Source organism: Rutilus rutilus (assembly GCF_951802725.1).
Source record: "Rutilus rutilus genome assembly, chromosome: 4".
NCBI lineage: Eukaryota > Metazoa > Chordata > Actinopteri > Cypriniformes > Leuciscidae > Rutilus > Rutilus rutilus.
In genome coordinates this window covers 11,964,180-12,230,895 of record NC_140212.1, presented here as the reverse complement: position 1 = coordinate 12,230,895, position 266,716 = coordinate 11,964,180, and the positions used below count along the sequence as shown (strand labels likewise).

The 266,716-nt window shown below is 39.3% G+C and overlaps 2 protein-coding genes across 7 annotated transcripts in view; both read left to right on the top strand.

Annotated features, from left to right (window-relative positions):
- chchd3a (coiled-coil-helix-coiled-coil-helix domain containing 3a) overlaps positions 1-3,776 on the top strand; it is a 74,393-nt gene extending 70,617 nt beyond the window's left edge. For all 5 annotated transcript variants that reach the window (XM_084408350.1, XM_084408349.1, XM_084408348.1 and 2 more), the window contains one exon: positions 3,059-3,776. In XM_084408350.1, coding sequence (XP_084264476.1) covers positions 3,059-3,082 — 24 coding nt within the window. In that variant the 3' untranslated portion in view covers positions 3,083-3,776. The remainder of the gene's footprint in view (positions 1-3,058) is intronic.
- Positions 3,777-23,145: 19,369 nt separating this feature from the next.
- Positions 23,146-235,020, top strand: plxna4 (plexin A4). Of its 2 annotated transcripts, XM_084408408.1 has the most exons (33): positions 23,146-23,257; positions 24,244-24,302; positions 47,682-48,996; positions 64,499-64,681; positions 148,045-148,176; positions 162,164-162,264; positions 177,145-177,268; positions 181,847-182,000; positions 184,696-184,795; positions 184,909-185,023; positions 190,735-190,953; positions 191,388-191,484; positions 192,835-193,025; positions 197,289-197,440; positions 198,089-198,206; positions 199,273-199,409; positions 199,898-200,065; positions 200,363-200,456; positions 201,985-202,224; positions 202,315-202,461; positions 202,911-203,145; positions 204,158-204,300; positions 206,530-206,798; positions 210,591-210,657; positions 211,968-212,114; positions 213,710-213,869; positions 217,286-217,389; positions 219,737-219,836; positions 221,250-221,440; positions 223,108-223,277; positions 226,624-226,836; positions 232,860-233,010; positions 233,286-235,020. In XM_084408408.1, exons 3-33 carry the CDS (start codon positions 47,782-47,784, stop codon positions 233,379-233,381), a joined length of 5,733 nt encoding a protein of 1,910 aa, XP_084264534.1. In that variant the 5' UTR covers positions 23,146-23,257; positions 24,244-24,302; positions 47,682-47,781; the 3' UTR covers positions 233,382-235,020. The 2 variants fall into 2 exon arrangements, with proteins under 2 accessions (XP_084264534.1, XP_084264535.1); XM_084408409.1 differs by lacking the exons at positions 23,146-23,257; positions 24,244-24,302 and adding an exon at positions 32,691-33,371 and having other exon boundaries at positions 190,753-190,953.
- The last annotated feature ends 31,696 nt before the right edge of the window (positions 235,021-266,716 follow it).

Below are 266,716 nucleotides of genomic sequence, written 5' to 3'. Positions count from 1 at the left end.
GTGGTCAAACACTCCTCACCCTCTCTCTCTCTCTCTCTCTCTCTCTCTCTCTCTCTCTCTCTCTCTCTCTCTCTCTCTCTCTCTCTCTCTCTCCTTTCAACTGTCGTCCACTCTTTCAGAAAAAGTACGGAAGAGTTTGTGATTGCAGCATCTGTTTGTGCCAAGACGTATTTTTCACTGGCTTAAACTTGTGTCCTATAGAGGTTTGGGACACATGTCACCACCTGTTCGAGTGTTTTTCCTCTACTCTAGAACTTTCTGCATATTTTAGCATTATGGTACTGAGCTCACAAAAGCAGTGAGTGCCTGAGAGAGATACACTGAGGTGCCTTAAAGGGATTTATTCACCCTCATATTGTTGCAAGCCATATGGTTTTATTTTGTCGATCACAAACCGAGATGTTTAGTCTGGTCTTTTTCATATAATAAAAGTGAATGGTGACCAAGGGCTGTCACACTACAAAAAATGACAAAAAGCGTCATAAAATTACCATATTGAGCAATTTCAGTCATTTAGTAAAAGTGAATGGTGACCAAGGGCTGTCACACTACCAAAAATGACAAAAAGCTTCATAAAATTACCATATTGAGCCATTTCAATCAGTGTTATTATTATTATTTATATTCTATCGAGTAATATTTTAAATTAGCGTTTATTTTTTTAATGTTCATTTTTCATTTGTTGTAGTAGTTTTGTATTGTGCTTTTGTCATTTCTATTATTAGTTATTGTATTTTAATAATTCTATTTAGTTTATTTAATTTGTATTTCAGCTTTCCTTTTGTTAATTTTACTTGTACTCATTTAAATTCTTTACTTTTTAGATGTTAATGTAATATTTATATTTTATTACATTTTTATCTTAATTTCAATTGCTGTTTTTTTTTAAGGGGTGGTATAATGCACTTTTCAAGGTGTAAAATAAGTCTTTGATGTCCCCAGAGTGTGTATGTGAAGTTTTAGATCAAAATACCCCACAGATATTTTTATATAGCATGTTAAAGTTATCACTTTTTGAGGGTGAGCAAAAACGCACCGTTTTTGTGTCTGTTCCTTTAAATCAGGTCTTCAATCCTGCTCCTGGAGGGCCACTGTCCTGCAAAGTTTAGTTCCAACCCTAATCAAACACACCTGAATCAGCTCATCAAGCACTTCAGAATCGCTTGAGTATTCAAAGGCAGGTGTGCTGAAGCAGGTTGGAACTAAACTCTGCAGGACAGTGGCCCTCCAGGAGCAGGATTGAAGACCTCTGCTTTAAATGCAAATGAGCTGCTGCTCCCGGCACAGGGGGCGGAGCTTCAAGAGCTTGTGTCATTTTACCTCACACAGACATGCACTGGAAATTTCAAAAACCTTTAGCCTTTTATGTTCAAACCAAAGTCAGAAAGATGGAGAGACTCAAAAAGAAGTGACAACATGTAGACAACATTTCTGAATGGTTAGTTGGTGAATTTATGGAGCTCATGTGTAGTTATCTTCTAGTCATTGATTAGCCTTTTCTGTCTTGATAATATTTAAATCGTGTTCAGGGGGCGGGGTTTATGTACATTTTAGGGTTAGTGATGTCACTAACCCTGGAGGAATGTCTTGTAGTCTCTACCAGCCGTTTGTTGTAGTCTTTAAAAAGCAATTTCTTTAAAAGAAAATATCTCCCTTTGCTTTGAACTTTGAGCGTCATAACTTTGTAGATGTTTATGCTCAAGCAGCAACATTACACACTAAATAAAGTTAGAAAAGTGAAATATTTCAACCACCGGAGTGGACGCGGGTGAATCTGACTGCAGTAGATGTGAAAGATATTAATAAAAATGATGTTTATTCAGCCAGCGCACATACCTGTATTTACATCCTGTTTTCGGTCGAAGTCCACAGTAGTCGATTGTCGAGTTCACGCGCGTGATCATAGGTACTAAACCTAGGCGCGTGAACTCGACAATCGATTACTGTGGACTTCGACCAAAAACAGGATGTAAATACAGGTATGTGCGCTGGCTGAATAAACATCATTTTTATTAATATCTTTCACATCTACTGCAGTCAGATTCACCCGCGTCCACTCAGAAGGAATCACTCACATGACCTGTGCACTTGTAATGACACATCAAGGATGTTAAGAGGCTAAAAGCAGGTTTAAAACTTGCCCCATTGAAGTCAACAGGGTGCAAATTTTAAAACGAGGATAACAAGTGTAGGCGGCACCGATTTTTGTCGTTGTTCTCTGTACTGACAGCACTCCAAATGTACAAAAAAATGAGCTCAATGTTAAAATTGACCGGAGTTCTCCTTTAATAGCTTTAGTTTTAGTTAACAATAACACTGATTTATATATGTGCATATCAAATTTGGTGCTTTACAGTCTGTTACAATAACTTTTTGCATCAGTGACACCAAACCTGCTCTGGCACTTCTTGACATGCCAAATTTTATATATGCAAATTGTAAACATGAATAAGATTTAAGAGATTGTCAATGGAAAATCTTTGATATTACAAAATCGATTTGGCATATTGTCATATGGACTATTTTTATAGTATGTTATGTACTTAAGTACTTTTATGATGTTTCCCCGATATCCCGTTTCACTCAGTCAGATTACATAAAATGGGTTGCAATTGCAATTTAATGTTCATATTAATGGAAGTTCAAATGAGGACGAATCCGTTTTCTCTCTAAACCTCTCCACCATTGCTTCTTCCTTTTTTTTAATAGTCATAACGCCCATCTATCTTCACCACCTCACCTTTTTTTCCTCTCTCCTTCTCTCACTCGAGGGATTCTTATTTCCTGTTATCGGGTGCAGTAGCCTGTGAGAGATGTGTATTGATGGGAAGAAAGAGCCGCATGTTTACGTTTGGTTGTGTTGGGGCTTTTTGCTTCCACCGTGGCTTGCCTTGTGGTTCATCTCTCAAGAATACGCACACATGCACTCACATTCCCTCCCTTTTTCTCCTCTAACTCTCTTTTTCTCTGTGTATTTGCATGCAGATGCCTTGGAAACGTGCCACTGCATCTATCGCTTTTTTCCTAACAAGAATTCTGTCTTTTTATCTTTGTCTAGGACAAGTTGAGGACTGGGGGTTAAGTCTCCGTGCAGGAAGAGAGGAAGACCTGTTTGTGTCTGTGATCCCACCGTTTATCGACTGTTCCCAAGGAAAGAGACCACCCGGAGACACACCTGAGCAGAAATGAACCAGAATCTGCAGTGAACTGAGAGATAGATAGACACCCTTGAACCTTCCTTTTTTCCTGTACCTTCCCCCCCATCACTTTTACCTTCCTCCTACCTTCCTGTTATTTCTCTTTAATCCAGTAAGGAGAAATCATATTCTGAAAGGGACAGAATCAGTAAGCAGCGGCGATCGTAGGTGGAACTCAAACGTTCTGAGCACCTGAACCAAACACGTTTTTGGTTCAAAAGGGAAAGCGTTCATTGAAAACAACCGAACTAGACACCAAATATTGGCCTCACTAGGCCAGTCTAGACCCGACCGCCACAAAATCGCAGAACTCTGAAATCGGAGTTGGTTCTAGATTCGGTCCGTCTGGCCGCTTAGCGTTTATTTATCCAGCCGCCATACCTGTGAATCCACCCTTCTAATCCACCACAATCCTCCATCACACTCCCCATTGCACTAGTCACATCTTCCAGCTGTTCATTGTGTTTTTGCGTGTGATGTTCATTAGCGTTTTTTTTTTTTTGTCTTGTCGTTCACACAAGTTTCAGGTCGAGCCCCTGATCTGCTTTAAAAAGAATAAACAAATCAAACCCTAAACCACTTCTGACTGCGTCCTATTATTGTCTTAATAGGAGGGCATGATTAAACCCATGAATCAAATAAATGATATGATGCTCTGATTAACCAAATTAATCACAAATAATCCTACAAATGCAGTCCATTTTGTAAGTTTTAACTTGTCAATGACACATTTTGTCTGCGCTGTTTTTTATTTATTTACTGTTTTTCTATGTTTTCTAACACTTGCATCAGATCAGTCTTTGGCTGTTACATCATCTTGCTATTTTTCAGTTCCCGTGTCATAAATGCAGCATTTTAAAATGTTTTGAATGCGTTGTTTTATGCTTTAGTTAAATTGCGTGACAAATAATCCGAATATCAGATCAGCCTTCAGCCATTACACAGTGTTTCTCTATTTTTCAGTTATTGTGCCATGTAAGTGCAGTGTTTTACATTCTTTTAAATGCTTTACACATTTTTAAATGCTGGAAGAAGTTTTTAGTATTTAGAAGTTACTCTCTTAAGTTAAATTGACTGCATTAGTTAAAGGGTTAGTTTGCCCAAAAATGTGAACTCTGATCAGTGTTTCTTTGATCAGTGAATGTTTCTATATGTTTCTTTGATTAGCGAACATAAACAGATGCCCAACTGTACTTGTACGTGAGAATACACCTCATTGGATCTTGCGGAAGTTCAAACGTGCTGCGTAACACACGAGAATGAACCTCATTGGTTGAGCTCGAGCTTCCGTTTACCACAACTGAGTTGTGAGTTGTATGTGAATAAAAGCTCGAAAAATTTGCGCTAAACCGCTCCGTTTATATGGATACGTTTTACGATCTCTTTATGAGCTTTTCAAAGTGTCAAAATGGTAGTTGCGTGGACTGTCAATGGAGGGACCGAAATCTCTCAGATTTCATTCAAATATCTTCATTTGTGTTTCGAGGATGAGCGAAAGTCTTGCGGGTTTGGAACGACATGAGGGTGAGTAAATGATGACAGAATTGTTATTTTTGGGTGAACTAACCCTTTAAACTATTATATGTTCCTTAGGCACTGATGGCATTTCATAGTTGTAGATTAGGAATAGTTTCATGAGAAGCATATTTTGATGCACAAAATTAGAAGAAAAGCGAGAGAGAGCTAGACGCTGCGAAGAATGAGAGCATTTGTGAGTGAAAGCACGTTTTCCATCCTAAAGCATAGCCTCTCTCTCTTTTATATCTCTTTCCCCACCCTCATTCTCCTCACCATTTTAAATTTATCCGTCAGACTATGCAGTGTCGCTCCAGTAGTTCTGGAGAGCAGTGAAAATGCCTCTTCACTTTCAGGCTAAAAATCCGCTTCACACACACACATATACACACACATTTATAAAGTTGCCAGCCATGAGAACTCCTCTCCATGCCAGATGAACATTCTCTGTGCGCACTGGTGGTCTAAAAACATGGCAAACACAAACATGCCATCTTCACTGGAACTCTTTCTCTCTCTCTCTTTCTCATGCGCACACACAAGTCCCTAACATTTGAATCCAGACCCATTTATGAAGCTATTGAATGGTGGAATGACTAAATGAAGGCTGTTTTTTCAGGAGAGGCCAAGGCTGAATGGACATCACCACATGGAGAATCAAAATCTTGGTCACGTTTTTTTGTCTGGCATCTGTGATTGACTTAAATCCTCAGAGACCCTGTCAGTCAGGTAACTTTGCCCCTAGCTGAGACCTTCAATAGTCAACTTGAAATTAAAATGACCTTTATTTGCTTCAATACATTTTTGTGGTGTACATTCATCCAAAAAATGTTAATCTGTTTGTCAACATATAATACCTATCTCCCTTTTTCAGTATCTTCCTACATGTATCGTTCTTCATATGCGCCCTAAACGGATCCATGCCCTTTATTCCTTGTCAGTCTTTTCGTGTCTACCTTTTTCCCCGTTGAGATCGTGCCCGCAAATGTTCGTTTTCTCTCACGGCTCTTGGTTTTCTCCGTCATTGCCTCTCAGAAATCAGAGGTTAATCTTCATTCCGTTAAGATTATTCCTCTCAGGGCAGATCTCGCTCTCATCTCAGAGCAGCTGCAGGGGAAATACTCCCTAAGTCCTCTCTACTTTATCAGTGCTTTTCCTCTCTTTCTACTACTTTACTCTGATAACTTTGCAGATTGTTCCTGTTTGTGTGCTGTGCGAAATGTTTCTGCCGGGTGTAATCAAAGAGAGTTTCTCACAGAGGGATTATGGATTCTCTCTCACTGTGTTTCTCAGGTACTCTAATCCTTGCCGAACTAACACTTGGCATTATAGGAACGACAACTGAACCGTCATTTTGGATTCCTTTGGATTACACATTAAAGTATTAGTTTACCCAGAAAAGGATTTTTTTTATTTGGTCATAATTTACTCACTTTCATGTCGTTTCAAACCTGTAGGATTTTCTTTCATCTGTGGAAAGCAAAAGGAGATATTTTGAAGAATGTTCATGCTGCTCTTTTTCCTACAATGAAAGTTAATGGTGACCAAAAAAGGAAAATAAAAGTAAAGTATCATAGTCCATACAACTTGTGAAATTGTGGACACACATATTGAAGGCCTCGTCCCTTCATAGAGACCAGAACTAAACAGAGCGGTACAGGCAGACTGGGAAGAGAGGTGCTGCAACAATGTAAATTATGTAAAAAATTATGTTTTTTTTTGTTTTTAATTCAAGCATGAAAACCTATTCTATAGACCCCAAAAACAAAATCAAGACTTTGTAAAAGGGCAAAATAGGTCCTCTTTAAAATGCTTTTAATACTTGTAATTTTAGTCAATGATAGTAACACTGTTTGGACCCCATTTACTTTCTTTGTAAGGCTGTAAAAACATTCTTTAAAGTATCTCCACAGAATGTTCCACATAAGAAAGTCATATGAGGGTGAGGAAATGATCTCTTTAACATTAACAGACAAAATCATGAGGTACTGTAACTAAACGTTGACAGTTCTCAGAGCAGTAGTTTGCAGATTGTGGTATTGAGAGACAGGTAGTTCACCAGTGCATTTGTCTAACCAATGAGGTGTGAAAAAACTACCTAGGTGCTCCAGGGGCGGAGCTTATTTGGATGTTCTGGTATATAATGCTCTCCCACAGGTTCTGTGCACCTGTAGCGCTCAGTCCCTGCCGTGGGGTGACACACAGTTCATTATTATAATGGGGAGGCAGATGGCAGTCCTTTCCATGAGCTCCACTAGCCTGATGGCTCTATTCATTAGCAAGCTATATCCTCTAACATGCTCTCCAAATAATTTATATACTGCAGACTTCCTCTGTCTTCACCCTCACTTTTCTACACTGTGGTCTGCTCGCTGCAGAGCCTCTAGCTAAGACACCATCTTGGAATAATTCTTCATTTGGATCAACGGCTGATAAGTAATGTTTTCATTCTCTTGTGCAGAAGCTCGGGAGCTCTGCTGTATATAATAACCGCTCTGGTCATTTGTCTCCTGAAATTTTTAACAGGTCCTTTGCTGCTGCTTTCCCCCCCCCCCCAAATTGCCCAAAAGGTTATTTTAATTGACCTGTTAAATATGGCTGGAACATTTATACATTAATTGTTGCTAATGTAATTCAGGCAAAATGGGGCATGTAGAATTAATTGAATTTAGCTAAATAATGCATAAATGAAAGTCTCGTTGACTTCATGCAGGTAAAAGAGGTGAGAGAGTGAGATTCTGAGATGGTAGATAAGACTGAATCTCAATCCCTTCCTACAGTGAAGTAACACACACAACAACTTAGTTTGTTAACAGATTCATTTTTAAAAGATTTGATGTTGCATGTTATTTGAAAGAAATCTCTCCATATTCTATTCTAATTTGTTTTCTTCTGAAATAGCTCTTCTTTTCTGTTATTTAAGCAGCATGGGCTATTGGATAAAGTATAATCTTGCTTTGTTTTGTATGTTATAGCCACTCTTCACCATCCAATGAAGTCCTGTTTCACCTTTTTTTTTTTTTTTTAAGAAAGTAAAATGATTTGCAAAAAGTTTTAGCGACGGTCTGGCAGTCCTTGCTCAAATCACATGAGACACTCAACTTCTCATTTATTCAAATAACTGAAAATTAATCATACGCATTATGTTCTCATTGACAAAAAATGATCACAAACCAGCCTAAGCACAAAAGCAGTGCTAACCCTGCTTCTAAACTACTTTTACCCATGGTTAAAAGCAGGGTTCAGAATAATGATATGGGTTAAGTACAGTGCGAAAAGCCCTTTAGAGTAGTCACATGTACCCTTAAGGTACTACTTTGAACCTCTTAGGGGTGAATAAAAGATGCCACTTTGAGGGTAATGCCCTAGTAACAAGCTGTTGTTCCCCTACAATTTTTGCAGATTTTATTCCTAGAATGTATGAAATGTTATATGAAGTATTTTCACTTGTAGTGTGGATAGATTGTTACATGACTCTGTAAAGTTATTTCATTATGCCTGGTTACGGTTTGAAAGCAGAATGTAGTGTGTAGGTATGCAGCCCACTAAAATTTGGAACAGAACTTGTTTTCGCTCTCTTCCTCCCATGTGTGGCAATGGCTTTATTTTTAGAAGTGACTTGTTTTGGTGGTTATTTTGTGTATGTGCATGTGTCTGCAAGGGAATCCAAGGTTACAGTCAACATGCACACTTCCTCCTGAGATTAGGGACACGATAATGAACTTCTGTGCTGCTGTCTTGGCCACAGAAGAATGACCTTGTGGGCTGAAGGTGTGTGAGTGCCTGGTCTCGGGGTGCGTGTTTGTGAGGGATGAACCTTTCAGTGGGAGAAAAATGGAGAGGCCTGAGTGTGGCATGTGCTGATAGAAGTTTAACTTTCTTTACTCAGCTACACATCTCTATCTCTCCCTTAACTGAACCAGAGGGGGGAAAAAGAACTTGCTGATACCCATTTACAAGCTGACTTCACTTTAGTTACTTCAGTTTAAATGTTTTTGATAAGGTGCTTTGTACGGGGTGATGTTGGAGACATGGCATGACAGGTGGTGCTTGTAAAGGCATAAATGTCAAAAAATAATAGTAATAAAACAAAGGATCTGGAGTTGCAGGGTTGTGCACCCTTCAGAATTGAACTAAGAATACCAGTTTGAACTGAATTTGAAATGAATTTAGATTGATGTGGCAAAGAAGATACACAATTTGCTATTCAAATTTGAACACTAGGAAGTAAATTAAAACCAGTTGAACCAAACTCTGTGCATCAAGATGGTTCACTCATTATAGATGGAGAAACTGCAACACTCAATATGGCCGAAAAAGTCCCACCTTCTAAATAAAAGAGCCAATCAGCAATTGATAAAGTGGATGGATGGATGGATGGATGAATGGTGAATTTTCATTTCATGCCGACTTGCGTAACAAGCCTTGAGACAGAGTTTAGTCTCCTTGTAGTAATTTGACAGGTGCAAGTGTGTAAATGCCAAAGGATCCACAGGTGCACACTGACTCAAGCGTTCAGTATTGCATATACTTTTCTCTCTCTGAGCTGTTTTGTAGGCAGAGCGTACTGAACATAAACCTATCCATGTGTGAACTCCCAATCCTTTTTACTGTGAGACTGGAAAACTGGTTTTCCCTTTGAGGGGATTTGAATGATTTCTTCTGCTAGTGTATCTGCCCCTTCCCCGCTCATGTACTTTCCGCTGTTCATCCCTCCCTCTGAGGAGCACTGAAATGTCTTCAGTCCCTTTTACAAAGCAGTAATGTCCTCTCCCCTGCCCTAATCCTACACAGCCCTTTTTTATTTTGGTGGCATGGGGAATGGAGAGATATGCTTCTATTAAACAAGCTTATAGGAGCATCACGTCGGACCAAAACTGGTTGATAAACTGGGAATAATGAGAGATTGGAATGAGAAAAGATAAAAGTGATTCATTTATCTTTTTTTCAGAATATATTGTCTGATTCAACAAATGTCAAGTGTCTGTCTCGAGAGAATCATTCGCTCTTTTATTTTTTTTTCTCTGGCACATGTGTGCAGGCGGAGCATTATCGCTTGGTATATGACTGCTTTCTCGTCCGCTTTTATTGGTTTGTGTCTCGAGGTTGGGGAGTTTTCACCAGGGGAACGTGTGAAGAAAAATAAACCCGTCTCCGTCTTGACTCACCTGCAAAGCTGTGTAATTTCTGTTAGACGGTTAAAGCTCTCTCACATCCTCCTGCTCAGAGCGCTGGGATTCGGCAAACTGCTCCCTTTATGACAAGTCTACACAAACCTGCTTTTGTGTGTGTGTGTGTGTCACGGCAGAGGAGCGATAACATACAGCCGTCCCCATGGACTGTCCTGTGCACACACACACACACACACACATAAACGCCACATATATGTCAACTTCAGGTAAAGGAGTAGGGGATAAAGTAGGGTATATGAATGTGCTAACACTTGTGCGCTTACTAATCTTTTTTAATTAAACACTTTGTTTGAGCAGCTTTATAGCTTTATACAACTTATTAGATGAATATTCCAAACATATTCATTATTCGTAATCATATCATGTAGGTTAATAGCTGTTTTCATCCTCGTTATTCATCAAAACCTGTAGGCCAATTAAGTGTAATCATTCATACTTTTTTATTAGCTTTTAGTTGTTTTAATCAGTTTTAGTTGCAGTAATGTAATGTGCTTTTATATATATATTTAGCTTTATAAAAAAAAAAAAAAAAGTTTTGTACTTCAGTTTAAACCAACTTTGCTGGCAGTTAATCAGATTTTTGATAAATATACATAAATGTATGGAGCTTGAAAATGTAGTTATAATGTTATGTTATGTTATGCTTAGCAACAGACGGATCAAATGCCTCATATTCACGTGCTTTGGACAGTAACTGAAATATAGCATGTTGTACACAAACCGTAAATGTATTTATCAGTAGGTTTGCACAGCTGTCAAAACACTGATTCTGATAACGTTACCGCGTGAACCTGTCCACATTCTTTTTCTTGTTTGCTTATAATATATCTGTCAAGTCGATTTCACCTTGCACATGTTGGCTTGTCATGTATGCTGCATTTATAGTAGGCCCCATTGGTGCAAGGTGCCCTGCTTTGTGCCTGACCTACTGATAACCCTTACCATATATGACCTGTAAAGCTGATCAGTCTGTCAGGCACACTAAGCAGGACACCTTGCCCATATAGTGTTCAGCTCTTTGTTTAATAGTTACTCGTTTCTATTTCAGATCTCATTCATTTCTTCCTTGGAGAAATCTTTGAAAACCAATATCATCATATGCAAATACCCAATTGCTAGTCATATCTTATAAACAGCTATTTTACATTCATTGCATTCTGTTATCTGCAGTATGTAGTTAAGGATAGAAGTCATTGGCGTTGTTTATGTGTGTGTGTGTGTGGTTTGTTTTTGCAGCGGACATCTTCACACACAAAAGAAGCCCATTAGGGGTTGTTGAGGGGTCCTTCACTCAAGTGAACTAATCTTAAATGAGGACCCAATCAGAGGTAGCCAGCCCTGATGCCTGATGGCTTAATTACCTGCTCCTGTAATACTAATCATGGTTAAATATTTATAAGGAGGAAATCTTTTGTTTAGACTTGACCTTTCTCTGGAGCTCATTAGCATCTGCTTATTAGCTTGTTTTTTTTTTATTACTTTCATGGCCCTTTGGCTGTTATTGATTTTGATTACGAAAGTGACGGCGACCGCTATGAATGCGTGTTAACTCAAGAATGACATGACATTTGCTTATCTATGTTCATTGGGACATTTGGGACGCGTTTGCGTGCGTGTATGTTTTCGAGGGGGTCGGGGTGGATGGGTAATAGTTATTTTCTCTGTCCGAGGAGACCGGGCGAATCTTATCTGCGGCGCGCACCATTGTCTTCAATCGACCGCGAATAAAGCAGATTCATATCCATTCGAAGAGCTTGCGTGTTTGTGTGTATGAGGACGCCAGCTTTTTGTATGCTCAGCGCTTTGACTGACCGGGATGATTGGATTTTGCTGTTCCGTGCGAATTACCATTCAACACGCCCCCAATTCTACAACGCTCCCCCACAAACTCTCTTCCCTCAGGCCATCCCGATGCCCTCAATCACAAAAACAGAAAAGGTCTTTCATGTAAAAATGGAGTGGATAGCATTCCCTCAGGCAAACTGAAAGGCAGAGACGCTTTTCTCTTTCCCTCTCACCTCTAGAGTGTTGATGGTTTATTGGTGAGCCGTGTGTCAGTGCTCTGGTCTCAAGTGTTTCTCGGGATTCGGGAAACATCCAGTGCAGCTTTAGATGTGCAAACCGCAAATACACACTCTTTAAATCATTTAAAATTCTCTGACAAGACAGTAATGCTAAATAGTTTCCAACTGTTGAGTTTTGTAGTAGGCCTATTGCCCTATCTTGTGTGTTGTTCACTGCCTGTTTGTACTGTACAGTTACTTTTTTTTTTTTTTACTCAATTATATGATTTATACGATTAAAATGTGCAAAATTAGTAAGCAAATGAAAGATGATTTTTTTTTTTTTTTTTTTGCATGAACTGAAAACTGAGAGGACACAACATAAAATTGTCATTTTCTCAAGAATATGAATGATGCTACGTCTCTTGAATACTCCGACTGGTCAGGATTTACTAATATTCATCCGTTTCAGTCACAGACTTTTCCGTTCATTCACCGAATTTATCATATTTATATTTATCATATTACCATCAGGAAGGCAAATGAATGGCAGTGAATACAAAAACACATGAACAAAAATGTTGAAATTGAAGCAGAATTCACTGTCATCCATGGCAACGCATATCTCGTTCTCACACTGCAGACTCACTCTCTCGTTTCATTCAACGTGCAGTGGCAATTAATATTCAGCAAATTTTCGCCATCAAAATCCAAGAATTTCACTAAGAATCCACACATTCGCGAATGATTTTGCAATAGGTTCAGTTTGGGCATGCAAATTCATTGCATAGGTTTGAAAGAGACTTCTGTATGAGCTGTGCTTGATACATCACTGCACTTATAGACAGTGGAAATATTTTGCCTGCAAAATGTCTGCCACCATCTTGAAAATTACCTCTGATGACTTATCAATGTAATATTTGTTGCATTGTTCGTCTTGTACGCTGTAGTGAACTATTTTTCGTAGTGAAATTGCTTTAAGATAATGTACAGGTAAGATTATAAACTTATTTCAACTCAAATCAATTATGTCCCCTTATTTATTTGGTGATTAGCCATATAATAAGCGGGATGTTGTACAGTCAGTTGGTCATTAATACAAAATAAACACTTTTAGGGTGATATTTTGCAACATAATGACCGTACGTTATCTCTTGCGTTTTTTTTTTCCTTTTACTGTGTGGCCAAGCAAAATTTAATTGATAAATTGATAAAAACTGCCAAAAAGTAAGTTAAAAAGGTAGTTCTAATGGTTGCTACGCCCGTTTCCTATTAAAACTAATCGTGGATATTGTTGCGTCGCTTTGCATATGTTCCAAAGCTTGTAATGTATAATGGTCCCTTACCCTTACCATCCATCCTTCTACTGTTTCTCAAAATAAAAGTGTCAACATTCCCCAAAATAGCATACACAACATATGAACATGCATCTTGGACGGTTCTCTGAGTCAGTCATGGTCACCATGAACACTCATACTGTAATAACCCCCTCTCCGGCTCAAACTTTTTACCCACCAGCCAGCTCTTATCCACAGTAGGCTAACCATTATCGCAATCAACCCCAGCTGCAGCAGCCGATATTGCACAGACAAATATCTCAATCTGTACTATAACTATATCATGAGCACAATGAAAAATCAAGCCAATAAATGCTGGCAGCTGAAGTCTGACGTGAGATTTGCAGTATCCCAGAGGGGAATCCAGTGGTTATAGATGAGTGCTGTGCTTATTTACAGAACAATTTCAGAGTGCACTGGCCCTCTTCGTAACCTCTAGTGAAGTGTGTATGTGTGTGTGTCCACTCTTAATGAGACTATGGCCCAAGGACTGTCATTACCACATGCTAAAGTGTGACATATACCACAAGCCACAGGCCATCAATACACACACCGTCACACACAGATAATAGACAGCCATTTTGTACCCCAAATAATTCCATTTTTGTTCACTACAGGCACATTTAAGGTCTAGAGATCATTGCGGCAGTGGCAGAGCGTGGCTGAATGACTGACTGGCAGCCGTCATTATGAGACATGTTCCGTTCGACACGCGAGTCCAGACTGAGGAGGAGGTGAGAAGGGCCCATGTTCAGTGAGCGTGTAATGAAGCCGGGTTTGGATCAGGGTCACTGACTTGAGTGCCATTTATTTCTGCGAGGAGGCTAGTCTGCTGTGTGCTGCAAATTACTGTGGTAGGGCTCGGCGAAACCTGGATTACTTGAGCAGACGGTAATATACTTCTGAGTAGTTGACGTGAAATTTCAAGAAGTGATAGCAAAGTCCTGCAGTGTGACATCTAAAACAATTTTAAATGGGTTTCTGATTATTTTATACTGTATTGAAAGAAGTGTTCGCTAAGAAATAAATATTTATTAAATATGTCCATTGTGTCAAACATCATTGGTTATCTCACAACCGATTGTGACCCATTTTGAATATGCACATATTTACAGTAAATTGCACGAGTGAGAATTGAGAGCTATTGAATAACGCATGAGGATATGAATTGTTCTGGCTACTTTTATGGTACTTTTATGATGCATTTTTGAAGTTAGACAGGCTGTGCATGTTATTTAATTGTATGGAAGACAGCACTAAACATCCTGCTTAAAATCAAAAGAAAGTAATGCGAGTTTGGAAGCACATGAGGGTGAGTATATGACCATTTTTACATTTTCTGTGAATTATCCTTTTAAGCGTAGTTTTTGTGACACCATGAGATACTATATGTAATATTTGTACTTTTAAAATGTATTTATCACTCTGGAAGATCATTTATGTGGACTGCTAAAAAGGTGAAAAACTGGAAAATTAACTTAAAATATATATTTTCCCTTTTATGTACTGTAGTACTGTATACATACAAGACTGTTCAAAAGTTTGGGGTCGGTAATACTTTTAAAATATATATTTTTTTTAATAAGTAGTCTATTATGCGAACCAATTCTGCGATTATTTAAAAATCGCTTAAAAATACAACATAAACAGTTATATCGTGAAATATTATAAAAAAATTAAATAACAGTTTTCTGTTTTAAAATGTAATTTATTCCTGTGATGCAAAGCTGAATTTTCAGCATCATTACTCAAGTCTTCAGTGTCACATGATCCTTCAGAAATCATTCTAATATGCTGATTTGCTGCTCAAGAAAAGATCTTAACTTACTGACCACAACGTTTTGAAAGGTAGTTTACATTTCAAACACAAAAAGAAAAAAGTTAACAAGTTATATTGGGTTGTAATTCATCCATTCATAATTTGTGTAAGTGTCTCAATGCACTCTGTGACTGCAGTATCTGCGCGTGTGTGCGCGTGCGTGCGTGCGTGCGTGCGTGTGTGTGTGTGTTAATAATTGTCATTTGTGTCTTCCCCACAGACCCTCACTGTGTTCCGGCCTTCGGGACAGAAGCAGTCATCCATATACCACATCGTCTAGATCTTTATTTATTTTGCCACCAATCAACTCGGAGCAGCCTGCCGGACAGCTGCAGCAAGTGAAGTCACTTCACGCTCATTAGCATGGACAAGAGATGAGACCCTAGACACACAAACACACACACACACACACACACTTATTCCCTCCTTCCACCCATCTTGGTATGAGTGTGCCGTGCCTTTGTATGCAGATTCAGAAATGAGGAGCTCCAGAAACCTTTCTCTGGATTTCAATTGTGGGTTGGCATTCATATGTTTTCATATATATTTATGGTCATGTATATTTGAATGTGTTTTAATGGCTACAAGTCTGACTGCTCAGGAGGGAGCACGCAACACACACTTATGCTTGAAACGGGGTGGGACAACTCAAATAAGCTGCTTTTTATCATTACAAAACTAACTTTTCATACAAGAGTACCATAAAATGTTCCTCATAAATAAGATACCATGGTATTTCCATAATACTTTGATGTATATAGGCTATACCAAGGTAATGAATGACTACCATAATCATTTATCATGGTGTATTTGCAAATACTTTAAAGAATACCATGGTAAATGCCTAAAAAAACATGTTAGTGTAAGTCTGAAAAACATGACACTACAATTGTAGTTTTATGTACTTTTTTATAGTCTCTTGTTAAGCATAAATGAAAAAGTTGGCAGTCTGTGTGTTAACAGGAATATAGATATGTATGTATTTGAGACACCTTGCAGGTTCATCCTGTGCAGAACATGAGCAGAAAACAGGATTATCCCTCTTTTTCATGACAATGCTATTTTAAATATAAAAGTTTATCCTCACAGTGACTGAAGGGAATAAAGGAGAGTTGAGGTGAGCATGGGTATGAAAGCAATAAAAAGAGAGAGCAGGGAGAGATGATTAGAGGATAAAAGGGAATTGTGGGGCGGAAAAGAGAGATAGAAAGGCTTGTGGAGTGGAGGGGAGAGATGCAGGGCTGCGTGTTAGTTCCTCTTCATTTGCTCTCTGTATGTGGTGTAGAGGTCAGGCTGAGAGCTGGGACTCGGGCCATGAAGGAGAGAGCAAAGACAGCCTTAGGCATACACACACATACACACTCATCCTGAACACACCAATGTTCTGTCTATATATTCCTCTATTGCATAAACATACTATCTTCATACACTAATGTTCTCATTCTCTGTCATAAGACACATATATATTTATGCATTTGGCAGAAAATGAACAGCCTAAATTGATTTTTATAATATATGGGTCAATGACATTAGGGTCAATGACATTAGTGTCAATGATAACGAAAAGAAAAACCTTCAAAAATGTCGTTAGTGTTAGTAAGTTTATAGACATTTTCAAGAATAAACATATATTGAATACATGACACATGAATACACATTTGAATCATTCTTATTACAAAAAGTATTAGTGCTGTGAAATATACATATACATATATATACATATACATATATATATATACACACATTTTTAATTTCTGTTTTAAACTTTACCCAGTTTTATATGTATATATGTATGTATATACATATACATATATACATATATATGTATATATATATACACTCACCTAAAGGATTATTAGGAACACCTGTTCAATTTCTCATTAATGCAATTATCTAATCAACCAATCACATGGCAGTTGCTTCAATGCATTTAGGGGTGTGGTCCTGGTCAAGACAATCTCCTGAACTCCAAACTGAATGTCAGAATGGGAAAGAAAGGTGATTTAAGCAATTTTGAGCGTGGCATGGTTGTTGGTGCCAGACGGGCCGGTCTGAGTATTTCACAATCTGCTCAGTTACTGGGATTTTCATGCACAACCATTTCTAGGGTTTACAAAGAATGGTGTGAAAAGGGAAAAACATCCAGTATGCGGCAGTCCTGTGGGCGAAAATGCCTTGTTGATGCTAGAGGTCAGAGGAGAATGGGCCGACTGATTCAAGCTGATAGAAGAGCAACTTTGACTGAAATAACCACTCGTTACAACCGAGGTATGCAGCAAAGCATTTGTGAAGCCACAACACGCACAACCTTGAGGCGGATGGGCTACAACAGCAGAAGACCCCACCGGGTACCACTCATCTCCACTACAAATAGGAAAAAGAGGCTACAATTTGCACGAGCTCACCAAAATTGGACAGTTGAAGACTGGAAAAATGTTGCCTGGTCTGATGAGTCTCGATTTCTGTTGAGACATTCAGATGGTAGAGTCAGAATTTGGCGTAAACAGAATGAGAACATGGATCCATCATGCCTTGTTACCACTGTGCAGGCTGGTGGTGGTGGTGTAATGGTGTGGGGGATGTTTTCTTGGCACACTTTAGGCCCCTTAGTGCCAATTGGGCATCGTTTAAATGCCACGGCCTACCTGAGCATTGTTTCTGACCATGTCCATCCCTTTATGACCACCATGTACCCATCCTCTGATGGCTACTTCCAGCAGGATAATGCACCATGTCACAAAGCTCGAATCATTTCAAATTGGTTTCTTGAACATGACAATGAGTTCACTGTACTAAAATGGCCCCCACAGTCACCAGATCTCAACCCAATAGAGCATCTTTGGGATGTGGTGGAACGGGAGCTTCGCGCCCAGGATCTGCATCCCACAAATCTCCATCAACTGCAAGATGCTATCCTATCAATATGGCCCAACATTTCTAAAGAATGCTTTCAGCACCTTGTTAAATCAATGCCACGTAGAATTAAGGCAGTTCTGAAGGCGATAGGGGGTCAAACTTAGTATGGTGTTCCTAATAATCCTTTAGGTGAGTGTATATACACACATACAATATATAAATATATAAATGGGCAAAGTTTTAAACAGAAATTAAAAATGTTAATCATAAAAGATAAAAGCAATGAATTTAAGTCATTGTATATGAAATGCATTTTTAGTGTATTTTTTTAATAAATTAGTATAGGCTATGGGACACAGAACTGAGCATCATGTCAAGTTAAATTTAACCCTAAAACACATTTGTATTATGATTCTAAAAGATCGGAGTCACAAGTAGTAGTGTATGCCCTGGAATTGCATAATGCAATGATGTCAGACAGGCCTGATAGATAAAATACAGAGCCAGGGTTCAGACATGGATGACACTGTCGCCTCATTTCAATCTTCTAAACATGCGGCAGCCCAAAGATTCTTCCATCAAGTGAGTTCTGTTTACCTTCAGCTCAGTAATCATGGGAAATAATCAGCAGATGGAGTGAGAGGGGCCGCGCTGTTTCCATTTCCGAAATCAAATATATGCTCATCATAAAAAAAGAGGACGGAAAGCAAAAAGCCATCAGAGGAATCCATCAGATCAGCGGAATAAATCTAATTTCCCTACAAATACATCTGTAATATTTCAAATCCACGGCCCGGGTTAATCTAACGCTTCATTTACATTCAAATAAAGGAAAAGTCGTGTCTTATCAATAATGAGAAGCCGGCAGAAAAATAAATGAAGTTTAGGGTGGTGGAGGGGAGAGAACGCGGGGTTTTCTTGTGTGTTTTATTCTCAAAGAATCAATAAAATATAAAGAGACTCAATTATTCTATTAAGCTGAAACACTGCATCATCACTGAGCGTTTCTGAGTCAACAGAGATCTTCGGCCGTGTTTGATGAAGTTTGGTTTAGACAGAGCATACTTGATAAGCAGAGCCCCGCTGGAGGTGTCTGTTTTACAAATGAACGAGAGAAGAAGAGAAAAGTGAAGTCATTTAAATGTTGTGTAATGTCTCTGCAACTGTTTAGTATTATTTTTCGATGGTGTTTGCTATGAAACTTTTGGCATAAAACTCCCATGAATGATACCCAAAATAATGGTTTCGAAGTGATAAGACTTTTGCGTGGCGGATATAAAATGACTTGCAAGAAAGGATCTGGGGCTGTTCAGTGTTGCAAATGAAGTTCTGAAATCGGCATTGTTGGACGTCATTGGAATGATGAAAGATTTAGCCATGCAGATTTCGTAATGGTCACACAGATTTGCCATGTTTACCAACAGAAAGCTGCCTCACCTGAAATTTCACTAATGTAACTACACCTTTATTTGCCGTATCATCGTTGGCGAAATCCAATAATTTCAATAGGACTCCATGCAATCGCAAATTTTGCATATATGGACTAAAGATTTCCCCATGGTCATTGTGATTTTGTCAAGTAAGACATGTTCCTGTTAATACTGGAACAACATTCCTGTCTGAAAATGTAGCCCATAAGCTATCCCTAAAATCAGAGGGAAATGCTAGGTGAATAACGCTGATGTAGAAGCACCTAAGGTTGTAAGCCTAAACTTGACACAAACTGTAAACTTGTCCCTCAAATCTGATTGGTTGATTGGAATGTTGTTCCAGGATCAACAAAGATGATGATCCAGGAACATGTTGTACTTGGTGAAATCACGCTCTTCATATTCCCAACACAGATTTCGCAATGAGTTGGTCAGACGGATTGTTTGGTTTCAAAGTGATTTCTGTGTTGGCTGTTCAATCATTGAAAACAAGCGCAGACCAACGGCAACAGATGCCGGCAGAGGTAACACACTGATCCAACAAAACCTGATAAATTGTCTGTTGCTGCCTGTTGGTGCAGTGTTAAATGGCCTTAATGTGTCCATTTCTTCTTCTTTTTTTTAAATGGACCAATGAGCAACCTCTTAGAAACACCCTAGCAACCAGTCAAAACTACTTTGCAACCTCATAGCAATGCACTTGCATCCACTCCGGACACCTTAGTAAAAGCACCCTGGCGTTATGGCGGTTTTTATTATCTTTATTTGTATTATTTAGTATTGTTCGCTAAGAGAAAACTGAGTGTATTGAGAGAGAAAGAGAGAGACTCTTCCTCCTCTCGGGGTGTGAGATGCATGCTGACTACCACACTGCAGTAGTGAGGTCAGATCCTCTTCATCGCAATGAGACATTCTGAGAACAGGAAACTGCAGTACACACACACACACACACACACACTTCCTAAATGACCATTCTCCAGTCTACAGACAACACTTATTCCCGCAGTGCATTTCAGTTAAAACATATATGATACAAGACCCACACATTCTCAGTTTAAAACATCACAGGTTTGCATATTCATAGCTTTAGTCTCAAATGATGCTCTACACTGTGTACTAACACTTTATACTGTGTACTTTGGCAAAGTATTTAGTTTTCTGAAGGACAATATAGTTTCAGATGGAACAAAAAGCCAATTGCCTCTTGTTTAGTGTTTCTGTTAGCTTTAGCATGTTAGCTTACCCAAGTGCAAGTTCAATACGAGTGTCTCACAACTTTAGATGATGGTAAAGCAGTCATATCACGTTTGTACACAAATTTTGGCACAACAAATTCCACGTCTGCCATTTTGACTTATCACACAGAATGAATTCATACAAAAACAAACAAAGTCTGGGCAAAAAATTACCAGTACCTTTTCTGTTAAGTTAACAGACATTTCCTTAAACACAACAATGAAATGCGTAATTCAAATTATGGGTAAAATACCTGTGAAAAATCAACATGGCAAATTAACACACTTACACTAAATACACTTTTTACTGACTTTTCTTTGAACGTTTGAACCCTGTGAACACATTTCTTTTACTGTTTGTACCACAAAATGAGGTAGAATAGTGTAGAAGTATGCAAACTTGAATAGACCTATCCATATCAGATTTCAATCACTTACAGTCAAATCTAACATACCAGACTAACACTTTTCTGTTGCCAATTTCATACAAAATTCCTTGTTTCAAATGAAAGTGCAATGCTGTAGTCTCAAAACCACACGCACAGACCTTTATATCCTTTTAATTAGCAATCAACACACACGTACACATTGCCTGTTATCAACATCCAAGAGACACACACACACACACACTCGAGGACATTATCAACCAACACACACTTGAGCTGCTTGCTGCTCCTATTATGGCTGAGTCTCAAACACACACACACACACTCAGAGGATGCTGGTCCTGCTCTGCCGTGTGGTTTGACGGTGATAAAGGTTTTTTATGTGTCAGCTGCTCATGGCTGCTGAACTGCAGTGTGTGAAACTGTCTTTTAAATGTCACCTTGTGAAAACGTACAGGAAACTCCCACAGGATACAAACACCCGCTCTCATTTTTCAAAGAGAATTCCTTGTATAGGGTAGTGCTGTGATTCCCATCCAGGGGTACGTATTATGAGGGGGGAAACATTTCATTGTTGTTTTATTAAACCTATAAAGCAGAAACTATGACTTTAAATTGAATTCATTCATTCATTCATTCATTCATTCATTCATTCATTCATCCATCCATCCACCCACCACAGCGCCATCTTTGATTTTTAATGGGAATGAAAACGAGGTTGTGAGGGACAGACATGCATCTCTTCAATGGGCTGTACTGTTATTTAATGTGTTTTTGGATTGTTCTGCTCATGAAACACTGGAAAATATCTTGCCAAGAAATTTCAGTAGACAAAACACTCCTGTCAATATAAGCTTATTGAAATTTGTAAGCAATCTAGGAGCCTTATCCAGCTTTTTTACAGTGGATGCCATTGAAAACACGGCAAGTATATCCCCCTCACAGCCTCACTTTCATACCTGCCATGGCGCTGCTCTGAATAAGGTCTATTCCAGGTAGAGGTGTCCACCTGAAAAAAAAAAAAAAAGGTTTAGGTATAGGTTAAAATTATATTGTATAGTATCAAAGTGACATGAGCTGTAATGTTTGTGCAGGGATTGATGCAGTACATTATTTATTTTGAACATTGAGGTTGCAGGTTGACATTGCACCTTCCAACAATTTTTATTGCATTTACTTATTGTCCTATCCTATGTGTCGCTCTCGTGTTAGTGATTCAAGAGGTAATTGCAAACATTCACTTTGATATTTATATTTGCATGTCTTGTTTGGCTTAGTAATAATTAATATTCTAGCATAATAATGTATATTATAACAATTAATTAGATTAAGCATATAAATAAAAAATTAAAATCTTTACATTTAAAATGAATGCATAAACTATTTTAAAATTTAAAATAAATGAATAGACTAAGCCTCCATGTGGATGTACAGTATACAAATTAATTTATGCATGGCTATATCTGCTACTTTTATAATATTTAAGAGAGGTTTTCTTTGATTATATTCAGCTACTTTATTCCAGAAAGCGTCTTAAATTTTTGCAACAACAGTTTTTCTTCTTGGATTATATGGCCCGATTTCACAGACAGGGTTTAGATTAAGCCAGAATTAGGCCTAAAGGCAATTAAGAGTTTAAATTAGCTTTTATAAACATGTCTTAAAAAAAAAAAAAAAAAAAAAAAAAAAAAACATTAGGCCTACTGGTGTGTATCTTGAGACAAAACAATGACACTGACATATGCTGATTTCAGTTAAAAAAGCTAAAACATAAATAATAATAAAAGAAATAGTCTGGGACTAGGTTTAAGCCTGTCTGTGAAGCCGGGGGTAAATGTTTTAATTCTATATAAATTAATCTTCAACAAACGGCGCAATCGCTCTCTCTCTCTCTCTCTCTCTCTCTATCAAAATTTAAATTTAAATCATTTCAAATGCATGACTGTGTATCACAATGTTGCCAAAGCATTCACATATTATATATAAATAATAAAACAAACCAACAAAACATATCTCTCTCTCTTTCCGTCCCTCCCTCTGCATGTTTCACGCGATTGGCTGTTCGCTGCACACGTCATACTCTAAGTGCACCTGCTCGTAAATCAAATCAAACGCAAGGTGTCGCATTAATGGCACGCCACGTTTAATTTTTAGTCCTGTTCGGTTCCGTGCGATAAATCACTCCGTTTGTTGAACTTTGCAAAGCCTAACAAACGAATATCACACTTTATAAACACTCTATGCAAATTCAGCAGACAACATACTTTAGTTTGAGAGGTCAATATTGGTAAGTCAGTTTTTCATTGATGTGAATCGTTGTAACATTATAATGGTTAATTTAATATATTAATGTACATATATTATTTAGTATAACGATATTAATATACAGAATACTAACTATAAAGGGTTATTCAAGCCAAAGCTCTTACTAATATGGCTTTCAGAGTAGCTATACCTAAAACAAATAGGTTTGGAAACATTTTAGTAGTTAGCCAGAGAGAATGGGAAACCCACACTTAAATCAGTTTGATTCAAGTTCTCATCTCATCCCAACAGTTCTGTCCTGCTCAGTGCTCTCAGGGGGCAGGATGCACCTCTGCCCTTGACCCTAATGGGTCTGAGGGCAGTTTACAGTCACACTATTAGTGGTGAAAAATTATCCTTGTCTGCATCCCTGGGCAACACACTGACCTATTAATGCCAATCAAGTCCCACGCAGACCAGCGAGAGATTATGATCTAAGCAGGCCAGAGATGGAGAGATGGTATCAGCTCTCTGCTTTCAATCAATACAGGCTGATTCTAATAGGCATTGATTGCATCAAAACCTTGATCCCAAATCGCAGATGTGATTATGTAATGGGGCGCCGTGACACTTTATTGAAAACAATGAGCCTTACGGTACAGGCTGGAGGAAATATTAATCTTACTGTGTCACGTTACTGAACTCTCATTTGTGGTCATTTTTTGATTTATGATATATGTGTGTTGTGATGATTAGTTGTGACAGCTGAGCATCTATCTAACTGTAGTATGCTTTATGGTCAAATTAAGTTTTATTACATGCATGTTATTCAGTGAATGGCATCCAGTTATTTAGGGTTATGATTTTATTATTGATGGTCGGATTAAATTTTGAGTAAAGTAGAATTTGCATACTGTGCACAGAATTATATTATGTGGAAATAGTAAGTATGCTATTCTTTGCATAATAATAGACTGTTGACACAAGTTAACCATCATTTTTTATCCTTTTTTTTTTTTACATTCATAGGGGAGACAGGGGCTTCCTGTTCGTCACATTAGGAAGTTGCTCATAAGGACTGTATCTTGGTAAGTCTAATGTTTTCTTCAAAAGTCGAATTGCTCAATTATTATTTTTATTAAATTTTTTTCATCTAATAGTTATATTGTATGTTTTTCTCAAGTACTTGAAAATTCTCTAAAAATTAAGAGATTTTTTTTATTATTATTATTAAATTTCAGTATTAGATTTTTAAATGCAAGTTCCATTGTGACAACTTGGCTATAAAAGTTCTTCTCTTGTTCAGTGATCTCTGTCTTTTTTTTGCTGAGTAACAACAATGGTGAAAATATGCAGTTTTGTAGACAAGGCTTTGTGTGTCTAGAACTTGACCTTCAAAAATAAATCTACGCTGAGAAATATTCACTAGAGTAAAAAGTGTGAGAACTAGACCTGGTCTCCCATATCGCATGACTGTGCTATTTTAGTATTATTTATAGCTATTATTATTGTATTTATTAATATTTTGAATAGTTTTTGTTTTAATTTAAATGAAATCTTAGTAATTTTATGTGCTTTTGTAACTTTTTAAAATGTAAAAAAACATAGGCTACTCTCTCTCTATATATATATATATATATATATATATATATATATATATATATATATACATATACATATACATATATATATATATATATATATATATATATATATATATATATATATATATATATATATATATATACATATACATATACATATACATATACATAACTTATTTTTATTTCCATTTTAGTACTTCACCTTGAACTTGTTTAATTTAGTTGTTCAGGTAATACAACATTTTTATTTCAATATAATATTTATATTTAACATTATTTCAGCTGCATTTTAATTAGTTAACAATAACAACACTGATCCATCATCCCCATGTCAATACAGAAGCACATTAATTAGTATAATAAAGAAAAAATATACACTCAGGCACATGGTCATTTGACACTTCTTCCTAATGACCTGTGATGGATTGATCTGTAATGAAATAATGCATATTTCACCTAGTGTTTCATGAGAATGATATATCATTGCATTTTATATTCAAAAGTGAGATGGATGCTTAGAATAATAGTGTGTTCTGGTAATAGCAGGTACAGGCAAAGTTTGGGAAAATGAAAGAGGCCAAGTATGAAATATGGAGTTCCATATATCAACTCAAGAAAGAGTGGGAGAGATTGATTTTTTTTCTTCTTTATTTACAAAAGCTCTCAGTCAGCATAACAAATAACACAAATTAAATCCGCAATAAGATGCACATTCAATCAGTCTCAACACAGAAAAGCACAAATGAATTCTCCCTCCACCACAGAACAAAAGATATCATTATAGCTCCGCTGTTGTTCATGTTTCTATATACCTCATTGCTTTGTGCAGCTGTATTTAAATTGAAGCTTTAAACAGCAGTATAATGTCCTGACCATGTGATAAATAGCTTTTCTAACTCTACAAAATACACATTTATCTTGAGCCTTTTTAGACACATTTATCATGATCATTTTTGTAATATTCTGTAAGTTGCCATATTGTCGTCTTTAAGGTTGTTAGTACAGTGCGTGACTGTCCAATTTTTCCTTATTCCATTCAAAGTTTGACACTGTTTGGAATATGCTTGAGTTGGTGTGAAATGTCATGTAAACCTACTTTAAATCTGTAATGTGATGTTTTCCTGGGTGAAACCAGATAATCACCAAGAAAAATGTAGGGCAGCATTGGAATTTTTATCTGAATTTGTATCCATTGGAAAAAGATTTGATTGGGAAAAGAGTACCAGACTTGGAGCTTAACAGTTTGCTAAAACAAAATAATAGTAGCTCTGTTGTTGTTGGGTAACATGATCTAATAGCCTGCAAAGACTAACGCTGCTTCTGAATATGCCGACTTCTAGTAGACGAAAAGCAGTATGTGAGCCAAGTAGTATGTCCGAATTTATAGAGTTCATAAAACAGGCGAAAGGTTCCCGTATGATCTTCTACTTCCGGCGATATTCTGAAATGTGCATTTGATGGACACTTTACTATGTGCCGATGGCCACAGGAGAGGATTTGTAAATGGAGGTGAAGTGACGTATCTGACGCCATAAGTTACATGGCGGATGTAGAACATCAGAATTTGTGATTTCGGATGCAGCGGTAATGATTAAAAAAGGGTTGTTTCAGAGAAAAGTTAGTAGCCTATACGTTTGATTATCCACCTTTTTTCCCAACTTTGAAACAAGTGAATGTGTGAGACTTCAAATTCTGCTATTGGTAAATAATTCGAACATTAGGCCAATTTCGAGCCTACGTCACGGCGCTAGCTGGTGGCAAAACAAAGGGAAAATTGGAGGCGGCCAATACAAACCAGCACAGATTCGGCTACATAATAAGGAGCTTAAATTATTATTTTTGTTATTAAATGTCATCCTGTTGCAAGAATCGTTGCAAGTACAGGCTCCAATTTGAAATTTTATCGCATAATGTTTTCTAAATTATTGTGATTTATTTGTGAATGAATCTATGATTGTCTACATTGTTTTGATTGATTGTGACTAGACTTTTTGAAGAACCTGGTAAGAATGTGTAATCAAATACATAGTTAAAAAATGAATTTGCTGTATCTGGAATTTTTATTTCTAGAAAATATTCGCATCATTAAAATTGCACCGTAATGTCACTCTTTACATTGTCGTCTTCTGTCTGGCCTTGGCGCTGGCTAGGCAGAACTGTAGGCTACCACACAAGTCTTGTGACCATTTAGTACAGTTATAGGCGTCTAAATATGTATATGCCCTCAATTTCTCTTTACCCTCGGTTTCTCTATCGGGTAGGTAGGTGTAGAAGTCAGGCCACTCAGCCGGAGGTAGCGTCAGCGATCCTGTCAGATCGTCCATCCATTTAATGAGCGTGCATGCCGGGTCAGCCAATCTGGGATGTCCGTTAAAATGAACTTTTGCAAATAACAATCACTGTCCTGGACAGTGAGTGACCTTGCACATTAAGATCAAATCGGATTTTCTCCAGTCATTGTTAAAAAACAAGCTAACAAAACTTGCGGCCAGAGGGATCGTTCTGCCACCACCTAAGCTCCGCCCACAAAAAAAGTCACCATCGATATTAACTATCGATATTTGAGGATGAGGAAGAATGTTACAGTGCTTTTAGGTTCAAATTCAAACAAACAAGCATGTCTGTTTCGGTCTTTAAAACTACATACCGTTCATCTTTCACTTATTAACCTGTGTGTATTGAGTATTTGGGTTTTCTTTAATGATTGATGTCAAAAACCCTGTTGGGATGAGTTGCCTGCTGCACAGGCTTTTGGATTAGAGGATATTGGCTTTCGGAGCCTTAAACCGCCAGAGAGAAACATCATGCAGACGAGCCGAAGCTCAAAACAAGAGCCGGTGAAGCAACCCCTGCTATGTGATTGCACACATTGCTGCCGGTGACCAGACCATATACACGGATATAACCTCGCCTTCAGCAGCTGTGATTGAATTGCCTGAGGCGGAAGAACATTCCGGAGATTCTCCGGTAAAAGTGTTTGTAACTTGGGCTTATCGCCTCAGCCTTGGGTAACAGACATTTGCTGCGTCTCAGGCATGCAAATGATAGCGGGCTGTGATGAAGGGCAGGTTTTCGTGGAAATCTTCGCATGTGCATCTGAAGGCCCCCCCGGGAGGACCTCTACAACTTTTTCCTTGAGGACGTCTCTCTCTGTAATAAACCAATCTCTCCAGATGAGACTGTCTGACTTGGGCTGCTGTGCCTGGAAGACAAACATGATGCACACAATGATTGCCATTGACCGAGAGGATGGAGTGACCAGCTGTGTGCGAGGAACAGTGGCAACAGTCATGAATCTAGGCGTCCAAATTCAGCCTTTTTTTTTTTTTTTTTTTTTGTATATGAGCTAATCAAGGTCTTTCTAGGCATAGAAACTTCATGTGAGGTGTGTTGAGGCAAGTTGGAGCTAAACTCAGCAGGACAATGGCCCTCCAGGACAGAGTTTGGACACACCTGGACTTTCTGCCTGTGCAAAAGTAATTAGTAGTGACTTTTTAAGGGTTTATACTATTAAAATAATTGTTATTTGTGAAGAACATTGACTTTTATTCAAATAAATAACATGAATATGTATGTGAAAACACTGGCTTAACTAAAATAAATGAATATCAAGTTAGACTTGAGGTTTATTCGGCCTGGTTTTGACTCTGATGGCAGATATTGTAAGAACAGATGAGGTACACTTGTTCCCAGCAGTGACATGCAGGGATGCAGTTTCTGAAATCAGTCTTGAAACACACACAGAAAGCAGCCAGTAAGAGGGTGGACACTTTTATGAAGGCAGACACCATAAATCCTGTCCTTTCATTGGCAGCCCATAAATATTATTGTCCATGGTGTAAAATGGCTTTGAAATTGACCCTAGCGTGTGTGTACAGATTTTGTATGCATGATGTAATGACATAAATCTAGTGTGGTGCCCCATAATGCAGAGAAAGATGACCGATGAATGGATATTATGGAGCTGGTACGTGCAACCACTCTCAATCGGTTCATTCAAAGCCCTGATTCATTCAGAACCGAAACAAATTACCCTCTTGATGAGCGAGTCATTGAATCATTCATTCAACCGAATTGTTCAAAACACTGATTCATATAAAAAAAACTGTGCATCCGAAATCGCAGTATGTTAAGTATGTTCTAAATATAAATGTGTGTGTTAATGTAATCCGGACGTATTTGCCATGTTGTATTTGCCAGGTTTAGCCTATTCTTTGAAGAGTACTGTGAATTCGGGCATACCTTCTTTTTTTTTTTCACATACTGTTTTCCTCCTACTATATAGTAACTATGCGATTTCAGAGGCAGCCACTGTCTTTGGGTGAATCATTAAATCATTTACTGAACTGGTTTGTTCACAAACACTGATTCATTCAGGAATGAAACAAGTAAGTGACTGATTTGAATGATTCATTTACCTAATTCGTTCAAAAGACGTTCAATTTATTCAGGAAAGACGCAACAGTTAACTGTGAATTTGGCAGTGCAATATTAGATGCATTAAATGACCATATTGTGTGTAAAATGTAAGCTGATTACACTGTAAAAAGTGAACAGTTGGATCAACTTAAAAAAATTACTTCAATTGGTAACACCTAAAGAAATTAAGTTTTCTCAACTTAAATTATCACGTTTTATCGTGAAAAACGTGATAATTTAAGTTGAGAACAATTTTTTTTAAGTTGATCCAACTGTTCACTTTTTACAGTGTACTCGTTTGTTTTAGACTGTTAAGCTGACTTCTGTTTCTCTTGCATACACACTTGCAACACAAACTTGAGGACCCAAAAAGGACATAACATGAGTCACCCTCATGCTTCGCTTCCTTCATCCTGTTCTTTTTAGGCCTCAAACACTCCATTCAATGTTATTGATCATTCCTCAGCAGACACAACCTGTCTGAGGAATCTATCTGCAGGTGTCAGCGGAGAGAAATTTATGAACTTTAAATCTACTTCACTGCACACACACTGATCATTTGAGCGATGCTAGATTGTACCTCTCTGTCATGAACAGGAATAATATATCTTAACTAGATTCTTATCTAGAGTAACTGACAGAAAATCACTGGAAACACTGATTGCTTGACACAGGACTAGATCATGCTCTGTCATGTGAAGGCAAAATATTCCATTACAAGATGTTTATGCATGTAATTAGTAAAACATACAGTATCTGTGACGGTTTGAGAAAGTAAACTTAATAAATAAACCATGCCGCCACTCCTTTTACTTGTCTTTATAGTTTGACACTGTCGTGCTGTGCTTATCAATGGCCTTTCCTCTGGTCCACATCCTGTCTACACAGCGTCTATTGATCAGAATGACAGAAAAATGGTCAGTATCGGGGTCCAGATCTGTTTTAATTCCACCGTGGAACGTTTGTTTAAACTGACAAATTGTTTGTGTGTTTATTTTGTCTTTTAAATTAATTTTATCTGACAGGTCCCAGCCACTGGGACAAGGGCTAAGAAGTGTAACAGATTACAAAGTTGACCCTTCTGCCGTCTCAATCAATGGCGCCCAATTGTGCAATGGAACTTTGGTGTTTTCACAGACATATTCAATGTTGATTCATTGTCTCGGCATTGATTTACAAAAAGGTCAATGTTCTTTACAGATGACAATTCTTTCAATAGTATAATCCCTTTGTTTTATAACAGATGACTTTGACTTTGCAGTCGTCCTTTCCTAATCTCCTTCATTCACAGTTGGATATAAAATGTTCACAGAGAAAATGTTGTCAGACACTGCAGTTCTAGCCTATAATTTATCATTGTTATATAAACTTGTGCATATATTTTTAATCGTCATTGTGAAGAAGTTTCATGGAATCATGCCGCTTAATAAATTAGTTTATTAGCCTACGTTATTATTGCTAGGAATGCACAATATACAAATTGGTATGGAATGGTATATCTGTACCATATCGGTTATTGGTAATAAAAACATTTTTAGGTTGATTTATTGTGCGTGTGTGTGTTTAAAGGCTGAAATTGGATCTTTCGTTGTATATGCTAATTTTACACTATATTTTCTTTTAGATTAAGTTAGCGTTGGAAGATAATCTTTAACATGCTTATAATTAACACTTTTAAACAAAGTAGCTAATCTCAAAATGATTATCCTTTCTTTTTTTATGTTATGAAGCCTACATTTAAATGCTAACAGCATTTAAAATGATTCATTTCAGTTTCTGTAATTTATTAAGATAAAAGTGTAGAATTTATTATCAGCTTACCATATATTGCTAGTTCTCTATTATTTAATAAACAATTAATCAAACAAACAATAAAGCCTGAAAAATAGAAGTCATGAACTATGATGTTCCTGTTTTAGCATTCCTAAATCCTATATCATATAATATATGATAATGTATATCATATTATATATTATATATATATTTTTTTTTAATAGAGAGATACTTTAGAACTGTATCCGTACAGGTCAGCACAGCTTGTACATTTATCATCATTATACCAAAGACGTGTATATTGATTATTGGTCGTTTAAGATTGATTCCTCAGTTTGCTTGTATTTAAATGTCCTAAAATCTATTCATTTTTTTTTTTACAGCTTATGCAAAACATGCACAAAGCTATGCTAACTAAGTTGTCTACAAATTTACCACTTTCTTTAACTATTCACTTAAATTGGATAATTGGGAAGAATCGACCCATTGGATGACCAGAGCATCTTTGCTATCCCCAAGTAATTAGACATTTAAACACCCAATCCTAATCCAAAACACCACCACGTCCTTTTAAAAGTTTATTAGTTTGTCCTTCCAAATACTTGGCACCGGACTGGGAATTTCTGAATATTCCCACGGGTCATCAATGCATGCAAACCTCTCTTGTACTGCTCACCTTGAATTTAGGAAATAACTCACATGGTGCTTGTAAATCAGTTTAGTTAAACAAGCCAATTAGGTTAAACAATAATAAAAAACAATTAAAATGTTTAAAAACAACTGGGGGGAAGTGTTTACATATACCCCATACACTTTAAAGATCAACACAGCCTGGTTTACTTTCAGCCTTGTACAAACAACCAAACAAACAAACGAGATTTGAAATGAGTGAATGAGCTGATTCATCTAAGATCTGAACTGACTGCTTTCTTCAGGGTTGAACAAATGAATGAACACAAGACATCCAATGATTATTGTCTTTAGAAACGAATGGCTGGTGCTGTTTTGCATGTCTTCCAGATCAAAAAACACTTGTTTCAACTCGTTAGCTCATTATTAGAGGCGTTATGTCCTGAAATGAGTCTCAAATAAGAGAGACATCCGAAACGTGAAGTTTGGTGTCCTTCAGGACCAGGGTTTGTCTGTGGCAGGGTCGCAGGTGGAATATGCATGCAGTACTGTATGCGCCTGCAGGTGGAGCTGTGATGCAGTGTTTTGAGTGCTTTGCGTTCAGGAATATTGCAGTGAATCAACCTATGCTGCCAACCAGTATTTTGCTTCATATACAGCAAGGTGGAAAAGTTCGTCAGATTGTTGGTTAAGAAAGTAATGCACGTAGCCAAAAATCAAATAAACCATTTATAATATTGTAAGTCCTAAGGGTTAATATGCTATTAAATAACATTTCCACCTTCTTTTCATACGTTTGTTAGTTAATTTGACGGTCTGGCTTGGTTTTGTTTATTTGCGAATATTTATTTTGATTGATCTCCGATGAATAAAATAATAAGCGTTAAAATAAATTGGTGTAAAGCTAATCTCCTGACAAAATGTTTGTATGTTAACATCCTAATCTCCATCTCCAACTGATCTTGCTGATTAGATATTCAAATCCGTAGAGCGTTCAGTCCGCAGTATTATGTTCAGCCGCGTGTTTCCCCCAAATCCGTTCCACGGTGTAATGCATGCATTATAGACACATTGAAACACATTGGGGCGCAGCATATGCCTCATTCATGCCAGCCGCGCGCGCGCTGATTGCAGCCAATAAGATTTTACAATTAGCCCAATCAGCGGCCAGATTCGGGATGTCACTGCGGGCGAGTCAGGAGGGTTTGTAAAACAAGACAGTCGCTGCGTCTCAGCAGAAAGCCACTGACTCACGCCTCTCCTCTGGTACTTGGGAGTCAGCTGCGAACCAGCAAACTCCGAAACAGCCGCTCTGATCGACTGCAGCGCACACGGCGCGTTCCCACAGCTGCTGCTACTGCTTCTGCTTCTGCACGCGGAGTTCCAGTTGCCGTTTTAGCGCGCTTTAAAATCTGTCAATCAGCACGTCATGATGGAAACTACAGCACGAGCGGCAGTTTTAACGGTCACCTCACCAGCGCTTCAGCTTTAGTCGTTGATGGGATTCTGAAGCTCGTCTGTCGTTTCTGCCTGAGGAAATTAAACGCGGAGGATCTTTGCGATAACAATAAGTGTCTGTGATACTCGAAAACACAGCGAATCGAGTGTTTTTAACGGGCGTCTGGCTGTATTTGTGGAGTAAGTGAGTTTCCTGAGATTCCTGTGAAGGTGCCCATCATCCGCAGTGTGAGCGCGACTGCGGCGGTGAGGTGAAATACGCAGCGAGAACAGGTAAGCGCTTGACACGGGACAACCGTATAACAGGATTGGTGTTTTACATCTTCAACTTGTTATTTAACGGAATAGCGACTGGGAAATGTTATTTGAGCAGGTAGGTAAGCGAGGCGTGTTAACGTTACCTGCTATGTAGTATAAGGGCGTGCTGTGAGGAGGGCAATGCACCATCCGCACCCGTGCGTTACTGGATTGTGTTATTTTACTCTCTGGAGCTTTTATCGTTTAAAACTAGGAACAGCATAGGCTATCGAGATTTTTATACTGCAGGTTTAAGATATGCAATTCTTTATGGAAAGCACATAAGCGCATAGACTGTCAACGACTCTTAAAGGGATAGTTCACCCAAAAATTATTTTCTGTCAACGTTTGCTCAACAACCTCACGTTGTTCCAAAGCCCTTTTACTTTCTGGTTAGCAGATGTTGGGCATTATGACAGCCTCCGTCTCCGTTCACTTTTACTGTACGATTATTAAGGCTGTCAGTCCCTAATATTGTGCATTACACCCTTTCGTGTTCCACGGAAGAAAGTCAGACATGTTCGGAACAACATGAGGTTAAGTTAATGAGACAATTTTTTGTTTTTTTCTGATCTGTACGTATGAGACTTAAGATTATAAGATTGTTATTACAGTTTGTCACAACATCAGTCTCAAGGCGTGATTTATGATAGAAAGTGGAGTTGACGCAGTTCGCATGCTATTCATTATTTTACGCACATGTTTCTCCGCTAAAGCGCTATTTTGGAAAGACTCTGGATGGCTGGCCAGAGATTAAACGCTACAAACAGCACTGTTAAAAGTCTAAAGCGAAAAAAAAGGAGAGCCCGTTACTGGCACGCGGCTGTCGCGCTCGCGTTAACTCGAAAGCGCAACTTGTTCTCTGTGAGCCGCGTGCGTGAGCGCTTCCTCTCTGCGCGCGCTTTACCTGCCGGCACAGGGTGGAGAAAGAGCGGCTGGCCATCATGAGTGAGATTTTACCCTCCGCATTTCTGGCAATTGCCGTACTATTTGCAGATACGAAGTGTGTCACTGTTTGGCACACCTTGGTTCCCCGTAATCGTGCGTAATTTTCAGTTATTTCATCAGGGTCATCAAAACAGCGGTGTGTTTTACGCGCCCATGGTGGTGCTATCTATCTATCTATCTATCTATCTATCTATCTATCTATCTATCTATCTATCTATCTATCTATCTATCTATCTTCTGTTTACATAGAGAAATGTAATTATGGTTGGATAAAGAGTTTTACCCTAATTTGCATGTGAAATCAGGGGCAGCTGCAGTAATGTCATGACTCTGTTCACCGAGGGGTCCGTTGACCATTTGAGCCATTGTCTTGTCTCAAAGCAACACATCTGCAAACCCTTATGGCTGCTTCAATGCAGCCGAGATCAGCTGAGGACACATTTAACGCATGGTTCTGATGTTCAGTCTGTCCGTTGTACACATCACATGTCTTCTGCCCTCACAGCTGTGGAAATGAGTATCATCTTCAGTAATGCATCACTGCTGTTTGCAAACCTTCTAATTGCCAGTTTCTCACTGACTTCAACCTGAACCGTTTTGTTATACTCCTCTTTTCTCGGCTGAGGGTGTGAGTCTGGGGGGTTTGTACGGGAATATAAAGCAATCGGAAGAGTTCACTTGCTTGTGGTGAGTGATATTTCACGAAGGATTCCATTCATAGTGGGACTTCACAGTGTTCACAGACGCTGACTGTGTCTTGAGGTTTCTGTGTATAAATTATGAATTCATGAAGATTGTGTTAATGAAGTATTTTAGCTTTTGTGAACCGAGTGGAATTTGTTCTCTATAGAGGCTAAGACAGGGCTTTTGGTGGGGCTTTTCATAAAGCTATAGGTGAATGGCAGTATGTGTTTGCATTGGCATGCAGTCGAGAGGCAACAATATGGAAGTTTTTTGTTCATTCGTTTGTATAAAGTGTAGGTGTAGATGAATGCGTTAAGCACTCAGAGTGCCCCTGAGTTTCAAGGAGAAACAGCAAGTACTATCAGACTGTGATAAAACACGAAACTTAATCATTTCATCGTGTTCCAGTGGCGTTTCAGCCTTGAATGCTTGACAGTCTGCTAGTCTCTTTGCCCCCAGAGAGCTTTAAGAGACCTTAAATGCAGTGCTATCAGCAAGGATGAATATAATGTTGACATTTTTCAAAGTCTTTCTCTTCTTGGCTGTAGTTGAGAGAGAAACTTGGAGATTGAAGGGAATATGGAATGCATAGAATGAAAACATGGCATTATTAATAATGTGAGAGAGACAGTACTTTATATTATTAAAATGTTAGAAATGTCATAGTTGTTAGAATGAGTCCACTGTATTGAGCAGATATGTAGCATGTAAGAGTGTGTGTTCACATGCACTAGAGTATGAACGAGCAGTTGAGATGAGGCTGAATGACTGGTTTTGGAAACTGGTGAATGACTCTCTCTGTTCTTTCAAAGGAAGAGCCGCTTTCTCTGTTCTTATAGGTTGCTGATTGCTGATTGGCCAACCTTGTTTAAGTTTTGCTATTGCCCTCCAGTAAAATAGTTATTATTAATTTGTATTGAAGTTTGGCTATTGTTCTTTTTGGGTCACTAACTGATGCAGTTATGGTGAGAATAATGGCTTTGGTTATCTCTTCTACGTATTATTATTTTTATTTTATTTTTTTAACCGTGCATGGTTTATACATCTGTTGTTCTGTGTACTGTGAGAGCAAGTGTATCTTTACCCTGTTACCCAATTAAATAGCGGCTTGATGAGTTGACTTTGAGAAACTGATCTTGAACTTCATGAGCTTTGAGTAAAAATGTGTTTCATTCGAACAACTCGGTAAGACACAATACCAACATGAATCTTAGAGGAAGAAAATAAATTTTTGTAATCTTGTTGTGCTTAATGAGACTCAGCTTGAATGTTTCCCTCTACTAGCCTGGTGAAAACCTGTTTGCGTGTGTGCGGTTGGACAAATGAACCATGTACCTAACCCCTGTTATGATTTGGTTACTACAACAGTTTTTACGTCTTACCATCCCACTATTTGTGTTAGTTTAGCAACAAACACGTGTTTGGCGTCATCGAAATTTGGCCTTTTATGTATGTAACGTGATGTTTCTGCGGGAAGTAAATTAACTTAGTACCTGGAAACTGTTTTGTGCATTGGCAAGAACAGTTTATTTGCACAGTAAATATTTATGTTAGGAACATAGCGAGAACATTGCAGATCTGTCCGTGCACATGACCATATGCTCATGTCATGTGCAGTTCTGTGTGCAGCTGGATGGGATCTGTAGGTAAAATGTGTGAATTGTGAGTGACAGTTCTGTCTGCTTGTGACATCTTCAGAATAGACCCCCGCTGTGCGTCCCCCACGTCCCACCGCGTGTGCGTGCTGGTGTGTACGTGAGCGCCTGTGTCTTTGTGGATAATGAGGAGAGAGTGATTTCCACAAGTGAGAAACTCAGCTTCCTGTCACCACTGTGGTACATGTGAGTCCCATTACGAAACTACAGGCTGTCTTATATCTGCTTTTTTTCAACCCCCTGGTTTTGTCATCTTTTCAAAATGGCTGGGTTTTTTTTTTTTAACAACTTAATCCTTGTGTTTACAGTACAAGTCTGTTGGTTGTAAATTTCACTAGCACCTCATTTGTGTGGTGCAGATAATCCAGCAATGGAAATATAATAAGAAAGCTTTGGATTTGATGTTTATGTGGTGTTGCGGTTTAATTTCAACGTTAGATTTTATTCCCACATGCCTTGTGATCTTAGACTAAACATCAGGACTAGTAGGCTAACCCAAAGGTTATGTTCAAATCTATGAACTAACAAATTTTGCTATGATGAACTTGGTGATATAACCTCTCCTCAGTGTAGTTTCAGTAATATACCTGAGGAAAAAGAGCAGAACAAAGTATTTCTGGTGCAGATCTTCCCAGGGGTTAGGCCACGAGGATTATATTGAAAACATCCTTCTATGGCTTTTATATTTGCTTCTGCTAAGCCATGCGTGACAGGTAATAAATTAGTTTTGTTTCAGATGCGAGAAATGATTTGAAACCTGCAGACAGGCATATCTCATTTCTTTTGTAGGTGAACTTGCTGTTTGAAACATTCTCAAATCTCAGTTTTAAAGTGGTGTCAGAATATATTTTTTTATTTTGAAGTAGGATTGTGTCCCTGACCCTTCAGGGAATTGTACTTGTGATTTGAGGCGAGTCGACTTCTTGTTGACTTTGGTTTCAATCTGTTTAGCATTTGTCTGGGAGATACAAGCATGGTACATTTGCCTTTGACGTTTGTGCATTCTGAGTTGCCAAGGTAAGGTTTAATTCACCCTGACAGTAAGCATTGGACTAAACAAACCAACATGTTTTTCGCTGTCTTGATTTCTGTAGGCACAGGTTCCATTCAGCAAACTGCAACCATGTTGTAAATGCCTGTACTATGTAACAGATGCATTGAAGCTCGGCAGTGTGTACTGTATGTCTGCAGTAGCATTTGTGAATCCAATCTGTGAATGTCTATGTGGTTTTCGTTCTCTGTGTTCTGTGCATTAGGCATCTCCGTTGTATCAGTGAGCTTCAGTCCCTCAGCCACCCACTCACACATCTATAAGTGTTCCCATGGAAACATGACTTTTTAGCTCCATTATCCCTCTTAATGTACCTCATCACACAGATACACATACAAATCACAACTGCAGTGTGGGCTAGAGGGCGCCAGTGAGTCCTGTCATCATGGGCAGTGATAAAATTCAAGGTGAATGGTCATTGAACTCATTCCATAAATCAGCATGGTTCATTTGTCATCCATTGAATAATCAGATATCGGATATGCTGAGTTGATTGTTAATTGAGTGTTAATGATTCCTCCTTTATAGGAATCCACACATTTTTCAGGATTATGAATGGTGCTGTATCATTTCAGGGATGCAGACGAGGAATTATAGCTGTTGCACAGTCCTCCTCATCAGCATTTTGTGCCCCTGCCATCCTGTATTTTTCCATCACCTTCAAGATAAACGTTTTCAAGCCCTCATTGGACGTGCTTAAAAGTTATTTTATTTGGCACAGCTTAACATGAATGAAGGTGATATTTGAATCTTGTCAGGGTGATTCATGTCACTGCAGTGCTTTGGGATGGAACATCCTCTTAGAGTAAAAAGGGAAGATAAACATGGTAAATGCACAGGTTATTTCCACTGTTCCAGTGTCACTGTGATTTAGTTTCTGGGGAACGGTCATGCATGCTCACCCAGACCCCTCGGATTCACTCGCACAAGAAATGTGACGTGGTTAAGCTCGTAGAAAATCAAACTAAACGGCCTGACCAACTGCAGAAAGGGAAAGAAAAGAGGAATGGATTACGTTTCTTTCATCACAAACCACAGGAGCCCCCTGCTGAAAGGACTCGAAAGCAGCCTTCCGTGTTTACGCCAAGGGCTCTGACAAACAGAGCGAGGGAGGAAGGTAAATAGAAAACAGAATGGAGTGCTATCTTCCTGTCCCGACTCCTGCACGCAGATGAGGAGAAGAGCGCTGGCGTCAGGCCAGGAGCAGAAGGCTGGGCGCAGCGGCACCCGCAGCTCGTTCAATGAGAAAGTTGTGGCAAAAAGTTCAGAAAATGAGTCCACCAACAACCACGGACCGAATTTGCATTTGATTTGTATAAAATGCATATTGATGAGACTCATCTGCATATGTTTTTATAGCCACTTGTGTGACGGTAGAGTGGTGCGTAATCTACCAGCGGTGGACAATAGCTCATCTATCTACTCGCACGCATATGGATGGAAGTGAGCACATCACGGTCGGCCTTCATCAAAGATACTTCTGTGTGCGCCTCGTTCTTCATTATCTCTACATATGACACCCATGATGGTTTGCCTCCAGGCCATTACCAGTGTGACATCTTCACTCACGCTACCATGCTCGTGGGTCTGTGTGTGCGCTCATGCAGATTTGAATGGTGCTATTGAAAGTCAGGGTGACCGGGAGACCATAGTGCAGACAGTAATCATTTTTTTGTGGGATAGGGTTGCTTTTGCCTTTATGGACATATCTGGACTGTAGAGCCTTGGAGTAGGAAGCAAAGGATAATGCATTGAAAATGCTTTTGTGTGTGTGTGTGTGAGAGAGAGACAGAGAGCGAGAGAGAGTCATATTGATGACTCATACACTTTTGATGTAATTCCTCCAAAATGCCTCTAAATGAGTGAGTCATTTCTTGAACTAATTCTTCGCAGTAATTTAACGGCTATGGTTGTCTGAATAATGTGTTATCAGAATAACTTCATAAGACTTGACACAAGCAGATATTGACTTGACTCACAGCATGATTCTTCAAAAAACAACTGTAATTATCACAATAGCTCTGATATAAACAGTCTTGAAATACAAAGTAATTTTTGCATGGGGAGGAGAAATCCAATAAAAGTCCAAGCATACAAATATTGTCACCTTGTTCTTAAACTCTCTGCTGCCTTATGATTATACCGACTGACATTGTTGACTGTTGTGTTGCTACTGTTACTTGATTCGTCTCTTGCCGTTTCAAGCTGTAACATGCACAGACGCAATGTTTTTTTTCTTTGCTAGAGGAACAATTTTAGTTGCTTTTCTTGTGACCTTTTGGGAAACTGTTTCCGTCTCTGTTCTCTCTCCCTCTGTCCATTCTTCCCTTTGGTCTCACAGTTAATGTGGAGGTGATGATTTATCACTTGTGTGAGTCTCTAAGAAAATGGGTTTTCTCCTGGAACAGTGGTGGAGCTGACAGATTCTTCACTGGCAATTACAATGTGGTTCCAAGCCGTTCCAGTGTGTTCAATTGACTCTGATGGGGCAGTAATTTATTTTAGGCTTTGAATCTGCACACATCTGTTTTCTGAGTGCTAGATTTAATAGGAAAAGCTACTGACAGGGTCTTAGTGCAGTTTAGCCTAAGTGTGTTAGAATTCAGCGGTCATGTACCTAAAGTGTGTCCACCCTCATCAGATCACTGCCAACAAGAGGGAAGAGGCTTCATGATTTATGGCAAGGGCTTATGTCCAGTCCTAAAGGCCATTCACAACCAATGTGATAAAGATGATAAATTTAATAATAATTTTAGCTACAAAGTTTTAATAATCATTCTAATTCTATGAGAACAGGGAAGTCCACACCACACCTGAAATGATAACGGCACTGGAACAATATGCTCATCACAAGCTCCAGATGAAATATGCAGAATCTTGTCCACATTTCATGTGCTTATTTTGAGGAAAAGTTTGCAAAATTGACCTGGACACTCACAGAAATGCATCAGAGTTCTGACTCTTTTGAATGGAAAATTCTAGGAGGAAAGACTTAATCCAGGATTTCACTTAAGGAACACTGAGATGATGAGTGTGTGTGGAGACTGGGAGGGTAAGTTGGATTACCAGTGTTGAAGCCAGTGGTGTGTATCAGGGCCTCAATTCCATGATTATTCCATCCCCCCCTCACACACACACACACAAATTAAAAACACAGTTTAACGGTTTATAATAATCAGTCCAAAGCTTGTGATTATCAGGCATTTATGTCTAAGAAGTTAATCTTTCAGGTCCAGTTCATCCAACACTGTTTGAACTGTATTGGGGGAGATTGCATATTAATACTGTGTGTAAACCAGTTCTAGATGGGTCAGCTGCAGTTCAGCTTGTAGAGCATGGCACTAACAACGACAAGGTCATGTATTTGGATATTTGGATTTGTTTCCCAAATGAGTGTCTCCCATGTCTTTCTTGATGTGGACTGTGTTGGGTTTTAGTTTCAGAGATCATATCTGATTTTTTTTTTTTTTTACATGCAGGTCCTCCATACTTCATTATTCAGTTCACTCTGACTGTGGCAGTTTGCCTTTAGGCTAAAACAGAATCTGTTCAGTTACTGTTCTAGAGCCAGCTGTTGCCATCTAGCCACGATCATTATTGAAGACAAAACTAAGCTCAAGTCAGCTGAAACCTTTAACCATATTTCCTTTAGTTGATGAAATTTGGCATGCAGTGATGACAGGCAGACCCCACCCTCGGGCTGGCCCAGCACACATCAGCACTGTATTACTGACTCCGCTGTGTGGAAAATGAACTTTTATGATCTCTGATTTATTATCTGCATCAGTGGCTCTGAAACGCCCCAGGATTGCTTTGAGGAAAGCTGAAGGGAAAAGCCTTCAGTCTGGATGAGAAATCAAATCCATACCCCCCTCATCGACACCCTGTCCCTCACTGCTGATCACACATGTATGCTGTGGTGTCTGTGTGTGTGTGTGCGCGTTCTGAGTTATGCATTCAGTGTTAAACCTGCATGTTCATGTCTTGCATATGTTGTGCAGTAATGTGAGTTTTATATTTCGACTTTGTTGTAGAGTATATATTTAATTTATTGTTAATTGATTTGTTACATGTATATTATTTTAATTTAATTGATTTTTAAAGTTTAATTTAAAAATCAATTCAATTTTATTTGAATACATGATTATTTTATTTATTTTGAACAGCATGTTCTTTATTTACATGCACACAGTTGCTGTGCCATTTGTTGGCAATATTTCACACTGCAGTCTTTCTCTCTTTTCACATGCATTTTATAATCTCAACTCAGCTAAAATGTATTTTTTCTTTTTCTTTTAACGCTGCAGTTTCAGCAGCAGCAAAGCACTGCTCTGAAACTCTAGTGTGCTGAATATATTTGTGCTAGAAGTGGCTAACATCTTGATTTAAGGTGCTGAACTGTGCATTTGTCTCACAGCAAGTGCTGGGATCATAAATAAGACCCTCTTAAACACTGAGAGGTGACCTCTCATGAATGTCATTGAACTTTTCCACACACTACTTGATTAGTTTTCAGAGGGAGCAGTGAAAGTACATAGAAAAGAAAGTAGAGAGCACATGAAAGTTTCAATATGCAGTTCTAACGTGGTGTGACTGACCAAGGATGTGTTTTCCCTTCCCTCGTCTCATATCTGGAGGTGAAGAGAGAGACTGAGGGAATGTGGAACATGTTGAGAATAGACCTGATTTGTCTACAGGATCAGGGTCTCTTGTCTAAAGTAGGAATGCAAGATATATCAGCCATCTTGCCGATATATGATCAGTTTTAATGTTATCGGTCCGATAAGAGAATTTGCCCGATATCTTAAAGCCGATATATAGCCTAATTGATTATTTCCTTCAGCGGAGACACTTCAGATGCGCACTCGTCACCATGATGGTTTTAAATTGCTTGAAATATGATTGGAATCACTTCAAAAAGGAATCACTTCAAAAAGGAAAATGCAGTTAAGTGCAACACATGCACACAAGTCTGTAGCTTACATAAAATTGTAATCAGGCCTTAAATTAGCCTATATATAAAAATTTGGATTTATCGGCCAATATATCAGTTATCATCTTTCAAATATAAAGAATCATCGGTTATCAATTTTTATTTAATTTTCATATTAGTGCATCCCTTGTCTAAAGGCTTTTCAGTGGCATCTGGGAGTTTGAGAGACACAGTTGGTTAGAATTAGCTGAGCAGCCCTTTGAAAACTGCTTAGAAACCCCTTGTTTACTTTTTTAGAGTAGTGATTGACCAGTAGTCTATATCATATGGATGGATGGATGGCTGTTTAGTCCAACTTTGATAATGCACAGTCGGCTTTATGACTTAAGCGTTTAATTTGACCGTCAGAGATGCTTTTTTTTTGTTCTTACATCAGTGTATTTTACATGGTTGTTTGTACTTGATAATCTGCGTCTTCTGTTGGGCTGAGTCTCTAATGAAGAAAAGGAGGATTTAAAGCCTCTGGAATGACACACAATGGTTCCAGTTCTTGTTTAAAGGGATGGTTCAGGAGTGAACTATCCCTTTAAAATAAAATAAAAATTCCCCATCCAATCACTGCTTTGTGGTCTTCCTAAGTCATTGGTTAATTGAATAAAAGATATCATCTATTCATAGTAATGAGTGACAAATAAGCCATTTGTTAAATATGGTGAGCTGGACATGGCGGACAGCAACAGGAAGAAGCTTGAGGTCTAACCTAATAACAGGATCCTCACAATGAGGATCAGTTTCTTTTCAATTTACCTCCTAATAGAATCAAAACATCTTTATCGGAGGAGATAACATTCAGTACAGTCAACACCCATGACAATGGGCGTCAGGAGAAATAGAGAGTGGGTGGACCAAGTAGGAAATGGAAGGTATATGTTAATGTGATTCTGTGCATGATTGTGTGCTTATCTTTCTATAGTTGGTTATCATTTCCATGTGAATCTGTATGTGAGAGCTAGTACAGCGGACTGCAGTATTTTTTTATGGTCAGCAGGAGATGCGTGCCAGTTCGAGGCAGAAACACCCCCTGACAAACACAAAGAACCTGACTCGTTTGATAAAGGTGTGTGAGGGGAGAAGTGCATTTTGTGTGCAAAAGAGAAGGGAAGTGATTTGTGTATGTGTGTGAGTGAGGGAGAGGAAGATGGATGGAAAGCGTTTGACAGAGTCTGTTTGAACCGAGAGCTGCTGCGGAGGATTATGGTCCCTCTGATCAGAGCAAGGGAGGAAATAGAAAGAAGGAAAATGGGAGAGAGAGCGAGGACAGGCAGATGTCAACATGTCTCTCAGATCCACTGGATTTGTCTGACCGGTGTTTGGTCTCAATCCATTGCTTTGAAATGCCACAATTCTGGGAGAGCTGTGGTTTTGATGAATTCTGTAAATACTGAGAAAGTTTGATATGTGCAAACATCAAACACCACATCAGTTCATGACAAGTTCACAGCATCAGAAACACGCATATAATACATATAATTTTTTTTAAAATGACAAGTCAATATACTGTCGCTAATGTCACTTTGACCTTCACGTGAAGTGTTTCAGATAGCATCACAGGAATGTGACATTACTATTTTGCTGTTAGTTAACAAAATGATCCTGTGTATTTATATGATGATGTGATGAGTATCATAATATACTGTTGCATTTTGCATATAATTCGATGTAGGGGTGTTGCAATATACTGGTATTGACTATAACTGTGCCAGCGCCAGTAGCTGGTTCATACTCCAACATAGTAGGTGGCGGTATTGCACCTTTGCGGGTTGCTGCCCATCATAAACACTGAAAAAGACAGTTTGTAGCTACTACTTCAGCACATAATCATTTTGGAGGGGATGACAGCTGAAAATGAGACTACCCGCACCTTACTTGCCAGTGAGTAGTTTGTATCCTAATCGTTACGAATTCCTCTCTCTGCCTCTTTATGCTCGTATTGTGAGTGATTCAATGATGAAAAAAGACGCACATAATTAAAGATGAGCATTGACCCCCCCCACACACACACAATAATAGTGTAGTGAAAATCCGATATGGTATGTGTCCATCGGCACTTAATTTGAGTTTAGTATGATTGATTTTAGAAGATTTTAATTGACACTGAAGATTAACTGCATTACACATTATTTGTGTTGAATGTGACCTTTCAGTTGCTCTCTCACTTGAGCATCCTGAAGTCCCATCAGATTTTGGTAGGCATAGCCCCTTCACCCTCTGGGAGGGCTGTAGATAATTAAAAAGCCTTATCTGTATGTGCTCAGTGTGTAAACATAACTCCTTTTCTTCCTAGCATCCTTCTGTCACCCTTTCCTTCAGACTTACATCAAGGATGAATCCCTCCATCTGTCCATAGTGGGATAAGGAGCGCAGGCTGTGCTAATGGAAGTCGAACAGGAGGATGCGTGTGTAAGCGTCTGTGTGTATGCGCAATTTTGCCTGTAGAGTATGAGATTTTGTGACATGCCGTAATCAAAGTTGAATTGCACTGTTCTGAGATAATGCTCTTAGATCAGGGAGGATAAATTCAGGATTGTTCGGATGGCCTTGGCCCCCCCACCCTCTCCCACACACATCTGATGAAATTCAAGGTCGAGTGTTGGCAAAGCCTGGAAAGGCTCCAGTCAAACGCCCGGGTCTTTAAATGAATTTAGTTGCTTATTCTTTTCCCATTGTTTTTTTTTCCTGGCCATTGTCAATTAATGCCACCAACTGATCTACGAAATCTTCACTTGACTTCATTTGACACTCAGATGGCCTTGAGTTTAGCTCAAAATCAAAAAAGTAGCATGGAAATTGTGAGTCTACCACTGCCAGCACCAACCCGTCCAACTTGAAGCCAGGATTTACGCAGCCTGGTGTCAACTCAGTTTGCCATACTGATGCCCAGTGTGAAGTGCATGGTGCTTGGCAATTGGTGCACATTTTAACCAGAAGGTCATGAATGAAACAACCTGGTCACCGAATGAAAATACATCAAGTGAGACTTTGTATCTTAGAAAGACAAAGAATTGGAAAGAGAAGCATGAATATACAATTATTTATCAAGTGAACCACACACTCCCTGCTTAAACCCTAAATGTGCAGTTTCCTCACATTCCCAGAGATGCTGCTTGTGTGTGGTATTAAACATGAATTCATTTGCACTCTTTGATGTGGCTACTCAGCATGTGGTCTCCAGTCCATGTGTGCGTGTGTGTTGCAAGTAAGCTTTCCAATAGAATAACTTTTTTTTTTTGGCAACGTGCTAGAGTGTTGGAGTATCTCTGGGCTTTAGGTCAAGTCATGTTCCCTGTTCAAGACACTGGGAATGCTGTTTTATATCCAACTGGCAGTCTCCTAAAACAGCCTATGAGAAGATGCTAGAATTATAAACCCCTGTTTTTGGATGACCTTGCACATTAGCTGATCCTAAAGCCCAGTTCTAGATGCCTTTTTAAATATTTTACCACCATGGATTGGCATGGATACTCTAGCAAACCAAGCTGCATTTTACAATAGTTTGATGTCTGCATATTAATATTTCAGACTGTTGTTGGAGCCATAGCCTAATGGTTAGTAAACATGCTACAGGTCCATTGAGCCGATACGGGAGATGCGGATTTAAGTCCTGATACCATATTTCCCTCTTCTTCCCATAGTTTCCCATTGTCTCTCTGATTTGTCTATGTGAAAAATGTCACAAAGAGTACATTTGTGTTTAATGAAAGGGCTTTAGCATGTGATTGCTTTATGGGAAGGATGTTCATTTCGTCTTTTGGCTGCTATTTGAGCCCACAAACTAGCCGAGGGGTCATAATATGTGTTTTGATTCAGCTTCACAAGACCACCATTTCCTCATGCATGTTTTTATCTCGGCTCACATATCCGTTCTTTCCCACTTTAAATGTAATCGCTAGTAAATGATACCTGCTGTAGTATTTTGAAGTGGTTCTTTTCTAGACTTTTCTACGAGAAAACATTATCCCCCACCGCTCAGATTACACACACTACTATTTTTCCAACCATACCCTTCCATACACACGAACACCGCTGCAGTAGGACTATTCTTGTGCAGAATGGAAAGTATACCGAACCCTTTATTATTCTCCTATACCTCTGAGTGGGCTAACGCTCCCTCCCTTAGTGAGTCTCTGCTTTCTGTTTCAATGGCTAATCATTACTGTGGAGTCCATACCCTTCACTCTGTATAACGTCTTAATGCCCACTACAACAGCTAGGCAGTGATTTTCACATCTGCTGTGAATCTCAGCAGTTAAGTGTCAGCCTAGCATACCACTGCTAGTTTGCTCTGCAGCTAAAAAACTGTGTTTATGTGCAAGACTCTGCTGTCCATTTATTTTCAAACTTTTACAATTTGTGCAGCTCAACACTACAGACCACAGTGTAAAAATGTACCTATTTTGCTCAAGGATAAGGAGCAAACTGTTCCCCCACTCCCTGAGATATTAGCATTTCCTTCTAATTGGCCCTGTGGTCCACCACTACTCAAACATTGCAGGCATGACTGTGAGCTCTGCCACTCCTTCAGCAGTGTCAGCAGGTGAACTGTGCTATCTGGAAAGATGGGAGAAAACAAGCCAAGCATGCAAATCGCATACCAAGAGAAAAATCAATTAGAGGGCCAGAGGTCCAGCTGTGAGGTGGGGCACAGGCAGAGAAATTGTGCCCATCCTGGCTGTTAACTCCTGGGGCAAATGCATTATCCCATTGAGAATGGCATCCATTCATGCCAACTGTGCATGCTCCAAGAGTGCCTTTTTCCACCTCTCTTTCTCCCTCTAATTACTCATGCATTTTTTTCAAATGGCTGGAAAACTGTTATGTGGCTTTAATCATTTGTTTTCTTGGATCGTTCTTCTCAGAATCTGATACAGTGAATGTAAATTGTGGAATATGTCTTTACAATATCTTTTTGTACAATATCTTCTGCTAACACTCTTTTGTTCTTTCTTTCTGTGCAGGTACAGAATGTCCCCAACTTCACGAGAAGCCTGAATACTGATACAGAGTACGGGTAGCGAGTAGTGGACAGAGACATTCTTCCCGTAAGGTATCAGGACAATGGCTTCCCACACCAGGAGATGGAACTTTTTCACTTTTTCTTGCTGCATTATTGTCCTTTTGGTTCCCCTTGTGGCTACGAGACCACAACAGCCTTCAGCAGCATCCAGAGTACATGAGGAATACAATACCTTCCGGGCAGAGAACCCTGAATGGACTTTTAATCACCTTGCAGTGGACCACAGAAATGGGAATGTGTACCTTGGGGCAGTGAATCGCATCTACAAACTCTCACCTGGGCTGGACGTACAGGTGTCGCATCAGACTGGTCCAGATGAGGATAACCGGAACTGCTACCCACCCCGTATAGTGCAGCCTTGTAGCGAACCACTCACATTGACCAATAACGTCAATAAGATGCTGCTCATGGACTACCGCGAGAACCGGCTGCTGGCCTGCGGCAGTCTGTACCAGGGTATTTGCAAACTCCTCCGCCTGGATGATCTCTTTAAGCTTGGAGAGCCCTTCCATAAAAAAGAACACTACCTCTCTGGCGTCAACGAGAGCGGCTCCGTGTTTGGGGTCATTGTGTCATATAGCGATGCCTCTACTGATAAACTTTTTGTGGCCACAGCTGTCGACGGAAGACCGGAGTACTTCCCGACAATATCCAGTCGTAAGCTCACCCGTAACTCTGAGGAGGATGGGATGTTCGCCTACGTCTTCCATGATGAATTTGTTGCCTCCATGATTAAAATCCCATCGGATACATTCACAGTGGTTCCAGACTTTGACATTTATTATGTCTATGGGTTTAGCAGTGGAAATTTTGTGTATTTTCTCACATTGCAGCCCGAAATGGGGGGAGGCCCGACAACAGGGTCATCCTCAGCCGGACGTGAACAGGTGTACACTTCCAAACTGGTGCGACTCTGCAAGGACGACACCGCATTCAACTCGTACGTCGAGGTTCCTCTTGGTTGCGTTAAGGGGGGGGTTGAGTATCGCCTGCTGCAGGCAGGCTACCTGTCCAAGGCAGGTACCATCCTGGCGCGTTCGCTAGGCATAGGACCCGATGATGACATCCTTTATGCTGTGTTCTCCAAAGGACAAAAAAGGAGGCCCAAGGAATCATCTCAGGAGTCGGCTCTCTGTGTGTTCACTCTGAAAGAAATTAATGAAAGAATTAAGGACCGGCTACAGTCATGTTATAAAGGAGAGGGAACCCTGGATCTTGCCTGGCTCAAAGTGAAAGACATCTCGTGCAGTAGTGCGGTAAGTACATTCAACACTCCCCTGCTTACCTACCATTAGCAGAACAACAGTACTTGTGACAGTGACTATAGTAGCACTCTGACTCACAATGGTTGATGTGAAAACTATTAAATTCAGGGCTAGTCATCAAATTGTATACAAATGGAAAGTTTAGAAACAAGACCATTCAAGTTTTTACAAGAGCGTAGAGCTAATTTTGGTCAGATAAAGCTGCACATATGAGGTAGTGCCCACTAGCCATATACATTATGATTTTTGATCAATGATCTCTGGCTGTGCTTATAACAAGCCTTTTGACAACACAGGATTAGATATCGAAATAAAGCGACATTTTTAATGGTTCCCTGGAAAGTGACTGTTTTGAAAGCAAAAAGCTTATATTTTAAACTCTGGCTGTTTGGCCTAAATTAATTGGAAAATTTGTCATTGCAGTTTCAGTCTGTAGTTTAAACCAATTTAGTTTTACACCATATGTATTTTAAACCAATGGTGTTTTACATATAGATGTTTTACACAGAGATTTTAAAAACCAATGATGTTTTATCTTGCAATAGATCTGATCACTATATCTGTATAAATGCAGTTTTACCTTGGCAGGTAACATATTTAGGCTTTTTTATTTTGTTTTGTATTTCTATTGATTTAATTATCAGAGCAGTGACAACATAATTGCTACCATTTTGGTTATCAACTTATGGCCAGTTCCAGAAAAAATAATGAATTTGACCCAGTAGTTTTCCCCTTGATTCCATAAAATAAGATTCAATTCTTAAACCGTCTCCTTTAGGATAGGATGCTCGGTGTGGATTGTTTTTCTAGACCTTTTGATAAAAGGCAACCAAGCTGTATAAATGTGAAACTTCCATACTCGAAGAATCAAATTATTATAATAACACTGTATTGAATTCCAGCCAGGGAATAAATTAATTATTACCACACATAACGCTCAGCATCAGACCCTATGAGTTCTTTCTGCTTTCAGAAACCTCAGTGCCAGATCAAACCCTACATCAATAGAATGAGCTGTTCAGGCATTTACAAGAAAGGTTCCATGTTAATAGCATGCAATTCTTTTGAAGAACCTTGGAGTTGCATGTAAATACCATATGAAGACCATTGTATCATCATATGATGATATGACCATCACTGTTCCGTGGTACTGCCACTGTATCTTTTTTAAGATGGTGAATGAGGTAACATAAGGTTTTCTGCGTGAAGGGTGTGATTTTTGGCAAGTTTTTCTTTGGATATGTGTGTGGACTGATGTGGAAGTGAAACTGACACTCACTCACACACTCACAGGCACTCGCACACAAGAATAAATGTGAAGCAGACTGTGAGAGAGTGCTTTCGTGATAAGTGTATGGCTAGAGATGGAGGAAGAGAGAGAGTTATGTTGAGGAATGGTGCCATTTCTGCGTGCTCTGCAGTATGGCCACTGCAGCATAAATTAAAGAGAGAGCGTCACAGCGAGGAGAGAGAGATGGATTGCCTGTGTCTCCTCCTTTGGTAACTATGGCTACTGGCTCCTCATTTAAAAGCCAGACAATTGTTTGAATGGGGAAGAGAAAAAGACAAGTGAGCTCAAACACATTATATCTGAGACTGATAAATGCTCTGTTACTGTTTAAATTATCTTCTCCGAGAGCTGTTAGTTCTCACAAACAAATATAAACACAGAAAAATACAAAGCCATGCATGCATAGGCTTATAAAAGACAACATGAAATCAACATTTACCCTATTTACTTCAATAAAATAAAATGCTACTGGTCTTAAGTAGGGCTGCACGATATTGGGAAAAAAATTACATTGCGATATTTTTTTCCCAACGATATATATCGCGATATTGCGAGCCATCAATCCAGGCTAAAGTCAATAATTACCATTCCATGTTATTAATAATTTCACTAATAAGCAAGCTTCATTACAAGTAACAAAAAGGCCACTTAATATTTTATTCCAGAAACATATTTCTCTCAGAATTCGGTGAACGTTCTACACAGGACCTAACATTCTTCAGGTTCTAGGACCCGAAAAATTATGTTTTCTGTGCTGATTCAGTGACGCGTTCATGAAAACGGCACCTAGAACCAGCAAAAGTAATGATTAATAATATGTAAAATATTACAGTGAGACATTTTAATTGTTTATTAATAAACAAGTGTTTTCTGTAAAGATGAAGTTGACAATTACTGACTCGCGATCTTCGCAGCAGTGATCGGGAGAAATGCCCTTTTCATACAGATTAATTTTTTTTTAATGGTTCTTCTGTAGATAATAGTTATATTTCTATTTTTTTATTATTGTTGTTATTTTTAGGTGTGTGAGGCGAGTAGACTACCTTTTATGCTGAGTTTCGGTTCATGGATGATAGCTTAATCTCCAGTTCAGGCGCTGGCTGCTATATTTAATTTTTAGGCTATATTTTAGGCCCTATTTATTAAATCCAGAAAATTGGATAATGAAATACTGCTTAAAATTAAGATACAATTAATACTAAACGAAATTCGTTTAAAAGAAAGGCTTTGTGCTTTCTGTTTGAGGTCTCTGTGAAAGTTTTAAAGCAGTCTTTTAGTGCGGCTTTCATAACGGTCGCGTGACGCGTCCATAATGTCACGTAACATTGTTTTTTCCTCATAAATGCGAACACGAAACGATTTTTTAAAAAAGACAACCATCCACGACTTTATAACACTCCAGGAAAGTAGCCTACCTCTTTTTGGTCAACATCCTCCTTTTTGTAGACGAAATAGGCTAGTCCCAAATATTTTGATTTTGTTGCGGACGATCCACTTCGTCGCGCATTTTTAGCTATAGGATTGCCAGTGAATGTTGGCTGTGAGCGTGAGCGCGGCAGAGCAAACAATCACTGTGCAGGCACGCGGAACGCGTATGTCACCCCAGCAAAAAGCCATACAACAAACTCGTGTTTACTGTGTGCTACCGTTCTCTTACACTATGGGTGCTACTAACGTTACCCTTCACATCGCATGTTCCGGCGATGTGACTATCGCTCATTTGCACATCGCGATGTCGATGTTAAAACAGAATATCGTTCAGCCCTAGTCTTAAGCATTATTCACTGCGTGTTATTCTGAAGAACAAAGTATTTCATCTACAGGGTTTTTCCTGCATAGAGAATTACGAGGCGCCAGCCTCCGTCAAATTTTGTGCCGCCTCCAGCTCTCGACAAAACTCGGACAGACAGTCACATGCTCAGATACACTTTTTCCACCGTGAGTGTTCTGCGGGATCCCAGCCTGTGTCCATTCTCAAACCGTATAGTTTGCCGATAGTGCTGCGCGGATCATAATCCGCGGGTCGGGCGGACCAAGCAATAAAAACATAACATTCCAATTAATTGAGGGTGGATGACAGATAAATCATTATAATGTGTTGAGTTTAATAAAGACACGGAACTCTCATCACGGTAAAACGCAATGAACGTGCGTCACTCTTTTACTTTTGTTTTCAACAACGTAATTCTCTTCAGGGAAAACCAATCAAATTCTGTCAGTAATTACTCACCCTCATGTTGTTCCAACCCCGTAAGACCTTCGTTCATCTTCGGAACACAAATTAAGATATTTTTTATTAAATCTGAGAGCTGGATCACTCCTCCATAGGCTTCTAAGGGACTGAAACTTGCTGGCCCAGAAAAGTTATTAAACAGATCGTTAATATAGTCCAAGTGACTACAGTGGCTCAACCTTAAGTTTATCAAGCAACGAGAATACTTTTTGTGCAAAAAAAATAAATAAAAAAATAACGACTTTATTCCACTATTCATTTCCTTCTCTCTGGGCCTCGAGTGAGTTCACGTAGTGTTTTGGCGCAGCGCGTCTGTCCACGTCACCACGTAGGCTCACTATTGGCAGACGCTGGTCATGTGTGTGATGCGTGTGAGGTACAACGCTGCGCTAAAACACTACGTGAACTAACTCGAGGACCAGAGAGAAGGAAATGAATAGTGGAATAAAGTCGTTATTTTTGTTTGTTTTTCGCACAAAAAGTATTCTCATCGCTTGATAAACTTAAGATTGAGCCACTGTAGTCACTTGGACTATATTAACGATCTCTTTAATAATTTTTCTGGGCCAGCAAGTTTCAGTCCCTTACAAGCCTATGGAGGAGTGATCCAGCTCTCAGATTTAATCAAAAATATCTTAATTTGTGTTCCGAAGATGAACGAAGGTCTTACGGGGTTGGAACAACATGAGGGTGAGTAATTACTGACAGAATTTTCGTTTTTGGGTGAACTAACCCTTTAACGCTTGTCTGGGACACTTTTTTTTTTTTTTTTTTTTTTAAGGGACAAGTGAAAGAGAATTGTACTTGCTCAATCGGACAAAATGCCCTGATTAAAACAATATACAATATACAAAAATAAAATAAAAAATAACTAGGGAATCACCGAAAACGCAAGGATGATTCTGATTTTATTTCATTTAATCTAAGTGGCGATTGATAGCCTATAGTTGATAATAATATAGGCCTACCTAATGTAGGCCTACTGACAAAGTTGCGCTGTTAAAGCTTGCGCAGTTATTTATAACATATTATACAGTTAAGAAACATCACACGACCAGAGTGCTGTTTTCCTGAATACCATCACGATTGAAACCACGACACTGATTTCATAACAGTCCAATAAACAAATAGTTAAAGTGAAGTCAACTTACATTTTAGACGCAATGACTGTTTTTGTTCTGTTTCAGCAGTGAAAATAGTTCCAAATAAAGATCACAGCAGAACTATCGCGCATCTCACAGGAACACTCATTACTGAATGATTCAGTGTTTTGAACGAATCGGTTGAGTCAAAGATTCAATTACCCATTCATAAACTGCCTCATTCTGAATAAATCAGCCGTTTGAACGAATCGTTTTAATGAAGGACTCAATGACTCGCTCATTGAGACGGTCGCCTGCCTCCACCTTACTGGCGGTTAAAATTCAAAGCATCATTCTTTTCAACATTCCTTATTTTTATATTCAGAAAATATTTAAAACGATCTCATAATCTCATTTAATATAGATTATATAAATTATTTAATTTGATTGGTATCAGCCTAGTGTCTTCTTATTCTAATTGAATGTATTGATCAAATTTAAGAATTTGAAATGAAAGATCGAGCATACATTTAATAAAATTAGGGAAAAAATGCCTGAAAAAAATATTCTGATAATAGTGTTTTCCAACAGTGATGTAATGAAACATTGACAATAAGTTTGAAGGGAGTAAAGCCTCTGTTTAGGCTATTAAGGAAATGTAATTTTGCCAAAAGAAGAACTTTTGTTTTAAATAAATGTTAATTTTAAATCAGCCTACTTGAGGTACCGAGCTCCACCCAAAAAAATACTGTGGGAAACACAGTAGGCTATATGATGGTCTACGAAAAATACTAATTTAATTGTAATTTTATTTAATTAAAAATTAATTGTAATTTTATTATTATTATTATTATTATTTATTATTATTATTATTATTATTAATAAAATACATGATCAGGATTTTACCACCTCCGCCTCGTTTTGAGCCAGGAAAAACCAAACTGATACAAGCCAATATTGTATGTTTAACTATGTATGCTCATTTTCGCAATTTATCTTTAAAAATTGTTTAATAGTTAACTAGTCTAAGATCAGTTTTTTTTTTTTTTTTTGGACAAAATGGTATATAATATTAATATTGACTATTTAAAATTAAGTGGTATGGCTGAATACTGTTTTTTTTTAAATTGTAATATTTATTTTACAAATATATTAATTTATATTATTTGTAGTATATGCTTAAATATGACTTTCTCCACCTAATGACTTGTCATGTCTGCAGTTGTGGGTGGGGGAAATATCTTAACCAATCTTAATCACAGCAGAATACAAACTTTTAATGGTACAGTTACATCCTAATTGATAAAATCAAGCCTCATCCTGCATTTGCTTTCCACTGAATATTCTGTTTCATCTGAAAATATAGGGTACATTATGGAAGTTTAATGCATTGTGAATGCTGTTTTAATGTTGTCTTTCACAGTGAGAAGACTACATTAGGTATAAAGCAGCTTCCAAACACCCACAGGCAGAAGGAACATGAGCATGATTGCGCTGACTCACCTATGAATAAAAGCACACGCTCATAGACGGATACATTCAGACACTCATGTGTTTCAGCACTTACAAACACTCTTATTCGAAAGCATCCCAGGGCAAAAATGAATGACACGTCTTTCAGGCAATTCTGTGACTGAAGTTAAACGCTCTTGGGCTGTGGTATTCCTGAATCTGCGCTCAATGGGACCACATTGACAAGATAAAAAGTGGGGAATGACAGGAGTGATAAAACGGCTCATGAACCTGATATCTGAGGGAGGGAGATGATTTTACAACTGTTGTTAGTCTCAGATGGGTTTGTGTTTTCAATAATGCATGGAAAAACTCAACGCTGCCATGTTAGAATATTGCAACTTGGAATAAGGAAGCAAGAAAGAAATGTAAAAAAAGGGTAGCTTTTTGACTCCCTGATATGAAAATCTAATTAAGTAAGCAGAGAAGCGCAGTGAGATCAAGCAAGCCCTTCTTCATGAATGTGAAGATAACATTGTCTCAATATTCAGCCCTCTGCAAACATTACATCAACATGACATGATAGTAATGCAGGTTCGGTGAAGATATGAAAGTGATGTATATCTTAATATCCTCTCTGTGCCCTCTGCAAACGATAAGGATATTATGCTGTGAAAAATCATAGCATAATGTAAGCCTGGCTCATACGAGATATATCTCTAGTTCTGTCCAAAAATCAGGTACTAGCAGTTATCATTATGTATACTGTGCAGGCAGATGACATGGATGAATAGCTTTTTTATTATTTTAGATGCATATCAAAAATAATATAGAAAAATATATGAACTATGATCTAATCTGTCTGAGACCTTACAATGAGAATATTTGGCCATAAACTATTTTACAGATTTAATAGTTTTTCTTTTATCATTTAAAAAAAGTTAAAATGATAGAGGGAAGTCTTTGACACAATGCATATCATTATTGTTCCGGTGTCTTGCACCATGTGCCACATTTAAGATGGCGTGTCAAGTTCAACTTAGTTCAACCACACTTACTGAGACACCTGCTTTCTGTTGCACTGAGTATCTTTTTTATACATAAGGATTCGTCTTGTGTGAACTTTTTCTGTCATTTCTCTTTTTTCTTTTCTTTTTTTTTACAGTGATGGCTAATGCCTCATTACCAAACGTTTTACTTACTTTTGCATGGTAAATTTAGTATGTGGATGTGTCAGAAATACAGATACAGAAATGTATTTGGAGAGGCAGCAGCAGAATTATGCACTTTGCTGACTCTTTCAAGCTCTCTGTAGCGCTCTCTTTTTCCCCATGGTGTGTGTTTTTCCCCAATTAATGAACAGACCTACTGCTCATTAGGGCAGTCAGACTGCATGAAGGGGCACTGTTAATGTCAAACATGATGTGCACACACACACACACACACACACACATAAACTTACAAAAGAAAGGGTGTGCATTTCACTATGTGAGACAGAATAACCATCTTCATCAGTTCATTAAACCAGACGTAGACTAAATCTTTCTAGATGGCGGTAATGAAGTCATCTCTCACACACGTACACATAGCCGTGGCATGTCACACACAATGGTCATGCTGTCACCCTCATTAAGAAGAGATTGTGTCTCTTTGAAATATGCACCACTATATATGTGACATGAACTCTTAATTATGTTGCATGGCCAAATGCAATGGTGCCCTCTTTCTATTTTTTGTACTTTTGTTAATTGTGACTTATATATCCCCCCCCCCCCCCCCCCCCCATTTATTTATTTATATGATTTGTATTTATTGATTTATGTATGTGTTTGTTTGTAATTTTATGAATCATTCCATTTTGTCTTTTTTGTAGCGTCTTTTTATTATTTATAATATAAGAACGTGTGTCTGTGTATTAAAGAAAGTATAATTTGCCATATAGGCTACTGGTTCATGAGATTCGAAGTCAGGCCCATGTTCTCTTAATCCCAAGTCCAGGGTTCGATAAGTCATGCTCACAGCTTTACTCCCACAGGGTTACAACTGGCAGCTGTGTGCTGCTATTTAAAGATCAGACACATCGAAGGGGAATCCAAATGCAGAGGCAGAGATCTGAAGCTCGCTCAAGACTACTGTAGCTTTGGTTGTGCCAAACATCTCTCAGACGTCCCGAGTGCCTTTGGGCCCAGACAGATGAGTGTTCAAACCTGAACAACAAAAGGCATTCTGATGTTTGTTTATTTTTTGTTTTTAAAGTGTATGGGATTGATCTGTGACTGACTGGAACTTCACTGCCTGCCATGCTTTTTGTGAAACCAAAAACAAGTTAACAATATTGTTCCATTTTTTTGCAAGTCCAAATATTTCAACATTTATTTACAAGGAAAATGCGGTATGTTCGATTTTCATGTTCATTGTGTCTTGTCCCATTTTGTATCAGGTGTGTTGTGTACATTCCTGTTAATACTGATATTTTATATTTCTTGACAATAACAAATCATTGTAGGGGAGAAGATGATTCTAAAGCGCTTGTGATGATGCAAATATCCATTGAAGTATGACATAATGAATGTATAACTGTATAAGTGTGCAAGTTGTGGTGTCTATAGATCATTCTGTGTTGACATCTGACCTATAAAAAAAAAATCTGCAAGCGCCCCATGTTCCCTATGTCAGCAGAAAGAAATGGTGTGGAAATGAGTCTGGCACAGTAAATTCACCCCTCTCGTCTCCTGGAGTGATGTATTCAAGCAAACAAGGGCGCACCACCCGCTAATAGGGTCTTTTTTCATTAATTTATGCGTTTTTCTCAACCTCTGCTCAGTTATAGAGACATTGCGGTCAGAGAGATAAGAACATTTTAAATTAAGATTGGTCTCATTATTATTCATAATCATCTCAATTATAAGTCATTAAAATCAGGCTATAGGCTGTTCCTTTACAGCTGTCAGTCTCTCTGCATGCTCATTACATATTATTGCCAAATAATTAGCGCCTTTCACTCTCCTAGACAGACCAGTTTTTTTAATACTATCGAAGTGGCTGTCAGTTCTCGTTAGTTTCCATCTGCTAGTCATACTTATTTTTTTCCCCCCATTAAAGGTGCATTTAGTAATTACTCGGTTGCGTTGATGTGGCAGTCATGTTGGACTTCTACTGATATGCAATATTACGCAAAAGCAAACATTCACAAATATTAATGCTATTGTTCAAATATGCTATTCACAGTCAACTGTGATTCATTCGTTTATTTTTTTTAATGACCGAAATGATAAAATGGCTTTTAGTAAGCCACTGATGTGACCGCTCTTGATGCAATGTTGTAAATTACTTTTGTTTAGATTTTGTTCAGAAGTATTGTGGGTGCGGTCACATTTATAATTGCTTGGCAATATTTTGTGGGGCCCAAAGGGCAAAACATTATGATTTTCCCATGCAGTGTTTGCTTAGGAAATTCCCCACATTGACGACAGAATGCTGCTTTATTTGAAAGTGACTTCTGTGTGAGTGGTGCTTCATGCATCACTACACTATTGTCATTGGACATTTTTTGCCAGCAAAATTTCGACAGTGTGACCATGCCTTATTTTTCATATATAAAACATTTTAAATAAAGGTAAAATCAATGAGTGCACCTCTAAATTGGACAACATACTGGTATATCACTATGAAATATAGCCCTCCTGCAATATCTTGATTTTTCATTAACATTGCCCCAGTTCCTCACCAAGTTTCTCTTTGTTAAAGCTCTCTGGGAGAACCACTTTATGGGATGGTGTGACATGGTTTTAATCAGTCGCGTGCACTGTGCGCACTGCGTTTCCATTCATTAAAGTCGATCTCTAGGTTTATTGGCCTCAGTAATTACATCTCCCATCGTAACTACTGCAGCAAAGGTCATAATCCATCATAAGATCGTTATCTACTAATCAGCCTAAACTCACTTTACATGTAGATGTGAAAAGGTTATGTGCTCTGACACTTGTTGGATATTTCTTGAGCGGGACAACAATTTCATAGTCTTTCCTTTCCAGCATTCTTTGGAGCCATCGTAAATCTTGGATTGTGCCACACATACATGTACACCCATGTTGACAAGACTGCGTACACAAGCACATGTACAAACACATTTAAGCGGCGAACCGTGTTGCTTCTGACAGTTGAGATCTTGCAAAAACACAATTTGCATTCAGTCTTAAATGCATGAGTTTTTCAGATACACCCAATACACGACCTCAGAAGAGCACACAAATGCAAAACCCAAACTTTGTGTAGTTTCTTCACAAATGCTGACATTTCACATCCCAAGGGTTTCATTGATCCACAAAGGGTGATGCATGCGGTGACATTTGTTTTTATCATTGAGCTGTACTCGGCCAAATCAAACAAATTACTTTTTTCTGATTGGTGTCCTGAGCTTTGTTTAAATGGTGCAATGGCAGCAATCTGACAGTTTGAAGAGGTGTAGAGCAGATGCAAGAAAGCTTTACAACTCACCGGCTTTTTAGATACAATCATGGGTCTGTGAAAATCCTGTCCTGTGGCCGTGTTTAGGTTTTGAACTGTACTGGATATCTTTCTGCAAGCGTAGTGCCATAAGATTGGAATTGGGGTTTGATTTATATCAGTAACACTCGTTTTGATATCCTTTGACAATTTCTTTGAAATTCTCTGGTTCAGTAGGAAGTGGTGATATTGCCTAGAAAAGGCCAATGTTGGATCAAATAATACTGGCAAAGTGCTTTCAGATGGAGGTCTTTGCTGTGGAAGCGGAAGCAAGAATCTCTTTCTTATTGAAGGGGTTCACAGTCATTAAGTCATTAAATGTCATTACGTGCAGACAGTTGTGCGATATTCATCACTCACATCTTTTCATTCACTCTTAGCGGAGTTCTTTGGTAAAGTCAGCACTAGGTAGAGGCCACAGTAGGATGGAAACTGAGATGATGAGGCCTTTAATTCAAAAGAGCATGGTGGAAGACAAGAGATGGAGTACAGAAGGATGGAGCGTAGGGATGGGTGATGGGTTAGCTAGGCATTCAGCAACGATTGGTGATTAGTATTATTTTTTTGGCTCTGATATTTGATCTTTTTAAAATTTATTTATTTGTTTTTAGATTGACTGATTTTCATATTTAATGTTTTTAAGTGGTGGTGCTTTACAATTCTCAACTTCATCAAATTCATCTATTTTGGCTTCTGTGTCATGTCTCACATCTTCTTTTTTTTATGTCTCGCTAGCAGTGCAATTTTAATAACATTATCATTTACAGTATCAATTTATATTATGTAGGCTATATTACATGCAACTGTGTTTTAAATAATTTGTGTTTTTACAGATTGAGTGAGTTATATTGCGGCAAAGGTAATCTAAATATAAAAGTAGGACAAACGAGCATGTGGAAATTAATTATCCGATATCTAATGATAAATAAAAAATCTATTACATCCGCCACTATCCGGATGAAGCAATATATCATGCCTCCCTACTTGTCAAGTTAAAAATAATCCAAATTTTTCAAATGCTTCTCGAGGCCTCTGCACCTTCCGTTTGTGCATAATCTAGCTGTTTTTGAACACAGGCTGTTTTAGATCATGTTTGATCAAGTGAACCTGAAATCAGCCTAATTATAAAGGGTTTGCTTAAAACCGATTAGTCGACTTGTTGTTCAGTTTGCAAATATGCAATTTTGTTAATCTCTAATAGAATGCCATTATGCTATCCTCCAGAAAGATCCTATTCTGTGGAGAGCTGGTGTGATTGTCTATCAGACGTTCAAACCTGGTAGAAACTATTAAGACCGACCGAGTGGAGAATGCACCCAATCAAATGCATAACGGACACAAAAAAAAGACCTCTTAAATGCTGCAGAATTGTGAGAACACAAGGATTGCCGTGCTCAGAGCTGATTGAGTGTTGATATAATTACGTTGAACATGGAGCTGAGATTTGTGGGAAATAATGTCTTTGTTGCTAACAACAATCCCTGCGTGAGATATTACTTGAGCATGAAAAGGAAAGACTCTGAAAGGGTAATTATATGACTGTGCAGAATTAGCTCTTGAAAAGCCGATTCATCATCTGAATGATGTACACTTGCAGCAATGATCAGGGTTTATTTGCATAAACTCTGCATTTTGATCAAACTGTGATCTATTAATAGTGCATTAAAATGTTTTGCGGCCTCTCAGCTAACAGTGAGGAATACAAAAGGTGTTTTTGAACTAAAAAGTGTGTAGTTCATGCTCTAGACCTGCATTCAGGGTTCCTTTTACTACTTGTGCCAGATGCTCTTCAAGGTTGGTCCCCTATGTGCTCCAATTGGACAAAAAGACCTAGAAAAAAGCGTCTGAAAAAAAGCTTGGATTTCACTACTTGTGTTTCTATCCTGGGACACAGAGACGCCGACACAAGGAAAGAGAGCTGCCTTTGTGTTGCTGGACTTAGCCAGGCAGCGAGTGGTCCGAATGACCTGATTCTGCTTCCCTGTCTCTGGAACCAGTTCAAATGAAAAACGGCGCCTGCGCCGATCCAGAAGCTTTTAGTTGCGCTCGTCAAACCATTCCCCCCTCCTTTTTTTTTCTCTTCCCCCAACCACCACCTCCTTTACACCTTCAGACACGCAGCGTGAAATTGCCAATAATGCGGCAGCTTGTTCGAGCGCTCCGCACCGAGACCGAGCGAGGCAGTCGTAGATGGAAGGGAAGCATTAAAGTCAGAGAAACGTAGAGCACGAAGAAGTGGAAAAGGTTGATGGTCGGCAGGGAGGGCGCCCCCTCTCGCACATGGGGTGTCGAAAGATGTTATTTGCATCGGGATGGGGAGAGAGGAAATGTCATGTTTATGTGGCTAGGTAATGAAAACGTGTCTGCTTCCTGAAAGGTTGACAGACAGGAAGCCTATTTCATTAGATTGCAGCACATAGGGTCTGATTGGCATGTTGTTCCCCTTGCCAGAAATACCGTGGCATATGCCAATGAAAAGACGACGAGACACATGCTCCATCCCCCTTGTCTGTGTCACAGGCATATGCGCCCTGCCACATGAGGCCTGGGCCTTTTGATAAAATAACCGCAATGCCAAAAGGCATTAGTCTGTGTCACAACTATTACTGTCATTGTGTTTATTCTTAGCGCAGTTTTTTCAATCCTAACATCAGAGGTGGCAAGTCTTTGTAGCTGTTGCTATAAGTCTGCTGTGTTGGGGCTTTACACGTTTTGACCCGTGTAAGCAGGATCAAGGCCGTGATTGCGGTCGAGTTTCTTTTTTTTTCTTTTTTTTTGCGTGTGTAAGCAGGTGCGCACGTAAAAGCAGATTGCTGCTGCCTCAACAACCCATGATGATTCATGGCCCCCGATATGGACAGGAGACATCTGCAGAAAGACTAACAGTGCAGAAAACAGATCTTTCATGTAGCTGCAGCTTTCTAACAGGAGCCGTGCGCTAGAAATGAGCACAATTACTCTAGGCTGGCATAGGCGAGCAGAGCGGCACGCAGACTTTGGCTGACAGCAGAACATTTCTAAAGGTCAGACATCTGCAAAGAGAGAGAGTAAAAAAAAAACATATACGACGTTGAACATTTCCCTGTTCTCTCTCTCAGCTCCCTTCTTCATTTCTCAATTTATTCTTCATTCCGGCTTCTATTGAGCGAACTGAGAATTGAGTGTGGTGTTCACTATCGATTTGGCCAATCACTCATAAACCGCCATTTTAGAGAGACAGCCCCTGTCTTCCATTTGCTTAATGAAGGGTCTTGTATCTCCTGAACGCTGACAAATAGACATTTGCTATATTGCATGTAAAGACCCATCCGGTCACTTGATTGATCGCGTCTCTCTGAGGTTGGTCCGATAACCGCTCTACTACAGATTTGTCCCCTGGCCTGCAATGGATTTTCAAAAATATCATTAGCCGGAGGCTGTTGTTATTAAGATAAACACCACTTCAAATGTAATTGAACTCTAATCAAGGGAGTATGTACATTATTTCAGTTAATACATAGTCTGTTAGTGATAATGTACATCCAGATGCTTCCTCTCCCGACCTGGGCATCACTCAGGATTGCCCTTCGCCCACTTTGTCACTTGGGACTGTGCTGTGGGTTGGTGCCTAGGGGCAAAACACAGCTCAAGCTGTCTCGTGTTTCATGTTCTGACTCAGAGAATAGGCCATTAAAAACGTAAATATTAATGCTAATAAAGCAGTTTGAGACACCTGTCATGCTGCTTCTCAATGATGGACAATTATGGGGCATGCTTTTAAAACAAAACTAGACCCTTTGAAGTGCCTGACATCATGTAGGTCAAACTTTTGTACAAGATGACACAAACACAAACAGTGGGAGTTTTTTGTAATATTTATGCGTTTACATGAGATATTAAAGTTTTCAGGTTTTTATGTGGTTTGACGTCCTTCCAGCCAGACCATATATATATATATATATATATATATATATATATATATATATATATATATATATATTGCATAAAATATTGTGTGTGTGTATGAACAAAGTATGAATGCTTTAGCAGAAATGTGTGTTCGAGTAAAAATACACTTTAGTATTTAAAAAAAGAATAATAGATTTTAAATAGATTTTAAAAATCAGTTTAAATTAACTTTCAAAAAAAAATTCTGAGCAGGCCTGATCAGAGCCTGAGGAGACACTCATGAATGAATTAAAGGCAATGAGCATATCATATTTGGCAGCATTTGAGAAGTGTTATGGTTTCATGCCCTCAATGAGTCAAAGCCCTGGGCATCATTAATCATGCTTTCGATTTGTTTGACATTTTATCCTGAGGTCTGTGCAGCTGTTTCAATGGATGCTGTTGTTTCCAAAGCCCTCTCAGCAGACTGAAATATGGATGCATTACCAAATTATTATTTCTATATCAGAAGCTGTAAATCACTCTATTCTGGCTGACACTGGCAACTTTCCCAGCCATATGTTACATGTCACACAAAGTCACACGGCATCACCTGAAACGCCATATTTAAAAGATGTTTTTTTAAGATGCTTTTCCACCTGAAATGATAAATGCACTTGGTCTTATATCAGATAAACCTCTCAACCCATTTTAGATATGACTGGCTGAGTTGATGCTAAATAGTGACAATGATGAATCTGTTGTGAATCTGCCTCGCAAATGGTCCAGTAAACGTATGTTGTGACAAACTAGTCTAAAGAAACAGAAAAGCTTTTCCTCCCACCTTGGTAGCATTTTCCACATCCTTGCTAATGATAATAGGCCATTGTCTTTTTATCACACTGCTCTAAACTAGAACGAGTCAATAAGTTGATTTAGTATGGTTGACTGTTTTTAGGTTTTTCATCTATTGTTTTTAAATTATTTTAGAGACCCTTAATGCGTTAGTTTGCACACTACTCTTAGTTAGTTGAATTAAACATCTTTTGTTCTCCTTTCTAGCTTCTCACCATCGATGACAACTTCTGTGGTCTGGATATGAACGCCCCACTTGGCGTCTCTGAGATGGTACGCGGAATTCCACTCTTCTCCGAATCCAATGACAAATTGACATCCGTTATCGCCTACGTGTACAAGAACCACTCTTTGGCTTTTGTGGGGACCAAAGGAGGTCGTCTGAAAAAGGTAAGACTTTTGTTTCTTTTGCAAGAGCGTGAGAAACCAAGGAGTTTACTGATCCAATAATTTTATCATTGTTGTAAGCTTCTAAAAAGCATCAGAGATCGAGCTAGTCTTGTGTAGTAATTGCTGACTTTTGGCATTTATGACACATGAGAAGATCAGAGCGTGGTCAACTACATCCGTTCTGTAAGAACGTTAGATCCAGTGAGTTTTGCAATCATGGTCATGCTTGGCAGTCTTCTGCTGTTGTGTATGACGCGTGTAGAGAGAAACGGTTGGTAAGCGGCGCAATGAGAGTCAGGCAGAGAGGGCCATGGGAATCCCTGCACAGGCAGAGGCTGTCGGGGGTAATTGGATGATGCGGTGCAGGGGCTTTCGGCCCGGTACCCTCTTCTCTGACTGTGCCTCAGAGGAGCCGTGTCTGAGACGAATCCAAGGGCCAGCCAGACACTGCACAGAGCAGAAAATAACATTAAAGTAGAGAGAGCAAGGGTGGGTAAGACAGACAGAGAGGATGAGTGAGAATGAGAGTATCATTTTTCTCTTTTTCTCAAGTGCTAAACCTCCAGGGTGTTGACGTTACAGACTGGCAAATCTTTGCCAAAAGGCAGGATTCCAATTTGACGCATTCTTGTTATTGTGGTGGTGTGTTTTGTAGTTGGGTCTGGCTGTGGATGAAAATCCGTGGCATAACAGACTAGGCCCCCCCCCCAAAAAAAAGAAAAAAAAGAAAACTGTTTTTGGTGCTGTAAGCAATGTTAGTTGTCCTGGAACTTACGCCAGATTTAAGACTTGTTCACACCAAGATTGATAACTATATTAGCTTCCACACCAAGGCACAATGACATTCACTTTATTATAAGCATGTGCTGCAGTTATGCTTTCTGCCAAATGCTTGAGCTCTTTGAAGTCTGGTGGATTCCGATTGGCTGTCATTCATCAGCTGGAAAAGATCGTTCTGAAACTGATTCCGATGAAATTGTTCCTCTGTGTCATTTATCTATGTAGTTGTGGTGTCGACTTCCCTATTATTGAATTAGAACGATTATTAAAACTTATACTTATTGTTACAGTTGAGACTGTTGTAATTATAGAGATGGAGCACTCATACTTCAAGACGACTTACTCTGTAAGATCTTGTAGGTAATAAGGATGTTTTCTGTGTGCCATTCCATTAAAAAAAATGACTGACTTGTTTTGTTAGAGACTATGATTGATGAAATGACAGACACCGAATTCCACATACGATCAAGCCAAACAAAGCTCCAAGGAACAGACAGACAACACAGTGTCTTTCTCTTTCAGGCAGACGGACACACATAACCATGCACACACACACACACACACACACACACACACACACACACACACACACACACACACACACACACACACACACACACAAACACACAGAAACCTTTTAGTTGCCATTTCAGTGATTGCAGATCTCTGCGGGAAAACAGCCGATGATGTCACAGTTGCCTTTTAGACAAAACAAGAACATAGTCCTCGCTGGCAGTCATTAATCAATGAAAATGAGTTTATTACTGTCCTTTTTGCATGGTGATTTATAGTCCGCCAGCACGTCACACTCAGTAAATTGTTTACCAGCTGAAGACGAGCTCATCATGAAAAGTAAATATTATCTGGAGCAACTTCGTTGCGAGATCGTTTATGCGAGAGTCGTACGGAAACCTGGGGGAAAAAAGACCCCATGAAATCAAAATGAGAGTTTTGAGATGTCTTGTTTTTCCTTGTGTTGCAGTGATTTTCTTTATTTTATTATTTCCATTTATTGCAGTTTAGAATCTCCAGCAGGTATTTATTTTAAATTTGAATAGGATAATCCAAGGCTTACTGCATTCAGCATGACTGCGGTTCTCCAACTGTAGTTAGCGTTGTCTATGTGATTGACTCCGAGAGGAGGTGCAATGACAGGATGTTCTGTGTCTCTCCGTGTTAAAAGTCAGAGCTGTAGCCAAACCCTAGAGAGAAGCAGTAAACAACTTCTAAACCCTCCAGAGAATATCACACAGACACGTTTTTATAATGTGTGCGCACACGGCCATCAGCATAAAAAGCACAGAGCTGAAAACACAAAACTGCTGCGTTTGCTGCAGCAGTTGTTCAGCACCCCTGGCACTGCGGCGGACCCCCAGACCAGATGTGGTTTTGGGACTTTGGAACCTCTTTGTCCCCTCTTGCTCCCTTGTTCTTCATTAATCTACCCATCTATCCATCCCTCTCTCCCTATGCCTCTTTTTTTTTCACAAATTTGTGTGAAATTTTGAATGCACTTTTTATGTCTCTAGTGCAACAAAATAAAGGATTTGATGCTTTATTTAATGTATTTATTTAATAAAAGTATTTTGTAATATAGATTTTTATTATTATTATTATTATTATTTTAAAAATCAATTATGAAATAATAGTATTTAAAGTGCAACTTTGTTCATTTACATATACTTCTGACATTGTAACAATACAAAGCGGGTTGAAAATATGCAGTGTTTACTCGTTGTCTGTGTTACCTAGGCCGAGAAATTCACATTTATTTGTCAGCAAAAGTCCGCTCGATGACATAAAAGGCCTTTGACAGCTTATGGACAGTTGGATCGACAGGACAGCAGTTGTTATTTTTCAGCTTTCCCCCCTCTGTTTGGCATAAAATGCTGTGTTTGTGGTCATCCAGTTTGAAATGTTGACTGTAAGATTTTCAGATTTTCCTTCGTGGCATTCGCTCCATATTTGCCACAGCATATTTTACAATGCACTGGATCCTTTGCTGGAAACCAAAAGTAACTCACTCCCACTAAACGTTTACTCTTTTAAATTTCTAGCACCAGGGAGCAATACAAGTCAACACCATTTTTGACTAAAAGTCCACCTAAAAGACCATTTTGACTAAAAGGTATCATTTGACTCTGATCAAGCATATCCATAGCAGACTGGTGTGAGTGGCCTTGGATGTCAACATACCAAGTGCATTATGGGTGTTGAAGGTTTCCTACGTATTTGGCAAAAGGGAAGACAAAAGCCTTTCTTCTTAGTTTTTTTTCTAGTCAGATAGCACAGATTTCAAAAAATGTTCACCTTTCTTACTGCATAAGCAGCAACGTTTTATTGAAAGCCCATTTTGCCAGCTGTAAAGTACCCCTTTAATTACATTTAAATATAGGCCTAGGCCTACATTTATATTATAAATGAAATTTATGCCACCACGTATGATTTTACACGTTGGCTTAATTCTCTCCAATCTCTTTAGTTCTCTTTAGTAGGCATCTACATTATCCTTTCAAAAACCCATCATGATGCCTTTCAGTGTTTATGTATAAGAAATAGGCCATATGGCCAAGGCCCCAATCCTCTGCTTTGGCCAGTAGCTATGTCAAAAAGGGTGAAATTAAACCTATTAATTGCGGTCAGCGAATCTGTTTTGAGCCAAGGGTGAAGTCGACAGTCTTTTAATCCTTTCGCGCGAGGCATTCGTGGCAGCCCGTTTCACTGGCGGGGTACACGCAGACCAGGAGGGCCGGATAAGCCCCCCCGCCGAGGTGATAATGCATCCAGTAGGCCTGCTTGCCGCTGAGAGAACCTCAGCCACTCACTCAATACAATGAGCAGCTAACCTTGAAGCGGACCTGGCACAGGAAGTCTGGCTGACAGCGCCCAGTGTGAAGGACAGAGGGGAAAATGCTTGTGTGTAGATGGGTCGAAGTATGTGTGTTATCTGATGAGGTTCTGTGCATTTAGCCATGAGGTGTGCACTGAAGTGAATTCTTTGACCCTTGGAGACGCCACTGAGGAGATGCACAGTTCAAAGGGCACGATTCAGACACTGTAAAATTGTTCAGACCGCGGAGACGGGTTGTTTCAGGATGACGGCTCAGATTGCCGGTTGTCGATGGTGATGGCTGGCGGAAAAGGCTTCAATTTGTCTGTGAATGGTAGAAGGTGGTGGGGAAAAGGTCACGTTATCCTTTAGATCTGACTGCCTGTACGTCCCTCTCTCACTAATTTTTCCAGTTCTCCTTATTTCACGGATTTGTGAGCATGTACATAGGAGCGAATACACTATGTACAGTATTAGGGATGTGTCAGGGTACTTATATTTGAATGAATTTAATGTATAAATGAATAAACAATCAAACAAACAAATAAATAACAAATAATTTTTATTAGTTCTTTATTGAATATGCATTTATCAATGTATAAAATATGAAAATATATATTGTTATAAATATATATTGTCTGTTGTTGGATGATTAGTCAACTGGTTTACCACCGTGACCCGTCCCTACTTTGTGTGCCCAAACCTGGTGGGTTGGCTCGCCTTTGTTGGATGTGTGTGTTTGTTTGGACGCTCACCACAAATGTAGATTATTGAAATGATTTGAGAGAGCTGGAGCCACTGGAGCAGAGGATTAAGTGTTGAAATTTAATGATGAAATATGCTTCAGGATAGCGTGCTTTAGATGCAGGGGAAACTGTGTGTGTGTGTGTTTCGGAGTGCATATGTGAATATGGGCATGTTGAGTGTGTGTGTGTGTGTGTGTCCCGTGTATACAACAGTTTTATCACTCTCTCTGCAGCTGCTTATGCCAAACCCCAGAGGAGAACACAGTGGTTTCGAGTTGGGCCTTTCTGCAGAGAAACAGAGCAGGCCTATAGAGAAACATCCAGTGTTAAAGTACACAACTCATTTGTAAGAGACACTTCAATATGCGTGTGTCCTGAATACTTCTATGACAGCAAAACTTAGGCCTCTTCCCTTTATGAATCTATGGGAGGGTTGCCATGACAGCCAGGCTGCTCTCTTTCTCTATCTCTCTCTCGCCTACCATGTGTTGTGGCATGTTGCAGTAGCTTCACTTATCGGAGAGAAAATGACCATTTCCTGTCGTGTGACGACAACCCAATCTAGTAATTGAACACAACATACATTTATCAGACTGGCTGAGATTAAACAGCAGATATTATATATCAGTCTGCTTTGCCGCAATTTATCACATTCACATGATCATAGGAAAAAAATATCTCCGTATTTTGGGGGGTTTAGTAACGCGTGCATTACTGCTATCTTCAGTATATGTAAAAATATAGTTCAAAAATATAAAATATAGCACATTTCATAGTTGTCCTTTCTTTTCCTAAGGCTTGCTTGGTTCCACACTATAATGTGTTGATAAACCTCTTGCCTGTCTTGTTGCCTCTCTCTCTCTCTGTGCGTGTGTGTCTCATTCTATTTTAATGACTTTTTTGTGCAGTTCTCTCGGCGAGTTTAGCTGCAGTTGGTCTGTGCTGTGGCAGAGCTGGAAACCTTTTGCTGCGGTTGTTTTGTGGGTAAAGCCTGCAAATGAGAAGTGAGGCGCAATAATGACCTGGGAGCGTTCTGAGATCCACACTGCCGACAACATGCTGGTCTGTTAGTGTATCTGGGGTCAGACATACACGAGTACACACACACACACACACCAGCCTCTTATACTGGGCTTATTATTCAGCCACAGAAAAGAAGGGAGGGCACATGGGGGAATGAAGGTAACGGAGAAAAATAGGAGGATGCAGCCTCACCTTTTCTTTCTGTGTAAACACAATCAGTGACTTCACAGAAAGCCTACCCAAAGCTTTCATGGCATCATAACATCATGTATGATCTAGAACAAATTCAAGTGATCTTTAGAGATATAGGCCTAAGCAAACTAATATATAATAATACAATGCGTATTTCTATAGATTTAATTGAAAAGTGATAACTATATAAACAAATTCACTTTCAATCACTCTTGTTAATGACATGTTTCTTGAGCTAACTGCTGAAATGCACAGGATTGTGGGAAATTATAAGCTTTCTTGATCTTCTATATATAATTTTATATCTGAATAACATCTAGTTTCATGTGTAAATTTAAATGAATACATTTATCGACCCCGATTGCTGAAAAATGTATGCTACCACTCAAACGTTTAGGATTGGTAATGTTTTTAAAGTCATTTATGTGATCCAAAATACAGTAAAAATTGTGAAATATTACAATTTAAAATATCAGTTTTCTATTTTAATGTTTCAAAATGTAATTTATTCCTGTGATGGCTGCCATTGTCTTCAGTGTCACATGATCCTTCAGAAATATTTTGATTTGCTGCTTAAGAAACCTTTCTTATTTTCAGCAATGCTTTGTTGCTTAATATTTTTGTGGATTCTTTGATTAATAGAGCAAAAAGAACAGCATTTATTTGAAATCGATTTTTTTGGGAACATCATAACATTTTACTGTTACTTTTTGATCAATGCATCATAATGCATCCTTGCTAAATAAAGTATTCATTTCTTTAAAAAAATAAAACATTTACTGACCATAAACCTTTGAACAGTAGCTCATGCCATCTCACTTTTGGCATGCTTTGGCATTCACATCCATGTTTGTGTACCTGTGTAGAGTATGTTCCTGACATAAGGATGTGTATTAGATCTGTATCAGGAAGAGGAAGGTTTGAGCTCCTGCACTGCATGAACACATTGGGTCTAAAAATAGCCATGACATGTCATGCATTTGATATGTGTCTATTTTTAGTGGAGCTTTGTTTGGTCTACCACTCCTCTGTGCCCTCTATAATTGATAAAGCCCGTTTGCAGCTCAGCAGGGTGACTGCACATGGTTTCTTCTGTTACATCACTGATTACACACAGCATAGATGGGGCAGAGCATCATGGGAATTGTAGTCATTGTGTTGTTCGTTGTGCTTGTCTCTATTTTTAATACTATTAAATTAAATGGTCTTCTGTCTCGTAAGTACACATAAATCACGCTCAAGCCTTCTCTTGTTGGAAATTTTGGGTGCAACAAAGACATTTTTCCATGATCATTTTAAATTCAGCCACAGTTCCACGTTTGTGAAGTTCTTGGATGTTTTCTGAAAGGAAGTGAGAAATCAAAGCTGACAGAGACACCAAAAAAGCGAGAAAGAGAGAGAGGGAAAGAGAATATTCTTGACTATGCTCATTCATAAGGAGGGTTATTCATCCCGAGGTGAAGCGAATGCCAGAGCTCTGTAATCATACTGCAGTAATGGAGGATACGGGCTCCGCTCTACCATTCAGCGCCAGTTTAAGATATGCGGGGCTTAGATTACCATGTCTATTTTAGCTGGGTTGCATAGTGTCTGTGGAAAGGTTTTTTTTTTTTTTTTATATTTGTGTGAATAACAGACATTGTGGGTTGTGTGGATGTGGCAGTGTTAACTAGATTGCGTTGAAACTGTAGCTTAAAAATGTTCAACTAGCAGTTTGCTTCACCAGGGGTTCTCAACTGGTTTTGTTTATTAAATGGATACTAAATAGATATTAAAAATTAAATTTGTTTACATTTATACTAAATAAATTAATTGTAGCTTATTAGTTAGCCTATAGGCTAGTTTATTATAAAAAAAGTAAACTGCAAATTACAGTTAATACTAAATTTGGACTGAATTCAATTAATAAGACTTGACTTGAATTGTAAACATTTTATTTTGCTCTGAAACGATTTATTTATTTTGACATGTTTGAAATCTACACTATTTTGTAGACAGCTGATTGTCACGCTACTGAAAAATGTTCTCATATTCTCTCAAATGTGTCTTCCAAACACTATGTTCTGCTCTGTCCTCTCACCATAATTAGCATGTCTGGATCCACCCTGAAAGTCCAGAAGCCTCTAGTATTTTATGAGAAGTCTTATTAAAGCATTATGAGCCAGACCTCTCCTTTTAAACAGCAGTAAACAGACCATTAAGACTCCCGTAAAACTACCTAAACGCCCTGGAGGAGATGCCCACCTTCGAATGGCAGCTTCAGCTACTAGAGCCTCTCTGAACTAATGGACATCTGTCTGCTAGAACCATCTCTCTCTTCCTCAGCAACCTCTGAACTCTTACAGAAAATCAAACTGTCATGGACCATCAGAAGCATTTGTGTAATTAGATTAATGCCTATTAGTGTTAGTTGTACTCTGTGTGATTTGTAAATCTTGATGAATTTTGGAAGGTGAAGAAACTTTTTTTTTTTTGCAAAACCTCTAGGTATATTAAGAATTAAATACTGTATGTGAAATAGTATGTTGTTTCCAACCTGTATGACTGACTTTTTGGCTGAACTATCCCTTTTAGTAGTTAAAAATCATGGCTGATTTTACACACAGATAATTCACCGTGTAGGAAATGAGAATCAAGTTTAGTGCATTGCATAAGCAACTGCATAAAACCCATAAATCCCCATCGGATGTGTAATTTTCCACAATTCTCCACTATAATCACTCCTCCCAGTCACGTTTACCAGCTGCATAAGGGCTGCATCCTGTCCAAACTGGTTTAGAACCTTAATGTCTCTATTTTGCTTGTACCCAGTAATGTCTTGTTATGTGCTAAGTGTATTACTTTATTCAGTGCTGCCGCCTCCGTGGGCAGACAGCCTTACCAAGCTCAGGACTCAAGTTCAAGAGATGCTTCTGTTCGGTTTAATCAACCCAGTTTGATCTGATCCACGCGCAGGCGATGTCCAATCAACTGTGTGTGCGCGTGTGACAGAGTTTGTCAACATGTTCTTAAGCCTGCGGAAGTGCTAAGTGTGTAAGATGGTGAGGGAATGATTAGAATCAGACATGCTGAGGCGCCACTCCTTTCAGCCAGATAGGAACTCCTTGATTCTACATTAATTACTCTGTGTAACAGACTGTGAACATTCTCTTTCAAACGTTTAATTAAAACCAAAGTTGATCTTTAATTAAATAGTGTGGCGAAAGGTTATTCATATTCGTTCGGCAACTCCAAACTTCTATTGTTTTAATTAGTCTTCGAAACGTCTTTGTGTCTGAAGATGACGGTTGAAATTTTTTCAGGGCCGTAGTTGAAAGCAGAACCGGGTGTAAGAAAGTTTGAGTTGATTAATTTAAACACGTCAACATTTTCCACTTGTTTTTTCATTATTTATTAATCTGACACCTGTCTGTTAAACATGCAATAAAAAACCCAATAGGCTGTACGAGGATGCGTTTTTTACACAAGGGCAATCCATTTTTCCATTTCCAGCTTTATCAGCTGAATTTATACTACTTTTAAACATTCAACTTTACAGTTAAGCAACTCTGAATACAGAATGCAAGGCCTACTTTGTTCAGCTGATTTGTGTTCTTTGAAACTGTAACGCATAAATTATGACCGTCATTGAATGTGTTGTGTTAGCATTGCGATGGAGAAATAGCTGCTGTCCTGCTTAACCGCAGAGCCAGCTCTTTATCTTTTTCTTTTGTTCCTTCATCTTCATTTCTTTTCCCTTTTTTTCTCTCTCTCTCTCTCTCTCTCTCTCTCTCTCTCTCTCTCTCTCTCTCTCTCTCTCTCTCTCTCTCTCTCTCTCTCTCTCTCTCTCTCTCTCTCTCTCTCTCTTTCTTTCCTCCTCCTCTCGCTTTCTCTGATTTATGAGCCGTGGTCTTCACATGTCACTGTAACAGTAGAGGACATATTGCAGGTGAGCTTACATTAGCCAATCACAGCGCTCCCTCCAGTCTCAAGAGGTGACCGGTATGACTCTCTGCTGTGGAAGCAGGAAAATGGGCTTCCTCACAACTGGGTCACTCATTCTGTTCCCTTGACAATACAAGACAGGAACAACCTAGAAAAGGTGCGCAGCGGGTGTGTGTCTGCTCTTATAGAGCTCATAACTCGGCCCCACCCCATCCCACCCCATTTTGTTGCTGTTTGTTGGATAAATATAATTTGCATATAAAAAAGGTTACACTCAAACCATCACACTTTCTTTACATGCACTGTAGCAGAAAGATGTATAAAATTATGCTGAAATTAAGAGACACAGCCCTCATTTCCTTCAGTCCCTCCTTTTCTCTCGTCCCTTCATCCCCTGCTGACAGAACCATCACCCAAACCTTAATAAGTGGATTTTTATCTCGGCTACACCGTCTCTCCCAGAGGATTATGGGGCTTTTCACTACGCTCATGGAATGGTAATTACAGATCTTTGAAAGAAACACTTTCTATTCCAGTAGATGGGAGATACATGAGATGGGCTGCTCATTAGAGCATGCGCACTGCGTTTGACTTGCACATGCATTCATCATGCCATGTTCTTTTGTGTTTGTTTAAAGGGTATAGAAGTGTGTGTTGTTTGTAACCTTCCGTAGGGGATACATAAGTAGGAAATCATGAAGATCCTACAATACATTGTATGTGCATTATGGGAATTTCCATTATTGTAGACCAACCTGCGAGAGTCATATGTCTGTCCAGAGATGTTAGCAAGTCAAAAGAGTCCTAAACATGGGGTTAGTAGCACAGCATCTCAGTGGTCAGTGCTGGGAAGAAGTTTTCATGTTCTTTGAATTGACTGTGTAATTCAGCCTGCAGCCCATTGACTATTTCCCCAGGTTGAAGAATTGGTGAATTCTTGTTGGCAAAAAGGTTAAAACAAAAATTATTGCCATTTGTGTAGTGATGTCGGAAGCACAACTTACACAGAAGTCTCTTTCAAACCAAGCTGCATTCTGTTGGTCAATATGCCGTGAAATGACTGAATTTTCACCGAACATGGTAAATGTGACCGGACCTTTATTTAGTGTGATTCTAAGGACAGATCACTGCAGTCTCTTTTCACTTTTCACGTCTTACTAGAGCTCAAATCTTTGGTTTGTTCAGCCATAATTGCCAATGATCGTTCTGTGATATCTAGTTCTCTAAAGCTGGATGTGACCTTCTTTGTAAAAAAAATTATATCAGAAAGGGACCTTTGAGGAAAGAATTTGTTTTATTGCGTTTTAGTCAATGATGTTGACTTTTGTCGACCTGCCGCGGATCACATGACATGGCTTTTCCTACAGCTGGCCATCAGGAAATATTGGTTAGCTAACTAGTCGACTACTTCTCTGAATGACTAGTAAAAAATGTATAGTTATGCAAGTCCTCTTGTGCATTTCTAGTAAAATAAATGTTATTGTCAAACAAGACACATTCTGCACTTTTATTTCACCCCCAAAAATACAAGGCATCATGGGAAATGAAGTTTCAAGGGCATTCAGATGAGATTCAATATTTGAATTCTTGAAGCTTTTTAATGCTGCTAACAAAAGAAACTGCTGACTGCCATTTTGTTCTCCTGAGTTTGTGCCCTAGTTTAGACACTGTGTGTAATCAAGCAAACCTTTTTACTGAAAATGACATTATGAAAAATCGAGGCTTAGTCATAAATGTATTCTCTTTCTCTCCTTAAAGAGATTTTCTGCGTTAGCTGAGCAAAAGCACCAAAGAAAGACCAGGGCAATTGTATTGGATTTGTCTCTAATTGGTTTCTGTTATTTCATTATAGCTGTTTAGTCTCAGCTGTTGGCCTGGCAAACCAACCGTTCGTTCACCGTAGACTCGTTCCTCAGTGGGCTATACCCCATGCTGACTCGTTGCAAGGCCTCATCTGTTTTTATACGGTAGACTTTTAACACAAACACACGTTTCACTCTGTCACCGAGACCTTCTGTTTACACCATTAAGGGAGCTGAGAATTGATGTAATCTGCTGCAGAAGGTCTAATGGACATATATGGCCTTCAGGCATTCCCCTGAGGAGTCTTGCTGGTTCTTGTAGCATGGCATAACTCTAGCAACACCCGTTGTACTTCTACACTCTTAAATCTTTTTAATTCGTTCAGCACTTCATTATTACCTCAATTTCTAAAGCACATAAACATCATTGCTGTTTATGGTTACTACAGTCCTATTCTTGGTTATCATATGGAACTCTGCCAGATCTTTTGGGGTGATTAGGCAAAAACCAAGATATGGAGAGCGTTTGGGGGCGGAGGAGGAGGGGGATTGGCATTAAGCCAAAAGGTTTGAGGACAGAGGCAAGTGTAGCGAAAGAGGGGCTCTCTTAAGCGAATAATTAATCTACATATTTTCTCTGTACCATATCATTTAAAAGAGGAAAAAGCCCCACAGTGTGACACGGCAAAAAAAACGACACTCAAACCGACCTCACACCCAAACGCTAACCTTGACCTGTTTTTTCATTGCAATTCAAAGCTAATATCGGGTTTAAATAACCCTCTACCCCATTGGCATCTACTGAAATGTAGCTGAAGTGCTCCACTCACTTAGCACTTATCAGCATTTAGCATTGCTTTATTGGCTCTGGGCTGCGCTGCACACTTGCTCCTGTTGTGTCATTAATTAATCTCAGCCTCTGTTCTGTGTGGCTCAGAGCAGAAGACTCATGCCCGTTCTTTTTATTGTTTTAGCAAAGTGCTCTTCACGGCAGACCTTACTCCTCGACCCCCAATTTCCCCTCGCCCCTCGGACTGGCACTGGCACTCTTCTTATCAGTGGTGGACATGCATAATTGATTCAGGAATGAGGAGTGAAATTACGATGATCCACGGAAAACGCCGACTCAGACCGGCGTGACTATTTTGGGTTTGCCAGGCCGGAAACTGTCTCTCTACGGGTGTCTAACAGCTCACTTAACCTCAGGATGGTTTTCATGAACACGGGCTACTTGCTGTCTGGGCCTTTTACAGATTTGAAAAATACTCAAGTAAAAACTAAATTACCCCTATGAGCTTCAAGTTTGTTCAACAACCGCTAATTTGCTCTTAATCTTCTCAATGGAACCATCTGTTTGTAAGAAAAAAGGTCCTGTTACAGTCAGTGGTTTGATTCAGACACACGGTTTTGTACTTTTTTTTTCTTTTTTCTGCCTGTCTATGGATATAACAGCATTACGCTTGTATTGCGTGTGGCAGAAACCCAATACGGGCTGGAAAGCGGTGAAGAGCTGGTGTTTTTATGAAACGCTATCCACTGTTTTCGGCAGCTGAAGTATCTGTTTCCACACCTTCTGCGGGCCACAATCGATGAGGCTGATCCATTTCTGTGGAGTTTGGTGTGCAGTGTTTTCCCCTGGCCATGGGTTAATGAATGGCCATTTTGCAGAGAGAGGGACTTTCTCTTGTCTCTCATCTCTGATCTCTGAGTGCTGGTAATCTCTCTCTCAGCTGATGGACCATTCTCCATACACAAAGCCACTCTGTCGGAGCTTTCTGTTGCACAGTGAATGTTCCAAGCAGAACCCGAAACAAAGTTATCATAGTTTATTTATATTTATTATTATATTATATCATTTTTTATTTTATTTGTATTTTATTATTCTTGAATGTACACCTTGGGAGGTGTACTGTTAGGTTAAGGTTATTGTTGTTAATATTAATCGTATATTTTATGTATGCCAGTGAGATATCCCCAACAGAATACACAATGCAAGGTTATTAGTTTATTATTAATTTATTTTTTTATTTTTTATTGTATTGTTTTTATGGCTTTATTTTTGACAACAACATGTCCAGATCTAAAATTAGACTTAGTTTAACCCTGAGATACTGCATCGGAGTCTGTATTGTTAGCACTGTCTAAAATTACATTATGTGAACAGGCATACTATGTAGCAAGGGCAAGTTATTTTACGTGGATTGGTGCCACAAAATGTGCATTAAAACCCTCAGATCTGTACTCCGACTTTACCGCCATTAGTCTGTATACTGCATGCGAGCTTGGCTTTTAGCTATATTAGAAACAAGCGTTTGTTTAGCCCAGGGGAGACCAGAGTTACAGTCTCCTGTCTGTGCGCTGTCATAACACTTGAGCTGTTCTCACCTCATTTCTGAACGAGCTGCTGATTTATAGGTTTAGAGGTGAACTATGCAGCACATCATATTGTTAGAGAGAGGCCATTTATACATCGCTCGCTCTCGCTCTCTCACCTGTCCAACAGTATTGATTATGCTCTCCTTTTGAGCTCCCGTAGAGGTGATAGTGTGACCTTCCCAGCCGTTCCATTAGCGGTATTACTATTCAGTCCAATCGCACTTTAGACTATAGACACACATACATGCTAACACACAATTACATTGCTGCAAGTTCAGCTTTGTATTAATAATGTTTCGATTGAAAGAGATGAGAAAATGTCAAAATGTACAGGTATCAAATGACCATGATTAAATCAAAAACACTCCCTATGGGGCAAAGTAGCAAGTTCCTTACAAGGGCTTGTGGGTGTTATTTTCCACGTTTGATAGCCATCTGATATTATATATTGATATATAATTTTCTCCCTGGGGTTTACAGGGGTTCGATCTTGGCCCGGCAGCAGCCAAAATTGTGTTTATTTCTGAGTACATACATCACTGTATAAATGGATAAGATTTCCTTCATATTGAGACCTATAAATAGTAGAGTACATATATAAAGTAAATATAGATTCAAAACTTGTTTCAATTAGAAAGATCTGATGAAATGCATCATGGGAAGGCATCTTTCATGAAAAAATCCACATGAGAGACAGATTTTATTGTCCCTCTGATCACCTGTAGACACATGTGGCTCTGAGTGCAGGTAATAAATGTCACTCTTTGATGGGGAACGGTGATCAGGCCATGAGCAGAGGTGCATGGGATTGTAAAAAGAAGACAGACTATAAAAATATGCCCCCCCCAGATGTCCTGCTGTTTACAGAAACCTCACATTTCCCACTAAATCTTTCAAAAGAGACACCCCACTGATTAAAACAAGGACATCTCAGCCCCCAACCAGGGGTCAGGGTTAGGAAAGTTGATTAATCTGGCAGTGAGTCTAAATAGGATCATTACTCTGAGTTTAACATGGATTTTGAATCTGATTAGCAGGAGTGCAAAACAACACGAAAAGAAAGAACAGCATGACTTTTGTTTAAATGCCACACACGTACACGGTTTTCAGCGCTTTTCCCCCATTCTCTCGTCAGCGATGAAACGCAGCATCCTGCAGCCCCCGGTTCTCTCTCTAATTGCAGTGTGATATGAAATATGTCATTTGCTGTGATGTGACGTTGAATGGTGACAATACATTTACGTGGGTGTGAAGGGGAGAGTAATGGAGAGAGTGGAGAGAAACCGGAAAGACATGATTAGTTGTTTGCTTTTTGTGTAAAACCTTTGCTCACAATATGCCTCCACTTGGGTTATGCTGTTGGCAAAGCCCAAATTCCCCCAATTTCTGTGCTGAGTGACTGTTATTATGGATTTCTGAGGCTGATAACAGTAAACAGTATCCAGAGGCAGTTGTTGTGTTTTCTGCTGCACATCCTTTGACTTTGATGTATCAGTGGGCCCAGCTGAGCTCCTTTTAAAGGGATAGTTTGCCAAAAATGAAATACTGTCATCATTTACTCTCCCTAATGTCATTATTTAGCCTACTGAAAATCTGTAGCTTTCAAATCAAATGCCTGCATTAGGTTTGATGTCAGTAATGTTTGGCTACTTGAGCTACTTGAGAACCAATCATTTTTAGATGCCTAATGGTTTTGATGCACCTTTTTCTATATACTACTACTACTACTACTACTACTACTACTACTACTACTACTACTATTATTTTTCAATAATATATAGACAAATATTATGTCATATAAGATGCATTTCATACAGTAATAAAAATATAGTAGTCTATAAAAAGTAACACAAAATAAAACTAATATAAATTTTTATATTTAATATAATATTGAATTGATAAATTATTAATATAAATATTTTTATGAACATTTTACAGTCCTCATATGTAAACTACATTTTATTTTTTATTTTTGTATATGTAATAAATACCATTTTTAGTTTGTAATTTTGGGGATTGCAGTGTCCATTCCTGTCTGCCATATGGGAAACAGTGTTTTACAGAAGAGAAGTAACGAGTATATAATGACAAGTTTAATTTATTTAACTATTCCTTTAACAAATTGTGGTCTTGACTACAAAGGGGAAACATTTCCTTCAAATGCCCCCCAAAAAAACAAAAACTGGCGCATCTGACTGATGACTAGGTCAGACATTGAACCAACTGACCAGCTGTTTGTATACTTTGTTGCCCTTGAGCTTTGACCTTGATCCCATGCCTGACCTTGACCCCTTTATGCAATGTGTTTGGGAAGACATGGACAGCTGGCATCATTGATTTTAGTGACCTTTCACATGTTTCACTCTGTTTTTAATCCCATTTTTCTATTTGTTTACCCCATGCTTTGAATGTTCATAATTTGATCAAGTTCTATTGGCTGACATGCTTGTACTGTGTGTTTGATTAAACTGTGTACCATTCACCTTGCCGATTCTGATGAAGCCTTCAGGTCCCAGAGGCCCCTGCCATTCTTCCTGGCCAGGGTTGGTTTAAGTGCATTTGTTGTGTTTTTGTTTTGGAGAGCAGGGAGCTGGGGCTAGAAAGACACAACAGGGAAGGTTTGACTCATCTTCTTGTGGTTTGTTTTAAAATCAGTATGTCACTTTCTTTTGATGTCTCTCCCTTTGTCTCCCTCTGTCTGTCTCGCTCTCTCTTTGCTGTCATCTCTCGTTTAGGATGAAGGGTTTATGAATAGTGCAGAGGTTTACAGTGATTTCATCTCTGAAGTGACATCTACTGTAATGCACAGTTTGGGTTCACCATGCGATATTACACGCACACACACATACACAGATCTTTGTTGCATCTCTGAATAATTAACAATTTGGGAGGCAGCATGTGTTCCTGTAAGAAGTCAGCCCAAACTGAGTGTCAGATCGAATAAAAATACCTCCTAGATTGCTTGTTGCGGTATTAGGAAACCTCACAGTACACTCACAGAGCTGCAGTTCACACACTGTACTGAAAGACTGTTTCTTTCCAACTGTAAATGTGCATTATGCAAGACATCAAAACATGCAGATATTATTTCACCAACAGCCGTAGTATCTCAAAAATATAGCTTATCTTCAATCTTTCTTCAGTGTGGAGAAGATTTGAATGGGGTTCTCAATGCTTTTTCAAATTTAATCCCATTTACTGTGATTAGAAAAGAGCAGATTCATTTGAGTCAATTGTTCCTGTAATTTCCCTCAGAAACTCATCAGTTTATGGCGTAAGACATGCAAATGGCATCTTGTTCACCCACTGTTAGAATGTGCAAACTAATCTGTGCTTATCTTTTAATTCTGTGTATTTGTGTTGTTAGATATTGTCGATTTTACCCAAAGTTTAGAAGCCCATCAATGATGGTTGTTGTGGTAGAGAAAGATGCACATTTATGATGTAGAAATTGTCATCACAAACATAAAGGCTTTAGAATGATGAAGTCTATTTCCCATTTCCATGATTAATGCTTGACATATCCCAGCTGACCGATACAGTTGAAGAACTGTGATCTCTGCCACCCGCAAACGCCAGGAAATTAGTATCATAAATGAGCCTGTTTATTAATAAGCTTTACAGAATTACAAACTACTGACACTCCAGCCCCTGTTTGAATATTTGATTATTATTATACTCATGAATTATAGATTGCTTTCCATCACTGAATATAGCTACAAACCAGTGATGTTGACACACTGACTACGTACAGCAACATGTGTGGCCATTAGGGGACTTTAATTTATTGATGCGAAACAAGCTTTGAACCATGTTAGCTTGAAAAACATGATAATTATGAGGGGAAATTTCTCCAAATTGAAGTCAAACTCTAGCCATGGCCTAGTCCTAGGTTTATTTTTAAGTATAAAGTGGGTGTGAAGTTTTGAGCGAGACCGCATTGGTAAAACTGTCATATAGCGAAGACAGAAATTGAATTGCAAGTGAAGAATAAGGCTCTATTTTTAATCTCTCCTCCATTTCAGCGAGTTGGGACGATAGGCTCTGAGTGCCACTGATGGAGGGATGATAGAACCCCCCCTCCTCCTTCAGATAGCACAGCATCTTTCCTCTCACGCACAGATACTAAGACCAATTCCTCTGCCAATGTTTTGTGTCTATCTGTTAAGACACCTCCTCTAGATAAGCTCGCTCAGGAGCAGGAAAGACTTTTATTAGCTGATTTAATGATTTCAGGATGATATAAACCCTCCCTTATGCTCTTTATTTAAAATCTGTGCATGTATAAATGCATCTCCATTGCTTCCAACTATATAGGCTACAATTTTCTTGTTGTTTTCTTGTGTTTAAAACAAATTATTAGACATAAAGAACTATAACGCTAGTGTTTGTCTTTGACGGTGTGTTGATTATATTATATACAGTTATATAAACCTGTCTCTGCAAATGGGTTTATATTTCATCCAATGATGGAACATTGACTCTCATGCATTTTATTTGCTTAATTTAAAAATGTTTTTTACTGAGCACTGTTTGAAAATGTTTCAAATTTTCATTGAAAGTTTCAAAACTTGATTAGTCTCATTTTAATTGTCCGTTTTAATAAATATTCATGGTTACACCTTTTGGCCATTTTGTTTTAATTCATTATAGTTTTGGGAGACCTTTGTTTGCTTAAACATACAACTAAATATAAGGAATTAATAATTCATTATATACACAGGCTTCATAGAAAGTGTTTATTTTCCCCCCCGTCCTCTTATTGTCTGCCTTTTTTCACCATCTTGATCTCACAGGCTCTTTCTTTATGTCTGAAGATGAAAGTCTCCCCATGACTCTTTTCTGAATCCCTCAATGAGCCCAAATTAACAGGGAGGGACAGCGGCCCCTCCTCAACCTGCCTCTCGCTGCAGGCTGTGCGGCGCAGGATCCGGGAACAAGGCATGGGATCCGGGTGCAGCCCCCTGTGGGTAACGGGACGTCATCAGAGTTAGTGTATTATGGGGGTGTCGTGGGGCGTGTGTCAGTGGGGGTCTGAGTCGGGCATTGTGAGGAGCTTTTTTTTTTATTAAACCGTAATCCGGGCAGCTGTTCTGGATAGATGCCCGCTCCCCAAACACACCGCCTCGCTGCAACTCTCTGCCTTTGTGGCTTCCGCCTGTGGGCAATAGATTCCTCTAATTATACACATCAAGACACGCACACATCAACACGCTGGTGTCATTTTCCGTTATACCATGGCGCACAGTGTGTCGTCGTTATTGTGCAATTCACCAGGGCACCGTTTGTGTGCGTGTCTGGGTGCGATATGAATCACACGCGTGCCAAAATATTAATCAAGTTTTTATGTGTCATAATAATTAATGAGTTCAGTTGAAGGTACAGCTGTACCCCCTTTCTGGAGATGTATCTACATTAACATAAACACACGCTCATCAACCCTTCACACTTAAGCACAGTAGTAGGATCTAAGGAGCTCCTTATACCTGCAGCTGGCTTTTGATTGAGTAGTGTCTCGCCGGGGGACTTCTCAAGGCGAGACACGTGCGTCCCTCCCTTAATTGCCCCTTCAGCCGCCTGCCAACTTTTGGTTCCCCCTTTTTTAACAAAGACGACTTCTTGCACGGAGGGGTGCGGCGCTCCGACTGCCACTGCCTTTTTTTTTTTTAGAAGGCAGATATCAAAAGTGGCACGGTCTCAGCGTCTGGATCTCCCATGGCTTTCAAAAGTGTATTGAAATGAAGCTAATGACTGGTTTAACATTCACCCTGTGGGATCATTGTGCGTATGGGCTGAACCTAACACCACTGGCGCAGAGATTAATCTACCCAGGATGGTCAATAAAAGATCATAAAGGGCCTTATGTCACTCATCTCACCAAAGAGGAGAAAGAAACAAAAATGCAGAGATTTTAAATGTTACACATTCTTTTTTTCTTCTCTACATTATGGTTGTGAGATACTCCAAAACGTGCTTATTTTGGCATTTGAAAGATCTCTACCAGAAGCTTTGTGCCCATTAAAAACTGCCCCCTCAGATATTTGAGCCAAGTGAAAATTTTCACCGGAGCCAAGTCTAAAACTCCGTGGCAGAAATCGAGAAAAATGACACATTTACATGTTTAAATTTGGTCAGTCTGTACTTTTCCACAGATCACTTTCTTTAAACTGAAAATTTTTCCACTTATACCCAGCAACATGCAGCTTAAAAAGAGACATTTTTCTACGTAAAACACAAAAGAAGTTAGTGTCATAAGTGTCAAAGCTGCTCTTTTACATACCGTACAATAAAAAATGCATGTTGATTAGCTGATCATGAAGTTCAGCTGCAGTTTTACTTGGTTCATTAAAGTGTCAAAAGAAAGAAAGGAAGGAAGAAGGGCAGATATTTTAAAGCTGAAGTCGGTGGTTTGCTCTTTGATGTGTTAAGTGTGCGAGTGGGCTTGGTGCAGTAGTGTTGCTCTTTTATAACAGCAGGAGTGGGGCTGGGGTCTTGATCCCACTCCGTCAGCTCAAGTGCCGCGTCAAGTGCCGTGCAGCTGCAGATATGAATATCAAGAACCGGATTCAAATCAGGCTAACTTATTACATCAGTTGCCTGTGTGCATGTGTATGACAGTCTATTCGTTCATGAATCGACTAATTGGTTGTAGGTGCATGCACTGTAAGTACTGTAGTATGGTGCTGAATTAAATAGACACTACTGTCCTGTCTTAAAGTAACACTACTTGATTAGATGTCCACATCTGTCTGTCTTAGCCCACTGTGACATTGGTTCAGTAAAAGCCTCTGGAGAGAGACACTGCTTCAGGCTGGAGGGTTAACAGTGTCCTGACGGTGTCTGGCAAAATGTCTGGATTAAAAATACATGTGTGTGATGATCAGACTGCCAGACCGAGTTAGACAGTTGAAGAGAGGAGGAGAGATTCTGTGAAATATATTCTTCTCATGCAGGAGCCGATGCACAATCTGGAATCGGTCTTTTAGTTTGCGATGGCTGAATCTGATGCTGAATTATTTGATTCAGCATTTGATTAAGCATCTGAATCAAATTACCTAAAATTACTTTTTAAAACATGCAAGACTTGGAAAAAAACAAAAGGTCATGATGTGCTATATCTATTTGTCGACATGTTATGTTGTAACATAGGCTACTTATGTTGTTCAGAAGTCTGTTGAAATGCAGAATGGTTCTGTGAGAATTTTACAAATCCCCCAGCATTAAAGCCAGTGCGATTTTTGCAAATATGTGGCCAGTTTTTCCTTGTTACTGTTTATTTCTCTCTCTCACACATTGTTCCTCTTTCACAATAATGAGCAATATAAGGCGAACCAACTGAAATGATTAAGATACAGAATGTTTACTGTTGTGAGATGGACAGTGGCCTTTCTCTGCATTGTTTTTCCCCCTCCACTGTTGCTGAGTGTGAAACGAGAGAGAGAAATAGAGTCTGAAAGAACAAGAAACGGAGCTAGCCGGAGCTGAATCAATCCCACTTGTTTGTCTTGTGAGGTGACACTTTGAAAAGGGTAGCATTTCTCACCATGGTTTTTTTTTTTTTGGTTCTAGCTTGGGCGTTGAAGCGCAAGGCTCTCGGCCAAAAGTTTTAAAAGCAACACCCTTAAGGTGTCACTTTTTAGAGAGTAATTTTGGGGATAGCTGTTTTCTGTGATGGAGAGCTTACAGTGGGCGTCCGGAGGAACAGACAGGAAATGGCATCTGTCCAGAGAAGTGTCAGGCATCCGTTTGAAAAGGTTGTCGCTGTCGATCCAGATGACAGCTTTTTTGTTGTTTGTTTTATAAAGAAACTGATGTGCTCCTATGTAATTGCTCTTTTGTTTGTGTGTATTTGTCTATGATAGACACATTTGAACACATTATTCACAGTTCTATACGATCGTAGTCATTTTTAAACTTATTTTTTAGTGTTGAAATGAAGAATTCTGCTCATTTCCCCACACAGAATCAGCACAGAAATTGTGAAAAAAGTCTGGAGATATTGTCTCCTGGCCAATCTAAACCTCAACAATCCAGCTCTTTCAGTCCACAGTACTAAACATTACACCAGGAAATACACGTTCATGCTGTGAGCAGCTCAATGACCTTGCATAGAAAACTCTGTACTACTTACTTTTCTTCACAGTTGCCTTTCACACAGATTTTTTTATAGTTGGTAAGTGCATTTGAGAAAATCACAGCTGTGTGCTTAAGAGACAATCGCTTGATGCTGTTGGCACTCAAGTCAGACCGACAGAGTTCCTTGAGGAAATCAGTGTTGAAACATCTTCATTGTGCAACTGTATAATGAACTTGAGGCTGTTGCTTTCACTCAGAATGCTCCTTTTCTCACCATTAATGCAGTCTTGAAAATAGTTTTCATTGTTTTCTACTGTATATAGTGACTAAACAGTTTTTCGTTACATTACTGGTTCCTCAGATTAAGGTCTAGGTTCCTTAAAGCAGCAGTAAAAAAATACTGAATCCGGCTTGATTTCCTGTGAAGGAGAGAAAGGCAAAGTTTGTATCTGACCGTATGGGTGTTTTCTTTGTGTGCATATCAACTCCTTTGTTCCTTTCAACACTAATGGGAATGAATTTTAAATAGGTGCCGGTTGACGTATGGCCATGTGTTTACGGGTTCTCACATATGCTAGTTGTCTGTGTGTTTAATGACAGACTCTAGTGTGGCTGACAGTCTGTTTGGGCCATGTGTCTGCTCGTGTTGTCATAGATTTATGGCATTACATTACCCAAGAACGACACTGGGCCACTTACCCTCAGTCCCATGTGTGCATTAGCACACCTCCTCAACACACACACGTCCATACATCAGACACTTGCACACGTGCGCGTCTGCCTCTAAAGTGCAGGTCGGTGACCGTACGACTGAGTTGGTTCAATATCACAGCACCTGTGTGCGATCTCATCCTGAGAGCAGAGGGCAGGACATGAGCATTGCTTTAATGGCTTTGAACTCGTGTTGGCCGCTAAATGAGCGTATATCCACACTTACACTTCCTGCACACACATACACCCTTCACATCATCCTCACTGAATAATTCCACGCTGTTGGAAAGTTTCCAGCCTGTGCTTATTAATGGAGTGAGATGAACAAACGATGAGAAAGACACAGGAATAGGGACACCCGTTATTTTGGGCTCAAATCGTTAATGTAAAAAAAGCTGCTTCATGCTTCATTCTGCTCTGTGTGTTCCCACTTCTCTCGCCCTCGCTCTGTTTCTTAATTTGTCTGCCTTTCTGTCTTATTTCCATCTCGGCTCCAATGTTTGTCTGCCACCTTGGCTCAGAACACTTGCCGTGTGAATGTGTGTGTGTGTGTTTTTTTTGTGTGTAAATTGTTAGGTCTCTTAGAGCTTGTCAAGTGTTTTTACACCAATCACGTAGCATATAGACTGATTAGTGGTGTTTACCATGGCAAGCATCACTACTACTAGTGCTGATTTTTTACAACCACCTAGAATACCCCAGCAATGTATTAAAAATTCGCTTGTAACTCCTTAGAAACTGCATAGCAACACCCTGGAAACTGCCTACCCAGTCATCTTAGCAAAAACTTTTTGCACATTTTCTTGCAGGTGCTCATCTGTATTTTTTCAGTCACGTGCTGTATTTTGCAATATGGTCTCTGTAGCATCTCTATAACCTGCAGGATAAATGCATGTTTTCCTTTTGATATTTCCTGCCATGTGAGAAACACATGGAATCTTCCTCTTTAGTGCAGTAGCAACATTTATATGTTTTTTTTCCCCTTGTATTGGCTCGTGCCAGTCTAATCACATAGTAAATGCTCTTTTATTTTGACTGTCCTTCATTCTGTTGATGCCGTGAGAGTGTGTGCGCACACACACACACACTTCAGCTGTCCCCTTAAGAGGAGTCTTACATAGTGTGACCTGTGTGTGTTTTTTTTTATGCGACCTGTAGAGTTTGGCACCAGACTTCTCCAGATGCCACACGCTGGAAGCATATGCTACGTCTTTCTCTGCATAGCACTGTGGTTTGCTGCGTTTCATTGCACGCTTCCACACATACAGCTTTCTTTGTGTCTGTTTTCTGGCAGTGTTTATGAGCACTTTTGTTTGTTTATGCACCTGTCTCTCCTTCAGTCTCACCTGCCAATCTCTCTCTACCTCTTTTTCTCTTCCTCTTTGGTCTTTCTTTCCCATCGTTGGACTCGGATAAAACAGTTCTATATTTAGTTGTGCTTCCTAAGGCAAGCATCACTTTTATTATTGCTCATATAGTTGATTATTGGCCAGTAAGAAACCTTTCTCCTAGAAAGCCATAGTAACCACGTAGAAACCCCATAACATGAGAAGCACCAATCATATTTTATTCAGAACACGTAAAAACAGGTTAAAAACTGAATTGTGAATTTTTTGGTGAAATAACCATTTCTTCAGCGGAATACAAAAGGTTTTGTTTTTTGTTTTGTTGTGTTTTGTTTTGGTTTGGTCTATAGGTATGGCCCTTTTGCTCTATAGAGACAGTGAGTTTCCTTCTGCAGTCACCCTGATGACGTGTGGAGTGAATACTCATGAGTGTGAGTTTGTTTGTGTGTGTGCACATGTATGTGAGTTATTCTGTACCATGTCCAGGCTTGCTCTTTCACCTGGGATCTCTAGGTGGAAACACAATAGATGTATCTCTAAATCTTTCCACTAAAAGTTACATTTACCAACCATATAACTAGGTTAGGTTAGGATAGTGTGTGTGTGTGTGTGTGTGTGTGTGTGTGTGGTTGACTCCAGGTTACAGGGCCTCAGCAGGGACTGTGTGTTTTGGAGTATGAGGGAGCAGGGAGTTCTCCAGAGGGGGTTTTCCTCTTCCACAGTCCCTGGAGGACGTGGCATTTGCCTCAACTAGTATTGTCATCAACCTACGGCAGGAAAACACACACATACACAAGCTCGGTCTGATCAATGGGCTGATGTCTGTTTTGAGATTTATCCTGTAGCTCCTCTGACAGTGCAGCGGGTTTTAAAAGACTGTAACTCAGGCAGGGTGGACAAACACCGCCAGACATTCATCTCCTCTCTGTTCAACTCCACTCGCTCACTGCCTAAAACTGACCATTTATGGAGAGAGAGAGAGAGAGAGAGAGAGAGAGAGAGAGAGAAAGAGAGACTCTGAACGAGAGAGAGAAGAGAATACAAAGCAAGAATCCTTAGAGAAAGAAAAATGATTTAACGTAAAGATCTGCAGAAAAGGAACAGTGGAGGAGAAGAGAGAAGGAAAGAAATAGAGCAAGCTCTGTGATGTATTGTAATACTGGCTTATGTCTCTGCATCCCAAAGACTCCGTGATCTGCGGCTCCACAGCAGTCATGCACCATGATTCTCACTTAGATGCAATCTTGATAATGTTTGACCACTGGAGATGTCATATCATTGCACTTTAATTCCATTATTTGCATTAACAGAACTTCTTCTGACTCAAAAATATAAAAGCAGAAGTGCAAACGGTTTTAAACAGCATTTTTGACCACTGGAGATGTCATATTATTGCACTTTAATTCCATTATTTGCATTAACAGAACTTCTTCTGACTCAAAAATACAAAAGCAGAAGTGCAAACGGTTTTAAACAGCATTTTTGACCACTGGAGATGTCATATTATTGCACTTTAATTCCATTATTTGCATTAACAGAACTTCTTCTGACTCAAAAATATAAAAGCAGAAGTACAAATGGTTTTAAACAGCATTTTTCCCCTCTAATAGTTTTATTCATTGAATTTAATTTCTGACCTCATATTAATTGCCAGACCACATGGAAAATGTCCATGTAATATATATATATATATATATATACACACACTCACCTAAAGGATTATTAGGAACACCTGTTCAATTTCTCATTAATGCAATTATCTAATCAACCAATCACATGGCAGTTGCTTCAATGCATTTAGGGGTGTGGTCCTGGTCAAGACAATCTCCTGAACTCCAAACTGAATGTCAGAATGGGAAAGAAAGGTGATTTAAGCAATTTTGAGTGTGGCATGGTTGTTGGTGCCAGACAGGCCGGTCTGAGTATTTCACAATCTGCTCAGTTACTGGGATTTTCACGCACAACCATTTCTAGGGTTTACAAAAAATGGTGTGAAAAGGGAAAAACATCCAGTATGCGGCAGTCCTGTGGGCGAAAATGCCTTGTTGATGCTAGAGGTCAGAGGAGAATGGGCCGACTGATTCAAGCTGATAGAAGAGCAACTTTGACTGAAATAACCACTCGTTACAACCGAGGTATGTAGCAAAGCATTTGTGAAGCCACAACACCCACAACCTTGAGGCGGATGGGCTACAACAGCAGAAGACCCCACCGGGTACCACTCATCTCCACTACAAATAGGAAAAAGAGGCTACAATTTGCACGAGCTCACCAAAATTGGACAGTTGAAGACTGGAAAAAATGTTGCCTGGTCTGATGAGTCTCGATTTCTGTTGAGACATTCAGATGGTAGAGTCAGAATTTGGCGTAAACAGAATGAGAACATGGATCCATCATGCCTTGTTACCACTGTGCAGGCTGGTGGTGGTGGTTTAATGGTGTGGGGGATGTTTTCTTGGCACACTTTATATGCTTTTCTTAGTGCCAATTGGGCATCGTTTAAATGCCACGGCCTACCTGAGCATTGTTTCTGACCATGTCCATCCCTTTATGACCACCATGTACCCATCCTCTGATGGCTACTTCCAGCAGGATAATGCACCATGTCACAAAGCTCGAATCATTTCAAATTGGTTTCTTGAACATGACAATGAGTTCACTGTACTAAAATGGCCCCCACAGTCACCAGATCTCAACCCAATAGAGCATCTTTGGGATGTGGTGGAACGGGAGCTTCGTGCCCTGGATGTGCATCCCACAAATCTCCATCAACTGCAAGATGCTATCCTATCAATATGGGCCAACATTTCTAAAGAATGCTTTCAGCACCTTGTTGAATCAATGCCACGTAGAATTAAGGCAGTTCTGAAGGCGAAAGGGGGTCAAACACAGTATTAGTATGGTGTTCCTAATAATCCTTTAGGTGAGTGTGTGTGTGTGTGTGTGTGTATATGTGTATATATATATATATATATATATATACAGACCTTTTCCAAAAAATGTTAATATCATGGAAAAGTTTATTTATTTCCATAATTCCATTCAAAACGTTAAACTTCCATAGATTATAGATTCAGGGCCCACAACTTAAACGATTTCAAGTATTTAGTTGTTTATTTGTACATAATTTGGGCTTCCAGCTCATAAAACCCACGAAAACAGGATTTAAAAAAATTTGAATATTACATGAAATCACACAGTAATTACACAGTGATACCATGGTCATTGAACCAGGTTTTGGTTCTTTTGGCAGTGTGGGCAGGTGCAAATCCTGCTGGAAAATGAAGTCAGCATCTCCATAAAGCTTGTCTGCTGAAGGAAGCATGAAGTGCTCTGAAAATGTCCTGGTAGACGGCTGCGTTGAGTGGACAGCACAGTGGACCAACACCAGCCGATGACATGGCTCCCCAAACCAACACAGACTGTGGAAACTTCACACTGGACTTCAAGCATCTTGGATTGTGTGCCTCTCCATTCTTCCTCCAGACTCTGGGACCTTGGTTTCCAAATGAGATGCAAAATTTGCTCTCATCAGAAAAGAGGACTTTGGTCCACTGTGCTTTATTAAATCCAGAGTCAACGCAGCCGTCTACCAGGACATTTGCAGAGCACTTCATGCTTCCTTCATTTTCCAGCAGGATTTGCACCTGCCCACACTGCCAAAAGAACCAAAACCTGGTTCAATGGCCACTGTGTAATTACTGTGTGATTTCATGTAATATTCAAATTTTTTGAAATCCTGTTTTCATGGGTTTTATGAGCTGGAAGCCCAAATTATGTACAAATAAACAACTAAATACTTGAAATAGTTTAAGTTGTGGGCCCTGAATCTATAATCTATGGAAGTTTAACGTTTTGAATGGAATTATGAATGGAATTATATATAATATATATATGTATATGTGTGTGTGTGTGTGTGTGTGTGTGTGTGTGTGTGTGTGTGTGTGTGTGTGTGTGTGTGTGTATATATGTATATACTGTGTATATATATATATATATATATATATATATACATATATACATACATGTATTATATATATATATATATATATATATATATATATATATATATATATATATATATATACATGTATTATATATGAAATATATTAAATGACTTAATGCAGTTTTAAAATGAAATTGTATTGGGGTGTTTGTCAGATCTGTTTTACAGGTCTAACTGTGTCCCTCTAATTGGACTGGAATGTTCTGTCTTGTTGTGAGTCTTCTGTAGACATCTCTCCCTCCCCAAGAGTGCTGCATGTACCTGTAGCCAGTAAATTCAGCCTCTCAGGGGACATCTGTGTTTACCAGAGCTCATGCAACAGGATTTAAGTGGGATGATTTTGACTCTGTTTTTGTTGTGTACAGTAGATGTCCAACACTAACTGAAGTAACTGGTCCCTTTTGTGGTCGAATTTAAAACCCTTTCCCTTTTATCCTTTCATATCCTAGACATGGTAGCCATTTTGTTTTCTGCATCCAAGAAAGTTTAAACTGAAGTTGAAGTTTCGGAGATCAATGAATAGTTTTAGGGAAATGCTTCTTGGCATTTATTGAGCCTTGGAGAAATCATGTTGTCTTAATAGTTCACGCTCTAATGCGCACGTGGGTTTCGCTTTATTTGGGTAGAAATGTCTATAAACAATTTCATCGAAGAGGCCTTCATACAGCGCTTTGCACACTGGAACGGTGTAATGTAATAAATCAATTCGCCCGTGGGTCTTGACACGTCTGGCAGCTCTGTGAAAGCCTGGCGTAAACACACTGATATAATCTGCTTCTGATCGGCATGGAAACTTGATACCTTATTAAATGTTTCGCTAGCACTGATGCTCGTGCCTGGAGCTAATTGGGGAGTCTGCATGTGTGTTTGTGTGTATGCATCTCCTCTCTTTAACCCCTTGATGTCCTAGAGCAGGTGCCATCATGCCGACCTTGCCTTGCCCAATGATAAGCACAGGTGTTAATGAAACATTAGACAGATGTTAGTCTTGGGTGAGAATGGCAATTAACCCCATAACAATGCATGTTCTTTTCTGTCATTTGATTGGTTGGGTACTTGCCTATTAAGGGAAGACAGAATGAATACGTTTGTCAAATTGCATTGCAATAATACAGAACTTGAGTAAATATATTATTATGGATTCATATTTCAGCAATTTTGTGTACATATCATTTACTTTTATTAAAATAGGCATTATATCATCCATTGGCCACCCTGCTCTCGAGATATCAGCTAATGAAAATCACATATCAGTTGACCACTAGATGCTTATCTCCATCTCCTCCATCTCTTTTCATGCATTCTCATTAGTTTTACCGACTCTGAAGTCTGCAGTGAGCATTTGGTGCCTGGCGCTGAGACTCTTTAGCTCAGTGACCCAGTAAATCCTCTCAGATGTGTGGCCTCCTGCCCCCTGCTATACACAGGCCATTAGATCTGCCCCAGAGTCCAGGGACCAACCTGTGAGAGAGGGAGAGAGATGAAGGGATGAATGAGAGTAAACACCAGCATCAGAGATGATCTCATTACTCTTTTTTTGGACTCGGGTAGCTTTGCCATTCAGTCTGTTGTTGACAACCCTTGATTTATTTCAGACTCTAGCATGTTGCTAGATAGTGTTTTAGGAAATTATTTTAGAAAAGCTGTTCACAGCCCATTTTACTTTCGTAATCTGGCATATTAATCACAAAATTTGGCATATTATTAAATCAGAAGAAATGGCAGGCTAACCCTAACTAAAATTTTTTTATCCTTTCGGACTTGATTGGATCACAAAAAAGTGGACTTTACTGTACAGTACATAATGTGGAGGGAAGTAGTTGAATAAGCAAAAGGTATATTATAATGTCATTTAAAAAAAGCAAAGTAGTTTCAGAGGTGGAACAATTTACTATACTACTGTTCAAAAGTCTACAGTTCAAAAATCACAGTTTTCATAAAATTATTAACTGTTTTCAACATTGATATTAATAAGAAATGTTCTTGAGCACTAAATCAGATTATCATGTGACACTGAAGACTGGAGTAATGATGCTAAATTTTCAGCGTTACCATCACAGAATTTAATTACATTTTTAAATACAGATATATAAAAATAAATTAATCATATCAATGGTACTATATTTTTTTTACTGTATTTTTGAAATAACGCACAATAGGACCAGGAACATGTTATTTAGAAAGTAAATTAGTTTGTCTTGCTGACTTTAATCATATGTCTTTTAGTTTTGATGTCCACAGTCAGGGTTATTTGACTGCAATTTTTTTGTCAAAACTCAGCTGGTATGTGTGGAAGCTTGTCAAAATGGTTCTCAAAGCGTTATGTTAGACGCAGCTGCATGCTACGAATCTGCTCAGCTGAACTGTACGAGTGAGAAATGAGCTGTTGTGTCCGAGCTGGAAGCCATCTTACTGGAGCACAGACGATAGAGAGAGAGAGAGAGAGGCTGCGTTTGTTGCTCTTTATAACCGCCACTGCACCTGAATCAGAGAAGGGAGGGATTTTTCCGATACTCACAAGAGCGATGGAGAAAGAGGGAGGAAAAAAAGAGAAGGGGGAAGAGAGAACAGAAGGAGGGGTGGGGGAGAGAGTCACCTCAGCAAATAAACAACTTTGCTCAGTTGATTTGAATTATTCAGGGTTGTCAACAGCAAAGAACTAGAAAAACAGCCCAACAAATAACAAATTACACCATCAAGCTCACTGGGGCGGAATAGACGGAGTGTTTGGTTGTGCGGTGAGAGCTGGAACATGCAGGATCAGAAATTAAAGGAATGCAAATGCGCTTCACAAGAACATGTGTTTGCCTGTAAATGCTGTCAGGTTACATATACTACAAATCTCATCTATGAGGTTTTATCAAGCTTATTTAATTTTACATGGGGGAAATGAACATTATGTAAATGGATGGGTACATAAGCACATTTTTGTTGAACGTTTCAAAAACAATACTCTAATTGTTGTACAAATGCAAATGCATAGAAATTAATTCAACAATTTAATTTAAGACTGTAACCATTTACAAAGTCGGCAAGTGTATAATGCCTAGTGTTTTAAAGAACCATTATTGAATGATTAAATAAAGTCAGGGTTATTAAACAGTTTACACTTTTAGTCAGAATATTTTGGGCCTCTTTTTTAACCCTTGTGCGTCAATTATAAAAATGTACACATAGGTCCATAAAAGACATCAGTGTCTGTGTCAAACAAACTGTCATAAAAATGTTAGGCTTGGGAGCACAGACTTAAGTTTGGTCTCGGTTTAAAGAAGACCCTTGGCAGATTATTGTTGAAAAAGTGAAACCAAAAAAGTTGTAAAGTTTATATAAAATATATATTTTATGAAACATGTTGAACTCTAAAATGGTTAGAAAATCAAAGCCATAAAACTAAACAAGTTGTGTTCTAAATTTGAGGTTGATAACTCAAAAAATTAGCTTTCAGTAAACTCCAGTGGTGCACACAGTGGTTGGATTTGTGATTTGCAGTAGAGTTTTTCTCTCTCAAATTTTACAAGCACACAATTTTTTTTTATTACACACATATAAACCACACTCTGACATCCATACCAACACACCCACACAATTATAGCTGCATAATTTATCCAATTGACTCCATAATAATCATAAGCAGAAAACAGGAATAAAGTGAGTATTTGCTTTATAGGCCAAACTTGAGAGAATGTCACCATCTGGTAAAAAATGGTAATAAATTACATTTTGAAGACTTGCCAACAGAATGAAAGCCTATTAACTAATATTGCATCATTTTAGAGTTAAATGGCCCTGGGATTAAAAATTGCTGTTTCAATGGGGACATTTTTGTCCCTAAGGTCCTGAGTGGAACTATTTTGCGTACCTAGTACAAAATAGATTTATTAAAGAAAATGGGGGTGGAAAAGTAAAATTCCAATAAAAATACACACCTGTGCCAGAATTTATGCAGTTGGCATTAACACAGGCAAAATTATAAAAAAAAAACCTGAACAAGACAAAAATGTCCATAAGGTCGCACAAGGGTTAATTAAATTGCAGGTTTAATTCTCTAAGTAAGCTCAGATGTTTCCCATAGTGCACCTGCATCGCTGAAAGCACCAGTGAGGTTGATAAAGCATGACTTTCACCTGCGTCACCTTTACACCTGAGACCAGCAGGTCTCTCCCCATCCCTTGTTTTCTGTCTCTTTCTTCCGGGAGAGTGCACAGGTGGATAAGTCCTTTCCTGGGCTGTTTAAATAGGCCATTCCTGTAAAAATAGCACAGATCCAGCCAATGAAACAGGACGGGGTATTACCATTTTTCAACTTGGTTCATTGTAGACTAACAAGATCTGTTTAAAGACAGAAGGAAAACAAGTTTCTTAACCTTGAACTTTCTTCCTACTATCCCTGTTTCCATGGCAATAGCGCTAGTTCAGAATAGAGTAGTTCCTCTCTCCTGCCTTTAGCTCAGTCACAGAGACACTGCTCAACCCATTTATCAGCAGTTCTGGAGGATAACATAGCACTTCACACACAAACACACACACACACACACACACACACACACGCGCGCGCACACACACACTCACTCACACACACGAACACACACACAGCTGTCAGGAATTCACAGCAGCACACAAATCCCATGCCCCTCTACCCACTTCATGCCTGTCTCTGTGGAGACTGGTGTGCAGGGACAGACAGAAACATGCAGTGTACAGGTGTAGCCTGAGAGATAGTCGTGACAGACTCCTGACAAATTTCAGCCTGGATACTCTCTCCTGTCTGTCTTCACAAAATGTTGTGCAGTGGAGAAGTATCTCAATTATTATTATTGGAAGATTTGTTTTGATTCAGGTTTTTTTTTCCTCTCCATCTGTGGAGTCCCTTGTTGATGACATCACAGCATATGTCATCTGTTCACACTTGGCAGGTGCTGCGTCATACCAGAGTCATTCTCACTCTTGGGGGAAAGAAAAAAAAAACACTAGGTATTGCCCCACACGCTCACACATCTGAAAAAGCTTACTTGGCATCCACTGTTTGCCATGGGCAACATGATGTGTTTGTCTCTAATGGCTCCTGCATCAGGCTGGGGAATATGACGGAACACACTCGAGCTGTGTCTGATGCAATGAGAGCTTCTAGCTTCCTCCTTTCTTCTGTCTTTCCTCTCCCTCTTTACCACCACAAAACTTTACCAGTTCAGAGATGAGCATGAGTGGGTGAATCTTTCAAAATCTCTTAAGAATCTGTCATATTTCACCCCAAAATCAAAAGAAAGACACAATTTTACTCAAATTAGTATAAAAAAAAAAATAGGCTTATGTTTAGGGCCATTATGATGATTATCTGATAGTTGAGCATATTTCTGGTACATTTCTCATTATTGTAATTCCAAAAATAACTACAATAATAAAATGACAAATTGTCGAAATCCAGCCATTTCAATGGGAATCCGGTCGATCCTGATTTCTGTGTGAGCATAGCTTCATATATTGCGTCATAAAATGGGAATTATGGAAATTGATACGAAAATTGTGGGTGAGATGTGCTTAATTGTCCAAAATAATTCCACAATGAAAAAAAAAATCTATATTTGAAAATAGAATTTTGCTGACCAAAAACTTCCACCTGATGCACATGTACTAACAATACAAAAATAGTGCAGCTGGAACTCGTTCCATCCCTAGACAACCCCTCTGTTCCGGATTAGTGGCTAGGCAGGGAAATTCTTTTGGCCACCAGTAAACACTTGGACAGATTTTTTGCATCTTCGTCTTTCCTCTCTTCCGCATCTTTTCATCCCTCTATTCCACACACGCCCGCCTCCTCTGCATCCCATTTCTTTCCCAGTAGCCCTGCTGATTGAACAGAGCTACATATCTTAAGCTGAAAACACTGCCAACAATTAGAACAATTACTGCCAATTTCGCCACCTGCAGCCCTACTGAAAGGAGGAGTGGAGCCCGAGCCAGTGTTTTATTTGCTGGAACGCCACTATGCACAATGTTTAATTACAACTAAGCTGCCAACATTTGTTCTATCTGTCTTTGAATATACACTGCTCGTTCATTCCTGCCAGCTCGGTCTTTCCGTCGCCGATTTTTCTCTTTCTTTTTAAATATGTGTGACGTGAAGTGGGTGTGTTGGATTTGTTTGCTTTGTTAGGAAGTGTTGGATCTGTTTCCTTCGGGATCAAAGACGTCCCATCTCTGCTGTTGGTAACACACACACACACACACACACACAAACAAATATCGTGACCACGCCTGCATCAATGCAAGAGAGCTGCACTCAGCACCTGCAGCCGGGTTGGACAGCCTCTCTCTGAATCCTAATTCACCTTGTAAATAGGAAAAAGAAAAAAGGGCAGTTCCTTTGTTGAATCTCAACGAGCAAAGAGTGAGTGTGTACGTGAATGCCAGCTAAAACCCTTGAATGGGGCTCCCAGATTACTCCAAAGTGCAGTCGTTTCAATGACATGACAAGCTTGTCAATTGCTTGTGCTATTCTTCTCTTGCGTAAATGGTTTGTCTAAGCATTTGTGCATGCTATTCTGTTTTAATGGGTTTTAATGGCTCTGAAGAGGTTGCAGGGGCTTGTTTAAGAAAAATGCTCAAGGGCGGAGTCCCGTCGCCTTGCTTTTTGAGTTCTTATTCGTAGCGCCAGAGCCTTCTCATCCCGTCTCATTTTGCATCCTCTCCTATGAATAAGTGATGAGATTTCATACATCACTGACCTCGGGCCTTTTTTACAAGTTCATCAATCATCGAGCCCCCTCCTTCTCATGAGGAGCAGATGTTTGGGGGTTCAGACGTTTCAGGGGTACCACACTACTGATGACCACCATCAGCATCTGACCCCACACAGACCTGAGTCAGCACGTAGACAGGAAGAAAAGGTAAAAAAGGCTTCATTGGGAAAGAATATGTTGGGAGAGTAGAGAAGTTAGGAAGCAAGAGAGGCAAAGAAAGAGTGATTGTGGGAGAAGTATTAAATGAGTCACGAGGGATCATTGATCTGCCGAAAGTGCAAAGTCTGCACTGAATTGTAAGTGTAGAAGCTGTGCTTTGAACTTGTACAACATGTTTGTGTGAGAGGGAATGACAGAAAAGAGAAACGGAGAACAAGACAATGTCTGAATCAAACTGACTGCAGTTGTGTTTGATATAGGGATGTGCCGTTAGAATCATAGAGTGGGATAAAAGTAAAAACACTTCTATTTCTAAATCTACTATTTATTTTTTTCAAATTTAATTAAATTCCATTTTTATCTTATTAAACACAAATATATATATTCTTATAATAATGATTATAATATACATTACCGTTCAGTAAGATTTGTTTTGGAAAGAAAATGAATACTTTTATTCAGCAAGGATGCATTGGAGGTGACAGTAAAGACTTTTATAATGTTACAAGAGATTTGTTTCAAATAAACATATTTTATTCTTTTGAACTTTCTATTCATCAAAGAATCATGAGAAAATGTATCATGGTTTCGACAAAAATATTATTCAGCACAACTAATAATTAGAAAAATAAATTATTTGTGAATTTGTTATTTCTTTTACACTTTCCATAAATGAAGTAGAGTAAAGTTTAAACTACAATAATGTGGTTTCTCACAGTAGTCTTAAGGTGCTCTAATATACAAAGCAAATAAAATATTTGTGAGAAATTTAAGGCATTTAGCACAGTTTCAGTTTTGATCCAATTGTGGCACATCACAATATATATTGTCATGGTGTAGTTTATACAAGATATCCAGCCCTAGATATAGAATACTACATTAGCACCATTATAACTCCCTACCATACATGTAGTTAGTGATCTCAAAATGAATAGAGTACTTTTTCTCTCCTGTATTTCCCTGTCTGGTTGTAAACGGTATATAAAAGTAAAATCAATATTTATTTTCTTATCAGAGATTATGTTCCAACTACAATGCGGTTGCAGAATGCTGCAGTACTGGATAATACATATTTTTGCAACCGATAGATTGCAATCAGTCTTTAGTGGGACTCATGGGACAGACAAGCTGGGAAAGTGGCGATAATGTGAATCTCAAGTAGATTCAATGCACCATATTATAAACACAGAGATTGTTCAACCACAAAAACAATCAAAACGAAGACAATCAGACACTGACTTCTGCATTGCCGCCTATTTGTATGCCTTGAAAATGGCTGTAGTACATTTGAAACGCTTCTCTATGCAGCTCTTAATGTATTGTCTCCAAAGCAGTGCTGAGGATGACGTATTGATTTGATCAATCAATGCAGTGAAAGCTATAAAGGCATGCTGTAATGGTGGCACTTAAGCAGAGAAGGCAGAACACTGATCATTCTCAAGGAGATAAAAAGAGAGAGGGAAAAAGCAACCAATAGAAAGCGACAGACAAAATGAAGGCTCAGAAGAGTGTGTGTAAAGTGGAGTTAAGGCTGCGTCTGCTGCTTGTCTGTCTCACTCCTCCTTTTGTATTTTAATGATTAATGCGCAGCTAAGCAGGGGGTCCGATTCATCATTACTCTGAGCCCAGTCCTTTATTCCTTATACGCATTGCTCTGTCTTTTGTCCCTCATTTGTTTCCACCCATATTTCATTATTCAGACAATGAAGCGAATATGTGACTGTTCTTGTCTGTATCTGCATTATTAGTTTGCTGTCCATCACACTGCAGTCGCGTCAATGAATCAGCGTCCTGCATCCTGAGATGTTACCTCCTTAAGATTTAGTGTTTAGTGTAGTGATTTATTGTAAAAAAAAAAAAAAAACATGTGCAAGTTCTTGTATGAAATCACTCTTAGCTTACAAATGTTCTTGTAATGTACACTCACTGTCAATAGGTACATAGGGCCAGACATAGGGCTTCCTCATAGGGCCAGGCAGACAACTTTTCTTCTGACATATCCACACCGCTCTCCTGTCATCTGTCCGTTTCCAGAAACTCATTTAGTTGCACTTCTGCAACACTAAAAGCCCTTCGTTCCCTGGCAGCTGTTTGAGGGATAAAGCTATTTCAGTTCATCAAAGATTCATTGCCCCAAAGCACGTCCTCCGGAAATGGTCGGTATATGTTTTAAAACAGACCTGCGGAAGCTTTAAACGCTTGCTAAGATACTGTAAAGAAAGGCAAGGTCTGTTGAGTGTCAGGGGCAAGAGTGAATCTCTGCAGCACTGTTTCCAGAATGCAAACACATTTTTTTTTCCATAATTAGGATTCTGTTTTGGTGATGCAAATGGTGCTACAAATCCAGACTTCAAGTTTAAATATTTATTGGTCCATGTTTGGAGGCAAGGTCAGCCTGAAGTAAATAGTGAGAATGGTTGTGGGAAGTAAATGAAGGATTGGATCAGGACTGGGAATGTTGGTAGATGAGTGAAATGTTTAACGCTAATCCAGTAAAACCTTTTTCCACTTAGCTGGGTCACTTGTTTTGCCTCCTGCGGGCTGAACGGCCCCTGGTCTCATGTATGTTTTAAGAAGGCTCATATCCAGGGATGAAAGGATATTGACTTGCTTGATGATCTTCTTTCCTTGGGGAGGGGGGCTAAAGCTCTTGAGTGCCTCCTCCGGGCAAAAGCAGCATGGAGTAAGAGAAGGGGTCTCTTACCACACTGACCTGCCCAGATTGGGCGAGGCTTTGGACACCGCAAATGGGCTTTTGTGGTTCCACCGTATAGCCATAAGTATCTCCATTGGGACATTCATTGTGCCTCCCAGTCATGGCCCTTAGTGCCACGCAGTGTGATGTTTGTGGGAATAGCGAGAAACACAGGGAATGCTGGGATAGAGGGGGAGAGGGGTGCTCAATCTGAGCCTACAGAGGTTAAATATGTTATGATTGATGAGGTAGCTTTAATAGCGCACGTCTGGCCTCCCCTATCGATTAAGGGATGGATTATGCATGCATTTCCCCATTGTGTTGGCACAACAGATGACTTAGATTACAGTGACGGATTCGGGAAATGTGAACTCTGAGCTGATTGCTTTTCCGTTGTGTCTCAGCTGCATTAGGAATGATGAAGCATGTTAGTCCTTCAGATGCTCCGAAAGCGGAGGCAAAGAAGCCTTCCGGAAGCCTATAATAATCCTGGTGTAATATTTGGGAAATCCTATTACAGACGTTTTTATGTGCCGAAGAAAGAAAAATAGGTAAAGACGACGGTGTCTCACAGAAGCAAAAACAGATTAGGACTTAACAAGATAGATGTAGACATGTATTAGTCTTTCCTTTTCCTCCTCCCCGTTATTCCCTCCCTCCACAATCTTGTAGAACAGTGCCTACTTTTCATTTTTCAATAGAGTTGTGTCTCTTCAGCAGTGAAAACTGCTGTAGTGTAACTAAGATACAATGCCATCAACAGCAGAATCAAAAGAATTTACTTTTATGGTCACAGACAACCTGAGATACTTAAAAATAAAAGTGTGTGTGTGTACCTTTATATTGTATCTATAGTAAATAATTAAAGCTGTGTTATGGTTCTGGTTTGAAGTTCCCTTCACTTCAGATAAGGAAGAATCTTATTCTGCTGCTCCCTTTTGTGGACTGGATAAGTTCAAATAGATGCAGGCAATGTCTTTTTTAGACTCCTCTAGTGTATGATCGAGTCTCTGATTTGTGTTTCAGCCCTGTGGGCCAGAACTCTCAGACCTCTCTAGCCGATCACAGAGTATGGCTGTGGCCCTGCAACAGCCGGCTGATCACAGAGTGCAGTGGAGCCTGATCCCACTCAAAGGCCCAGTGGGCGTCTAGTGACTCTTTTCAAAAGCCAAGCAGAAAAAACGTCCTTGTTTATTTAATCTCACATAGATTTAGACCCTCTGCCTGAAGCCATGACTGGTCTAGACATATTCAACCTCTGTGCCGCAAGATCAGCCCCACAGGTCAAAGGTTGACGGTCAGGCTCAATGGAAAGAGGAATGATTGTGTTGATGTCACCTCAGGGTGTGTCGAGCACATCATGCAAGCCTGTGATAAGGTTATACATGCATGAGGTTGCTCTTATTTCCAGCCTTTCTTTGCATGGTTACTGATTATGATGATTGAGTCATTAATCGTCCCCTGTGTAAAGCGCTAGCGTGAACTAATATTGTAGAATGTTGCATATGAATGAAGATTTTGATTTATAGATGCAAAGGTTAGGCTTAATACTACAACAGTTCCTGTCATGGAAATGCAAATAAAGCATGAAATATAGACTAAATGTAATCAAAATAAAAAATAATATTGTCCCATTAGATTTGCAAATAAAGCCTGATAAGCATTATTAAGTGATAAGCACTTAATAACCCCTCTCTGAGCTTTCACTCAGAAAGGGGTTTCCTCTGATTTAAATAAGGGTTGCTGGATCTGTGTTAATTTATTATGGCTAGTGTGTGTGTGTGTGTGTGTGTGTGTGTGTGTGTGTGTGTGTGTGTGTGTGTGTCCCGCGTGGAGTCAAATAATGGGCTCAGGCTGAGACAGAAGTAGAGACTTCCCTCTCTCTTTCTCTTCTCTAGATACTCTGTTTAATTGAAATGACCCCATGGGGTTGTAGCACTGACCGCAGCAATTAAAACTGCCATGCAGCACAGCGGAGGGAGAGAGGTCAGGATAAGGGGGGTACAGGGCACTGTGAGTGTGTGAGTGATTGTGTGTGTATATAGTCCACATTTATGCTCAATCAATAAGAGCTGATGACTGTAGATAGTGGCCCTGATACTTAATATTTAAAAGGGTCAAGTGCTGTGCAGCCCTGGTCCTAATTTGTATATTACAGCTTTATGGTCAAACACTGATTAAAACCTCATGCTGGTTTTGTGTTTGTGTTTGAAATTTGCCCCATCTGTCCCCTTATCTTGAGGTCTATCGGCGAGTCTCTTTTAAAATAAGATTTAATCAGATTTTTTTAACCTTGTTAAAAAAATTTAATAATCAGAGATGTTTCAGTCTACATGGATTTTAGTCAGGGTTGTTTTGTTTTGTTTTTTGCCTAGAAAACTTGTTTTAAGAGAAATATCACAAGAAAGTTTTATTATATTCAATTAAATTTAAAAATGCATATATATATATATATATATATATATATATATATATATATATATATATATATATATATATATATATATATATATATATATATATATATTTATTTATTTATTTAAATATAATATAAAACTTTATTTGGATATTTCTCTAAAAACAAGTTTTCTAGGCTAAAAAAACAACAATTATATATGTGTGTTTTTATTTATTTATATATATATATATATATATATATATATATATATATATATATATATATATATATATATATATATATATATATATATATATATATGCTAAGTAAACAGAGCGTGTATTGAAGACCCAAGCAGATGTACAGTTGCTGTATGTGATTAACAGTGTCTACAGCTGTTTGCTGTAATTTTACACACACAGGTTGTTGAAAACTTATGGAAGCGTCTTTATAACTCTGGCATTTAACCATGTGTAAGATGTGTTCTCCCTGGGGGCATCAGACAGTATGTGTCTTGCTTTCTTTTTCTCTTTTCTCATTCTCTGCAGTATGGCAGCAGATACAAGCATGCCTGTTTGTACCAATATTCAAATTCATTTCCCAGAAGAGGGCTTTGAGCCTGAGAACACAAGTCCAGATATCCCGAGTCCAAATAAGAGGGTGACTTTGTCTTAGACAACAGATGGGCTTCTGCGGTTGGACTCTTTATCTTTAGCTCTCAGCCATATAGAGCCACTTTCTTTCTGCGTGTTTCTTCGCTGACAGTTTGAGTTGATGGAAGCTCTCGTGTCATATATGGCTGTCTCTGCTGTCAGCGTACACTATACCAAGAGTGTGTGAACATCCATATTGGATTTCACATTCACACATACTGACTGCAACATCAATGCGTTTGTATGCACAGCTATGTACAGGTATATGTGTAAAAACAGATGCTGTTCCAAAGCCTAACAAGCTGCTTAGACAGTGGGTCTCATTCACTTACTGTGTAAATCTGTGTACAAATGTTTTCACAAATAATTTTTTGCATTAAAATGTATTATGATTTTCAAAAGTATGTTGTAACGAAGGCATAAATTGCATACTCTGGGTGGCCTTGAACATAAATGTAGATTTATGGTAGTATTACTTTGCAATCCCACATTAATTTCTTGCCGCAAGAAAAATAGCCTAAAAGTATTTCAATTACATTTTAAATTGACTATTTTAGCCAATATTTATGAAAAAAAAAAAAAAAAACGTTTTTGCAATTTATTTAATATTTTCACATTACATTTTTACTTTAATATCAAAGTCAAAATATGGAGTCCTGTGAGTAGTGCTATTTGTGTTTTTGCTTATGTAGAGCATTTGAAATCAGCCTCTTACAGTATGAAGAACGTTTCTATTAGGATTCTGCCGTTAAATACACGACAGCCAGCTAGGTTTTGGAAACATCTGTAGTGCGTGCTGACATACCTGGTGCGGTTATCTGCACTCGTGCTGCTGCTGCTGAGATAATTAGAGCCGTGTGATTAATGAACTGCGGGTTAATGTATAGCTTTAGAACAGGATGTGGAGCTCACTTAGATTCACAGGGAGTCTCAACACAGCCATAAAGCAGCCCCACTTCCTCTCGTACTGCAACATGACTGATTAATGCTAGATGCATAAGGATCTCCAATTGATCATTTATAACCCAGCTCAGGAAGCAACTCTCGCTCTTTAAAGACACAGGATGTTGTGGTCCACATGAACAGCGCTGTATGGTTTTAATCCAGATATATTATACAGTATTAGAGCAGTGTGCTACTGTCTGTAAAGGTCTCTTTTACTCATCCGTCCCTATCTGAAAGCAAATGGAAATATAGTAGGCCACTCGCTGGCCATATGCGTGTGGATGAATCCTGACATGAGACAAAAGCAGAGGCCTGTGACCTTTTCAGTAGGGGAGATTTTCCCTGTCGTGACTTGCCTCCGACTTACACGCTGCTGGATAATCACGACTGTTCCTAGAACAACGGCTGCTGCACGGGAATGTCAGAGCTGTTTCAGATGCGTCTTAAATGTTACACTCTCCAACAGTAAAATGACCTTAAGCGGGGATGGAACTTTTGGTTTACTGCATCGCTATCCATAGTCATGATCAATAATCATGAATAATAATGATCGTGATCAGTCTGGTTTTTCTAGTTACCTCACATGGGGTACCTTTTTGGCCTTTGACACTTTTTAAATAGTTAGGGGACATATATATATTGGAGAGATGATCAGTGGCATCAAGACACATTGCAAGCTCTACTCAATCCTAAATCACCTGAATGAGCACCATAACTTAACCTTATGGGCATCTGAGACTGTTTTAAATGACAGGAATAGCCAGAAATGATAGGAAATGGAGAGAAGAGGTGGAAACATAATCCTGCATCGCCCACAGGAGCACCACAGCACAATGTGATGCTGCTCTAAACACTATTCCAGTTGTTGTCAACCAGGAGGCCTCAGCAAACTTCAGGGGAGCCTCAGGATGACTTCAAATGATTTAAAGTATGACAATTTTCTGTCTTTAATATACTGTCTTGAATAACATGAATATATGAGTAAAATAGTGATTTCTAGACTAAACAATTGATTTCTAGTAAAACTCCATGAGCGCTTTTTTTAAATATAATGAATATACATGTTTGTACACTGTAAAAAGTTTAACTATTATTTACTCAATTTTATTGGTGAAACATTTTTACACTCAAAAAAATTGAGTAAATTTTAAAGCTGTGAAATCAATGAAATATACTGTATGAATTGAGTAAATGCAAGTACAAAAATTAAGTAAATCTGAGTAACTGCATCTGGTACATTAACAAATAAAATTGAGTAGAAATAATTTAACATTTAAAAAACAATATTTATGACTAATATTAACTGTTTTTATTAATGAGTAATATTAATTTTTTTATTTTCTCTAAACCTTTGTAAAATAGTACTCCAGACAACCAGCAGTATACATGACATTGGCCTTTATTTTCAATGAGTACAGCAATACAGCACATTTTAGACTGTTTTTAACATGTATTTGCCTGCATTTAAACTTATTTAACAAGTAAAAATGAAATATTTAAACATTCAGGTAGCCTAATTCAAGTGTAATCAACCAGTCTGTTATCCAATATCCACCGAATCTGCGCTGGTCCTCGCGCCGGAGATGGACTCGCCTCTGCGGGTGAACTTCGAACTTCATACCGCCGTCCTGCGTTTCACTCAGTCACAGCCGAAAGATACTGCGAGCGACTGACACAACCTGCCAATAAACAAACAGTGACAGTTCTGAGGACATTTTATCATCAAAATGATAATAATTATATTCATCATCATTAGGAATGAAGTCGTGTGTTTATGCAAAGCGTTTCAATCACGCAAAAAGACAGGCGCGACTCTCGTTTAGGTGTCAAATTACGCCTCTGTATGTTGTTTTGCATTAAATATGCACAGTAAAGATTTTATAGATAAAATAAAACATACACCAACCTGAATTTCACAGAGGAAATGCACCAAATCTGCGACGCTGAGAAGAGAGCTGTTGTCTGGAGACTGGAGAGTTCAAACAGCGCGCGCTCACTCAACCAACCGTCGAGCTGTCCTCAGGTCAGAGGGCGGGGGAGGGGTGCGTTGTTTTAATTGAGTAAACTTACTCAATTTTAAGAGTGTGTTAAATATATTAATAATATTGATTTGAATTAAGTAATTTTTTTGTTTCTTGAAACAGATCAGTTTAATTCAACATTCTCGAATATTTTGATAGAAATTTCACAAATATATTAAGTATATTATAAAGAAATAATTGGTTAGTCAAATACTAAATCATTTTATTGAAAAAAACTTAAATATATCTGTAAATTTTAGATAAAATTAACTGTTGGATTTTTACTCAATTATTTTGGTATGTTTAACTCAAACAATCAAATAAACGATATTCAGAGATTTTATTAAGTTAATAAAGTTAAAAATTTCTGTAATATTTACTAAGCCACAGAATTATTTTTTACAGTGTAGTTATTTTATTCCTTATCCAGTAAAACATGAACAACTGGAAAAATAATGGGGTCTTTAAATATTGTTGTGGGCAGTTGGGCCTTGGAGTCAAGAAGTTGAGAACCACTGTACTAGGCCATAGCTCTGACCACATGAGATACTTTAAGCAGTTCTGTAACACAGAATCCACAATCTACACATTATTTGGTCAGTTTCAAACACATAAATGCTGAAGTACTACCAAGATCCTTGGCTAGTATAATTCCTACATTACACTAAATACAGACTCAAAGTACAGGCTACAGCCATAGTTGTGTGTTTAACTGGAAGTGTCATCCTGCTTCATTCTTTGGTATTCTAGCCCCAGGCTCTTACTGTGACATACTGTGGGCAAGATGTTCATTTTTCACACAAGCAGCATGAGCCCCTCAGCGCCCACAGCCATACAACACGAGACGTGCGTCTCTCCAGGAATCTCTCACTGAATGACTTTATGGCCTCAAATATTCCTGATGGAAATGGTGCTGCTGGCCTCGCGGACAAGCAGCAGCTCCGGCTCTGATCAATAATGAATGGCCCTAGTGTGGAGCTAACAGATTGTGTGAAAGGAAAGGGAGGGGTGCAGACAGTCCAGTGCACTGACACAGTGGGAGCTGTCACTGACCTGCCTCTCTGACAGCGAAAGAGAGAGAGAAAGAATTAATAAGATTAATGCTCCAATTAAATAGGGAAGTGATGGCAGAGAGTCCCGTTGTGCTGCCAACCACAGAAGGAGACTATGCAGGCAAAACAAAGAATGAAAAAAAGACGGGAAAATACGTAAAGAACATGAAAGAAGGAAAACTGATGGGGGAAAGAGAGAATAAACATGTGGAATGAAGTCTCTGGTCCATTAAATCAGCTGTCAGTATGTCTACCCATCAGACCCGTCTGGAGGACCCTTGACATGTCTGTCCCCGCCTCATCTGTGCACTCGCTACTGTTGTTATTGTCAATTACGTCCAATTGACAGGTAATTACCGTCATTTTAAGCGCCATCATCATTCAGTATGAAGTAACGTCCTGTATTCTACTGGTAATTAGTTAGACCGACATTCACGTTTAATTGGCAGTGAACCACAGCATTGCTATAGGGTTCGTTCTAAATCAACGATGGAAGAACAACTTGCACTTATTCTTTCACTTATGCTGCAATGATTTTTACTCTGTCTTAAGTGTTTTTTTTTTTTTTATATCTTGGAATGATTTATATCATAGACATCTCCTAGTAGTGAAATGCCATGCAAAGCTTTGCATGATGACTCCCATCTGCTCAAATCTTATCAGCGTTCCCATAATTCTCCCCTTCTTGCATTTTCTCTTTCTGTTTTTGTGGGTGTTTATCTAAACAGAAATTGCTTTTGCTGTAGTGTAGTGACTCGAGGCGTGAAGCACCTCAGCCATATTTGACTGCATCGTGACACTCTGAATATTTTTATTATGTGCTCTGATCCTTGTATATGACACTGTAACATTCATTGGCTTTTATTAATCACACACCTAAATCTGTGTCATCGGAAGTATCATCTTCCTTAAATGAGCTTCCATATTCTCAAATTAGTGATCTTGTAATGTATCCTTGCATGGATGTGTGTGGTTCCTTAAGCATTTGTAGCGTTATATTGTGTCTTGGTTTTGCCTCGGATCTCCTTTAAATGTAATGCCTCACTCTGTAAGAGTCATAGTCACTTCAGATTACGATAATGTTTATTTAAAGCATGTGTTATTTTAGCATTATTGTATTGTATTGCAGTTCCTTCATGTGGGTATTCCCAGGACGAGAGAAACAGTCGCAGATCAATGAACTGCTCCCAGGTCAGCGTCTGAGCCGAATGATATGTTGTTACTTTACAATTGACTTGGCCTCTGTGTTTCACCAGTGCCGACCACACATATCAATATGACTGTCCCCTTTGACCCAATGCAATCCAGACATTATTGTCAGGATAATTGATCAGTTTCATATTTGACAGCATGTGCGGAACGGGGGGTTGTCTCAGTTATGACAATTTTTAGCTTGTTTGGAAAATAACATTTTTGGATTCTTTTGATGTAATGGGGGAGGGGAGGTTTCTTTGGTTTCGATGCATAGATTAAAAAAGAAAAAGAAAAAAAGAGGATTAAAGTTGGTGTTACTGCCGGCATGGCATAAACACTGAAGAAATAAAACTTCCTGCTCCTTCAACACATAGGATATTTTGATTAAATGAACCTCTGTTAAACTCCAGATGTAAACCTTTCATATCCAGATGGTTCTTTCAGGAACAACCGTTGACTAATACTTCATATCCCATCTCCTTGTGAGTTGTTACATAAACATTTTGCATACATCAAAGACTGGCTCACTTTCCAAGCATCTTTCTTACAGGTGTGGAGTCGGCCTGCTATGATCAGCGGGGACAGTTTTAGCAGTCCTCCCAAAGCTCATCTATTAGAAATGTGAACTCTGGGTTGCCCGAGTGCCACAGCGCATTAAACAGTGTTATGACAGCCCCCGGTTACCCTTTTTAACATCCAAACCCTTTCTGGGGCTATTTCAGAAAATACCTACGTGGGCCGCACATGACTCAAAGCTTCAGGATGCGCAGTGTGGTTCTCGGGGTGGCTGGTGTGGATGCCAGTGAGCTGGCATGGAGATCAGAGCCATTAGGCGATGGAGAATCGTTCTGCAACTACAGCCAGCTGCCACACTCAGCAAATTTAGCATTGACTCAGTTTATAAAAAAAAAAAACTAAAAAACAAATCAGGATAGTGGAAACCGCAGGAGTTCTTGCCAGGAGTTTAGATTTGATCCGTTACTGTGGAGGTGTTGAGCTAAAAGGTTTTTGACATCAGTTTCAGCCATATTCAGACAATTCTTAACCTTCAGGTTTTCTATAGATTTATGCTGTTCTAGCAGCCTGAAAATGAATTCATTATGTTCTGCAGGATCAAAGAGAATGTGAACATTAAAGTTTTACACTTTTATCTCTCTCCAAGCACGTGTAACAGTGGAATCTTGCTATTTTTTGATAAGTGGCTTTAATTGCAGACCTAGTTTTTGGGCCAAAACCATATCCACATCCTTCTAAATCCAAACATCCTTCCGTTTTGCTGGACAATAAAGAATGTGTTGCCCCTTAGAGGTTCCCCATTTTGGCTAGTTGCACAGTGGACCTTTAAAATTGTTGCACAATTGCCTCAAACCGCAATCTCTGGCCACGTAGGACCTTATTATCCTGGACATTGATTAATAATACCCTGCAACATGCAGAAAAGACACATGATTGGGTGAGAGGAAAGAAAGGCAACAGAAATGTGCAGCTTTCTGATAAAAAGCAACCTTGCCTTCAGCTAATTATCTGTGGAATCCTTGTTTTCCTCCAAACAGCCAGATTCCTTCAGAAGCAGCACCCCCTGAGGATTTGCCTTAGAAATGCATTGTCATATCTATACTTTAGGAGGACAGTGATAGAGAAGGAAGGGAATTTGCGGTCAGCATTGAGAAGTGAGGGGCGTCAGGGTGAACAGAATAAGGTTTCTCTTGGGTCTGAAACTGATTAATGAATCTCAACCTTAGGCACTATGCTGCTTTTCTACAGCAATGCAGAGAGGAAGTAGCACTGGTGCAGTCACATTACCGACAATAAGAAGGAAGTCTATGCAAAGAAGGTGCAGAGGGCTTTAAGTTGTGGAGTCTCAGCAAGGACGAGGCGGTTCTGATTTACCTGCCAGAGTGCCGTATGTCTGGCCTGTCTGTCTCTGGCCCCTGGCACTGTTGAGCGTTGATCAGATTGCATCTGTGTGCCGGGCTCAGGCAGCATCTGCTGTCTGCTCTGAACTGCCCACCCTGCCAGCCGGCCCACTCCACTCACACAGAGCCATCTCGGGGTCGAGAGCGGTAAAACGTACACCCAGAGCGCCTGGTAATTACTGCTTCTCTCTGGCTCTTTCACATTCTTGCAATAGTTCTGTTCCAAAACCTAGTGAGCTGCCTCACTGCCTACACAGGCAGCTGCTTTCTAAGACAGCAATATAACTCACAGAAGCTCACAATTTGACTGATTTGGAACACTCTACATAACATAACATAACATAAATGCCACTTTGCACAAGAGACATATAATTGTTAAAGTTGACGTTAGTATGTTGCTAAGCTAATGTTTTTTTTTTGTTTTTGTTTTTTTGCCTTTGAGATCAGATAGTATAGAAAACTGACAGGAAGTGAAGTGGGAGAAAGAGGGGGACGGGAACTGCTCATGCTTTATCAGCTAGGACAATGGGAGAATAAGTACTTGTATGGCTGAAGAAGCAGAAAAGGTCCAAAGCCAGAAGAAAGAAAGACTGACAAAGATAAAACAACATATATAAGGTGTAAAACCTGAGTGATGCCCCCAAGTTCCTGTTCTTTTGTAATTATTGTGCAGACCACTCTATAAAAGTCACTAGTATCAGTGTAATTTAACTAAAACTCAGATGAACAGAGACCATCACGCTGATCCAGGTCGACAGATTGCAGTGCAACGTCATTGTGGTATCTGTACTTAGAATACATGAGGAACAGTGATGCTAATGCTAGCTTAAGAACTGCTGAATGCATCTTTAAAACATAGCTCACTACCTTTTGAAACCATACATGTCTCTCTTTTGTTTCTTTATGTATCCTCTCTACTTACATTCTCCCTCTTCTTTCTGTTCCTCACTGACCATCTTAACATCTCTCCTGTCCTTTCTCTACCTGCATGTGTCCACTGACCCTTCCATCCAAGTCCAGATGGGATGGCCACTGAGAGATTAATGAAGCACACTGGCCCTCGTCTGAGTTTCTTCCTCTGTCTCTTCATCTGACCGCCTGTGATCAGACCCCACACCTTTAGGCCATATTGCGACTGGCTCTGCGGTCACATGCCAAAGCCATGAGCCAACACATCAAATCCTGCACTTTAGTAGAGCAACGCTTCAGTGACTGTAAGACTCAAACAGTAGGGGTTATAAATGTGTATTCCAAAATTTTGGGAAGAATTTTCTTTTAGCTCTGCGGTGATATTAACACCATAGACAAATGGAAATGAAAATCAACCCCATATACTTTCGTAATAGAGGTCCTTGGTCTTATTTCGCACAATTTTTCAGTGCATGTAACCCCAACAGAAAGTGTTGCATCTTAACCATTTGGTGAGGCTATCTAACCCAAACAGTCACTGAAAGTCAACTGAGATTGGCAGATTTTTTAGTCATTAAAATTGACTCCTGCGCTGTTTCTGTCTCCTCATGCCAGCCTGACACTTTTGATATTGATTTAAAGGTTGAGATTTGATTTAAGGAGACAGAATGCTACAGATCCAGGTGTGCTGGTGTGTAGAATGGGTTACACAGTGTTGTTTGTGTGTATTGATCTGAATGAGCTGCTCTGTGTTGATATGGCTCTGTCTCATCTCTATTTGAAGGAAATGACAGATATGTTTGTGTCTGGAACAGTCTCTCAGTCCCTGGTGTCCTCTTTGGCTTGAACTCAACCTTTGGTCAGTGATATAAAGTGTTTACAGTGTAAATTAATGCCTGTGTGTGTGTGTGTTTGTGTTCACAGGTTCTGGCATTGTTTGTTTCTGTGTATGAAATCCAACTACACACAACTCTCAAACATAAACACGCTAGTAAACATTATTTAGAGTGTGTTTTACAGCTCTGACCCAATCCCAGCAGTCAATAAAGGCGCTGAGCAGATGTATGCATCGGACTTTACTTTCATATAAGCTTCTCAAAGGAGTATAGACTACAGTTTGCCTTCTCTCGCTGTAGAAATGTGCTCCCTAAATAAAATTTCTCTTCCATTATCTGTTTATGCACATGCATGAGCTATATCAGATATAATCTCCGGAGATCAGCCTGCCTCGAGTCTGCTCAGTGTCATGATTGGCTTTCATCACCGGCGTGGACACTGAGCTCAGTGTCGCCGTGGTTACGCCTAGAACATAGCTGCATAACTTAATTACTGGCATTTTCACTCCATTTTCTCTGACTATTTTGAGCAGTTTGAATAAAGCTAATATCCCCGCTGTTTGCAACAAGGACAGATAACCCGATCAGGCCTGTAATGAAAGTGATTAGTTTAAATTGTGTTAAGACTCGCTGGTCGTGATGTTTTTTTCTTCTTCTTCTAAGCCTTTGAGAACATGCTGGTTGACTTGATCTTCCTGTCCTCATCAGTTTATATGGGTTCAGAAGAGTATAGCTCTTTTTTTTTAAATACCTTCTCTTGCAGTATTAAAAAACAAATCCACAAAAGCGAAATTACATGAGGTCATACACAAAACACTTTTTACTTTTGGTTTTGCAGGATAAGAAAAGGAATGCTATTTTGGCATATGGTGCTTTGTGACATTATTTTCATTCGAATTAGGCACATATTCTCCCTCAATATATGTTGTAATTTGCAGAGATGGTTTCCTATTGAGTTTTTTATTTTATTAAAATTGACTCTTTAGAATAATCTTTTCTGGAGCCTTTTAAATTTAAATAAAATTTGCATAAATTATAAGACTGTACATCAAATATTACTTTAATGACACTTAAGAATTTAAATGATATATTTGTCACATCACAGTAATGAGACTTGAGAAGCTTAATTTGCTTAATTGTCATGAAATATTACAATACAAAATAAAATCTTAATTGTACTAAAACTAATTTCTACACAACAATTTAGGTACAGTTTCTTTGATTCTCTCTATGTATTCGAGTGATGTGACTTGTTTTTGACAGGATTAATAAGATTCACCCTGATCTGTGGTTAAAATACTAGACTCAACATTAGGATAACATCACTACTGCTAGTTCATTAGAATTTATTAGGCATTATTTTGTCAGTTTAAGCATGATCTCCTCTGTTCCTGGTAAAACTGCAGGATTACCATTGAAACACCTATTTTATTTTAGACATTGACTGTGTTCCTGTTCTGCTCTGCTGCATTTTTCTTTATTTGTTGTTATGAGAAGACACATAACCCTCTGTTTCTGCTGCTGAGTAGAGGGAAACCGAGATCAGGAACTGATCTGTTTCAGAGAATTATTCTGACACAAATACCGTCCTCCTGCTATCATGATATCTATAAGAGTCAAAAAAAAAAAAGAAAGAAAAGAAAAGACTTGACCTTTTTTCTTCTTTTTTTTTTTAAATTGCATTTGACAGGATTGAGCGCTTAAGGGAATATTACTAATGTACACTGTCCCGGCTCTCATAAACGCTTTTCTCGTGGCAAATGGTGAATAGATGAAAGCACTTAATCTGTCAGGATTTGTCAGGAGACTGGAGGAGTTGTGATGTGTCAGTGGGGTTTGCCTGAGCGTGTGCATCGAGATGTTTAAACATGTTCTTCCTCTCCTCTTTCCTCTGTCTCTCTGCTCCATCACCTCTGACTCCCAGTATAGCTCACTTCCACCTCCAAAACAGCAAGCATTTCGAAGAAACATGCTTATTCGCACACAAACAAGCTCTTTTCCAAAACCTAGTGTGCAGCCTACTTCTTACAGGCCTCCTAAGATAACGTCCTAATCATCATTATTAGCATGTTAGCTTGTTGCAGAGTTAGGCACAATACTCCATTCAGTAAATTATCCTCTTTTTTTTTTATTATAAAGTGTTATTGATCATTTTCAGTATTATGTTTATTTAGATTCAGCATTTCTCCCACTTTCTCCACCGTCTTGTTTTTACCCCCACTGAACTCTGTGTGCATTCTGGGTTTGCTTTCTCTGCAAAGGATACATGCAATGTCGCCTTAGAATTTGACTAAAATGTGGTATCTTAGGGAGCGGCGTAATTAAAATATTTAAAATGTTGCATCCGTATCTAGGTTTTGGAATCGAGCAAACTCTTTTTCTTCTTCCCACTCACCTCAGTGACTGCTGTACCCTTGTGCTCAATAACCCACTGAGTTGTTTTTCCAGCCCTTGAGAGCTCTTGCCCCCCATAGAGCTCCCACAATCCACCACGGCGCCACACTGCACTCCCTTCTTCCTCTCTGAGCCCTTCTCCATGCCCTGCCTGATGCTTAATGAATGCAAATTCAGGCAAACGAGATGCACAAAAGAAGAGCCACGTGTCCCAGCATGCCTCCCTGTGCTGACTCGTTACCTGCAGGATTCATCGGTCCGCAGGAGCAGACAGACAAGCATCTGTAGGACGAGCTCTGAGAAGAGAAGAGATGCAGCTGTCTCACAGTGTGATTGGCTGCTGCAGCGGGAGGACGAGTCAAGGGGGGTTCATTTCCAAAGGTGGTTTTGATTTGGCATGTCGAGTGGAGTTTCGTTTTCATGCTGAATGGGATTTTGAATGATATGTTGAAAATAGATGGCACACTCAAGGATGGATATCACCTGGTTTTCAGTGTCCTCTCTAGAACAGTCATAGTTCAGGACACTTGCCATTCATGATTCACGCTCTCAGCTACCAGCTACAGCCAGACTTGTCTCGCTAAAGCTGCTAAATAAAGGCCTAACTGTCCTCGCAGTGGAGGAAAAGTGAAACTGTGAGCTGCATATTTGATAGCATTGCCACCATCTGCTTTATTGAAATTCACCGAGAACGTTTCCACCCCGCTGAAATGCTGAGTCATTATCTCTGTGTTATTACACCCCATGAGTGACAGAGCGAGACTTTACAGGTCACACAAACACCCATCAGGACTGCCAAAAATGCATCATAACACATCCCTTACAAGCGATTATGACATCACAACATCTTGACATTATCAGAATTTTGCCATATTTTATCCCATGCGCTCTGATTTACATTAACTGCCAATCATGCTTTTAGATTGAGCACTCCAACTAAAGAAAGTGATGTGAGCAGCTGTAACTTTGCTAACACAGCATCCTGATGCTTTCTTGCATAGGATGATGGGAAATATCTAAAGTAGATTTACAGTAGATTCTCCAACACTGAATATATTGGTGCTTGTTGAAACGACTGTACCTGCCTCATTATCTTTGTACGAAGGATGACCATGTGGTCTTCCTTCACGTCCCCCTCCTCATGAATATGCAGTGTGACTGACTCCTCGGGCACATCATAGTGCTATGATAGTATCATCACTCCCAGGAGTGAATATCTGATTAATCTGTCAGGCAATGATATAAAGAGAGCATAAATCATGTATTGATGTCTCTCTCTTAGGCACTTTTCTTTTAAATAAATGTTCAGTCTTATCCAAGAGGTGACACTTAAGTCCAGGTCCTTTAGGATATATAGGTGTCCTTTGCCATTCCTGTCTTATAAATCCCCATGAAAATATGGTGTCCTGTATCTTTAGTCTCTCTCAATTATGTATGACCATTAGTTTCAATTTTCATTAGAGTCAATTTAGGGAGAAAAGCATAAACTCATTGGCCCAATGTGACACTGCACTGCCTAGCAAAACATCTGTTGAATGTTGTTTCCATGGAAATGACGTGCTTTCAAAACTGTGCTTATTTTGTGTGCGTGTGAGCGAGTGGAAAATATTTTTACATTAAATTGACGTCTGTGTGTGTTGGCATGTATTTTTCTATAGCGGTGTGTCCTTCACATTTGAAATAACTTGTTTTTTTATTAAACTTCATTCTTGTGGATGCACCTTTGAAAGCAATTCTTTCACAGAGGACCTTTTGTCGCAGCTGCGTTTTGTGGGTAGTTACTATAACTGGTAGGAGATCCTGATCTCTGCAACAAGCCATACAGTGTATCTTTCTCATATTCGCCTGAAGAGAAGACCTCTTTTTATGCCCTGAAAGTTTTGGATTCGAATAGCTTAAGGAGCAGAATTTGTTACAGCACATTATGCTATTATAGCAGCCCAGAGCCTACTGTTCTGAGACTGAAACAGTACACTATCATCACTTCATCAAGATTTAATTTGTGTTATATGATTGTTGTTTTTGGTGGCTTAGTGGCCTTAAAGACCCATATGCAATAGCTTTGAAATGGCATTTTTCTGTCCTGTGTTGCCATATTGTTTATTGAAACAAAGTTTGGGCGGGACATCGACTGGCTCATCCTTTTTTCCAACAGGGCTTTAGTTATTTTGATATCTGTAAGAGACTACAGATGGTCTCAAAGCTAACAGATTTTGACTGAAACTCAAATTTTAATTAAATTTGGTCTGATGTTCCAGTGATGGTTTTGACCAGTCAAGATGCATAATTTGTAAACCAGGAAGATCATGGCAAACATTTCAAACAGCCATTATTAGGTTTTGAATTTGAATCGAATGCTTCAGTCAAATTTCTGAAATTAAGACCATTATTAGCTTAGAGCTCTAGAAATGTATAATAAAGTCCATATTTGTTCAATCTCATAGTAAACACCTTGTCAAATTTCTGTTTTGGTTCAGCAGTTCTTGTATAAAAACACAAATTTGTTCTCCAAAATCTCCTTGAACTGCAGTAATTTGTTGCTGAGGCTTCCGTCCACCTTTGTGACTCACTCATGAATATGCATGTATTTGCTGTCCAGGAAGCTTTTTCACGACCGTATTGTTTGTTTAACTTTGAGTGAAGGCTAGTTACCACCTACGGTACTGGCTCCACAATGGCAGCCTGGATGAGAATTAGTGTTCATGAATATGCATTAACACCTGCCCACAGTGGAACTCAGGTTCAGCCATCCAATGCGGAGACAGAACTTTGGAAGGGAATGATGGGGAAGGAGAGAGAACGGAAAGAGGAAGGCAAGTTGTTTGTTTGGGGCTTCCGTTGGGAAACATTACAAGTTGTTTTAATCGCAAGAAATAGAGGAGAAAGAAAGGGAGAGATGAATACTCACTGTGAGATGTCATCTTTTATAACTGTGACTAAAACACTGTTTAATGGGTGACCACTCTCTCATCAGGGCTCTTGGTTTAACTCTGTTAATAAGCTCTGCCCCAAGGCACTAACAAAACTCCATCAAAGCGTAATACACACGCGCACATAAATTAACAGTCTTAGAGATTAGCTCAGTCATTAGATAATGATGCACACATTAACTACGGTAAAAAGGGTGCATTTGCTAAACAATTAGCATGTACAACATTTCAGCTCAAAAACCTTTTCACAAATTGGGTGTCAAAACAATTTAGACAATTAAATTGTCCCCAAATAGCTGAAAATGTGATTTACTACAACTATTTGTTTACAGAGGCATTAAATCATGGTTATCGTAAGATCTGTGTGAAAACTCTTTGGCTCAGACTGGAGGCAGGTGATGAAACACTGTGTAAACCGCAGGAGGCATGAGTCATTCCGAGGCCACAGCTTAAGTGCCAGTTCTCCACTTCTCCGCCATCACGGTGGTCCTCTGATAATTCCCAGCTCTTGGGCACAACAGGTCAACCTCTTTGCCTAAAATATTAAAGACCACAGAGCCCCAGGAACAGTGCAGTGATTAGACTATTGAAAATTCAATGTTAGACAGAAAGGCAGGAGGGGGTTACCTCCTGCAAGAGTATCCGGCTGATAATTGTCCCAGTCTTTTTCTCTCTCTAGCTCTTAAAATTGGACGGATGTGCAGAGTAGGAAGTAAAAGAACATGGCACGACTCTTAAAGAGTGAGCTTTAGATGATCAGCAAGAAAGGGAGAATGGGCAGCAATTCTAATGACGAACAATAAGGCAGCTGACCAAGCAAGAGATTGAGGAGAAATCGTCAAGTTTTTTTGTTGTTGTTAATTGCAAGGGCAGTCAGACAGCCAAAATCATGGCCCATAATCATACATTGAGAATTACTTGGGTGCCAAAGACCAAAAAAGCACAGCATCTAGAAAATGACAGTTAAATCGGGTCACTTGATTCTGTCACCACATTGTTCATTGGGGGGTTTATATCTGGGAACTCATGTCAAACACAGGCATTGTGTCATGCAGACAGGCTGGAGAAAGGTGAGCAAAGTGTGATTAGTATTTATTGACTGTCTGTCACGCTTGGATCGGGTTAATTCTCGTCTTTTGATGGGTATGAAGTCAGCATTCATTACATTCTTACTCATGGAGACATCATCAAGACAGCACATTTCTGCTGTGTGTGTGCGATCGTAAACCATGGGGTAATGTGTCATTGTGCCACAATGGCAGCCTGATAGAAAAGCTTGCCAAGGCCACAGGTTGTATTTTGTTCCAGACTCTCTTTATACTGCATGATTTCTGGTTGACAGGAGGCATGGAAAAGAAGAAAATAGAAACATTGAGAGAAGAAAGGGGAACAGAATTACATACAAAAGAGATGGCGAGAGAGGTTTCTAGGTTCATAAGCGTTTTCCTTCATACTTCTTCTACAAGCTATGTTTCCAAGAAAGCATTTAATCAGAATGAGGTTATCCTCATACTTTGTGGCACTTTGTTTTCTTCATTTTGCTTATGCTAAAGTGTAACTGTTTTTTAGAGCCAGAACTATTCTGACTACGACTGTTTGTTACAATGTATGATTTACGCACGCAGATTTTGCATTAGTCACACAAATTTGCTTCGTTAACCAACAGAAAGCTGCTTTGTTTCAAAGTGACTTCTGTTTGAGTGGTGCTTCAACCACATAGCAACTGCCCAGAAAACCAAAGCAAAGCAACCCATTATTAATGTACTATAAGTCTCTCTGAACATATTAGACAACCACCCACAGCACCCTAGCAACAAAATTGTGAGTTATACATGTGCTAGCACCATTTACATTTTCTTCAGTAAATGTAAAGGTGTCGTCATCCATTTAATAAAGTTCCAGAGCAGATGCGCTGGAAGTTTTTAATGGAGAGGTCTGTTAAGAGAGTGCTCAAAACAATATATCAGAGAGCTCCTCCGCTTCTGCAGAGCCTATATTAGCATGCTAAATATACACCACCTTCTGAAGCCATCAGACCCATTAATCAGACCTATCCAGCCTGCTGTTTCCCACCAGGGTGTTTCTGTACTGTGTGAAGTAGTCACTGACGTCACATGACGGAGAGAGTTTTAAAAAGTTCATGTTCCTTTTAAGTATCTGAAAGTGCTGTTTTGTACTTTTGGTTCTGTTCGTTTGTTGATAGTCCTAAACCCATATCACAGAGGCACCCTGTTGAGTGATGGAGGAGTAAAGAGAGCGCTATTATTACCTGCATGTCCTCTCCTGTCTCTTCTCCTTTTTTCTTGGTCTTCCTGGAGGACTCGAAGAGAATAAATATCTGAACTATATTCAGATGAACTATATATGACAAAAATTGAGTTTTTGATAAAGCTTTTATTTTTTTAACGACATTTTAGTCGTCTTTTTTCGTTAACGATATTGCATGTTAATATAGTCACAGGTTTCATTTAATGACCTTGGTGTCGTCTCGTCTTAGTCATGCTTTTCGTTAACGAAATTAACACTACTAGAGATACCAGCACAATACTCTACTAACCATAAAATACATAGCATACCAAATTATTGGGTACAATAATCAATTTTCAATGACATCAAACTATTTTTATCAAGACTTTTCAGTTTTGATCGAAGATTTTATTTGTATTCAACATTTTTCTCAGCTCTACTCAGTTCATTCTGGAATCATCCACAAATGATACAGATTAGGCTGCCTTATCATTTGGGTAAAGTTATTTTAGGAGGAAACATCATTAAATTGCCTACAGAACTTTTTGGTGATGTGATGTCTTAAAATGCTTGCCTCTATGTGCACACTAGGTTTTGGAACAGAGCAAATGTCTTTGAGCATTATTGGCCCTGCACTCTCATTTTCCTCTTCCTCGTTCTCATTTCCACTCCTGTTGTGATTCTGCTTCAAATAGGCCCCAATCCACAATGACTCCTCTCTGAACACAAACACACAGACAGTGAAAGAGGAGAATGAGAGGAAAGCCTTTGGGAGGGTCAGAAAGAAACTTTAAAGGAGAGATTAATTGCAGAGGGACTTTGCACTGTGAGTCAGATATGAGAAGTACTCCGAGCAGAATTTGGGATCTCTTTCTCTCCGTCTCGCTCTCTCTAACAGTGTCTCTCGCACACACACATGCCTTGGCTCTCAGTTAGTTACTTGGTTATGAGTCAGTGATATTATTTTTTTCACTTTCCCATAAGGCATACCCAATCACGCACAAACCCATATGAAAGAAAAATCACAAAGGACATTTTTATCTCATGTCTTTCTCATAGACCGTAAATGGAGGAAAGCCTCTTGCTTCTCAGAATTTTAGAAAAAAGACCTTAATCTCAGTGTCTCCACTGAGTGTCTCAGATTTGCCAAGATATCAAAGCGTATAATTTTTTTTTATTCTTATTTTAATTTAATTTTCAGACATTTCTCATAATTCTATCCACATCCATTTGATAGCTCTTTACTCTTGTCTCATTTGTTTCCATTTTTATTTCTTTTAAGTAATTTAAGGAGAAACAACTGAGGCAAAGTTGGTACTTAGGTGAAAGTCTCTCTTTTTCTCTTTGTCAGAGGTCACATTCTACTAGGAGAAACGACTAAAAAAGTATCTTCGGAGTCCATCCGTCATTGTTCCAAATAGGCTCTAATGTTTGTTTGTTTTGCTGTGAGGTTTTGCCTAATGGTCCTTGCTAATGAATGGATTGAACATTTCATTTGTAAAGCTGGCATGCGTGGCTTTCTGCACTTTTCATTAGGTTTTACCAAATCACCCAAATACTCTCACACCCCCCACACTCACAATCATGTTGAGTTTTCCATGAGTTGTAATTAAATTGCTTGTTGTTGAAAGATATTCTAATGGAGTGAAGAGGTGAGAAATGGGTGTCCTGATTGGATCCGAAAGGTGCTGAGGGTTGTAGTGATGCTCCACGACTCTCTCCATTTACCACCGCCGACATTAACGATCTGTCCTACAGAGTCTCAAGGACTAATCATAATAATGATCAGCTATTGCTGATTGTGTTTGTGTTTTCATTCAAAACTCCAGTGGTATTATCTGTTGATGTGTGTCAAAAGATATCAGGCTAAACAATGAACACACATTACTGCTGAGTGGCTGGTCTTCACATGTGATGGATGGATGGATGGATAATCACCGGAAGGATGGCTTAGAAATGACCCTCAAGGTCATGATTGATTCCCAAGGAACAAACATGCTGATGAAAATTAAATCATTCGGGATGAAAGCATTTGCCAAATGCATAAAGTTCAACAAGTTACCAACGACAAGCTATATGTCTGTCCATACTGATTGCGAAATGCAGCGTCACAGTTTCAGCCAATCAGAAGATTCTTAATGTAATGACTCAGATTTTGATCCTATGGGATTTCACTGTAGGTGGTGTTAGGCTATGTGATACAAAAAAAAAAAAAAAAAATGTATTCAAAACTCAATTCAGTAATAGATGAAAAACAAAATTGCAAGATGTGAAGAGTTTTGTGTAAGATGATTCCTGCGTAAGCATTTTGTGGGCACAGATTCCATGTGGGCCTTCTCATAACTTCCATTTTCATGCACAAGTCGTCAGTCTTTAATATAAGCCCGTTCTGCTTCGATTGGCTTTAGACAGTGACGGACAGTATGAGTGTATTTTGGGTTGGAAGCGCACACAATAATGAAGCGATCAGTCCTTAAAGTGTCCAATCTTAAGTGCCAGGGAATGGCTTTTGTTCATAACCAAGAGTGACACTTTGATAATTACAATTCGGTCTTATGACGTCCCAACTGAAACGTTGACAAATGACTTATTCATGCGTCTTGCCCTTGCACACAGGAGTGAGAGTCCTCATACATCTCCGCGTTGATGTTGAAGGACGTTTCAGTCATGAAGCAGTTGCAAGAAATTTGTGCAAGCTCTGTTAGTATTCAGAAGAGACTGTATTGTTTCTCCAGAGAAGAAAAGGCATGAGGTAGATGGAAGGAGGGAGTTGAAAAGTGCTTGTCACCCTATGCCAAGATGTTGGGTCTCTATAGGCCTCTGGGTACCTGGCTGCAGTTAGAGACTCTCTTCCTTGCCTCTCTCTCTCTATCCACACCCTCCAACTCCGGTCCACCATGCAGGCCCTTGTTGCCATGGTAACTGGCGGAGCGAGAGCCGCAGTGATGAAGGGAGAGTCGTCTGAGGGATTCAGACAGCCTCTGGAATGTGGTTTGACATCAAACACACCAAACTCTCTCTTTTTCTCTCTCGTTCTGTCCATCTTTCACTCTCTGTCTCTGAGTTTACGGTGGTTGAGTTGAAGGTGTATGCTGTCTGTTTTAAAAACTAGATGTTTCCTTCTTTCTCTCTGTTGCTGTGAACGATCAAACTCTCAGGGTGCTCTCCATCTCTCTGATAGTCAGTTTGCACTCAGATTCTTTTGATGGGCGCACAAGTGTGTTAGCTTGAGTTGAGTCTCACCAGAGACTATATAAGGGGTAGACAAAAGAATAGAAGATACCATAACACTGGCTCCTGTACCAAAAAAAAAAGCCCTGCCTAAAAAAAAAAAAAAAACAATCACCTTTTTGGTAGAGTAAACTGGACCAAGTGCTCCGACTTACCTTAAATAGACTTTGGTCTTGATCCTTCCCAATACAAGCAGGAAGTCACATCTGTTTACATCTTTTTTTTTTCATGTTTAGTGGATCATAATGTCAGTTCACATGTTTATATCCTATAAATGTGCCTATGAGTAACTGTCAGCATTGGTGCGTCTGTGTTGTGACCTTTGACGAGTCTTTAAGTGGCTGGGAGAAGAGCTTATTAACAGTCAAGCCAAGAGCCCTGATGAGTGAGTTGCCACCCATTGAACAGTGTTTTAGTCACAGTTATAAAAGATAAGACATCTCAGTGTGAGCGTTCATCTCTCTACTGCCCTCTCTCCTCTTTAAACGGTTCATTACTGCCTGCCTTCAACAGCCTGCTAGGAAAAAAGATCACTATCCAAAGGAAATAAAGGAGATTGAAGAGAAAAGAGAAGGGCGATGAAGAACTTTTGTGAATGGAAAAATGCAGAACACCCGGCTTGTCATGTTATGGTTAAATGCACATACATTAGCCCTGTTCCAGAACTTTGTGAATGCCCTTGGTGTCTGCAGCTACCTTCTAAGGTAGCGTCCTAACTTACACATAACTGTGACTGATTTTAATTGATAAAGACTTTCACTTGAGTCTTTATGAATTAGAAGTTTGAAAGAACAACATTTTAAAAGTTTTTCGTTGTAACGTTAAATTTTTTATAATTGCCTATATTATACTTGAATATAAGTGGCCTTGCCTCAATTTAAGCCAATGAAGATGTGGAAACTGGAAGAATAAATGATTTGTCAGAGGAATGAAGAAAGCAACCTTCGTAATTGTAGCATGACCTACAAAGTACAACATTGCCTTTTCAGAGTAATGGCTGCACACTGACCTTTAGTAACAATAGGGGTGAGATGAACCACCATCGTGATGTTGATCGGTCACCACCGGTCCACACTCTTTATTCCTGCTATATTTATTGCACATTTTTGCAGTGTTGTCATCAGAATTAATAGGGAGACCCTGCATGTAGGCCCATGAGTAATAACAGTGCATGTTTACTGTGTGGACAGTAATTAACCCCCTGAGTGAAAGAGATAATTTCAGTGTAATTACAATTCTGTGTAATCAATTTATTTCTGCACTCCTTTTTGCTGTGCTGAGGCAGCCAAACAAAGCCAAATGTGTTGCTCACTCTCTCCTAATTACAAACATATCCAATTAATTACACACAAACACTCTCTCATCTGACTAGACAGACAGAGGGATAGGCACATGTACAGACATACAGTCCTTCTGTTATAGGGATGATAAACAGAGTTAAACAGATATGTCTTGATTAAAAGCACATGCATGTCGTCCCCATGTACTTTTGATGTGGGGGACGTTTATAAGCCCACAGATCTCTGCTGGATCTAACAGAAAAGCAGACGCACAACACACACTGTGACAGATCACTCGTGTACTTTAGATGTCCTCCTTATACCTGCTGCGTTTCTGTCCTCCCTCCTGCTGAACACACAAAAATACATACATATACACACAGACTGCACCCTACCTTCATTATCATTTTGAAATTAGGATTAGATCAAATGGAGCTTTTTAACATTGGACTTTGGTGCTCATGTGGGCAGTTTGAGTTTGGCTTGCTTTATTTCCTAAACTAAATTCTTACTAAATTTCCTTTTTTTCTCCATAATTTTCTGTCCTCTTTTTTTATTGAATCTGTAAATAAAAATAAACGATACCAAAAATAGACATTTTAGATGCAGCTTGCTATGTTAGCACCCTCATTTCTATGCACCTGAACCATACTATAATTATTCTCCAGTATGTGTTCCTAATTCCCCCATGCATTTATGATAATTAGCACATCTTTGAGTAAATTAAACATGATGTCCTGTGTGGATAGTACCCTCTAGAGACCCCTGCACCCCAGTGGCTGTACATCCCAGCGGGAGCTGGCCATCCGTCTCATACTGCAGCTGGCTGGGACATGGCCTGCCGGGGTCATGTGGGAACTGCGTTAAGAGCTTTAACCGCATATGTGCCATGTGTGCCGAACCGCTCCGACAGGCCCAGCTCTGCATAAACTCTCCCAGCACAAGCACTCAGCCATGATGTTACACTGCTAGCAGGAATTATGTAACAAATACCACTGCAGCCCTGAGACTGCACTCACCATGCTCACTTCCTTCTCTCTTTCTCACTCTGATTCATGTGTGCTCTTTCATCAACTCTTTTAAAGGATACCTTTTAATTTAGGCAAATTTTGGTTTGTGATCTGTTGAGGTCTTCTGCCACCTCCAGCTCACTTAGTTAATGGCTAACCATCTTGAAGTCTTTTTTTTACGTTTTTGATATGTAAACCTTTAATGAAATGAGAAATAATGACGGCTCAATGTTCTGTCCGATACTGATCCCAGCTACTGTTGCCATGGTTACCACCTCAGGCCATTCGACAAAGTAAAAATAAGCACTCTGACTAATTTGTTGATGTACTGTGGATAATTAAACTGTTTGAAAATGTTGTTAAAACTTAATGTGAAGAATGAGAAACTTGCTTTGAAGACCCCTATCCTTACAATTTGACTACTTGTAGGGGTTCAAACTGTAATTAAAAGAGTAACCATCACAGACTTTGTGGGGGACAAATCCCCTCCAATATTCAAAATAGTGGTTAAACTCATACATTTTTAAATTTGTTCCTCCCCAATCCCAAATATGTGGTTATATCTTGCCCAAAACCCCCAGTAATTTGCACCTTGATCTCTGAGTCTCTTTGATTCTCTCTTTCTCTCATTTTTCTTTCTCTCCTCTTTCCAAATGTACTTGTTCTTTGTTTATCTGGCTATCCCCCTGCTTTATCCTGCCTCTGTCTGTTCATCTGTCTGTCTCTCTGGCGGGAAAGTTTGCAGTTATCTCATGAATTAATAAGACCCTAAATCAGTGGCTTGGGCTTTTATCCTATTTTTTCATTCATCTGCCTATTATCTACAGCCGAACAATTGTATTTGGATTTTATTAAGTGTGTAAATCAGTGCTGAGCTCTCCCACTGCCCAAGCCTTTTGTTTTTTAAACACAAACTTTCTCATCCCTTATCTGGGCCAGTGCCTACACTAATTAAATTCATGATGATGCTATCCGACTGGAAAGTGTTTGACTTGAAATTGCTCCCTGGTTGTTCATTTGGTTCTAGACTGCTCTAGTTTAGAGCCGACTCAGTCTTTGACTCATCATCTGTGCTCAGACATGCAAGATGCAGATTTATAGAGGTGTAAATTTGTCTGTATTCATTCATTCCTTCATGCATTCTGCATCTCAAGTTCAATAGTCACTGACCCATTCATTGGGAAGTTGGGCCTCTGCCCTTGGGCTCTGCGGTGAATGCCACGGAGAACCAGTCACACTCGCGTTTTCTCTGCCTCAGGGTTTGCAGTCGTCTCTCAGCCAGTCTTCATCACCAGACGCCTACCGTGAACACTGACTTTTGCCTGTCAAGGCCCCCTGTGCATTCATAGTGCTCTCGCACCACAAAGGAAAGGCCACAGCCAAGCATCTCTTTGTGAGGACTCGTTTTTTTCACACACACAAAAAAAGTCTCATTTCAGTCCCGTTCTGAAGCGTGGCTGTTGAGGTCAGTCAAGGTTATTAGCGCCTTTTGAATGAGATTATCCATGCATTCTTTCATCAGCAATCAAAGGCTCCAAGACAAGATGGAATCTTTGGAATTCTGATTCTCCATTATTTGCCGAACACTAAACAAGCCTCTCAAACGCCCCGATGAGTGGTACCTCTGAATGTGCAATAGAAAGGCCTCTTTCCGGCCCTCATTTGAGAATGGGATTTTTTCTGTCTGTTATTTCTAGCTTTTCAAGATATTGCTTTGAGAAATGTCCTGTGGCATCAAGATCGTCTTGGTAAAACCATAAAGTGGATGCAAAATGTCAGAAAAATCTCTACCCTCATCTCGTCTTTCACCTTTGATTTCACTGCTCACTTTCAGCGTGACTCAAACATTAGATCACACTGTTCAGACTGTGACTGTGATTAATTAATATTTAGCCTACATGAACAGCCTTTGTTATTGAGATTAATGTATTGGTAGTGCGTGTTTCTCATGGTTTTGTACTACTACTACTACTACTACTATTATTATAAATTGATATGGGAAGAATATTCAGATAAAACTCAGAATATTCAGAAAAACAATTTAATAATAAATATTTTTATTCATTTTTCAAGTTGTTATCTGAATTTCATAAATGTTTCATAGTTTTGAAATCTGTTGTTTTGTTACACTATTTTATAATACTGCTAATATTAATTTTCTTATCTATTGTAATCTATACATATATTATAATATGCCATATTATAATAATAATAATAATAATAATAATAATTCAATTTTGTCCATATGTATTTTTGTATTTATTATCTTTAATAGATGCTATTTTAAATTGTCAATACATTTTTCTGTTCCCATAATCACCTTTCTAATGTAATAACAAACAATAAAAATGTAATGGGCTGCACCATCTATCTGCATATATCGTAAAGCTCATCCATAATGGTTTCAGAAGGTGTTTTCCATCAGAGGTCATAAATTGTGTCGTACTTCAGGGCTGTGCGTCCCCTCCACCCCTGGTGTCTTCTGGTTCAGAACGTATCAGCTGGGAGGCACAGGGCAACTCTGCTTAATAATTTACCCTGCCATTCCTCTCCTTACCCGCAGTTACACAGTCGACTGACACGGGATAAAGCGGCTCATTAAAATGCTAAAGAGTTTCAGGGGTTTGTCATGGAGCAGGCCTTGTGCCTATATGACGCTCATGAAAATAGCAGGTTGGGGCTTGTTGGCTGGTCTGAAATCAGTTTTGGATTCTCTTATATTGGTTAATATACAGTAACGGGGAGAGATTAAATTCCAGTTTAAAGTGTTTACCTGTATAATGCTGCCTAACATAGATCTTCTCATATGAGTCTGACAGTGCACTCTGTTTGAGTGTGTGTGTGTGTGTGTGTGTGTGTATGTTGAGTTGATTCCCCCCGTTTGGGTTGTTCCTGTGTTAGTAAAGGAACATACAGTTATTGCTAATGATGTTAAAGACCCCATGAAATTGCTCAACGAGCTCAGGTTTCTGTCATGTGCTCATGTATTTTCTATTGAAATAGGAAGTTTGGGTGAGACATTGAAGGGTTCGTCCCATGAGTAATCGATATTCACAGTCCCCTTTCCCTGAAGAGAAAGACAGTAAAATTTAAATGTGTTACAAGTGAAATTGTCGATGTTTAGCATATAGATGATCTCAAAGCTGGATTCAAACTTACTTTGATTCTATGGGGTCAGTAAAACCACATAAAAAGCCATTAAAAAGAGATTTTTGTCAAGGTGCATAAACAGCCTGAACACAGATGACGTGGCATAGGTCTGGTCCAGGTGTTTTGAGTGCAGGTGACCTGTGTGTAGAGCAGTTGAGGAGAGACCGAGGTCATGCTGACATAGACAAGAGGAGACATGAGTGAAAGCCGGCCATCTGTCTACCTATAACAATCATTTATAGCCTTCAGCTCTCAGCTGAATATCTGCTGGCTGCTTCTCTCTGAGCTCCTTGTCTAATAGCTTTAATGCAAGTTAGCACTGAGCTTGTGCGATTTAAAGCTTCACTTTTTGTAGAACTGCCTGTAAATCTCAATTTGGATTTTCCTTGTTTGTATTGTATTAGGTATTTGTATTCTTTTTAGAGGTGCTTGTTCAAAGGTATCATCAATTGCTATCATTGGCTCAGCAGTTTGTACTGCCATCTGCATTAGGCCAAGGCTAAATGTACATATGCTGTGTGCCTGTTGGCACAGCTTATGCTTGTTTCAGTAAAAATGTTTTGTTCATCACTGTTTTTTCCCCCAGTGCCCTGATGCAGATATTTTTTCCATTGTTGCTGCTCTTACGTAATTTATCTTTCCAATTAGCCTTTTTGTAAAATCATAACCAATACTCTGCTTGCTCTGTTAATGATGATGCCACATGTTAATGTAGGCCTGTTAATTTATTAAACTATAATTTCAGCTCTATTCCACCAAGTTTATAGAAAAATAACAGGAAATAATTTAATAATAGTTTAAAATCACTTTCAGAAAGTGCTAATGCTTTTAGTTTGTTTAAAAGCGCTGTGCTTGAATTGATTTTATTTTTTATTTTTTTTAACCATTTGTTTTTCTCCCCACTACATCATGGCAGAGGGATAATAAATTGAGGGTTGTGTTTAGAGAAGTTGAATGAAGGTCCATAATTTGTCTACGAGGCCTGAACTCTGACCTCAGGTGAGAAATCTGAAGACAAGAATTCCAAGGCACTCGAATGTTAGTGAAAAAAGTTAAAAAGCCTTTATTTCATTCATGGCTTACTTAAAAAATTGGTGAGAAGTACACCTACGCATTGCGGCTACATGCCTTCATCAGGGTGTGAAATGTCAGGTGAGAAATGTCAGCATTATTCAAACCAGCATTGCATTATGGGTAACAGTTTAGTATTAACTCTCCATGTAAACCCCATAACATAGATGAGATGATGTATTTAAAGTTAATTTCAAGTCTAGAAACCTGGTGTTTCTGTTTGTGTGTATGTGTGCATTAACTTGACTACAAAATTGTCTTAAGTGAGCAAATTTTTTCAGAAATCTTCCTGTGTTGCAAACCCATGCAATGAATTCACTGGAGAGCATGTATGTTTGTGTGTGTGTGTGTGTGTGTGTGCTCAGAGGTCCTAGAAGACACACAAGCTTTTGCAAGCTTTGGCAACACCTGCCCAACTGGCTCACAAGTTCTGCGCTCTCTCCACGGCTTCTGTCTGTGGGTACAGGGGTGCCCCGGCCTGCCCAAGCCCTGCAGGGTTAACACTGTCTGGGCTTGTCATGCTAAAACAGCTAATGTGCGTGCACACCATTACAGCTTTAGGCCCTACCAGCCGTTTAGAGCCAATGCAGACTCTAGACTCTTTCTCACACACACACACACAAGCTTGCACAAGCATACCTGTATATATAAACATAAGAGATATGCAAGCGAATGTGGGATGAGCCCTATGATTATTGATGTTGCCTCCGGACATTCCAAGGTGGGATGTTAATACGGCCCTTTATTAAACACACAGTACCTTCAATCACACTCGGTCATCCAACTGCCATCACTAATAGTTACAAACAGCTCTAGGGCAGCTCTAATTAAATTTGTGATGCTGTTTGTAAATTGTCAGCATCTGCTAAAACATGCTGTATAAATTGGTCTGTTCACGTTTTCGATTGAGTCCGTTTTCTGAAACGCATATAGTGTGTGTAGAAATTTGTTATCTGACAGATAAAATCCTCATTTAACCTCAGAAACTTCAGAGAACGCATAGGCTACTCCTTATATTTTTGAGAATGACCAGCTTATATTAGACTAAATTGAAATCACTTTGCACAAAAGTTTACTCTAAATCAGTACTTAAAACACTAAACTTTACATTTTGCTACCAAAATCTTTCAAGAACAGATTTCTGGCATATTTAGTTTTTATTTGAAAATTCTTGCTGGACCAAGTTGGTCTTTTCAGCAGAGTATACACTAAATCCTGTCATTATGGCTCTTGATGTGGCCAATCTTATGTTTTATTAGCTTTCATACACTGATGTAAATTACCCTGAGTGAGTGTGAAAGGTAGGAGTGTGCCAGCAGATTTATAGTTAAGTCATTTTACTAACAGAGCTTTGAAATATGTTTAGACAGTTGAGGGAAGGACCGTTAGCTCCTCTTATTCCCAGCTCCCTTTATATCTGTTTTTTTTTTTTTTTTTACCTCACTTTTTCCGTCACTTTTTTTTTTTTTTTTAAACAAACAAGTGCACGGATAAAAAGCTTCCAGGAATGCTGGCAGACATGAGTGCTTTACAGTAATCTAACCTGAGAAAGATGAAAGCCTGCAGGGAAGTGCAGAACTAACTCTCTCTCTCTCTCTCTCTCTCTCTCTCTCTCTCTCTCTCTCTCTCTCTCTCTCTCTTTCCCACTGTATGGTGGGAATGTTTTTTTTTATGCAAGTATTTTACATAAAAAAAAAACACACACACACACACAATTGTGGTTGATGTGATGCAAGTAATTTATTTATTTAGTTAGTAAAGTGTTTTTTTTTTTTTTTTTTTTTTTTTAGTTATTGTTTATATTGTTATTTGAATGGTTATTTTATTTGTGCATTCATTTTTTAAGATTTTAAGTATATCCTGACCATAAATGTAAATTTAGGTAGGGCAGATTCTGGGTCTTAGCACTAGCTTATGATAAACATTTTGTAAGCTTTATATTCTAATCACTGAACACACACACAACACTTTTGGCAGAGGTTGCGTTATTCAGCCTGAGAGTGGCGTGCTAATGTTGATTTGCTTAATGTTGGCTTCAAGTTCACACGGCATATGCATAGAATTGTAGTATTGTAGTATTTATTGCCTCCCAATGTTGTTTTAAAATATTATAAGTTGTGCAGGAGTTCCAGTGAGGAAAAGAAAGTCATGTCTGTTCTCAAACAAAACAAGCACAACAGAACTATAAAAGACTATTCACATGAGGACATTTAAACGAAAGGATTTATACGTTCATTGATTTTATACACTACTCCACATAGGACTAACAGACATGCCAACTAGTTACTGATTATTACAGACTAATATACACATAGCTGAAGCAGATTGAAGTCATCTTGCTCTGGAGCAAGGTTTACGTAAGGTAACATGAAAATAAGCAGAGCAGCCTTAAATGTGACCCAATTGCTCTCAATTAGAGCATGCTGAAGTTCGAAGATTTACATTGTAAAACTGTGTTGCGCTGTAGAGCTGGGCAGGGCCGCTCTACACACCCGCTGCCCCGCTTGGTATCATTCAACATGCCTGCCGAAGCCATACGTTAAATCTGAACATATCCTGTTCACTTTCTGACTTAAAATCAGAATAATATTTGTTGCAGAATGCTGAACACATTTACAATTTGTTATTGATTCAGTTTATATAGAGGTCTATGATTTGGATGATTATTTTATTACCTGCCCTTACAGATGAGCCGTGGCTGAGTAATATACTGTTATAAAGATATTAAGCAAAACAACTTTCTGGATAGATTAATTGAGAAAAAGAAAAGAAACAAGAGAAGGAGGACAGGAAATGGACTCCCGACAGTTCCTGTTCCCTTTTCTAATTGAAACCGCATGAAAGGATTTCATATGGCTGTTGACAGGCACAATCTCTGATCCTCTTTAGACTTCTGTCTCTGTGGGGAACAACCCATACCCATCTCTCCCGAATTAAAGCTTTACGCTTATAAGAGCTGTCTTTCAGATTATATAAACACACACACACGCACCTTTCTCTCTCCGTATTTATTGTGGCATAGTTTGCCTTGTCACTCAGACTTGCTGTACAAAGACAACGCCTGCCAGGTCTCGCTCTTTGCTCTTTGATATGTCACCATGCAGAAAATGATGAGGGAACGCACATATGCTCACAGATAAACTCACTTACCCACCTACTGTCACTGTCACAACTTGAAAAACTGTTGTTTTATCATCCTGGCTGCATTAGCCTCTGAGTCACAAACATGAACAGAAATCAGAAAGCATATTCTCTATAGCTTCGGTTAGTTTCATATACATGCTAGTGTTTAGTGGCTTGTTGTGGTTTACGTTCTGTGTGTGATTGAGAGAGAGAGAGAGATCTCCCCAGGCTCATGGAGAGTGCAGATAGCTAGTGACAGAGCACTGCTGTTAAGTGCCAACACTTCTCTCAGGCAACTGAGAATCCGTGTTTCAGAGCTAACAAGGCGTAATACAACCTTCACACCTACAGACAGAGAGAAAGAGGGATGGCCTCACACCTCTCAGTGGATTTGGATGTCCGGGAGTTGATGCAGTTAATAACGGCAACGTACAGTTGCCTAAGCTATAGCAGAGCTTCAGTGGCTGCCATAGACAAAGCGATCACATGACCGTAAAATATATGGTCAAAATTAACTTTAGGTAAATAAATGTGCAATGGATGCTTTGATGTTCACTTTTGTAGCAAATGTTGTACTTTACCTGGAAGCTCGGATGGATGGATGGATGGATGAATGGATGGAAACATGTTTACAGATATTTTATATCTCCTTTTTTTCTGTTTTAGAATAAACCTCACTACATTTTATTAGATTTACTGATATAAAAAAGTCTGGCAAAGCAGACCTTCACATTTGCATCAATATATTGAAAGAGCAAACTCCACCCCTGCCGCTTATTTTGCAGTATTTTGTAAGATCTGGTTCATTTAGAAAAATTAGGCTATTCAATATCATACGGATCACTTGTTCATTTACTTTTAAAATAAATATTTAAGACATCTGATTTTTTGTGGCAAGATAATATGCCTTAAAGAGTGTTAATCGTAGTTAATGTGATAAATCTGTAATTGAAGCTTTTAATTTTTATTAAGTGTTAGCTTTTAATTTAGAGTTTTTAAGGCGATGGATCGTTGATGTGAGTTGAATATTGTTTAAAGAAACAAGTTGTCTTTTTGTCATCTACTATATTATTTACCTGAGATCTCTGAGATACATGAGATTGCTCACCAAATAAAGATCGATTCACACAGGATGTGTTCTTGTATCCATCTGAAGTTTTTTTTTCTATGTAAACAGTCTAGAAGAACATCTTTGACCAGTGTGGTGTGTTAGTTTTTTTTAGACACCATCTGAAGTTAAAAGACGTTCATGTTTGAAAAATATGCAATAAGACATCAGCCTTCCGGTTTAATCTGTTGCACTGTCTTGCTGTTTTTAAATGCAAGAACAACTGAGCGAATTGCTTCTAAGAGAGATTTTTCTCTGAGTACCACAGAAAATATGATTGGATGGTGCGGATCAAACAACCTACAGTCATTTTAAATAATTCTCATTTTATTACACCAATTACACACTGATCCAGAATCAATTCACCTCACTTTCTCTATGTGTAGTGTGTGTGTGTGTGTGTGTGTGTGTGTGTGTGTTTTAGCAAGACAGAAATGAGAGAGAGGCAGACTTCAGGGCTTTAGGGACGGCTCAGTGGTAACTGGATCAGCGATCGGGTTCTGGTCTGGTGACTGTTTCTCGTCTGGCCTCGGCTCTTCATGCATTATTCACACCTTTAAGGACTGTTTTCACTCATCCCTCTTTCATCCTCCCTTTCACCCCTCTCTCTGCTCCCTGAAAGGATAAAGAGTGCTGTCACACTCCTGACTTCGTCTGACATTTTCTATTTCAAAATCTGTTTCATCCTTACTGATAAGTGGATACTTTATATCCAATGCAATTTAAAAACACATCTTTTGATTCAGTTAACCAAAAAAAGAGAGATTTATTCCATTTAACTCAATGATTTGTTCAGGAAATCTTTTTGTAAATCACATTATTGTATCAGTAAATAATGACCTGCATGGTTTTTTTTTTTTTTTTTTTTTTTATAGGAACAAGTCACTGAACCGATTCGCTCAAAAACAGTTGTTGTTCAGAGAAAACAAGTCTTATCCTGGATTATTATTGCTATTTATAGATCCATTATTACTCATGACCACAAGAAAAAGTAAACGGTAATGATTTGATCTCTTAAAAGATCCATTCATGAACATTGATTCACTTCAATGTAATGTCATTTCCTGTCCAACTTTTGGGTGAAACCTTTGTGAACATACAAACTTTTAGCTTGTAGTCTAGATCCTCATGTATTAGACAAGTTTTTGCTCTTTTGATCGTGCCATACTGAAGCGATGCTATTATTGGTCCTTGCCTTTAGCAGATTTTCACATGAAGACACACACACTTTTTACCTGTTGTGTCTCTCTGCTCTTCTGTCCCATTGGCTTGTTAGCTGCTGTGAACGGAGTGACATTGTCTGTTTCAGGTCTGCCATTGTAAAGCTAATTGTGGGGTGTGCGTGCGAGAGTGGAATCAGACCTGTTGTTTTAGCTGTCAGAGCGTCTATCATTTGCTGAAGTGCCGCATGAAGCTCAGAAAGGGGGAAGTGTCAGGTGTGTGTATGTGGTACGACAGGGAGACTGACATACTCTGCAGGAGTCTATCAGCATTGCTATTTCAGTTAATCAGCCCACAGGTATCAACTGTGTGTGAATGCATCCTTGAATCATTCCTGAGCTTTTCAAAACAGTTCAGAATACCCATGCGAGTATATTATTTCACTTAAAATGGCAGTTGTAACTTCCATAAATAGAAAGCACAACTTTGTAGCGAGTAAAAGATATACCCTCAAGCTTTGTTTCCTGAATTATGTCTGTAAATGAAGTACTTTTGGAAGGACAGAAATGCTGATTATAATCAAGTATATATATATATATCAGGCAGTGAAAGTTATTACACTTTGTAGAACATTTTTATAAAAAAAAAAAAATTATTTTAACGGATGGATAATTTCAGATCAAGGACAACTATCAAGAAAGTAATTATGATTTAATGTGCTCTTACTGAGAGATTTGAATGCTGTTTACCTGCTGAGTAGTAGCAATCCGAACAGCCCCAAACCCCTAGCAGCTCAAACAATGGCCTCTTTTTACTGCTAAAGACCATAGATCCCTGAGAAAGAAATGTCTCTATGTAACTCTATCAGCATCTGGTCTACCACAGCCTCAGCCTGCCAGACACTACAGACTGGGAGAAAGGGAATTATTGTTACAGGATAGCATTGTTTGTCACTCTATCGTTTGGGTGCATTTCAGATCGCATTTTGTGAGCTTTTGCTCATGCAAGTCACCTGTTTTGACAAAGTGTGCTCATACATAACATTCAAAAGTGCAGTAATGTTCAATAGGTCAGTAAGATATATTATATATATATATATTATATATTATATATTATTTTATTTTTTCAAATATGTATCCTTTTAGTTAGCAAGAACACATTAAATTGATCAGTGACGGGGAAGACATTTGTAATGTTAAAAAAGATTACATAATAATAATAATAATAATAATAATAATAATAATAATATTTTTTATTAATCTTTCTATTAATCCTTCTCCTCTCTCCCTCATTCTCTCTTTCTGTTTTAATGTGCTGCATCTTAAAGGTTCATTATATGTGGAACATAAAAACCATTTGTGCAACATAAACATAATGTTGGCTAATTCACCATATGCAGCCATTATTAAGCTCCGTTCACACTGACAGCGATGGGAAAATGTGCAGAGACATTTCTAATAAAATATCTTAAGGTGATGGATCACATGAGCCACCTTTGGAAGTTACTGCATCATGTGGCAGCTCATTTGCATAAGGTTAAACATTTCTAAGCTTTGTCGAGTCACTGGACACACCCACATCACATCGCCACGGGTCGCTGTCAGTTTGAATAGCCTTGACCCATGCCACACATGGACACCTATGTTTCCCTGAGTGTGTGTGTGTTTGTGGCCACTGGGCGTATGTGTGTGAATAAGATAAAATAGAAAGAGTACAGAAATAATTTATTTCCCAGCTGGAAAAATGGGGCTGATGGAAAATAGGTTTGTCTCCTTTCTGCAGGTATTTGTTTCAGATAAATTACTTCATTTAAAAATTCCAGCAACGCCCCGTCTGTTTCTCCACCCTGCAGTGACTATAATGAGGAGCTGGAGTGAGAGAAAGAGCTGTATTAAATAATGAATGGCGGTATTGACGGCTGAAAATAATACACGGTGAAAGCGGTAATAGTGGAGGGTTTTTAAAACTTGTATGCAGAATAAAAAACTGAGTTTTCCTTGTTAGGGACTGCCACATTTTTCCACTTAACCATACGGATTGACCATACGGGGGGGGGAATATCCAGTGCTACTCAGAGCAGCCAACAGGCCATGAGGCCTAGCTCCTTTCAGACTGAATACACTGAGAGAATAAAGCCTCTCTGATATAAGAGAGAGACCCGAAAGAGGGATAGAGTAGAAAATGGAGAAGAAACAGCATGTGGCCCAGAGGTCACATCTAACCTCAGATTAAACCAGGAACACCCAGTGGGAGAGGATGAGAGAGATGAGTATGGAGAGACAGGCAGAGGAATACTGTGGAAATTGATGCATGAGGTGGGTTTTGAGGGGCTGATGGGAATGAGCGAAGAGATGAGTGACGTGAGGCGAGAGAGAGATGGAAATGGAAGCGAGAGAGCTGAAGAAGAGTGGGTGCGAGGAGGAAGCATGGGTGATAAAAGTAGAGAGGAAGAGGGGAAAGATAGACGGATGAAAGGTCAGACTCGTAGACACCCTGGAGAGAGAGTGAGAGGGGAGTCCTGTCTGTCACACAGGAGGAGAGCGGGGCCGTCCTGCAGACACCCGTCCCCTTTACTTGACGCCACACATAGACACGGCCAAAATAACTTCCACTCTGCAGGGGAGTATTTCAGCTTAAAATACTAATCCCACAATATTGAAATTAAAACTCTTTTTTTTTTTTTTATACCATATGTGGCCACAATGTATAAATGGATCAATGACATACTGTTTGTGTGTCAATAATAAATAAAGGGATAAATCTTTTAAAAATTGACTTTAAAACGCGTGCCTTGTCTCGGGATGTAATTGTGTAAAAAAGTAATAACATATATTGTTTATATTATAAATTCTTGTCTTGTTTTCATTGGTTCTGTTTCTTTTCATGAGTCATGTTCTCATTGGTTTATTGTCTTGTTATCTTAAGTTCTGTCTTTTTATTGGTTCACGTTCTTTAGCTCTAACTTGTTATTGTCTTGTGTTTCCCCTTGTCCATATATTTAAGCCCTCATGTTTGCCGTGTTTCCTGTCAAGTATTGTTGCCTATTCTGCTGTTAGTAAGTCAAGTCAAGTCCACGTTTATGTTCTATTTTTAAACAAATAATAGATATGGAAAAATAGGGAATAAAATTTGGAAATAGAATGGAATAGAATAGAAAAGGGTTCTACAATCAAGCAAAACAAAAATTCAGTCAAGTGTCAAAACTTTTGCTGGTAGTCGATACATGCAAAATCACAGTTTGGATCTCCAATTTCAGGCCCCCATTTTTGTATGCACAGTAGCGTCTCCTCCAGTAGTTCTGTGGAAAGACTGCAGAGACGAGAAATATGATGGACACGCTCGCAACATTTCCCCACCAGACTCCCGTGGGTAATATCTCCCTCTCTCTCTCTTTCTTTCCCATTGCGATGGGTTTTTAACTGTTAGAGCAGTGTGATCCCAGCTCTCCTCTCTGCGGGACTGCAGGGTAAAAGAGGTGACAGAGAAACTTTCGGCCTGCTAATATCACTTCCATCCTCCCTGCAGCCAGTGCAAGCCCTGCATATAAAACACACCTTCCTCAAGCAGAACGGGGACATTTTTACATTTCCAACATCGCTAAAAGCTAAACGATTCGAAGTTCATGCAAACCGAATGAGAGTTCAACACAATTACATAAAGGTTAACTACATTATGAGCAGGGAAACAATGGCTTAAATTGTGTCCTTAAATTGTGTATTCATGTCCTACAGTGTGTTATGGAGCATTAAATGAGAAAATGAATGTTAAAGTTTTTAAGCCAATTTAAGTTCAGACCAATGTTGGTCTTGAGCTGTTGTGTTTAAAAGCTTTAAGCTTATTTGGAGGCCTGTTGTTGAAGAGTAAAGTTAATTTGGCTGGCGATGACATTGCCGCAATCAGTGTGTCAGAGCAGGTTTGTGCCGCACTGTTAGAGCCCTAGTAATTAAAATCCTGCCGCGGTACCGATCCGCTGATTGCAAAGAAGAAACCGGAGGGACAAACGGATCAGGAAATCTGATTAGGTCTCTCCTCCGCAGGGTTCTGCCTGTGAGCTCCCTGAGACACCGGGGCCCGGCTTTGTACACGCATGCACGCACACGTGTTTTGCGGATCAGAGCTTTTCAACAACCTCAATCTCATAACCCGGCAACCAAAACAAAGCCTTTCTCTCTTGTGAACATGCCGTCTTGCTGGGCACAACGTGTTTAGAGCGGAACAGGTCCATGTCGTTAGTGGCAGAAATGCCATATCAGAAGGACCAGTTGCCTGGCTGCGGCGCTATACCTGATGATGAAGCCGTCTGATGGTTTGATGTGTTCTTTTGCTAACAGAATCCATTCAGTCTTTGCACTTGTGCTTGTAGAAGATGCGATTGTTTGGCACTGGCACTTTTATTTGCCTGCTCAATCTATGCGTTTTAAGCATCCAGTGCAGTAAAGGAATTATGCAAAAAGGCCCTCAAAATTAGTTTTCAGCTGTCAATGGTGCCCTATGCACTGAAATGGAAAAACTCTGAACCGTAAACTTAAGTTTTGCGCAGCTGTAGAGGGATTTATGTGTTTTTTTTTTTTATGCTCTATAGAAGCAGCTAAATCAAGGTGACGATAAAAAGCTGTGGAAATTAAATTATATAAAAGCTATGCCACACTTAGAAACCATTTTAGAAAGATGAATTGATTTTTTTTGCGAATGTTTATATAAAAATAAAAAAAGTGTGAATGTGTATTATGATTAAAAATCATATATAATTTTATTATATACACATTCTTCAACTTCAAGTTGTACAGCATTTCATGTTTTTATACACTGCCCAGCTAAAACTAAAAAACTAAAAAACAACTGTTTGGATTTAAATAGTAAAATGCTTAAGAGTCTATGATTGGATCATTATTGCAGTGATTATTTTTCTAGCATGTTACTGTATATGTTTGGCAACAGTTCTTTTAAACCTACCTGATGCAGTGTGTAGCTTTTCATTTCTTGACCATGTAGGGACATTTATTTCCAGTCAAGCACTCTGTTAAGTCTACTCCAGCACATCCCAAAGAATTTCAATGAACACATATATTTTCCCTCATTTGCAAGCTAAATGAATAAATGTAAATGCAATAATTTTTTGTTTAATATAGCACTCCACAGACATGAGTGAATTTGGCCCTAAATTTGTTTTCTGCAGTCTAGAGACCCTGACCACAAAAATCTTTATTCCCCACTGAAATCATCTCATTTCTTTATTGCCTAATACTTAGTGATAACCATGACACCAGACAATGGTTTTTCAGGACATGATCATCTTTAATTCCCCAGCTTAGCGTCAGCCCATTCAAGTTAATTTTGCAAACCCAGTCGCCTTCAGCTAAGTATTGATGTTGCAAAATGGGAATTTGCAGTTTTCTTTCAGCATTGATTGACATTAAGAGACTTCCCAGTCCACCCACTCTCGCTGTTTACTACAGCACACTCCGACTCAGCCAATGGAGGCGTCGAAAACAAAGCAAACCTTTCGTTCCACTTTCCTTGTCTATAGCAGGCTGGAACACGTCAAGATCTCCCAGTGCGTTAAGAGTGCTGATGTGCAGGTTCTATCTCAAACTCTCTCAGGGGATTTGACAAAAAAAAAAAAAACAGAAAACAATCTCAACGTCTTGACACAGAGTCACTCACGGTAGCGAGGCCGATCTGCTTACAGATGTCGACACGTGCAGCTCTATTTTTGTTATAGTTGGGGTTTGAATGTCATAGATCAATATCTGTGCATCAGAGTGGCTCTTGCTTCTAAAGGAACTCTCGAGGGAGCGTCAGCACACTGCCTTAATCGTAGTGGCCTTCACCCAAACACTGCCTGGTGTCTGGTGTCCCACGAGTTTGTACTGTCAGCTCTGTTGAAGTTATTTGTAGTTTTCTTTTGTCACAGCACTTCAGTGACTCAGTGCCTCTTCTCAGCTTTGTTCTATATCAGTGTAGGCTCGTTCTGAGCCGTAATGTAATGGGCAACCAGAAGCATCCCGTGTTCCATGGCGAACAGACTTCTGCTCTCTGTGTGAGTGGTGTATTTGTGGCACCGCTGTTGCCCTCACAAATGGAGAGTGTGGGCTATCTCACACTCATTTTAAAGGAAACAGAAGGAACACCTCCCAAGTGACTGCAGCTTGTGGAAGAAAAGCTCACTGAAAGATCACAAGACTTGCTATTGCCAAGGTTAAATTTAGGGTTTGTAAAGAGTTCTATCGCTTTTTTCCTCTGCAAAATGCTTAAGTTAACAGCTAGCTTTTGCAAGGGCTGCCTTGTGCCTGCCGGTGCAAAAGTAAAGCGTTCTCCTGAGATGGGGGCTTACATACTTATGCAAATTTTTCTGAAGTCAATGGAAAATGCTAGATAGAGAATAAAAATCTGAGTTTGAAAGAGCAGCCATCACTAGTCGGATAGCACAGGAGTGCCGATTGAAAGGAGTTTGATTGAGTGGGGATTGCATGATGTGTTTATACTTTGCATTGAAATGTACCACAATGGAAAATATTTCCATTCAAATCAATAAATAAATGCTCCTGAATTTTTGTAGGCAGGCAGTTATATAAAAATTACATTTATTTACATACTATATATATATATTTGGGGTGGCACGGTTCATGAAAAAACATCCGAACCGTTCGGTTCGCTTGTCGCGGTTCGGTGCGTGTGTGCGTCGCACGGTTCGACTTCGACGCATGCGCAATGTAGCCTCGTGCCCGTGCTAATACAATGCTAAATCATAAATCAGATGTATGTAGAATAACATTATGATGTCCAGCAATCGATTTAAATAGTACACTGGGTTTACTTAGACGTTTAATGAGATCTACTCCACTATGTTGTTTTTTCACGTGAATAAATACATAGGTCGACTGTTTCACAAATGTAGCCTACTTTAATAGTCCAGTGGCAGAACTCTTGCCAAGCGTGTCATAGGTTCATCAAAACCGATTATGTTTATCAGTGGTTGTATATCAAGCAGGGACAGATTTGTGTGAATTTTGCTTTGTGATTTCACCGGAACGAATAGAGAGTCTTCTCAACGGATTGAAGCGCGCGTCCGAGTGAAGACTGCGGCGTGTGCGCGAGCCACAAGAGAACACTATCAGCGCCACTGATCGCAGCGGCAACGAGCACTTTGATCACTTGATTAAAAAAAACAAATTTCAGCACTAGATTGCTTCTTATTTAACAACCGAACGAAACGAATAATTTGCCAGTTAACTGGAGATGTTTTAATTATTTGTATTGGTACATCCGTGCCGCGAGATATTTCAAAAGTGGTGGGGACAATATCGACCCTGGGGTACATGTCCCACCCGCAAATTACGCCTATGATGACGAGACACGAGGAGAAATTGACAAAGAACTGTCCGACACAGCCCACGTAGCTCTCCAGATGGATGGACCTCCAGGGCCACTGAAAGTTTCCTCACGGTGACCGCTCACTCACTATATTACTTCGAAATGGGAAATGAGAAGCTGCGTTTTGCAAACACACCCCATTTATGAAATAAATCAATTAATAATTAGATAATTAAGCTATATATCATATGCTGAAGTACATTTTTGGAGTGTTAAAGATTAAAAGAAAAAAATAACAACAAGAACCGTACAGAACCGAAAACCGTGACCCTAAAACCGTGATACGAACCGAACCGTGGGTTTTGTGAACCGTGCCACCCCTAATATATATATATATATATATATATATATATATATATATATATATATATACAGTGAGGAAAATAAGTATTTGAACACCCTGCTTTTTTGCAAGTTCTCCCACTTGGAAATCATGGAGGGGTCTGAAATTGTCATCGTAGGTGCATGTCCACTGTGAGAGACATAATCTAAAAAAAAATCCAGAAATCACAATATATGATTTTTTAACTATTTATTTGTATGATACAGATTTTTTTTTTTAGATTATGTCTCTCACAGTGGACATGCACCTACGATGACAATTTCAGACCCCTCCATGATTTCCAAGTGGGAGAACTTGCAAAAAAGCAGGGTGTTCAAATATTTATTTTCCTCACTGTATATGTGTGTGTGTATATATATGTATATGTATATATGTGTATGTAAATCAATGTAATTTATTATATTATTATTATTATTATTATTATTATTTTCATTATTTAATATTGTTATCATAGTATTATGAATCAAACAAGGTTAAATACACTTACAAGACTAGTGACAACATGAATCCAGAAGGAATTGCATTCTTTTTTTAAATCAAGTTAGTTTAAAGAAAGCTCTAAGTTAACCTAAAAGGATTCAATAAAATAAAAAGATTTCAAGAAAAATGTTTCACATACATAATGACAAAACCTGCTTGGTGAATATTCTGAGTGGAAAAGTGATAAAGTTCTGTATTCATCATCTACTATAGCTGGAGGGTAAAAAAGTAAGGCTCTTCATTGAATAAGACGCAGTTTTGGGATACCACGCCTAATAGTCTCCAACTGTTTTAGTGAATTCATCCCACAGTTTTTGAGAATATAGTCTACTACACCATCAGTCTTAATCTCTAGTAATATCACTGGCCTGATACCAGGGCTTAAGATGAAGTTGTTTTGAACCAGAGGAAATTGCCGTTTCCATGGATGCTGGGTAGAGTCCTGCCCACATTATGAAGCTGCAGAGCTCCTGTGGTTATGGCCTCCTTCATCACCTCTCCTTCTGTTTGCTGTTCGCTTGGCTGATCTTAACTAGCCTGCCATTCTCTACTACACTGCCCTATGACAGTGTGATGCTTTAACCTCTGATCTATATCAAGTGTTACAAATGAGCAATGCTGTGATATTAACTTCATCATCCTTTTTCATTCATATACTGAATAAAAAAATGAAAAAAACTATAATACTAAAAGCACTTTTATCATGCATAATCGAGTGACCTTGATGTAAATTCTGGAAAAATAGCTGTTAACCATCAATGTTCTTTGTAATTTAACCTTGACCACATTTAATCACTATCATTTATTTTGTAACCCCACATATTGTCTCACATGACTGGCCACTGTTTTTACAGTCCATGGCCACTAGGGGGATGTTTTGAGACACTGCAGTGGTTAGTGTGTACCTGAGGTCCCACAGAGCACAATGCATGGAGCGGAAATGTGCAGGCTTACTTCTACTCCAAAATTAAAGAGTTCTTCTATTTTAAGACAGTCTGCAACACATAGTAATGGTAATGCATTACAGAAGTTTAAGTTTTTTAAGTTTTTTTTTTTGTACAAACACACAGAAAGTGTGAAATTGAGGGTGAGATAACAACAGCTGTATAAATGGTGTCAGAGCCATGGCTTTGAACTAGAATTAAATCTAAATGATTGTGTGATTCACAGATTAGTGGTGTAATCCAATCAGGATTTAAAGAATATAATCCACTTTATTGATATTGAAATGAAAGGGAGAAAAGTATATTGTTTTGTTCAAGGCTTAGGAATTCAGCAATTTATAATCATAAAATAAAATGTTGCTAATACATTAATAAAAACTGATGTACTTTAGGACTAATGAACTGCTGCTTGAGGGCCTCTAATTGTCCGGTGTCGCTCTGTTGTCTTGTGTATTTTATGTAGCCTATATTAGCATTGTTGATTTAGCTTCTTCTTTTTTTCTTTTTTTCTTACTCTATCTGTGATCAGATACTCTCCTATTATTCCTCCGTGCTAACGCTAACAGACATGCTAATAGTCATCCCCTTGGGCTAATTTGTTTATCTACGGTTGTGATAATGGCCATCCCTCCAGTGATCTGTCGGACCACTCCATGTATCTCTCTCGGGGCTCGACCGGGGCTTCGCAAGCCCTCCTGCAGTTCATTCTTCCACTGTCCACACGCTGCCATCCCAAACACTGCAGCCCTTCCTGGCCGAAACCCAATCCCTGCCAAATTAACCAGCCCTCGATTGGGGAGATTAGATAACCTTCTTGCTGAATAAGGCTTTGCCTCGTGTGAAGGGTTTTTGCTTTCTTTCGCCCCTTTCCCTTCTGTTCTCTTCTTTTGTTCTAGCGCTTTTTTCCTTTTTGTTTGTGACCCTCAGCATACAGTACAAGAAGCCCCAGAGAAAGGGAGTGCAAAGCCAAAGGGAACACTTAAACTTTACAGAGACTCAGGGAGGGACTTTTTGAAGTGGTGCCACAAAATTATTTTATACGTCTCTTGTGGTAATATGATCTTAGGTTGACAGGACTTGAGGTCTGATGGGAGTCCAGGCCATAAACGCAGAGATAAAACGGTTTATTCAGATAGGAATGGACATGATATCTCCTAAACTGTTTAGTGTCAAAAAGGGAAGGGAAATAGCTCATTCATTCTTTCATAATGGGTTATCAGGTGTATTGTAATGTGTAATGGCAGGTATAAAGACTTTAGTTCTCAAAGGGCCCTTTAGTGACTGTGTTTGGTTGGAAGATGTAGTCTGGAGGGAGGCTAGGGTTATATCTAGACCAGAACAGAGTGCGAGTGTGCTCTTTTGCGTCAGCAACAACAGATGTTCAGATATAGTCATGAGACCTCCATCACTGCAGTCCAACTGTGTGAGAATGTTACAGCTCTCTGCTGAACCTGCAATTTATGGCACGTAACGTCGCCTACAGCTGTCTAACAACTTAACAACTCTTTTCCCTTCCCCTCTGCTTTACTCTGGTTGTGTTCAAAATCACCCCCTACAACCTTATTCACCATTCCTTACATTACTTCATTAATATGGTCGAGTGAATTCGAACCAAGTGAGTGAGTGAGTGAGTGCGCCGGAAGGACTGCCTGTTTTAAATAGTTTATGCTTGCTGTTAAATGATCATTTGAAACTTAGCAAACTGGCAGCTCCAGTAGTAATGAAAAGATTTATCTTGAACTCTGTCATGGAAACTAGCATGTATAACCTTAATTAACTATTTAATAATCGATTAAAAAGGAATTTATACCTGTTTGATTTTATGCTGTTGCCACATTAGACCAGCGGTTTGGAAAGTGGATTGGGTGGATGATTCAGCTGCGGACGGCATCTTCTGGTCAGACGTGAGAATTCATTCGATGCACGACTCTCACAGTGCATTATGGGTATTTTCTAGCCATTAAGCGTACATCGGTTGTATACTTGTTATTCCGTTGCATTGTGGGATTTAATGAGTGCGCTTGATAACGTCCACTTTGGTTTCGGACTCCACTACAAATAGCTGTCCCCTCAAATAGTGCTGTATTTAAGGGTATGGGTGTGATTTTGGACACAGCCTCTGTCTCTTTCACATGTTACTAACGGATAAATGGTCGAGTAACACAGTGTCTTTATTCTCTCTCCTTTCAGATTCGGGTAGATGGTCCTACCTATGGTGCTTTGCAGTACGAAACCATCCAGGTGGTCGACAATGGGCCGATCCTGAGAGACATGGCCTTCTCTGCCGATCAGCACTTTGTGTATGTGATGTCAGAGTCACAGGTGAGTCACTGCTACCATTTGCCCAAAATGCATCAGGATTTACGCAGCACATGTAAGCTGGGAAAGAGTGAGCGATAAAATTATACCAGAATTTGTGGGTTTCACTTACTGTAATTACAGCCTGAGAGATGCGCTTGGACAGCCAAAGAGAAGATAGGACATTTCATATTATAAAAAGTGACAGGTGATGGTTTAGTGAATTAAATTTTCACTCACTGTGTCAAAAATACACACACAATTTACACATTAGTATATGCCTGCTCAAAATGGCCCAATCGGTGTAATGGAGGAGATTTGGCTCTGTCCCTGATATCTTTAGCACTACTGAAGCTTGTAAATGTCGAAATCAGAAAAACACTGCATGCACTTAGTGCTGTAAAAACATCCCAACTCAGATAACCTGTCATCCGGGCTTTTCTTGTGACATAAATATTTACCCAATATAGCGTTTCATGCCACCTATGTCCAGGTCCTACACAGTCCTACACTGTTTATCATGTCTGCTGCATGAATCAAGATAACGCTTAAATTGTTCTTAATGTGACAATTAGGTGTTTTAACCTTTGACCTCTGACCCCTAGATGAGGTGTTCTCCATTCTTTTATATTACCCCGAACACTCTTGTCTGCACTTATCACCTGGATTTAAGGCTTTCAGTTCTCTCTCTCTTACACACACACATACTTACAAACGGTTAAAAAATCCCAATAGTTAGTTTGAATATCAAGGCAAATTCAAGCCGACATTTTTACCCACAAATCCTTTTACTTCAATACACTGCTTCTGTAATGTCACACTCCCGCCTGAAAGCGGATGGTCAGGCAATGTCACGATTTATAGCAATGGCAATAAATCTGAAATCTCATTCAGTAAAATCCACTTCACTAGCAGTGAGGGTCAGTGGACGACGGCATCCTGGGATTTGAGGCATAGCTCAGGAAGAGCTAGTCAATCACATTGGCTGGACACAACTTGTAAATTGCCTAGTCTGCAAAAGTTACTACTAAATAGTTTTAGAAATTGTGTTTGGACTTCCTGTTTACAGCTGAAGGTGTAGTCACATTTACCTTTGCTCTGACTGGATTTCGCTCTTTAATTGGAATCCACGTGATCAGGATTTTTTAGTTCAATGCAGATTTTGATACTGATTCAAGTTGATCACATAGATTTTACAAATTGACCAACAGAAAACGGCTTAGACAGAAAATGGGTAAACCCGAAAACTGAAAACGAGAAAGTGACTTCTGTGTGAGCTGTGCTTCACACATGGCTACACTATTGACAATAGACCTTTTTTGCAAAGTGACCTCACCTTGACTCTTACACCAGAACACAATATTTCCTACATCTTAATGATTTGCCACATCAATTCAGATGTTAAACTAGAATCCAGGCAGTTTTGGTCACTCTCACCAACTTTCGCTATGCTGCAAACATAATTTAAGACAAGTTGAAAGTCTGGTTTAAAACTAGGCCATGATCATCTACTCAAGTCTTATGGGAAATGAAAGATGGTGTTTTCTTTGACGTGAATAAATACCAGAGCTGGACCTGTGGTGTTTTGCCAGTGAATAATCTCACCCTGTTGCAATTAGCCTATTAGCCCAGTTAGAGAGTTGTCGTCTGGTTTCTGTTTAGTCCCAAACATCAGGGGATCACATCTACTGGGGAATCATGCATATATTTAGAAGCTATTTAGTGAACATGCATTCTCTCATCCCACCTGTATATCTTTCCCCCCTCCAGCACACATGTACACACATGCACACTGAAAGATTTATTCTAGTTTGCTTTAAAATTTAATGATCTATGATGTAACACAATGCTTCTTGCATCACTAGCACCGCTGCTGAATCTACAGCACTACAGCAAACCAAATTATATTTCACCTGAGTTGTGATCTTGAATGAATGTGAAATAAAATAATGCCAAAACTGTGTTATACTCGTGGCTGGACATAAACAGTGTGAATCACAGAAAGACTTCCAGTTTGAATAATTCTATTGAAACTTTCACTGAATTTTCCAGTGAACTGCTTTATTGCTTTGATACAGTAGTTTTTTATATATTTGCACGGATTCAGATCTCACTCACTCATTTCTGTGTTTACATTTTCGTTTGTTTTGCTGTGAATAACAGAGACATGCCATTTTTTTGGCTTGCTTCTTTGTCTTAGTCTCTCTCTGTCTGCCTATCCCACTCTCACAGTTTGTCTCTAGCTCTGTGGTTGAGATGTCCGCATTAATATTTATGACTGATAACAAAATGCAGAAATTCTCATGACTGTTTTTGTGATTGAGCCTAGTGCATCTGCTCCACTCTTGCACGCGCGCGCGCGCGCACACACACACACACACACACACACACACAAAACCTTCACCACTTAAAACATTTACCCTTGTGTACCTTAAACTCTTTCACACGTACACTTTCACTGTATACTGTACACTCACTTTTTTTTTTTTTCATTATTCTTTTTTTGTGTGTCTGTGTGTATTACATTTGTGAGGCGGTCCTGTGGTCTCTGTGTAATAGTAAAGCTTGGGGGCTGCTTGGAAGTTCAGCATGATACACCTGTGACTGCTCTTTTTGTATTAAAAATGTAAAAGAAAAATAATAGGTTTAGTAAACTGGAACATGATTGTTTTTTTCCGCATTTACTGCCTACATCCCAGATTTAATGTATACTAGAACAATCATGAGCACACGCTGTCATATAAATTCCCAGCGGGAGAGCGGAGCAGGAAAAATAAGGACAGTAGGTCGATAATCTCCTGCTGGTCCAGCCTTAAAGACAGAGTGAAAGAGATAGAGGGAGGGAATGTGAGGGATTAAGAGGCAGGGAATGATAGTGTTTGGGAGCTGAGATGGTCTGGGTTATCTGTGTGGTTAAGGCTGATTGGTTGAACAGAGCTCAAGTTTTGCTGGGTTCGAGAGCCCATAGTGCCCCTTACGGAGTCATTGCTGAGGTCAGCTGTGAGTACAGCACTGATCACGGTTCCCATGAAACCTGGCCTGTTGAGGTAATACTGTATGAGCCGTCTGATACATGAAGTCCACTGCAGTAAAATGTTTTTATTTTAAGATCTTATGTTAAGTCACCTTTGACCCTGGACCCTAATTCTATATGGCGGTCTTTATATTCCACAGTCAACAGTTAATAACTTCAACTTTGTAGAATCATGGGTAATGTAGTTTTTAACCAGGAATTATAAACCATTATTTACAAAGAAATCTCCACCAGTCATAGAATCGAAAGCACATCATGCCAAAATAACTCTTTAGCGCCCACCCACTCCCATGAAGCACTGCAAATGATGTTCGCTCTCTAACTTCTTAAATATATTTGTATATACAGTATGTATATTTTGCCAAAAAAATTAAAATGGTAGTTCTACATACATAAGCAACATATTCTGGTTTGGGGATGATTCATGGTTTATAATACTTTAACAGAGACTTTATAAAAATGTCTTTGTCAAAAATACTTCCGAAACCAAGGCCACCGAATAAAAGTGGGTGGGCACTGTTGGATACAATTGTGGCTTCTGACGACATAATTTAAAAAATCTAAATTACTGACAAAAGTGGTGCATTAAGTACGGCACTTTCGATAAAATGGTTGGAAATTATATTCTTTCAATTATAATCTTTGAACTAAAAAGAGACATGTATAGTATATAATTCATGCAGAAAGGTGACACACTTGGATAGATAATTTAAATATTTTCTAATGAATTATAACCAACGCTGGACCATTATCTTTTACTGTAAATTATAAGGTGACTTAATTTTAACAATAGAGCAACCTCTACCTTTGCTGATCACTTTTTTTTTTTTTTTTTTTTTTGCTTCCTTCTCTCTCTGTCTCTTTCTCTCTCCCTCTCTTACTTTCTCTTTCTAATTAATCCCCTGATTATCCCTCTAATTAAATCTGGCTACTTTCCTGTATCATTTTAAACAGCAAGATAAATGTCTTTTTAAGGAAAGGGGCCAGACTGTCTGTTGAGAGTGATGCAGATTACAGTTATCAGAGCTTACAGCTAATTATTGTGCTTGGCTTTTTGTCCACATTTGTCATCCTTTCTTCTAGGGCTAAGTGTTTTTATTGTAACTTTAGACAATGTCAGCGTCAGACGCGTGTGTGTGGTCAGAGGGACAGCTGTGTGTGCTAATGACAGAGGCCTCAGCTATAGTTCCTGCTGCATTAAACGAATGACAGTGAAGTTCAGAGCTCAATGGAGTTACACAAATTACTGGTCTTGGCACATTAAAGCCTTTTGTTGTCTAAGTACCATCCAAATGCAAGTTGTGTTCTTCTCTCTTGCAGTTTACTGTCATTTTACACCGGATTTTCGGATCTGTCTTTTGTGCAAAACCCGTCGGAGGTGAGCACGTACGCCTGGGCTTTGTCCTACCCTAGAATGCTCTGTCCGCAATTTAAGACAATTGTTGCTTCAATGGCTTCGTTTAAATCTGAAGAATTGATGTTCGTTTCCCTGTTTGCAGGGAAATTAAATAGATTTTTTTGTCTCTGTGTGTTTTTTATTACAGCTATGTCACAAAGCAGGCTGGAGACAGTGGCTTCTATACACTCTCATGCTTGCAGCATATTCATAATTCATGTAGGGCAAGTTGAAACTGCAGGTAGTGTAAGTGTTAATAATTTAAGTGTCTCTCACACCAGCCAAACAGCTCAAAGTCAAACTCTTTCATTGCAGATCAGCTCTGGGCATTCATAGGTGGGATAAGGCATCTGCCACCTCATCAGAACAGGTTTAATAAAGACGACCTTTAATTTCAATTACGAGCTGCCATTTAACGGCGGTCCCATATGCAACGTTCTCTGCCAATCCCCCGTTGTGACATCCGGATCTTGAGAACGTTTCGTTGTGTTATTGCAGTGGCCTACTTAGACTGTAGCCCATTGTGTTTGAGTGAAAAGAAGTACTCAGGATGTCTGGATGCTTTTGGCAAACTTTCGGGGAATTTTAGTCATCGAGAACAAAGGCATTTCTCCTGAAATGCTGATTGTGATTAAAGGAGTTTCAAATAGACACACACATGCCAGTACGGAAAGTATTCAGGCCCCCTTAAATTTTTCACTCTTTGTTATATTGCAGCCATTTGCTAAAATCATTTGTTCATTTTTTTCCTCATTATTGTACACACAGCACCCCATATTGACAGAAAAACACAGAATTGTTGACATTTTTGCACATTTATTAAAAAAGAAAAACTGAAATATCACATGGTCCTAAGTATTCAGACCCTTTGCTGTGACACTCATATATTTAACTCAGGTGCTGTCCATTTCTTCTGATCATCCTTGAGATGGTTCTACACCTTCATTTGAGTCCAGCTGTGTTTGATTATACTGATTGGACTTGATTAGGAAAGCCACACACCTGTCTATATAAGACCTTACAGCTCACAGTGCATGTCAGAGCAAATGAGAATCATGAGGTCAAAAGAACTGCCTGAAGAGCTCAGAGACAGAATTGTGGCAAGGCACAGATCTGGCCAAGGTTACAAAAAAAATTCTGCTGCACTTAAGGTTCCTAAGAGCACAGTGGCCTCCATAATCCTTAAATGGAAGACGTTTGGGACGACCAGAACCCTTCCTAGAGCTGGAGAAAACCAGGCACTGCTCATCACCTGTCCAATACAGTCTCAACTGTGAAGCATGGTGGTGGCAGCATCATGCTGTGGGGGTGTTTTTCAGCTGCAGAGACAGGACGACTGGTTGCAATCGAGGGAAAGATGAATGCGGCCAAGTACAGGGATATCCTGGACGAAAACCTTCTCCAGAGTGCTCTGGACCTCAGACTGGGCCGAAGGTTCACCTTCCAACAAGACAATGACCCTAAGCACACAGCTAAAATAACGAAGGAGTGGCTTCACAACAACTCCGTGACTGTTCTTGAATGGCCCAGCCAGATGGTGCATTCAAGTCCTCCTGGGAAGTTCGTACGTACGAGGTGGGAAGTCGTGCTTATAACGGCATGTGCGTTCTAGTCACTTTCGTCGGAGCAAGATGGCTGTGTACTTTCTCTTAATTAATTACACAAAAATACAATAAGGTTCTTAAACTCTTGTTCTAGAAAATGAAGAACAAAGAAATGTGCATCAGGTGTACTTTGTATTTTTATGTTTTTAATTAATTTATGAAGCCACTGCCAACTCATCGTTACATGTTGCATAGTTATATTATAATTCTATCATATTCTGTGTTGGCGATTAGCTAACTGCGCTGTAAATAGAAAAGCCTGACAATATCACAGCTAAATACCTTTACGTATTGTGTATTCCGCCATGTTAATCACTGACACGCCCCCAACTCGTAAAGATCGGAGCTTAGGGAAAATCCCGAGCTCCCCACTGGTATTTACGACATTGTGGTGGCGTTCAAGTGCGTTCAACTCGTAAATACGATCTATACGAGATGACTTGAACGCACCAAGAGCCCTGACTTAAACCCAATTGAGCATCTCTGGAGAGACCTGAAAATGGCTGTCCACCAACGTTTACCATCCAACCTGACAGAACTGGAGAGGATCTGCAAGGAGGAATGGCAGAGGATACCCAAATCCAGGTGTGAAAAACTTGTTGCATCTTTCCCAAAAAGACTCATGGCTGTATTAGATCAAAAGGGTGCTTCTACTAAATACTGAGCAAAGGGTCTGAATACTTAGGACCATGTGATATTTCAGTTTTTCTTTTTTAATAAATGTGCAAAAATGTCAACAATTCTGTGTTTTTCTGTCAATATGGGGTGCTGTGTGTACAATAATGAGGAAAAAAAATGTACTTAAATGATTTTAGCAAATGGCTGCAATATAACAAAGAGTGAAAAATTTAAGGGGGTCTGAATACTTTCCGTACCCACTGTATATATTGTAGAATAACACATGTAACAAGTATGTGTATACTGTGGAAGATGAGGAGTGTTCAGAAAACAGTTTTTTAAGCAAATAGTTAAATCACCAACTTCACCTTTAAACACAATAAAATATTATAATATGTCTCTGTTTATAGGAAAGAGCAATAAAAGGTGAGAGGGAAAGTCAGTGTTGTTAGTTCAGCATTGTGTGTGTGTGTGTGTGTGTGTGTGTGTGTGTGTGTGTGTGTGTGTGTGTGTGTGTGTGTGTGTGTGTGTGTGTGTGTGTGTGTGTGTGTGTGTGTGTGTGTGTGTGTGTGTGTGTGTGTGTGGCTACTCTGATCTGTTTTCTATAGTGCGTTTAGTGATGTGGTTCTTGGTTTTGGTGCCTGTAGGCCTAATGATGTCGTCTGGACAGAATCAGCTCTGATATGTTTGTGTGACGGCCGGGAGTGGAGTATCAAGGCCTGAATGTAAATCCAGTTAGCACACAGAGTGGCTGGGTTCACAGCGCACATAATTGTATTTTCCGTCTGCGAAGCCCCCAGGGCATGGAAGGGCACAGCCTGTTTAAGCATGACTATGACCAGCTACCAGACCTGAGCATCTGCTGCGGTTCTGGGGATGGATGCATGTCAGATTTCCACCAAATGTCTCCAGGAATATAGAAAAAAGTGCAGCTTTGTGGGGACCCAGCTGATGGGACTGAATAGTGTACTATCAGAAAGGGTTATGGTTAGTCTAGTAATCAGCTTAATTTAAAGGTGCTTCATTTAAAAATAAATCTATAAAATTTGATTTTACTTTATATTATAATTTAATATAAAGAAATGACCTCAAGTAGACCATTCTTGACTTCCAGAACAGTATGAACACAAAGCGATCCAACATCGGATCAATTGCTTAATGAACAATACATGACAGTAGGAGATTCTCACAATGATGTTAAATATAAATGTGTTAGTGTCTGTCAGTATATGCAACATTAAAATGGATTAAGATGGGGTTTTTATATATATATATATATATATATATATATATATATATATATATATATATATATATATATATAAAATATATTTGACACTTGAGGCACGTTAATGAGACATGGTAATTAAGTTGGCAACAGCTCAGTGCTGCTGTGTTTGTTACTATGAGAGAGGAGAACATTGCAACTCATATTACCAGCGTTCATCTTCCACTGACAAGCACTCTATACACGTATGCACTTTTCATGACCCCCTCTGATGCCCAAATCACAATGAAATTTCTCGTCAGCCAGGCTGTGTGTGTGTGTGCGTGCGTTACCAGTGAGATTCATTTAAGATGGACATTGATGGATTCATTTCATAAATCAGTTATGATGAGATGTTGTCATCTGTCTTCTGCTTCACTGGTGGTTAAACATCCAAAAATGGGCAAATACAGAAAGAGAGGGATACGTGTGCCTTGTGTCTTTACATGTGTGGTTGTGTTAGTGTGTCGGAGGGAAGATTTCATTTAAATATGAGTGTGTAGTTGCGTTGGTGTTAGCTGCAGTTTTTGTGTTTGACATGCTTGAAATTATTGTATTCCTTTTTATTTTGTTTTATGCTCTCGCGCAAAATATATAGCTTCTCTGTGATTGGCTGAAGCTCAACTGATGTTTGATCAGCAGATAATTGGCTGGGTCGAGCTTAGTGTGTTGTATGTCAGATATTGTTCTGTCACATGACAACAAATGTCACTTCTTCCCTGAAGCCTGTTGATTCTGTGACTCATCGGTTCTTGAAAACACAACATTATGCCGCTGATAAGGGCGACTGTCTCACACACACTCGCACATGTTTGTTTTTGATCATAATGGAGAATTCCATTGATTTGTATTATGAGATGACATTTTCCATCCCTAACTATAATCCTAACACTCACAGAAAACTTTCTTCAATTGTATATTTTCATTAAGACGGTTATTAAAAATTTCACCACAACTAAATATACGTTGTCTTGTATATACAGTATGCTGTTTCTCATATCTGGTGTCCAACGCAGCTGTTTTAGGTGAGTTCAAACGTTCGGTTTGATTGTTTAAACATACATTAAACATAAATGCTAAGTAGATAGTCATCTCTCTTCATGCAAGAAATGGTGAGTCAGAGGAAGTTTGTTAATGCCAGCAGAGGAACGTTGAGCTACAGATGAGCCTAGTGGATTAGACTCCATAATAAACCACAGCTCCGCTCCTCGATGACTGAGGAACTCTGCCAGTCAGTCAGGTCTGTGGGATTTACAGATGGTTTTCATAGGGAGAAAGAAATGGAAGAGGACTTTGTTTGATTAGATTAGTCGGGTAATTAAAGTAGGCTTGATGACCAGGTATTACAAAACAGGTGATGAGGAGTCTGCTTTTAATTTGACATGCAGCGTTTCAGTCTATAGACAAGCAGAAAACTGTTAGGTGGAGTGTCACAAGTATTGTGGAAGCTCTTATATAGTGTTGTTAACGTGCATACACACACAGACTCACTTTTAAAAGCATTTAGAGCGAGCCGACGTATGATGCCTTAAAATGCTGCCTCCGTTCGCAGCTAGTTTTTGGCTGCATTAATCTGTTGGGCAGTGTCATTTGTCAGTTTGTCTCATTATCTGCTGGTCTCTATCCTCTTACAGAGCTCTCGGATAAATGACTAATAATCTAACAGATTTACGACATAATGAGATTCCTGAGTCGGCGCCACTCCTTTTCCAGCTCGAGAGGGCAGCGGGAAGTCCTCTTTCTGGACACATTTGTCTTCCTCCTCCTGTTGTCTCCGTCTCTGTCTATCGCCGTGGGGAGTGTGTTAAAGTGCGCTCTGTTGTGGGCCACTGAGACAAAATGCAGAATTCACAGTCATGTATTACTGTAGCTACGGCAGAGATAGCATATCCACTCTACACCAGCGGAGTGCGCTATTCATAGACTCACTCACTGCATCTAACAGGAAGTGCGTGGCATATTAAAGTATGTGCTACCTAGGAAGAATTACAGATTTAGCTTTTTTTTTTTTTTTTTTCTGATTTAGATTTTTTGATTCGATTTTGAATTGATTTGATTCTGATCCTTTTGGATATATTTATTATAGATATATAGTGTATTTTGTCTACATATTCTTGAAAATGCAGTACATTTTAAAGGGAACTTTACAAAACATTACAAAAACACGTGTAAAAAAATTTCAACAGGGCCCAAACTACTGTATGTAGTTTAATTGCTAATTTTTTTTCACATGATTTTGAGTCTTTTTGCATGATTCATTAATAGGACTGGCTCAAATGAATCATTTGTTTGTAAATCGGTAAACAGTGTTTTTGATTCACTAAAAATAACTGTTAAATAAGAGTAGCCTAATTTATTATTAATAATAGTAATGATGATGATAACCATTGTTGAAATACAAAAAATATTTAATGTAGTTATTTTGGCTTTTGCACTTTTAGTGATATTGCAACACCTTCTCACACGCATCGAAAAATGATGCTAAAGGGGGTACCCTGTTTGTTAAAAACTGACGGTGAGGGGTCCTGACCAAGCGTAAATATGTGACTAGTTGGGAGTGAGAACCTGTTGGATTATGTAGTTGAGACAGAACAAAAAGTGATGGAAATAAGAGGGCGATCAAAAATGTTGCATGCTCACTTGATTTTGTCTATGCTAATATACTTTAACCAATTGAAGTTGGGTGTTCGAAAACCCGTTTGAAAGCATGCAATTCTGTTGACGATGCTAGTGGCACAAAAATGACATGCTTCACCTTTAAGTTTAGGGATTTGAGCAATATCTAGAGATGTGAATATAATAGAGACTTGGGGGTGAGGTTTTGATTTAGGCCAATAATGATCCAGAATAACCTAAACAACACCCTACAAACCACACAGGACATCTTAGCAACAGAATTGCAATGTCCTGTCAAACACATAAGCATTGTGGTGGCAGGTTTTGCACTGGCAGACACTATTCTTCAGAATGTAAAAATCTCATATTATCAAGTATTATTATTAAAAGAGAGGTGTGCGGACAGATGGCTCTGCTTCTGCCCTAAAAATAGCCTGCTGTTCACAACGTGTGATGATGGGGTTTATGCCTAGCTGACTGAAGTATGTATGAACACACACACACACACATCCATACTCACACATGAGATTATAAATTTCATCTGTGGGTTGCTCTCTTATTAATTTAAGAGATTTATATCAGTCATGTGTGCCTGTTGCATACAGATCTGATGCTTTGTGAAAGCTCCTGCCTTCACAATCTGTGATTTCACACACACACACACACACACACACACACATACACACACACACACACACACACACATACAGAGAGCGTGAGACAGACATTTCCACAGCGCAACAAGCTCTTTCATAAATAGGAAGGAAACCTGTCGTATCAGAGGGGAGAATTTCACGGTCGGCTCCTAAACCCTTATCATTTTCTAAAGGTAATGAGAGTCAATCTCCCTCTCTGCTCACTAAGGCCTAACCTGCAAGTCTCTCAGGCCCCCTATGCTAAGGCAGGCGCTCTATCACAATGCCTGATAATTTACCTCTTCATAGCTGTGAAATGGAGGAAGAAAATTCAGGTGTGCAGCCGGGGAGTGACGGGGGGCTTTGTGGCGGCACCGAGACCAGCTGACAGGCATCGTGTGTGCGTGACAAGAGAGAAATGACTTTTCTCCTGGATTTAGAACCACAGACGCAGCAGCGAGATCGAGCCATCTGGAGCACTCTTCCAAAGGATGCCCTCTTTCAGTCGCAACCTCCTGGTCTCTCTTTTTCACCCCCTGCTTTCTTCTCTTATGCTCTTTATCTTTCTCTAATAGCTGAAAATGTAACTATACCTTTAAAGCCATTCAGAGGACTGCATTTTCTTTCTTTCTCTCATTCTTTTGGAAAAGTCTCTGATATTCACTGTAAATCCCAGTCAGAATATTTTTGCAAAAGCCTCTGGGATGGAGAAATCAGAGGGCAACATTAAATACAGTTCTAATGGGCTTTTAGACAGCAGAGCCTATTGAGAGAGATTTCACATCATCTTGTTTTTTTTAAATGAAATGAGTCTAAAAAGGCCTGTTTAAAGCTAACACACCATTTATTAATGTTTAATCTCTTTTTGTAACAGAACATAACGTGATGTAGTTACTAGGATGATTTTTAATAAATATTTTTCAGGATGAAAACGTTTACATTCAACTCATGCTTTTGTCTGCCAATTAAAGGAATAGTTCACCCTCAAATGAAAATTCTTTCATCAATTATTTACCCTAATGTTGTTCCAAACCTGTAAGACTCTCATTCATATTCAAAACACAAATTAAGATGTTTTTAATGAAACCAAAAAGACCTTTGTTTCTCCATTGAAAGTCCATTCCACCCAAAATTGTATGCATTCAAATTGTCATAGAGACACTGTAAATGTATTCAATATGAATCGAGTAGTTTAATCCAAGTCTTCTGAAGAGACACGATGGCTTTATATAATGATCAGATTTAATATTTTGGCTTTTAATCACATACTTTGAACTAAAGTCTTATTTGGAACAATATGAGGTTGAGTAATTTATGACACAATTTTTTTATTTTTTTATTTTTTTATTTAGGTGAACTATCCCTTTAATTCACAGGGGAGTTTTGTAGTTTAACAAACACTTTTTCAAGATTGCCCATTTTGACTGTGTGCCCAATAGGGGGAAAAAAAAGAAAAAGATTTTCCACGCTCCCAGTCTCTGTGGTGGGGTGTAATTTTATTCATGTAATTTATTTCCATTGTGCCAAATACCCAAATTCTCATGAGTGGCCTCAGCACTTTGCAGTGGTCAAAAGAGATTTCCTAAATCATTTGTTCTCCTTGAACACTCTGAGATGTCAGTTGGAACATTCAATTACATCAGGTGCTTTCTGTAAACAAGCGGTAGATAATTCGGTCTGGAAATTTCTCCTGGGTAGTTTCTAAAAACATTGACAAAATCGCCCCGTGAAGGATGAAATGACCTCACATCACCTCTCAAAATGGTTACCACCCAAATAGGCGTTATGACGGTCTTAATTTAGTATTTCTGTATCATAAATCATTTCACGTAAATGTCGCTGAGATATCTGTAAGAATGTTCCAGAAAGAGAGATAGTTTGACGCAGCTACACTCTGATGGATAAGCACTGACACCAGAACAAGAGCGACACACTTAAATATGAGCCATGATTCACTGCGACTGGTCATTCGGCTCTTATAAATGTTATAGTCAAATCTTCTCAATCTGAAAGTGCAGTCTCACTCTCAAGCCTGATTGAAATGGGGGCAAAAGGCCCATTTCTTTAAAAAATAAAAACACCACTGTGGTGAGGCCAGTAATGTCATCTGTCATTCGCCCAGCCTGACCGCTCTGGACCTATCTGCTGTCATCTAAGCTGTGATTGACAGTAGTCATCCACCAGTGACAAGTTATCAATCAAAGCAAAAGAAAGCTGAGGGCTCCGGGCCGTAGCCATGGAGACAGAGATGGCAGAGGGTCCTCGCCTTCACTGCTCTTACGTACTATGTGTATTTCAGTGCAGATCTCTCCCTCAGTTCGACTCAGTTCGGTATGTTTCCCATCGGTGCCACAGCGCCTCTCCAGTTCTCAAGTGTTAATTGGCTGTAAATGGTTAGATGCTTTAGCTGGAGTTGACATCCCAGGATGAGCTCTCTTGGCACATCCTTATCCTGCTGTGTGACAAAACGCCATGTTTATCGAATGGTTGCATGTGTCTTCTAATTATTTTGGGAGTTTTCTTTTCAGTCTTTCTGCTTTCAGTTTGTATTAAAGTTTAAGCTGTTATCAGTTTTATGATGAAAATTAAAGCTCAGCAGAATATATTTTCCTAATGAACATGAAGTAAAACCCTGGGAAAAGTTATTCAATTCATACATTTCAGTGAGTTGACCAGAAGGTGTTCGTTTTCAATGAGATTTGACAGTATGAACCTTTGCGATGAGACAGTTGAGTTGAGTCCACCTTTAATGTTGTAGTCAGTGTGAACAACTTAAGAGAGCCATAAATGAATCAAAGTCTCACTCCACACCTAACCTAACCTCTCTTTTTCTGTCTCCAGCTGACCCATGTCCCAGTGGAGGCCTGCGAGCAGTATTCGTCCTGCAACGAGTGTCTGGGTTCTGGAGATCCTCACTGTGGCTGGTGTGTCCTCCATAGCATGTGAGTACAACCCTCCTGCAAAACACTCTGTCCTGCACACCTAAATGCAGACGTACTCCCTGGAGATTACAGAAAGGGAGAATGTGTAATAGATGTTGGTTAGAGTAATTAAATAGGACAAGATTTAAGGTTTTGATACTTATTGATCATTTTTTGATCATTATTTATATACTTTAAATAAACATGTGTGGCATATGTTCTCATTTAGAGTAATTCAAGTAAGTTACATTCAAGTAATTGTGTGGCATTAGAGTTTGGAAACATGTTTTTTTTACCACCAATCACACATTTCCCACTAATGGATCTCAGACACGTGCACACACATGGATACACATAATCACAAATACTCATAGATAGCCCACCTTTCCATCCACTGTGTACAACATGAGGGTGATGGATGCTTCAGGCTCTCAAGGGATGACCACATTTCCCACTCCACTGTAAATTGAAAATTGGATTCTTGTCCTCTTTTGAGGACCCCAGAGGAGTGTGTTTGTGCGGGTAGTCTGTGTGTGGCATGGCTATCTCAGTCTTTCACTCAGCTCTATATTCAACGATGTCCAGGTCTTAAAACATCACATCGCCCGTGCCACTAAGGAGCGACAGGGCCAGAGAAGGTCTGGCGGACATTTGCAGTGTTTCAGACCAAGAGCAGCGTTACCCTCTTAAGTGCAGAGAGTGAGGGGAAGTAAAGCGCTATGTAGAGATTCTGGGCCTATCGCTCTCTATCTCTCTCAGGGCTTTTGAGTGCACTAGACTCGACAGGGGCCATGGGCATGGCGTTTGCCACATGGCTGCCCAAGGTCGCGCATGCTTAAAATCTCACACTCATCTGTCTCTCACCTTCTTTCTCTCATTCTCTCTTGCTTCCTCTTGCTTTTGTAAAAGTGAGAGCTGCCTTAGTGCTGGACAGTGAGAACGGTGGTCAAATGGCCTGTGCATATATCCTTTCCTCCCGAGACGTTTGATAGTTTCAGTCTTGAGCTTTGCTGCTGAACACCAGCTCTCAAGCACTTCCTGATCCAGCTGATGTTCATAGAATGAACACAGGTGAATTGAGCCACTTTGTAATTTTTGTAGTAAACATGTTAGCACTTTATTTCTTTATTTATTTTTAGCAATTTAGCAATTTGTTTAAATAATTTTAATTAATCACTTTTTTTTTTATAAAGACAATTTTTATATAAATAATTGTAATGTATTTATCCATTTAGCATTTTCTAGCTGTTTGCATTTTTAGCAATTTGTTCATTTTATTTAAATCACATAATATTTTTTTTTATTAGCCGTTTAGCTATTTGTTTAGCTATTTATTTAGCTATTCGTTTTTTGATCATTATTTTTTAAATGCATAATTTATGTGTTTTATATGCATTTATATAAGATTGGTAACCAACAGGTGCAATGAATGTAGGTATGTAGTGTCGAAGGAAATGGAGTATATTGTATTATTATTTTTTTTATCATTATTCTTGTTGAATGTTTTTTTTTTTTTTTTTTTTAAGACATCATGGAGCAATTGTATGTCCATTGCAGTGTCCAAAGAACACTTTGGCAATGGCTTAAGAAGAGTTTCAGATGAGGTCCTGTATTCATACCGTAGCTACAGGCTGATCAACCGGCTATGATTGTCCATGAAGGAAAGAGGTCATTTGTGACTGAAAATGCAGAGAGAGAGAGCTGGCTCTTTCTCTCCTTCACTCTGTCATTTCTCTCTGTCCTCTGGCAGCAGAAACAGTGTCAAGTGTACACTGGACACAATGCTAATAAAAACAGCAGCAGTTTGTTGTTTAGCCTCAGGTGATAGAAGGGCCAGCTCTCGCAGGAGGTCTTTACGTTGGTTGGCAACACAACATGTATTGCTGCATCTGCAGAGGCAAGCCCTCGGTTCCATTCAGGGCTGTGTCACTTCTGGTTTTTGACTTTTTTGTCTTTCACTGCATTTTTTACATTATGCATCACTATCCCATTCGCCTCTTCTGTGTTTTTCATTACTTTCTTATAGCACTCTGTCCTCTCTCTCTTGCTCCTCTTTTCTCATGGCCTTATGCCCAGAGAAAGTGAACAGCACCGCTCTCTGATAGAGTCAGGCAATCCGACCTGGCCTCCCCGGGTCCCCGGCTGATTGATTGCCCTGGAGTTTACCTTTCCCATCCTCTCCTCCCCTGCATACTTAACCAGGGTCCCTGTAACATGAGTCCTCTGCCCAGTGAAGGCTCTCTCATGCCAGGCTTGACTCTTGTCAGCACTCCCTGTATTTGTCTCCTGTAATCTACCTGTTTTTCATTGGTAAAGATGGTTAAAGCAGCATATCTTAACACTGATATTCCACAAAGAGATTCTCTGTCATAGTGACTGTATTGTGGTCTTTTTATTGAGAGATGAAAGTCTTTGTAAACTGATCAATAGAAAAGTGCAGAGATCAGATGGACTGCACTGTCACCCTGTTCATTATAGTTTGAGAGCATGCACACACATTACAGATGGATGGCAATCCAGGTCTGTCTACCTATCTGTCTATCTATCTCTGTCTGAAATGACTCAAACTAAAAAAAAAATTAACAATAGTGGCATTTAAATAATACTAAAGTAACACTGGTTCTTCCTCTTGATAAATTAAGAACTTTTGTGAGTTGTTTGATGTTTAAAGTTCATGCACGGAACTGGAAAATAAGTGAAAAATGTCTCTAATTGCCATTAATATTTTTCAAGATGTTAGAAAGGACATAAAAGCAGTTGTCACCTTAATGATATTTCTACCCGATCTGAGCTTTATTATTTACTTTTGTCTGCGTAACTAAAAGTACAAGGCATATCAGGGAAGGCACAGCAAAAAATATTTTTTAAATGTTTTCATTAAGAATTATAATTAATATTAATAATTGGCTAATTTTGCTCATCTCATTAGACTGTAACTGTCTCTGCTAACTCATACAATTACTCTTCCTCTATGGAGAAAATCCCAGTTACCATAGTTACCCATGGATTTCAAGAAAGCAAAATGTAGAGTAATATCTGGCTATTTATGGGAAGAAAAACACTCTTAAAAGTTTTTGTGTGGCTTTGCCACGTCAAATGAAGCAAAAGAAGAAGAAAAACTACAATCTAACATAAATAGTCGTCAAGCACCAAATTCAAGTAAGTTTGCTTAGAAACAGGAGATTTGAGGTATTATCATACATGTCTGTAGCAAAACCACTGGGGTTAGAGGTTTGTTCAAATCCCACAAGGAAGTCGTTAGCTCTCTTTCCTGTCTATGAATCTCTCATAACTGTTCTAACACATCAAATTGTATAAAATAGTCTAATGGCACAAAGCAGCGGAGGGCTGTTTTGTGTTAAGTGAGGTCAATATGTTGGCCAGCAGAGCATAAATATAGTAATCTAGACTGCTGGAGAGCTGAACTCTGTGATGAGACGGATCACTCCTGTCCTCCAGAGAGATGCAAAAGTCAACAGAGTTCCACACAATCACCAGAGAGAGAAGGAAAACAACACTCTGAAGGGATGGATGGATGGCTGGGCTTATTTGTTCGACCCACACTACTATTGATCATGGAGAAAATGGAGCAGAGGGGTTAAGGGTCAGGGGGGTCCATTTGATAGGGTGTGTGTGTGTAAACCACTTGGGGAGATTGTGTGACACTAAATTAACAATGCATTAACTCAATTTCAGGATTCTTGGCTCTGACCTTCAGTTTGTAGACTGAATCACCATACAACCCCTCAGACCTTTGAGTTTATTTTTTACTGGTCTTAGTGAACAGTGTCAACTATTTCTTGAAAGTTTAAAGAACTAATTGACTCACAGCCTTTGCTGAAGCCTCATTGCATCTTTCATTTAAATGTGAGCGGTGTAAGACAAACCTGAGGCAACAACAACACCTTTAAAATATATTTTACAGCTTTGAGACCTGTCTGATTGAATAGCATGAGAGAACAGAAAGATATCTGTGAGTTGCTGCTTAGTTTAAGAGCCTCTCTGCAAGTTTGTTGTTCCCAATCAACCTTCAGATAACCTCCTCTCTCGCTGTCAACACAAGAGCAAAGCCGCCTGCTCCAGACTCCTGTTTACCCAAAAGATCTCCAGAAAAGTCTGTTAGTCTTGGAAAACAGGACCAGAGAGGCAAAAATCAATAACTCTGGCAGAGGGGGAGGGTGCTCCCGAAGTTTAAATGTTCAGATGTGTAATTTATGAAGCGGCTTGTTTACTTGTTAAGCTTTCATTTTTATCCATCTGATCCCTCTCTGCCCCTTTGACTTGAAAAGGATGATTTGTTCATGTTTAAGAAGTGGGGGGGGGGGGGGGGGGGGGGGGGGTTTATGCGAGAAAAGACAATTAAAATGTGTGGATATATATATATATCTCCCAGACCCAAACAAAATTTGTGCATTTTTACACTATTTATTGATTTTGTGTAACTATAAATAAATTTGTGAAAAGGTAAAAAATAAACGTTCAGTTTATTTAAAAAGAAAAAGTGCCGTTATAATCAGCATAGTATTTTGTGAGGACATTTACATTCTGTCTATCTAAAGCCTATAGTATTCATTTAATTGTATAATCCCAGATTGAGTGTAAAATGTGTTCACCACAATTTAACAACATTACATCCATCCTCGACGATCACACTAGTTCCCGAGGGCTGCAATGAATAACTCCCCTGACTGCTTTACAAATGTCGTGGAAACATTGCCAGGATGTTTCGCAGACAATCATTTTGCACGGGGTGTAAATGAGCAGCGATTGTGATGGTTTGGCATGGCGCGGAGACGGATAGGCTGTAAATCATAATTAAGACGGAGAAAATAAGGCTGTCATATTTCTGTCTCTCTTTCCGAAGAAGGCTGACAGGCAGAGATTGCAGCTGATTGACAAAGATGCAAATTTACACTCCATTATAATATCTTTATGTATCTTTATTAGGATGGGTATGAGATGGATATTATTTTGGGGCAAATGAAGAATATCAATACGTCTATCCAACAGTATCTTTGACAGCCTGTTACTGTGGCTTTATAAGAGACGAGATGATCACGTGTCCTTCCGAGACAAACTTTACAGATGGCATCCACAGGTGACTAGTGTTTAATTTTTTTATTTATTGTATATTTTTGTATATTTTTTATTTTTTAGGTTTTTAATTTTAGCTGAAGCTTAGGGTTCTATCAATTTTGGCATGTAATTGGTCAGCGTTGATTCTCCCTGACATCTGAACTCATATGCATATAGCCAAGGACCGTTGTGAAATGCTTTACCTTCTCGTCCAGAATTTGTGTTTGTGTGGCTGCACTGGGAGAGGTTTTAAAGCAGTTCTCTTTGATCCGCTGTACTGTATGTGTGTGTGTTTAATGCTAAGGCTTTGTTTATGCCACTAGAAGAGCCTTTCCTCAGCGCCAGCAGGACCTTCCCCAGCTTTCTGTTCTAATGTGAGATGAGAGAAGAAGCTATCATTGTCTTTCCAAGGACAGTGTTATTGTCTGTGCAGAAGTCTGTCACAGGAAAGGATGGCATGGTGCTCTGGCGTGATGCTGAAACTCTTTAGGAATGCTGTCTTGCTGAAAGATGTCATAGTTTATCTTTGAGCTTATTTTTTATCGTCGTTTCAACTCTTGTATTTTGTTGTAAATTTGTACAATTCTCGGTATAATTATGTTAGAGTATGTCACTAACAACGGCAAGATCATGGGTTTAATTTCCAGCAAAATTGACATGCATTATCTAATAAATATGTACGCATTCAAGGCAGCATACATTGCTTCAAAGAAAAGCTTCTGCTAAATGCATAATGTAAATACCTTCAGAGGGTAGCTGAAAAACGGACTAATTTATTATTAGTATTATTATGAGACATATATATGATAAATAATATGAGACTATTTAGAAATTTGTGGGTCAAAATGAGATCACAATTGTAATAGAAATTCCGTACCCACATTCCACATTACCTCAGAATGTTGAAAATGTGCAGACATGTTCATGAGCCTAAATGAGAAGTAGTCTCACAATTTCAAGAAAAAACATTCTAGGACAGGGAAGCTCAATCCTGTTCCTGGAGATCTGCCTACCTACAGAGTTCATATCCAGCCCTTATCTTGCACACCTGTCTGCAATTATTAAGTGCTCCTGAAGATCTTAATTAGCTGGTTCAGTTGAGTTTGATCAGGGTTGGAGTGGAACTTTGCAGGAAGGTAGATCTCCAGGAACAGGATAGGGCACCCCTGTTCTACTGTAGGTTAACCAGTATTTCTGACTCAAAATGTGTTGTGGATCTAATTGACCTGAAACATAAGAGATTTTTTTTTTCATACTAAGTAGTTACAGCACTTTTGCATGTGGTATTTCTAAAGTGATGTAGACAGCACATCCAATGGTACTATCAGCATGTGCAATGTAACCTTAGTGCATTCCACCTAGTGCGTGTATTTGGACCCAAAACACGCACAGCCCCCTCTGTGCCCAGTGAAGAATGGTGTCTCCCCAGGGGAGCAGGACCGGCTCTATCGCCCCTGGCGTTGAGTTCCTGAAGAGCCTGGGAGGAGTTTGCGGCTGGCTGAGGGAAAGGAACATGCTCCAAAAGTGACGGAAGCATCAGGACAGAACTACAGACACCCTCACTGCTGTCATGAGATCTCTCGGAAAGCAGGCAGTCCTACACGACTCAACCTATCCCTCACTGTCACCTTGCTGTCACCAGAGAAAGAGCAGGAGACAGAGAGAGAGAGAATGCAAAGGGGAGAGGGTGTAGAAGACAGCAAGAGGGGTGGCCTGTCCTGGTGTGACAGAGCGTGAACTTGACATGGAGACAGACACACCTGAGAGAGAAAGTGAGAGAGTGCACAGGCAGTGATTGAAAAGACAGGAAATAGGAAAGTTAAATCAAAAATGAAAATTCTGTCATTATGTATCAAACGTCGTCATAAAAAAACTGCATTACTGACCTTCCATAAAAACAAAAAGTGGACAAAAAACAACAACTTTATTTTAAGGTGTCCTTGTTACAGTGTAATTATACATTTATTTACTGAGTAATAGTAATTAACAACATATACTTACTATAGGGTTAGGATTAGGGTTTGATTTAGGGTTAGCTGCATGTAATATGCATAATTTACTGTCATTAATACAGTAAGTTCATGTGATGTGTAATAAAGACACTAAAATAAAGTGTTACCTTTTTATATCCATTTATTTAAATCAAACATTCTAACCAAATCATTCAAATAAGTTGAGCACATTTTAGTATGCTAAACTGCTACTCATTGGAAAAACTAACTTAAATAGCATCTAAGCTACTAAAAATGTGTTAAAGGGTTAGTTCACCCAAGATGACGTCCCGACATTGCCGGAAGCGCAAAACGGTCTGTTTATAAGCAGAGGAAGACGCGCGCTGTATGTAAGCTATTGAATTCGGCACTTATTGTGATTTAGGTCTCGATGATGTCGGGACGTCATCTTGTACAGTAGATGGCGGTAATACTCCCAAGGAGTGAGCAGCCAGTAACAAGTAAGTTAGTAGTAGAAGAACGCCGTAATCTCAGTTCTCGCGCATGCGTCCTGGCGCTCCCGTGAACTCTCGTCAGAGGCCCACATTGAAGAACACTAATAGTCAGATAAAGTCGTTATTTTTGTTGTTTTTCCGCACAAAAAGTATTGTCGTCGCATGATAAACTTAATGTATAGCCACTGTAGTCACTTGGACTATTTTAACGATGTTTTTAATAACTATTCTGGGCCGGCGAGTTTCGGTCCCTCTGAAAGCCTATGGAGGAGTGAGACAGCTGTCAGATTTCATCAAAAATATCTTAATTTGTGATCCGAAGATGAACGAAAGACTTACATGGTTGGAACAACATGAGGGTGAGTAATTACTGACAGAATTTTCATTTTTGGGTGAACTAACCCTTTAAGTTAGTAGCATTGCTACTTTTAGCTAGTTACTTCCAAAAACTGGCCGATCATGCTGGGTCTCAGTACACCTCAAATTACAAATGTTCCAAATTATTTGAGGTGTACAATAACCTCTCTGAGCTCCTTTAAAAAGTTACTGTCACAGTGTGATATAGCAACTAAAAAACTGCTGTAAAATGTGCTTCTAAAATTATATTGAGAGATTTTCTTTTCATGAATGTCCTTGTGTTTGAATGGTCTATAATGGTATGGGAATAAATACGGTGATTTAGGGAAAGAACATTGTGTTCACTGCAGCAGGTGTACAGTTTGGAACCAGCACAGTATAGGATACAAAAAGACAGACAGTCCTGTGTTTGTCGTAGCCTAATTTTACACAGGTTTCATATGTCATGCCTGTTTCACGGTTACACAGACTCTTTTTCAAATAGTTCCAGAAATGTGCCAGTTCACAAACTCTTTTTGAAACTGCTATTCACCTTGCATTGGCACAGAAGCAAAACATTTTCATAAATGTTTGACCAGGTGAGATTGTTCTCTCTAATTAGAGTGGCACATTGATTTTTCCTCTGGGCACACGGGGACCTGTTGGGTCATTCTCTCAGGTGGCTGAAAAACCGCTTGTTTGCCCTTTGTGATAGAGGACAGATGCTCTATCTATAGCGCACACACTCTCAAGTTACTCTCCTTTCTTAGGTGGAGTCTTATTGAGTGTGACCTCTTTAAAATGCTTTGTATAACTTTGAAGACAAAGAGTCTAATTGTCTTCACATCCACTCTGCCTTTGTCTTTTCGGCCATTCTTAGAGGTCTTCCGTGTTCTCGCATGCGTATTTCTTTCTGCTGAAAACTCAGTTGACCCCTGTAGCTAAAAGGAAAAATATCTGTCTGCTCGATCTAAACGTTTAAAGATAAAAAAAAAGAGTTGTAAACGTTCCTCTGAGCTATATCATGACAGCCGGGTGTTAATATGTGCAATGTTTGATCAGATCTGTAGGGGATGTGGTGTTGGAGGAGACAGATAATCTGTTTAATATTAGCAGGGTAAGATGGGTCCCCTGGCCCAGGAGGAACAGGGACAGCAGGGAGATGAGATGAAGGAGGCGGTCTGAGGTGTTTTTGACAGCTCCCGAAATTGCATGCGAGTTTTGAGGCGAGCGCTGCTGCGTCACGGATAACTTGATGCTTTTATGGCATTGAGTTGAATTGTGGGTATTTGTGTGGGTGTGTGTGACTTTGATAGGTAATGTGTCTCTCCAGCTGCACCGTAGTCTGGAGTCGGATGGGTTCTTGTCAAATGAAAGTGTTTTGAAATGAAACTCAGATTCTGAGGTCATGCTAGTTTTAGGCAGATTCGGTGTTGTGGTCAGTAGGATTAGGCAAAAGTACTTTATCTACTTAAATCCTTCGCTATACTTCCAAACACAGAATAGTCCACCCAAAAATTAACATTTTCAGTTATCATTTATCTACAACATTTTCAGTTCCCATTGACTTAGGTTATATTTTTTTACCACACATTGGAAGACCACACATATCAGAAATAATGACTTGTGCAGTATTATAATTTGTATAACCATCAACAATATCATATCAAATCAAATCATGTAAATCTTACAACATACAAATGGCTTGTTGAATTGGCTCTTACATCTGTTTTGAGTCTTTTGTTTTAAACTGAGTTGTTACATAATGTGAATTATGTAATAATTTTTGCACTGCTGACAGACTTATTCATTTTTCATGAATCTTTTGGTTTGCATCCATCAAGTTCCACATAAAAAAAAAAAAATCATGAGGTAAAGTACCTTTAATTTGTGTTACCAAAATTATCATTATAACGATAATGATATTGAATTATTATTTTTTTTTAGAAATGGTGCAAAGTGACTGCTGCAGCCTGGATGTTTTTGTGCAAGCGTGTGTTTGTGTGTCTCAGTGTGCCTCGTGTGTTTGGGTCGTTCCCGGGGTGCTCCACACTAATTTTCCACTCAGCTGAGGTTTGTGGCCCAGTGGGGGGCAGTGGCCCCAAGGTCTCTGCTGGGAATAATCGGGTCAGAGCCACTGGGCTGCGTAATGACTCTGCACGAGTCTTTTCCTCTGTCTTCTCCCCTGCTTCCTTCTCTCTGCTTCATGCCTCCCTCTTTCCTTCCATCCCTCTTCTTTGCTCTCTCCATAACGACGGTGACCGACTTGCTCTTCTCTCACGGGGGGCTCTGAGGGTCTGGCTCTCAGCGCTGACTCTAAATTTAAACCTGCCATTTGTCAGTGTGGCTGCTCCTTCTTTTGTCAATGCTCTCCCTTGCTCCCTTTCTTTCTGGGTATCACACTGCATTTTAAAAGTATCTCATTTTCTACTGTACTTTATATGTGCAACTTGGATGGGGTTTCAATTTCCGTTTCTCATTCCTCATCCGTTTGGTTGCTCTTAACCATTGGGAAACCGTCCCAATGGGAGGCTTGATAACCGTTATGATGAATGTGTATTTAAGATCATATTCAAATATGCATTGACTCCTCCATAAATAATGTTAATATGTTACTGTACGATGGTATGTAGAGCATGTCCTGGCTAGAGTTCAAACATCTGTCTTCTTTCAACTGAACTCAGTTGCAATAAAGTACTGTGAATTTTATTTTATGCATTATGGAAATTCAATGAGACACTGAATTGAGTAGAATTGGCTGAGGAACGGTAGACATTTCACTGTAAAAGTTGTATTTTTAAACAGTCTAGTAATCTGCTTATACGGGTAGCGTTTAAAACCACACTCTCAATTCTAAGGTTATTGTAAAAGGTAGGATCATGATTATGATGTTTATGCTGTTATTTATACTGATTATTCCTAAGATATCTACAGTAATTTTGGGTCAAAACTCAAGGGTAGCATTCCCAGAATGCACTGCAACGTTCAGTAATAAACTAAATATGAGGTATTGGACGCGATGAGAGAAATGCAATTATAACTCATATATTTTATTATGTCTGGCATGATTCATATTTTACATTCAGTATTTTGAGCTTTTATCACATGCTGTGAAATTATAATTATAATTTTATTTATAATTTATAATTTGATATTCATAAATTTGATATTGAAAATGTATACATTCACAATTTGAAATGGAAGGTCAAATCGAGCACATGGCATCATGGGATACAGTGTTCCATGCAGTGAATTTTCTTCTGGATTATCCCATTCATTGCATTTGCTGTACTCTATTAATTGTAAAATCAATATGTTAGTTTGCTTTTCTTTCTTATGGAACATACTTGTATACTCTCCAGTATTTGCCCCATTAGAGTTCTATTTGCTTCACACAGCTGGCCAGACCTTTGGAGTACACACACTTTAACTCCAAAGTCAGTCACATGAGAAATGTACTTCCTCATGTTTATTACAAATTAGTCTTGGCAAAACAAGGTTTTCCAGTGTGGGCCTAAACTCATTCTTACTGTAAATTAACAGTTTTAGCTGCAGAGCAAGTAAAACTCTGTTGAATAAAACTCCTTGAGGGATTTATTATTTTAGCAGAGCTTATTAATTTAGCTGCTTCTGGCTGACTCTGTTAGCTGCTTTCTTCTAAAGACATCTGTAGTAGTCTGTCTGTCTCTCTCTCTGTCTGTGGGTTTGATGTGAGGGATGGCGTTGCAAGCTCGCTACAAGTCTTTCCCCTCGATCAAAACGCAAAGCTGGCAATTTAATGCACTAATGACATGTTTGTATTCATTTATTGAGGTTTGTTTATTTCCTCTTCTGCTGGCATGAGTGATGTAATGGTATTTAGGGCAGTGTGTCAGAGAGCAGAGTGAACGGAGGGTCACGAGGGGAACAGGAAGAGAGAGGGCAGGCGAGATGCCAGGAGGCCGTCTTTAGTGGTTTGCATGCCCACTTCTGCGCTCCCGTCTGTCTGATCGCTTTGATGCGATTTCATTTCCTGTTCATTATTCATCAAAGTACCACATTTCTCCATGTTTGGGCAGCATTTACATAACGAGGGAAACAAATTACTCCTTAGTCTTCTAATAGAGCAGTTTACTTTACTAATGATAAGGTATTAAAACAAACCTGCCGTGTGTTGACAGATGTGCGCAGGATCACTTATCAAGGAGATCACCAATTTATTAGATGCAATAAAACATAACATATTGTATTATATAGGCCTAATATACTTTTATATTATAAAAGTAAATTATATAATGCACTATATTAATAATATATTATGAATTGTATAGGATAAAAAAATCCTTTTATCCTTAAGTATTTTTTTTACTTAAAAAAATAAAATTATATATATAATTTTATTTTTTTAAGTAACACATTGATCACTATAAAGGAAATGGGAAATTGAAAGTAAGTAGGGTCAATGTTTAGCCAGTGATTTTTTTTTTCTTTTTTTTTTTTTCATTTATTAAAGAAATGAAATGCACAAACACACTGCTATCCATACCACTCTCACTTGTCTCCAGGCCTGTATCACAAAAGCTCATAAATGAAGGCTCATAAATGTTTTTACAGTGCTTTCAGGCCATAGCAGGCATCTCGTTTATAACCCTTTTAAATAAGAAATATTCCCGTTTTTACAAGCAGTGCTGACTTGTTTCAGCCACAACATGTCAAAGTCCCTGTAATCTCGAAATTATGTACAGACAACCCTCATATGCCCCCTATTGGTGAGAAAGATTATGCCTGCGTTTAAACAGGCTTCACTGCCTGCGTACTTTCCTGAAGTCTTGCATAATGGTTGCGGACCAAGAGAGGCTTGAGAGACTTGTTTGGTGTCACTGTACGTAATGTTTTATCAAAAGCCTTTGACCGGTGCGTGTAACTGCAGGATGCACAGCCTCCCCAAATCATCCAGAGACGCACATGAGCAGTTTGTCTCTCCCACAGTACTCTGAGAATGCTACACACCACCCGTAGATCCACCTAGCGTAAGTGTGTGTGTGTTTGAACACGTTGTACACAGCATGCTTATTAAATCAGCGGCAGAAAGGGATTCAGGCTGTGTGATTGGAGCTACAAAGGAGGCCATTCTGATTAAATGCATCTTAGACCTGCTTAGCACAGAGGCACAGAGAAAGAGGATGATTGTTGCCATTTAAATCTCTTTCGTTTCCTCGTTCTTTCACCAGCAGATTATTCCCATTCTGTTCTCCGAGTTCTCCACGTTAGGCTTCTTAACTTTTCAATTCATCCACTGTCCTACCTCTCTCTCCTCCCTCCTTTTCTGCAGTGGAAAACCCTGTCACAACTGTCATCCGTTATAAACTTCTTTCCCTCTTATAAGGACTTTGTGCTGATTCGTAGTTAATTGCTTCACAGATTTGAATAAAGTCAGGGGATTAGTCAGGGGAATGACAGGCTAAAAACCCAGACAGAGCAGGCTGTTTTACACACTCTTGTACAATACAAGCAGGTAAAACTTTGAAATGTTCAAATGTAAAACTCAATAGCATGTTTTCATTATGTGGTTATACCTTATGTATGATTACAAGTAGTGAATTATCACAGCCAGAGAATGTGTTAACTAACATGAACTAAAAATGAGCAATGCATTGTTACAGTATTTATTAATCTTTGTTAATGGTAGTTAATAAAAATACAGTTGTTCATTTTTTGTTCTCGTTAGTTCACAGTTCACCGTGCATTAAATAATGTCAACTTTTGATTTTAAAAATGTATTAGTAAATGTTGAAATTAACTAAGATTTTACAAATGCTGTAGAAGTATTGTTCATGCACTGAAAAAAATGATTCGTTGAATTTAATAAGTTTTTTTTATGGTAAGTGGTTGCACACAATTGATTTTAGCTACATTTAAACAAATGCATTACGTTGAACTAAAATTGATTAGGTTCAACTTAATGCATTTGTTTAAATGTAGCTAAAATCAATTGTGTGCAACCACTTACCATAAATGTTTTTATTAAATTCAACGAATCATTTTTTTCAGTGTGTTAGCTAAAGCAGTTAATGTTAACGAATGAAACCTTCTTGTAAGGTGTTACCCATTTAAAGAATGGAAAATTAAATAAAACTTTTGAATGATAATGTATTTTTAATTAAACTTTATTGTTTTTATTCTGTTTATTGCCTAATAATTCAGACATTTGTTTACTTGTATACAGTAAATAATTGGTAATAGTGTTGTCATGTTAAATCCTTGAAAAATGTAAATGTATGGCTCAGTAGTGCGTTTTTATATGTGGTTAATAAATCATTTTTAAGTGGTGAATTGTCACAGGGTCCAGGACAATATTCATGTTGGTCCACCGCTTGAAATCAGCCCAACATTTTGGTATCTTGGTTCTTTAGCACATGTACATAACCCTGCAAGTCAAGCAGTCACAACTAAAAATCACAAGTGTAAAACAGTCTTAAACGTGCTTAACCTTGGGCCTGTAATCTGATGTGTCTGGATTAGATGTCACAGTGTTAGGGTGGTCTCCTCATCGGCTCTGTGACCCAGTTTTGTGAACAGATCAGAGTGGATGGTGTTTGGATCTAAAGGGTGGGGAGGGGTCTCTGAGCTCTGATCCTCCCCACCTGCAGAACCCGGGAGCGATGAATACGCTTCATTAAGGGTAGAACACAAAGCTGGCTTGTCCCTCGGCCCTTTGGGCCTGCTCTGCTTCCACAAATAGAGTCGCTGTTGTTTTAGGACTGTCGAGAGAGCAGAAACAGGATAGAGTCACCACAACCACTGGTCTTTTTCTTTCTCTGTCCCACCTCCCTCTCTCCTGAAATATGAAACAGAAATATAATGCATGGATTTGGACTAGTAATCAAGCTTGTGTTCCATTTCCTTCATGCTGTGCTGGTCACAGATGGGAGATGGCTGGATGCATTTGTGCAGCTGTTTTTATTTCCCCCCATTCTATCAAATGCTTTGTCTTCCTTTCACTTGCTGTATTTCTCCCCTCCTCAGGTGCTCACGTATTTCTTTTCATCTTTTTTTTTTTCTAGGTGCACCAGGAAGGAAAAGTGTGAGCGGTCATCCGAGCCTCGCCGTTTCGCCTCTGATATAAAGCAGTGTGTGAGACTCAGCGTTCATCCCAACAACATCTCCGTGTCCCAATACAGTGTCATGGTGAGCGCTAATAATCAATTCTCACCTTTGTTCCTTCTGTGTAATCCCACCATGAAATATCCTTAAGGTATACTGAGGAAATACTAAACCTCATTTAAGTGTTTCTGAGGATGAAGCCAAACGCTGGACATATTGACATTAGCCTTCACTAATTCAGTTATGGAGCCCATTGCTTTTCCGGCTCCATCATTAATGTGATCTTGCAAGTTCTGCCTTTATGGATCTGCTTGTTGCACTGATGGGTTTATGAAGACACGTCATACATGTTATTTCAGAGACATTTAGGTCTAGGCTCTTAGGACACATGACACAAAGCTTATTAGTTGTGTGTTTATGGGTGGTGTACCCGTACCTTATGAGATCTAGCATTGACCGGTTATATGCATATCATTTTCTGATTAAAATACATATTCTGCGGGGGAGCGTGTGTTATTGGTCTTTTTTATTTAAAGGAATTAAATAATTGAAGATTAAAAGGGATTTAAGGGAATACAGAAATAGAAATAATGTACTGTAGTTAAGTAATCAATTTAAACTATTGAGATATAATAATATTTTATTTTAAAATATGCATACCTTCACTCTTATTTGTATGCCTAACATATAAAAACATAAAACATTTATTGCCACTTCACATTCAATTCAATGAATTACATGAATAACAATTTGGCCATTTCTAATTAAATTTTAGGCAGTAATTTAATAAACTATGTCCTTAACAATAACATGCAAGAACTTGATTAATTGCTAAATGTAGGACATGAGACTCTTCTTTTATTGTTTGCCAGAACTGAGTTTCCTCCTCACTCCATAAATGTTTCTTTGAAGCTCAGCTTTTTACAACTATGCCAGATATCACCCAGAATTACCAATGTTTGGACATGCGCAGATCTGAATGTATCTTCAGTTAAGGTTTTGTAAATAAGGTACATAACACAAAGTTCCGATACATACATTTCTAGGATCCAGAAAATTGGCTTAATTTGGTAATGCAATTAGGTTAATGTGTTTACATGACCTGAATGTGAGCAAATTCGGATTAATATCAGAATATTGCTGTACATGGAAACAGTTAAGGTGTCGTATTGACTCGTTACCTTGTGTCGTTCCTCATGTCAGTCACTACCGTGCGTGCCCCTATCCTTAGTCGGGACAGTTATTTTTTTATTGGTGTTTATTTACTTGAACCTAGCTAATTGCTGACTCTACCACTCGTTCAGTGTGTGTGTGTGTGTGTGTGTGTGTGTGTAAAATCCATCAAAGCAGGCCATGGTTTCAGACCTTATCCTCATGTAATCCAGCACCTCCTCTGAGCCTTTATATCAGATTAACGTCTCCACTAGAGAAGCCTGCCTTTCAGCTGATTCAGGATCTGTATTCTGGGCCCAAATTCAAAACCTCAACTACTAGGCTGTATAAGAGCTAATAAACTGCCCAGTGTGTACGTTAGGTACATGTCTGCTACAAAGTGATGATTAATCAGTACCTGGGATATGTTTAGATAAACTAAATCATTTACACAGCGGTGTTTCTCCATATATAAGCCCTGTATTTCTTTCAATTAGAGCATTCATGTTGACTATATCTAGACAACTGGTCAAAAGCAGATGTCAGGATATTCAGTAGTAGCTGTTCAGTCGATGAAGAGTTGATGTGATCATATCGCCAGATTCCCATTTCACAAGAAGTCCTTGTATAAACTGTCCAGTTGTGTTCTGGGAGTGCTAAGGCTTTAATCTTCAAATAATGAGCCCAATCCTCTCAATTTTCACAATCTTAGACCAGCTTAGACCAGTTGAATTAGTCCAAGTGGTGTGTGTGTGTGTGTGTGTGTGTGTGTGTGTGTGTGTGTGTGTGTGTGTGTGTGTGTGTGTGTGTGTGTGTTCAAAGTATGTAGTGCGTATATGTTAGGAGGAAAAAAATTCCCCAAAGATGGCAATATCTGAAATCCTTGTCCATTTTTGGTCCCCATGAGGAAAACAGCTTATGAATCATACTAAGTGATGTTTTTTGACAAGGTAAATATATATATATATATAGAGAGAGAGAGAGAGAGATTTTTTAAATCTTATACAGTTACTACAGTATTTTTTTTACATGTATATGAATATATTTATGTGTGTGTGTGTGTGTGTTATGAAAAGACTGGTTAGGAATTTACACAGACAGCGTCAAATTGACCTTTTCCTTCAAACTGGAATTACTGAGAAGAAAACAGCACATCTGCAATGCAATAAATTGCAAACTGTACACAGAAATACACTACAGGCATTCATGCTGTTTCTTGACCTTTTTCATTATTGAATATTTGTTTGAGGAGATAAGCACAAAGCTTCTTTGTTCAGTCTGCAGGGAGAATTTAGGAATTGAAATAAGTTTCTCATCAAAAAGAAAACATTTTTCTTTTTCGATTATTTCATGTTATTTCACATTGTATCCATAAGCTCTTCCTGGACCTTCACTCAGCAGTAGAGCAGCAGTACCACAGTAAAGCTCATCTTACAAGGAATTTATTTATTTATTTTAACTGCTCTTGTTCATATTACTGAGTGCATTTATCAAAGAAGTTTCTTTTAGATAATACAAAGGCTTCGATAAGCAGTGTTTAACAGCTTTAACGTTATCCTGAAGGAGGATTACACTTCTAAACTAGTTGTTTACAGAAAACATCAGTCATGGCTGGATGTGCTATAGGTGCTCTCGGAATTAATTTAAATGTAGATTGATTTTATCCATGGGACTTTAAAGTACAATACGGGGTACAATAGGTAGAACCTTATAGCTCTCGGGGTCTCTGGGGGTACATCGACAGCTCTGTTTCCCTCCACTAGCAAATCCTGAAGCATAATTAGAAACCAGGCATTATCATAAACATAGCCATTATGTTAAGACTGTCTTAAGAACTAGTATGATCAACTAGAAGTTAGTTAGGGGTAATCAGTCTTACTGCTCGGTGTCAAATTAGACCAATCTACGTTTTTATGTTACTGACTTTAAAAAGTTATTAACAGTCTTAAAGAATAAAATTGGATACTAGCCTAACTTGTAAGACTAGTCTTAACAATTTATGCAACTGGCCACTGAAGTTCGTGAGAGTCTGCCGTCTTGATGCATTCTTCTGTTGAGGTAGGAGGTAATCAAAGACACCATATTCCTCGTTTGGACCCTCTGCTGCAAGAGGTCTTTTTTTGTTTATTTGTAGGGTCCCTCTCCGAGAGGGATGATTTTCATATTTATCATGGCCAGCGAGAGTTTGTTAGCCGCTGCTTGAAATGTAATTGAAGAAATTCTCTCTGCATCTCTCTCTAAAAGGAAAAATAAATTAAATCCCAGAGTGGCATCGCCATCCACCGGTGCATCCTGAACTTTAATGGGAAAGCGGAAAACAGCGAGAGAGGGGGAGAGATGGGAAAAGTGTCTGCAACATGTCCCTGCCTTTTCATTAAACAGCAATCTAAAAACAGCCCCGGTCAGCCGTTCGGTTGAGTAAAGGGTGTTTCAGGCCATATCACCAATGTAATGCTGGGTGCAGGGCCACTCTATGCAAGGCTGCGGCTTCCTATTAGTGTGGATATTCCGATTTTATCCACTTCACCTCCCATGATGCCCTCACAGAGCATTACTACACTCTTTCCCAAACTGACCCCCAACAGAATCAAACTGACAGAGAAAGCGGCAGCATATTGACTGTGTCTTTCTAACTATATACAACTTCATTAGTTTCTCTCCCTGCAATCTCTTTATTTGGTGCATTCTTTGACCTTATAACATACGTTTTGTATCCGGATGGTATCTGGATATTCTTTCACTCCTTGCACATTTATCAAATTGTAGAAACAATGATGTAATGGCAGGTGTAAAGGGGGCATTTATTTGTCTCATGACAGTTGCTCTTTCTCATTCTTCTCTTTGCCATCGTTCACTCGTTTCTCACTTCATCTGACTCTGGTGTCGGGAAACATGTGCTTCAGAGCGGGGCTTGAAATTCATTCGAAGGCCGGGAGCCAGAGGGCATTGTGGGTAACAGAGTTGGAGAGGACAGAGACAGAGCATAAAGAAAAAAAGAGAATGAAAAACCCTCTCTCTTTCTCACTCTCTCCTTCTCTCTTTCAATTTCCCACCCACTTGAGTTCAGTGAAACACATTAGAGTCAGTACAGGCTGACTGATGGCTGACTGAAGTCTCTTGATGTCTCTGGACATTTTCCTCAAGGAAATTTAAGAGATATGTGGCTGCTGGTTCAATGGCCTGATTTCGCTGTGGCCACGTGTCAGCTGGGATATTTATGGAATGGCTACGTGTGTTTTCTGGGATGTCTTGATGTCTGCGGCTGGATTGAGATTTCCCATGTGTGGTGTCTGCAGACTTCCTTCTCTCTCAAGAGCCTTTCAAATCACAGACGTGAGAAAATATCCACGTTACAGCAGTTTTAGGAGCAGCGGCTGCAAAAATGAGTTTATGATCTGCACAAAGATGGTGTGTCAGTTTGCGATACATACCAAAGTTTGTCTTGTCCATTATTGCCTTTTATTTTCTCCCCTGTATAACTTCAGCTTGTCTTTTCTTTTTCCTTGACAGCTCGTGCTGGAGGCACATAATGTGCCAGAACTTTCTGCGGGGGTCAACTGCACCTTTGAGGACCTGGCGGAGATGGACGGTCTGGTCGAAGGGAACCGCATTACCTGCAGCTCTCCTGCGGAGAAGGAAGTTCCACGCATTGTCGTAGACCAAGGTGTGAATATATGCCCAGTCAAATTTAAGAGGAAATTGGGCAAAAGGCCTGAATGTTGACGTTTGTTGTGGCAGTGTTAATAGACTGAGACAAAAAGTGAGACTGTGACAGTTTTATAATTGGAGACGCTGGATCGAGAAATCTGCTCCAGACTCCAGAGATGCTGGATTTATATCAGAGAGAAGGGAGAAAGACTGTCTAAGAAAGAGAGAGAGTGATAGGCATAAACACCTGAGCAGAGATGGAAGTTTACATGCTCATTATCTTGCCTGCAGCTGTTGACTTTTGCCGCAGGACGCGTTTTGTAATTGAGTGAATAAAGGTCGTCAAGTGGGAGGCAGTTTTGGCATTCTGTCTCCTGCTCTCTCGTCTGTCTCTCTCCATTTCAGTCTTTCAATTTGAGGCTCCATTGGCATAGAGGTTTGAGAGATTTTTCAAGTAAAGTGATTGGATTGGATCTCCTGAACTGATGACACTCTTCACTCCATCTGCTAGGCTGAAATGGATTTGACAGCATTCACTCCAGCAGATAAGAGAGAGAAAAGATTTTTCAAAAGAGAACATTTTGCCATCCTCTTCCGCACTCTCGTAGATGCCGTTCTTTCGCCTCTCTTTTCTCTAAGATGTGCTTGGTTACCCCGACATAATTGAAACGAACGCACATCTGGGCAGCTGTCTAGAGGCTGGTAATTTTTCATAATATGAAAACGTCTCAGCGTTAGGATAATGAAGACGCGCGCTTCTGCAGAAACAAGGGAATACTCCTCCGCGTGTGTTTCCAGGGCAAAAACAGGTAGAAAGGGGGGGGGGGGGGGGGGGGGGGGGGGGGGGGGTGTGAGTAAAACACAACATAATACAAGGCTGAATGGAAGCAACAGTGTTCTTACGGGAGCATCTCGGATAGAAACACCTGCAAATTATCCTAGTAAATGGCAAAGCGGCCTGGATGTGAGGTTGAAAGAGCCGTGCGCAGGGGTGTGAGGTGTGTGAATAATGATGCATGCCAGTCAGGCCACCATGAAATTACAGGTCGGCCCAATCTGCAAGGGCCCAGAGCTCTGAAATGCCGCAGTGCAAAAACACACTCTCTCACCACTGCATAAGTACACTATTACATACCTGAGGGTGCACACTTATACACATTCACACACTACTGGATACATGTACCATCACTATCATGCACAAACAGTATTTAACCCCTAATATTGGGATGCGTCATACCATAAGTTGTGAATCAAGATGCGTTTTTATGGATTTTGTATGCACACACACATACCCCTGCAGTTATAGGTCATTTATTCGTGCTCTCTTCCATATTCCTCACTTTCCTTTCATTTCTTAGTGTCATGGTAACCGTGTATGTCCTGAGTGACTCATTAAAGGCGGACATACTCTGCAGCGGGTGGCAGGGGGCCTGCACACACACACCCGTGCACACACACACCCGCACACACACACACACTCCGGAGATACCAGCCATCAAGGTAACATTTAGGTGAGCTAATTAGGACAAATTCATTGTCAGGCACACTTTACAGTGATTGATGAATGATTCGCTCTTTGTTGAAGAAACACCACACGACAGGGAAGGGGAGTGCATTAGGAGAACAAGAGAGAGGTTGAAGAGAAATATGTGAGAAAAGGAGAGACTGAAATAGATGGAGAATGGGGGAAAAAGTATGATCTTCCTTTGAGAGTGGAGATGTCATGTCCGGCATGTTGAATTAAACATGAGCTTCTTCATTAGCTCAGATAAAAACACTGAAGATGGACACTTTTGTGCCACATTTCCATTAACTTGTACAGGTTTCTTTCTCTCACTCTGTCTCTCTTCTCCTCTTCTTCAGGGATTTTTTCATGGGAAGGGTTTTAGTTCATTTTTGGCAGAGAGGAGCAGTCACCTTATTACTTCGCTTCAAAAAGCTACTCTATTATCCACACACTATATAAACTACTTACTATATAACCTAATTAAGACATCTTGGTGTCGTTGGTGTATGAATGAGATAATTGCTAGTTTACATTAAACTTAGTGTTTTGAATTAACATGTTGCTATGCTAACAGCGTGATCATCTAAGCATTAAAATACACAATAGGCACAAAGTCCCTTGATATATTTGCAATGCTTCTGGGCAGGTTTCCAGAGCATGCAAAACAAACTTCTATCTACTTGAATGGGGAAATGCCTAAATCTCAAAAACTGCTGATCTGACCCTACCTATAAATGTTTGTTATGCTCAAATAGCGTTATTTCAGGTTGGTCCAGCCAATGCGCATGTGGAGTCCCAAGTGTGCACGTCTCAGGACACTGACTGTTTCTATGGGAACCGGATCTTCTAATGGCTGCTGCAATGTCATGATGACTTTACCAATTGCCAAGTGGCTATTTTATTTATATTGCGTGTTGCACTACCATTCATCATAAAATTAGTGAATTATCATTGTATATACTGTATACAGACTTTACTCACATATTGGGTAAATTAATCCCAATATGAATTTTTAATTAATTTAATTAATTTGAATGACACTTTTTTAAAAAAATCTATACTTGTTAGTGTCTTAATAACATTGTAGTGCATTGTCACTCACCTTTTGGAACAATCTGCTTTCTCTGTAGGCAGCTCACTCGCCTTATATCAACTGATGTAGCAACTATGTCAACACTTTTAATGTTTTCCTCCTGCCTCTTAGGTGACCATCAGATTGTCCAGCTCTACCTCAAATCAAAAGAGACGGGACTAGCTTTTGCCAACACTAGCTTTGTCTTCTACAACTGCAGTGTTCACAAGTCGTGAGTATCTTTTGTATTTACAACTGATGTTGTGCAGTAGTGTAACATCCCATCTATTTTCAAGAATACTTAAACTAATCTAAATCTAAATCTGCACCCTCTCCTTGTCTCAGGTGTTTGTCCTGTGTTGGAAGCCCATACCAGTGCCACTGGTGCAAATACCGTCACACATGCACCCATGACCCGAGCAGCTGCTCTTTCCAGGAGGGCCGTGTCAAACAGCCAGAGGTGAGTTAGTTGTGATTGGTCAGACACCGGGTTTTGTAATTGGCCATCATCATTCTCAATTGGACCTAAATGAGTTAATTGGCGCAGAGGTGCAGTTCAGGTCCTGTCCCGATTGTGAGAACTTACCCAGCCTCATCCCATCACGTTGAGCCACTACACATCTGCTGGCTTTGAATTCGACTTAATTCTCATTAAATCTCTCATATTAATATCTGGATTCCCACCAACATCTTTTTCCATGTAAATTATCAATAATATTGGCACTACTCTCATGCTTTTAGGCCACCGCAGGCCCATCAGATAAATTAAAAGCTGCTGTTGGGGCTCAGCACTTTCCTAACTCACTCTCAGAGAGATGCCAAGGAGGGTCGAGCCATCGAGTTTGTTTCACTGATGCGCCCTTTAATCCCTCCCCGCGGGTCTACATGGCACAGATCACAATGTGTTTATTTCATTTGCGTCATGCAACTGAGAAGTCGGCAGCTAGCATGAACATACAATTATGTACATCGTGCTTGCTTGCTTAGCTATGAAATGCGTAATGAATTATGAGGACACCTGCCCCCTGAGGCTATGTGTTTTAGACAAGCAAATGTGTATCCTCATCATTTAGCATTCATTAACATCTCTTAACAAAGCGTTTCTCTGGCTGCCAGCGTTTGGCGTTCCAATTATCAAATGGACACGCTGTCAATATTGACCAGTTTAATATTAGGATTCCCTATTGTGTGTCGAGCGACTTGCACACAAAGCAGGAACTGAATATTAGCACATGTTAATGACATTTCCACTGGATGTTTTTGTTTGATTTTTGTTTTAAGGCAGGTGTTTTGTCCAGTTAATGAGTTTAATTTGGATTTCATTAACCCCTCATACCGGAGGTCTTAGATCCGCTTCCAAACTCCGGGTGGTTTTGAATTAATGACTGGGGATGTTTACCGTGCAAATCCTCGAAGCAGACGCTGACGAGTCAACTTTGCATGGAGAAATTAGATGACCTTTTGCATTGACCTTCCACAGATTAATTTCTGTGTTTTATACCAATTAAGGGATTGCTGAGAGTGATCTGAATAATCCGGACTTGTCTTTCAATGGATGTTGGAAGCGAGAAGCCCCCCTGTAGTCTGAGCCTTTCAATATGTGCCTGTGAGCACAGGAGAACAGTCTACATTCATAAATAAAACGTGCCACAGCATCAGAATGTCGTCTCTGGCAGGATTTAACAACATTGTGTCTGCGATTCAGTCTCTCACATTTAAATATCTGACGGGTCTTCTTCAGCTGTATACTTTTTGTTTCATTAGCATATTTCAATTTGTATGACACTTTTTATGTTTAACAACAGCAGCAAAGGAATTATGTTTGGTGGCAAAATATTCAAATATTTGAAGTCATTTTCACTTCTCAGTTAGTTTCTCATTTTAATTGGGTTTTCCAGTTATAGCCTACATCATAATGTATCCAGGATGTATTAGTGTTATCCTGTTATATAAAGCAAGGGAATGTGGCATAATATGTGTATATATTCAGAGAGATGCATGTGATAAAAGTATTTAGCATTCACTGTAAAGAAATATTTTCATGATTTGTTACCACAACATTTTTTCTTTTGTCCAGCCAACTTAGATCATTTATGTGGTTCAGATAGCATAATATTTTGAGTTTCTGTTGATTAAACCAATCTCCTTCATTGTATTACCAAATCTGTTGGCAAAAGTTAAACCAACAATAATGTTTTACGGTGTTTGTAATAGCATTTTCTATATGGCAGGTAAAATTTGTTTTGCAGACGACAAAAGTCTGCATATTGATAAATTGCCACTGTATAAAACCACACACTTTTTTGTTCTTTTTTTTTTTTTGGTTATAGATTAGCCAATAATGATTAAATGAGGCATTTTTTTCAAAATAGTAACTGTAGGGTAAAGTGTGTCAGATGCTTTGAGGTAAGCTCTGTCAGTGGATTAACTCAGTGGTTGATTGTAATCCTATAAGTCTTGACATATTTCCCTGTAATTATGGAATAATGATGCTTTTGTTTGTTCAGTCCAGGTTTCTTTTTTGTTTTACAACTGTCCTATACGAGTCTTGATTTCCTCTCTGGCTAGAGTGTGTGACTAAGGGTAGTGCTAAATCCTGTCAGTTGCTGGCTGTGTCAATCCCCCATGTCTTATTCTTGGCTACTGGCATAATGCTGCATGACTAAATGCATGCCGTCCTGACCCAGACGTCCACTGCACTTTAGAAAACAACTTCTGTTATAGCTTGGCTTTTTATCTCCTTTTAGGAATTGCAAAGTGTCTGCTTACAGCATGCCTTACCGACGGGTAATGTGAAATTGTGGTGTGATTTTGAATAATAGATACACTAACAGTCAAAAGTTTGACACTAGATCAATTCCCATGAACCTATAAACCTTTTAATCATGCTCAAATACATGAAATTAGTTTTGTAAACAAATATAAATGTAAATATAAAGTACAATTTAAGAGTTTTCAATGATTGAAATTTGACCATTTAACACAAAATACCCTTTTCACTTTGTGTATTGAAATCAATTGTGAGTGGAGTCTTCCATGCACTTGGCATGAGGATAACTATTTATAACACACATGACTTGCCTTCCATGTAAAGCGATCCAAATCAGTCTTTTGAGTTTCCATGACTGTTAAGATGCTGCCTTAGAAAGAAGCTGCATATAGACAGGAGAAAGTGAGGTAGCTCATTTTATTTGGCTACAATATGGTAGATGAGGCATTAGAAAGAAAAGGAGAGAGGTGTGGGAAATAGGAACCAATCGATCCAGTAAACTCTCTACCATCTTAAGATGTTAATTGACAGGCACAATTGGCGGCTTTGTACAACTGAGCTGCAGATTGTGAAGAGAAGGATTTGGGTCTGAGATCAGAACCATGAGATGGCCTCTCTGCTTTGCCTTCCTCGGGGAGAAACTTTGAAGTAAAAATCATTTAGATCGAGGTGGAAGACAAGACTTGAAGAAGAAAATACCAGCTCTTGAGGGGAGCGAGAGTGAAAACAAACAGATGAAAAGAAAGGAAATGTCAGAGGTGTGAGAGGATAAGAGTATGTGTGATGCCGCAGGAAGTGAAATGGGGCAAGGAACGAGAGAGGAGGGTTTTTGCCTTTGGCGGTAGGGAGGCACGTTAAAGCGCAAGGAGTGCAGGGAAGCCTCGGTAATCATCCAGCTAACACCACGAGAGCTGTGGAGAGAATTAGGCGTTTCATCTTCTACCCGACTGAACGCTGCCATTATGCATACATACTCAAACAGCTCTAATTATGGATCTATCACTCCGTGCCAGCTCGCTACCCTCTGTTCTCTGTGCCAGGGCGTCTTCCTCCCCGCTCGCACTCAATGACTATCTTTGTCTCGGCGCATCTCTAACAGAAGCGCACGCACTGAACTTAAATCTTTTTCCCACCTACAGTATCTCTTTCTTCAGTGTCTAATTATATCAGATCCTGTTCTGAGACATTGGAGATTCAGCTGCAGTCAGCCTCCCCAGTAGTAAACAATTGAGAGCCCAATCGCTGTCTGCCTCACTCCACGTCCCTTTGACAAATACATCATTATGCTTCAGCTCACCCTCGGGCCTTTCTTGCTCAGACCAAGACTGTAAACCCACTCTCAAGAGCCTTTTTTATCTGTAAAATGCCTATTTATAATGATAATTTCCCTTCTTTTTTTTTTAATCAAACCCTGCTTTGTTTTCCCACCTCAAATGAGCCGCCTCGGGCACGTCTTGTCAGATTTGACACGCGTCACGGACAAGGAAGGAAACCGCAATGTCAAGTCATTTGTCACATGAATGCATTTTGAATTACCGTCTCTGCATTTTTTTGTTAACATCTCTTCCACTAAGACTCTTTAGCTGTATTTGGCTCGAGGCTACAGGAATCATTCTCTTCGTGGACTCAACGGACACTGGCTCTCTTTCTGAGCCTCAAGACAGGAAGTGTGGCCACTTTTTTTGATCTGCTTCAGTTAAGTTCAAAGCAGCAAGACAACAAGATCTAGTTTGTTGCCGATGGGGTAAAGTGGTGTAATGGTTGAGGCTCTGAGACTATGATGTTGCTGGTTCAATCCCCGCAAGCAACCTGCCATAACCATCGCCATTGTGCCCTTCACAAATTTTGCCGACATTCTTTGGCAAAAATGTTCAGAAACTGTCTTAGGTTTTGAAATCAGCAAGAGTGTGTTTAATTTGTTTCCGTCCCGTTTTCTCTCTCATTGTATACATCTCTGTCCTTTCTTTTCGGTCTCCTTGTAAAGACTTAATAACCTGTCCTGACAAAAACAGCCCTAGTCTTCAGTGTCTCTGAAGACTCCATATTAGAGCCTCCCAGCCTTCAATTATACTGTTGTTATGCTTGGAGTCAATCTCCCTCCGCATAAAGCTGCCAGCAGAGCCGTGCTCATCCGTCAATAAGAGGCGTGTAGAGACGGGGGGGCTGGCCAGACACCTTCCCCAAAGAAGAAAGGGCAGGCTGAAGAGACTTGGGCGTGGATGGACAAAGATATTGGTGTTTTAGTGGGCGGTTTTCCCTTGTCATGCCTTATTTATGACTGAGACTGCTGCCAATAAACATGTTCACATTATATCAGTGTAATAGGGAGATAAATCCTTGTAGGGTGGTCTGGGGAAGGACTTAGAGAGGCCCTTGTAGACCATGGGGCTGGGTAGCTATTATCAAGGTGCAGGGGCTCTAAATGAGAATTTAGAGACCAAAACATTGGCTGAAAGTTGGGTCAGTGTAGGGCTGCCCTCTGCGGAATGGGTGTGCATTTTACTCCCGTCTTTTTACTGATGACTTTAATATCTGGAGTGGGTGGAGATTTGATGGTCAGAGTGTGTGTGTGTGTGTGTGTGTTGGGGGGGTGTCGTAGTGCTGTTTTATTTAAGACTGCAATTATGCATGTGGGTGGTGTATTTGTTTATTTGGCATGTTAAGTTAAGTGTCTATTTCTCCCTTGCTTGTGAAGGTGTGCATTCATGTGCAGTAAACTGAAACACTGTCTCCTGTACTGTAAATATCCTGTATGAAAGTTAAACTGAAAAGGGGTTTAAGGCCCAACCTCATGCCCATACAAAATATTACCTCGCTGCAGTCGGACTGCGGCGCATCTTTAAATTCACACTCAGTACTCAATCTGCATTCCTAGCTGCTTTGGTTCAGATAGCACCTCAGTTTGTATTCATCTTACAAAAGCCGCCTGAGCACTTTGAACACCCTGCACTGCATAAATACCACTCTGCGCCACCTCGTTGGTTTCTTCCGTAGTATCTGAAAGACAACGTTACATCAATCTTATAGAGTGTAGTCAGGGACTTAGAAAGAAAAAAAATAGAGAACTTTCTCCCTTTTAAATTTCATCTTTTTGTCTGCTTGAATTAACAGCACTCACTTTTATTTTCGTTTTGTAGATAGGCTGTCAAATTATCTATAATGACTTTTTTAAACTGTGCCCCAGACCAATTCAGCCATGCTAATAAGCTTCAGACCATCATTATTGGCCCAAACTTTCAGCCGAGTGAGCAGTCAAGATAGATTTTGATACTAAGAACAGGCCCACACCCATTTTGAGGTTTTATTAGGCTCAACCTAAAGGAAGCACCAGGGAGATTCTGGCATATTTTAAGGGATCTCTTTGTTTTATCTTTTGATACTTACAATTTGTGACCTTGCAGTTTGTTCTTCTCATGCAGGAATGTCCTCAGCTGCTTCCAGCGGATCGTATCCTAGTTCCAGTGAACGTGGTGAAACCCATCACCCTTCGGGCCAAGAACCTCCCCCAGCCACAGTCGGGCCAGCGGGGGTACGAGTGTGTGCTCACCATACAGGGTGTGGAGCAGAGAGTTCCTGCCCTCCGCTTCAACAGCTCCAGTGTACAGTGCCAGAACACATCGGTAAGGCTGTGTGTGTGTGTATGACTACGAGTGTGTTTAGTAAACGTTTCAGCGAATTTGTCTGTGGACACAAGGGTACTCTCAGACACAAGGCGCAGAATTTTAAGCAACACAAAAAGTCGTAGACATGATAAAAGGGAGCGGTTGTTTGGAGATTGTGTAAGAGCGGCTTATTTTAGTCACAAGTGCATTCTGCCCTGAATATTTAGTGCATGTTTGCTTGTTCTCCCAGCATCAGCAGTGTAGGGATTTTGGAGTCCTCTCCACTGTGTGCTGTGATGACTTACCCGAGGATGAACCTGCCAGGAATGATAAAAGCATTCTTCCAGTGAAGAAAACTAGTAAATGTGTGCCTCTCTCTCTCTCTCTCTCTCTCTCTCTCTCTCTCTCTCTCTCTCTCTCTCTCTCTCTCTCTCTCGTTCCCACGGCTACAGTACTTGTATGATGGGATGGAGATGAGTAGCCTCCCTGTGGATCTGATGGTCATCTGGAACGGAGACTTCAGCATTGACAACCCGGCCCAAAACAAAGGTGAGGTCTCTGATCCGGCAGCCCTGCTAGTACCCCTGGATTCAGTCTCCATGGCAACAGACTTGCAGCATCCATCCCCTGACATCCTGGTGGAGTTGACTGCAGATAGCCTCGGTTTCTGCTCAACTTCTTCATCATCTCTTTATTTCTCTTTTTGTTTTACTTAATACATTACAATATCTCATGTTCGCACCTCTCATCTTCTCCCTGTGTGTATATCTTTGCACCACACAGAAGGTCAGAGACATGTCACAATTAGTTCTACCATTGTATTTAAGTGTTCAAATGAACCTGTTAGAAAGGCCAGTCAGAGACCTGTAGCCACAAACACCCTCTACAGAGACATAATGTCAGATAAGACCGAATATAATGTATTTAAACTCAACCCAGTACAAGCTGAAATCCAATATAAAACCTTCTACAGCTTCTGCAGTCTTAACTATGCAAAAACCATTTCATCATTATCAATATTTTTTGTCTGATCATAATTTGATATAATCAAATAATATATGTAGTACTACATATTATATTATTATTATATATAATATTTAATCTTTTTTGCTCAAAGACAATTTGCTAATGGGGTAAGAAAAATAAACTGAATTCATGATGTTGCATTTTAATTTGTTTTGTATTTTTGCTTCTCCAGTGATTTTTAATTAAGTGGATGTTTAGCTGTTTTTACTGGAAAACAAGACAAACAAAATACTGATTAAGAAAATGATTTTTTGCACTTAAAAAGATGCTCTGACCATTAAAGGAAAATTCAGACTTATTGCAGAGGCAGTTTGAGCTCTCAGAGATGTTTAAACATTTAAGCTCAATGTCAAGACTAGAAGTTCTAAACACATTTTAATTGATATAAAATGGATTTGGACTAAGTTAAACATGCTCCCCTGCTTTAAGTCAAATCAATGAACATAGCACGAATGCATGTGAGTGTGTTATTAAAGTGTTGTGTGTGCCTGTGTGAAGGTTAGGCTAATTTAAGAGGGGAAGTAAAGTATGCGAGATTCCTCCCTCGCTTCCCGCTGAGGGGGAGCCACTCCGGGGGCAGCAGTTGATGGACGGATCATACAAGCATCTAATAGCAATTAAAAATGCCTGTCTGGTTTCCATGGAGATGAAACATAATATCACTGTACCAGGGAGCAGAGAAGAGGAGCAATTATCTTTAGAGCTGAGAGGAAGCAAGAAAATAGGGAATATGTTATCTTTTCTGTAGTCTTTCCATTATTTTAGAAATATTTCTGGCCATTGCTGCAAATTACATCAGTTTCGATTTTGCTTTGATCAGTGTACCATGGGTCTCCCAAAATTACTTGACCTTTGCCCTCCCTGTATCTCCAGTGCACCTGTACAAGTGTGACGCACGACGGGAGAGCTGTGGACTGTGTCTGAAGGCGGACCCTCTGTTTGGCTGTGTGTGGTGTAAGGGAGAGAACCGTTGCTCTCTGAAACAGCACTGTCCTCACCCGCAGAGCATGTGGCTCGAGCACAATGGCATCAATAGCAAGTGCACGCACCCCAAAATCACAAAGGTAAATCTACGGTGCACCAGTACATATGAAAGCATACTGTAACACAAAGTGGGTTCCAAAAGTCTGCGATCACTATCTGAGATATATTTTTTTATAGCATTATTACAAATTGTGAAAACTTAAATGTGAAATTACCATGAATTTTATACTAATATAATTAATTTACTGCACTGTTTAAAAAAAAAATTATCCTAAGATTTTCAAAGTGGTCTCCGACCTTTGGACCGCACTCTATACAGTATATAGGTCACTCCCATGCAGAGCCAGGCCTGTACTTTTATGACTGGTTTAGAGGTGAAAAGATTCTCAATGGAGAACTGTAAATGGCAATACAAATTTATTCTATTCCATTTTAGCTGAGTCTTAAGTGTCTGGGTTCTTGTCATTCTTAGTATAATATCACGTTCCACAGGTACAATAAAATCCTTGTAACATAAATAGACATCTCAGCTGTACTCACTGACATATGCATGTTTTATGGTTAACCATCATTGTGGAGATGAACAGTTGATATTAAAGGGATACTCCACTTTTTTTGGACTCCACTCTCATTCCTGCATAATAATCAAGAAACTTTGCTGCCATACCATGAGTCCAGCAGGCGTAATGATATGATGCAGCGCCTGAAAATAGGTCTAATAGGTTAGACAAACTTAGTCCCGGTCACGTTGGAAGTTACCGACCTGGGGACTATTTTCAGGCGCTGCGTCATATCATTACGCCTGCTGGACTCATGGTATGGCAGCAAAGTTTCTTGATTATTATGCAGGAATGAGAGTATAGTTCCTAGCCATATCAGCCTAGAAAATCGCAACTTTTCATTTTCCGTCGGTCTTAGTACACGATGTAACTACAGAAGAGTCAAGTTTTAAATAGCAAAAATATCGAAACTCTTTGGTCATTTTTTTGAGAGAGATGCTAATGGTCTTGTCCGATTCAATGATATATGCTAAGCTATGCTAAAAGTGGTACCGCCAGACCCGGAATTCGGCTGAATGGATTCAAAAACGGTAAAACTCAACTGTTTAACTCTGGGGGAGTTGTAAAATGAGCCTATTTCCAAAAAAAGTGGAGTATCCCTTTAAGAGAAAAGGTAAAGGATGAACAGATGGGTGCATTGCTGAAAGAGATATGATGGAAGTGCGACCTTGGGCGGAATACTGAGAGTGAAAGAATTTCCAGGAAGAGTGGATGGATGGAGGAAAGGAGGAACATAGAAGCCTCTGTACCACCAACCCCATCTGTAGCACCACATCAAAATGATTGATGAACATAGCGGAAAGGGAAATGCTACTTGTTTGCCACAGGTTCTCAGTGACGGACAGCAGATGTGTCTGAAGCTTATTAATCAAACGCAGAAACCTGTTGGCACAAGGAACCGTTCGTTCACATAAAAATATAGAAGAATGGAATGTAGTGGATGTGAATGGTGAAATTATAGAAAGCATAATCCCAAACTCATCATCATCTTCTGTTCTGTCATTGGCAAGTTTGAGCCAAAGAGATCATTGCTCAAAATCTTTCAAAGCAACTAGACATAAATGGAACTTGCTCCAGCGAAAGTTGCCGCCATGATGCTATAGGGTGATTTTGGTGGTTGTCAAGGCATTGCTGTGTAGTTGCTAAGATCTTTTGGGTAGTTTCTAGTCTCTGATGTTTTGTTTAACAATAATTTCCCCAGATTTATCATCTGTCAGATGAAAATCTTGTGTCCAATCTCTTAGAAAAGTAAAATCCTCAACAAGCCACACAATTATCATTGTCTGTAGTTCAAACAGCAAGTTATGCACTAAAGTATAATACTTTGAGCAATAATAATATTCTAAATTCACTCTGCAAATGTACCTAGATTTTTTTTTTTTACAAATGTACAATCCATTTAAAGTTGGTCACTACTATCCCTTCAAACATCTTCAGTGCTTGTTTGATTATAGCTGATGTTCTAATTGCCAATTAACACATTGAAAGACATAAATGGAAAACAAGTGAAGCCACGGGTATTATAAAGGGATGTCCTGAACTGAGCTCCTCTTTTTTTATTTTTTTTATTACATCTGCAGATCGGATCTCTCCTCGTGCCTCATAAATACTCTCTCTCTCTCTCTCTCTCTCTCTCTCTCTGATTATCACTCTCTGTGTCTTTCTTTCAATTGATCGGCTCACAGGTCGTAATGTATTCTAATGCACTCTATTACTGTGACATTGTAGATGAGGAATCTTTCTCTGACATTGAAGTGGATGGTGATTAAGTGTTTTTCCTCCAACAACCGTCAATTAGCTTGTCAAAGTCACAAATCTAATCAGCTCCCCATCTCCAAATGAAAAGAGACTACTGTTTCTCTCTCATTCTCTCCGCAGAAGGTTGCATTTTTTACAGTGACTTTCCAGTAAACCACCAAAGTGGGTCTGTTATTTCATTTTAAATAATCATTCGGTATATTGTAATACTCAAACCGGTCGCATGAAGCAATAAGGCCCTAAGGGCATTGTAAAGACATTGATAGTATCATAAAAGAGGAAGACTGATTAAACTGGATTACTGGAGAGATAAGTTAAGAAAAAATGTGTCTAGAAAGCGTATGTTCATATTACACTGGCATATTTAAAATTTAAACACACAGTCAGAGCCATTTGGATATCGATATTCCCATAGTGCTCTGAAGCCAATAAAGAACCTGTGAAAAACTTGAACCTCTCTGCTAAGATCAGTACATGTGATGGGTTAAAGGGAAATTACCTCTCACCGTGCTGCTAATGAGATCTCTGACCTAAAGTTGGATTATTATCTGGCAGGAAATAATGACAGAGCCGAGATGTTAACATGTCTATATTCCCCTTTGGGATCCGACGGCCCCTCGTTTTGCCAAGATGAGGAATGGGTGTCCTACATTTGGCCTAATAGCCCAGCTGTCAACACACTTATGAGGCCCGACCTCAGACACGTGGGTCAAAACTGTCAGAATATGTTTGATAGGCTCTTTTTATAGTGTTGATGGATAGACACTCAATAAAAGAGATGTTCTTCTTGTGTGATTTCGGCTAAACTGTGACCTATATTATTCACAAAAGTATTCACAGAAATGCACTGTGGGAATGAATTGCATGCTAGCTTTTCTTCTCTTGCTCTCCCTCTCCCCACATTTCTGGCAGGTTAGTGTTGTCAGGGGCATCATATGCCATTTATTTATTTTTTGCAGTTACATGTATGTTAATTGACTTTTACGTGTTAAAAAATAATTGTGCTGCTAATTTTTTTTTTTTTTTTAACTAGAATCACATACTCAAACATCCAAGGTAGCACATGTCTTGTTTGAATGGGCTTTATACATTATATTATAAAAGTGTAGTGAAGTACTGATAAAAACTAGAGCTGTAAGAATAGTTTATTTTGATTGGCTGGTTGGTTCTGCTATGACCATATGGAGCTTGCTTATGGTGCTTAATAATAACCTTACTGAGCAGAGTTAACTCTGTATTCACTTCACATCACAAGATATGTTTTATGGCACATGAATTGCCAATTAAGTTATTAAGTGTGATTCTTTTTAGTCATTACATTTTAATGCACCATAAATGTCTTCCTTTAACAGTGTTTAATGAATCACAGCCAAGTGTTTCATGTGTTAATGGTATGATACCAGTGAAAGCATGAAGATTTGAGAGATAGCACTGTGAGAGTGCATAACAGATATGTTAGTAATCAGATAAGATTAGATGCTCTAATCAGCCGGATGCAGTACTGCTTAGCATCCCGAGGAGCAAAGAATAAAAGGTGTTTGATCATCTGACATGCACAGATGAAAATAAGCATCCTCGTGCACGCCTGTGTTTATATTCCAATCTTAGCAGCATATGATTTCACATGCTGGTGTCGGCATATTTTTTCCCAGACGCCGACTCTGTGTTCATAAATTAGCATGGCTTTGTTTTTGCTATAGGCAGGACTCGGCTGGCTCAGCTGGCTGTGCGGCTGATCATTATTCACCGTAAGCACGCAGGCTTTGACGCTCTGACAGAGAGTGGCCCAATTATCCCACTGAACTAAATCACTCACAGCTTCTCTCACTGTTTCCCGCCCCTCACACCGTCTCACAATCACTGACTCCTGCAGGTGCATGAAGGAATCGGTTGCTGAGTCATTCTCCACTTCCTGTTGGTTTGTACCAATGATGGAGATGCTAGGGGGGCTGTGGGAGCCCTCCATGTTGTTTATTATCTTATGGGAATGATTCCACGTAACGTTTCCCTGTGACTTGTCTACAGATCACCCCGCTTCGAGGACCCCGTGAGGGAGGAACGCTGGTGACTATCCGTGGTGAGAACCTGGGACTGGAGTTCAGTGAGATTAAGGACTATGTGAAGGTTGCAGATGTGGAGTGTACACCGGTACCCGAGGGATATATCCCAGCAGAACAGTAAGTGTCTTGAACCACTTACAGGGTTTCCTGTAGTACTAGGCCAGATCTGACACTTCTTTGTAATTTTGTCATAATAACAACAATTTAAACCTGGATCTAATGACTAACTGGACTAAATGATGGCATCTCCCATTTGAATCGCCTCAAACAGTTGTTCTTTGCAGATGAGTTTGTGTTATGCATGCCTGCTAATAGTTAAGAACCCTGCGTCTTTTAAAAAGTGGCTGATATAAATTAGCAGTAAACACAGAGAAAGCATTAAAGAAATTTTTTATCTGAGGTCAGGACAGCAAAAGATAATTATGTGTTTGGCAAGCATTCGAGAAAGCCCTGCTGACTGCATGAAAACTTCTTCAGTATTATTGTCCTGACGTGAAAAACACCCTTTCATTCTTTGCTACAGGTTGGGCCAGCACAAGTTTGCTATTATCATTTGTACGCCGTGATAAGCCTCTTACCATGGCGCATGAGTAAATTTGACACCTGCCATGGAATGAGGCGGCAGAATAACTCATTCAGATTAACCGTTTATCTCCTGCATATATTATTATGGCAGGGAAAGACATTTTTTAAGTCCCTCATGTTTTTTTTTTGTTATTGTGTAACTGTCCTGGTCGATTGATTGTGTATGTGTGTGTTTTACAGGATTGTGTGTGAAATGGGAAAAGCAGAAAGAAGCCAGTTTGCTGGAAACGTCCAAGTGTGCGTTGGAGAGTGTCGTCCCGAGTTCATGGCCAAGTCGTCTAAATACTACTACTTTGTGGTGAGTACCTCAGCAAATAACCCCCAATGAACTGCTGGTCCATCTGCCATGATCTTAATCATCTCTGAATAATTACAAGTCTTTGCCACTTCATGGTTGAAAGTGCCTGGATTTACTGTTTCTGCAAATGTTTACTGTGTTTCTAATAAAGAGTGAACACTATGGCCTTGTAGCCCTGCTGATGTACTTAGTCATATCAGCGAGCACTTGACCCCACCAAATGTTCGGTCAACATCCGGAGAGGCTAACCATAAAACTTGCAATTTACTACTGCTGTTGTGCAAGATTTTCCTCCCACAGAATCCTGTCCCCCTTTGCACTTATTTACTTTGTGAGTCTTACATAATGTAATTTATTTCCTTTGATATGGATCTTGAATTATTAAAACAATTGATGAATAAAACAAATGTATGCTTGTTTTTATTATTATTAATTTGAAGAAAATATGGTCCACCTAAACCCATAAGCTGGCTGGTAAATCATCTAACATTATGCTATGCTAACCTACTGAGAAAATCTAAGAAGACAATTTCTTGCTTTGTTTGTACAAGACATTAATTAACATAATTCTATGGTTGAGACCACATACATGATAAAGCAATTTTGTAGGATTTTTCAGACCACTAAAAATATCTTTCAATATGATTCTGTGGAGGATAGGATCTTGCACGGCACTGGCCACACTCATTTTTAAATCCACGCTACACTTTTCCTTCTAGCACTCCCAGTTCACATGCTGATATAACATCCATAATCAGATTGCGATCCAGCCATCCAAATGAATTGAGCTGCAGTGTCATTTTTCTTGTTATGGAGCCATTTATAGCATTTATCAGTTTTATGCAAACATTAATGGCTTTTATGTCTCATTCAGATGTAGTAATTAGATTATGTGATTCTTGGGTGAGGAGGGCAATTGGTGTTCTGAGAAAAAGGAGGTGATAATCAAATTGGGAAAGAGATACAGAGGATTGAAAAACATGAGGGTTTGCCGCCTTACCTCTGCCGTGTGATTTGTCAGCTTGTAAATAATTCCTATTGGTTGTTTTGACCTTGATTTCTACAGATCCCTAGACTGTTGAGTCTAAAGCCGAGTCGAGGGCCAGTATCTGGGGGCACCATCGTCAACATCACAGGCAGCAACCTGGACGCGGGCAGCAATGTGTCAATCATGTTCAAAGACCAGAAGTGTACCTATCAAAGGTAGGGTTGAATGGAAAAGTACAGAGCAATGCCCTTTTAAGGTGGTGCCATTATTTTGGTTCGTTTGCAGGTCACTCAAAGCCTCTAAGAGAAAGTCAATACTGATCTTAACAGCTTGAGAGTTTCTAATTTTTAATCAATAACATCCATAGCCATCACTTACTCCTTGCTTGAGGTGTAGCCACAGTGTCTAGTCATATGAGTGAAATATTAAATTAGGCCTAGTAATCTTTACTTTAATGGGAATACTCTTTACAGCCATTGAATAATACAAAAGCAATAAACTAAACAAATTCCTAAACAGGTATCAATACACATATATAATGGATGAGGATGGAGAAGAGACTAAAGAATTTGTATTTATTTTTTATAAAAAGCTTTTTAGCTTTAAATAATGAAAAATTCTAAGTGTAAAGAGCATATATTCATGCACTAGTTATCTGAAAAACTTTGGTGATTGTTTTTTTTTCTTCTATTTGATGACACAGGAGAGGAGGACAGTGGATAACGTGTCGTTCTCATGCCTCCATGCAAGGCTACGGAAATGTGTCCGTATCGGTCTTCGTGGATAAAGCCCACATTCACAAAGATCTCAAGTTTGAGTATGTGGAGGATCCCACAATCACCAAACTTGAACCTGAGTGGAGCATTTTCAGGTGTGTGTACTACAAAGCAATTTAAGACAGAGCCGTTGGGGAAACAGCCCATAGCATTGTCCAAGACCCTAAAATGAGGGGGGAGGATCAAGAATATTACTTTTCATTATTTTTCCATTTCAAACTTGATATCATTATGGACATTATATGGTTAAAGTTAATACATTGTTGATTATTTTAATAAAAAAAAATATTATCTAAATATAATTGTATTAAATTGAACCACTAATTTTAGGACATTTTTGCCAAGTTAAAAACTTTAAAAAGTGAAAGTTAATAAACATGGTGTTTTCACAGTGGCAACACACCATTGACTGTGACCGGGACAAACCTGGACATCATCCAGACTCCTCTCATCAGAGCCATGTATAAGAACTTGGAGACCGTCAACGTAAGTGCAAACGTTTTCCACACAGTAAACGATCACTCGGCCTTCACCTAACCTGAGGCAAGTGAACTAGAATGAACATTAGCAGACTATTCCACCTGCTCCAATCACCTGTGTCGGCTGCGCACCATTGGGTCCAGGACAGTAGCTGCATAAAAGAGGGAAATAGAGAGAGAGAGAGACAAAGACAAAAACAGACAGAGAACAGGAAGACTGCCAGGTCCCAGCAGCAGTAGCAGCAATGTACCCTTTGTGCGGGAAAGAGGAGAATGTCGAAACACAGGGTGGATGCATAGACAAGGGTATCATGTTCCCCGTCTACAGAATAGACCCAAAGAGCCATGGGAGGCTGCACTCAGTGAGATCTGATTGAAAGGCAACAGAGACAAAAGACCGTAATGTTATCTCATGCACGTATCTCACACATGGCCGCGTTTAGCATCTGGGCTGCGATATGATTAGGCTTTGGCACACTGCTCCTCAAAGCACAGCAGAAAAAAGTGTCATACCCTACCTCGCAGTCTCTGAAAGAAGTTGTTTGTGGGGCACAAGATGCCTCGTATCCTTGTTTGTAATGCGATCGCTCATAACTAGTCTGAAAAGAGTTTGACGAGACTTTCTGCGCTGAAAAAAAATGGTGACTTGAAATCTATTTTATCTTGAACAATTCCACCCGTTATGACCTTCTATAGAAGTCTTTGTGTTAGAGGAAGTGAAGGTTCGTCTTCCTGGCTGCTACAGCTTTGTGAGGAATCCAATTAAAATGACCAGAGATATCTGTAGGGATGTTTTTGATGGCGAGTCTGCTGTCTGGGTGTTTTAACAGTCAACTGCAAAGCAGTGTGGGTTCACAAAACTTAAGGGTCTTGTCAGGTATTTTATTTATACACTTCAAAGGGAATGTGCATATAGGTTTGAATTTAAGCTATGCCATATCTTTACATTTAATAAACCTGACCTCTTAATAAAAAAGAAAGCGGAAAAGTAAATAAGTAGTCTGAGAAACTGACTTCATGTAAATTAAATGGTCTGATTGCAGCATTTAGCTGCAGTGTATATGTGGTCTATGTGAGATATAAAAAAAAAGAGATGAAAGACAGGGTCAAGGAGAGATGACCATTTTAAAAGTGCTAATAATTTAGTACTGCTTTGTTGAGAAAAATTATATCTGTGTGCGCTCTAGAAACCTCCATTGTACACTGTAAAAAAAAAAAAAAAAAATTGAGAAAACTTAAAAGTTTAAGGCAACCAGCTGCAGGACATTTTTTAGCTTTCTCAACTTACGTGTTTGAGTTATCTCAACTTTTCTCAACTTTTTTCATGTTAAATAGTTGAATAAACTTTAAAAACTGAATTTGTCATACAAAATGTACGTTGGATTTTTTACAGTGTAGGAAGTTGACATGACTAAAACGAATTATTGTTTGCCATGTAAATGTAATGTTGTTAATCTGATTCTAAATGTTTTTGTTTTATTCTGAATCACACATCTACTGCAAATATGATCAGCAAATCTATGTCCCCCTACCAGATATGTCAGGTTCTGAGTCCCACCACTATGCAGTGCATGGCCCCAGAGCTTCCCTACAGTCTGAGCTGGCAGAAGGAATTGCCAGAGAGACCTGATGAGTTTGGCTTCATCTTGGACAATGTTCAGTCTGTGCTGGCCCTCAACAACACCAACTTCATCTACTACCCGAATCCAGTGTTTGAACCACTTAGTGTGTCTGGGGTCCAGGAGCTCAAGCCAGGGTCTCCCATCATACTCAAGGTAAATCAAGTATTAATCTAAAGCTCTGCATTATCTGTCTTTAGATTTTCCAATGCAGTTGCTACATATGTTTGTGAATGTGAATTTCAGGGTAGGAACTTCCTCCCTCCAGCGCCGGGTGGCAATGGGAAGCTCAATTACACTGTTCTGATTGGAGATAAACCTTGCACATTAACTGTATCAGATACTCAACTGCTCTGTGAATCGCCCAATCTGACTGGCCGTCACAAGGTTCTGGTAAGTTCTGGTGAAATACTGGGGCACATATCCACTTTTCACAGTGACCTAATGCTTTAGGGACTCTGTGGTTATTTTACTTTCTGAGAGGCTACAGAAATAGAAAATATGTCCCCTGTAGGACTTATTAGAGCTGGAAAACCTAATAAAAACCTTTATGCTTCTCAATGAGAAATCTGGGTGGCTACCTGCTTCACTACTTGTTGACAGTTCTACAAGAGAAAATGCAACAGACCCTTACAGCCATAAACTCGCAAAAGGAACAGACACATTGTACCCCTCTGCTGTTGGGCCTTTAGTCTTACTATAGCACAATAATATAAAATAAAATATCTCCATCCCTAGATGTATTTTGATTGGATTTGAACAAGATACCACACAGTATTGATTTTAAATACAACAAAGTATTGATTTTTATCAAAATCTATGCAAAATATGCTCCTTTTTAGGCTCGTGTGGGTGGCATCGAGTTTTCTCCAGGTGTGGTTCACATCACTTCTGACAGCCCTCTCAGCAGCACTGCCGTCATCAGCATTGCAGGTGCAGGAGGCCTCCTTATCTTCTTCATTGTCATTGTCCTCATTGCTTACAAGCGCAAGTCCCGCGAGAGTGACCTCACCCTCAAGCGGCTACAGATGCAGATGGACAACCTGGAGTCCAGGGTAGCCTTAGAGTGTAAAGAGGGTAAGTAGTCTTGGGGGGAAGTGGATTAACAAAGTGATGTCAATTCAGATTATGAATTGCAAATATTCGCAAAATTCTTGAAACAGTAATAAAAAATACTTAGAAACAGCCGCTGCATCATTTCCAAGACACACGCACAGCAGTGGCAAGGCCAGAAAGTGAGTGGAGAAATACTAAAATTTTACGATGCATGAGATAAAAATAGGGATGCAAATTATGAAAATAAATATGAGCCAAAAATATATGCCTAAATTGAAAATAAAAATGTGTCTTTACTTGAAAATGTAATCATGCATAACAGATAGTCTTGTGTCATATGTTGTTGGAAAGGTCTCAACTAGCAGAATAGAACAAGCATAATTGTTTCAGGTAGAGACCAGACGATTCCAAGTATATGTAAACAGTATATACCTTTGGGATTTGGGCTGCGCTTTAGTTTGTAGCTTCACCAAACATTAGTAAACCACAGTAGAACATAGTAGCACCCAAACACAACTTAACGTGTAGATCTTAAGAAAATCCTCATAGTGGCATTACATTCTGCTTTGCTAAAGCTATACGACATCGGAGATCCGATCGTGTCGCGATTATGACGACGATGCAGTGTTTTCGAATGTAATTTGACAACTTTGGAAAGGTCAACAAATAGAAATGGATCTCCGGTATGCTGTGTGTATAAACAATGAGTAAGGACCAATCGGGGTCTGTTTTTACAGTGGGAGTGTGCTTGGATTGGATTCATCACTCAGATTGACAGCTCTTGCATTTAGAATAGAAGCGCACAACTGGAAGATCAGCACTCATCTGCTAGGATCTTATTACGTTCATGTATTTGAGCAAATATTGACATGCATGCAGTATTTTTCTTCTCTCCCACAAAAAAAACATTTTATGTCCCATTTAATTGGGTGGACCAGTGCCACCCTGGCCCTTATGTAGCCCTCGCCACTAAGTTTCTGTGAAGTTTTTATTAGTGACCCTATTTGTTCTTCATGTTATGTGTCTTCCGCAGCTTTTGCAGAGCTGCAGACAGACATTCACGAGTTGACCAGCGATCTGGACGGAGCTGGTATTCCATTCCTGGACTACCGCACATACACCATGCGAGTTCTGTTCCCTGGCATCGAGGAGCACCCTGTCCTTAGAGACCTTGAGGTAACCTAACAATTTTAATGATGCAAAAATGTTTTGTGCAATAATAAATTTGCATCCAATGGGCCAAATTTCCATCCAGATGTACATTCATATATTTACATATTCATGTATGCATGTAATTACTGCATTGTACCTGTGTGAGGAACAGTCACATTAAAGCTACACTGTGTAATTTTTAAAGTTGATTCTTAGCAACAAACACTTTGTTCTTTCAAAATGATATGTGTTCATTCATGTGTAATTACTTCCACCAACTAATCAAGTATTCTCGTAAGCATAGAATCTGCCATTCAGAATACATACGAGCGAGTCGCTCGAATGGCGGCAGCCATGTTGCGCCTCCAACTTGAAAATACATTAGCCAAAGAAGGACATACCTGGAAATTCAAGCTTCGCCTTTCACACTTTTACACTCAGTGGCACCGTGACGAATGCGAGGAATTACTTTGCGACTGCCGGCAGATTTGAAAGCCTATTGAAGATGTAGGATCACGCCTATTCTCGAGGACATGTAACAGAGTCGCCAAGGAAGCGAAAGAGTGAATTAAAACGACAACACTTGCACCGGCTCTGTTTTTTGGTTTTCCTTTACCTTTCCCTCTACCTTTAGCTTTCCCTTGCACCTCCCGTCGCATCAACTGATCTCTGACTCTGCTCACGGAGAAAATGATGTAGCTTACGCTGTAAACATTGCCTTACGTTATTAATCTCGTACAATATACAGAATAACGATAGCACTGATACTTTACTATGATTTGCTTGCATTCATTTGGGAACCTGATAGCTGATGTTAGCAATTAAATGGTACCAAAATAACGAAAACGTAAAACTATTTTTCGTTTTACATAGAGGTCACCTACATGTTAACTGACTAAATAAATAAATGCAATTTGTAATAGTTTTCTAAAGTAACCTCATCCCTTGAAGGAACACTCATGGATGAAGTCGAACTGGAAGCCATGTTAATCTTGGAATAATACGGCCACCAGTAATTAAAACGCCCTTGGAATGGGAGGGGCTAGAAAGTAATATTCAGTTGGCAGTCATATACTGTACAATTTCACCGCTAGATGGGAGAAAATCTTACACAGTGTAGCTTTAATGGCTGCTAAGTATATTTTTTGTTCTTTGTTTTTTGTTTTTTTGTTTTTCTGAAGGACTAACAGCACAGTGGGGTTGTTGGGAATTAAAGCTGTCACTATGCTGTTTGTGTTCACCCTCAGTAAACAAAAGGCAGCAGCTCTCATTATAATCTACATGCAGTCTCTTTCTCTTGCTCATTTTTTTCTTAAAGTAATGAGCTGCTCTTTGATTCACAATCATTCTTTTGTTAATAACAGTAATGACATGTGACACAACTGTTTTTTTCTGAGTGTGGGGAACAGAATTAAAATCGAATGCATGGTACACCGAGTTACGGGTTATTTATGCCCCGCTAAGAGAGTGATGGACAGTTTTAATTGAATCACACATATTTCTTCAGCCAACATACGAGCCATACCTTACCTGCTAATGCCAGATGATCTCTGGTTCTAATCAGCTATATCAATTAAGACTTAATTGGAATAAATGTCTCCTCTCTCTGGAGAAGTTTATAGTAAAATCACAGCTAATGACAGGAGCCGTCTAGAGATTCTGACAGGTATTTAATGATTATTGATGAGGCAAATCATATCAAATGATGTCATGAGGGTCTCTGCTTGGTTAATTGTTTGTCATCAGGTATTCTTAGTGCACAATGAATTCATTATAACCCAGTGAGCAGCTTTTATTAAATGCAGCCTGTTCATCTGCATAGTGTTTAAAAAAAAAAAAAAAATATTGAATATACAGTACTGGCAGAGAATGCTGTAGGCCAAATAAGCCAAGCTAAAGTTTAAGTGAGCATTCTTAAACTTCGCCAAAAAAAATGGGGGCATTTATGATGAGTTGCTTAGCTGAAGGGAAATCTACATGAAATAATGCCATAATTGGATGCTTTTCTCAGTGAAACATGACATTCAATGAGTAAAAAATGTAGAGCAGGGCTTGATTTTATCCATCAAACAGTAATAAATAAATAAAATCTTAGGAATAACATGCACTGATAAATCATGCAAAATAATACCAAAACTGTGTATTTACAAAGTAAATTGTGTCTAATTTGATTTCATTGATTCAATGAATATGCTGATGAATGATGAATTTTCATCTGTTTGTAACTGTTGTTTTCTCTTTTTTTTCCTGCAGGTGCCAGGTTACAGACAGGAACAGGTGGAGAAAGGCCTAAAACTGTTTGGACAGCTTATCAACAACAAGGTTTTCCTGCTGTCCTTCATCCGAACCCTGGAGTCTCAGAGAGGCTTCTCCATGCGAGACCGCGGCAATGTCGCCTCCTTGATCATGACTGTTTTGCAAAGTAAACTGGAGTATGCAACTGACGTGCTCAAGCACCTGCTGTCTGATCTCATTGACAAGAACCTGGAGAGCAAAAACCATCCCAAACTCTTACTCAGAAGGTACTAGAAATATGCACATGAAAAGCCATCTCAAAAATCTAGTCCTGCAGTCCAGTGGGTTTTACTGATTATAAATGCCCCTCGTGTGTGTAATCAACAGAGCACATGTTCTAAATTTTGGGATCATTTCAATCTGCCATATTCTAATTATAGTTAACTCCATTGATGAGAGCAGATGACCTCTGTGAATTGTCTTTGAAACGTGGACTCTACAGTACGCTGAATAGGAATAATTGCTTTTGGGGACATTAAAATGCACACTTTCTCTCCCAAACATGGAATTCACTGACATGCTCATCATTAAATTGTAATTAGGATTAATTAGCTTGAGATCCAATTAACAGTGCACTAAAAACCTACTGAATGTAGGGAGATATGTGAAGCTTAATTCCCCATGCAATCAACTTCTTTGTATCTCTGTATTTCAACAGCATAGAAGGCAATATTATTACTATACCATATTGATTTTTCTCCTCTCCACTCATTTGAACTCTTCTGTTTTTTTTTTTATTCTTAATGTTCTAGCAGTTAATTTGTAAAGTTAGTTGGCTGACACTTTAGATTTTTTGGCGGTAAATAGGGACTCTTTCTGAGAAAAATAATGACAAGGAACACAAAATAATTCATTGGTTAAAACAAGCTTGCTAATAGCAACAGGATGATCATTTGACAACTACAAGAGAAGCTCCTTGACTGAATCATAACTGATTCAACACCCTTGATGGCAAGCGTGATTAATTGAAACAAGCAAAGGGAAGATTAATTGCACAAAGAGCTGCTGCACATATTAGTGGTGAAAAATAAGATTCTGTCAGGGACAAAAACAACCCTGTCACATTTTTGTAGGCACCTGCAACATCTGCACTTTGCGGATGTTGGCTACAATGTCTCATTATAACCTGTAGTCCAGTGGCTCCTCTCAACTGGTTTTCTTTAGGATCCAGATTTTACACCCAACACAGTACAAAAATTTTTGTTATAAATGTTCTTAAAATGAAACACTGAAATGTTGCCACACGTGCGTTTTTCCATTGAGCCTGTGTTGCATTTTTGGGTTGGTATCCTCCAGTTGAGAATCCCCTTTTTTAGTCCATATATTTCAATGGATGACCCTCACTGGTATATGGAGTGATCTTCACTACATGGAACCTGTCTAACCTCTAACACCTGCTTAGCAAAGCTAGATACAGAGCACTGGGCCAGAACAGTGAAGCTTAATCTGTTGTCTGAGAATAATTTTCTCCTCTCGGTCTCTCTTTCACTGCATGATTTCTAAATCTGTGTTTAAAATGCAGAGAAGCAGGACATCTTTGGCAGAAGCCTCCAACCAGCTTTCCTTTCCCCATTTCCAAGAAAGTGCTTGCGACAGCCACCCCATCTGTCCAGCCTCAACCTGAGTTCACAAGCACACACAGGCTAACTAACTAACGGGCGGCTTCTAGAACCATCTGTCGTATTTCTCCCTCTCCTTCGCTCCCTGCAGCCCACTCTACTCATCTACGATTAAAAATAACCTCTCCGATTGTGCAGCCCATTTTCTCTATATGTATGGCATCAGTGAAGTCCACGTGGGTCTCCTGTTCCTGCATATGCTTGTACAACACTTATTTTTACTCAGACTTTTACTGACCAGCGCATTCAAATCCAGTTCCTTCACACACACACACACACACACAGTCATGCAGAGCTGAATAGAAGTCCTGTGATTATTCTCTGGGGATAATCCTCAGTGAAGGGGGACCATGGTTACGCAGCGGGACCCGACAATGCAGAGAGCGGACAATCTTCTCCACGTGAGGCAGAGTGCGAAAATGAAATTATTCCTAGCTTCAAGCTGTGTTCTTTAACACATGTGCATTAAGGAGGGGGACATTCCGGGGGTTTGTTTCAACAGACGATTGTTTGGTTAAGAAAATAATCCCTGTGATGCTGCAAGGTGCATAACGTCAGCACATTAGCCAGGTGTGTGTGTTCCTGGCCACCTATTAGCTGGAGCATGAGACTAACTCTCAGTACTCGGTCAATGCCACATGCTTAGCAACACTCTTAAATCAAATAACACACATTTGCAGTGCAGTATTTGTCATAGAGTGACAGTTCTCATTTGACTCTCTGGAATCATAAACCACTCTCAGGTCCTCGAAGTTGGTAGAGCTGGCTGTTCACATCCATTTGCAGTGGCAGAAAGCAGCATCAAATGTAAATGGCCTTTTCTGGATGCGAGAGATGAGGAGGAAGATATATGGAGCTCTTTCCTCACCCCTTTTTCTTGTTTATGGAGCATAGCTCCAATGTGCCTCTTTGCGCATTCACCGTGGAGGAATCCTCCAGACGATTTTACTTCGTTCCACTTTGAAATGGCTGTTTAATCAGGGGGAACTAAGCACCAGGTGATGCCACATCCCATTCCTCACCACTGGATGGGCATCACTTTTCCTGCCTCCCTAAACCAAAGCCAAACAAGAGCTTGCTCTCAGTGCCAATGATATGTGACATAAGGATTTGGGGGACAGTGATAGTTGGTTGCTCTTGGCCCTGTGGCAATGTTATGGAGAGGTTGTGCCAGGATTGTCTGGCAACAAGGCTACTTGTTCCCCCTTCGGTGAGCTGAGAGGTAACACAGGATATGGGTAAGTGAGTTTATGGGGTCTTGCCAACAATAATTACCATAAACTCAGCCAATAGAAAAAGAAAGGGAAAGCTAATGGGAATAAGTGACAGTACACAGAGGCGAAAAGTTTTCTCACTCTTGCCATTTCCTTTCTTTATCTATTTTTTTCTGTACTACGCTATAACTCTGGGTTTTCCCCCACCTACTGTTTCTCTTGTAAATGATCCAGGCATTGAGAACAGTCGGGAGTGAGGATGATTACAGGGCAGTGTTAGGATGGAGATGAAAGGAAAGATGAAACGTGACCCTGTTGACCCCTGGACCAGTCCTCCTTTGGCCCACTCAAAGCAGTGGCTACAAAACAAGGGGACACTAATCCTTTCCAGGTGTTGCGCCAGCTTAGTGGGCACATGCAGACACGCATGTACCCATGGTACTGCGCAGCGGCAGGTCTTCGTACGGCAGTGGGAGAGAGGGAATGCAGGTGGCAGCTGGGATGCAAGGCGGCAGAGTAGGCATAGACACACACACACACCACAATGCTGTAATCCTGAAATATTGATGCTCTGTGCCATGGCTCATTGCAGGGCGCCTTGGCAATTCACCAGCTCCCTGCGGCACACAGACTAGAGACACCGGATCCATGTATATTGGGTTTCACTTTGTTATAGTTATTATGTATGTACATCTCTCATGCCGGATCAGAGCTTGTGGTCCAAGCGAAGGTGTTAGCCAATCATGATGTACTTCGACGCACCCCGGCCCTCCATTCAGCCACCTTCTTTTGTAATGCGATACATTTAAAGCTCAATAGCCGGACTGTGGGGGGGGGAAGAAATGAGTCCGGTCTTATTCCAGGCCAGAATAGGTTCACTTGGCATCAATCCAGCTGGATCATATAAAGGCTTTTAATTGGGTTTCTTGTATTAGGGTCTCATGGATTATTGTGGTAATAAAGACAGCCTGCAGATTGGGGCTATAGATTCCAGAGCGCAATTCATGTTCTGGCAATTATGTTTGTTTAACAAAGTCCTATTCATTAGGAGACACCGGGCTTTGTGAAGTGAATTTTTCATGGTCGTGGTAATCGCATTTGTGTGTGACACTTGCAGTGATAATCATGGCTTTGTGCTGCTTTTATTTATTTATTTACACTGTTTGTTTGCTTATTTGTTTTTCAGAACGGAGTCTGTGGCTGAGAAAATGCTAACAAATTGGTTCACTTTTCTGCTATACAAATTCCTCAAGGTGAGTTAGCTATTTAAATGTGAATGCATTGTGGGTGTGTAACCACATATTCAGGTCTGGGTGGCCCAAATGTAATAATTAAAAACCAACGATTGAAATTAAATATCAACCATTATTTTGAATAATCATCAGCAAAGAAAAGAGACTCACTCACCTTCAAAGTAATTTGGCACATGCACTGTTGAGCACAGAGAAGTCCTGCGGGAGCATTGGCAGTGATGCACTACAGGTGTTTGACAGAGTGGAGAGTGTCTGTCTAGTGTATAAATATGTGTTGGTGTGTATGTACATCTGTATGCGAGTGTGCCAGCATGCACTTTTAATCAAAGAGGGTTTAAAGTTGGCCAAGTCTCGCTGACTCCAGCGTTTCTTATAATGCGTTCGGTTCTTATAATGAGACGGTTGGCTAAGCAGGTGTTTCTCAATTCTACATATAGCACTGTGACCGTCAGCACCACTGCAGTCCTCTCTAGCACTTGTCATTAATCTCTTAATAAACACATCTGCTGCAATCAGAACATGGCATGTGCAATTTCAGAAATGTACAGAAATTTCCTGGATTCTGGAATGCACAAAGCAGGCAATAAATTCTGGAAGTCAAGGCTGTTTTGTCCAGTCTGGTTTAACGGATTAGACCTGAGTGAATGAAGCTGAAACATCACTCGAGAGCTTCAGGATTCATTTAAGCTTAAATTGGCCTGTACTGTAAGAGAAGGACTTTATTGTGACCTCATCCATGCGAAACCATAACATTATTATTGCAGTCACAAAACATTGATTTGAGTATTATTGAACAGTGCTTGACCAGCTGCCCAGACCACTAGTCATTTCTCATTTCAGCAAGCATATTCTAGCCAAATTCAGCTAGACACAGTACACTGCAGCTTAATGCCTTCCTCGGGGTCTTCAACGGGGGGTCTGCCTTGTTGTTTAATCTTAATGTGTTTTTTCTCTCTCTCAAAAATACTTCTGTTAACATGTTCAGCAAAATGTTTCATTGTCCCTCCCACATTAAAATGTATTTAGATGTAATGTAAAAAGTATTTGACTCTGTACATCAATAATGATATTTTTTTGTGGCTGCATATTGTCAATTTAATCATAACATAGTATGTAAATACATACAAAATACAAAAACTCCAGATCTAGTTGTGGTGTCAGTTGAAACTGACGCACTAGCACCAGAACTGTAAAGCTCCGTTCAAAATGTCTATTACTGTAACTGAATGATGGCCCACATTCTCTGTAGGTGGTTGGTGTGAAATTTAAGAGAGTGAAAGTGACAGAGTGCCTTTTTTTTCCTTGTGTAGGAGTGTGCAGGGGAGCCCCTCTTCTCTCTTTTCTGTGCCATAAAGCAACAGATGGAAAAAGGCCCTATCGACTCTATCACCGGAGAAGCCCGCTACTCACTCAGTGAAGACAAGCTCATCAGACAGCAAATTGATTACAAGACTCTGGTAAGGCTTGGATGACATGTTGGATGAGGCAAGGAAAGATGACCGGTTTTGGAAGGATAGAGAAGGAGAGGAGTAAACTAAAATAGGACTGAAGAAAAAGACAAGTATAAATGGGTGAGGAAGAGGCTAAGTAGCGTGAAAGTACCAAGAAGCAGACAGGTGTGCTGGTAGAGAGAAGAGTAAGGTAATTTGTTTGGGTTGATGCAGCAAGCAATGCCCACAGTCTTCATGCCTGACAGGGAACACACAGGCTTGTTAAGACCTTTGACCTGTCTGCTGTCCTGTGGTGATTGGCAGTGTTGTGTTCGGCTGGCCACTGTGACAGGCATGAGCTAAGCCTGTGTTGTCAGGGCTGCACGTATGCCAGGACGGGCTGTTTACAGGGAAAGCACGTCAGAATGCTAATCTGTATTCTGTACGAGACCTAAGAGAGAAAAAGAAAAAAGGGGAATGTGGCGACTAGTTTCGGCACTTGGCATTCGGCCCATTCCTCTGAACACCGCACTGATTTGATGACTGTAGGAGCTGTTTCAGCTTCATCATTCTGTCCTCACTTCCAAAACACTTAAACAGCTGCTGATACACCACAATACAAGCCACTACCAATAGTACATTCTGCCTTCCCTACCCTGGCCATTTGCTGGTTACATTATCAATCATTTCTTACGCAATAAGATACGAGAGGTTGTTATATTGACCAGTCAGCATCCACAACATTTTAACTGTATTGAAATCCCTCATACTGCTTTTTTTTCTTCTTCTACACACTTTTCTGCAATTCGTTTAACATACATACTCAAACTTTTTGAAGTACTTACAAGATAGATAGATAGATGTTCCTTACAGCCCATACACAGTGCATTTAATTGTATTGATTCTGGTTTTGGTTCTTCAGGAGAGTCCATTATACTGCTGGACTGTAAGTAAATGAGCTCTCTTGCGATTGTGTGCGATTATTTCATCATATAACAGGTGCCAACTTAGCCTCTATATGCTGTCTCTCTCATAAGGGCCTTTTTTTTTTACTGAACTTTGTAATTGTGTCTGATGATGGTGAAGGTACTGGTGGTGTTAATGACAGCTATCATCAGAGAAAGAGAATCTAACAGGAACTAAGATGAGGAGAATTAGTGTTAATAGCAGACTGGTGCAAGCTGGGGTGTGTGAGGTGACGACTCCCTCGGGGTGGCCAATAGACTTTTACACTTGTGCCGTTATACTTGCTGACTACGTTCACTCATTCAGAAATGACCCATACAGGTTTGACCAGAATACTGTCATACATCAGATCTTGTAGGTGTTAAATACAGATCCTAGATCAGTCACTCTGAGTTATGAACACAGAATTCAGTAGACATACTGTACGTGATACCAGCTCTCCATGGGGCCTGAATTAACTTTTTAACAGAATTTGCTCTTTTGTTTAAGGTTAAAATATTCAGCTTACATGCATGGATGTATTTTAGCATTCTTTATAATCAGCTGACACACAATACATTTCAAATCATGCAAAAAGATCATTTTACAGCCACATAAATATTCATGTGTTTCTCACGCATGTGCTAATTGGAATAATTCTGTTCTGTGTCATGTAGGTGGTGAACTGCATGCATCCAGACAATGAGAAGAGCCCAGAGGTGCAGGTGAAGGTGCTGAACTGTGACACAATCAGCCAGGTGAAGGAGAAGATCTTGGACGCCATCTACAAGAATGTTCCCTATTCGCACCGACAAAAAGCTTCTGACATGGACCTGGGTATGACAAGCATTATGCTATCTTTAGATGCCTTTACCCTTTAAAACTTTTACGCCTTCATTTGCCCTGGTCAGGGGATTTAGTGTGCGAATCAATGACTTTTGCGGTTTTGGAATGATGGGTGAAGTTGGTGATTGGTAGTCGTTACATCAATATTAGCCTTTGATTCACACTCAAGCTCACATCCTGTTATTTGTAATTTAACAGATAGGGTCCTGGGATAGAGGTTTTAGTAATAAAGTCCATAAATTTCCCTTTACTTGGCAATTTACTTGGATTCAAACCAGTAACCTTGAGATTATTAGCCCAATACTTTAAAAAAAACACTACAGTAGCAAAGTCAATATTACTTTCTTATTCAAAGAGATATATTGGACAAAGCAGAGGCAGTGCATCTAAAGATAAGTCGTTTACACAATCACATATAGCCAACAGGTTGTACACCTTTTTTGGGGGCGATTTGAACCAATAACTTTCAGATCACATGGCAGCTTTTACATCCTCCAACTCACTTCCAACAGCCAAATTTAAGCTTTTTACTTAAAAGGATAGTTCATCCAAAATTCTAAATTCTGCCATCAAAAGAAGATATTTATATATTTAGTTTATTTAAGATATTACTTGTGATTTTTTTTTTTTTTTTTTTTTTTTTCTCCCATTTCTCCCAATTTCAAAGCCATACAGGTTTGAAATGACATGATGGTTAGTAAGTGATGACAGAATATTTAATTTTGGGCAAACTGCCTCTTAAAGAGAATAAAGTTAATTTGGGATGCAAGTGACTCCAAAGTTGATCACTACTTACTTCTGGGGTTTGAACAAAGCAACCTTCGTATTACAACCCCCGTACTTTTACCACTAAGCCACTGCTGCCTCCATGCATGCGTGAAACGTACATGTTGATAAACAAATATCAGCTGTGCTCGAGTTTATTTATACACGACTAATTGACAGGTGGGAGCAAACTAGCCAGACTGATCCGCATAGAGCTATTTTTTCACAGATTCCAGAATCGGATTGTTTATGCTGTACACTCCTCGTTCCACATTGACTAGACTGAGCTGTTTTTTGCAAATAGCATATTTCTCAAGCCATGGCCTATTGCTAGTCTATCCATTAGGGAATGGAACCATGATAAGTGAAGAAATAATTTTACCCTCTTTTGACAGCCTCTCCTGTGTAAAATGCTTCATGGGCCCCGTGGGGCAAGTGTGTTGTTATATTATTGTTTTATTAGGGGGGAGAATTGGACAATGTCTGAGGGAGTGTGTGCGAGTGTGTTGTAAGATAAAGCAACGGGCGTCCCCGGATGAGAGGAGGCATCTCGGCATTCCGTAAACGGATCTCAGTGTCTCCTGTGCACCGGCACACTCTCTGGCCCGATCCGGAGGCCAGATAAAGATAATGGGTAATAGGAATGAGGTAGCCTCCATCTCCTCGATCCCTCTGAGACAGATTGGACCGGAGTGTTTCTGTTTTTAATTCTCTCTGTCACAGTCCCCTGAGGGCAGGGATGGAGGGAGGGAAGAATGAGAAAGTGATGCAGACAAATCAATGCACTTCAGCCAATCCCAGTCTCTATTTTAACAATTTCTTTGGCTTGATTCTCTATCCAGCTATATCCTGCTGCTGTCGTTTTTGCTCCTGTTCTTTTTTATTTTCGGCAAAACACTTAAGATTACGTGGTTACACGTTACTACATGTACTTACTATAGAAATAACAGTAAATTATGCATAATTACAAGTAACTAACCCTAAACCAAAACCGTAAGTACGTAGTGAGTACTGTAGTTAAGTACATGTAGTTAATTAAAATGACTCAGTACTTAAGTACAATGTAACTACATCACCTTAAAATAAAGTGTAACCTTATTTTAATTTATTTTCCGTCCCTTTTCCTTTTATTCGCTTTCTTATTTTAGTCTGTTTTTTGGTTTTCTTTTCCTTTTTGTTTGTTTTCAAAAACTTTTCTCTTATTGTTTCTTAATTTTTTCCTTTTTTGTCTTTTGTTCTTTTTGTTTTTAGTTTCTGTTCTCTTTGTTTCTGTTTCTCTTATTCTTTTAGTTTTTTATTCTTCTCTCTGTTTACTCTTCTGTTTGCACTTCAAGCCTAGGCTCATTTGCATGTTTATAGACAGTACTGTTGTGAGATATAAAACAATGGTCGGGCGTCTCCTGGAGATTTGAAGTTATTCTCATCACCCAGAGACATGTTTCATCATCCTGCTTGTGATTGCAGTTTTGCTTCTCTGTTTGGGATCAGAGCAAAAGTTAGCAGCAGGCGGTGTGAAGAGGCCTCACTCCTCTTGCGTTCCAATCATACATTTATTTGCAGCAGAGGGGAGTCCAAAACAAAAGAACAAGAAAGACGTCTCTCTTGTTCCTGGCCATGTTTTCCGTACATCACATTACAAAGGGATATGTTTATTTCATTCAGCTCTGATACCCATCTCATCACAGTTTCACATTGCTGTTTTTGCTGAGGCTGCAGACAGTGGCTGGTGTGTGCTGAGGGGAGGGTGGGAGAATATCTTCGCATTTTGTTGTGCATCTCTAGTTCAGTAACTACAATAAGAGCAAGCTCAGCAGGAGGCTTAACGTGGTCGATCAGGGCCGTTTGGGCACAAGATGCTCGACCCACTACAGATAAAAAAGGAAGTGGCTTTCAGCAGTGGCTGTAATCACGCCCATCGACGCCCATCGATCCACTGGCCACGAAGGCCCAGCTCTCTAACAAAGGGCAGAAGAGATTAATTTACCTTTCCTTTCCTTCCTCTCTTTCTCAAATGCTTCTTCACGTACCCTTATTTTCTCTCTCGCTTTCATTTCTTTCTCCTCCTCTCTCTTAGTATAGACTTTGTCCCTTTCCTCTTTTCTGTTTCCGTCTTAAGTTAAAAAAGTGTGGTTTTGAGCTCCGCTTTTTTTTTTTTCTTCAAAGCTGAAGAAAGAGAATCAATTTTAAGATTACTATATGCTATAAATACCAGCATATTTATCACCACAAGAAGTTTTTGTACTAACACTAAGATATGCATAAAATTGTCTAGTGTCTGCTTGAGTCCGGAAGCTTAGTGGCTTAATGCACTGAAAATATTTAAATAAGGAAAATAACTTTTGTAAAGTAGCTGTATGTAGTTTTTGTGTTAAAATACTTCCTATCTCAACTTAACAGACAACTCTAAGATAATCTCTTTAAAAAAGAGAATGATTTAATGCAAAATACCTTGTTCACTAGGGCCAAATGACATTGTATCATTGAATTATGCACTTTCTGTAAAAATGGGTTGAAATGATCTCTATTGTGAAAAGTGACATGCACATAAACGTGAATTGAATTGAATTGAATTGGTTCTGCTGCACTTTCAATATTACTGTATTAAACATTGGATTTAACTTCTTTGTGTTATCTCGTTGCAGAGTGGCGTCAAGGCAGAGTGGTACGAGTCATCCTTCAGGATGAGGATGTTACCACAAAGATCGAGGCTGACTGGAAAAGACTCAACATACTGTCTCATTACCAGGTAAGATCTTGTATGTGGACTATTCACTTCTAGGTAAACTCACTCCTGTAATGGGGCGTTCAGTATGCAGGTTTGTCATACAGTCAGAGGTCCAAGACATGAATGCTTCAGAGCGGTAGAAATCTGCATTCTCTCTTCTTTGTATCGTCTCTACCATCCCTTTTCATGTGAGAAAGATTATCAAAGAGGTTTTGGTGTTGGCTGTTTTCTACTCAAACCGTCTGCCATCACAAAGGATTTAAGCCTATGAAATCTACCTTAAATCAGAAGGAGGATGAGCATTGCTGTTTTCTATTTAAAGCAGCATCTCCAGATGTCCCAGTACATTTAATCTGACAGCAGTGGGATGCAGGTGCAGGTGGAGCTGTTGTCTGACACCCGGGTTAGATGATCTAGCTAATGACTTTTGATAAACAGCTCTCTGTGTGATGTGAGTTTTGGCGTGGGCTTTCAATAATAGCGCAGATTCTGACAGAGGAACTAATACTGGAACAAAGAGATTTGAATGTGAGATGAATGTGTTTTATGAGGCTCAGAAGTGTAATGCTCTATTAATGTTTGTCTCAGATGTAACAAGGAACCTTTATAAGGTAATTAGTACAAAAAAAGCTGAGCAGAGAAAAGGTTTCTATGATGGTAATTGCTTTTGGTTTGTGTGTCTTAGTTGATCTTGTTTAGGGAAACATACACACTATTAACATTCATTGCATCTCAGCCTTATCGAGGACCCTTTTGCCCCCATCGACCTCTATAATAGGGTTCAGTCAAGGCACTTCCAGGTCATTTCGAATGCCGAGTCTGACTGACAGATCTCTTACGTGGTGGACAGGGACCATTGAGTTTCAGAGGTCAGGTATGGCAATGCTGTCTCAGCAGGGGACTGATAAAACCTGTCTATCTGCAATTATATAAACACTTAAAGTGTGAAGAACCCCAGACTATCTGTTAGGCTGGGCGGGGCAGTTTAGGCTGGATAGGAGACAGGCGGCGCTTCATTACAGTGTAAATAATTTCCTTCATAAGCCGCCTTCCAAATGAGCTTTTTGAGAGAGAGGAGTCTGCACAGTACTTAAATTAAATGTCACGGGGCGGCGCATGGGTGCAGGGCTGCAAGCGGCAGGATGGATTAGCTGTTGATTGGAATCGGAGATGAGATAATGAAGACAGAAGTTAATTCATTTTCAGTCGGGGAGGGCATGCTATCCTTGACAAAAAAGCTATCAGACACCCTAAGCCTGTTAAAGTTGCTGAAGAGGGGGAATAGACATTCCGTGAACCCCTGTACCATATTCCATTTCTTCATTTCAGTCCTTGCACCACATACATGTTCATGACTGACTTACTTTCATTCCTTCCTCTGTAATGCCACAAATTCCCTAGTTTAGTGTAGTACACAATGTAAAAAGTCATAAAGTGCTGATATGCCTGTCATGAAGCATCCTCTGTGCATTTCTAATGTATATCTCAAGTCATCTTTGATACTTTACTCCAAATCAAGGTGCTACAAAATGCATCAGGCTCTGACATTAATCCTTTGATGTCTCCTTGGGAAGCTTCACATTGGGGTTGTATAAGCCCCATCTCAGATATCTGATGTGTCTGAATGCTATCACAGAGACTCTCTTAAAGCGTAAACTTGCTCGCAGAGGAAAGATAAAAGATAAAATATCTGCTGTTTTCTAAAAAGCCCCTTTTCATGGAAATATAGCCCTTGTCTTTCACACAGACATTCACCTACACTGAGGTCTGTTTTGATTCCATTGAAGTAAGGACAGCTATCGGCAGCAGTAAACGAAGATGGCTTCACGGGGATTTAGTCCTGGGAGAAAAGAGGTTAAGGGTGTAAGAATAATGTCCTAATGGTCTGTAAAGCCCATATTCTCCCTCCCTCACTGGTTTCATGTCCCTGTGCAGTTCTGAGCCCACACCATCTAGATCTACAAAGTCACCTCAATTAACCCTGTAAGTGCCGCAGGCATTCCAATAGCAAATTATGTAGATGGAGGGGTGTCCAGTTGGGGAGTAGAGGCCCCCACGTGTTAATTGAATTTGGCTTGCTAAGGCTTACTGTGCTTAGTAGTTGCTGAGGCATATAGTTAAATAGCCAGGCCCATCCCACCAGAAAAGACTTATTGAAATGGAAGCAGATTATCCCATCTTGTCCTCATTCATGCAGTTAAACATTTACCTGAGAAATTGATGAGTTTGACCAATAACCCAAACCCAACCATTATGATGCTGAAGACATCATACTTGTTTACAACTATTTTTAAAGAGGTCTGAATTGTAGATATATTGTGTGTTTTTTGTAAGTTGTCTATGATAATCTTTGTTTCTGTGTCTGCAGGTGTCTGATAATGCTGTGGTAGCTCTCGTTCCAAAGCAGGTCACCGCATACAACTCTGTAAACAACTCTACTGTCTCCAGAACCTCTGCTAGCAAATATGGTTTGTGTTTGTCAACTCCTTTATTCTTTTTCTTATTTTAGAATGCATTCATATCTCCAAAACAAAACACATAGCACACAAAATATAAAACATTAATAATTTACTGACTAAAGTTTCTAAAGCAGGGCAGGGTAACATTCCACCTAAGCTGCACGGAGAACAGGAAAGGAGTTTAAAAAATAGTTTTGTCATCTCATAGGGAGGTAAGAGAAAAGCATAAGTTAAATGTGTAGCATCACAAAAGGGAACAGGAACGAAGCTCAAACGGAATTACGCGGAGAGAGCCGAGATATTCAGGCAGCATACAAAGGTAAAAGCAGAGAAAATGAGTCTCTTTGCACTTGACTTTCCTCCTGAGACTCTGAATCCGTCCCTGTCATTCGCCCGCCATCAGTCCCTTGTACGATTGGGTATGATAAAGCTCAAGATCAAAGCTCAGGCCCGTCCAAGCACTCCCCCTACACATCAAATAGACCATTAATATAATCTCATCTCCATATACTTCCCTGCACTCTAAATGAGCCATAAAGAAGAGAGATAGGGAGTGTGACAGATGGGAAAGACAAGAAAATAAAATGCCACACATCACTTCACTCTTTCAGAATTACCTTCAAACAACATGGAAGTTCTTCAAACAGGCCGAGCAAAAGACCCCTTTTGAACCGTCTGGGTATGATGGAAAGATATCGTGAAAAGAAAGTGATCTTTGTGAGGCTGCGTTATTAATCAAATCTCCACCAAGTATAGGCTAGGTTCACACAGTTAGTGTTTATGATTGACAAATTGTAAAAAGTATTCTGAGGTAGTGTGAATGTTGTAACAGTGAATGCAAATATATACGCACACTCACATTCCTTTCTAATTCCTTTTATCTTATTTGTCATCCCTTCTTGTCTGTCTTTTTCTGAAGGTGTTTTTGTCTTTCTTTATCAGTTTCCTTTTCCTCTTCTCTCTCTCTCTGTCTCTTTCCCCTGGAGAGATTGATTTCTGTTGCATCTGCCACTGTGAACCGTTTTTTATCTTACCAAATCAGGCCTTTGCCAATCAATTTTTTTTCACGCTGTGTAAACATTCATCGAGTTCTGTGTTTTTTTTTAAATGTCATGGCTGATCTCTCCCTATTGGCTGAAGCATGAATATTTCATCTGGCCTGACACCTGTTCGATTTTGTGTCCGCCAAAGTGAGCGAACACGCACGTCCACCTGAGAGAAAGCATGGAAGAGAGAAAGGGATAAAAAATTAAGCATCCATATGTTCTAAATGATTAATATCCAATGTCCAGTACTGCACAACAAAAGGCAATGTGTTTTGTACAGATAGGAAGAGATATGAACAGCTGCACGGGACATTTGTCAGCAGAGGAAGATCGAGGAACCGCCATCTGATGGGTCTTTGTCTTTTCCCTCCAACAGAAAACATGATCAAGTACACGGGCAGTCCGGACAGCCTCCGTTCCCGCACACCTATGATCACACCTGACCTGGAGAGCGGCGTTAAGGTGTGGCATCTGGTAAAGAACCATGAGCACGGAGACCAGAAGGAGGGAGACCGTGGCAGCAAGATGGTCTCTGAGATCTACCTGACCAGGCTGTTGGCCACCAAGGTAAGCTCTGCCGGCATTTGTCAATGTTGTCAATGCATCTTATCCTTTCTAGAAACATATAAACCTTCTAGAATGAGGCCACAGTGTCAAATGGTTCATGTTTATGCTATTTGCTCCAAACTGCAGTTGGTCCAGCTTTCACTTAGAATTTTCTGCAGAGCTAGTAAACAGATGGTTAAACTTGGATGTGAAGTCCCCTGTCCATGTTTTCTTTAGGGCTAATGCTGGGAAATGAAAGTACTGGGAAGTAAATCTGCTTCTTGCAGAACACACTGTATGTGTGTCTGTGATTCTGACCTCCAAGAAATATTCCCGATGTAACCAAGCAGGAATGGTTTTCACAAGACTTTTTTTCGAACACACACATGCACAAATGCCCTGGTGATTATCCGACTGCGCTTGCAGACTGTGTGTCATATTTTTAGATGGATTATTTCTGTGAAATAACCAGTTTATCACAGACACCATCTTTCTTGGTGAAAAATGATTGGTGTGACGGCACTGTAATTGACTGTTTGGCTTTCACCCCTGCAATAAATACCAGTGATCTGCCTGGGGTGCTGACGCCTTTCACATTCGGTCTATCAGTGTCTCTGAGGATGGGCGAGCTTTACCTTTTTTCATCTCCCTCCATTATGCCAGGCTTTATTTAATCTTTCTTCCTCTCTCTTTTCCCCTCTTTCTGTTTGCATTTACACAAATGTTCTTTCCTCACCTGTCTGGAACGAGATCACTTGAAGTTTAATGCTTCTCTGACTACCAGCCTGTGTCTGATAGCATGCTTTTAAGTGTGCTGTAATGACCAGGTACATTTCAAACGCCTGCAAATAGCCACTTTGCTTTCTGGGCGACTAATGATGATGTCAGTCGTCACACAGGGTGACACCTGCCAGAACCCTTGCAGTCATCCCTGTCGCCAGCCTCCTGCAGCTGTCTCCGCGTTGATACAGGGCGCGAGTGAGAAATATGTATTTTCATCTTCATAGGGAAAAGATAAGCTGTCATGGATCTGGGACACAGTAGAATTATTGTTGTGATTGTCAGCTAACGGGATTTTTTTCTTCTTCCTCGCCGACTCTTGCCGTCTGCTCAAACGGAAATAGGATTGTGTGTGCTGTGCCTTGTGCACACCTCATCCGGACGTGAAGCCGGTGCTGGCTGCAAGATACGGGCGGCGCTTTTTGATACTCTTTCTTTTTCCTCTCTCTCTCTCTCACTCACTCTTCCATGCATCCTATCAGTTCTTTCATTACAAGTGGATTAGATTCTGTCGTCTTCTCTCCTTCTTAGACTCACCGCCATTAAATCAAATTAGGGTCAATGGTGCGGGTTGGACGTTAATCCATCCGCACAAAGCAGCTTAGGTAGAATCGCTTCCGTTACGTGATATTAAAGGTGAACTTCAAAGTAACACTTTCACTATCAAAGAGCTTGATTCAGGAATGCTGGTTTCATTGGTGGGATTACTGACAGCTGGCCAAAAACACTTACATAAACACAGACAGCTGTTGTCATTACTAAATATCAGGAAGACTCATATATGAACAGTCTCTGTAATACTGACAACACCAGTTTGTTTAAGTCATTGAATCAAAGCATAGGGACAGAGAGGATGGGATGGGATGGATGAAAATTAACCCTCTTCTCCATTCTTTGTGGTTCCTCAGGGCACTCTACAGAAGTTTGTGGATGACCTGTTTGAGACCATCTTCAGCACAGCACACAGAGGAAGTGCCCTTCCTCTTGCTATCAAGTACATGTTTGACTTCCTGGATGAGCAGGCCGACAAGCACAGCATTCACGACCCGCACGTCAGACACACATGGAAGAGCAACTGGTAAGTTGTCTAAACATACATTCATATTCATTATTGTATTCAAATTTTTTTATTAATTAATATAAAAACATTTTTTATATATATATATATATATATAAAAATAAATTGTCTGATTGTTATTATAGTTATATGTATATATGTTAAACTATAATAACAGTCAGACCCATACGAGCAGACATCTTGATATCCCTTCCCTGATGTAGCTGATGTTACCGTGGACAATGAGTATGAGAGAAATTAATAACACTCGTTTCCAAATTAATTTCACCCAACCAATTTAAAGCCACGTCCCCATGGTGGAAGGGGGTTGTGGGGGTTAAATAAACAACTAGCAGATCCAGTGAGAAGGGAAGAGGGGATGAGATGAGAGGGTGGAGTGGATGAGAGGGGAAAGGAAAGCTTGGCACTACATTTAATGAGTGGTAATCTATCATTAGCCTCTGCCAGCGTCCCATCACGCATCACCCCAAAGGGGCTGTGGGGGATGAAGTGATGATATTGATGTGAGGGCACGGCAGGGAGGCGGTGGGTAAAGTCCCCTATTTACTCTGTTTTATAGACCTAATTTCCCCCATCTCCCCCCGCAGTGTGTTTCAGGGCCATTTGAGAGTGTTAAGTGTTTTTGGAGAGCACAGAGGGTCACTCTTGCATTACACATTAATGGAATCGTTCTCACAAAGAGTGGAACGTTTAATAGCGATTTATCATCTCGCACTCATTGCCAGGCATGACATCCCGATGCCATTCTGGTGTCTCTGATATTTTTTAATGTGCGTGAGAGGGTCTTCTACAGAACTAATGCACTGCTACCCAGCTTTTGCTGACAACTAATGTCTCTCACAGAGAACGAAATAGCTCTATTTTCAGATATTGCACACAAAACAACAGGCTCAGCTTTATCTATGTGGCTAGATGTACTGCTGGCAACACACAGGCCATTAATTGGGCCAACGCTGTGTGTGGGGCATATTTGCTGTCTGTAGAGGATTTTAACACTTTAAAGCTAAATGCTTTAGGCTATGAAAGCACAGCCATAATCATTATTTTGTTTACAACCTGTTAGCATTTGCTTATCAATTCTCTTTACCAATTATTATTGTTCTGAATGGGATTTTTGTGTATTTGCGTAGGGTGTACTAAGGGGTTACTCATTTTGATTGATTTTGCAAAAGAGACATTTCTAGATCCAGATGGCAACTTAAGATGTCCAAGTCTCTTCCTTATCCTCTTATTTAAGTGTGTCCTACACAAACACTTCTTTAATATTAGTAGCGAGAATAACAGTCTAGACCACCCAAATCAAGTATTTCAGCACAAAAACATTCATCTACTTGAACCAAGCACAATTTAACCTTTTTAAAGAGCTGAAAGAATTTTTCAAACAGAATTGTGACCATTTGCACAGTTATCTGATTCACGTGGGTGAATCTCATGAACATCTAGACTGACTTTTATCAAACCCAAAAGAATTTATTCAAGCAAATCACAACCTAAATGATGGATTCCCCAGTTTGTTACAAATCACGTTTTCAAATGCATCAAAGGATGCCTTAAGCATCAGATCTTTAACCAAAGCCAGGCAGAGATGGATTGCTGATGGACGAGACTCTTGTGAATCATCCATCATGTTATTGTCAGTCTTGTGACTGGGCGAGGGTTGGGCGGTACAGAGTAGAAGCTGTCAGTGCAGATACAGATAATCAAAGCAGGTTGTTTGGCTTGGCTAAATTAACTCTTAGTTGAGAAAGTACTAAATGCAGATGAACAGAATAAATTCTATTGCAGGATGCTCACACTAACAGTGATTTTCAGTGAAAGAATGACTGAACGTCATTCTTTTCGATGAGGTGGAAATTTGACATAAGTGACAATGCAAAAAAGTTAAGCAGAGTTCACCTATGCAAATTCTAAGTGATGGATTGCAGTGACTACCAATGAAAGTGTGATTCACCTCCCAATATGGTTACATACTGCTGTAATCCATACAAAAAAACAACATTACAGTGACTTGGTGACCTCCAACTGTCATTGTGAGCGCACCGTTACATTATCATACATACAGACTCAACACTCTTCCATGTCCAGACAGATAAATGGGTATTGTAAGTAAGGATGTGCAAAAGTACATATTTTCAAAATAGACTTGGGTTGCATGAACAAATAGTCAATTAATTGGTGAAGTTACAAGACTCGTTTCTAGATAAATATCACTAAACAACTAGTCAGTTGTCGGGGGACTAAATTATTTTTTGAACCTTGAAGATATACAAGACATTATTTTTAGGCTGAACATTTTTGTTCCCTAGGACATCAGAACCATCCCACACGTTACAAATCTTTCTACCTTTACACGAAAAAACAGACACAAGAAACCCAAAAAGACTGACAGTAGAATATGAGGCTTTTCCCAGAGAGAGCTGCGCTGAGCTGAGTTCTATATTTAGCTGGGATCTAGTCCATCCAGACATCATTCCCATCTCCTGATCCACTCACTCTCTCCACTGACTGAGAGCTCTCTCTAAAGTATGGCGCTTTAGTCACGTCCTGCTTTTTGTCCTGTACAGAGAACATAATCTTGACAGAGGCCAGCTGTGGCAGGTTTATGAGGGTGTCGACTCGTTGTTACAGCATTGATATCCTTTTGATAGAATGCAGATAATCCCAGTTGATTCTGTCTGATTAAATTGGTAGTCATAATGCATGGTTTGCTCCCTAAATCCTCTTTGGTGCAGTTGTTATTGTTAAATGAATTCAGATGGCAACAGAGAAGGGGCTTCTATGGAAAAGCTTTTGTTGACGGTTTTCTCTCTCTCTCTTTCACTTTGATGTGAAACTCTGCATCCATTTCACTGCAGTGTCCTTTCTTATTCCCTCATGTCCTCTCCTCAGTTTTTGTTATCTAAGACAAAACCAAAGCCATCTTGAAAACTAATGAGAACTCTGCAGTCTCAGAAACAAGCACACAAAGTCCCAGACTAAACACCATCTGTGACACGAGACGCGCATTCGCCCATACACCTAGGGTCTAGGCTAAGTTGATTTCACTTTAGCACAAATGGGCCGGAGTATAAAGTAGCCTTGTATACATTTATTGTTTTAGACAGGTGCACGATTGCAGGGCAGCGCACAGATACAAACAAACTAATATGAGATATATCAGTAAAAGCCTGGCATAAGTGCTCATAAACCCATTCCAAGCTAGAAAAACTGAATCTAAATTAAAATGATTTCATTTAACAATATCATTCCATTATCTATTCAATATATATTTAAGTAACTTATATGCATTAAAAGAGCTTTTCAAAATAAAAGAATAGCACTAAACCACATCCCTTGCTCTCCACAGTCTACCTCTACGGTTTTGGGTGAACGTGATCAAGAACCCACAGTTTGTGTTCGACATCCATAAGAGCAGCATCACGGACGCCTGTCTGTCTGTGGTGGCTCAAACCTTCATGGATTCGTGCTCGACGTCAGAGCACCGCCTGGGCAAAGACTCCCCATCTAACAAGCTGCTGTACGCCAAGGACATTCCCAGCTACAAGAGCTGGGTGGAAAGGTGAGCAAGAAAATGTTTGCAAGATCTAGAAAGAAAAAATCTTAGACACAAAGTGACTGAACAGCCAAACCCAAAGACCAACACAGCCTGACAAACCCATATCAGAAAGAGTCAAATTAAAGCTGTAAACCTGTGGTTTGCATGAATTTAAAGTCTCTGTGTGAAGCGATCAGGTAGAAACAAGAAGAAACTGTTCGAGTGCTTTAGTGTGTGTGTGTGTGCGTGCACCAGTGTTGAGGAAAGTTACTTTTAAAAGTAATGCATTACAAACAGGCTGTGCTGCCATTCTGGATCGCAAAATAATAGGATGTAGGAGTGCATAACACTCTTACTTCAGCAATAAAATAAAACAAACATAATGTTTATCTAAAGTCATTTTTGCTTATTCCTATGGTTGAATTGGATCATCGAAGGCCAGCAGCAAATACATTGTTTAATAAAGTGAGATTAAATACATAAAGTGAGTAACTCAGATATTTTATTGTAAATTTAAAAGTAATGTGTTACTTTACTAGTTCCTTAAAAAAAGTGATCTGATTACGTAACTTGCGTTAGTTGTAATGCGTTACCCCCAACACTGGTGTGCACTTGTGAACATTTTTTATCAGAGGAGATGCAAAGATACTGTGTTTGTGTGGGTATTGTTATGAATAAGAGCCAAAACATTTATTATGTCCTGCAGGTATTGTGTGTGTGTGTGTGTGTGTGTGTGTGTGTGTGTGTGTGTGTGTGTGTAGCTGCTGGTAATCAGACTGAAGTGTGTTGTGGAACTCCAGGATGATGAATTGCAGCTCTATTGTAGTTCAGTAGATCATCTGGGTCTATCCAACACTGCACCAGAGCAATTAGTCACTGTTTGGTGAGAGAGACTAACTTTTCTGCTTTTCCCACAATCCTCTGGGTGAGAGGCACTATTTTCAACAATGCCAAGAAAAGAGAATCATGGGTAGAGAATTAAGGAATTCCATCTTCCTACACGAAATGACTGTCAAAAAGCTTTACATGGTCCCATTGGTTTCTGAAGACAAAAGCTCATTTCTCATAGAAAGTGTTGCACAGCGCTGGTCTACAAAAGCAGGGCTTAAAAACGAGAAAAGACAAAAAAATTGGTTCACTCCGAGCAGAATCGGTATTTTAACGTTTCTGTTCATGCGTTCCTTCTGTAACATTATCATTCCGAAACCGGTTTGATTAGAAAAAATACCGGTTAATAAGTTTTTTTTTGCCTGCCTATACTTTATACCAGAGCCTGAATTGAACTTTATCCTAAGAGCTTGTGACCAAACCTTGTAACTCGGGTGGATCCTCAAACTGTTGGCTAAACCTCATACAGTAGCTCCACCTGCCTCAATCGTAAATAAAGTGCTGCACACATTTTGGAGACTGTCTCTGCTTGTTTGCAGTGCAAGGGTAAATAAAAAAACTGGTTCTTTGAATAAATACTGTGTGTAATGGCTAATGTTTTATGTAATTGGGGATTGGAGAAGAGTGTCAAAGTCTTCTAGTCATAGCCAACAGCATGTGCATAACACTTTGTCTTTTATAACACAAGGTTTTTGTCAAAAACCTTGTAACTCCATTTGAGCTTGATTTTGGAAAAAAATTTATAATATAACGACACACGCAAGCGTCTGACCATACATAAAGCCACAATACTATATTTTGACAACAAGGTGTTTAATAATTTTTGGGGGGAAAATCCTGAATAGTAGTGGTTGTACACTAACCTGCGATTTTGCTGGTTTCAAAACACCCCACGCTGGATATAACCTGCCATGGTAACATATACTCGGACAAACTCCTGCGATCCAACAGCTAATACCAGCACATTGCTTTGCGACTTATAGGATGACTTGACAACTGAGCACGGGTATTTCACTCATCTTTGGATGCGTCAACGTCACATTTGCATAGGCCGTACTATTTGAATTCATGATTGGTTGACTGCCAAATTAAAATCTTAAACGGAACGATAAAACAAAATTATTAACCATTTAACGGTAATTTCAAATAAGCCTCATGAAACCATAACCATGATGTTTTATGTTCAGAACGTTTAAATGATTTCATTTCGGTCCTTGAACCGGTTCGGAACCCTGTATCGTACAGTAAACAAACAGCACTGATAAAACTCATCAGCGCCATGTGTCTCTGCTCACGCACGCTGACCCTCAGCCTCAGACTAGCGCGTTTATTTGCTGTGAGATATTAGAAGCTTCTGGCGGAGATAGGTGGCTGGCAGATGAGTATGATGGGGAAATGATAAAACCGTAATCACGCTGCCAGCTCACATTCACTACAAAAGAGCTGAGATGGGGAGAAAGCTCATTTTCATGCATTAGATAATGTGTTACACATCTTTAAGGACTGAGATCATGCTAAAACATGCCTGTCGAGGTGAGAAAAGCCTACTTTAATTAAAGGTGCTGACATCTATGTGTTTAAACCAGGTAATGTACACTCTCAATCAGGGCTTAAAAACGAAAAAAAAATTCAATTGGTTCACTCCGAGCAGAATCAATATTTTAACGTTTCCGTTTTTGCGTTCCTCGTTAAACATTACCGTTCCGAAACCGGTTTGATTAGATAAAATACCGGTTAATAACGTTATTTTAATTTAGCCTATATTTTAAACAAATATGTATAAATAAGACTAATTTTCACTCAAAAATAAGATAACACATGATAATTAAACTTGAACATTTATTTCATAACATTGTTAAAACCATTACAGAAATACCTGTATTAATTACAAAGCATAAACAGCTGGAAAAATATTGACCTGTTTTACTGGACCGTTAGACAATCGAAATTGGCACTCTTATGCCTAATTCTTTTCAGAAGAGTGATACAATTATTTGTACACAGACACACACACACACACATATATATATATATATATATATATATATATATATATATATATTTGCAACACGAATTGTTTTAGAAATTACATGAATAAAAAGTAGGCCTATATAAACTGGACGATCATTGCTCTTTTAATGCACCGTCAACTGCTAATTTCAAAGCAAACACTGCGCAACACATCCTTGCATCACATAACGTTAACCAATTTCAGTCTGCTAATAAAGCACAATCATTTAATGCAATAACATTGTAAAACTACAACACATTTTCTATTTTTAATACAAAGCATTAAAAGTCTATAAAGAATACATTGACCTGTCCTGTTTTTGGCTATCTGAAACTGAAAGACTATAGAAAAAATGTGCGATACTTGCTAGTACTTATACGAAATCCATAAACTACTTGAGCTTAAAGTCCGTAGGCTACTGCTTGTTTAAACGTATGAAAATAATGTCCTCCAATACCTGTGCATTCATTGAAGACCTCAGTGAGGAAAGAATGTAGGCTACTTGAGGCATGAAAATGCGCAATCTACGCTGACTTGCGTTACCGCGGGCGCGGTAGTGCAATTACATTCATAGCAAGTTTGTACAAATCTGGGTTAGTGAGAGCAACACTTGCCCAGTAGACTTAAAAGTACACTCACTCCTCTTAAGGTGTGCTTCTCTTGAATAGCCTATGCCGAAGAGATTGTCTGCCGATGACTGCTGCGCGGGCATTTCACTCGTCAACGTCACTCGTTAATGCGTCAACGTCACGCTTTGACTAAATTCATGATTGGTCAATGGCAAATTAAAATATTAAAGAGAACGATAAAATAACGTTATTAACCGGTTAATAGTCATTTTAAATAAACGTTTCTGTTCAGAACGATTAAAATTGATTTTGTTTTCGTTTTCGTTTTTGTTCCTGTTAAAATTTCGTTCGTTTCCGGTTTTCGTTTTCGTTCCTTGAACCGGTTCAGAGCCCTGCTCTCAATGACACATTCTTTGTTCCGAGTTAGTTGGTTTCGGTAATATCCTGAGAGGTGACACATCTGTGTGGATTGAGACAATCCTTCTGTTTCCTTTCGTCAGATGATTAGAGGAGAGAGATTTATAGATGTGCACCCTGCTCAGACTCTCTCACTCACATATATACGAGACTGGAGAGCATATGAATAGGGCCAAGCTAAAATTACCCAGAAAAAAAAGACAGCAAGAAGAGCAAGTGAGTCAAGGACAGGTGGTGAAAGTGCTGCCTTGGTCCTTGCATGTCTTCATAAATGCAGGGGTTTATCTGTTTTAGGGGAAAGAGGTAAATGAGGCAGCGTTTGGTGAGGTGTAGAGGGTGCCCTTGAGAACAACGTGTTCATACATATGTATGTATATATATATATATATATATATATATATATATATATATATATATATATATATATATGAGATGAAAAAAAATTAAGAGATTATGATCAACACACAGTACTATAGTGTACTATATATATATATATATATATATATATATATATATATATATATATATATATATAAATATATATATATATATATATATATATATATATATATATATATATATATATATATATATATATATATATATATGTATGTGTGTGTGTGTGGTGTGTATGTTGATCATAATCTCTTAATTTATTTATGCCATTTCCAGTCCTTCATTATTGCTGTAAAAGTCATGGTCATTCATTGGTCAGAAAGTGTAGCAACTCTGTATTTAGCCATTTGCACTACAGGCACGATACGAGGGAATAATCAGCATGGGCTTGTTCTGGTTGACGAACAGCTGACATTTAAATGTGGTATTAATTAGTGCCAGGCGAGCTGCCAGTCATTAGTCTTGGGATTCAGCGGACGCAGAGCTAAACTTAAATGTGTGAACTCGTCTATGGAGTGTACCTGTCACTGGAGAATAGATTCCTTTGGGAAAGGCATACTTGGAGATTATAACCCCTCTCTATCTCTCTCGTTCAACACTGTGCCATTCTCCTCCACCGATGCCCCATGGTGCATTGCAGCACGTACCTGCCACTCAAGGTGCTCACGGGAGCCTGAAACAGACACGTATGCCACTGGTTAGTCAATGAATGTGTTGAGTCCAGGAGTTGGCATGGTGCAGGAATTAAAAATGTAAATGACCTGCCTTAATTAAAGAGTCGACAGAGCCTCTGCAGCTGCAGGTGACAGTGACTGATTGCTTTTCCTCCACCAACACTCTTTCACTCACTCACATGCACCAGCCACCCAAAGACAACAGACAGTGTTGCTCCGTTCCAAAACCTAGTGAGCTGCCTACAGTGACAGCATTTTAAGGTATCGTGGGTGCTCACCAAGCACGAAGGCTGTTCCAAAAGATAGGCATGTTAATTATACTGCCTCATAAGATACCCCATAGCATCACATGTATCCTTCATGGAAAGGCAATCCCAGAATGCATTAATGAGAGAAAAATATCCAAGGTGGTAAATCAAGCGAGAGAAATATGGATTATAATTAACATATTTCATTCACAAATATAATTCTGGATATAAATGTTTGCATTTTTTGTGTGCTATGTGTTTTTAAGCTTATTAGAGTATCACGACATTAGCTTAGCAACATGCTAACATCAAACTCCATTTCAAGTTGTGATGTAAAAAATGAATGCCTAAGTTGAGTTTTCCAAATCACATATAAGGTTCCATGATGGTTGGGATGCTGCCATAGAAGGCTTATGTCTATGTAGGCAGTGGTTTTGGAACAGTGCTCGTGTCTACAGTAAGTGTGGGCATTTATATGCGTGTGCATTTTGTTTTGGATGTGCTAGAGTGTGTTTAGTGTCAGCATATGTGTGGGGCACATTTATTGAACATTTCCAGCATCCTATAGAATCTGCTGATCTCTGGAAAACTTTCAAGGACAGTGGCTCATTAAGACTCACAGTCACTCGCTGATGTAAGCTGCAGCTGTACTGCCACAGAAAGTAAATGCGGAACTGATTGTAAGGGGCAAGACAGCTCTTAGTCAGTGCCAGAAGTGACCCTGAAATATGTTATTCAACATGAATTATAAAAAAGACTGCATCAAGCCCTGTCACCTGTCCATTTTCTAAGCATTTAATGTTAAAAAATGTGTGCTATTTCTGTTTCTCTGCCTTTTTTACAGATATTACTCCGACATTAGTAAGATGTCTGCTATCAGTGACCAGGATATGAATGCATATCTGGCAGAGCAGTCTCGCATGCACATGAATGAGTTCAACACCATGAGCTCCCTCAGCGAGATCTACTCTTACGTGGGCAAATATACAGAAGAGGTATGGAGAACACTTCCAGATGCATGATATTATCATCATCATCTAATGTTCAACACTATTAGCACTGTTAAATCCCCACATTTTGAGTGAACTTAAAATTGATATTTTTGTAAGAGTACTTTTAAATTCTTTAAAAAAGAAAATGTGTTGAATGTAATTGTTAACTGTCCATTAAATGCGTAGTATTTAAGTAAATGAAAGTGGAAAGTGCAGATGAGAGGAATATGTGGTTATTTGTAGGCACGTGTTACTGATGTCTCATCTCTCTCTGGCAGATTGTGTCTGCGCTAGAGCAGGATGATGGCGCCAGAAAACAGAGACTGGCCTATAAACTGGAGCAGGTGGTCGCCTTCATGAGCCTGGAGAGCTGAGGACCACATTTCCCAGAGTGCACTGGGAGATCCAACAGAAACCGAGCCGTGCCTGAGTGAAGACCTGTCCATCTATCTCATCTCTTCTTTTTGCAATCTTCCCACAAAAACAAGCGTTTGCATCATATTAGCTCTGCTTCCTAGAAGAGTAGAGATGGGAACTAGAGGGTGGACGGAGGAGCCAAGGACTACATTACCCATGATGCAGTAGACTGGGTGGCCACCTGGCTCTGCTGTGTAGAGGGGTGGCTGCCCAAAAGTTCCTCTTCACTGCATCCTCCATCCTTCTACCTGACTGAAAAAAAAACAAAAAAAAAACATTTCTGTTGCCTTCAAAGTTTAGCTGATAAGCAGAAACCACAATGTTTGGTGTCAATTTGTTCTGACTTTTATGACTAGGGTAGTGTACGGCACTAATATAGAGTCCAATTCATTGTAGTACCTTTATTAAACACTGAAACGCAAGATAAAAAAAAATTGGTACTGCATGCATCTGAAGAATGCAGTCAGTTCAGGCCATTTCAAAAAGACACAAAACACCTTGAGGACCATGGATTTACGGGACATGCAAGATAATTTAAATGCTTTGATAAGAGAACAATCAAGCCTGGAGATCTCAACTGCTTATTCTCACTTTGAAGACAGTGAGGTGTATTTAAAATCCTCGGAGTGTAGCGGGATGCAACAAGTTAGTGCTTTGATTCTTTTGTCTCTTCCAGGACCTTACTTGACAGTGAAACTGAAAGACAAGACCTGTCATCTTGTGGTATACCCACATCTTCACCACTTCACCCCCAGCCTTCATTTCGGCATTTATCCGGCTTGTGCACATCTGAATTTAACCTCTCTTATCTAGATGATTGGAGAAAAAGCCAAGGTTTGATCCCCTTAGAAGCAAGCACACACACACACCCCTCTTCCAGAGAGTGACGCCTTCTCTCTGTACTCCAGCGAAGTCGCCAGGACCTACGCTGTGCTGCAAGAGGACAAAGTAATCTTGACAACAAAAAAAAGCACACGTTCAATAGGTGTCTCAGTTCACACATCCAGTAGGGGGACTTTAATTACAAAATATCCTACTCAGAATTAGCTGTTAAAGGGGGGGGAAATGGCGCATCGTTGAAAGTGCACACGTGCAGCCTGCACTGTTCACTGCCACAGGGTCCCACCCATAACGAACACTCTGGAAGCCTCTAGAAAAACCCACACGTGGACAAAGCTGGTCAGCAGAAAACCAAAGGAGCCCAATTTAAAAAAGAGCAAGCGAATAAATTACCCCCAAGAAAGCAAACACGAGGCACTGGTTGTTTTATGACCTGCAGAACGAAGCTAACACTCTGTCTGCAGCCTCATATTTGTTTCTGTCCCGATTTGTAGTTTAAGGGCTTGCTGCAGTTTAAGTGTGAGATATGAATCCAACCTGGGCCTCACGACTCGACGAGGACGTAAAAAGTATTGGATGTAACTTTGACAAAGGGAAAGAGACAATTTAGCTGCCCACCTTTCCTCTGTCCTCTGATCCCCTCTTTCCTATTGACAGCGTACCCTATGTGGTCATGTGAATGTGTGGAGAATCAGCCCAGGTCCACCTTGGGTGCTTTATTGGCTTTTTCAGCGCATGTATTTCAATTTAAACTTCAAAAAAATGAAAAAATGAAAACAGAAAAAAATAAGCCTTGCAATTGATGATGTGGATGTGTTCTTTTTCTTTCTTTTGCTTGGAAGAACGAGATGGAAAAAAGTGGCTGTCATCTTCAAAATTGCAACCTCTGTTAAGGTGGAATCTTTATCCTGCCCTTCCATTCAACTGCCATGACCATGTTTTGTGAATGTGTTAGATGCTAATAAGACTAAGGTGAAACCTTAAGCAGATATAGTATATACCCTTGCATGCTGATCTATTTGGATGATATGAAATGAACTGCCTTGCTATCAATTTATCTAATACTACTAGGAATTTCTAAACCAAACTCTTGTTCGACTTTCATAAGACTCCTTTGCTCTTCTTGTCAGGTGCATTGCCTTTCTTGAAGGCCGTCCATCTGAGAGATCTCGTTCGCTGTTCATGTTCATGCTGAACAAATGTGACCACGTCATCACATGCCAGTCTAATCACACCTAACATGCTATTTAGGGATCTTCACAACACATTACATTTGTTGTCGTCTTTAATGTGCAACTCTAAAGAGTTGATTCCCTGAATGTGTTCATTTGTACTTCTCCATTGCTGTCCATATATTATATTGCTGCATTTTTCAGTGCATTCTCAATCATTTTGAGGCAACCTAATGTTTTCAGGATTCCATTAGCGTTCCACCAAATTATTTTTTAATGTTGTTTTGGATATTGTCTCTGTATATGTGATTGCTTTGAGCTCCCTCGAGTGATTTTTTTCAGCATAGCTTAGAAACAGAGGATTGTGTTGAGGTATTTCAGGATTTCAGGTACACAGCTGGCCCCAGCTAATGATTCTAATGAGATAAATAATAAAATATCACTGTCGTCATGTTAGGTATTACTTCTTTTTAAGAAAATCTAATAAATAAGGACACTTGCAAATGATTTTAGAACTGACAGTGAAAGATATTTCATTATTTCTTCAGGGAACTCGTTTATTAAGTCCACAGAGGTCTTAAATGAGCCGATGTTTTGAAAAACTGATATGTTCCTGGATTCCCTCACGACTCTGATCCTGTGTATCATGTTCCATCTCTCATGTATGCTTAACAGGACGACCCCCCATCCCTTATGTCCAAAATACCTGATAAAGTTTCCACCTTAAACATTTTGTAAGAACTAAAAAGTCCTTTTAGCTCAGTGTTACAACAGGCGTTAGAGACCTGTTCAGAAAGACTTTTTAATATTTCCAGATTTGATGCAAGATAGAGAGTTATCCTGATGTGAGGAGAAAAAGAGAGAGACCAGCGGAAAGGCAAGCTTCTCTAACTTGTTTATAATTAATTGTATACCTGTGTATGTAAATATAATGCATTCCTATTTTGCAGTCAAGAACAAAATACTATTTGTAATATAGAATAAACTTTATTATGAAAAAGATGGAGTCTTCTGTCTTTTATTTTGTGTCTCTACCTTGCTTTGATCAATGGAGAAGTCGGAGAAGTCACTGCTTCCATGGAAACAGAAATTGTGGTAAAAGAGCGCAGCAGTGCCTGCTCCCACAAAGCCTGTTCTTCATTCACAAAACTATTCCAACTAAACCAAATCTAGTTTCAATAAGGCTGTTTATGAAGGAATAGAAGCTCACTGGTATACTATAAAAAAAAACACTGAAAAGACTTCTGGAAACGTCTGGAGTTATGTGCACCAATCTCTAATCTGATTGGATATGGTCTCAACCTCCATGCCCACCCCTCTCAACCAGACCTTTACTATTTCTTTTCCTTTTTCAATAACACTAGAGCATTTTTACAACCGTCATCTTGCAGAAAAACAAAGACTCAGGTTTTAACCTCCTCCTGTCTCTCAGTGCCAGAGGGCTCAATTGCCACCTTTATTACATTTCATCTCATTGCACTGTATCGCTTCTCTCAGTTAACGAGAAACCGTTCCCCTCCACAACTCCAGTACGTTCCCCCTGACCTTTCAGCGTTTGTCTCTGGGCTCTCTTAGAGGAAGGTTAGAGCGAGATGACGATTTTAAAACCTCTTCACAAAAATGTCACCTCACAACAGGTGCTAAAAGCGTCTACCCTTGTTGAGTGATTTCTTGCCTTTTAGCCTTGAGCACAAGGTCATCGCAACAGCAAGGATTTACCACACATCGGTCTGACTGGTTCTTATAACGGTTCTTTAAAAAATATATAAAAAAAAGCATAGAATGTAAAATGTTCAAATCTACAAGATTTGTTTTCCTCTAAATCGGGTAATTCCGGAAAGTTCCGGAAGAATTCTTTCCAGCTGCAGATGCAGTGCAGGCCAGCTAATAAGAATGCAGGGTGAACGATGGTGGACTAATTCCTAGGATTGACTAAAATGGCTATTGACAGCTGCGGGAGAGCAGATGGAAGCAATTAGCATTATTAGTTGGTTGTGCTTTGTCCTATCTGTCTAAGTAAACATCTGTGAAAAGACAACAGATCCGGCAAAGGCTCCCGTGGAGTAAACAGAGAAAACCAAACAGTGATTTCAACTCAACTGAACGGAGATGCTGCAGACAGCAATGAGATCTGCCATCCTCGGCCCACACAGAAAACTGAACAGCTTTGAAATAAATATGATAAAAATATCAACATGCTGTCCGCGCCCATCTGGAGGAATGGAGACGTGATCATTAGCAAATTCACTAGAAATGTCCCAAAAGATAGAGTAAAAAAACAAAACAGACATGCTGAATAAGAGCACTTTAACTTCTGAGAATGTCTATTGTCATGCTGAATCCCTTGTGGTGTAGCTCATTTTCCAAAAGTACCATTTCACGAGGTGCAGATGAAACATAAGAAAACACACAGCTTTGCCCGTCCACTGTCCATTTCTGTATCAGGGATAGAGCAGCACTGCCCTCCACTGCTTCTCTCTCTACCAAACACAACCCCTCTAAAACTATTGATCCATTCCTTTTCCTTACCAAAACATGGGTTTAACTCGAGTATTAGTCTTTCAGTGGCTGCTTTGGAATCAATTACCAGCCCAGGTTCATTTTCAAAATGGATTTCCTCGTGTGTGCAGCGTTGCTTAATTTTCTAATAAATGTGTGACGCTCTGGCAAATGCATGTTTCAGATGAGGAAAAATTGGTTGCGGCGGAAACCATGTTCAAGTTCTGATTACATTATTATGTTTGCATGTCTCAGACACAATTGGCTGTTTAATAATCTAATTATAGTTTCGTTGTGTGGTGAGATCTGACAAGTATTCTCACAGAGAGGACATCTATCATGTGGGGGGAAAAAAAAGACTGTTGGATTCAATAGAGGAGTAATGTGTCTTAAAACACAATCTGATGTGTTCCGGGCTAATGGTCTGTTCTTTCGCAGACATCGGCACACAATAATGCTAAATGCAAACAATAAAATGCAACTAATCATTAAGTCATGCATGCATAGTAATGATCGCTAAATAATCTTTTAAAGTTGGCAACTTGGCATGAAATAAAAATGCATGTTATATATCAGGAGTTCTCAACTCTGGCCCTTAAAATTCCAACCATGACCAAACTCTCCTTCCTATAACTTTCTAGTAATCCCGAATGCCTTGATTAGCTTGTTCAGGTGTGACTGGTTAGGGTTGGAGCACAACTCAGCAGGAAAGTGATCTTGAGTTGAGAACCCCTGTTATAGATCTTATTGTCAACGTTTCATTCATGGGTTACTTTTTGTGTGTGTGTGTGTGTGTGTCATACCTTAGTCTTCCTCTAAAAACGCAGACTTCTCTCTGGTGATGTACGCCGGACGAACAATCGTTTTGTTTGCTTAAACCCTGCCCTTCCACAATCTGCAAGCTCAGTTTTTTTTAGTGCAACTCCCACATCTCAAAATCCAATCAGCGGCCGATGTATAGGACTAAGTCCCCACCCTATATATTTTTTTCATTATCCATTACAACATACTGTCTGTTCATAACAACATGTAAAAAAAGATCAGGGAAAAACAAAACCAGTTGAAAGCTCATTAAAGCTTTATATGACTCATGATGCAGCTTTAGGGACATTATGCACAAACATAAAACAAGCATAAACGATGTAGGGACTGACTAATGTTAGTGTAAATTGAAAATGTCCCTTGGAATATATTACCTAGCAACAAACATTTCATATATGAGCCAGTTTGTCAATCTTAAAGCCTGTATGCCACACATTAATATGATTTCTGCACATTTTTATGCAAAAAAGCTTCAACAATCAACGGAGAGTAAAACTAGCATTTCTGCACATGAAAGCACGACAGCTTTTGAGTGCAACTGGCTACCTGTGCTTATTTTTGGTCCAACATATGCTCTAAATCCCTCTTAATCTGTCTGTCTCTCGTCACTTTTCCAATGCCGACAACTATTTTCTCCAATGTGAACATTGCTGTAATTAAATTCCTTCCCCATCGCTACAGTCAAACAGTGGAAAGATGCCCATCACCTGTGTCTGGTCACCCTCTCCCAGCACTGCCGTCCCTGCCTGAATAAACCCATCTCAAACATCAATGACTGACTGTGCATTCATTTTCATGCTATTGATTAATATCAGGAAAGCTTTGCATGCTGCTACAAGAACACAAGACGTACACAACCTGAGCTTAGGAGCATTTCTGCATCTACCTGTGATGAGCTTTGCGTATCTTAAAATTGTCCACTCATTCATATTCATGTGTTTACTATGCGCACATGTGGGCAGCGGTGATGAGGTGAGTCTCATTTGCATGTAAAGTGCTTTGGGTGTCTACAAAAGCTCCATACAGATGCTATGACTCATTTATTCAAATTTCACATGTTTAATCAATACATCGGCAATGAGCCTCGCAGACAGTGCCGGACGGCTTTGAGAGGATGCGTATAGAGGTGAGTGTGTGCCTGATGAATTGTGACCTGTGATACAGCAAATAAACATCTATGGATGAGGATCCACTCGACCCATATGTCACAGCTACCCAGCGAGAGGGTTGTCGCGTCTCCGCTAAATAAAATCAAATTTGCTACCATCTTCGTACCCCCCACAAACCCTGCACACATTGCGCTGTTCATATTTCATCTGCACGATAAAGTTTCCTTCCACCCACTGGGTTTGAGATTAAAATGCAGAGATGGTCGGCACACGGCCGCTGTGAAGAAGATAGGTGCGTCTAAGAAAGTTTGCAACACCATATTTTGTCTGAGCTCATTTCAATATATCCGCCCATATGGAGAAATCATCATTCACTCGGATTCTGTGGCGAAGGCTGGCATGAAAATGAATCAACAGCACTGCCCTTTATGCAAAGTGCACCTTCTTCACATCCCTCTGTGTTAAAAGTACATCATTGTGGCAAGTTGTGTACATGTTATCCGTTCTGCTGATGGTGCCGTCACTCTGAGATGGCTGAGAGGTGAGAAGTTCAGGAAGTCGATGAGAAACCAAGCTTATCAACGAACTGAATGCTTCTGTTTTTGATAGAGTGCTCATTTTTATTGAGAATTTAAAATGATTTTGGAATTCAAATGGAATTCTTGATTCTGATTGGTCACTTTGGTTAAAATTGTCAGGTTTGTTTTGCCGTAATGACCGGACAAAAATTATGTCAATTATATGTTTGAATTAGTGCTGTCAAATCGATTGTGTATGTGTATTATATTTATATATGTCTGAGTGTGTGTGTATGTATACTGTATACAAATACACGCACACACATATATATTTAGACATATATATATATTACATGGCTTGGTTGAATTCTAATGTAGAATGCGGTCTGTTATTTCTTGATAACAGACCACTGCTAAGTATAACACACCGTTGCCATGAAAAACAGAGCGTTGCTATGGACGCAGAATTCTAACCGTAGAAACGGAACGGACTATTTTCTTTAGCGGAAGCAATACAGTCGTTTTTAAATCAATAAACTCCTTTTTAAATCAATATTTTGTGTCAAATTATTGATTTATTTGGTAGGTAGCCATGTAATAAGAGGGATAATGTAGAGCGAGGCGGTTGTTATAGCGATCAGTTATAGACTGATCAGCCTGTCTGGGTTGTATTCGCTATAACAACCGCCTCGCTCTACATTATCCCCCTTACATATATGATATATAATATTCACACACACATAAATTATGTAAATAAAAACTTTTATGTTAGATGTGATTAACTGCAGCTCTAGTTTAAATATGTTTAATTCAGCAAGTGATGTGTTGTGTGCTATGTTGTAAACTGCACATTTTGGCAAATGTAACCGGTCATCCCAGTATTCTATGAAAAATCGGCACATATTGTGCACAGTACATATACACAATACATTGCAGAAATATTAAGAGTACATTCTATTATGAACACAATCTGTATACACTAATGCACACTACCACTGTGTCAAAGACTATAAAGATGGATTGAATGTGAATGAAGATGTTAGCGTCTGGAAATCTCATTAGATCTAAGCAGGTAAACAGAAACGTATTTCATGACTAGACATTACAATTCATGAGAGCAATTTGCCCATAATTTTGTCCATTCATATGAGTTTTTATAACTTTTGCCTGCTAAAAAAAAAAAAAAAAAAAAAAAGTATCTTCATGAGGATGAATGTCACAATAAAAATGCACATCTCTGACTACTAGCTTTCTGTGAGGCTAATGTTTGATCTGACATTTAACTATAAAGTTAAAAGTTTGACATTGTAACTGCCATTGGCTTCAAAACACATCAATCAATCCTGTCAGGGGAGGTAAGGACCTTCCAGTTGTCATTGAATGATACTTTAAATGATTAATAGCTGGACAAAAAACAATCGATTTTCATGGGAAAATGGGGTGTGATACTGAGGAAAAATGGTTGGCTTTCTCTCTTGGTCATTTAGATGGATAGAGATACAAAACGGGAAACAAAAAAGCACCTCAGCAAGGCCTGAAGACAAACCAGTCATTCAACTGGATAGGGAAAGTTTGTCAAGACAAACTTTGATGTAAGTTTGACAGCCTTGTCTGAAAGTTAAAAATGATTTTAAAAGTTTGAAGGTTCTATAGGTCAGACCATCAGTCGGGCAAACAGACATAGAAATACCACCAGGCAAATAGATATAAACTGTTATATAGATGGGGCTTGGAAATTGTGCCAAGTTGCAAAAAAAAATTCATGCCAAGAAGAAATGCCAGACTTTACAAGAAGCAGTTTAAGGAGCTGGTAGCTCAGCATGGAATGCTATGGCCTTTCAGACACGAGAAGTTTGGTTTTGAGTCCCAGCTATGACACATGCGCTGCTGGGGTGATTCACTTTTCATTAAATCATTACAGGTTTGGAACAACATTTGCAAACAGGTGGACTGTTGTAGTTAGGATTACTATTTAAACATTGGCCATTAAATTCTCTAATCTAACCTCCCTCAGTGGGCAATGCACAGGTCAAACACATGATGGCACTGTTTCCGGTTGCCCCTGAGTAAAGGCCTCATTTATAACCATTGCGTACGCATAAAACAGGCCCTGAAAGAGAGGCGTACGCCACTTCCAACGAATAAGTTGTGATTTATAAAAACAAACTTGACGGGAAAATTTGCGCACCTGCACGCAAACTCTGACCCATGCGTACGAACGTTTTGGAGATGGAGCAGTTTGGCGACACCGATGGTGAGCTGGAGTTAAATGTCTTTTTGGTCACTTTTAGACAGAAATCTAAAGACATATACAGAAAGATGATACAAAATATAATTTCACTCACCAAGCCTATCACTTGAAGCAAATATCCATCCCTTCTTCAATGTCCACGCCAGCGAGCGCGTTGGGCCGTTTAGTGAAACTGACGCAAATAACATGTTTAAATAAATAAAATAATGATTTAAACTATGTTTTACTTCTGATATAAACATTTAGATTAAATATGGCATTCAAATTAATGGAGTTTAACACTTAAATATGAAATCATTTCTGAGAAGTTACAACTTTTTTTATATTCAATCAATAGAAATATTTGTTGTGGATGCGATGTTTTTGAACACTTTTCCTGTGGCGTGCTGTGTTTTAATGTTTAACCACAGAGATAATTGCTTATCATGATAATACCAGATTGTCTGAGAAAATAGTTTTGTGCAAATAATGCCCAAGGCCTATCTGTTTCCATTAAAAATATAAATCAAATAAAAATACAATTCGGCCAATGGAAAAGATTGAGAAAAACTTTCTCTGAAATGTTTTTTACACTATTTGATTTATGTATTCAAAAACAAGGCAAGATATAGGCAACTACTTGATTTTTATTAATGTAATGTGTCTTGTACCGTTAATAAACGTTATCACATGGATGAATAATCATATGCAAATGATATGCAGATGAGGATCTGCATAGTAAAACTAGGCGTTGTAAGCTCCATATATGGTTATTTCGGGGTGGAGACGCATGTGCGCACAATCTTCCGCTGACTGGGATTTATAAAGTGAATTCTGCGCAGGTTCTGGCGTACGAACGGTTTTATAAGTCTGAATATTTTTTTGCGTACACCATTTTTGGCTTTCGGGCGCACGTACACTTTTAGTAAGGATCCTACGCACAGTTTTATAAATGAGACCCCTGGAGAGCACTATTTTGAGTTGGACTGTCTTGTGTGCTGCTACCAAGGGGTAGGTTAGACTTTTTACAACACCAATTTCTTGATGTTGGGATTGGTTTCCCAGAATGCACTATTCCATGAATAAATCAAGAAGATGACAGCCACATTGTTCAAAAAGTTTATCCTGTTTACTGGATTATTTGCTCTAGAGTTGTTGTGGTTGTTGTTGTCTTTGTGTTATGTCAGATGATGTCAAGCATTCATTATGTGTTCTTGTGTCACCATCTGTGTGTTTTGTATGTGAAAAGTGTAGTGTTCTGCTGGGTTAAGTTCACACTGATTCATTTCTACATTTGTGTCTCAAGGTGGCGCTCTTAAAAGTTCAGTGATATATTCAATATTCTAAATGTATAGGGCATGTGGGAAAACCAATGACTGTGATGGGTCAAGAAAGAGTCCATTGCCCTTGAGTCTATTGAGACTGAACACCAGTCGGTAACAAGCACCTATTTATTTTTTACATACAATTAGTATTGTTTTCATTGGTATCTCTGTGTTGAAGAACATGGCCTTTGGACAAGCTAGAACATAATTTTTAGATTATTTCTTCAGTATCATTTAGACAAAGCATTATGATCCGAGAACTCCGGGTTCAAACTACACAAACATGACTTTGAATCCCACAGATACATGTTTTAACCTAGCTAGTTAGTTCATACAAATGTACACATCAAATAATGAGCAGCAACAGCTTGTCAATTCAGTGGCGTGAAGGCCACTGTTGCCTTCCAACACAAAAGTCTTGGTACAAATCCCACATTTTTTTGTAAATGTTTCACATGAATAACAGAAAAAAAAACGTCAAGCTCAGTGGCTTAAAGTATAAAGTCTTGTACACTGTCTTGAAGACAGTGAAAGATCAACTGGTGTTGTGGTTAAATACAGATCTTTGACAAATGAAACTGCAATTGAAGCATGGGTTCAAATCCCACAACACCACCAATTTTTTTTTTTTATTCCTTAGCTTAAGTTCATACACATACAAGTACATGGACCTGCTCAGCAAGTTAGTGGCACAAAGGGTTTGTTTGCCTTTCAGCATGAAACATTAACATCAACAACATTTGAACATTATTTCATATCAAATAAAGCAATGAGGCTTGTGTTTTTACCCAAAGTAATGCCACTACATCTTATGACTGCCCACTTGGTATTGTGGTTAAAAGCCAGTCTTTAACAATAAACCTTTCACTCAAGAATGGGTTCAAACCCCACCACTTTACTAGTGTTTTTTATACCCTAGCCTAAGTTCATACACATACAAGTACAAGGGCCTGCTCAAGGACTGGAACAAATGATAAAACTGTTTGCCTTCCAACATTAAACATTTGGCTCAAATTCCACAACATTTAGAGTATATTTTATATACAACAAAGCATAGAGGCTATACAAAGACAAGACTATACTTTTAGTAAAAGACCAGCTGGTGTGGTGGTTAAAACCAGGTCTTAAACAAACAAGGTTGCAACACAAGTGCGGGTTCAAATCCCACAAGCAAAGCTTTCTTTTTACAATAGCCTGAGTTCATACATATGCATTTACAAAAGTATACAGCAATTCAGTGGAGCGAGGGATGATTGTTTGCCTTCCGCCATGAAAGTTCTGGTTTAAATCCCATGTCCTTTATAAAGCTTCTTTTATATAAAACAAAGCATAGGCTAGAAGTTTGTGTTTTCACCCTAAAACTACCAACAAAGACCAGCTGGTGTGGTGGTTAACAGTGGGTCTATGATAAATGAAAATGCAGAACAAGTGTGGGTTCAAATCCCAGTTGCCATGATATCTTTTTCACCTAGAATACATTAATATACAGTTCTACAATTACAAGCCACTACCCAGCAAATCAGTGGCGCAAAGGATAATTTATCACTTTCCAACACGGCTGGCTCAAATCCCACATCATTTAGAGTTTCTTTTATATAAAACAAAGCATAGAGGCTTGTGCTTTCATCCCAAAAAATGCCACAACTTTACATGAAAGACCAGTTAGCGAGGTGATTAATGGCAGGTCTTTGACAAACAGAACTGCAGCACAAGTGTGGGTTCAAATCCCACAAATGCAAAGTTTTCTTTTTGACTTTATACACATTTACTTCTACAAGAAGAAGCAAACACTCAGCAATTCAGTGGTGCAAAGGATAATTGTTTGACTTCCAACGTGAAAGTCCTGGTTCAAAATCCTGCAACTTTTAAACTCATGATAAACATTGTATCCAACAAAGGACCCAAAAATACAACACTTAATGTGAAAGCCATGATGGTGCTAGTGGCTAAACACACATTAGTTGCGGATAAGGCTGGGCCAAAGATGTGGGTTCAAATCCCAACTCAACAAGTTGAGGTAACCCAACAAAAAGACTCAGTTGGCAACCCAAAGAAGCCTGAAAGGCTGAATACCTGAGGTGGTAAAGCAAGAAGGCAGTGGGAAACTGAGGCTCAAGCCAAAAAAAAAATTCTTTGTTTTTTTTTGTGGTAAAACTAAAACAGCAGAGAGGTGGATTTGAGTGGATGAGCTCTCATACCATGAGCTTTAACCACAACACCATTTCCATCTCACAAAGACACTACAATTTTTGCAAATGAAACTAAATGTATACACTCACGCAAGCCAAAAATAAATGAATAAAAATACTATATTATATCAAAAAATAAAAAAGCATGTAAAAATTAAAACTTAGTCATAGATGAAAGCAGGAAAATCATGACGCAGAAGGAGAACATCAGAGCTTCCCACAACACCAAATAACTCTATTAACAAAACATGTAGACTGTTACTTACAGTGACACTATGCAACACTATGGAAGCTTGTTTCCGCCACTGAATAAAACATTTTAAAAGATAATTGCGACTTTTTATCTCACAATTGCGAGTTTACATCTCGCAATTCTGACTTTATTTCTCAGAATTGCGAGATATAAAGTCAGAATTGCGTGAAATAAAGTCGCAATTGCGTGTTATAAAGTCAGAATTGTGAGATATAAAGTCAGAATTGCGTGAAATTATATTGCGTGCGACTTTATATCACGCAATTTTGACTTTATAACACATAATTGCGAGTTTATATCTCGCAATTCTGACATCTTTTCTCAGAATTGTGAGATATAAACTCACAATTGTGAGAAATAAAGTCCAATTCTAAGGGGGGAAAAAAGACGGACTTTTTTTTTTTTTTAACCTCAGAATAGTTTATATCTCACAATTCTGACTTTATAACACGCAATTGCGACTTTATAATGCAATTCTGACTTTATATCTCCCAATTGCGTATTATAAAGTCAAAATTACGTGATATAAAGTCCCGATTGCGTGTTATAAAGTCAGAATTCTGACTTTATAAGACGCAATTGCGACTTTATTTCACGCAATTCTGACTTTATATCTCGCAATTCTGAGAAATAAAGTCGCAATTATCTCTTAACATTTTTTATTCTGTGGTGGAAACAAGCTTCCATACAACACCTGCAACATCAACAAGGAAAAACACAATTTCAAATGATTCTACTTTATACTAGGAATATGAGCCAGTGATTCTCATCAAACTCTTATGGTAACACCACTGATTCATGTTCTACTAAACAGAGTTCAGCGAAAGAACAGCATGTAAACGAAGTCTGTGATAAACCTTCATAAAAGTTCTGATTGCCTTCATATCACTAAAAATAACAAATATTTGTACAACCCTGCTATAAAACTCGTTATAGCCTACTATACAAGTCTTTAATACAAAAGCAAGAACTGCACACAAACATAGACAGACACTGTCAAATTAAATCAATAATTTGTGTTATGACAGCACGTCTATGATTCAGCCAAGTAATCACTTATCACAATTTAATTCCTGAGTGATTCAGTGTTTTGAACGAAGCGGCTGAATGAATCATTCAATGTCTCACTCATAATGAGTCACTGACGCCACCTACTGACGTGTAAACTGCAGTCACTGAAAACGAGGAAATACAGACAATCAAAGTGATACAAACAATGACAACTAAATGGAAAGACAAGAAGTGATTTATTGACATAATTTCGCGGAGATATGACGCATTTTAATCTCATCAAATGCAATTTGCACTGCACGATTGTTGTGCCGTGCGTCTGCCGCAAGGGTGCGACTCTGTTGACAGCAGTTCTGGAAACACTGGCATAGAGTAAAAGGTCGATCTTGAGATTTTGAGGGAATAGATCTGTATAAGACGAAGACGTGTTAAAATAGACATTTAATCGTACAAATGGGCCTTTTAAGCAGTCTTACTGCTATAAAATGCGTGCAAGTGGATAAGCTTTAAGCTTAAATATACTTACAGGTGAGTCGATAGATGCTGTTCCACTTTATCGCAGTGTGTTTGTCAGACTGTCATTTGTTTACTTATGTTAATGACATGCTGTTCTAGGCGTTGTTATGGTCTTCTTGTTGGTAACTAGACGTTTCTAGGTAGAAGTAAGAACCAGTTTCATTAAATATGACAAATGTCTAAAACCTAAAATCATTGCAGCCCACCCATCAGAGACCGATTCAAAAACGAACGACACTTATGAGGCGGCTCTTTTTAGTGAATCAGAAACCAGTGCAGTCCGATTCCCGATTCCCTAACGAATGACTCGCATGTCTCTGATCGTTTTAGTGAATAGCCTACTACAGGCTGTAAATCGTACTTGCTGACTGGTTGTTTAAAGATACGCTTTATGCTCTTTGTCTAATTTGTCAAATTAAGGAATTACACAGTAGGACTACCATTCAAAATGGTATAGGTAGTACGATTTTTTTTTTTTTTTTTTTTTTTTTTGAAAAAATTAACACTTTTAAAAAGTGACAGTAAAGATATTTATAATGGTACAATAGATTTGTATTTCAAATAAAATATGTTCTTTTGTATTTTCTATTAATCAAAAATTAAACACACACAAAAAATCAGTTTCCTCAAAAATATTAAGCAGCAGAAGGGTTTCGTACGGGTGCTTGAAATCCTTGAAAATGCTTGAATTTTGATGTTGTGTTTCAAGGTTTGAAATGTGCTTAAATTTGGGATAAAATGCTTGAAATTGTAACTGTATTTCTTTTTCAACAAATACCTATATGACTGAATAGTTCGTTTATTAAATGGAGAAATAAAATGTAGCCCACAGAGCGATTTGCGCTACGCTGGCCTGAGCAAAAGTAGGCGGAGTTTTCATTTTGATTTCCGCGCTTGTTTGGATGCCCCGTTTTTATTGGCCGAGCGGGTAATCGTCACTGAGCGCAGCACGCAAAAGTTGAACTATTTTTGGCCGCGGCGTGCGCGCGAGCTCGCCAATGCTTTGGTCGCGGCGCAAGCCATTGAAAAAAAAAAAGGGTTTCATAGCACAGCGCATTCTGCGTCCTGTCTAAAAGGGCCATTAGTGACTGAGAGTACTTGGTGTGATAATGTAATGTTAGTACTGCATGTCAGTTATTGTTCGGATCTTTTTAAAATTTCAGCCATCCAAATGGGCTAGTGACAGGCAGCACACATGGCACGACTCGTGTTTGTCATTAGTCTTGTATTTTTGTTTTATTTATACAACTGACCACAGGTCATAAACCTGAAATAAGAAATAAACCAGTGTTACAAATACACTCACCTAAAGGATTATTAGGAACACCTGTTCAATTTCTCATTAATGCAATTATCTAATCAACCAATCACATGGCAGTTGCTTCAATGCATTTAGGGGTGTGGTCCTGGTCAAGACAATCTCCTGAACTCCAAACTGAATGTCAGAATGGGAAAGAAAGGTGATTTAAGCAATTTTGAGCGTGGCATGGTTGTTGGTGCTAGATGGGCCGGTCTGAGTATTTCACAATCTGCTCAGTTACTGGGATTTTCACACACAACCATTTCTAGGGTTTACAAAGAATGGTTTGAAAAGGGAAAAACATCCAGTATGCGGCAGTCCTGTGGGCGAAAATGCCTTGTTGATGCTAGAGGTCAGAGGAGAATGGGCCGACTGATTCAAGCTGATAGAAGAGCAACTTTGACAAATAACCACTCGTTACAACCGATCCATCTCCGCAGGCTGGTGGTGGTGGTGTAATGGTGTGGGGGATGTTTTCTTGGCACACTTTAGGCCCCTTAGTGCCAATTGGGCATCGTTTAAATGCCACGGCCTACCTGAGCATTGTTTCTGACCATGTCCATCCCTTTATGACCACCATGTACCCATCCTCTGATGGCTACTTCCAGCAGGATAATGTACCATGTCACAAAGCTCGAATCATTTCAAATTAGTTTCTTGAACATGACAATGAGTTCACTGTACTAAAATGGCCCCCACAGTCACCAGATCTCAACCCAATAGAGCATCTTTGGGATGTGGTGGAACGGGAGCTTCGTGCCCTGGATGTGCATCCCACAAATCTCCATCAACTGCAAGATGCTATCCTATCAATATGGGCCAACATTTCTAAAGAATGCTTTCAGCACCTTGTTGAATCAATGCCACGTAGAATTAAGGCAGTTCTGAAGGCGAAAGGGGGTCAAACACAGTATTAGTATGGTGTTCCTAATAATCCTTTAGGTGAGTGTATATCCATTGAATACATAATGCAAAATAAACAAACCATAAAGTAGTTACAATAAAATAACTAGATCTATTTCTGCTGTAAATAAGTCTTACACAGTTGCGTCAGAACACCGCAAAAACTACATTTCCCATCATCATGCATAGCAGCGCTCCTGCGTAGAGTATAGCTATCACACGAATCAGCAGGCAAAGTGCATTAATCATTATAACACTTCAATTCAATGTTTTACTAAATGCAACTCCGTCGCCTACCACACAACCGTCTGCTACATTAGTTTACTTGGTAATTTGTTAATTATCCAGTGTTCGAACATATCGCAAACCGAGAGAACTAAACAGTACACGGGCTAACTTAACTACAAATTAAGTCTCTCAGCACGGACTAAGCGCAGCCAATGTCAACAATTACACAAGTACGAAACTTTAAACATTCCTAAATTAAAGTACAGCAGACCGTAGCTCATGGTAAACATTTCAAAACATTTCAAAAGGTTCTAAATTCGCTACATACCAACATCAAAGTCGCTCAAAGTGTGCTCCTGACGATGGGTTGTGAATAAACAATGGACGCTACTCTACGTTTTTTATGAAGCTTACGGTGCAACTGCGCATGCTCATACCCAAATGACCATCACGCAACAAAATAATCATTATGAAATAAATATAATTTGCTTAAATAAATCCTTATTTTTTATAACCATGAATTTTACCAATATATTTTTTTTCTAATCCAGTGCGTCCCAGGATGAGGGAGTTAGGAGTCAAGTACTCTACTGTGTCCTCTTGCTCTTGCGCCTTGGCGTCGATGGGTCGTTCGTTAGTTATTTTGGCTGCTGAGTAGAGAAGAGTTTGGAACTCCCCCCAGGTGTAGCTGCCGGTTGTTCCGCCGAGGCTATTGAGAGCTCTTTTGATAAGTTTGACAGCTGCCTCGGCCTCTCCATTTCTGTGGGGCGAGTCCGCAGGATGGAAATCCCACTGCCATTCAGTTCCATTTTTTGCTGCTATGTTCTCGACAGCCACCTTCTGTAAGCATGCTAAGTGCTTGTGTAGATCTTTCAGAGCAGACTTGGCACCCATGAAATTTGTGCTTCTGTCGGACCATAACTTCCGAGGGTGCCCCCTCAGGGCAGTGAATCTGGAGTAGGCTTGAAGAAAGCTCTCGGCAGACAAGTCGTCAACGAGGTCCACGTGGATGGCTCTGGAAGCCATGCAACAATATACAACTCCCCAAACTTTTTCTTGGTTCGTTTCTTTACTGCATCTCTGACCTCAGATGGACCGAAGAGGTCCAATGTGGTATACTCAAAAGGGTTTGCTCTGCTAGTACGCTCATGAGGAAGGTCGCTCATTACTTGTTGGCATAGCTTTGCTCTTTGCTTCTTCCAAGTAACACACTCGTTAATAATCTTCTTGACTATCCTTCAGCCTTCTATGACCCAAGCTTTTCTTCTCATACGTAGCAGTGTAGCAGCAACACCTTCATGATTGGCCTTGTGAGCTTCTCTAGCCAGCAAAGTCCCCAACCATGACTGGAAAGGAATCAACGGTACCGCTCTACCGTCTTCACTCCAAGATTGTACTCTACCGCCACAAAGCAAGAGTCCTGTGTTTTCATCTTTGGTTACAACTAGGCGGTTCAAGGCTGTAGTCTTAAAGTTCAAGCCGTCCTGGGCAGCAAGGGCTAAGTCTTGAAAAGCAACTGTTCTCTCTTCTACAGACAGCTTAGAACTCTTTGCCTCCCACTTTGCTGAATTCAAGGCTCGGTACTTCACACTTAGCCAAGATTCTGCAGCTCGTCGAACCCAAGCGACAGTTCCTCATAGTTTTAACAAGCTACTGAACCGTTTGGGCTCCACCAGGCGCACAAGAGCCACGCCCCAAAGTTTCCTTCTCTGCCTTTCTACTGCTGGAGTTGGACCTTGGTCTTTTGGCAGTGGTTGTAGTATATTAACTCCCACGTTAGCGCCATTATCAGTGCTGCAGGGTCTTGAAATCTTTTGCGATTAAGCTCTAGTGGTTACAGCTGAGAATGCTTTTCTTTGTAACTTTTTTACCTTATCAGCAACTTTAGTCACAATTTCGCAGGCCATCTTCACAGGCCATTCAGCTTCAGGTCTTTTTAGGAATTCGGGGTCTTGTTGCCATTCTGACTCTTCATCGAGCTCTTCAGGAGTTGCTCCCCTAGTGACGATGTCAGAAATGTTGAGGTTGCCGTCAACCCACCTCCAGTCATCCACTGGCCCAGCCATCTGTATTTCACCGATTCGGTTGGAGAAGAATGTTTGGTAGCCATAACTATCCTTCTGGATCGCCCCTAAGATAGTTAGGCTATCCACAAAGTGGACCCAGCATTCGACCTCAAGGCGGCAGTGCTTCTCAAAGTAGGCAGTGCCTTTTCAACCGGGTTGCAAAGACAGCACCACATAACTCTGCCTTGATCACGTCCCCTTTCTGGTTGAGAGGAGTAGGCCTAAGTTTGGCTTTCGATTCAACAAACCTCACAACAACTCCTCCTTGCGTTTCCCAGCGGAGATAAAGCACGGCGCCGTAGGAAGCCTCACTCCCAGCCGAAAACGTGACACCCATAGGGCGGCCCATGGCTCCAAAAGGTGTGAGGCTTCTTTCGAACTTTATCTTGCCAAGTCTCACGTACTCTTCAAAGAGTCTAATAGCAGCCTCCTGGATTTTTGGCAACAGTGGGTCATCCCAAGTATCTTTAGTTGGATTGCCTATACTTGCTTCTTGGTAGGATTCCCTTACGAGCTTTACTCCTTTCTGCTTTGCTGGAGTGCCAAGACCGATAGGGTCGTAGAACCCAGCGACCTGACTTAGAAGTACTCGACGAGTTAAGGGGTTTGGACTTCCACTTCTTACTTCATCTTCCTTCAAATCAATTCCCGTCCGTCCTCATCTTGCCTCGCTTCTTTGAGAAATTGATGGACGTCAACACCCGAAGTTTGTCGGTCTCTGGTTCGTAGCCGACACCCAGCGCTTTACTTTCTTCGTCTCGCATCTGATTAGGCAACACCAGAGTCTTAGGCGCAGACAAAGTTGTCTCACTGTTCCTGGAGTTAGCTGCAGTTTCTAACCTCCCACTTTGGCCTGTCAAAACCCATGGTTTTAGGGAGAAGCTTCCAGCCTCCAAGATCTTTTCAACTCCGTTGGTGATCTTTTCCAGTGTTTTGATGTCATTGTGGGATGTTAATATGTCATCGACATAGCTGTCTTCTACCAGAACACGGCGTTCTTCAACCATGGCTGCAAACTGTGGAAGATTAGCAGTCTCCCTCATAGCGACCTGGGCAATGCAGCCAGCAGGTTTATCCCCGATGTTAACTCTGACGACAGCAAAGATTTGAATCTCATCCTCTGGGTTGTCTCTCCAGAGGAATCGATGGAGATGAACTTCTTTGTCTTTAAGCCAGACAGAATTATACATTTTCTTCACGTCACCTAAGGCAGCGTACAATCCAGTCCTGAATCTTAGAAGGACTCCTCTGATCTGATTGAGGACGTCTGGGCCCTTGTACAAAAGGTCATTCAAACTCACCCCGCGGAACTCTTGGCTGCTGTTCCATACAATTCTTACAGGGGTAGAGGATGAGTGTGGATTGGGTGCGACTAAATGGCTGATGTACCACTTCGGTCCCTTCCAGCTATCAAGTTCTTCTTGAGTGAGTTTGGTGGCAGCTCCCCTTGAGATCATCTCGTGGATTTGCTCCCTGTACGCAGCCTTCCAATCCGGCTCCCTCTCGAGGCGTTTCTCAGTGTTGAGGAAAGTCGCCTCCACTGCACGTCGGTTGTCTGGCAGTGTCGCAGGGTCTCCTTTCCACGGATAAGTTGCGTCCCAGTGAGGAGACTTGCTGTGCTTGTCTGCTTGCACATAGGTGAGGCATTCTTTGATCTTTTCTATTTCTCTTTCCTCTCCTAGTGTCATTTCTTTACCACCAGGGGGACATCTACGGCATTTGCAGCCACCACATTGAGGATCGCAGGCAGCGCCGACGCTGTCCCACTTGAACCAATCGAAAATTTCTTTGTTGGTGACCACAGTACTCCTGAGGATTGTTTCTCCATTAACCACTTTAGCTTTGGCAAGTTCAGTTGGGTCAACAAGGACTTCTTTATAAGCCTTCGAAGCTGATCTCATTGAACGTGCAAAATGAGTTTCGGACCTGTGCACCGCTAAGTCTACTTTCTCGAAGAGGTCAGGATGAGCTCCACTGACCGTTATTCCCAGAGGACGAGGTTTCCTTCCACTTTGATTGGCTGTGGGACCAGGCGACCTTCCCTATGACTTATTAGTAGGTCGATTTTCTCTGGACGGACCAAGCTTGTGAGCGGCGATGTTAGGAAAGAATTTCAGTAGTTGCTGTGGCATGACTGCTTTGGTTCACTTTTGCAATGTTCTCCAGGCCGTAACATAGGAGCTTGTGCTCCGCCACTGTACCCTTCTGTGTTTTTACTCTTAGTCTTAGAGTATATCTTTTCGTAGCAACTATCTTCTCCATTCCTCCAACTCCTTGCACAATCAGCTTGATGTTTTCGCCTTTCAGCTTAAGACGCTCAGCGGCTTCATTTGACATATAATTGGTATCTGAAGCAAGATCGATTAGTGTACCGATTAGCTGGCCCGAGTTAGTCGTCACGGAGAGTAGCATCATTACTACGGGGTACTCTATTGGCTCACGATCTGAACTAGTGCACACTGTTGTTGAAATCTTATTTGAGAAAGCTTCTTTGACCTCTGCTTTCAGCTCTGGAGAGAGTTTAGCAAGAACCTCCTCTTGTTTGTCTGTCAATCCAAGTCTCTTCTTCTCTACTCTCACTTTGCATTGCTCTTCATTCTTTTTATCGTTCTTTTTCGTCTGTGGCAACGGGCAGAGTAAGTAGTTGTGGTCTGAGGACCCTCCTTTCTGACAGTCTTCTTTGGAGCATAGAAACCTTTCAGTGCAGTAGCCGTCCTCATTATGGATGCGCAAACATTTGAGGCATACTCCTGACTTCTTTAACTGAGCTTTCTTGCTTGACAGGTTGAGCTTCTTGAAGGCTTTGCAAGCAAACAATCTACCTGCATGCCCTTCGTCCCCACAGGTTATGCATGACCTAGGTTGAGAGCCCTTTTGGATAGATGTAGCCTTAGTAAATGCCTTCTTTTCTCTACTCTTTTCCTGTGACCTCTCAGTATAGTCTTTTGAGCTAGGCTGCAGTTGATCTAACTCTTCAAGAATGTCCTCCTGTTTTTTCAGGTACTCCATTAGACAATCGAAGTGATTTCTGGGTGAAAAGCCGCTTGCAGGATCGTTCTTATGAGTTAGCCACTTTTCTTTCAGGGAGTCTGGTAACTTACTCTCAATCGACTGTGCTACTAACCGATTTTTCACAGCATCTTCTTCCCCCAGGACTTAGAGGTCACGAAGAGCTCTTTCCACAGCTTGAATTAGTTCGATCGTCTTTCTAGTAGAGATGCACCGATTGATCGGCTGTTGACCGGAATTGGCCGATTTTCACGTGATCGGCCATGACCGGCGACCGGCCGGTCAGTCTGACATATGCCGATTTTATGCCGGTCAAATGCACTCGGGCGCCGCATGATTAACCTTTTGAGCGGTACGGTCTCATATATGGGATTTTTATTTATGTGCCCCTGAGGTGCCACATTTAGAATGTTCAGTGACGTCGCATAACTGCCAGATTCAAACTGTGCTTTCGCGCGTTAGCTGGCGCTGAGCCAGAGTCGGACGCGTTCAGCGCTGTCATATATCACAACTAAGCAGTGTTTTCAACCTCATAATGTTTATTTTAGGTTTCAGATATTTAAATACACATAAGCACGAGTAAAACAATACATTTGGAGTTTGTAAAATACACACTGATGTCTGTTGAAGCAGCAATAACAATCTATTCAAATATAATTTGCCGACATGTGTTATTCATATCAGACAAACATAGTGGAAGTAACTATAAAGTTTACTCTATTCTTCTCAGTTCACCGGCCACTTTCTTGCATTTATTTCGGGAGAAACTGATGAATTCACGTGCTGTAAATCCGACTGACAGGACAACATTGCGGCGCCCATCTCATGTTATAGATCAAGATTATTTATAAAGGTTTTTAAACGACCAAACACACTCACTTACACGTATTTGAGAATCGGAATATCAGATAGGCTAGTTGATGACATGGTAAGCAAGCTTGTGAATATTTTGAATAAAAAAGGAAAAGCGAAATAAAAGCGACACATCTGTCATACAGTATTATTGTGGCTGCGGTGTATCGCGTACCCCCTAACCCTCGCCATGGAAACATTAAAGGGAACGTTCGCCTTGAAAAAAATCACTCTGGGGGTTAGAATATTTTAAACTTACGCGTGAAAGGCTTAAAGAAAAAATCTAAAATAAATATTTGTGTGTGCTGTAAAGTGGTTAGAAAAAAATTAAATCGGAATTGGCTAAAATCGGTATCGGCAGGTCAAACTCAATGAAAAATCGGAAATCGGAATCGGCCTAGAAAATTGTAATCGGTGCATCTCTACTTTCTAGGGCTGTTTCCCCTTACAGGCGGTAGGCCATGTACTTCTTTCGAGATAAGACTTAACTACAAATTAAGTCTCTCAGCACGGACTAAGCGCAGCCAATGTCAACAATTACAAATTACAAGTACAAAACTTTAAACATTCCTAAATTAAAGTACAGCAGACCGTAGCTCATGGTAAACATTTAAAAAGGTTCTGAATTCGCTACATACCAACGGGCTGTGTGCTCCTGACGATGGGTTGTGATTGTGAATAAACAATGGACACTACTCTACGTTTTTTATGAAGCTTACGGCGCAACTGCACATGCTCATACCCAAATGACCATCACGCAACAAAATAATCATTATGAAATAAATATAATTTGCTTAAATAAATCCTACTGTTCCCAATATTTTAAGCAGACTTTTTTATAACCATGAATTTTACCAATATATATTTTTTCTAGTGACCCAAAGAACCGAACAGTTATGGCACGTTCATTTGTGGAATATGCAGTGAACATAGCCAAAGTTACAGCACAGTAACTGTAACGTTAACTACCCGCAAATTAAAACCGGCAAACGTTAGCCCAGTGCATAACAACAATCGTTGATTGCTGAAATCGTGTCAGATGGAGTGTCATACAAGTAGCCTACTTGAGGATGGCCTTATGCAATATTTACACTGCTCTATTCCAGTAGATAAATGTATATGTCTTGGCAATGAAATACATTTTTTTAAATTATTAATATAGGCTATTTATCAGGCAGGAGCTTGTGCACTGTCAGAGTCTTCTGGGTTCAAATGGAATTACAGGTTGTTGTTGCACTGTCTCAGATTTTGTTTAAACCTTGTCTATATCAAGAATGTGTCCCAAAACCAAGGCCTGTAAAATATTTCTGTTCAAATCCTATGTCTTCATATTTTCAGCCCTTGAAATTACTTCAGTTTTACAGCCTGAAAATCACATTATCTGGGAAGCAATATTTGGACATTAATATAATGAAAAGTATTATTCATAGGCATTATCTACTTAGTGATACATTTTGAAAAGTAAAACTTGTGATTTGCTTAAATATCTGATTACGAAACACAATTTTGGCTGTTTATAGCATTATCACTTTTAATGTGATAAAAACACTAAATAATAATTTTGACTATGTATTGGTATATAATTTACGGTGCTGGAAAAAGCTTTAAAATGGACCTTGAAAGTGCTTGAAAAGTGCTTGAATTTGACCTTGGAAAAGGTGTACGAACCCTATAATAGAAAATGTGTCTTGTCAGAAAATGCAGCCTTTATTTACTTTATGAGCATTAAAGAAAAGAAAATCTAAATAAACGTATGACCCTAAACCTTTGAATGGAAAGGTTGAATGACCTTGATTCTCATCACCTCACCACATTTTCCGGCTGTTAATATTGCTTAACCCCATAAAGCCTGATTTGATTTTGTTTTTATGGCTCATATAGTATCATGGAGAATAAAACACCTCAATTTTATTCAGATGCCCAAAGTGAGAAAAAGTATGCAATATGGCGCAGTTGCTGATATTTATATTGCCAAAAATTAAGTTGAAATTCTGATTCTGATTCTTAAATGTACAGTAAATTAGTGAGATTTTATACCATTATAGAAGACTACTATATAAAATGCATATGCTGTAAATATCAGTCATCACTCTATATCTCCCAATAATATGTCTTAGTAAGGTGATATTTAAATGTTTAGTTATATGATAGTGTATCAGAGCTCTGATGTTTTCATTGTGGGGTGCAAAACATATTATGCAGTGCAATTCAATGATGATTGAGAGATTAACAAATAAACATTCCTCCAAAGCCTGATGTGTCATATTTGATACTCATGTTTCAACATGATTTTTCAAAAAAAATAATGTATGGATATTAATCAAGTAAACCTAAAGCTAACCTTACTTCAGACCAGTAAATGTTAATCTTGAAATATTACTAACAAAATAAATTGTATTCATATGTTATCATTAAAGATTTCTCAGGAAAATTACCACATGTACAGAAACCTGAATGACACTAAAATACCTTTTACTTGCATAAACTATCAATCAGACAATGGATTTTTTTTTTTTTTTTTTTTTTTTTGGTTGTAAAGCCTGTTAATTAATTAAAAACCTTAGGAAACATATATGTTGTTACTGTAAACTCACTGCCTATGAGAATATGTTAGTACAATGTACAAAGTTTAACAGTAAAAAAATAAAGCCAGTTGATGTTCCTGAATGAATCACGTTCTTGAATTAATCAGTGTTTTGAATGAATTGAGTAAATGATTCAATGACTCACTTTTGAAGGCAGTCACTTTAGTTGCTAAATGAATCGGTTGAATGATTCTATGATAAAGTCACTTTTACGCCATCTACTGGATTAACACTAGTGACTAATTAGATTAGTATCTAATTTGAAGACAAGAACTGATTGTTGTATAATTTAAAACAAATTACAAATTAAATACAGATCCTTAAATGATTAATGACAACAAATGTCTTTTAACTGAAACATGTTATTTAACCCTCATAGGGTCATTGATGTTTCCAAGATATTAATATCTACAAATATTTTTATTTTTAGAGGTTTTTTTATTAAGATTTTTCAATAAAATCAATACATTTTCACATAGAAATGAAGGCCTGGTACTAGAGCACATATGTAATGTGGAATAAACATGCTCACTCTCTCACAACAAACACACACACATAGAGGTGTGACTGCAACAGACAGCATTTGTATAGAATTTGGCTAACAAAATCAGCCACAAATTTAGATATGAAGGGGTGAGACCTAACACATGCACAAACTCCTGTTCATTTCTGCTTATTGCCATTGGTTTAATTTAAATATTTTTTAAAATAATTTATTATTCTAAAGTTAGTGATTTTTATTAAATTTTTTTACATTTGGTTTAATTTAAATAAATCATTCGTGAATACAATCTGGCTCTTTTTTTGTGTGTGTGTGGCATTTTGGTAATTTTGAAAATTATGTGCCATTATTGAAAAAACAGACACTTCAAAACACTTCAACCAACAACAAAAAATTATAACCTTTCACAAAAATACAGATTTTAATGTATTTTATAATGTTTAAATATATATATATATATTCACAAAAATATATATATAAAAAAGTTGTGAAGAGCAGTTAGCCACATCCAGAAAAATAAATGGATCTCTATGGCCCTCCGCTGGATATATATGGTCAAAACGCATTATTTCTAAAACTGTAATTCCTACATGTTTTCTTCTAACCAGCAGATGGCAGAATTCTGCCTCTAACACCTAAATCAATATCCAGAAACAACTCATTAATTTAGATCAACATTCAAGTTTTTTTTTTTATTAAGTTTTTTCAGAAAAAATGTAATATGCAATATTTTGTGGCAAAAAAGTACCACATATCCACCAAAACACAGCATAAATGAATAGTTTAGAAGTAAATAAAAAAATGATATATCAAACGGACCCCAAAGACCCTGAATGTAAAGGGGAAGTGAGGACAGAAAAAAGCTTAATTTTTGCAAACGATGACTACTCTTGTGGAACGTGTATACGACAATCAGCGGAAGTTAGAGATTACAGTTTGTAAAGTTTTAAATATGGATATTTTTCTCACACAAACGTATCGCTTTGCTTCAGAAGGCCTTTATTAACCCCCCCCCGGAGCCATGTGGAGCACTTTTATGATGGATAGATGCACTTTTATGATGGATAGATGCACTTTTATGGACTTCAAAACAGAAACAGCCATTCACTGCCATTATAAAGCTTGGAAGAGCCAGGACATTTTTTAATACTTGTTGAGGGTGAGTAAATCATGGGCTAATTTTCATTTTTGGGTGAACTATCCCTTTAACTATTTTAAAGGGTTAGTTCACCCAAAAATGTAAATTCTGTCAGTAATTACTCACCCTCATGTTGTTCCAACCCCGTAAGACTTTCGTTCATCTTCGGAACACAAATTAAGATATTAAGCTGCTAGGTAATCGATATCTGCCATCCCAGAAAAGTTAGTAAAGACATTGTTAAAATAGTCCAAGTGACTACAGTGGCTCAACCTTAAGTTTATCAAGCGACGAGAATACTTTTTGTGTGCAAAAACAAACAACTTTAATTAAACTATTCATTTTCTTCTGTGTGGGCCTCTGAATGAGTTCACGTAGTGTAACAGCGCAGTGCTTCTGTGTTGTACCTCAGAACGTAGGCTCACTATTGGCCAGCATCACACACATCACACACACAACCAGCGTCGGCCAATATTGAGCCTACGTTCTGAAGTTGGAACAACATGAGGGTGAGTAATTTCTGACAGAATTTTCTGAATTTTCATTTTTGGGTGAACTAACCCTTTAACATCAAGTGAGTCACACGTAGGTAAAAGTTGCATGACCAATCCCTTCTCTGCTATATGTGTCGACCTAAAACTTTGACTTTCCGCAACAAGTAGCCTATTAAAATCATTCAGATATCAAAAGCCGTTGTGATACGTACGGTACATTTGCGATAATTCCGATATATCGTGACGCCCAAATACCCATCCCTCTGCCTTTGGGGAAAGAATATATATGCAGCCTTTTATTCTAGCTTCTCCCTTATATTTTGGATCTATTGTCATCTTACTCCTCCTCTCTCACTTCAACTCTCACAAAAAAAAGAGAACTGGTTATAAAGGCAGCGCTCCCACAGTCAACCTAAGCAGACAAATCAGTTTCACCTGTCTCCACTCTCACTGCACAAAGACTCTGAGGACTGGGGCAGAAATTTGAACAGCCGTTTCATGTCTTCATAAAGAAATGTATGAAAAGATGACATTTTCACCTGCCTTCAATTCATCCAAGGCCAAGTTATAAAAATAAATAAATTTGTAAAAATGGGTCATTTTTAATATATATTACACTTTTTATATTCTTCCTTCAAATCACCTAAGGTCAAATAATTGAAATAAATTAAATTAAAATATAACCGCTCAAAAGTTTCGGGTCAGTAAGATTTTTTTTTTATATAATGAAATTAATACCTTTATTTAGCAAGAATACATTAAATTGATCAAAAGTGACAGTACAGACTTTTACATTGTCATTTTACACTGTTTTTACTGGTTTTTTTTATTAAATAATTGCAGCCTTAGTGAGCATAAGACATTTCTTTTAAAAACATCTTACCTACCCTATATTTTTGCACAGAACTGTATATAGATTTAAAGCTGAGTTCATTTAAACTGAAAGACTGCCTCTCTAATCTTTCAAATATCATAAGCCACTGGAGCGGAAGTGAAATGCATATGTCTACTAGCATTATGCCACAACACATACCAAAGGCAAGAAAAAACTCTCAGCAGATGGGAACATATCACACATCTAAACATATCCGAGAAGGTCTGAAAACGCTATAAACATGCCTTTTGTCCTTATACCACAGGCAAAAAAAATAGGGAAAAGCCATCACGTTCAGCAGTTTGAATGAAAAGCCTGACAATACATGAACACATCAGCTCAGTCTAGCCTTGTTGCACAACAGGATGCTGCAGTCTCAGAAAACACAGGTGTTATCTCAGTGCAGAAAACCTCAGGCAGTCTGTATTCTTATCAGATTACCCACAATCCTTTGGGCACATGGAGGAATGTTAGGAGACAGAATGGAATGGAGGAGTCCAAATGCCTGAGGAAGTGAGATAATTGTGTATTGTACTTAACATCCACTGTAGCAGCCTGTGCAAACAGACCGAATCAAAATACTGATCGATCCAACATAGCTGAAGCAAGCAAACAGACCTCAAAAACCTTAATTCCTGCATTCCTACAAGTACAATATGGAGTAACATCTTTGTTTGTGTCTTTCCTCTACAGAATAAGAGATGGTTGGACCATTACATCCAGCAAACAGAAGCAGAGCTCTGGGACGTTTGGACAGACATTCACTGTATGATGGACATCTGCTCATGGACAGGTAATGCGTCTTACATGTTTGAGTGTAAATGTGTAGGTTACCATCATTTTCCTTCTGAAGGGGCACCCCTTTGGAAGCAAATGATGATAACCTAAGTAGGTGGGGAAGGGACGGCGGATGGATTTTTTTTTATAGCCATTTTCATTTTTTCCAGACAAAAGCATAACCCCTGCTGGACATCGTGCGGGAGCTCAGGGGGGGACACCATGATCCCCCACACCTTCTCACTCACACCACAGCATTCATTCATATCGCAGAGATCTGGCTGGACTCGAACCAGCAACCTCTGAAACCGTGAGGCAGCGCTCTTACCTGTGAGCCACAGATCTCTTGTCTAGACACGTGAAGGAACTTATATTTCACTATCCACCAAAGTTACTAAACCAGCTAAAGTTACATGGACATGACAGTTTTTGCATTTAGGATGATGTACATCAATCACGAGGTGGGGTTTGAACCCACTACTCCATCGTAACCTAGTCCGCAACTAACGTGTGTTTAGCCACTCAGCCATTGTGACTTTCACAGTTGGCGAAGACATTTGGGGGCACTTTGTTGGACAGAATGACAACAATTAGACTTAAGTAATAGTGAGATTTGAACCCATGACTCCATCACAACCTTCTTCACTATTAACATGTGTTTAGCCACTGAGCCATCATGGCTTTCACAATGAGAGATGACGTTTTGGGCACTTTGTTGGCCATAATGACAACAATTGGACTTAAGCAAAGGTGAGGTTTGAACCCACAACTTCATCACAACTATAACATGTGTTTAACCATTGAGCCATTGTGACTTTCACATTGAGAGATGACATTATGGTACTCTTTGTTGTACAAAATTACAACAATTAGACTTAAGCAATAGTGAGATTTGAACCCATGACTCCATCACAACCTTCTTCACTATTAACATGTGTTTAGCCATTGAGCCATTGTGACTTTCACATTGAGAGATGACATTATGGTACTCTTTGTTGTACAAAATTACAACAATTAGACTTAAGCAATAGTGAGATTTGAACCCATGACTCCATCACAACCTTGAGCCATCATGGCTTTCACACTGAGAGATGACGTTTTGGGCACTTTGTTAGACATAATGACAGCAATTGGACTTAAGCAATAGTGAGATTTGAACCCATAATTCCATTACAATCTTGTTCACTATTAACGAGTGTTTACCCACTGAGCCATTGTGACTTTCACACTGAGATATGAAGTTGTGGGGCACTTTGTTGGAAATAATGACAAAAATTGGACTTGAGCAAAGGTGGGATTTGAATGCAGGACTCGAATGCAGGACTCCATTGCAACCTTGTCCACAACTAACATTTAACCACTGAGCCATTGTGACATTCACAATTAGTGATGCCATTTTGATGCACTTTGTTGGACATAATGACAACAATTGGGCCTAAGCAAAGGTGAGGTTTGAACCCTCAACTCGGTCGTAACCTCGTCCGCAACTAATATGCGTTTAGCCACAGAGCCATTGTGATTTTCACATTGAGAAATGAGGTTTTAGGCACTTTGTGTTCAATTGTTGACATAATGACAAGAATTGAACTTAAGCAAAAGTGGGATTTGAACTCAGGACTCCATGTTTAGAACACAACACGTCATCTCCTGAGTCACTGAGACTGGGTAGTTTTATAAGTATTATAGATGGGTGTTATTGATCACTCTGTTTTATGTGATTTAAAAAAAAAAGAAAGAAGTTATTATTATAATAAATTTAAGCAAACCAGGCATTTAACATTTATATAATTTCATTCATAATTTAAATGTTATTTTTTTATGATGTATGTTTTTAAAAATAAATTTTCATTAATCTGAATGTTACACAAAATGATTCTGCATCACAATACAATAACAACAAAGTTAACCTTTTTAATGCTAATTGTAAATTAATAATATATATATATATATATACTGTTATTGATTTGTTTATTTATTTAGACATAAAGCCATATCTAGAGACCAAAATATCATAGACTTGGCACTTTGAGGTCTTGCTTTTTTTAATTTGCCAGTAAGTAACACCTTGGCAACCACCCACAACACCTTCTGGTTTGGAGCAGAAAGTGGGAGATGGAAATGTCTGTGCAACCCAAAGCCTTGAACCAGAGAGGTGACGGTCAGGACTCAGATTACAGACTGTGACCTCTGGGTGTTTGACAGCTGACTTAAAGATCACCGCTGATGTCTAGCAGAACCAGACCTATAGCAAAACACATAAACCTTGTGAAAAAGGCAAAACAGGTTTGCAAAGGCTCAACCTACTATAACATTCATCACATACATACAGTATACTGTATGCCCTAATGCATAGAAATCAAGCTTGAATGATTATGTGATTATGATTATGTGTTCTTCATTAAATAGCTGTCTGTATTTTCTTTCACTGTTGCCTCTTCAAAGACCAATGTATTTCGACATGTTCCAATTTGGCAGAAATCCATTCCACTGGTTTGCTTTTGAAAAACGAGAGCAGGACTCGAAAACCCTGAATGCTAAAGTGTTCTTCAGAGCACCTGCACGCTCGAATGAGCTTCAGATGCCAATTAGGAAATGGCCTGTGAAATCACTTGATAACAGCAGACTCCAGAGATGGTGGAGTCCAATTCGTTTAAAGCAGAGTATTTGTGGCCACTGGGGCTTGGGGGCAGAAGCTTGCTGATAGTACATTTAAATTATGACTTGACCACAGCAGCCTGAAGTCAACCTTGAAAAACACAATTCAGTGGATGCAAAGTGAAAGAAACTCAAAAGCCCTCTAATAACATAGCAGTATCCGAGTGAACACAGGATAAACTCTCCCTTCATACCTTGTCATTCACAAATAAATAAATAACCATCCTCCACTGAAAAAAAAAAAAAAAAAAACATACTTCAATTGTCAAAATTCTTGTGAAGTTAAACTGAAATTATGCAGTCTGCATGGCTTTATAACTTTCTGCATGTATGCTTGGTCCAACAAAGCATTGGTTTTGATTTCTGTACTGCATAGCAACAGGTCTGAAAATAGTGTAAAAGAAAAAAAAAAATTTGCATACAATATGTAAGACGACAATAGGGTTTTTTTACATTTATTTTGAGTGATTAGTCTGATTTCTATGGTTGTTGGATTTTCCAGTGCAGATATGAAGTGATTAAAGTGTCTAGATAAGCATTTTTAAAGTGGGAGGTGCATGGAGGAGCAGAGAATGACATGGAAGCCTGTTTCTGCCCAGTGTTATTGTTAAAACTAACACTATTAAAAATTGTTTTCAGTAATTAAAAATAAAAAATAAAAAAATAATAATAATATATATATATATATATATATATATATATATATATATATATATATATATATATATATATATATATATATATATAAAATATTTATAAAATTTAAATATTAGATTAAAAACCTAACTTAAAAAAAGTACTAAAATTACTAAAAACTAAAACTGAAAAAAACTATACATTTTTTTAACAAAAAAAAAAAAAATAATAATAATAATAATAATTCAAAAGTAAATAAATACTATAATAGTAGTATAAATAATACTAAAATATCACAACTGCAACTTTTTCTTATAATTGTTACTTCCTATCTCCCGACTGCAAAAGTATTTCTCAAAATGTGACTATTTTTCATTTAAAACTATTTATCACAATTATTCTTTACTCTGAAGCAGAAATAGGCTTCCACAGAATGATCCACAAAGTACAAACTAAAAATAAATAGGTCTTTAATTCATATAATCAAAATCAGTGTATCTTCACTGAGAGATAGAAACTGGCTCATCTTGAGTGACACAATGACTTTTTGTTTGTCACAAATTTGCAAGGAAAAGTAATTATGTTGTCATAGAGATACAAAATATTTATAGCTGGTATATTTTCTCAATTCACCCAGGACTGACAGATACAGTGAAAATAGTAAGTAAATTTCTGTCTAATATTATAGGATTGTTTCCCCCTCACCCATGTATGACACATTGCCAACTGTGTCTGTCAGACTGAATTGAAGGCTGTTTATCATCATTGGTTCAGCAGCTAAAATGTAAT

Coding starts and splice junctions, on each gene's coding strand:
- plxna4 (XM_084408408.1), top strand. CDS start 47,782: ATGGCTTCCCACACCAGGAGATGGAACTTTTTCACTTTTTCTTGCTGC. Junction 148,177..162,163: donor ATGTGATGTCAGAGTCACAG/GTGAGTCACTGC, acceptor TTCTGTCTCCAG/CTGACCCATGTCCCAGTGGA. Junction 204,301..206,529: donor CTGTCCTTAGAGACCTTGAG/GTAACCTAACAA, acceptor TTTTTCCTGCAG/GTGCCAGGTTACAGACAGGA.